At 36.9% G+C, this 288,358-nt stretch overlaps 1 protein-coding gene and 1 pseudogene across 4 annotated transcripts; one reads left to right on the top strand and one right to left on the bottom strand.

The window, feature by feature from the left end:
• Positions 1 to 49,571: 49,571 nt before the first annotated feature.
• WDFY2 (WD repeat and FYVE domain containing 2) lies at positions 49,572 to 221,078 on the bottom strand. 4 transcript variants are annotated; one of them, XM_074217179.1, is made up of 12 exons: positions 220,927 to 221,078; positions 148,021 to 148,088; positions 133,826 to 133,899; positions 111,952 to 112,006; positions 108,712 to 108,862; positions 92,869 to 92,981; positions 82,335 to 82,461; positions 77,244 to 77,349; positions 71,667 to 71,768; positions 70,058 to 70,188; positions 60,749 to 60,857; positions 49,572 to 56,532 (listed from the first exon to the last, which is right to left on the bottom strand). In XM_074217179.1, exons 1-12 carry the CDS (start codon positions 221,061 to 221,063, stop codon positions 56,503 to 56,505), a joined length of 1,203 nt encoding a protein of 400 aa, XP_074073280.1. In that variant the 5' UTR covers positions 221,064 to 221,078; the 3' UTR covers positions 49,572 to 56,502. The 4 variants fall into 4 exon arrangements, with proteins under 4 accessions (XP_074073280.1, XP_074073281.1, XP_074073282.1 ...); XM_074217180.1 differs by having other exon boundaries at positions 148,021 to 148,083; positions 220,927 to 220,947; XM_074217181.1 differs by lacking the exon at positions 133,826 to 133,899 and having other exon boundaries at positions 220,927 to 221,017.
• On the top strand, positions 191,038 to 191,457 carry LOC141508508 (large ribosomal subunit protein eL34-like; annotated as a pseudogene).
• Positions 221,079 to 288,358: the final 67,280 nt, after the last annotated feature.

Raw genomic sequence — 288,358 nt, 5'->3', positions numbered from 1 at the left:
ATTTTGACCTTATTTTGATATAGGGTGTGAGGTATGGGTCTACATCTTACTAGGGCTTCTAGCCTCTGTGTAGCCTCTATTTCTATAGAGAAAGGAATCAATTGTCTATTGACTTTTGATAAACATTCAATCTAATACTTCATCATTAATATTTTTAAAGTTAAATATCACAGAGATTAAAACACATTTTAGGGACACTCCTCAGAAAACCTCCCTTCAAGATGGCAATGACCCTAATAATAGCTATTCTTTGGCCTGGCTGTATGATGATATGCATCCAGTCCATATCTCACTTTCTTGCCCACAAGAATATCTTTGCCGCAATCTTAAATAGGAGGAATATACTTAGAATGCCGTTCAAATCAACCAGTCTCTAGTTACCCTGCTAGGGGGCTTCTAAATGGCCAGAGTACTGGTCCTGGAATCTGGAAGATCTGAGTTCAAATATTGACCTTAATACTTATTAGCTCTAGGTTCACACATCCTAGACAAGCCATTTAACTTCTGTCTTGTTCAATTTCCTCAACTGTAAAATGAGAATCAAAATACTACCTACCTCCCAGGGCTTTGGGGGTTTTTTGGTTGTGTTTTTTTTAAGATAAAATGAGAAATTTGTAAAGCACTTGGCACAGCACTTTGCAAATAGTGAGAGTTTAATAGATGCTTGTTCCTTTCCCTCCCTATCAAAAAAGGAAATGGGATTAATCTTTTCCATTGTTTTTGAAGAATCCATCCTGGCTGTTAGTGGCTTTAATCTTTCAATTTGCTTCTTAGTGATCTACCTTTTCTAAGGTTTACAAACAATTCTTTTATTAACACATTCCAGAATTTTGTAAGAAATTTAAGTCAAATTTACAGGCTTATGATCTGTAGATTTCATCATCTTCCTTTTTTTTTTTGATAATTAGGATATCTCTTTTTTTTTTAGGTCTTTTTGGCAGGGCATATGGGGTTAAGTGGCTTGCCCAAGGCCACACAGCTTAGGTAATTATTAAGTGTCTGAGGCTGGATTTGAACTCAGATACTGCTGACTCCAGGGCCGGTGCTCCATCCACTGCACCACCTAGCTGCCCCTTTTTCTTTTATTCTCCAAGATTTTTTTTTTCAGATTTTTCAAGGTAATGGGGTTGAGTGGCTTGTCCAAGGCCACACAGCTAGGTAATTATTGGGTGTCTGAGGCTGGATTTGAACTCAGGTACTTCTGACTCCAAAGCCAGTGCTCTATCCACTGCGCCGCCTTAGCCACCCCCATATTCTCCAAGATTTTTAAAGGACCATTGACAACAACTTAGTAAAAAGCATAAGAGTGTAAGAGACAAACCTTCATTAAGCTCTTACAATGGGAAAGATACTAAGCTAGAATCTTAGGGTAGAACGTCCTCAAAGTGCTGACTTTCTTCTGGGCAGGGAGTCAATAAAAAGTATATATAATAGGCAAGATGGTGAAAGATTTAAAGGTTAAACAGAGGAATTTGTATTTGATTCTGTTCCTCCTTCCACAATGGAGACTAAAATGGAAATATGTTTTACATGATTGCAGATACATAAACTATATCAAACTACCATTTTCAGAAGAGGGAAAGGAGAAAAATTTAGAACTCAAAATCTTGTAAAAATGAATGCAAAAATGTTCATGATATGTAATTGGGGAAAAATACAAAAAAATACCATCAGATTTAAAAAGCATCTCTCTGTGACTGAAGAACCAGCACTCTGATGGCATCTATATCACTCTCCCAGGGGTGTATTTTTTCAGGGTTGTTCACCTACCTTTGTTGTCTACCTGGTACTCAACTCTCACCTGTGGCCCCAAGAAGTTAGAGAATGACCAGTGGCCACACACCAGGTCTGAGGCAGGAAGAGAGTAACTGACAGGTCTCAAACCCATTGGTGAAATAGGGTGAGTTGTGTCTACCCCAAACGTGTGAAGACTTCACTCAGAAGAAGAATGGATAAATGAGAACAATTTATTCCAATGGGTCATAAAGGAAGTTGAAGCAAGAACCATGGAATGCTTAGAGCTTAATCAGATATCAAAGAAGGTCATCCATGGCATATTTCACCATCACAGTCATCTTTTTTTTTTAAAGATTCTATTTGAGTTTTACAATTTTTCTCCCAATCTTACTTCCCTCCCCCCCACAGAAAGCAATCTGTCAGTCTTTATTTTGTTTCCATGTTGTACATTGATACAAATTGAGCATCACAGTCATCTTGACTTTTGTCTTATCACTGGATTTCAATGATTGGAAAAGTGATTGAGTCTGATGACTTTTCTCTACTCTCATTTAAATCCAATTCAGGAGAAAATCAAGATATCACTCCATGATGTTACTAGTCCTTTTTTTGAACAAAAACAGCATCAGCGGTCCCCACTGTATCTGTTGGAATATCTTGTCAAGGATATTTGGACACCCCAAGAACAAGTTCTCCAACAGAGAGTGATTCAGTCATCCATAGTCAAACAGATAAGCCAAGACTAAGGGCCATGTGCTCCAGAGAACAGTTGTAGATGAGTTAACTCTTCCTCTTGCCTGTTTGGTGTGTGTAGACAATTCAGCAGACCTGGAATGATTATTCTGATGCTGGTAATAGCACTGAAAAGGCAGAGTCATGAGGTAGCTGGAGCACTGGCCCTTGAAATCTAGGCAGGCAGGGGTTCATGTTCTGACTTTGACCTACTGGCTGGGTGATCACCAACAATTCACTTGACTTTTTTGTGTCCCCAATGGCTCTCTTAGACTATAATTTACAAATGAATTACACAACTGTTTTATAGGATCCAATATTTAGGGTTTAAAGGGGTCCAGCCATCAAATTGTCCAACCTCATTAGAGGAGTTAAGTGACTTGCTCATGGTAAGGCTATAAGTGGTCAAGCTGGGATTTGAACCTAAGTCTGCTCTTATCAGAGTTTGAAATCACAAATCTGGACTCCCCCCCCAAAATAATTCCCTTTTGTGTTTATTTTAGGATTCAGAACTTAAAGAAACTTTAGTGAGTATCCCATAGATTCGATTCTACTTAAAAGGAACCTGAGGTCCAGGAAAGAGAAGTGATGACTATAAAGTAATTAAAATAACTACAGCCTCAAAAGTATAAAATGAATGGTAAAGTTGGGATTTGAACCCAAATAGTAAACGTAAAATAGTCAAAAATACTTAGTAAATGTTTATCGAATTAAACTAAACTGAACTTCAAAATCATTGTCCTCCTTCCTCTATTGAGATGGACAGAATCATCTGTAATGTTCATCCTTGAACATTCTAATCATAGGCTGTCTATGAGAAGCTGTCTCAGTTGGGTTAGTCTGTATTTTTTATTTTAAAAAGAACTGTAATTTCCAGATCAACAGTGCTGGTTGTATGATAAATAAAAAAGGAATGCTTGGGAAATGAATTTGAAAAGAATTTTGTTGTCAATATCCTGGGTAAATTCAAGTAGTTTTTGTTGTTGTTGTCTTTATTTATTGATTTGTTTGTTTATTACAAAAGATTCATAGATTTCTAGGAAAGAAAGGAAGAGCTAACTGTTTGAAAAGAAAATCAATCAAAAACCTTATGAGTTTTTTTGACACTTTACTCAGGATCAGATGTACATGTATTTCCTTAAAGCTAGCCCTGAATTTTTATCTCTTTATCCTACATAAGCTTTGGGTCATTTGTTTCAAAGGTGTTCTTATGTTAAAGGGGGACAATGAAATAGAATTTAGGAGACATGGGTTTTAGTCTTAAGTTTGACATTAATTAATTGTGTGGTTTCAAAAATATTTACCTTGCCTCCACAACAGGGTAGTCGTGACTTGAATGCAAGTGAGGTAAAAAAGATTTTATTAAGTATTTACTATGTACTAGGCACTATGCCAAATGTATACAGATTCAAAAATTAGATGATCTCTGTGATCTCTGAGCTGATAGTCTAAGAGGATGAGACAACACATAGAGGGCAGTGCTTTTAAAAAAAAGTTATCTTAGTCTAGAAAGTCAATGGGATGCTTAGTGGACCATTTGGGAAGTGCATTAACACAGCCTTTCTAGAAGCATTGGTTATATCACTTTTATTCTAGTTCTCAAAGAGAAAGGTGGAAAAAGAGCAAGGGAGCAGAGCAGAGACAAGGCTCTAATGTCAAGGACGAAGGTAGCTAGGATGAAGAAGTATCATCAGTATGGCCTAGCATAACTCATGTTTACATACCCACCATCTTATCAATATGCTTTCTGCAGTCATATGACCATATCATAACCTACCTCCATCTTTGCAACTTGTATGATTCTTGTCGTTGCTTGTCTACACATCCTTGTTAGGGGAGTCTCCCAACAAGGTCTTTTAATATTTCTTGCATAGCAATGCAGCTTCCAGACTGTACATCTTATTCTATGCTCTCATTATATGATTGACCAATTTCTTTTTCTGGGCATAACATACTTGATAGTTTTTAATACTACTTTTTGCTCATCCCTGGCAATATCCTGCAGGCTACTTACCATTAACTGTCTTTTCATGAATCTTTGAGTCATCTGTAATTTTAATTGTTATTTATGATATTGTTTGTCATTGTTTTTGAAGAAGATGGATGACTTCATGGGGTGATGTATTGACTTTCTCATGAATTGGATTTCAGTGGGGCAGAGTTACACAAAGTCATTGAAGACCAGTGGCAAGACAAAAGTTAGGATGATTGCGATGACCTGGCATTCGGTGGATGACCTTGGCATCTTCAAAGTCTGACCAAGCACTAAAGCTCTAAGCCCTCTACATGCCCTGGGTCAGTTACCTTCATGGTGGTTAGAATAAATTGTTCTCATCATCTGGTTCTGGGACCATCTGGATTTGGAGAAAATCTTCATGTGCTTGGGTTAGCTTTTATTAAATATCTACCAAATGACGGATACTGTACTAAGAACTAGGAATACAAATAAGAAAAGAAAGGTAGTCCTGCCCTCAAGGAGCTTACAGTCTAACAGGAGAATGTAATGTAATAGGAGAAACCAAACCGAATAATTGACGGCAGTTGAAGAGATGGCTGACATTTTGAACTTTCTATAAAGGGAGGCTGTTGGAGGAGGATTTTTTTGCTCTGCCCTCAGACTCTCCAATCAGAGAAGCTTCTGAGGATACTGATGAGGTGTGAGGAGCACAGATGAAGCAAACTCCAAGATAATGGCAAATTTGGACTTTATTCAAAGAGGTCTAACAAATCTTTTTGCTCTATTAGACCATTTCAGGTAGCTAGTGAGCACTTCCTCTCTCGAAGTCTTTTGGCCAAGGTTCAGTGAACACTTGTTCAGGTTTGTTGTAGAGGTAATATCCTTAATTCCCTTGATTTTTCACCTTTATTCTGTCTCAGACAAACATAGAGATGGCTAGAGGTAGCTTTCCGGGGCTCTAACCTAACATTTACCGAATGGCCTCATAATACTCCCCCTCTCACACTCTATCCTTCAAATCACTTGACCTACCTTATGTTTCCTACCTATGACTTCACACCCACTATCTCTTTCCTCTTTTTCCCATACCACTTGGAACAACCAGTTTCCTTCATCCACAGTATTTACTAGTTTCATAATTCCTCTCTATAGACAACAGCTTTCTCTTCTTCCAGATCTCTCTGTGCTTCACTTCCCCTATAGTCATTGTCTTTCCTTACCACAATATTCAGTCACTCTACCCCTTTCCCAGGCCATTACCCATGGTTTGGTCTCACTTTTTTCCTTTCAAAGATCTAAACCTTTTTGTTTACAATATCCTCTAACCTTTGAGTTAATGAGAAATTAATGAGAAATGAAGAGATGGCTGACCCAGGTGCTCTCCTTCAATGGAGTTCTGGGAGGAGCTACCTCAAAAGGACTCCCAAAAGGAGTGTTCTGGTTTTAAATGTGGGAAACCTGGGTAAATGATAACATTATCAGTTTCTACTATAGTAGCATTGCATTAGGAGTCAGGAGGTCTAATTGGATCTTGGGCAAGTCTCTGCACTTCCCTCATTTGAAAAATGGGGAGAATAATACTCTATATCTCCTAGAGAGATTGTGAAAAAAGTTTTTGGTAAATATCCAAGGTCTATGAAATAGTGATGATAATTGTAAAAGGTATGGTATCTATCACATTTAGCTATTATCATTACCATTGCTACTGTATTATGTCCCACTGTCATTTTCAATATTAAGTTGGTCTCTCCAACATCAAGTCCTAGGTGGTTAATTTATTGCCACTGGAAGTTCTCCAAAGACCTAGCCAGGGCTCAGTTTTCATCTATAACACTGTGCCTTGGTAGAGAGTCTGAAAGGTTTGTTACTACAGGCAGGACTCCACTGTGGATGCCTAAAGGATACACTTGATAATACCAAAGAAAGAGATTTGGGAGTCTTTGTATAGGACGTAGACAAGAGAAAGTGAAATAAACCCTGGGAAGCTTAATTTTTAGATTGTTGGATCACTCTGAACTATGGACTGTGGCTGGTTATTGGCCATGTTGACACTGACCACCACTTCACATCTTATTCTCTAGTTAATTTAGAGACATGTTGGTAATATTCCCCCATCCCATCCCCAACCTTGGGGTAATTCCCATTATTTTGACTGCTTTCCATAGGATCATAGGTCTAGAGCTAGAAGGGATCTGTGTCACCGAGTCCAAACCCCTCGTCTTACAGATGAAGAACCCGAGAACCAAGAAGTGATGTGATTTGTCCAAGGTCACACAGCAGGTAAATACTGGAGGTGGGATCTGAACCCAGGTCCTCTGACCCCAAAGACCTTGTCCTTTTGAACCATAAAACTCTGCCTAAAATAAAAGGCATAGTAACCCAGACTATAGGAAGGCCTGTCCATCAGAATGGGGGCAGCTTTGCTAGTCTTGCTTCACAGATGAGAGAGGCAGAAAGGTTAAAATGAGGTCCTTCACAAAACTCTTGTGGTGCCAAATACAAGACGCAGGCCTCAGAGTCCTCATAAATTCTTCAGAACTTATTGCCTTTTTAATCTGAAACACATTACCCAAGTTGGAAGTCATGTCTTGGGTAATGGGCCATTTTTCTCTTTGCTAAGATTCAGCTTACCCTTGAGAAATGTTTCCTTCTACAAAAGCTGAAATCTGCAAATGGCTAAGTCAGAGTCTTATGGGTTCCTATTATTTTAAGGGTGAAGTAGAAGTTCTTTTCTTGTAGGAAAGGTGTTGTTCCTAGATGCTAGGGACATGGGAATGTATGGGGAAGACTACTTTGAAGGCAGGAGGTTAATTGTATGACTATTGGGCACAGCAAAGTCCTCATCCAAGGACATTTCCACTAGGAAATAATAAATTAGTATAAATTTTTATAATAATAATAATAGTAAATTAATAAAACATTTTTAAAGAATAGCTAGCATTTATATAGTACTTTGAAGCTTGCAAAACACTTTGCACAGGTGATGCCATTTGATTCTCACAACCACCAGTGAGCTAGGTATTTAACAGATGAGAAAACTGAGACTTCTCCAGGTAAAACTTCTCCAGAGTAAAAGTGTTTGATACAAGATTTAAACTCAAGTCTTCATCACTTCAATATTCTGTTTACACAAAAGTTTTTTTTGTTTTATATTTTATTTCATTTTTCCCCCAATTACATGCAAAGATAGTTTTCAATGTCCTTTTGCAAGCTTTTGAGTCCCACATTTTTCTACCACTTTCCCTTCTCAACCCCTCCCCATAACAATCTGATATAGGTTGTACATGTACAATCATTATCCAAAAGTTTTGAAAGAATTCTCCTCAATACAAAAAAAAATTATACTGCATCTTGATTTAGGAGCAAACAATTCCTAGTGGTTTTGTTAGGTGCAGAAAGCTGCAGAAAAACATGATGAATAGAATGCGAATGATTCTATTTGATTGTTGCTGTAAATTTTTTTTTTGGAACTGCTGAAATCACTCACATTTTGTTTGTTACAATTCTGTTGTCTTAAGATTCGATGAAGAACAGAGACAGAAGGGAAGGAGGGGCATGTCAGCTAAGTGTTTTCCTGGCTGCTTGCCATTTGCCTGAACTTTAGGAGATTAAAAACACTCACCACAGCTTATCCACTCTCACTACCAGGGTGAACAAGATGATATGACTTCTACATCATTTGCATCATTAATTAATTGAATTTAATAGGCCAAACGATGTCTCCACAGCCCTTCTATATAGATGGTGGGAGGGGATTCTGATTTTGGTTTTGTCCTTTTTTGGGGGTTTGTCAGTTTGAAAGAAGGATCATGATACCCATTAGACTTTTTGTTGCTCATTGTTCTATAAACTAGTTTTTTCCATTGGCCAACATGCCCAAGCTTCCAAAATACAATGATGATTGATAGAATAGTTACCTGAACTGCCTTCAGAATCCTCAAACAAAAGATTGGATGATTTTTGTTTTAATATGTTATATGATAATGTTAGGCATATTTTCTTGCATTTCACTTCCAATTTGGGCATAATGTCATATGATAGAGCATTCTGAGCTCAATATTAGTCTGATCAGCCACAGTCAGACACACTATCTTTGACTTTAACATTTTGGTCTTCTTTGATAACAAAGGACAATATAACCCACCAACTAACCAACTAAATGTAATGTATATTGTCATCTATAGTTATCTCTTCTACATCATGGAGATTAGGACTCAGGCACCCATTTCACCCCCTCATCCCCACCCCTCTACCCCAATCTAGAAAATCCACATAAAAATTTTTGGCCCTCCTTTCACATCACATAAAAAGTCCAATTTTTTTTTTTTCTTTTTTCTTTCATGGGATTTTTGTAGTACCTTACTGTTAAATTTGGGTTGATTTAATTCAATACTATACATATATTTTAGGAATTTCTGAGTGTCTAAACTTTCTTCCAGTCTTTTGCTGACCTTTGCATGTGTTTATAACTTCTATAAAACTCCCCCAAAATTCTCATTTGGTTTCTTATGCCACCCCATTATATATCAAAAGAAAGTCATGATGTGGAAGGAATAACTATGTTAATCAGAATGTTTGCTTCATTAGAACAACTTCTTCTCCTTCTGCATTAAACAGTAGAGAAATTGTTGTAGCTTTGACCATGGAAATGATGCCCCAGAAACTCTGGGTGAAACCTCATAAGCAGAGGTCTCATGTCCTAGTTATTTCAATCAATAGTCTAATAGGAGAATTGCCAGCTAACTGCATCGCACATTTGTAAATCAGCTTTTCATGCCTTAAGACTGTCTGTGTGTTATACTCTGCTTAGAAGGCAGAGGAACCCATTTCTTTCTTTTTTTTTTTTTTTTAGGTTTTTGCAAGGCAAATGGGGTTAAGTGGCTTGGCCAAGGCCACACAGTTAGGTAGAGGACCCCATTTCTAAAACTTTAAAACTGAAATTTCTCCTCCAAACATTGAGTTTTTTGGTTGTTTTTTTTTTTTTTTTTTGCTTAGAAATAACCCTGACCCTGAACTTTCCTCAAGCATCACTGCATCACTTGCTCTTGCTTCTTGGAAAATTTGTTAGCTTGGCATTCAAGGTCTCTCCTCAATCTGTGCCCAACCTGTTTCTTTCCCACTACTCCCTTCTCAAGTCAAATTGAACTCTCTGCATCTTGAATTCTCCCTAACTCTGTTTTTTGTTCATGCTGTTCTTCCTGGAATGCCTTTCCCTTGGCCTCTCCATTACCTAGGCCCTTCCCATCCTTCAAGGTCTCTACTAGAGTCCAGACTGCTTTGTGAAGTCTATTGAGATGTATGTGAGCCCAGGGGCCTTTCTTTCCTCTCTTTGCTTCCTTTGTGGATTTATGAGCATGGTATTGGCCTAATGTAGTATTCTCTTTCAAAGGTTTCTATTTTGTTTGCCCCTTTCTTTCTGCATTCTACTCAAGTCTATATTCACCTAAACTACTGGAGTCAATGTGTGATATATTGGATGATGAGTTTATCTCATTCCAACTGGGCAGTGAACTTATAAAAATCATTTAACCTCATTTTTCACCTTCTCAAAGATAGACTGAAACAAAGACAAAGGAGAAAAACAGGGACAGATAGAAACAGATAGAGAAACAGAGAAAGATTGATAGACAGTGAGACTGAGGGAGAGAGGGAGGCAGAGCTATATTTCACCACAAGAGAAGTATTGACTTTTGCCAGTGAGGAAAACTCTTGAGATTTTTTCTTTTTTTTCTTAATTTATTTGTAGAAATTGAACCAATAGGCAGAAAACAGAAACTTTTCCACAAGTTTGCCATAAGACTATGCCAAGAGTATCAGCATGGAGGTGAGATAGTATAATGGCAAAGAAAGTAGAGTGGGGGGGGGCAGAAGAGAGCAACAAATAGAAGACATGACTGGTAGGAGCTCTATCAGAATGCTCATATTTACTACTGCAGTTTTTATTATGATATCCTACAGAGAAATATAATGATATAGTGGGCAGAGAGCCTACCCTGGAGCAAGGATGACCTCTGACACATATGGTCTGGGTGACTCTGGCCAAGTCACTCTTGGTAAGTTTTGTAGATGAGGAGAGGTGCTGACCTGCATTCAGAGGGCATTTCCTTATTCCAGTAAAATCACAGTCATCTACCCCATATTCTAGGGATTTACATGTTCTTGTTCAAGGATATCTATGCCATTTTCCTCATTTTCTCTGTAGTCTGAATTATGCAGCCTAAAGCTCAACTCTAAATTCACATGAACTACTAGCGTCAGCGTGTGATTTATGAATGAGCTTGTATCTTGTCCTACCTCGGCTGCAATCTTATAAAATCATCTAAACTGATTTTGCATCAGGCTAGTAGACCAAGGAAAGAATATGCATTTTTAAAGTAGAACATTTAATCAGGACTAAAGCAAAATAGGATAACACACCCATTCCCAGATGGGTGGTACACTCATTCTTATTTCCCTCCAGAGTAGTCTGGGAAAACAGTATGTCTGAGACACATGGTTCTGAAATAGGGAAAGATTATCCGTGTGTCTTGGTTTCTCTCTTTGTGTCTGTTTCTATCTCACTGTCTCTTTGTCCCTCTGTTCATTTCTCTCTCTGCAATTCTTTCTCTATCTCTGTATCTCTTTTTTCCTCCCTGTCTCTCTCTTTCTCCCTCCAGAATTAGATAAGTATGGCCTTTAATGAAAGTATCCTTGCTTGAAGCATGGATATACTGGTACCAGACAGTTCCAAATAATAAAAATTATAATAAAGGGTAGCATTTATATAGTGCCTATGTTCCATGTACTGTGCTAAGCATTTTACAAATATTTCATTATCTTCATAACCCAGCAGGGTAAGTATATTATTATTATTCCCTTTTTACAAGTGAAGAATCTGAGCCAAACAGTTAAGTGACTTGTCCAAGGATACACAACTAATGTGTCTTATAAAGTGGCTAAATTTACATTTCCCCATCCACTGAAACACCTATCTTCCCATGGCTCAACTGTCTTCTCACCATACTCTATGGAGTCTCAGGAACATGCTAGAGCCATTAGTCTCCCTGAGTTCTGCCATGACCCAGAACTCAAGGCCATCTGTATGGATGGGCTTCTACTTCTTCTCATCTCCCTACTGTGATGACATCTTTGTGCCAACTTGAATTCAAATATCACCTCAGACACTTGCCACTTACTAACTGTGTGATCTTGGGCAACTCACTTTAGCCTGATTGTCTCACATCCAGAACCATCTTCATTTGTCCAGATTCCTATCTGGTCACTGGACCCAGATATCTCTGGAGGCTGGTAACTTAGCACACCCCCCCCCCTCACTCAAATCCCATTTGTGTGCTTGTCATAGCATCACCTCCCTGATGTCATGGTCTTCTTCGAGAATGAAGCTCAAACATCATTGGGGTCACTAATATATAGTGCCTCAAAGACTCAATTTGCCGTCAGTTCTCGCTCATGGGATCTGGGGCCTCAAGGGAAAAGTAGTGCTTAATGGGATTAGCTTTCATCTGCTATTAAAAGTATCCCTTGCCCTCATCTAGCCCCTGGTTACATTTCAATAAAACGGTCTTCTCCATATAATTTTTGAATAATGTACTAACAAAATGACTAAATTGGTTATAGTATATTGAGGAATACTGTGTAAAATATTCTCAAATTTCCTTAGTAAAAAGCATTTGAGAAAAAAAATAGGGATTTAGGTCATTCATTCATTCATTCCATGAATCTATGACACAAAGGCATGGATGGCACCATGACTCATAAAACATTACTTGAGAAGTCCTTGGGAGCAGCAAATGTTTTTGCCTTATTTTATATCCTGATGTCTGGTACACATAGTGAGAACTTCATCAATGCCAATTGACCGACCAACATATCACTGCAAAAGAAACAGCAATACTAAACAAGCCTCATGTTTCATAGGTGTTTTCAGTTGCCCTTGAAGAGAGGTCATTTAGATGGAAAATGGTATCCCAAAGATAGAAAAGCATAGACTTTTGTCCCATTGTCCATATCTCGAGTTGGAATCAGTCCTTGGAAAGATCATGAAATAGACATACCTTGTATTTGGTGTAAGACAAAGAGGCATTACTCCAGTGGGCCCCATTTTGAACAGGTCTTTCTGTAATCTAGAACACAATCTTTATGGGTTTTCCCATCTCAAGTTTTCTCTGCAGTTATAGGGAGAAAGGAAGGGGAAGAGGGAAAAGGAAAGAGAGGAAGGAGAGGGGAATGGGTATATTTCTACCAAGCTTCCCGTTTCCCCTGCCTGAGCCAAAAAGATAATGAGTCATGCTTTGGAATCCAGAGGTCAATTCAGACTTTGGTTCTACTAGATATTTTCTGATATTCCAGAATCTCAAAGATCACTGAGTCTAAGCCTTTTCAGAGCAGAAAGCCCTTCTACAACAACCCCAAGAAGTGTCTCATAGGCCACCCACATTGAGACACTGCCACAGAGGCCATATTTAATAAATAAATCAATAGAAGGGAATGGAAACCACCCAGGAATCCACTGGCAAAAGTTTAAAGTTTACCTGCTTGGAACATGATGAGTGTTTTTGAACTATTAAAATACATTCTTTTTTTTAGTTCTTATTTTTCCCCCTAATCTTATTTCCCTCCCCCATCCCCCACAGAAGGTAGTCTGATAGTCTTTTACATTGTTTTCATGCTGTACAATGATCAAAATTGAATGTGCTGAGAGAAATCATATCTTTAAGGAAGAAGTATAAAGTATAAGAGATAGCAAAATCAGACAATAAGATATCAGGGTTTTTTTTTTTCCCCTAAATTAAAAGTAATAGTCCTTGGTCTTTGTTCAAACTCCACAGTTCTTTCTCTGGATGCAGATGGTATTCTCCATCACAGATAGCCCAAAATTGTCCCTGATTGTTGCACTGATGAAATGAGCAAGTCCATCAAGGTTGATCATCACTCCCATGTTGCTGTTAGGGTATACAGTGTTTTTCTGGTTCTGCTCATCTCACTCAGCATCAGTTCATGCAAATCCCTCCAGGCTTCCCTGAATTCCCATCCCTCCTGGTTTCTAATAGAGCAATAGTGTTCCATGACATACATATACCACAGTTTGCTAAATCATTCCCCAATTGAAGGACATTTACTTGATGAAATACATTCTTTATGAACATTTCAAATTTAATACATTTGTAGTTCTGAATCAGTGTCCAAGCTGGTGTGCTTTTTTCATCATCAGGTACCTTTGGAAAACTCATTGTTTTTTCCTTCTTCCCTTCTTCTTCCCCTTCCTCCCTCATTGATTGATTGATTGATTCTACAAATATCTATTAAATGCCCATTATCAGGGCAGCCAGGTCGTACAGTGGATAGAGCACCAGCCCTGGAGTCAGAAGGACCTGAGTTCCAATCTAGCCTCAGACACTTAATAATTATCTAGTTGTTTGACCTTGGACAAGTCACTTAACCTCATTGCCTTGCAAAAACAAAAAAAAAATACCTACTATCTAGAAGGTCCTATGACAGCTTGAGAGAGTTACAAAGATAAAAAAAGACACATCCCTACTCTCTAGAAGTTTATAGTCTGGTATATTCCTCCCCGAGGAAACTGAGCTGGTTAAGGAAATCAAACAGTTCCTTTAACAAGTAACAGAAAGTTCCAGAGTCAGCCCTGGTACTGTGGGAACCTGGATAATTGGTGGGTTTCATGGGTAGATCCCTGCTGGGTTACAGGAATGTTGAGTGAGGATAGGTAAATAGAGGCTGGAACAAGGGAGCAAAGGTAGAATTAAGAAAGGGGCCCTCAACTACATTCATATTCTTGTGATTCCATTAGGTACAGGACTGAGTTTTTTACAGAGACAATGATTAAACCTCTAGAGGCTTATTGGCAGAGGCTATAACTATTACCTTTGATAAAGTGGCTTAGGAGGGCTAATTTTTTCCCAGTTCCTTACTATCTCTAACAAATTAAACTAGATTTAATACCATAGTGGCCTGAATACTTGCAGAGACTTGGTGAGAGACTTTCTCAAGAGTTGGATGGGGGCAGAGATAGTCAAGATTACTATTAGACAGAGAAGGGGGTACCTAGTCTTTCTTCAAGTTATCTATATTATCTTGGGAAAGCCATTCCCGGACCTCAATTTCCTCATCTACAAAATGAGAAGGTTGGAGTCTTTGAATCTGTGATCAGTTCTATCTCCTATAAACACCGAGGGCCCTTCCTCATCTGATAATTTTTTTCTGTGACAGCATGTACTTCTTGAAGTCAAGGGGGTATCTATTTTTGGTGAGTGGTGTCAAGAATCTTTGAGAATCCAGGGCAAGTGAACAAATAACAAAAGCTGTGTTCCATCCACATGACTTTTAATTGTTCTTAACAGACTTTCCAATTAGCCTCCATACAACAAAAAACTTAAAACTCCTTTTATCACAAGATGATAATGAATATTCAGGCTACAGAAGTTGTAGTCCAAAGTGCTTCTGCAATAAGCAGATCTATGTTATCCCAAGAGTGCAGTAAACATTCTGAGGGGTGGGGTGAAAAAAATAGCTTATGTAAGACTTTCAGCATATTCGGCATCCGTCCTTCAACATTGTCCTGGCTTGACACAGTTTTACATCCCTTCTTAATTAGCTTATAGACAGATTTGCTTTGAATCATGTTCCCTTGTAATAAAAGTCACTGTTGATATATTTAGAGGACAATTCAATATAAAATCCACTTTTTAGTCTTTTACTCATATTCAGCATCTATCAGTATATCAAGTTCTTTGGAAAAAAGACATTGTGCAAATTAAAAATATGATTGCTCCAACTTATAATAATAATAACTGCAATTATCTGTACTTTTTAGTCGATAGATAAAGCATTTATTAGGTTCCTACCATGAGCCAGGCTTTGTTAACAGCTAGAGATACAAATGGAACCTAAAAGGAAGACAATACTTGCCTTCAAGAAACTTCCTATCTAGAAAGAAATGACAGGGGAAGCTAGGTGGCACAGTGGATAGAGTGCTAGCCTTGGAGTCAGGAGGACCTGAGTTCAAATCCGGTCTCAGACACTTAATAATTGCCTAGCTGTGTGACCTTGGGCAAGTCACTTAACCCCATTGCCTAAAATAAAGAAAAAAGAATTTAAAAATTTATAGAAAGAAAAGACAACAAATAAAGGGGGAGTTGGAATGGGTGGGGAGGAAAATGGAAAATAGTCCAGACAGTCATGAGTTGGTCCTGTTTGAAGGGGGCATGGCTAGTGTGGGTGCTTCCCCAAGTCGGGGTTGCAGGGAGGAACTTACCAAGTGGAAGCAGAGACCTTAAGGAGGGAAGCATTGCCAGCTAGAGATGTTGGCTATTGGAATAGAAGTGGAGATGTTGTCTAGGGCATCATGGGCTGGTGCGGATTTGAGTATTTCCCAAGATTATTTTATTAGGTTCATACAAGAACGATAGAAAAGAACTACTCTTGAGTATTGTGATACCTTTTTTACAGATGAGGAAACAGGAGCTCAGAGATTGGCTAACCAATAGTCTTGGTGCTAATAAGTACAAGAACTAAAACTTGAACCAGGCTCTTCTCAGTTATTTCATAATGCCACAAGAGGATTTTTTTTTTTATTAGTGTGAGGTTGAAGCTAGGTCTCTTAACTGAGCAAGAGACTCTGCTGCAGCTCACCCCTCCCACCAAGTCTAATCTCCCCAGCAAGATCCAGTACTCCCAATTATCTCCCTCCCCTTTCCCTCCCCTCAAAATTCAAGTTCCCTTACTGACATCAATTGAAAGCATTAAGAGAAGATCTGATTGAAATAAGGTGTACAAATGAGACACCCAGTCAATCAAAAATTATTTATAAGTTATTTATAGCTTAGGCATGAGAGATGAAAAGAAAATATGAAATAGTGCCTGTTTTCAAGGAGTTAACATTATTTTGGGAGAAGAAACTGATAGATGTGAGAGAGAGAGAAAGAGAGAGAGATGGAATGGTAGGAGGGTAGATGGAATAATAGGAAGGTAGATATAATACATATTTATGTTACATAAATATAATTAATTACATTATTACATCATACATTATAGGATTACACACTTAAATGTGTTTGTGTGTGTGTGTGTGTGTGTGTGTGTGTGTGTGTGTGTATTTGATAAATCAGATGAGGTGGGAAGACTACTACTATGTTTTACCTGTGGAAGGTAAAGGAAATTTGAGGTTCTGAGGCAAAAATGAGAAGGAAGTGAATTCTGGGTATAGAAGACATCCTGGGAAAAAACAGAGAGGAGAGTGGAATGTCAGAAATGAGGACAAGTAAAAAAGTTTGACTGGACTGCAGAGGCCATGAAGAGAGGGGAAGTAATATATACCTGAAAAGATACCTTGGATGTAGGTCATGAAGGGCTTAGATGCCAAAGGTGGATATTTATTTTTGATCCAAGATAACAATAAGGACCCCTAGAGTTATTTGCACTAAAAAAAAAAAACCTTAAATGGTTTTCTAATTTTAAGATTTTTCAGACCATGCAATGACAAATTTTAGGTGTTTTAAGGGAAAGAAAAAAACCTTCTTGGTACTACTTAAATCTCCACCCAGTAAAATTGACTCCTGTTTAGTAGTTACTACTCTAAGGGGAGGAAGAGAGGAAGGGCTGTTTTTTAGTTTAGCTAGAATATATGGTAAATATTTAATGGGTATAATATAAATGGAGTTAATCTAGACCAGTCTATAGCTGGCTTGTACATCTATTTCAATGCTTTAATAAATTGCTGTATTGCAGATAATCTTTCTGCTGTCTCATAAGACAGTGAGGTGGTACGGTGGATAGATAAGAGTGCTGGACCTGGAGTCTAGAAAAACTAAGTTCAAATCCAGCCTTAGATACTCACTAGTTAGGTGATCCTGGACCAGTCATTTAATCTTTGCCTCAGTTTCCTCAACTATAAAATGAGAATTTTGTCAACACTCCACTGAGATAATATTTATATTATACTTAATACAGTGACTAGTTGTATAGTAGGTTCTTTTTTTTTTAAGTTTTTGCAAGGCAAATGGGGTTAAGTGGCTTGCCCAAGGCCACACAGCTAGGTAATTATTAAATGTCTGAGACCTGATTTGAACCCAGGTACTCCTGACTCTAGGGTCGGTGCTTTATCCACTATGCCATCTAACTGCTCTTTATAGTAGGCTCTTAATAAAGATTTATTCCCTGCCTTTCCTTTCGCATTCAAGCTTTTCATTCTGTTTGATTTTTTTTCTACATCTTCTCATCAATAAATTTTTCTACATCTTCTCATCTCATAATGGACCTAATCAATGCATGCAATTTAGGGCCTTCCTATATGTCTTTTAATATTAGAGCAGTGTAGCTCTAAGTTCTTCTTCCCTTTTGCTACAAGACCAGCCTATTTCATTTCCCCGAAATACACTTTCTTAATGAGATCCCTTTATACAAGTCCTCATGGTCATTCATCACTAGTAAGGTATTGGAGCCTATCTATTTTTTCTTCTCTTTTAAAAAAAATTGCTTTTTTATTATGAAATCAACAATCAGCAATAAGCAAACCCTTCAATATACAAAAAGACCCCCAAAATCGGATTTCATGTAAAATACTGAAATACCAATTTGATTTTTAAAAAATGAATATTAAATTTAATAAGTAGTAAGAATATTCTCCTGTTTGTGTTATCTTTAGAATTTTTTTGTTTTCTTTTGTTATATATGTTCCTCATATGCCTTTGTCTTTCTGTTGGTTTCTCTTGATTCTTTAGAGGTTATAGCATTCTATAATTCTCAATTCACAGTCATACAGATTATAATCTGTATGTATAATAATATATTATGTGTGCAATTGTGTATAATCTGTATGAATATGTATGGAATAAATCTTTTTTATTGCTTGGCATTCTTGTGGACTGAGACTTAGCATGGTTAAAGTATTCTCCCATATTTATTCTACGTGAGCTTCTTAAATGACCTTGGGCAAGTCATAGAAGGTCAGAGTTGATGCAACTATCAAAGATCAGCCAGTCCAATTCATATCTGAGCAGGATACCTACCAACAGGTAATTGGCCAGCCTTTGCTTGAAGGCCACCCCCAACAGGAAACTCATTAAGTCCTGAGGAAGTTTGTTCCATTTTTGGACATCTTTAATGATTAGGACATATTTTTTCAAATGAATTCAAAATCTATGTCTTTGCAACTTCCATCTGCTCAGGGTTACACGGCTGATAAGCGGCAAACCAGGGAATCAAGATATTAAATCTCTCTTTGACAACAAATCCTTTAACTAATCTCCTATATGATGTAATTTTGAGTTCCTTAACTAGTCTCTTCACCCTCTTTGAGATACTCTCAAACTTATCAATGACCTTCCTAAAATAAGGTTCTCAGAACCTGTCAAGTTGAGTCTGACCAGAGCAGAATGTAATGGGATTATCATCTCTCTATTCAGTCTGTCAATAGACATTTATTACTTATTTACCATTTGTTAGGCTCTATGCTAAGACCTGGGGATATAAAACAAAATTAAAAGATGGTCCCAGAACTCAAAGAGTTTATAGCCTGAAGTAGGGGCTGTATGAAGACTGCAGAATCATTTAGTCTGAAAAGGCAATCGTGAGTGTTATTCAAATTTCAATAAATCTAGGTGCTTTTTAATTATATGTTTGACCAAATATAACAGGCTAATTTTTTTTTGCATGGCCCTCGAATGATGTTATAAATATCCAAATGGCCCTTGGCAAAAAAAAGTTCCTCACCCTGATTTAAAGGGAAAGGCAGCATGCAAATAGCTATGTACTAGCAAACTATATGCAGAATAAACTGGATATGATCACCAGAGAGAATGCACTAGAATTAAAAGAGGTGATTCAGATTAGGAAAGGCTTCCTTCTACAAAGTGGGGTTTTAACTGGGACTTGTAGGAAGCCAAGAGACAGAGATGAGGAAGGAGAGAATTTCAGAGTATTAGTACTATTGATACAGGCTGATTACTTTTTATAAGCCATGTCATAAATGTGAACTTAGGTTGAACTTGATATCGGCTAAAACAAAACAAGCAAAAACCAGATCTTTTTCATGTGAGCTTTTTAGTTCCATATCAAACATTTCAAAGTTAATCATTGATTTTTTTAATCTAGTATAGGACTTCTTTTCATCATCTGATAGCATGACAGTTATTTTATTAGAGATATTTTTTATGTTGATTATATAAACTCTTGTATGAGGTATCTCTATTTTGTACAAACTTGGTAGTGGTGGTAGGAGCTTAAACCTTTAAAAATTTATTAATTTTTAACATTGATTTTTTTAAGATTTTTGTCCTGAATTCTTTCTCCTTTTTCCCCTTCCCCCCATCCATTGAGAAAAACAAGCTATATGATAGCAATTTTAAGTTTGAAATCATGTGAAACATATTTCTATATTATAGATATTAACCTAAAAGGCAAGAAAAAATAAAATGAAAGAATTTTTATACTTCAGCCTGCACTTCAGCTCTCTCTCTGGAGTTGGATAATATTTTCTTCATGAGTCTTTCTGAATTGTTGTCGATAATTATTTTTTTTAAATGACTAATCTGTAAACATGTTTTTTTTTTAAATTTTATTTATTTAAGGCAATGGGGTTAAGAGTGACTTGCCTAAGGTCACACAACTAGGCCATTATTAAATGTCTGAGGTCAAATTGGAACACAGGTTCTCCTGACTCCAGGGCCACTGCACCACCTAGCTGCCCCGTGGATCATTATATTGATCAGAGTAGTTGAGTCTTTCACAATTACTCATCTTTACAATCTTGTTACTGTATACAAGATTCACTTCACTTCACTTCTTATCAGTTCAAATATGTCTTGCCAGACTTTTCTGAAACCAGTCCTGCTCATTATTTCTTAAAGTACAATTGTATTCCATCACAATCATATATCATAACTTATTCAATCATCCCCAAATTGATAGGAATCCTCTTGATTTCTAATTTTTTGCCATCACAAAAAGAGTTGCTATAAATATTATTGTATGCATAGGAACTATTCCTTTTTCCTTTGTCTCTTTGGTGCACATAATTAGTGGTTTTAATGGATCAAAGGGTATCTACAATTTTATAACTCTTTGGACATACTTCTAAATGGTTCTTTGGAGTGGCTGGATCAGTTTACATCTCCACCAACAAAGCATTTATGTTCCAATTTTTCCACATCCCTTCATGCATTTGTCATTTTCCTTTTTCATAATGTTAGGCATTTTGATAGGTGTGAGACGGTATCTCAGAATTGTTCTAATGTGAATTTCTCTAAAAGTGATTTGAAATATTTTTTCATACGACTATAGGTAGTTTTACTTTTTCTTCTGAAAACTGCCTATTCATATTCTTTGACCAATTTATCAATGACTTTTATTTTTGCAAGTTTAATCAGTTCCCGACATATTTGAAAAATGAGGTCTTTATTAGAGAAACTGGCTATATAATTTTCACCCACCCTCATCCCTAGTTTCCTGCTATCCACTTACTATTGGCTGAATTGGTTTCATTTGTGCAAAAGTTTTTAATTTAATGTAATCAAAATTATCTATTTTACTTGCCATGAACATTTCAACCTCTAGTTCAGTCATAAATTCTTCCATAGATTTGGCAGGTAAAATTTCCATGCTCCCAACTTGCTTATAATTTCACCCTTTATGGCTTAATCATATACCCATTTTGACTTTATCTTGTTATATGGTGTGAGAAGTTGATCTATCCCTAGTTTCTGCCAAATTGCTTTTTTTCCAGTTTTTTTCAGAAAGTATTCTTGTCCCCAAAACTTGGATCTTTGAATTCATCAAACCCTAGATTATCACAGTCCATTCCCTACTACATATTCTGTATCTAATCTGTTTCCCTGATTTACCACCCTATGTCTTATCCAGTATCAGATTGTTTTGATGATTATTGCTTTGTAATATAGTTTGAATTCTGGCAAAAAATAGGCCATTTTCTTTCATTTTTCCTTTAATTCCATTGATATTCTTGACTTTTTTTGTTCTTCCAAATGAATTTTTAAAATTTTTTTCTAGGGGCAGCTAGGTGGCGCAGTGGATAGAGCACCATCCCTACAGTCAAGAGTACCTGAGTTCAAATTTGACCTCAGACACTTAATTACCTAGCTGTGTGGCCTTGGGCAAGCCTCTTAACCCCATTTGCCTTGCAAAAAACCTAAAAAAAAATTTTTTTTTCTAGCTCTATAAAATAATTCTTTGATAGTTTTATTGGTCTGGCATTGAATTAGCTTAGGTAGAATTTTCATTTTTATTATATTGGCTCAACCTACTCAAGCTCTGTCTTTATTTGTATGAAAAGCTTTTTGTAATTGAGTTCATATATTCTGGGTTTGTCTTGGCAGGTAGACTCCCAAGTATTTTATATTATCTGAAGTGCTCTATTCACTATGCAACCTAGTTGCCCCCTATCTGAAGTGATTTTAAGTGGAATTTCTCTTTCTATCTCTTCCAACTATGTCTTTGTTGATAATATATAAAAATGTTGATGACTTACAGCCTTCAACTTTGTTAATTGTTTCAACTAGTCTTTTTTAATATAAATATTTTTTCCAATTGTATACAATAGTAGTTTTTACCTATTTTTTTTGTAAGGTTTTGAATTTTACAATTTTTCCTCCCTTCCCTCTCCCTATTCCCCCTCCCCACAGAAGGCAGTATGATAATCTTTATATTGTTTCCATGCTATACATTGATCAAAATTGAATGTATTGAGAGAAAAAAAATCATATCCTTGAGGAAAAAATAAAATATTAGAGATAGCAAAATTATGTAGTACATAAGACAATTTTTTTTATAAAAAAAATTGAAGGTAATAGTCTTTGGTCTTTGTTTAAACTCCACAGTACTTTCTCTAGATACAGATGCTATTCTCCATCAGAGATTCTCCAAAATTATCCCTGATTATTGCACTGATGGAAGGAACAAGTCCATTAAGTTTGATCATCAACCCCATGTGACTGTTAGGGTGTATAGGTGTTCTGGTTCTGCTCATCTCTCTCAGCATCAGTTCATGCAAATTCTTCCAGGCTTCCCTGAATTCCCATCACTCCTATGGAACACAATACGTACATATACCACAATTTGTTCAGTTATTCCCCAAATGAGGGACATTCACTTGATTTCCAATTCTTTGCTTCCACAAAAGGGACTGCTATGAATATTTTTGTTCAAGTGATATTTTTACACTTTTTCATGATCTCTTCAGGGTATAGACCCAGTAGTGGCATTGCTGGATCAAAGGATATGCATATTTTTGTTGCCCTTTGGGCATAATTGCAAATTGCTTTCCAGAAAGTTTGGATGATTTCACTGTTCCACCAACAATATATTAATGTCCCAGATTTACCACATCCCTTCCAACATTGATCATTATCCTTTCTGGTCTGGTCATATTGGCCAGTCTGACAGATGTGAGGTGATACTTCAGAGATGCTTTAATTTGCATTTCTCTAATCAGTAATGATTTAGAGCAATTTTCCATATGACTGGATAGCTCTGATTTCCTCCTCTGTAAATTTCCTTTGCATATCCTTTGGCCATTTTTCAATTGGGGAATGGCTTTTTTAAAAAAAATAAATTTAACTCAATTCTCTTTATATATTTTAGAAATGAGTCCTTTATCAGAAATACTAGTTTTAAAAATTGTTTTTCAATTTATTATTTTTGATCTTAGTTACAGTGACTTTGTGCAAAAGCTTTTCTACTAGTCTTTTAGTTGATTCTCTATGATTCCCTAAGTATACTATCATATCATTGCAAGAATGACAGTCTTCTCATTGCCTACATTTTTTTTTTTTAGTTTTTTGCAAGACAAATGGGGTTAAGTGGCTTGCCCAAGTTCACACAGTTCGGTAATTATTGAGTGTCTGAGACTGGATTTGAACCCAGGTCCTCCTGACTCCAGGGCCGGTGCTCTATCCACTGCACCACCTAGCCATCCCCCTAAATTATTTTTTAAATTTCATTCATTTATTTTTCCAGTTACATGCTATGGTAGTTTTCAACAATTATTTTTCTTGCAGGGTTTTGAATTTTACATTTTTCTCTTTCTTTCCCTTCCCCTTCTAGCTGCCTAAATTCTTATCCCTTCTATTTCTTTTTCCTGTCTGATTGCTATAGTTAGCATTTCTAATACAATATTGGTGAAGATAGATAATGCTTGCTTCGTTCCTGATCCTATTGGGAAGGCTTCTAGTTTATCTCCATCACAGATAATATTTCCTCTTCATTTTAGATAATATATTTATTATTGTAAGAAAAGCTCCATAGGGGTGGCTAGGTGGTACAGTGGATAGAGCACTGGCCCTGGAGTCAGGAGGACCTGGGTTCAAATCCTAACTCAGACACTTAATAATTACCTAGCTGTGTGGCCTTGGGCAAGCCACTTAATCCCATTGCCATGCAAAAAAAAAAACAACTAAAAAAAAACTTTAAAAAAAAGAAAAGCTCCATTGCTTTCTAGTTTTTAAAATAGGAATAGGTGTTGTATTTTGTCAATGGCCCTTCTGCCTCTATTGGGATAATTTTATTGTTTTTTTTTTTACTGATATGGTCAGTTGGGCTGATAGTTTGAACTACCCTTACATTTTTTATTTAAATCCCAACATATTGCTCTAATCTCCTTTTTAATATTTTATTTGACATCTTCACATGGATATTCATCAATGAAATTGTTCTATAATTTTCTTTCTCTGTTTTTATCCTCCTTGGTTTAGGCATCAAAACCACATTTTTATCATAAAAGGAACTTGTTAGAATTCCTTCATCTTTTTTTAAAAAATAGTTTAAGTAAGACTTATGATGGAAAATACCATCCACATACCAAAGTTTACTATTTTCAATTTTTAAAAGTTGTCTCATGTATTATGATTTTTTTCTCTCTAATGTTTTTTTCTTTCTGTTTGGATTTGATTCTTCTTTCATAACACGATTAATATGGATCTATGTTTAGCATAGTTACACATGTGGAGCCTATATTATATTGCTTTCTGTGAGAGGGAGGGGGAAGGGAAGGGAGGGAGGGAGAAAAATATAAAACTCAAAACCTTGCAAGTAGTTTAAGTGGATTGGGGAATAATTGTTCCTTAAATTTTGATAGGATTCATGTATAAATACATTTGATCCTAGGAATTTTTTCTTAGGGAGTTAAGTGATGACATTCAATTTCCTTTTCTAACATAGAATTACTTAAATATTATACTTCCTCTTTGATTACTCTGGGCATAGTTTTGTAAAGTATATATACATATATATATATAATATATATATATATATATAATAGTTTTGTAAACATTCATCCATTTCACTTAGATCACCTAATTTATTGGCATATAATTGGGCAAAATAACTCCCAATAATTGCTTTAATTTCATTTTCATTGGCAGTGTATGTATCCTCTTCATTTCTGATACTGGGATTTTGGTTTTCTTCTTTCTTTAAAAAAAATTAACCAGTGGTTTGTCTGTCCCACCCCCCAATAATATCAGCTCTTAGTGTTATTTATTGATTCAATGAGTTTTTAAAATTTTCATTTTTATTAATCTGTTCTTTGATTTTTAGGATATCTAATTGATGTTTAATCAGGAATTTAACATTTGTTCTTTTTCTAGTTTTTGTTTTTAAATTGTATGCCCAATTGCTCTGCTCTTTCACTTTTTTATTTATGTAAACATTTAGAGATATAAATTTTCCCCTAAGTACTGCTTTGGCTGCATTCCACAAATTTTCATATGTTGTCTTATTTTTTGTCAATATCTTTACTAAAATTGTCAAAATTGTCAAAATCTTTACTAAAATGTTTCTATGATCTGTTTTTTGACCCATGCATTCTTTAAGATTAGATTATTTAGTTTTCAATTAATTTTTAAACTATGCTTCTTAAATTTTTCATTGATTGTAATTTTTATTGCATTATAACTTCTACTTTTCTGCATTCATTTATGAGGTTTTTGTGCCCTACTAATGGTGGATTTTTTGCATAGGTTACAAGTTCCATTGGGAAAAAAGAGATATTCCTTTCTATTTCCATTCAATTTTTCCAAAGATCTTTCATATCTAATTTTTTAAAATCTATTCATTTTCTTAACTTCTTATTTATTTTATTATTGGATTTGTCTGATTGTGAGAAAGTTTGTTGCTATTGGGGTTTTTGTTGTTTTTTTTAAAATAAGGCAATGGGGTTAAGTGACTTGCCCAAGGTCACACAGCTAGGTAATTATTAAGTGTCTGAGGCTGGATTTGAACTCAGGTACTCCTGATTCCAGGGCTGGTGCTGCCTACTGCTCCCTCCACCCACTAGGATGGTTTTACAATCAATACCCTAACTTTCCCTTTAATAATTTGAATACTATGTCACTTGGTGCATATATATATTTAGTACTGATATTACTTCATTGCCTGTGATATCTTTTAGCAAAGTGTAGTTTTCCTAATTATCTCTTTTATTAGGCCTATTTTGCTTTTGCCTTGTATGAGATCATGATTGTCACCTCCTTCCTTTTTTCATTTCAACTCAAGCATTTCTTGTAAAGCACACTTGTTAGATTCAAGTTTTTAATTCATTCTGCCACCTATACTCTTTATGTAGATCCCTTCTAACTGCCCTAATAATAATAATAAAGTTCTTAGGAATTATATACAGAAATAGAAAGATTTTTAAACTTAAATCCCTCTTTCATGTTCACTTTTTTGTGCTTCTTATTTTTATGCTCTTGAGTCTTTTCTTTAAATGTCAAATTTTCTATTCAACTCTGGTCTTTTTATCAGGAATACATGAAAGATCTCTATTTAATTAAATATTCATTTTTCCCCTGAAGAATTATATTCAGTTTTGCTGAGTAGGTTATTCTTGGTTGTAATCCAAGCTCCTTTTTCTTGCAGAATATCTTAGTACAATCCCTCCACTCTTTTAACATGGAAGCTACTAAGTACTGATAGACTAAGTACTGCTTACTCATCAGTGCCTTGGTTGAGCCCATGGTATGCTCTGGGCTAGATATTCTGGTGTCCTAGTTCTGTTCTTAGCCTAGGATCCAAGACCCTTCTCTGGGTAGGCTGAGTCTGTGATCCACTTAGGAACCTTTACCCTCCCCTCCAGGCTTCTAGTTCTGTTCTTGGCCTGGGGCTAAGTTCATGGTCTTCTCTAGGAAATTCTAACTTGCTACTGGGGGGGCAGGGGTGTGTGTGGGGGGTGGGCGAATCAAGATAAATCTGTGATATTATTCCTTCAAGAAGACCTCAGGCTGATAGACTAAGCCCAAGGTTAAATTCACAATCCATCCCCAGGCCTGCTTTGCAGTTTCTGACCTGGTCACTTGTCTATGGGCTGAATTTGTGATCTTTTGAAATGACTTCTTGGGCTTCTTAAATCTTTGAGTAGCTGTGAGAGCTTGCTCTTCTCTCTCCTACTCTGATATCTTGGGTGATCTTTCTATATGTTTTCAAATAACCAAGGAAAACTCAACAATGGTTTGAGTTTTTGTGAGGTGTGTAAGTTTGTTCACTTAATCTCAAAGATAACTAAATGCTCTCTTACCATCTTTTATCTTTAATTTTTGTTCCCAGTTAACTATTTTCATCTGAAGACCAGGCACACCCAGAGACCTAAGAACTGGAAAGACCTGGAAGATTATTTAGTTTACTGCCCCTTATTTTTTTAAATTAATATATTTATTTTCATCCAATTGTACATGCATATTTCCAGGTTACAAAATTTCCCTCCACCCTCCCTTCCCACCCCCTTCCCCCAGCAGTGAATAGTCAGGTTAGCATTTTACATACATATCTTGTTAAACATATTTACAAATTAGTAATTTTTGGCATGAGGAATTAGGATTAAGGGAAAGAGATACATAAGACATAATTTTTATAAAATATTCATCAGATCTGGAAAGGTTTTTTTTATTTGTGTTTTGTTTTGTTCTTCTTCCCCTGGTTGGGGATAATGTAGTCCATAACCAGTCAAATACAGTTGTCCTAGCTCTCTGGACAGTCGAGAAGAATTGCTTCCATCAAGGCTGTTCATCTCATAATGTTGTTGATATGTACATTGTTCTCTTGGCTCTACTCCCTTCACTCAGCATCAGATCCTGCAAGTCATTCCATGCTTCTCTAGAGTTTGACTATTTATGGTTTTTCATAGAACAATAATATTCCATACTGTTCATGTACCATGACTTGTTTAGCCCTTCCCCAACTGATGGGCATCCCCTCAATTTCCAAATCTTTGCCAGTACAAAAAGAGCTGCTATGAATATTTTGAAACATGTAGGACTTTTCCCATTTTTTATAATTTCTTCTGGATATAGTCCTAGAATTGGAATTGCTGGGTCAAAGAATATGAATAGTTTTATTACTCTTTGGACATAGTTCCATACTGCTCTCCAGAAAGGATGGATTCATTCACAACTCCACCAGCAATGTATCAATGTCCCAGTCCTCCCACAACCTCTCCAAAACTGATCATCTTCCCCTTTTCTCATCTGGTCTAATCTAACAGGTGTGAGATGATACCTCATTGTTGTTTTAATTTGCATTTCTCTAATCTCTTGTGATTTGGAGCATTTTTTCATATTATTATATATAGCTTTAATTTCTTTATTTGAAAATTGTCTGTTCATATCCTTTGACCATTTATCAATTGAGGAATGACTTGTGATCTTATTAATTTGATACAATTCTCTATATATTTTAGAAATGGGACCTTTATCAGAACTCCTGGTTGTGAAGATTATTCCCCAGATTTCTGCTTTTCTTCTAATTTTTGCAGCATTGATTTTATTAGTGCAAACCTTTTTAATGTAATAGAGTCAAAATCATTTATTTTGCAGTTTATAATGTGCTCTAATTCTAGTATGGTCATAAATTTAACCCCTTTCTATAGATCAGATAAATAGGGTATTTTTGGTCTATTAATTTATCTATGGTACCATTCTTTATGTCTAAATCCTTGTCCCATTTTGATCTTATTTCCGTATAAGGTGTGAGATGTGGGTCTGTGCCTAGTTTCTGCCATACTTTTTTTCCAGTTTTCCCAACAATTTTCATCAAATACTCATAGATATGACCTAATATAATAAGCTAATATAATAAAAATGACAGTTCTACCCAAATTAAATTACTTATTTAATGCCATATGAATCAAAGTACCAAATAACTACTTTACTGAGCTAGAAAAAAAACAGTAACAAAATTCATCTGGAGCAACAAAAGGACAAGAATAGCATGGGAAAAAATATATATAAAGGAAGGTGGCTTAGCTCTACCAGATCTAAAACTCTACTAGAAAGCAGCAGTCTTCAAAAGAAAATGTAGTAAATAACTACAGTAATTTACTATTTGACAAGTCCAAAGATATCAGTCTCTGGGGTAAGAACTCGCTATTTGACAAAAATACTGCCCATTATTTTAACGATGATGAGACCTGAAGTGAACATTCAAAGACTGGAGTTTTCTTTGGAGATAAGCTAAGCAAAATCAGAGTTAAATAGTTCTACTTCAAATACCATCATGTTGTAAGATGTGATGAAGACAATGGTTTTATATATTTATTATATATAGATTTATATTATAGGTTTATATAAACTGATTGAAAGTGAAATGAATAGAACCAGGTGATAGTTGTATTCAGTAACAGCAGTTTTGTATTGATGATCAACTGTGAGAGACTTAAAAACTCTTATCAATACAATAATCCATGACAATTCCTAAGGACTCAAGATGAAAAATGCCATTCACCTCCAGAGAGAGAATTGAAGAACTCTGTCACTTTTTCTTTTTATCTTGCTTTTCTTTTTTAATATGGTTAATTTGAAAAATGTTTTGTATGAATTCATGTGTATAATGGATATCATATTGCTTACCTTCCCAATAGCTGGAGGTGGGGCTAGAATTAGGAAGAGAAGTTGGAATTGGAAAACAAAAAAAAGCTCCATGTCCCTATTCTTGCTTTGATCTTTCCCTTACCTCCAAAAACAGATAAAAAAAATACTTCCTTTTACATAATGAAATTTCTCTGTGCCTCCATTTCCAATTTCACTTCTAGTAATGAAAGGTCTGGCTAGTTCCTTGAGATTTAACTGACCTTAGGATGAATGTTTGAAAAATACTTTTAGGAACATCAAAAGGTACAGTGCAAATGCAGAGGAAGCTCTCTAGTTTTGTAAACAGTATGAAATTCATAGGAATCTAGCATTTATAGCTAGAAAAGATTTTTAGGTATCATACTGTTCCAAATTCTCATTTAGAGATGAGAAAACTGAGACCCAGCAAAGGAAACAGACTTGCCCAAGAGTACATGTCATAGTAGACTGGTCCAGGAGAGCCCCCAGTCATTAGGAGTAGCCTACAGTATGCTTTACCTGATATGAACCCACATGTAGACCTTGAAGTATGTGCAGGTAATTTATGACAGTTTATTTATTATATTATATTATATTATATTATATTATATTATATTATATTATATTATATTATATTATATTATATTATATTATATTATATTATATTATATTATATTGTGTTATATTGTGTTATGTTATATTTTATATTTATTATATTATATTTATTATATTATATTATAGTTTATTATATTATATTATATTATATTATATTATATTATAGTTTATTATATTACAGTTTATTATATTATGACCTATTTATTTACTGTGTTCTAAGAGGCATCTTTTGATTGATTGCTGAATTGTAACTTTGCATGTGGAAGACATTAGCCAATCAAATTGAGCACTCTCCTTTTCTTGGTTGTGTTTGAAAGAGAATGATGAAATTCTTTAAGCCTCTGGGTAGGTGGAACCATTTCCTACCTGGTCACCAAGTTATGTCAAAGCCATATAGGGCCACTGGCATCTGTGCCTATCACATTAGTCCTTGCCTGCTCTAATGTGAATTAGTATTAGAGATGGAATGACTTTGTGAGACTAGAAAGGAGGGTGGATCAGAGTTCCAAGAAGGGGATTTCATGCCAGAGTTTACCATGAGTCAATCCTTATGAAAAATAATCTGCTTGACCCAGGGTAACAATAGATCTACATCAACCAGGACACTGGACCCTGCAACAAAGGATCATGCCCAGTGGCTTGGCCAAATTTGGAAGTGAATTTGTTGGAATGAATTCTTTGTCATAGCCGTTTTATGTTTGAGACCACTCTTCTAAGAGACTGAAGGAGGATAAGAATAGCATGTGCACCCAATTTACAATGTTTAGGGCAGGGAGTGGGCTGGGGGTGTTTGTATTACTGTTTTCACTATAAAAATTACTGTTCTTGTAATATCTTTTCTGTAAATATCCTTTGTAAAAACGAATATTGTGAATGAAATATGGGAGGCTAGCTAGAAATTAAAAGATGCTTGCTCATTGGAAGGAAAGTTATGGCAAATCTAGATAACAGACTAAAAAACAGAGACCTCACCTTGCCAACAAAGGTTTCTATGAAGAGTGAACTATAAGAAAAACTGAGTTACATATGTATTTTTTAAAATGGCTACTAAGTTGCCAACATATAACTATTTATTGAGGTTTTGGGATCTAATTATTCAATAAATGGAATTGTTAGATATTTCTTTTGGGTTAGGGGCATTATGAAAAAATTATTAAGACAATAAGGATATCATGAAATTGGAGGACTTCTGTACTAAACCATTTCTTTTCTAAGAAAATCAATTATAGTTTTTAAATTCAATTCAAATTGAAAAATATTTATTAAGCATCTACTAAGTTCAGGGCACTAAGTCAAATACAGGGCTATTAAGACAAAAATTTTAAAAACTAGTTCTTGCCCTCCAGGGGAGTACATTTTGCTGAGGGCAGGGAGGAAACTGTATAGAGTAGATAGAAAATGGTTTGAAGACAATGTGATCACTAAAAACCAAGCAATAAGGGTTGCTCAGGTGAGACAGAGTAGGAAGGAGGACTTAAGATTCTGGAAGAAAGCCAAGGATTCTAAGAGGTAATTCATTATAAATCTACTTGGAATCAGAGAGACTCATCTTCCTGAGTACAAATCTGATCTCAGACATTTACTATCTCTAGTGTGATTCTGAGCAAGTCACTTAACCATGATTGCCTTTGTTTCCTCATCTATAAAGTCATCTAGAGAAAGAAATGAAAAACCATTGCAGTACCCTTGCCAAGAAAACCCTAAATGGACTCAAGAGTCAGACACAACTGAAAGGCTGAACAACAAGAAGGTGAGGTAAGGGAGTTGGGGGTGGTGAATAGGTTGCTAATTAAGCTTTTTTTCCCCTGATATAATCAGAATAGTTCATTGAACAAAGAAAAAAGGCTAAGGAGGGAGTAATGCTCCACAAATGGAGTACTATTAGAACAAAGAAATGGAGACCAAAATGAGAAAAATTATGGATGTAGAACCTATAATTCTTCATTATAACAGCAGTAATGATTAGCATTTCTCTAACTGCCAAATTTACAAAGTACTCTGCATACATTACCTCATTTTACCCTAATGATAACCCTGTGAAGTAGATCCTCTAATTATTATCAGCCTCGTTTTCTTGATGAAAACACCGAGCCTCTGGAAGTTTAAGCAAACCAAGGTCCCACAGGTAGTAAATATCAGAGACAAGATTTGGTCCTAGCTTTTCCTAATTCTAAGTCTGGTTCTTTCTCCCCTACTTCTACCTCTCCTTGACAGTAAGCTGGCTCACGATAGAAGAAATGCCAATAACCAGGGGCTCCGGGACCTTGCAAAAAATCATGCAAAGTCTCAAGGGATCTTTTGATTCTTTTCATAAAGTAATTTGGGGAGAACAGCATAGAAATTAGTTCTCTAGATATACTGAAAAGATGTAACTCCAATGATATGGTGTACAACAGTAGTATCAAACTCAAATAGAGGGGCAGCTAGATGGTGCAGTAGATAGAGCACAGGCCCTGGAGTCAGGAGGACCTGAGTTCAGATCCAGTCTTAGACACATAATAATTGCCTAGGTGTGTGACCTGGTCAAGTCACTTAACCCCACTGCTCTGTAAATAAAAAAAAAAAAAAAAACCTAAAAAAAATAGAAAGGGATTCCTGTAGGCAGAATATTGACTTAGAAAATCACAGATTCACATTTTTCTATGTTGGTTTGTATTTTTATTTATTTATTTTGGTAAGCATTTACCAATTTCATTTTAGTCTGATTAAGGCCCAATTACAGACAGCTCCAGTTAAAGACCTTTGGAGTATAAGCATTAGCACTTGTTATAGCAAAATTTCCTAAATGTCTTTTGGATGACGTGAGGTCCCTAATGTGAAAGCCATAATAACGTGGACTCCTTAAGCAGTGAAATTCATGATATGGATTTCCTAGCAAAAGTCTCTAGCAATAAAAGTCATGAATAATGTGAATTTCCTAGCAAAAGTTTCTGTCAGTGAAAGTCCTAATAATAATAATAATAATAATAATAATAATAATAATAGTAATAATGACATGAAATCCCTATCAATGAAAGCTATGAATAATGTAAACCAAGATTATGAAAGACAAAAGAAAATATACCGACTGAGACATGGCAATAGTGACCAGTACTCAGGTATCTGGGACCTGATTCCAGTTATCAGCAAAGCAAACCTCAAAATATCAACCTATTTGCATTAATGTAACTCTATAACTCTTTGTCCCTTTGTCTGATTTATATACTTTCCACAGTGATTTTGAAGGGGTCTTTTGGGGCAATTCAATATGCTGTCTAGCTAGCACTGAAGACTACCCCATGTGAGTATTCCACTTGATTATTAAACTCCTAATATGATCACTCTGAAGCTTCCCTGCCTCTTTCTTCAGAGTCATGTTGAACCCTTTGTTTGGGGAGCCTTGAATATCCCACTGAAGGGGGTTTGGGGAGTCTGACAGATGATCTTTCCTGGCTATAAAGAAAGGTATAGGTCACTCTGCTGCAATTTAAACCTGTGCTGTCTTTTCCAACTGCTCCTCAAGGAAGTTAAAAGAAGAAATGAAAAACATTTGTCAGCTAGTGGGGAGAACTAAACGTGGAGTTAGGGAGATCCAAGTCAAATCCTGCTTTATTAACTTACTAATTGTATGAGCAATTGGTAAATCATTGAATTTCTGACTCAGTTTCCTTATCTATGAAATGGGAATAGCACTTAACTCCCAGGGTTGTTATGAGGATAAAATGAGATATTTTAAAGTGCTTTCCAAACTTGAAAACATGATACAAATGCTAACTTTTATTATTAATAATAATAATAATATTAAAAACATAACAAAGTTTGGAAAAATGAGAATTAAAGCAGTCAAAGGTTTGGGAACATCATGAATCCAATTTGCCTCCTGATTCTGGTAGGTTGTACTTACGTGATCCAATGCATGTCATGAATGAGGCAAGTGGCTGAAAAAATTTAGGACTTTGAAAATCACTTTGGAAGTGCTTTAAGGTTTACAAAATGATTTCCTATTGACACCTCTGGTTGGCAGTAAAAGGTAGCTCAATGGATAGAGGGGTCTGCAGTCAGGAAAACTCTTCTTCCTGAATTCAAATCTGGCCTTAAACACTTACTAACTGTGACCCTGAGCAAATCACTTAACTCTGCCTCAGTTTCCTCAACTGTAAAATGAACTGGAGAAAGAAATGGCAAACGACTTCATCTTTAACAGGAAAACCTCTAATGGGGTCACAGAATCAGACACAGCTGAAAGATGGAGCAAGAAGGTGGCATTCACATATAATTGAGGCTTTTCCCCTAATGTAATCAGAAGATTTGAAAGAAATGATCAGCTACCTAAAACCCTTGGAGCTGGAAACAAAAATGCATGAAATTGTCTATTTTAAGGGAATCTCCAGAACCAGTTTCCCTTAAATGGAGAGGACATCCTCTATTGCCTACTTAGCTAATAAAACTGGTATCTATCCTTCCGGGCTGTTAAGATTAAATAAATTGAATTTAATTAAAAACTCACAAGTTTATCTTGTATCTTGCAGAGGATGAATGTAATGCTGTCTAGAGTTCTGTGAAGAAAGGGCTCTTAGGTGATGTTATTATTACCTTTGAAAGCTCCCTCTGACCCTTTTCTTGTTTGTAAGTTTCTATTTAATTCACTGCAGGGAGTTGGCAGTCTCCTCAGGAGGCACCAGCTTCAGATACTGAATGCCAATGACCTGGCAGTCTGACAGCACATTTGCTGGAACTAGGTTCTGTGGCTCAAATAAGGCTAAGTATGTGCATGTATATGCATGCACATAGTCTTAGAATTAAAATTGTCCCCCCCCTCCATACCCTTCCTCCTCTTCCTTCTCCTCCTCTTCTTTCCTCCTTCTCTTCCTCCTCCTCCTCCTTTTTCTTCTTTTCTTATCTCTCTTTCTCTCTGTCTTTCCCATCTTTCTGTCACATATACTTATATGCATGCATACTATAAAACCTGTACATATATTTGTTTATCTAATTTATTTATGGGGGGAAGGAGTGAAAATATATTTATTATATATCTAAGCTCTATCTAATTTAATTAAGGGGGAGGGAGAGAAAGAGTGAAAAGCACAAAGTGAATAGTCAGCCTCATACTAGGAGAACTTCAGGCCCTGCTTTTGACTAACCTTAGCCCATAAGCCTAAGCATGTCATTGAACCTGACTTGGACTCGGACAATTTTCTAAGACTGTAAGATGAAGAGATGATATCTGCAAAGAAAAAGAAAGTTTCTAATCTGGAATTTCCTTTGCTAAGAAAGCACAGACGGGGAGAAAGATAGCTAGCTAGCTAGATGGATGGCATGATAAAATAAAGTTGCAAACACATATATATATATATATATATATATATATATATATATATATATGTGTGTGTATATATATATACATATATATATACATAGACATAGACATGTGTAATGTCCTATAATTAAACCACTTGATAATTTGAACAATCTTTTGCTTAACTGTTAGAGGTTTGCAGAAGGTACCTATACCCTTTTTTGTCTTATATGATTGTCATCTATATTTCACTATAAATCCTCCATGGAGGAGATACCCATCACACTTAGACTTTGGTGTTAGTAGTGGTAGAGGGATGGGGAGTATAACAATACATCACTTCTGCGGTCTATTATTTCTTATTCTTGTTGGGACCCACCTTCTTTTCTAGGTAGGAACACCCTTGATCATGGCTTAGGCTCCATCACCAAGAATATGCCATAGCCTGCTTATGAGCTTTTCATTGCCCTTTCAGTTATTCTTGTTTTCCTTTAAAAATTTTTTTATTTATTTAAGTGATTTGCCCAAGGTCATACAGCTAGGCAATTATTAAGTTTCTGAGGCTGGATTTGAACTCAGGTACTCCTGACTCCAGGGCCGGTGCTCTATCCACTGCCTGAGTTGAAATCTGGTCTCAGACACTTAATAATTACTTAGCTGTGTGGCCTTGAGCAAGCCACTTAACCCCACTGCCTTGCAAAAAACCTAAAAAAAAAAAGAAAAGAAATAAGTGGGCCACCTAGCTGTTCCCCTTTCAGTTATTCTTAATTGTTGTCCTTCAGAGATTTTTAGTATTTCTTGATTTGCATTCAGATCGCATTATTGGAAAAATTAGAGAATTACAGTCATGAAGTTTAGGACAACTGAAAAACATATTAACATCCCAAATACAGTTCATCTTGTTTTCTTCCAGCTAATCCATTCTGGGCTTACCTCATTATTTATCTGCGATGCTTGTCCAAGAGTTACATACCAATGGACTCATTTTGACAGATTGCCCATCTTGGGCAGTGTTTTTTCTCATGAAGTTTTCTCAGTGTTTGTATGGTTCCATCGAGATTCAACTATATTACTGGTTAAATAACAAGCTTTTAGTTTTTATGGACCAGTCCAGAAATCTAAGTACTGTTTATGATATTACTTCTTTGGCAAAATATATTTCTTCACTCTGAAGTAGCTGACTTCCAAATAACTTTGTGGAACAGGGGAGCTCACAGCATATTGTAATTGTGCTGAACTGGCCAGCTGTTGTGATGAACAAGCCAACCTCCTGTTTGTAACTCCACCCCATAATCTATTCAAAGCTCACAGACAAATAAAACCCCTATTTCCTCATGGCTCTGTAGGTCAGACCGACCAGTTGGCTTCAGTTTGTGTTCCCAGAAGACCAAAACCACGTATATTCCTCTTGCTATGCAGCACATCAGAACGTCCCAGAAGCATTTCATCTGTTCTCCCCATCATGATCTGACCCACTTCAGCCCATTGTAGAGTGGGGTCCATGGGTGTTCACATGATGACCTATGCCCACAGTTGTTCTTCAATATGAATTGATTCCAAAGCCTAGACTAAGTCATCCAGACAAATACTGGATTTTTGATAGTAACAATTCTTTCTAATTTCAGGCACTAAAAAACTTGGGGAAGATAAAGAGGAGAAGGGTTTTAGATGAACTGGAGACGGTCCTCCTTGTGGAGCCAGGTTGGTGAAGGGGTGAGGGTGGAAGATCAAAGGATGGCAAAACTCTCACATTATTTATCTTAGGTGGAGGAGGAGGAGCAGAGTACAATATCTTTCTGCTTTTTAACACCTTGTTTCTTTCTACCTTTCAAAACAGCTTTCTTACTTTCTAAAGTGGTGTCTCTATCCCTGGAACAATACATATTTCTTTTACCTTAATAGTATTTTTTTTCCAATGATATGTAAAAATATTTTTCAACATTCATTTTTATAAAGTTTTCTCCTTCCCAAGATAGCAGGCAATCTGATAAAGGTTTTATATATACAATCATGTTAAATTTATTTCCATATTAGTAATGTTGTCAAAGAAGAATCAGAGCAAAGGGAAAAAAATCATGAGAAAGAAAAAAACAAGAAAAAGTAAAAATAGTATGCTCTGATCTACATTCACACTCCATAGTTGTTTCTCTGGATGTGGATGGCATTTTCCATCTTAAGTCTTTTGGAGTTGTCTTATCACTGTATTGCTGAGAAGAGTTAAATTTATCATAGTTGATTATCATATAATGCTTCTGTTACTGTGTACAATGTCCTACTGGTTCTGCTCACTTCACTGCATCAATTCATGTAAGTCTTTCTAGTTTTTTCTGAAATCCATCTGCTCATCATTTCTTATCAAACAATAATATTTCATTAGATTCTTAAACTACAACTTGTTCAGTCATTCCCCAATTGATGGGCACCTCCCCAATTTCCAATTCTTTGCCACCACAAAAAAGAGCTGTTATAAATATTTTTGTACATGTGGATCTTTTTCCCTTTTTTTATGATCTCTTTGGGATACAGACCTAGTAGGGATATGACTGGATCAAAGGGTGTGTGTAGTTTTGTAGCCCTTTGGTCATAGTTCCAAATTGCTCTCCAGAATGGTTGGGACAATTCACATTGAGAAAGAGGTAATATTTCCTATTGTTCCAGGGAATCAAGAAGAGATAAGTAAAACCTGAGTAATAAACGGAAAAACAGTTGAAATCAACTGATCCAGGAATCTACTTGCCAGTGGTTGTAGTAATCACTTCCTTTAAAAGGAGGTGGCACATGGGGCAGCTAGGTGATGCAGTGGATAGAGCACTGGCCCTGGAGTCAGGAGTACCTGAGTTCAAATCCAGCCTCAGACACTTAATAATTACCTAGTTGTGTGGCCTTGGGCAAGCCACTTAACTCCATTTGCCTTGTAAAAAAAAAACCCTCAAAAAAAAAATAAAAGGAGGTGGCACAGTGGATAGAGCACCAGGCCTGCGGTCAGGAAGATTTGAGTTCAAATTCCATCTCCAATACTTACTAGCTGTATGGTCCTGGGCAAGTCGCTTAACTGATGCTTGCCTCAATTTTCCCATCTGTAAAATGGGAAGAATAGTTGCATCTGTCTCCTTGGGGGCTTGTGTGGACCAAATGAGATGATTTGCATTATTTAATACTGTGCCTACACAAAGGAGATGTTATATTAATGTTAGTTTTTTTATTATTCTGATTATTAGTAAGGAGTCATGAGATGCCTGTTCAAGTCTTGTTCTGCTACACATTTACCGTCTGCTTGTATCATTAATTGCTTTGTGCATGTCATCCCACAGAGCACAGCAATTTAGGAAAGGAAAACTTTCCAAACAAATTCCAAATAAATATTATTTTTTTCTCTCACGCTTTCAGTATTTCTTTTTTTTTTTTCATTTTTTTCCCCAAGGCAATGGGTTTAAGTGGCTTGCCCAAGGCCACACGGCTAGGTAATTATTAACTGAGGTCGGATTTGAACCCAGGTACTCCTGACTCCAAGGCCGGTGCTCTTATTCACTGCACCACCTAACCACCCCACACTTTCAATATTTCAAATGGATCTTTTTTCTCCAGTGATGCAAATCATAACACACCCATTCTGTGACATTGAATCAGCGCCCTCCCTTAAGTATGTCACAAGGGAGGGGGTTATCTACTCAACAGCTTCTTTGCTGTTTCTCAGTAATGAGGATATGTAATGTCTTCTATGTAGAATATAATGTTCTCTCTATATATTATAATAATAATGAAAGGATGTGAAATATCCTCTCTATGTAATACAATAATTATGTAATACTACTAATAATTAAAATTTAGATGGTACCTACTGTGGGCCAGGTACTATGTTAAGCACTTTACAAATTTTATCTCATTTGCTCCTCATGCCAACACTGTGATATAGGTGCTATTATTATTATTCCCATTTTACAGTTGAGGAAACTGAGGAAGACAAGGATTTAGAGATTTACCCAGGGTCACTGCTTGCAAGTGTCTGATGAAGGATTTGAACTTGGGTCTTCTTGATTCCACTAGCTGCCATCTAGCTTTCTATATGGGGAGAGCAATTTGACTGTCCTCTTGTTTCTCATTCTTGCCACCTGACTGACCCCACTTCTCTTTCTGCATTTCTTTGGGAATGTCTTTCACTTCTGTTAATTTGAGGACCTCAATGGTCATATCATGCCCAAAATACAGCTTTTCTAACCTTTGTGTGATACTTATTTTAGTTGTTCCCTGTTTTGCTGTTAGCAAAGCCAGTAGAATGTTAATATTAAAAAGTTGGGCTTCTGTTCTCATGGGAAGCTTGGGCTCAGAAAGTGAACTAGAAGGAAGGAAGGAAAGAAAGAGAGAGAGAAAGAGAAAAATAGATGAAAAGAAAAAAAAGCTATCTAGAGCACTGTCTTCTGACTGTTTAACTCTAAGTCCAACTTGCTATCTACCTGTATCATCTAACTCTGCAGAGTATCTATCCAAATACATAATATAATCTAGGAAATAAACATTCATCATCCACTTGAGCTTTCCCTGTGTTGGCTAGGCAGGCCAAAACTCTGAGGGATTAAGAATTTCTTCAGTGTTAGGTCATTTACAAACAGGAGCAGCTGGAGGACCTCAGCCATTCAAAAGGAATTTCATCTTTGATCTGATATTTATGCTGTGATTAAAAAAATTGTTGAGCATATGTCTTCCCATCTCATGTCTTGCTTAATATTGAGCATCAGATGATTTTTGAATGAATTTTTTTATATTGCTAACTCTTTTGAGGAATCTTGACTATTTTGATGTGGGGATAGGAGAAGCCATATTGTAAAAGAGCTTGTAACTATTGGAATATTATTCATTATCAAGAAGCAATGAGCACACAATGGATTTTATATTCTTTTTATTTTTAATTTTGGTAAAGATGCAGCCCATTGTTGAATATCACTGCAAATATCTATTTCTACTCTGTTGAGACCTTTGCAGACAATTTTCTCAATTTCTGTATTGTTGACTCACATCAAGATTTTGTAGCTGTAGGAGATTAGAAATATGGGTTGGGAATTATTGATCTTCTCTTGGTTGCCCTTTTCAGTATTAAAAATCAATCTACAACAAGTATCTCTGCTTCCTTTTCTCTTATTCACTTTTTAACTCTAGTCTGGCTTACTTATCTCATCATTCAACTGAAACTGCTCTGTCCAGAGTTTCCAATTATCTCTTAGCTGACAAATTGATCCTTTCTCAGATCCTCTTTGCAGCCTTTGATACTGCTGATCACCCTCTTCTGACTCTTCTTGATATTCTCTTCTCTCTAGGTTTTCATGACACCACTCTCTCCTGATTCTTCTCCTTCTGGTCTGCTCATTCCTTAGTCTCCTTTTTTTTTGAATATGTTATTTTACTTTATTTTTTCCAGTTGCATGCAAAGATAGTTTTCAACATTCAGGGCCTTGGGGATAACCAGGGAAAGTGCCTGGAAATAGGAACTGGAATTTTTTGTATGTGAAACTTAATGAAGACAGTGTCAGTGGTTCACAAAGTATTTGAGGGTAATAAAATTTAAAACTAGAAAGGTAGAAAGGGATCCAGATATAAAGGGCTTCAAATGCCAAACAGGATTTTCGATTTTACCCTGTAAGTTAATAGGGAATCACTTAAGTGGTTGAAAGGGATGAGGAGTGGCATGATCAGACCTGAACTTTAGGAAGATCACTTTGGCAGCTGAGTAAAGGATAGATTGGTGTGGGGAAAGACTTTGGACAGACACCAACAAGAAGGCTATGATAGTAATCCAGGCAAGAGGTAATAAAACCCAGCCCCAGGGTAGTGATAGTCTCTAAGGAGAGAAGCAGACATTTATATGAGAGATACCAAAAAAGATAAAATCAAAGACTTGGCAACACTGAATATGGGGATTAAAAGAGTGAGGATGACAAGAATGATACCAAGACTGCAAACCTGAATGGTGTCCTAATTTTTAATGGGGAAGTTTGGAGAAAAGGGGTTGGGGGGATAATAAATTCAGTTTTTAACATATTAAGTTTAAGATATCTGTAAGATATCCAGTTTGAGATGTCCAATAGACATTGAGAGTCTAGAGGTCAGGAGAGTGGTTAGGGCTGGATAAATTGAAATAAGATTCATCTATAGAGAGATGATCATTGAATCCATAGATTCACTGATGGTATCAGTGAAGTATTATAAGAGGAGATGACCTGGAATAGAACCTGGGGGAACTTTTATGGTTATTGAACCCAAAAGATTGAACAAAGGAAACTGAGGAAAACCTGGAAAGACTTGCATGTACTGATGCTGAGTGAAGTGAGCAGAACCAGGAAAACCTTGTATATACATTAACAACAACATTGTATGATGATCAATTATGATAGTCTCCTTACATCTAACTCCTGGGTTCTCTGGCTTTCTTCAAGTCTCATCTAAAATTCTCCCTTCTCAAGAAGCCTTTGCAATCCAAATTAATGCTAGTGTCTTCAGTCTGAGGCTACTTTTTTTTTAGGGTTTTTTTTTTTTGCAAGGCAAACGGGGTTAAGTGGCTTGCCCAAGGCCACACAACTAGGTAATTATTAAGTGTCTGAGACCGGATTTGAACTCAGGTACTCCTGACTCCAGGGCTGGTGCTTTATCCACTGCGCCACCTAGCTGCCTCTGTCTGAGGTTACTTTGAATTTACTCTATAAATCTTGTATATACAAAGTTATCTGCATGTTGTCTCCCTCATTTTAAGGTGAACTCCTTAAAGTGATGGGCTGTTTTGGCCTTCTTCATATAATATAGGGCTTAGCACAGTGAGTAACTAATAAGGTCTGAGAATTTTTTCACTTTTGGTATTTTTTCCTTCATTAAATGACCTTATATATTGTTCCCTCATAATTGTGTCACCTCCAGCATGGATCTCCTCTACATATACTTAGTCCAATGTGACTACTTTCCTCTTTCTTTTTTTTGTATCAGTTATATCTTTTTTTTTATTGGTGCGTTTTAGGGTTTGAGTGTACTGGTTCCACTATTCGTGATAGAGAAATAATTTACTTATAATGATTTTTGCAAATTTTTTCCATTTTTCTTATCTCCAGTCCTCCTTTCATTTTTATTTTTAAATGCATTCGGGATGTCTTTGCCTAGATATCTTTCCAAGTTATTTTTTTAAAAAGTGTCTTCCTCCATTGCTTTCTGAGATAATATATTGCTCACAATCACCAACTATCCTTCTTTTTAAGATTTTACAAACAAGTTTATATTCTTAACTGGTACTATCTTGAGCAGTCATCTCTCTCTGTGTGGCAAGTAAATTAAATGTTTGCTGACTAAAGTTCTTTCTGGGATCTTTTGGAATTTTTTTGGGCAGCAATTCATTTATACTGGTTAATAGTAGGGATGAAATTACTTTAGTCTGTGTCAGTCATTTCTATTTTATATTTCCCAATTTTGATGTTCAATTACTTGTTTAAGTAGTTCAGGATGATGTGATATTTTCTCTTTCTTCATTTTATAATTTGGATGATTATGATTATTATTTAGTCTGGATCTTGGTATTTAACACCTATGATCTCACTGGATACCCATAGATGATTTCAAAATGACTCCTACAGCACAAACAAGTCTCTTCTTTATGGTTAAAACACAATCTGTTTCATTCCTTATGGTATTATTTGGGTGCTCATCACATCTACACTAATTCTTTTCTTGAAGAACATGTCCAAACATATCTGAACATGTGAGGTCTCTGTGCTCTTTACAAGTCTTTGTATTCTTCCATTTCTTTTTCCTGAACCATGCTCTCTCATAGATTCTTTCCATTTTTTACCTCTTTTTACCTTTTCATTGAAGTTATCAAGTATCTGAATGATTAAATTGATTAAATTTGGAGTCTTGTTAAATTTTTTTTAGGTTTTTTTTTTGCAAGGCAAATGGGGTTAAGTGACTTGCCCAAGGCCACACAGCTAGGTAATTATTAAGTATCTGAGGCAGGATTTGAACTCAGGTACCCCTGACTCCAGGGCCAGTGCTCTATCCACTGTGCCACCTAGCCGCCCCCTCTTGTTAAATTCTTCAAAGAATTTCTCTACCAATTCATCTTCAATTTCTCTACCAATTCATCTACTGCAACACCTGATGATGGTATTTAAGTAGCCATTGTTTTCATGGTGGTTTTTTTTGAAAATAAATTGTATTTTATCCAAAGATACAATTTATTAATAACAAGATACATAAGTGAGCTCATTCATATTATGGACAGATAAAGCAATCGTATACATATATACACATAATTAACAAATAGATAGTAAAATAGTAAAAAAAAAAACAAATCTAGAAAAAATTTAAAATACCAAAGATGTACTATCACTTTATAACTTGATTGTGAGTTTTAACTCAATTTTAACTTATTTTTAGATCTTCAAGGCCCCCACCCAATGTTTAAATTCCACATTAACATGACTTTACAATTTAAACCAGCTTTGGTAAATTGACCTTGTCTGATGCTTTCTCATTTTTCAAAGCATATAAGCCCTGTTCAGTCTTGCCCTGACTTCTGAAACTGCTCCTCCCTCTGACTCTCCATCTGCCTTTTAACAGAGGTAAATGTGGTTACCAAGTCTAAACCAGTTGTTTTTAATTAACTCCTCAGGCTTTCTCTGGGTGGATAACTCAGCAAGCCAGCTTTTTAAGCCAGTCATACTATTTTACACTATGGACAATATACATTAATGTAGTCTCTGTGTTATGTGGGAGGATCTTTCTTTTGTTGTTTGCTAAGCAGAGATTTCTAGTAGAAGACCGAGCTGGCTCTTGATGAGTCTTCTGATAAATTAAGTGTTTAACCAGTCAGGTGGGGAATGATGAGACAGTAGATTCCAGCTCTCTAAGATGTGGGTGGATGATGCAACAAATAAAAGGTTCTCCCTTGGGAAAGGTAGATAGTAAGCAGTCATAAATATCTTGCCCTATTATTGAGATGCCAGACCCCTACTCAATGACCATGGAGTAGGTGGAGTATTCCAAGGAATGTTATAGTCCTTTGATTAAGTGAGGGTTGATGGTTATGATTCCAGATATGTTTAGGATAGTAACTTAAATTCAATAAACTTCCTTTGTGGGGGGAGAAAGAACAAGTGACTTTTTTTATACTTAATAAATTGGCTGTGTTTAACAAAGTGCTAATTACTTTACAAACATTATCTCATTTGTTCCTCACAATAACCTTGCAAGGTAGGTACAATTATTATCTCCATTTTACAGCTGAGGAAACCGAGGCAGAAAAGTTAAGCAATTTGCCCTAGGACATACAGTTAATACAAGTTTGAGGTCAGATTTGAAACCACTTCTTTCTGACTTCCCACACAATATTTATCTAGCCACTGTGCTACTTTGCTGCTTCAGAATCACTTGGAGTTTGTTTCTTTCCCTTTAATTACATTTTCTTTCTGTATATCAAGGTATATTAAACTTTAAGGTGAGTATATGTACTTCTAGGTCATATGGAGTAGGGAAGGAGGTAAGAAATCTTAATGGGAAATGAAACATGAAATATATTTGCAGATTTTTCTGTAGAAAACTCCAGGTGTGGTCAAAATAAAAAGATAAATTCGTGTTAAGTTTATAAAATATAAATAAAAATTATTTTTACTGTTAAAAACCCTAGACCAAACCTAGAGGAACCCAATACTATTGGAGTCAGGGGAAGCAAGTGTTTACAGAATTAGGATATCTTAAACATATCTGGAATCATAACCATCAACTCTATATTAATCAAAGAACTATAACATTCCTTGGAATACTATGCCTACCCCATGAGTAAACAACCCATTCCTCTAACCAAACTTCATTGATTGATACCATAAAATCCTCATTTCATTAAATAAAGTGAACTCATCATTTAACATGTCACAGAAATAAATTTCACAAAGACAATAATTTTCTTAGGATAGTGTGTTTATCTTGGGACTGAATTAAACAAAATAGTATTGTCAGAAGACCAGGAAAGACATTTTTATAAAAGTTCAACGTAGGAAGAGGTTGAAACCAAGACCAAAGTCAGGGGCAAATGGAGATTAGGGGTTCTGATGGGATTCTTTCCCATTTCAGAGACTCAGATTCTTCTCTTGGAAGCAGCTATTTTGCAGACCAAAGTGTTCCAAGCCATTCATTTCTCTGCAATGTGTCCTGGCTGGGCTAAAACCCCAAGTATGCCATAGACTTTTAATCTTCACATTTCTTCTGTTTCATTTAGAAATATTTAAGTAATCATCATACTGAATCTTGCCAGGAATGACCTAAAAGAATAACAAGGATGAAAAGTTTGTTTTTCTAATTTAAAGTTATATTGTGGAACTAAAAGTCATAACCTTATTTTTAAAAAATGTTTTTATTGATATTATTTTATTTGGAGGACTTTTCTTGTTAATGGCTTCCTTGGGATATCAGCTCAGTAATGTATAGATTTCATGTATCCATCCCTTACCCACTGAACCATCCCATGTGACAAATAGTATTTTTGTAAGAGGGAAAAACTACAACTGATTAGTACACTGAGAAAGTTCAAAAACACATGCAATATGTAACACCTGTGGACCTCCCACTTCTATAAAGGAGTAGAATGGGAAATCTGATTTCTTCATTTGCCCTGCTAGATTGTTATAATTTTGTTATACTTCTTTTTAGTGTATCACTTTTCTTTCCATTTATGCTGTAGTTACTACCTATTGATTTCTTGACTCTGCTTATTTTACTCAGGAATTTTATCAGTTCCTGTAGAACGTTCCATACTTCTCTGTATTCATCACACACATCATTTCAGAAGCACAGTAATATTCCACTCCATTCATTCACTGCAATTTGTTTAGCCATTCTTCAGTGGCTGGATATTGTCTTTATTTCCAATTCTTAGCTTTTACAAAATGAGCTAGTTAGTATTTTGGAGGACTTTTCTTGTTAATGGCTTCCTTGGGATATCAGCTCAGTAATGTATGGATAGACCCTTACTTTCAGTGACAACCTATTATTTCAGCCTGGTCTCAAGACCAAAGCACTTTGTTGTGACATAGCAAGATTGTTGAAGGACTCTTTCCTCTCAATTAGGGGATTCATAATATCAATATTCACCACAAAGTTCTCATGGATTTTTATTTGGGAGCACAAATTATGAGCTCACAGGTCTTCACACAGCAATGCTCAGATAATGAAGGGCACTGGCAAATACTTTTCTATTTTACAGATTTAAAAAAAATAAACTACTCAGAGATTCAGGGAAATAAAGGAGAGTCACTAGGAAATATGGCATTAGATTTTTGAGAGTTTTGACAGTAAATTTTATTCTCTAAGTCATTCTATTTGGTAGTTGGTGTTTATCCTTTTATGTTGAACAATCACTAGTATAAATAAAAAGCATGAAAGAGAGGTTGTATAATACAGTGGAAGAAGCAGCAGGACCATAGTGGCTAGAATGCCAGATATAAATTTAGGGAGACCTGGGTGTGTGAATCTAGACAAGTCGCTAAATATTTCTGAGTCACACTTTTCTCACCTTGTCTGTTCTAGGTGAAGGGATTAAGCCCCTTTCAGGAAGGGGCAACTGGGTTTCCCAGTATCTGGTTTAGTAGCCAGTGAAGCACTGGAGCCCAGAGGAACAGAGGGTGACTTTGGAGATTAACTTTCAAGCCAACTGAGTATGAATAGTGAAGTCACATCAGGACATGAACTTGATGGGGCCAATGTCATTGGAGGAGTTGAGTGAAACTACTCACCAATGATCAAGGTGGAATAAGGGACAGTGTCCCTGAAGTATTGGAGGAAAATGCATTTTGTTCAAAATAAATCTCTTTGTAAAAAGGAATTAATAGGGGCGGCTAGGTGGCGTAGTGGATAAAGCACCGGCCTTGGAGTCAGGAGTACCTGGGTTCAAATCCAGCCTCAGACACTTAATAATTACCTAGCTGTGTGGCCTTGGGCAAGCCACTTAACCCCGTTTGCCTTGCAAAAAAAAAAAGGAATCAATATAGTTAAATGGAATTGGGATGCTGTTTGCTGGCATCTAACATTCAAGTTGATGACAGAGAAGATAGCCTAAGGAAACCTCTGAGTGTACCTTCGAATTCTAAGTGGTAAAAATAACCTCCCTGGCTCTGTAAAAGTGAGCCAAAGCATATCTACTACGTAAGATTCACCTGAGATAATGCAGGCAAATTCCTTTGCAAATCTTATGAATGAATGAATGAATAAAAGCTTTTATTAAGCAATGAGCCAGGCACCTACTGCAAACAGAATAAAAGCAGTTTTTCATGCTAGAAGAGAACACTTGTGGAAGACTGGTAGCCAAAGACTGGTGCTTTGGACTGAGAAGAGATAATAAGTGAAGTAACAGGACATTGATTGACGGATGTATCTCTTCCAGATCTTTGTGTTGCCTTGGTTACTATATCTATAGTTGGAAGTTAGAAGTGGGGGGGAAGTCACATGGATGTTAAGTGTCAGAGGTAAGATTGGAAAACAGGTCTTTCACTCCAAGGTATTCCTACCATACCGCTTTGTTGAACCAGAGGCTGACATACAAGCACAATAATCTTTTAGTTGTCTATTAAAAGATGAATTCTAACCAAGATTTTACATCATAGTATCTATCTTCTGTTCTTATGAAGATCATGGGTAAACTACTCTCTTTTCTGCGATTTTTCACATTAATGCAGGAGTGGCCCTCTCCTCCCTCATGGGCCTGACATCTCCTCTAAGCCTCTAAAGCAGTTTTTGGCCAGAGACTTGAAACTTGAGAATCTGATACCATTAGATCTATCAGCAAGTCTCTATTGAGCAAGCAACCATGTGCCCAACCCTGTAAGGGCCCAAAGAGAAAAACAAATAGCGGCCACTCCCAGCCCCCTTTATAAGGTTATATTATGGAGAAACAAAGGTCACACATAGAAAGCAATAAGAACAACAAAAAAAGCAATTAGGGAACCAAAGGAGAAAGTAAAAATCAAGTGACTATTTATATGGAAGGAGAAGATGCTTTGCTTGGTCCTAGAGGGTACAACTAAGAACTTTGCCTACAATTAGGAGGAAGGGAAATTTTACCTTCATAAGGAGATGGAGGACAAATCTGTTAATATTATTCACATTAAACTATTAACATTAATAAGATAATTTAATAATTAATATTAATAATATAGATAACTCCCAAGTGAGAAAACAGCCTTTAAAAGGCTGGCAACTCCTTTGCAACTTGTCATTTATAGATGTTGTCTAGTCAGTTAGTAAACAGGCATTTATGATATGCCAAGATTGTTGGATACAAAGAAAGGCAAAACAAAACATAGAAAAAAAATCTGCCTTCACAGAGCGTGATTCTAATGGGGGGGAAACAAGATGCAAATAACTTGGCCCAGACAAGACATACAAAGTGGATGGAGGAATGGGAGAAATGTGGGCTTTGACCTGAATGTTGAAGCCAGGCAAACCTGAAGCCCTCAAAGGTTAACTGATTTATTCAGGGTCACACAATCTACATGCCAGAGTTAAGACTAGAATCTAGCTCTTCCTAGATTCTTAGCCAGTTTTCTATCCCTGTCACCTTGTGAACTAGTGAGCTTCCTATGATAAAGTATTCAAGCAGAAGGATCACTTTCCAGAAATGTTACAGATGGGATTCATGTCTTAAAAGGTAGATTTGGGGGCAACTAGGTGGGGAAGTGGATAGAGTACCAGCCCTGGAGTTAGGAGGGCCTGAGTTAAAATTTGACTTCAGATACTTATTAGCTGGGTGATCCTGGGCAAGTCCCTTAACCCCAATTGTCTCAAAAAATACATATAACCTTAGTGCATTATTTCCTTCCTCTTGTACTATATAAATTGGGGGGGGGGGGGAGGTTAGAGGGAGAGGAAAAGCATTGATTAAGTGGGTACTTATTTGCTAAGTATTTCATGCCTGTATCAATATCAGAGCTTCTGGATACTTGTTTGCTCTGCATCTTAGGACAACAGTTCATAGGATGAACCCCAGAGAACTAGCTCAATGGTCCTTAGTTTCAGACGAGGAACCTGATATCCAGAGCCTAAACTCAGTCAAGTCACATGGATTCAAACACAAGTCAGTTTGTTTTTTGATGACTACTCTCTTTGCTATGGTCAGTAAAGAACTGTAAATAAAGAAAAGGGAAAGAACACGTCTGCCATGATCTCATCCCTCTGAACTGTTGATATGGTATGAGGAAGAGGACCTTATCTTGGCCTCTAGAACCTCCTCAATATAGTAATCTGTCAACACCTGGTTCATTCTCACCTCTGTTTTATACCTCAGCCATGGCTGTCTGAAAGTACCAATTTCCAAAGATTTATCAGGAACAACACCAAAGTGCTTTGCACATTGTCCATGATCATCTAATATAATAAAAGTACAGGACTACAGTAAAGTTTCACAAAGGTTTATTTTTAGAACCATGGAGGCAGCTTTTCAATGAGTCCATTACATTATTAAATGAACAAACATATTTCAGTTACATGGAAGAGGACAAAGGAAATGGGAGTGGAAGGAAAACAATCTTGCCATTCTACAGCACTTTATCATATTAGATATGTATTGTTTAACTTAAGAAATTTTAATCTTTATTATTCCATTACATTGTGGAATCCCTTTGTAATTGGAACAGAGATTTCCTGAAGATAATGCTAAGATGGCCGTCTCCAAGTGGGTTGCAAGATCTGGTTGCTGCTATCTTAAAAGTTTTTTGTTCTCATATCCAGAGCAAAGAGTAGATAGAGGGTTTAAAAAAACAGGTCAGCATTCAAGAGATTCATTCCAACTTTTTATTTCATTTTTCACCCTGAAATTCGCAAGGAATTCATTTTAAAAGAAGAGTTCAAATCAATGTATAAAGTAGGGCTAACGCAACCAATTAAAGATCTGCACCATAGAGGCTGACAGGATAATATAGAAGACCAGGAACCACATTCCTGACTATAAATTAGAAACAGGACCTATTTGGCTTTCACTCAGCCAAATAATTTCCAAGTTGTACAGTATATAATAGATAAAACATTTTTCTCTTGCAAAATGACAAAACACTGAAAAATATATGTAATAGCAACAACATAAAACACAACTAAAGATGTAACCGTTAAAAGAAACAAGTGTTTTGGTCCATACATTATGTTGGTATGTTCTAGTGACACAAAGTGCTTTTACCATTTAATAACAAAAGATATATAAATGTAAATATAAACAATTTTCCCCTTTAATTAGAGAAGGAAAAAAAAAAGTCCAAAGTGTTAAGGTCTGTTCAATGCCTGTCAGTAAATACCTCCTTGTTTCTAATCTGACCATCAAATCAGCATGTAATTTCAATGTCTTTTTCCTATGCAAGTTTGATTCTCTTATAATTATCAACCCAATCCAACAAATAGTTGTTGTCTCCATCCTACAAGGCACAGTTCAATTGATGAAACACAACAGAGAGTCCCTGAACTCAAGGAGCTTATCTAATTGGGAGATGGGGGAGAAGACATAAAAAGGTATGATATAAGGTAGAAGGTGATGGGGAAAGGAATATTTGAAACATCTCTTTAGGACACTAAAGTGGTTGGTGATAACCACCACCCCATTATCTCCCCTTTTCATAACAAAATATCCATGTAACTGTAGATAAAAAATATAGACTATGCTTTCTTGAAAATTGATAGAGGAAACTAAGGGTGAATGGTCTCTCATTTATCTGGCCTAATCAAGCCTTGTAGATAATCATTTGCCTAGTAATAATTTGTAACTGACTTAAGTTAGAACCACCCAACAATGAACATGAATTCTACTAACTATACTAACAGTAAATTATAGTGCAGAAACAGTGATTTTACAAAACAATAGTTTTTATACTATATAGCCATAAAAGACTTTAGGCTTTGGAAATAGAAGACAAAACTAGTCCATCACAGAAATGGAATGGGGGTTGTATTGATAAGAAAGGCAAAAAATGGCATTTCGGAAGCCCTCAGGGCTAGATATCCCAACGACCATACCAAGCTCTTTTATCTCCATCTCTTTAGGAAAAAAAGTACCCTAATTCTCCTAGACTTGTGTGCTTCAGTCAGAGTTCATAGAATTCTCTCTCTGAAAAAGTTCTAAGGAAAGAGTGCTTTAGCTGCCAGCTTATGAACCAAAAGACTTCACTGTGGTGAACACAGCAAATAGAAATTAGCTTAAGGCTAAGTGCAGTTTCACAGGATTGGATTGTACAGAGCACTGAATGGCCTCTGGTTGTCTCTCAGCAAACTTGCAGCCCTGACTCCCTTCAAAGGGTTTGGAATATAAGCAGCTGGTGGTGTCCCGAGGCTGCCCCCAGGTTGAAGGAGGGAGGGGTGGCCAGGTCCTAAAGGCCAATCTGAACCTAACAGGTAAACTCCTCAAGGACAAATGCAGGTAGAAGGTAGTGTTCTATAGCCAGCCCATTGCACCAATCCCTGGGCTGGGGACCCTGAGAAGACCCAAATACTTATCAAATGATGAGTTGTTGAAAACAAGGGGTCATTTCAAGCTAATGATTTCAGGCATTTACAAAGGAAAGGAGTCTTGAGATGAGAAGAGAGGTTTTCAACTGGAATGATATGAGAGATCAGTCAAACACCTCTTTGAAAGCAGAGTATGGGGGATGATGTTTCTCCTTATGTTCTTAACCCCCTAAAGAACAGTCTTCTAACAGGAAAAAATGGATAGTGTTTCAGGATATCCACAAAAACTCTTAGGGCAGTTTTAACCTTTAAAAGCTTAAAAATGTACTGGACTTTTGGGACATCCTGTATTTTTTTGGCACTTGACTGTACTTAAGTAAATGGGCAAATTAGTTTTAAGAGTTAATTTTAATCTTGTCTCTCCCATTCAGGTTGCTGTATCCTTGCTTACTTTCACTCTTTAGAACTACACCTGCACCCACCCACTCACACTCACCCCCAGACCCCACAGAAAACTATCATAAAGGAGACAAATGAAGAATTTCTTAGATCTGCATGGAAAATGTAAACTGTTGGCAAAAAGACTTTTACTTTCTAGCATTTTAAGATGTAAACCTTATGTGCAATTAAGGGGAAGCTATGACAGTGGATGACCTCAGGACCCTTCAAGTCCTGTCCTGACTCATGGCAGCTGTGTGACCCTGGGCAGATCACTTTCTAATGCTCTAGGCAACTTTCAAGTGTCTAAGTTGTGTAGTGCAGGTACCAAACTGCACTGGAAGAGGGACTGTCCTCATTCAGGAGGTTTCCCATACCAATGGAATCTCAGGTTCAGTTCTCTCTGTTGCTTAAGAGACTCCAATGGGATCACAAACTGGGGAAATCTCATCTGCTGAACACTGATAAACTAATTGCTTTAATTTGCAATCAATCTTCTCTTAGGCAAAATTAGGGCTCAATCAACAAACTGAATATTAGCAAAATAAAATTATATTAATAAAAAATAAGATTTTGAATGAATAGGGAGGTAAGTTGAGTAGAGAAGAGATCTGCCAAGAGCCCATGGAAATGGCTCCTTCACAGAAAAACAATTCCCGGTGCATATTTGTGGGTACCTGAATTCCCAGCCTCAGTCTGACTCGGTGACGCTGAGTCACATATAACAACATGACTATGATTAGGTACTCACCAGTCTGTAGGCTCATGACAAAGTTGGGGACAAAAGTCTATCACATACACTTAACAGAAAAGGAAGTCAGGGGAGGCTAGATTGCACAGTGGATAGGGCACTGGCCTGGAGTCAGGAGTACCTGAATTCAAATCTGACCTCAGACACATAATTACCTAGCTATGTGGCTTTGGGCAAGCCACTTAACCCCACTGCTTTGCAAAAACCTAAAAAAACAAACCCCAAAAACAAAAAAAGGAAGTTAGGATCTGGGGGTATATATGTGACCTTTGGTGGCAGGGTTGGAGGCCTCCAAATCATTCCAAAGACCAGGCCTATATGGTCACACCAGGAGATATTCACAGTCCCCTATCAACAGAAATCAAGTTCCTCCAGAGAGCTCTTCACTCTCCCTCACTCTCAAGGCTCCCCTATTTCAGCCAAAGAATGTTGTCATCCCTCCTGATCTGGTGGACAAGAGGACAAGACTGAGGGGGTAGCTCTGCTGGGGGGAGGGGGCACTTTAGGAGATGACCTCTTAAGGTCCTTTCCAGTTCTGATATTCAGAGATCCATTTATTTATATTAAGGCAAATGAAAGTGATATTTTGAAAGTCAACCAGAAAGACAGGATGTGCAGACAGAGAACAAAATAAGACTTTAACTTTTACTTTATCTGAAATTAAATTTTTTGTTATTATGGTAGAGTTGTTGCTTCTTGTGATATTACTAAGAAGTAAATGAAAGAAAAGAATAGATATTTATTGGTTGCGCATGTGTGTGTGTGTGTGTGTGTGTGTGTGTGTATCACAAAATTTTATGTATAATGGTAACTTCCGTTTGCAAATAATTTGGATTAGATGATCAAACCTAAAAATTCTGTGAAACTGTGAAATCATCACAATTTTCTATTTTCCAAAAATAGTCAGCTTGGGTAAACCTTGGGCTTCCAAGAAGGGTAACAATGGCCCACATATTCAAGTATAAAGGCAAGCCAAATGGACAGTAATTGGAAAGGAAGCATAGGCAAAGTCTCCACAGAGGAATACAAGAAACTGGTGCCAGCTTCCAATTCTGACTGTCAGAGACTTTTAGAAAGTGGCTGGTGGTGAGACATTCCAGAAGCAGAGAATTCTCTTTCAACTAGTTGCAGGGAAAGGGTATAAAAACACAATTTAAAAATTAATGTATTCACAGAATTTCCAAGAGAACCACTTCATATGTGGCTAAACCATGTCTGCTGAATTCAAATGACCTCAAGGACACTCAGACAAGAAAAGGAAAAAAGCAAAGAAAAAGAAAAAATGCCTAGAAACAACACAGTATTTTTTTTAATATAAAAAAAACAAAACTCATACCTTTGATGAAACTTGAGAATGCCTTGAATGGCTTTAAACTATGAGCAGATCTTTGGGCTTGGACAAGAATATGGTGTCAGAAAGACTTGTAAAGGCTTTTGAATATAGACATCTGTGCAGATAAATTATGTTTAAGTCAAATGCCAGTAAGCTAAAAGAATCACATGTGATCCTAGAGGAGTGCAACTATTTGTCCAGTGAGATTTTGGCTCATTTGGAGAATGTGTACATAGGGCATTTTGGGCATTTTGCCCCATCAATTCTTAATACAATATTTCCCTTTTCTTTGTATGATCAGAATGCAAAGAGGAAGAAGGCAAACTTCTATTTATTTCCATGGATCACCTCCATCTTTCAGTACTTAGAAATTAGTAATATAGGTTAATGAGATCCAGGCATATATCTATATATCTATCTATAGCTATATATATATCTATATCTATATATATATATATATATATATTATAAACATTTGAATATTTTAAAAATCCGAACATCACTCGGTCCCTTTTAAAAGCTCTCAAGAGACAGACAGACATGCAGAAGACATTCAAAACAGTGATTATAGCAGCTAATGATAGCAGGGAGAGGATTTGGGGGAGGCAAAAAAGTGGTAAGTGGTTATGTTCCTTAAGGTATTTTGACCTATTTACACGTTTTTTTGGGGGGGACGACGACAAGGGATGAGTTACAGTAACATGGGGCTATTTCCCCCCACCCTGTGATGTTAAAATTTCTTGTTTATAAGCATAAAATTTCAATTTAATAAGGCAATGCACAGTGTTATTTTTTTCCAAGGCTTCTTGGGCCATCCTAACCACCACCAAGTTATTGAAGAGGTCATAGATCCAGGAAGCAGAGCTTGCTATTATGAAGGTCTGGTTTCCTAGTTTGGCATTAACTATCCGCCCTGCCAGAAAACTAAGAAGAGGGAAAAATAAATGATAAAAATAAGTCTGTAGTACCATGAGATTTTTCTGCTTTCCAGAAAGGAGGAAATTAAAAGAGGGACTTTCCCCAAATCAGATATCTACAGAGTACAGTGGAAATAAGGTTTTTCAGTACAGAGGAAATGAGGTTCTCCAAAAAAGAGAATAAAAAAAAAAATTTTCTAGATAAGAAATGAACACATTTTCTAAGCTCTATAGGAGAGAAAGGGATTAGTTCTTCTTTTCACATCCAGAAGAGCTAGCAATTTTCCCCTGGCAGGGTTTCATTCCATTTCTTTTAAGAGTTCAAAATAATAATAATAATAAACAACCCCGAACCACAATAATGGGCAGGCCACTTTGGTTCACCTAAAGAAAAACATTATTTTACATTTCATTTTAAAATCTAAAGATTTGCCCAAAAGGAAGATAGCATGAGAATGCAGAATTCCACAATACCAGGTATCTCAAGGGATTTAAGTATGCAGGGTGTTTGGATTAATTCCATGATTTTTTCCCTTAATGCATAGTTTAAGTAGGGAGGAAAAGAAGAGATTCAATTAAAATTTTAGACAAACACATCTAAGTTCAGAAGCAATACATAACTAAGAGAGTTTGGTTGGTGAAACCTGAGAAAGGCCGTCATTAAGATTTCATTTAAAATTGCTTGTGTGGTTACAGCTGAGTTCAGATTAATGCAGGTGCTAACAGGAGATGCATCGTTTGTAGGTGTCTATGGGGCAGCCTGGTGGCTATTTTTAGGAGAAGCAGGGGGAAGACAGGAAAAATTTCATTTTCCTTCTGTGGTCCAAAATCAGAAAGGCTTGATTCCTGTTAGAAAAAGATCAGATGGAGTAGGGCCCAGCTGCTTAGTCTCTTCAAGAAGGCAGTCAATCTTTACAGAGGTCTCCACTAAATTGGAGATGAACCCAGAAACAGCGACAAGAAATAGCTTAAATACATTCCTTCTGGAGAGTTGATTTATGATGAGCTGGAGGTAAAAGTGATGCTGAGCATGTGGTAGAATTTATCCTGGTGTGGGGACCAGGAGGAACCACAAAGACTATCCCCACTCCCTGAAAAACCTCACTTCCTCAATAAAGCAGCAAGAACAAGAAAATGTTGAAATATTAAAAAACTAAACATACATCCCAAACAGAATCCCCGCCCCCCAGACAAACTCAAAACAGTGCAGCATGGATGGATTGTACAAACCATTTGCTTAAAAAAATATTCTTTTCTATTGTGTGAATAAGTTGAAATGAGTCTCCTTGCTAGCAGTCGCCCGGTGCTAGCAGATGACTTAAAAGCTGACTCAGATTCTTTAAGGCTCTCCCTTACTGCCCACCACACTCAGCTTTACTTTTATCTTCCTCAGTGATTTGGATTAGAATGACTGTTGCTTCCAGAAATACTGCTTTTTGGGTGGTTCTGGAAAACATCATCAAGATACCACTGGTGTCATGTCCCACAACTGTTAAAAAGAAGAAAGAGAGATCTCATATGATGAACGATAATTTTATTTAGTAATTTATGATGTTTTATATCAATTTGAACATATCATTAATTTGTTATGTAATATAATTATGCAATAATAAGGGGCAGCTAGACAGTGTAGTGGATAGAGCACCAGCCCTGGAGTCAGGTGGACCTGAGTTCAAATCCGGCCTTAGACACTTAATAATTACCCAACTGTGTGACCTTGGGCAAGTCGATTAACCCCATTACCTTGCCAAAACCCCCCCAATAAAAATAGCTAACATTTATCTATCACTTACTATGTGACAGCCATCATGCTAAGTGCTTTACAATATTTTGTTTTGTATTAAAGTGTCATTAAGTTCATTAAGTACCTGAATAATAAAAGAATTTAATTCTATACCTCCTTCCCCCCACCCCCCCAAAAAGGAGTATGGTGAATTTGGAAAGAATTGCACTTGCAATAAGAGGATCTGAATTTGAATACTGACTATAATGTACTGAATGTATGTCCTTAAGCAAATCATTTCATTTTTCAGAGCTCAGTTTCTGTACCTATGAAAGGAAGAATAATCTCTATGTAGTTCTAAACCTGATGCTTCCTCTGAGTCTTCATTTTAAGAACTAAACCAAACAACAAAACTATCATTCTTAATCAAATAGGAAGAAGGAACAAGATCTGTTTTCTTCATTTTGGCCCAGGAAAGGAGGATGACCAAGAGCACAAAATGAGGTCCCATTAAGAATTCTCCAATGCTGTTATCCATGGCCACTGGTGGTCACCCTTTGATCCTCAGTAAAAGATGGCAGTATGACATAAATGAGAGTTCATTAGTTCTTTAAAGCAAGGAACTCCTGTATTTAGAGGCTAGGAAGTCCTTAGGACAATAATAATAATAATTCTAACAACTCCCATTTACATAAGCACATTAAATGCTACCATAATAGTCTTGTGAAGTAGATAGTACAAGATAACTATTATTCTCATTTTAGAGATAGGAAATTTTATTTGTTGTTTGATCATGTTTAAACTGTGTCCATTTGGGGTTTTCTTGACAAAGTTATAAAGTGCTTTGCCATTGTCTTCTCTGGTTCATTTTATAGATAAGGAAACTGAAGCAAGCAAGGTTCAGTGACTTGCTCAGGATCACACAGCTAGCAAGTCTGAGGCTGGCTTTGAACTCTAGAAGAGGAATCTTCCTGACTCTAGGCCTGAGTGTTCTGAAACACCGAACTTTGAAGAAACTGAGACTCAAATGCTAATGACCTATCCATTGTCATATAGCTAATATTAAGTTTGGGAGGTGGGTTTTGAACTCAGGTTTCCCTTGACTCCAAGTTCAAATCACTTTGCTATATTGCTATTGTCTCTCTGGGTAGAATGAGCAATGGCTGCCATTTTTTAAATTAAAAAAACTATCTTTTTGATTGAATGATTACTTTCACTATATAGAGAGAGACCTTATTTATTACCCTCTCTTTCAAGAGATGCTACAATTCCCACTTTTCCCTAGAGAATCAAATGTACCCATTTTTTATTTGATTAACTAAACAGAACATTAATAGTTTAGTAACAAAATCTTTTTTAAAAAACACATTAAATATTTTCCCCCATTTGCTTCATGTCTCAATTATAGAATTCCCTATTATGCCCAAAGGATAATCAAACTGTGCATACCCTTTGATCCAGTAACACCTCTACTGGGTCTATATCCTGAAGAGATTATGAAAAAAAGGGTAAAAATCCCACATATACAAAAATATTTAAAGCAGCTCTTTTTGTAGTGGCAAAGAATTGGAAAATGAGGCCCATCAATTGAGGAATGGCTAAACAAATTGTGGACTATGAATGTGATGGAACACTATTATTTATAAGAAATCATGAAGGACAGGACTTCAGAATATCCTGGAAAGACATTCATGAACTGATGCTGTGTGAAGTGAGCAAAAGAACCAGAAGAACATTTACACACTAACAGCAACATTGGGTGATAAGCAACTATGATGGACTTATTCATTTCTACAGTAAAATAATCAAAGACAATTCTCAAAGATTTGTGACGGAGAATGACATCCATATATAATGAAGGAACTATGTAGTTGAAATGTGGACCAAAGTTTACTCTCTTCAATTTTTTAAAAAAGTTGTCTTATGAATTGTGTCATTTTTTTCTCTTCCATCTGAAGGTGATTATTCTTACACAACATGAATAATATAGACCTATATTTAGCATGGTTATAGATGAAGAGTCTATATTACATTGCTTCCTGTCAGGGGGAGGGGGAGGGAGAAGACAAAAAAATGACTGGGGCAGCTAGGTGGCACAGTGGATAAAGCACCAGCTCTGGAGTCAGGAAGACCTGAGTTCAAATCCAACCTCAGACATTTAAAAATTGCCTAGCTGTGTGACCTTGGGCAAGCCACTTAACTTCATTTTCTTAAATAAATAAAAACCTCATTTATTTGTTTGTTCGTTCATTCATTCATTCATTCATTCATTCATTTTTTAGGTTTTTTTGCAAGGCAAATGGGGTTAAGTGGCTTGCCCAAGGCCTCACAGCTTATTAAGTGTCTGGGACCGGATTTGAACCCAGATACTCCTTACTCCAGGGCTGGTGCTTTATCCACTGTGCCACCTAGCTGCCCCTATAAATAAAAAATTAAAAAAAATTTTTTGAATAGTTGAAAACTACGTTGGAAAAATAAAGAAAATTAGAAAAAAGTTACAATTAGACTAAAATATATTCTATCATGGTTTTAGAAGGGGAGGGAGGGTGGTAAGCATCATTTTTAGCCAATTGATCCACTATATTCAGTGTTTAAAATGGAAAAATTGACCCCCTGAGCACTGTTATCCCTTTTTTGCCAGAAGATTTTATTTCTGTAGGAGAGATTTTTCTTAATCATAATCACACCAACCCACAGGGATTATGCTTCCCATTCAAACATTATGGAACTTACTTTGATCTCTATCTGATTTCATCCTGGTGAGGAATTCCTCCCACTGACACAAATTAATAACTGCTCTGCCAGAAAAAATGAAATGACTTCCCTAAAAGGCCAAGTCCACCTGGACAGGGTGGGCCTTAACCCAGATCTGTCTGCCTACCTCGAGGGTGCAGCTTCTCTTCACAATGCTGCAGTGTACACACACAAATATGCAAGCATGCATATACACAGATACGCATATGTGTGTCCACAAGCATATATGCACACACACACATATACCCCATAAACATACCAGATATGTATATGTAAATAAAATAATGACAAATACTATTAAGGAATAGAGCCTGTTCCTATGATTCCACTGACTAAGGAACTCTTCTTTGGTTGGGCAATTCCTTTCTACCAAAACAGGTTCAAAGCCTTCTCAGAAATTCTGAGGTAGTACTGAGAGTCATGGTGTCGAGGCCAATTAGATATTGGCCACATAGAGGGAGAGAGAGAGAAAAAACTGCCACAGATTACCATCATCTATGGCATATTTTGAGAACTATTTTCCAATTACATTTTAATCAGATTCAGGGTCACTCTGGAATTTGGGGGAGAATGAGTTTTGACATTTCCTGCCATTTCCTTGTAACTTTTAGACAATCATTCAGCATTTTTAAAGCACCTGATTACTGTGGTAAGCACAGGAAATACAAAACTGGGGGCGGGGGGGGAATGACAGTCCTTGCCCTCAAGAAGCTTACAATGGAATGGGGGAAAACAACACTCAATAGGGAAATGAAAACATTTGTCGCTGGGGGGTGGGAGACAGACAGAATGAGAAGGTCTCCACTGGTTATAGTTATATGGTTATAGATGAAGAGTCTACATTACATTACTTCCTGTCAGGGGGAGGGGGACGTGATCTGCTCAGGGCAAACACAACCTGTCTATATCAGAAGTAGGAACCTTCCCGGCTCCAAAGCCAGCTCTCCATCCATTATGTGGCACTGCCTCTAGGAAGCCACAGACAATTATTAATTTTCTTACCTGTGTAGTTCATCTCCCTAACTAAAATGTAAACTCCTGGAGGGCAAAGACTGTCTTAACAATCACTACATCTTACCAACATTGCCTAGGCAAAAGAGGTATGAATAACATTTATCTCCTACTGTCTTTTAGTCATAGATGCTGCTTAAAGTAGACCATATTATATCAAAGTGAAAGAGGGAAAATTTTAACATAAAAAATAAATGGACCTAAGATGATGTCTTACCTTAATAACTTTGTCTGTTCCACATGTTAATAACCATCCTCTGGTTGCATCAAAATGTACATGAACAATACTATGTTTACTGTCATGAAAGGTGGCTGTGGGGGCACGTCTGGAAGTAAAAAATATATATTGTGAACATAGTTAGGAATAAACTTGAATCTTGTTACTATTAGTTATCTGCAATAGTCCTACTTTCAGAAGACCACTGCTAGAAATCGGACTCCATGGTACCCCAGGGCCTGGCCCAAAGTAAATACTTAAAGTCTGTTTTACATGATGCCGTATCCTTGCAAACTGAACAATCTAATTTTCTAATCATCTTTTTTTTGGATAATATCCTTGCCATTTTTATATCAAATAATCACTAGTAATATGTCTTCCACACACCTTTCCATTGCCCTCTGAGTCAACCACAAATTTTCTTTAGAGACTGTAGTGATTTGGAGCAGCATGGGAAAAATATTAGTGCCAAAAATAGGTATTTCTTTGTGTAAAGAAGCAGGAAGGTATCATTTCAAATGTTCTACAATTTGCCCATTAACCCAGTCTCTTTCTCCCACTTGAGGTGGGGCCTCAGTGCATTTCACCTGTGTGGACCAAACAAGCTGCACTACACTAACTTGGCTTTCCACCTCAATTTGCTAATGACTCTCCTCTCTGACTGAAAGCTAGGGGCTTGGTCTCAGAACCTTCATTTAAGGAGGAGCTTAGCCCAGGTGTCACTTATTTGTCCCCTGGCTGCACAACTATAGGACTTGTTTGATTGATTTCCCTAGTCTCCAGTGGGGACCTCCTCATTCTATCTCCCTATCTCCTAACCCCATGTGACAAATATTTTCAGCTCCCTATTGAGTGTTGTTTCCCCCATTCCATTGTAAGCTTCCTGAGGGCAAGGACTGTCATCCCACCCCACCCCCAGTTTTGAATTTCCTGTGCTTACCCAACAATCAGGTGCTTTAAAAATGCTGAATGATTGTCTAAAGGTTACAAGATAAATGAGAGAAATTCTTTGGAGTGCATTTTTAGGTCTTTGTCATAGTGATGAATTTCCCTGAAAATAACAATACCATAACATTTATTTAGCACCTATATATACTATATACTTCCCACTAGGCTAAACACTCTACAATTATTACCTTATACAATCCTTGTGAAGTAGGTGCTATTATTATCTCCATCTAACAGTTGGGGGAATTGAGGCAGAGTTTGTTAAAGGATTTGCCCAGGATCACACAACTGAGGTTAGACCAGAACTCAATTCTTTCTGACTCCAAGTCAGATATTTTATCAATTGTATCACCCATCTACCCCAAAAGACTTAATTATGTTATGGAGATTGGCACAATTAGTATGATGTCAAACACAGAAGGTTTCCTTTATTTTTTTTCCAATTACATATAAAAATAGGTTTTAGCATTCATTTCTGGTAAAACTCTGAATTCCATACTTTTCTGCCTCCTTCCTAGGACAGTGAATAATCTGATATAGATTAAATATGTACAATTTTGTTTAACATATTTCCAGATTAGTTATGTTGTGAAAGAAGAAACAGACCAAAGGGAAAAGAACAATTAGAGAAAAAAACATCAAACAAATTTCAAGGGCTTCATTTAAGGAATGAGAAGGAATCCTACTTCTCATCCTCTAGTGAGATGTATTATATAACAATCACTTAACTGACAGTCATCATTTAAAAGTTACTACTATATATCTGGTATTGATGGATGCTAGACATACTAGTACAAAGGATGAAACAATACCTGTACTCATAGAGGTTAAATTCTATCCTACAATGGTGGAAACCTTTAGCAGCTCCCTATTTTTATGCCTCACTTGATATCGAGAGGTCAGCTCAACAGTTCTTTCTTTTTTTTTTTTTTTAAGATTTTTGTAAGGCAAAATAGGTTTAAGTGGCTTGCCCAAGTTGCCCAAGGCCACACAGCTAGGTAATTATTAAGTGTCTGAGGCTGACTTGAACCCAGATACTCCTGACTCCAGGGCCAGTGCTCTAGCCACTCCAACAAAGTTATTTTTGAGGTTGTTCGTAACCCAAACACTTCTATGATTTTTAATACATACATACATATATATTGAAAACTCCTTTTTCGAAAGAGGGTCTATATTTTATTTCACTAAGACCAAAAAAAAGAGCAACCAACAATAAACAGACCAAGTTTTGTAGCTGTTTTTTCTGTCTATAAGTGATGTGGTCTTTCTTTCTTTCCTTCTTTCACATCTTGACATTTTGTTTTCCAATTATATACAATAGTAATATATATCCATCATTCTTTTGCAAGGCTCTGAATTCTACAATTCCCCCCCCGCCCCCCCACAGAAGGCTGTCTGTTAGTCTCTACGTTGTTTCCATGCCATACATTGATGCAAGCTGAATGTGTTATAAGAATAAACATAACCCCCCCCCCCCAAGAAGATGAGAAACCTCAAGATTGGGGAGAGAGAGAGAGAGAGAGAGAGAGAGAGAGAGAGAGAGAGAGAGAGAGAGAGAGGAATTGTACTTCAGTCTGTGTTCAGAATTCAATGGTTCTGTCTCTGGGGTGAGTTGCTTTCTTTATCATAAGTCCACTAGAGAAGTTGCTTCAATATTTTCCCCACACCTCCACTCTATTTCTCCCCATTCTCATTTATTCTATTCTCTCTCTCCTTTCATCCTGACCCTGTCCAAAAGTGTGTTGCATCTGAGTATACTCTCCCATGATCTCCCCTCTCTTCAATCACCTATCCCCCCTTCCCTACCACCATTCCCCCTCATTCCATCCCTTTCCTCCCATCCTTCTCCAGGGCAAGACAGATTTCCTCACCCTATTAAGTGTGCATGTCATTTCCTCTCTCAGCCATTTCTGATGAGAATGAAGGCTCACTCATTCCCCCTTGACTTCCCCCCTCCACTCCATTGAAAAAGTTTTTTCTTGACTCTTATGTGAAATCTCTCAGCTTCATCTCCTTTTCCTTCCTCCCAGTAGTTTCCCCCGATCGTCCATTGACTCCATCCCTTTACCACATCATACCATTATATTCCTCTCCTTCCTATGTCCTGTCTATACATGCTCCTTCTAACAGCTCTTATAAATGAGAAAGTTTACATGAGTTATCAATATCTTCTTCCCGTGCAGGAATATAAACAGTTCAACATCATCAAGTTCCTCATAGTCAGTCCCTTTCTTCCACTCCCTCTATGGTTCACCAGAGTTCTGTACTTGGAGATCAAACTTTCTGTTTAGCTATGGTTGTCTCGATAGGAAAGTTTGAAAGTCCCATTTCCTTCAAAGTCCATCTTTTCCCCTGAAAGAGGATGTTCAGTTTTGCTGGGTAGTTGATTCTTGGTTGTAAACCAAGATCTTTTGCCTTCTGGAATATCATATTCCAATCCCTATGAGCCCTTAATGTAGATGCTGCTAGATCCTGTGTAATGCTGACTATGGAGCCTCTGTAGCTGAATTGTTTGTTTCTGGTAGCTTTTAGAATTTTCTCTTTGATTTGGGAGTTTTGGAATTTGGCTATAATATTTCTGGAAGTTTTTCTTTTGGAATCACTTTCAGGGGGTGACTTGTGAATTCTCTCAATTTCTATTTTACCCTCAGCTTCTAGGATCTCAGGGCAATTTTGCTGTATTATTTCTTGAAAAATGAAGTTTAAGCTCTTCTCCTGATTGTGGCTTTCAGATAGCCCAATAATTTTTAAATTATTTCTTCTGGATTTGTTTTTGAGGTTGGTTGTTTTTCCAATGAGCTATTTCACATTTTCTTCTAATTTCTGGCTTTTATTTTTGGAGTTTTATTTCACATTTTTCCCTAATTTTTGAATTTTTTGGAAGTTTTATTTATTCCTGATTTCTTGCAAAGTCATCAGCTTCCTTTAGTTCTATTCTGCATTTGAAGGAGTTTTTTTTTTTTCAGAGAGCTTTTTTATCTCCTTTTCCAGCTGGCCAATTCTGCTTTTTAAGGCATTCTTCTCCTCATTTGCCTTTTGTTTTGCTTTTTCCATTAAGCCTAAACTGGTTTTTAACATATTATTTTCTTCTCTTCAGTATCAGTATTTTTTATATGTCTTTCACCAAGCTGTTGATTTGGTTTTCATGATTTATCTGCATTGCTCTCATCTCTCCTCCCAATTTTTCCTCCACCTCCCTTAATTGCTTTTCAAAGTCTTTTTTGAGCTCATTCATAGTCTGAGCCCATTTTCTATTTCTCTTGTCGGTTTTGGATACAGAAGTTTCGATTTTGTCATCACTTGAGTATGTGTTTTGATCTTCCATGGGACTAAAGTAATTTTCTATGGTCAGATTCTTCTTTTTCTGTTGTTTATTCATTTCCTCAGCCCAAGACTAATTTACAGCACTTTCAAGGCTTTGGGGTTTTTTTTTGGGGGGGGGACACCCTACTGGGACCTTTTTTCCTCCAAGGTCTTATTCTCTCTAGCCTGTGTTTTGATATGTAGATGCCCCCCTTCTCTCTGCCCTGGGGCTATAAGAAGGGATCCAGCTTGGTCCTTTAGTATGGAAGCCCAAACTGCAATATCTGAGTGTAGACAAACAGTCCTATCCCAAGGGAGAGCAGAAAAATCTCTGCAGACTTCCCTTACCATCTTCTGGGGGTACAGGCTGCTTTCTCCAGATTCTCGCTGCACTTTGGGCCAGTGCTCCTCACTCCACGCTCATTCTGGTGAAGCAGAGTTCTCTCCCTGCCCCTTCAAGTTGTTGCCCGTTATTTCTGGGCTGGGCTGGGCTAGGCTGCGCCATGGCTTTTTCCCAACCCCCAGTCCTGGTGAAACACACCTTTCCCGTGAAACTTCTAAGGGTTGGGAAAATGTATCACTCAGTCTTTCTGTGGGTTCTGCCCCTCTAAATTTTGGCTAGAGCCATCCTTTGTTTTTTTGAGTTTGGGGGAGAGGAGTTTCCAGGAAATGATGCCTTAACGCAGCCATCTTGGCTCCTCCCCCCTGATGTGGTCTTTCTAGGGGAAATTTGTGAAAACCTGCCACTTTATATATTTTCTTCAAGGATACCCTTTGAAATGTGTATCTCATTCTTATCAACATTTCTTTTCTTTTAATAGTATTGTATTTTTCTAATTACATGTAAAGACAATTTTTAACATTCATTTTTTTTTTTCAAGGCAGTGGGGTTAAGTGGCTTGCCCAAGGCCACACAGCTAGATAATTATTAAGTATCTGAGCCTGGATTTGAACCCAGGTACTCCTGACTCCAAGGCTGGTGCTTTATCCACTGTGCCACCTAGCCGCCCCTAACATTCATTTTTAATAAAATTTTTGAGTCCCAAATTTTCTCCCTTCCTTTCTACCTTATCCCCTTTTCCAAGATGGTAAGCAATTTGATATCTAGGCTACTACACACATATGTGCAAACATGTAAAATACATTTCCATGTTGTATTACAGTTTGCAAAAGGAAAAAGAAACTACACAAAAAAGTGAAAACAGTACTACATCAAGATTTTTCCAAAAAGAAAGTAGACATGAATTGTCATTGATTTCTAACTGACAGTCTTTGGGTGGGGAGAATGTAACCTTTGGGGTGCTTTATAATCATTCAGCATCTTCCTTTATATTTTTAAAATTTTCATATTTAAAATCATTTTTATATTATATTAAAATTTTTTATTTTATGTTTTACTTAAAATTTAAAATTATTTTAATTATATCTTATAATTATTTTAAATTATATTTTATTATTTTATACTACTTTTATTATCATTTCTATCTTATTTAAATTCATTTAAATTATATTTATTTATTATTTTAAAATAAATTTTAATTGTATGTTAAATTATTTTAACTTTTATTACATCATATTTTAAAATTATATTTTTATATTTCATATTTAAAATTTTTTCTTTATTTTCCAAATTGGTTCACCTCAGCTATGTGTTTTTTTTTAGCCCTTGGCTATGATTCTCTGTTTAGAAAGGATAATGAAGTGTCTGCTGGATGAAACCATTTCTGGGCCTTTTTACATTGGGAAAGTTCTGTAAGACGTCTGCATTTCTGTAATTTACTATTAATGCTATTAATAATAACACTTTTTAAGTTGCATTTTACAATTTAAAAAGTGCTTGCTTAGAGGATAGACAGTGCACATATCATCCTTATCTTAAAGATTAGAAAAGGAATTCAAAGAACTTTGTTATCTTTCTAATAATGTCACATAACCAATAAAAGTCAGAACAGGGACTCAGTGTCATCAATAGGGGAACAATGAAAAGTTGAAGACTGTTCAGAAGTGCAATTATAGTAGTGATATGGCTTGAAAGATCTGTGATGGAGAATACCATCTGTGTCCAGAGAGGGAAGTGTGGAGTTTAAATGAAAACTAAAGCTTATTATATTCAATTTTTAAAAGTTCTCTTAATTTTCTATCTCTAATGTTTTCTTTCTTCCTCTTGGATCCAATTCTTCTCTCACGGCAGGTTTAATTTTGAACCTTATCATGGCTGCAAATGTAAAGACTATATCAGATTGTTTTCTGTTGTGGGGAGAGGGAAAAGAAGCGGGGGAGAAAAAATATTGTAAAATTCAATACCTTGCAAAAAAAATTGATTGGTAGAAACTACCATTGTATGTAATTGAAGAAAATGTTTATATATTAATTTTTTTTAAAAAGTGCTTGAAAGAACTGGGGAGGGGTTATGGGGTGGGGCAGTGGGTAGAGCACAAACCTTGCAGTCAGGAGGACCTGAGTTCAAATCCTGCCTCAGACACTTGACATTTGTCAGCCATCTGACCCTTAAGTCATTTACCCCAACTGCCTCAAAAGTAAAAAATAAAAAAAGGAAGAAGAAAAAAAAAGAATAGGAGATATTTAGTTTGGAAAAAATTAAGGGGGACTGGGAATGATAGTTTTTTATCAAGACTCAGTGGAAGTTCTATGGAAGAGAGATTAGATTTATGCCAGCTCACAGGGAGGACACTGAATGGAAATTGTGGAAATTTAGGCTTGATAAAAAAAAATTAATAATTAGAACTACACAAGAGAAGAAATGGATTAACTTAGCAGGTAGGTGATTTCCCTAACTGGAGGCTATCTAGCCGAAGGATTATTTGTGGAAGAGGAAGGTAGGACTAATGCCTTAGGATGCTTCCAAGTAAATAACCTGATCCCTCTTTGTCAGGACGACCCCCAATCTCTGGCCACTGGGACCAAGGAGGAGAAAGCAGCTGGTGACTAGAACACTGGTCTAATGAGCTGTCCTATCCAGGCCTGGAGAAGGAAAGTGTCCCAGATACCTACCATCTATTGCTTATACTATAGAAATCCTCCATCTATTTCACAACTAACTAAAATTTACTTGACTTTGCTAACACATAACAGGAAAACCCATATGATGGGACGTTACTCTCCAGGTGAGGATGTCACAGACAGGAGCAGAAGTGCATCCCTAATTGGGTGACTGACTGTACATCCTCAGAACACCACCTGAGGTTCACTGCCAGCTGAGAGGTACCTTGGCCCATCTGGTCTCCGTTCTGCTCAGCTGCCTAACCATGGTGCCTGTGTTTATCGGTCATTCAGATTCTTGTTTCCTGGTTGGCCCAGTGCAAAGGTGTTCCAAGGACCACCTGCACATACAGGACGGAGGGCCACCCTTTTGCCTCCTCACTGTGCAAAGGTCACTACATTCTTCAAGAGGCAGACTCGTGTATTTTCCCCACATGTACAATTCAATAAATCAATAAACTTTTATTAAGTACCTACTGTGTTAAGTCCTGGGGATAAAAACAAAAGGTCAGCCTCAATAAGCTTTACAAAATAACAAATATAAACTATATACTGGTCCCTTACCATTACAGAAAAAATCAGAGACTTGTCAAGATGTTTAGGGCAAGACAGAGTCTTTGGAAAAGATGTCTTCACCATCACTTAAATTTCTATAGCAGAGTAGAGGTTTATGTTGGAGGACTTTTTTTCTTAAAGCCATGACTTTTAGAAACATACACTAAAGAAGACAATCACATTTTAAAAATTATGAGACAAGAAAATAATCACATCAATACTGGGTGAAGCAGAAAAAAATCAGAGGACACTGAGACAAAGAGAATAAGCATCAGGAGAGCTGAAAGCCAGAGTAGGGTCTGCCAGCAGACATCCCCATGACCTTGGGCAAGCAATTTGACTTCACTGACTCCCCTGTTTAATGGGTCTCAGCTCTAAAAAGGAGGCATTGGACTAAGGAGATTCACGTTTATTTCCAGCTCTAACATTCAATCATGAGAAAATAGAGCCACACTAAAGCCAAAATCAGTTTATTAATATCATCATGGGAAGATGGAAGGGAAGATAATAAATGAACAGAATTGCTAGTTAAATCTGACTATTTAAAAATGGAATTAGAGAAATGTTCCACTGCTAAGAGAAAAGCAGTACTTAGAAAGCTGACAAACTGGGGTTGGTTATTTGCCTTACAAAAGCATTCTTCAAGTTTATAAAGCATTCACTACAGATTTCTTTTAGATAATGAACTAGAACATACATAAAATATCATTTATAGTACATCTACTACATAAAGTGATTTTTGACTCTCTAAGATTCTTGGGTAAGAGAGGGCCTAGGGAATACAGAACTAATTTAGGTTGTTTCTTTTAAAATCATACACAAGATAAAAACAAAGTACTCTCTGGAATTCATGAAAAAGCAAAATAATTTCCAGGGTGATTTAAATGCACTTTTTATTTTTTTAATTAGACAACCTTAAATAGAGGGTAGTTCAAAAATTAGGATTAGTCCCCCAAAGTCACTAGAATATATTAATATAGAATGTAAAAAGAGTCAGGCAATCTGATTAGCTATGCAAATAGGTATTTGTCTATTGAAGTAGAGGGTAAAGAGAATCCTCTGAGAAAATTAAATCTAGTTCCAATTTTGTGACTCCACTGTAAAGATCACATGTTAGTCAAGAAAAAGAATCACATCCCTTTTCCTCCTTGGACAAAGCATAATACATGACATTTCAGCAACTTTTTCTGTCATGAAAAATCTGACCATAAAGATCCACTCAGAGAATACAATTAAGTTAAAGAAATGCAAATATATTGCAGTTTCCACTACTTGGACTGACCATGGCAAAGGGATGAAGTTCTTTAAGTACCTACCACAAATTTTTTGGTTGTAGAAGATGATGAGAGAATATCTCTAGGATGTATTTATCAGAGTCCGTGTCATATCTTCTAAGCTAGCTGCTATTAAGATAGACAGACATTACTTTGGGCCTTCAATTAACTGCAGTTACCACATTTGGTTCTTTTTACTTGAGTTATACAACATGCCATAGAGACTTACTCTTCATCTGTGATGGACTCATGACAGGTGTCACAGACTCTCACTTCAAATTCAAAGCCCATCAGTGGGATGGAAGAACGCTTGGAGCTGCATTTACCACAGACAGCCTTCCCACACTTCCTACAGTGGTGCTGGAAAAAGGAACAAGAGACAGAGACATTCACTATGTCCCCACCACACCTTGAGCCAGGACCCTCCCCCATCACCTGTCAGAATCATGTACGGACATCGAGGCTCAAAAGTAAAATGACTCATCCCTGAATTGGCCCGTGACAACACTATCAACATGGGAAGGGAGTCTGACTGGATTCCATCTGCTCTAATCTGCTTACTCAGAAATGTGAATATCAGCTCCTATGAGTGAAAACAATCTGGTTGTCTCAGAGTTTCCTTGTTATAACATTTTGGGAATTATAGAAGAAGTCAACTTAACACATCTCCTTAGGAAATTCCATTGCTAGGGATGATCAGGATTGCCTTGATGAAGAATGTGAGATGAGAAACTTTTGTCTCCTCAAGGAAAAGACAAGGCAAAAATTGAGAAGATGTGCTATGAGGTTTTCTATACTCCTCAATTTAATAGTAGACATTTCTGGAGTTCATTAAAAAAGTTAGTCCTTGAAATATGTAAGGCCTTAAGAGAACATAACTGACCTTGCCCTTGACAACTGAACCAGGACCAGGCTCTAACCTGTGTTTGGTCAGAGCAAAACAAAGCAGGCTAGAAACAGGACAGTCAGGAATCAAACAGAAGTTTGAATAATTTCAAAGTGAGGAAAATGTGGTAAGCAGAAGTCCACCTTCCTGAGAAAGAGGGCTTGACGTGCTGAGGGAAGGATAGGGCTTATTAGCCTGAAAACCACAAAAAGGTGGAACCACAACACAATCACTCTCAGGTACTGAGTAAACAGTTTCCATGGCTGGCATTTTTGGGTCCTGTGGCAACAATCCCTAAGTTATCAGAATCATTGAGTTTTATGATTGTTTCAAGTCTTTAGGGTTGCTGAGCCTAGTGACATTCAGCGGGGTTTAGAACCAAAGTTAATGTGGTAAGAACAGGAGTTAGCATCTGGTTCAGTTCGCTTAGCAGTTACACAAGTACAGGAATTGTTAAGAATATCAAGAGAGGTAACTGAAGTTATCAATTAATATGAAAATCACAAAACCCTCAGAGAACACCTTGTGCTGGTCAAAGCAATAATACATTATGCTAGAGGGTAAGAGCAATGGATTGTTATTATGCCAAGCCTGCTTGCTGACCTTTAGCTTGGAAAAACAGAGTGTGGCCACATATCCTGGCACCCTCCAGGTTCTTACTATAGAAAAGAAAGACTAAGCCAAGTATAATTCAAAGCAGAAGAAACTGTCAAAGACAGGATTGGCTATGTTTGAAGAGGTCAGGAGATCAAGTGGATAAGTGACTACATTTTCTTAAAACTGATCATGAAGAATTAATTATAATAAGCCAAGTGTAATTGAGTAGAATCAATTTTATCATTTATATGGTAAATTTTCCAAAATAATCTTATAAGATAAAGTTATTTTGTGTGTGTGTGTGTGTGTGTGTGTGTGTGTGTGTGTGTGTATGAGAAGAACTCAATGAACTAACCTGTCTCAAGCCAATTTTTTTACTGTCCCACATTTGCTTGAAGTTCCAGAAGAAAGGCTGGTCACACTTTTGACAGGAATCACTGTCCAACCATTCCGGAGTCTTAACAAAAACACAAATATAAGAGGCCAAAATGATAACTGGCATTCAAATGGATGCAACTGATAAAAAATACTTATCCACAAGCATTGATACTTTCTGAGGATAAACAGGACAAAACATATGGTATCCCTCCCTGTCTCCAAGTTTATACTTTCGGGAGGAGGTGGGATTGAACAAACAAAATGATTACAGATAAAGTAAATAAAGAGTGATGGGGCCAGGATCTGGGGTTTCAAGGATGTCTCAGATAGGAAAATGCCTTCCATCATTGCAGTCTTCTTGAAAAACTTAAAATTGTAGAGAGTGCCTACTTATAGAGGCATTAAATTCAGGGGAGGGGATCTCAGGTTCTGAACAAGATTTAAATGTTACTGTGAAATGTTGAATAGAAATTAAAACATAATCACAATGGGTCAAACATGAGAGATTTGAACACAGGTCCACCAGGTTTTACATAAAGACAAAATCTGTATCAAAAAATATAAATTAGATAGATGTGCTTATAATGTTGCTGATTAAAAGTTGCAACTATTTTCACTTAGTCTATTCCTAACAATTTTTAATAGCAACAACAACAACAACAAAACATTTAACCTTATTGGTCTTTGTATATAGTTCTGATCCCTTCATTTAATTAGATATATAATATCCTATTTTATATTAAAAGATGCTGATATTGTCATCAAGTATAAAAGAATGACAACTCACAAATTCTCTTCTACATCAGCTCCATAGGCACACTATGAACCATTTAGCTATTAGTAGGCAGGACTTTGCACTGGTTGAGGTCTTGCCTCTTTGAGGATCAGAGGATTTAACTATGGAAGAGGTCTTAAGTTAGTCCTGTCAATCTTTTCCTTTTACTGATGAAGAAATTAAACTCCTCACAGGGGATATATTAGCATTTGTTCAAAATGATCTCCTTTGGGATAGCCAAATTAGCTGATTTGTTGCTTAACTCTTTTTCTTTGTTACAAGGGAGAGTTCTGCATGGGAAGGAAATATACTTGGAAATAATTATGGTATAAAAAAAATCAAAAGATATCAACAAAATTTGGAAAAAAAAACCTCATCTCTAATTGCTTCCAACTTGGTTAAAAAGGTTGAGTTTTGTTCTCAGAAACCTATGCTATTATGCTTAGCTGTTTATGATATTTCTATAAAAAGTCTGCTTGTTTCAATTGTAGTCATTCAACTTTAACTTGCACTTAGAAGTTGTTAGGGAAACTAGCTATTTTTCACTTTCGTTTAGCCTAACAGAGGTCGCCATTTAGCAAAGGGATTGAGATCCCTATTTAAAAGAATCCTAGGGAACTTAAAACGTAGATATATTAAGACTGAGGCCGGATTCAGCTGTTTGTCTGATTGGAAACAAAGAAAAGGGCCAAGACCTGATTTGGTTTCTTGTCCATGTCTCTTGTCAGTACTAAAGACAGACTGTACCAGATTTGTTGAAATAAAATTTATAAAGTTTTTAGTTTAAAATAACATTTCCTCCCAAAGGTTTACTTTTCCATGCTGAATTTTTTTTAAAGAAAAATGGAGTTTCAAATCCAGATATGTCTATTTTAAAAATCTTTGGTATATATGAAGAAGTCATATGATATTCACTATTAGAGATCTGATCAAGTGCATTCAGGTCTTTGCTCATAAAAAGATGATTTTATACTTTTGGATTCTCAATCTTTCAAATTCTGTTTGAAATTTCATATCCCCCATTAAGACTCCTCTAGTATTTCTAATGTTTTCTATCTCAAGTGTTCTTAACCTGAAGTCTGTTGGACAGATTTTAAAATGTCTGTGAACAATTAGGAAGAACAGTGGTTTTTAGCTTACAATAGTTAATTTATTAGCAAATTTTCCCCCTACCCCACAGTAAGATGAGAAATTTAGATGTATTCTAAAATGAACACAGAATATCTAGAAATGAGCAAAGCATGACTGAAAATTTTCTATGTGTACAGGGTTGTGATTTCCAAACAATGGTGGTCCCTAACATCTTTACGAAATGATTGTTTTATTGAATTGTTAGAGAAGGGAATTTGGTGGCCATAAAAAATCTAACCAGCAGCTACAAAGATTACACTCTGCTATGGTATTTCCTGAATACCCAAGGACAACCTTCCATAGGGGATGGAAAAGGAAATTTTCAAAATTTTCAAAAACATAACAGTCTTAAGATTTTAAAAAAGATAGAGAAGCTTCATCTAGTTCTAGTATACCAATGTAGTTATGGGTCTTTCAGACTGTGAAAACAGCTTTGGAAGAAGAGATATGGGTCTTCTTAGGTTCTAGGTCTGATATTGCCTACTTCTATTACTATCTCTAGTTTACCCAAGTCAAAGTTATTTGCTCAATGCAAGGTATTGGGCTATGCTTTCTAAAACAAAGGTGAGGGGCGGCTAGGTGGCATAGTGGATAAAGCAGCAGCCTTGGAGTCAGGAGTACCTGGGTTCAAATCCGGTCTCAGACACTTAATAATTACCTAGCTGTGTGGCCTTGGGCAAGCCACTTAACCCCATTTGCCTTGCAAAAATCTAAAAAAAACAAAAACAAAAAAATAAAACAAAGGTGCAAAGATCACCTTCTAGAAGCAAATGTTTCACTGAATTGCTCCTTCCTGGATGGTAAGCACTGGACCTAGAGTTATGAAGACTTGAGTTTAAATCCTGTTTTGGACACTTATTAGCTGTATGATACTGAGCAATTCAACCTATATTTCCTCATCTATCAAAAGGAGATAATAGCACCTACCTCCTAGGGGTATTGTGAGGACCAGATGAGGTATTATTATGAAACATTTTATATATCATAAAATTCTATGTAAATATGTTAGTTATTATTATTGGGAAAATTACATCTTTATTTTCTCTACCTTCAAACTGAAATTTACCATCTCTTCCAGTTATCAATTTAAAAAAAATCAACCTAAAACAAAAATCTTATTCTAAGAAGGGGTCTATTAGTTGTGCCAGAGTTCCCAAGGGGGTCCATGAAATAAAAAAAAAGTTCTCTGCTCTATAAACTGAATTAACAATTGAAAACCTAATACTTTGTGGACTTCATACCAAAGTTGGGTTACAATGTTATCAAAGGCAACCTATAAATTCTGTGATAGAAATGGAAAGAAAAAAATATCAATTTAAAAAAAAAATTAAAGGAGGAGTTGAAAAGTAGAGAAAAGCAGAGAAAGAGGTATTTGCACAACCAAGTTTGACCATTCCAAAATGAAAGTAGGTCACATTGTGAAAGATGACCAAGCAGGTAATTAAAGCTGTTAATAGTGCAAATCTTCTCCTGGATAGAAGAACACACTATAAATACCTTTTCAGAAGACCACAGGCTCACAGAGCTAAAACTGAAAGGAACTTAGAGGTTATTGAGTCCAATCCCCTTATTTTACAGATGAAGAAATTGAAAACTAGAGAGTTTAAATAGATTGCTAAAATCCACAGGCAGTAAGTGGAAAAGTCAGGATTTGAACTTGAGATTCCTTGTCTGCAAATAAAAATGTCACTTGTTGTTAATAGTATCACGATGGGGCAGCTAGATGGCACAGTGGACAGAGCACCAGAGTTCAAATCCGGCATCAGACACTTAATAATTACCTAGCTGTGTGGCCTTGGGCAAGCCACTTAACCCCATTTGCCTTGCAAAAAATCTAAAAAAAAAGTATCAAGATGTTTTGCCTTTGGGGGGGGAAGGGGGATAAATATTTTATGCTATCCTTTCTTTGTATATGACTAGACTTCCCCCTTTTACTCATTCCTCCCTCCAACAACAAAAATTTTAAAGTGAGAAAAAATCTAGCATAACCTATTAAACACAACTAAAAACTCTTTTGTTTTATACAATGTTCCACACTCTGGATCCCCATCTCTGCAAAAGAGCAAGGGGAGAAGATATTTTCAGATATTTCTCTGGGTTTATGCTTGTTCTTTAGAGTTTCACAACATTTAGTTTCCTCTAATAATTTTATAATCTGTGTATGCTGTTTTTCTGGCTCCACTTACTTCACTTTGCAACTGTTGATGTAAATCTTTCTGTTCTCTGTATTCATCACATTTGTTATCTTATAGCATAAAAACATTTCATTACATTACTGACCCACAATCTGTTTATCTTTTCCCTATATCCATGGGCATAGCTTTTTTTCCACTTCTTTGCTACCATGAAAAGTGCTATTGTAATTATTTGGAGTATATGGAGCCTTCCTTATGTCAGTGATCTCTTTGAAGAGTATATGCCTCTCAGTGGAATCTCTGGATCAAACGTTATGGACACTAGAGTCACTTTGCACATTTCCAAAATGCTTTCTAGAATGGTTGTACCAATTCAAAGCTCTGTCAACAAAACATTAATGGGCTTGCTTGTCTTTCTACAACTATTTTCATCTTTTGTCATGCTCAGAGGTATTTTTCAGGAATAAACTTTTTCCCCCACTACCTAACAGTAATACTGACTTTAATTAGTTACTAATAGAGCTCCTGTGGATTAATGGATTGAACAAATAAAGCTTTAATCTTCTTAAACATTTAAGTAATGGCTCTTAAAAGGTATTACATTGCCTATAATAACAGCTACTCTTAGAAAATGGGAGGCATGAAGTCATGGGGCTGCCTCTGTTGTCTTTCTAAATCTAGCTCTCCTCCTATGTCCTTTATGCACACAGTAAGGAAACAAACTACAAAGATAAGATTACATACATATTGGCTGATTCTTCTTAAAACAATCTGAGAGAAATAGGAAAATGGTAATTACAGAGTTTATATCTTTGGAAATTTGGCAAAAAAATTGCTGTAAAACCAAAAGGTTTTCCTCCCCACTCCTCCCAAAGAACTGTCATTTGAGAAGAATGCTATTGCTTATTATTTAAAAATGACCTATCCGAATTGCCCAATGCACCTACTATTTGGGGAAGAGGTTAGTAGTATGTAACCACTCAAGCAGAAGTATGAGAATCAGTGATTTTGAAATCCATTCTAGTAATTTTTCCTGTTCAAAAGAGTCAAGTATCATAACTTTCCCAAATAATAAACACTTAACAATCATTTCTCTAAATAACATCATAATTTCCCTCAATAACAGAAAGTACTTGAGCATTCTATTTTAGTAGCATGCCTTAACATGGCACAGAAGAATAATCACCTTAAAATAGACATTTAGATTTCCCTATGAACACTTTTATTGCTAGTGGGAGAGCAAGTGATGAAATCTTAGAGAAAAATCAAAGTTCTTTTAAAATCTCTTGCTCTATGGCAGCAATAATTAATTCCACATCTTGGTTCTTCTATCCCTAAAGGGTAACGAATGATGGGATTTCCCCCTACCTGCTGACTTAATTCTGACATCCATCATAACATTATACTTTATGGGCTTAATCATGTAAAACTGCAGGGTTGCCTCAGGAGAATTTTGGCTCCTGGGGCTCAATCTCCCTACGGTTGAAGAAGCTGCCTGCCTCTGGAGGCCTACCTCTTGTCTTTGGACATCCATGTTCCAGACCACGATGCCACCATCTCCTCCACAAGAGATGAGCTGTCGAGTATGTGGAGCATAGGAGAGGGCCTGGACTTTGTCACTATAAAAGAAATGGAATATCAGCAACAGACAAAGAGAGAGGGAAAATGAAGTCCTTGAAATAGAAACTTTCATTCATTCCATAGACACTGATTAAGCATCTACTATTAAGCACCATTTATTAAGCAGTTATTAGATTCAACATATGGTGCCGGGTCTGAGAGAGGGACAAAAATAAATAGTACAAAACACTCATTCTTAACATTCTCTCTGCTGAGCTTCTCAGGTTCCCTTTGAGAATCAGATCATGGGGCAGCTAGGTGTGCGGTAGATAGAGCACCAGTACTGGAGACAGGAGGTCCTGAATTCAAATTTAGCCTCAGACACTTAAAACTCACTTAGCTGTGTGACCTTGGGCAAGTCACTTAACTCCATTGCCTTACAAAAAACAAACAAAAAAAGAGAATCAGATCAAATTCCACTTTCAACAAGAGGCTTTTCTTAGTCCCACCCTCTGCTAATTCCTTCCCTCTGAAATTACATTTAATTCACCTTTTTGTTTTTCTCCAGAATGTGAGTTGCTTAACCAAGAACTGTGTTTTTTGCTTTTTTTTTTAAAAAGGCCTGGCACAGAGTAAAAACTTAGTCAATCTTTGTTGACTGACAAGCTTGTGGGTAATACATAAATAAGTATAATAAAAATTGAAATAGGAAATGCACTTAAAAGAATAAAAATGCTATAGGGTCATATGAAAGGGGAAAAAAAATCACGTCTAGCGATAGAAATCAGAATGTGAGCATTGCGCTGGGCCTGGAAGGATGGCCAGGATTCCAAAATAACAGAGATAAGGAGACTTCAGGAAAAATCAAGCAGTTTATTTGTGACATCTGAAATTATTCTCAAATAACTCATAACTCCATTTTGGGGGCAGCAAATAAACAGCCCTTGTTAGGTGGACTATTGACTGAGTTTCTGGTCATTGCTATTGTCTAACTATTGGATGAGAATGTTTCTATCTATCTTTGTATTTATCTTGCCTAGCTCCAACGTTATTGATGCATTAGGACCTGGGATGAACTCTATGCATGTGTACAAAAGCAAAAGGGAAACTACATCAAGTCCAGCAGATCTGTTTATAAGCTTCCTGTGATTTGGTTACAAGGTTCACAATTCATGGGATATGGAAGGAAAAATAAATGGACCATATAAGGAATTGCTTTGACATTCCTAACCAGCAGGAAAATACAGACTGTGTCTATTAACCACTAGATGATGAACCAGGGACTGTTAATAATAATCCAAGGCAGTGTTCAGGGGCCAAGCTCTCAGCAACTGTCTCAATAGCCAGCACTGTAACAAAGCTGATTGGGACTTCTTCACTTAGGAGTAAACCAACCTGCTTCCTCTCAGCTTCCCTAGTTCTACAGATGAATGAACAAAAGGAATTAAAAATATTTCTTCTTCCTCACCTCTGGAGCCAAGTGACATCACAGAAGGTTCCAATTTTTCTTTTAGGTTTTTTGGCAAGGCAAATGGGGTTAAGTGGCTTGCCCAAGGCCACACAGCTAGGTAATTATTAAGTGTCTGAGACCAGATTTGAACCCAGGTACTCCTGACTCCAAGGCTGGTGCTTTATCCACTACACCACCTAGCCACCCCAGGTTCCAATTCTTAAAAAACACCTTAACACAGTGGCTTTTGTTCAGTTATGTCTGATTCTTCATGACCCTCTTTGTAGTTTTCTTGGCAAAGATAAACTGGAGATCTTTGCCTTTTTCTTCTCCAGCTCATTTTACAGATGAGGAAACTAAGGCAAATAGGGTTAAGTGACTTTTCCAGGGTCACACAGCTAGTAAGTGTCTGAGACCAGATTTGAACTTAAGTAGGTCAGTCTTCCTGATTCCAAGCTTGGCCTTGGACATTCTGATCACCTCACCAACTAGCTATCCCCAACACAATGGCCATTATCTCACACATGGGGGCCCCTCCAGAGGAGGAAAAAAATTTATTTTTTTAGGCAGTTTAGAAGCACAAAGAAATTCATATTATATAACCACTAGGATCTAACAAGTAGAAACTTCTAATGTCCTTTACCATCAGGTCTGTGCATCCTTCTGGGAGAAGGACAAGAGTGTCTGAATCTTCCAAAAATAGATCGAAAAAAGTCTAGGATCTGACAGAAGGATAATTTTCTTTTAATCCCCAGACATCATGTGTGAGGCAACCCATTAAGAATCCAGTGAATAGTGAATTTAATTCCTAACTCAGAACCAGATCTAAAGTCTTTAGGGGACCAGTTGGGTAGATAAACAATTCAATCTTAGGGAGTTCATCTAAGGCCCATTTAGACATATATAAGAATTGTTCTACATATTTGGGGGTCCTCAAGAGCAGTTCTTAATCTTTTCTGTGTATTCTGGAATCTTCTGGCCATCTAGTTTGGCCTATAGACCCCTTTTTATAATTAAGGTTTTACATTTATAAAGCAAAATACATAGGGCTGAAAGGAAACAAGTTGTATCAAAATAATTATTTTTTTAAAAAGTTAATGAATGACATGTTAAGAAACTCTGCTGTAGCCAAGGCCAGACCAAACTTGAACCCAATGTCCCATAGTTCTGGTGTGTGGGAATGAATCCTTCTATGCTTAGGGAATGTCAATGACAGAGAGTGTCTAGTAACCATTAATTATATACCAATGGAAATAGATGATAGGCAGACAGATGAAACAAATACTTATTAAGCACCCCCTTTATTAAGCACTTAGTGCCAATCACTAGACTATGTGCTTTTACAAATATTATTGTTTTGATCCTCACAACAATCTGGGGAAGTAGTGTTACTGTTATCCTCATTTTATAGTTGAGAAAATGGGTAGACAGAGGTTAAGCATCCAGAGGCACAGAGCTGGTAAATGTCTGAGTCTACATTTGAACTCAGGTCTTCCTGACCCAGGCCCAGCTCTCTATTAGCCGAGAAGCCTGACTACTTCAGATAGATAGATAGACAAGCAAATAGAGAAATACCCTCAATTTCACATAAGTAGAGATGATGGAAATGTCAGAGAATCCTTGAATCCAGATCCAGACTTGATACAGTATTATGTTATTTATTCTCTATGATAATTTACATTCCCCAATCTTACCCTAGTGGTATAATAATTCAGTGAGAGAGAAATTTATAATTCTATGCTTAATAGATGGTACTTTTGCTTACTTGTTTGTCACTAATATTTAGACTGGATGAATTAATTATTTTTCCATCATTTTCAAATATTACTTCTTGGTACAAAAATGATTAATTCTTCCAAGTTTATCAACATCATCCTTGTTGAAATTTTTTCATAATTAGTATTAACAGCAAAAAAAACTTGCTAGTTATAGATATGGCTAATCTATTATTGTTTGACTTTATTTTAAATCAAGTTACCATTTAATAAAAATAAAGAAATTAGATATTTGGAAAAGTCCTTACAAAGTATTAAGAGATTGTTAACCTGAAATCAATTAAGAAATCTGAATATTTTGTAAGAATATAATTTGATACATATGTTAGAGTTGCTAAAAGTCTATAAATGTCTAGTGAAGTTTTCTAACACATCTATCAGAGGCTCTGACAAAATAACTAAACATCAGACAAAAATAGCCAGAAACAGGGAACCCTTTCTTTACTTCTCCTCCCACAATACAATCAATGTTTTCTCATTTGCAGCAAAGGAATAAAAGCAAGAATATACTATGATTACAAATAATATCATGAAGAAGAAAATTCTGCATTTTATTCTAACTTAAAAGTATTTTAACACTAGTCAAATAATGCCTTCACTAGTGCCTAAATCAACTTTAGACAATGATGAGATTTTTATATAACTAAGAAAGCTAAATTGATTTTTGAAAATTATTCTTAAATTAAAACAATAATAAGTAAAAGGTTTTTATTTATGCTCTTAGGAAATGCTACTGGACAGTTTCAGTAAGTTAACAGTGTGTAAATTGAATAATTCTTAAAATTAAAGTGAAAAAAATCAAAATTAAGTGAGTAGTTTTACTATCAGTTATCATCAGTCTTTCAAAATGAGGCTGATACTTTTTTATTCTAACTAAAATACACAATAGCAAATTTAATAGCATACTCAAAAAAAAAGCATTAAATCCAGGACCATTCATATTGTGATACTGTATTCTTCATAACTTAACAAGGAATTTCTAATTCAAATTTTTGACAGCATGTTCTACAAATAGAAAAGGCAAATTATATTTTATTTAGGAGGCAATATGTTATACTAAAGCAATGACTGTGGAGTCAGAAGAGTCCCTAAGGTACAAGAAGCAGAGCATTGAACAAAGGCTCAGAAGAGCTGAGCTCTAGGTCTGACTCTTAAGAACCATGCATATTTGGTTGCTTACCAACTCTTTGGACCTTCATATTCTTCTATGAAAAATGGGCAATAAATATTTCCCTCCTAGATATATGAAGTTCAAATGAAATAATGTATATTTTGAAAGAACTTGGAAAAATTTTAAAAATAAAATTGGCTCCTTACAAATGAACAGTTTCATGATATATCAACAAAGTAGCCATTTTTCTTTCAAGAGTAGTAGAAGTAATTGTATTCCCTCCTCTTGACAGCATTGGTCCTGCTTCCTAGATGCTTTTTTTTTTTTGCTCTTGCCAAACCCATTTTATTTCTTCCAACAGTCTCTTTAACCTTATATGTAGTGCTAAGATTTTTTTTATTTCTAAATATTATCCTTGAATTAAAACAAGAAAAGTAAAAAGGTTTGTTATTTTTTTGTTTGCCTTTCTTTGCATCCCTAGCATCTGGCACTTTGACTGGAACATAGAAAGAACTTAATAAAAGCTTGGAGACTTGACCTACATACTTGACCTTAAGACCCATTAAAGCAAGAAGCACATTTCTTGAGCTTCAACTAAGCTCCTTTAACAAGTCCCTGAGCTGTAGCTTCCAAATGAAAGACTTGTTCACTTTTCTTCTGTAAAAGGATGACACAGCTGCAGCAAGTGGTAGGCTCTCTCTGACTTACTTGTGTCCTTGAAGTTCAATCGCTGTTCCTTTTCTGCCCCCAATGTCCCACATGATGACAGAGTGATCAGAACTACCAGAGAACAGCACACGGTGAACGGGGTCCCAGCATAAAGCTGTCACTCCCCCTATCAGAGGAAAGACATGATTAGGTTTCACAGAACAGGGCAGATAGGAATCTGAAAAGAAGAAACTTGGCAGACTCTGTGTGTACCTGGTAAGACTAGAGAGTAATGACAGAGATACTGGACCCCAGACCAAATCAGTTATTGTCCCAGCAAGGAAGGTGGTAAGCTGCATGGATATCACCAACAGATGAATACAAGACACTGAGGAGCTTAGAGTCAGGAAGATTTGAATTCAAACCTGGCCTCAGATATTTACTAGCTGTGTGACTCTGGGCAAGTCACTTCACCTCTGCCTCAATTTCCTCATTTGTAAATAAGGATAATAATAGCACCTACCTCTCAAGCTGGTTGTGAAGATCAAATGAATTAATAATTGTAAAGTACTTAGCACAATATTTGTTATTTAGTCATTTATTTTAGTCATGTTCAAGTAAAAAAACCAGAATGACTTGCTCATTTTGTAGATAAAGAAACTAAGGTAAGTTAAGTGACTTGCCCAGGATTACATAGCTAGTTGTGTCTGAAGTTGGATTTGAATTCAGGAGTCTTCCTGACTTCAGAGCCAGGCCTCTATCCATGGTACCACTGAGCTGCCCAGGTGCTATATAAATGCAAGCTATTATACTAAAGAGGTACCCATGACAGCTGTTGTAACTCACTATCCAAAAAACTTCTTATCTTGCTTTATAAGTTTCTTATATCCTAGGGAAAGTACTAGAGTACAAAAATTGCTTCAGGTTTGTCTCTGAAGACTTTTTTAAAGAGATGGGAGCAAAAGTAATATATAGATCTCTCTCTCTCTCTCTCTCTCTCTCTCTCTCTCTCTCTCTCACTCTCTCTCACACACACACACACACACACACACACACACACACCCCACAAACTGCATCTTCTATAATGTTCTCTCAGGAGAATTTCTTAGAATGAGGAAGAAAGTCTATCTTTCTTTGTACATAGACATAATATTCTAAGTGACCCAAAGCAAGCATTCTTCTTCTTCTTTTTTATTTTTATTTTTTGCAAGGCAATGGAGTTAGGTTACTTGCCCAAGGTTACATAGCTAGATAATTAATAAGTGCCTGAGGCTGGATTTGAATTCAGGTCTTCCTGGCTCCAAGGCTGGAGCTCTACCTACTCACTGTGCCACCTAGCTGCTCCAACCCAAAGTATTCTTGATTATAATTAATATTTTTTGACTATGTCATCATTTTCTGCTTTTCATGATTTCTGCATCATTTTCTCTCTTCCACACACAAATACACATGCTCTCTTTTCTCAACAATATTTTTTTCACATTTTATCATAAAAACAATAAACTGCAAAATCTATGCTTCCTCTATAATCTCAAATACACTTTTCCTACAAATGGAACTCTTCTTTTCCTATTTACATCAAATAAGTCATCAGATTGTTTTTACTAAAAACCATCACATTGGGAAGATTTTTTCTTTTTGTTATAATTTTCGTGATCATGTGATAATAACTTTGAAAAAGTAACCCACCATTTCTCCCAATGACTACACTGATGATTAAAAATCTTTTTGGAATCATGACATCCTTTCATTAAAAATGATTTTTATAACATCTATTGCCTTGGGGGGGGAGCCAAGATGGCAGCTGGAGAAGAGACTCTCTTAGGTGCTCTCTCCAAAATATTTCAAAAACATTAAAATTATGATTCTAAATTTTCAAGAGACAGAACCCATAGAAAAATCCAGCGAGGCAATTCTCCAGCCCAAGGTAACCTGGAAAATAGTGGAAAAACTCTGTTCCATGGGGTTGGAGGGGTGGCCACAACAGAGCAAAGAAACTTCAGCCTGCTGGAAACAGCCCCAGGGCACCTGGGAGTGGTGGCTCCCAACAGCAGAAATAGTTTCCTGCCCTGCACACCAGGGTACATCAAGCACACCTTAGAAGATCAGCAGGGAGACATCTGCCAGAGTGAGCATGAAGCCCAGGCCCGGAGCATGGCCATGGCAGCCCAGATCCAGGAAACGGAAGCAGGGCTGTGTAATTGCCCAGCAGGAGCTTCCAGGTAGCTGAGCCCTGAGTGCTCAGCCTACCAAAGGTAAGGGAGTGGGAGGAGACTGCTGAGGTCTGTCCTCTGTCCCTGACCACAATAAGACCCTGGTCGCAGTCTAGGCCTCCCATAGAGCAGCCCCCCCCCCCCCCCCATAGCCCCATGGCAGAGGGGTGAGCTTGTGATCATTCACAGACCAGGAGAGCAGTTGGAGCCTCACACACTTAGGGCCTTGAGGGGGTGTCCCAATAATACTCAAAAACTCAGGAAGCACCCTAAAATCAGGCACAGGATGGGATAATGAGTAAATAAAAAAACAAAAAAGGAACCTGACCATAGACAATTACTTTGGTACCATGGAGGACCAAAATACTCAATATGAAGATGACAAAGTCCAAGCTTCTACATCTAAGATTCAAAGAAAAACGGAAGTTGGGCTCAGGCTATGACAGAGTTCAAAAAAAAAGATTTTGAAAATCAAGTAAGGAAGATAGAAGAGAAATTGAGAAAAGAAATAAGATGTGGGAAAAACATGAAAAAGAAGTCAGCAGCTTAGTCAAGGAGATCAAAAAAAATGCTTAAGAAAATAACATTAATAATGGCCCTGTTTTTGGTGGCAAAGAATTGGGAATCAGGTAAATGTCCTTCAATTGGCGAATGGCTTAACAAACTGTGGTATATGTATGTGATGGAAGACTATTGTTCTATTAGAAATCAGGAGGGATGGGAATTCAGGCAAGCCTGGAAGGATTTCAATGAACTGATGCTGAGTGAGATGAGCAGAACCAGAAAAACATTGTGCATCCTAACAACAACATGGGGGTGATGATCAACCTTGATGGACTTGTTCACTCCATCAGTGCAACAACCAGGGACAATTTTTGGCTATCTGCAATGAAGAATACCATCTGTATCCAGAGAAAGAATTGTGGACTTTGAACAAAGACCAAAGACTATTACCTTCAATTTAGGGGGGGAAAAAAAACCCATTATCTTATTATGTAATTTTGCTATCTCACACTTTATTTTTCTTCCTTAAGGATATGATTTCTCTGTCATCACATTCAACTTGGATCAATGTATACCATGGAAACAATGTAAAGACTAACAGAATGCCTTCTGTGGGGGGTGGGAGGAGGGCAGCAAGAATGGGGGGAAAATTGTAAAACTCAAAATAAATGAAGTCTTTCTAAAAAAAAAAAAGAAAATAACATTAAAAATCAGCTTGGGTCAAATGGATAAAACAGTTCAAAAAGTAATTGAGGAGGGGTGGCTAGGTGGCACAGTGGATAGAGCACCAGCCTTGAAGTCAGGAGGACCTGACTGAATTCAAATCCGACCTCAGACACTTAATAATTACCTAGCCATGTGGCCTTGGGCAAGTCACTTCACCCCATTTGCCTTGAAAAAATCTAAAAAAAAAAAGTAATTAAGGAAAAGAATGCTTTCAAAAGCAGAATTGGCCAAATGGAAAAGGAGATAAGAAAGCTCTCTGAGGAAAACAAATCCTTCAGGTGTGGAATGGAGTTAAAGGAAGCTGATAACTTTGTGAGAAATCAAGACACCATAGTTCAACACCAAAAGTGAAAAATAAGAAAATGTGAAAAATCTCCTTGAAAAAAAACAATTGATCTGGAAAACAGATTCAGGAAAGATAATTTAAAAATTATTGGGATACCTGAAAGTCATGACCTCATTTTTAAGGAATTCCTACAGGAAAACTGCCCTGATATCCTAGAAGCAGAGAGTAAAATAGAAATTGAGAGAATCCATCAATCTCCCCTGGAAAGAAATCCAAACAAAACAATGCCCAGGAATATTGTAGCCAAGTTCCAGAACTCCCAAGTTAAAAAGAAAATATTACAAGCAGCCAGAAGGACACAATTCAAATATCATGGAGCTGCAGTCAGGATCACACAGGACTTAGCAGCAACAACATTAAGGGTTCATAGGGCTTGGAATATAATATTCCGGAAGGCAAAGGAGCTTGGAATGCAACTGAGAATCAACTGAACTGAAAAACTGAACATCCTCCTCAAGGGGAAAAGATGGACTTTCAATGAAACAGGGGAATTTCAAATGTTCTTGTTGAAATGACCAGAGCTGAACAGAAATGATATTCAAATACAGGACTCAGGTGAAGCATAGAGAGCAGAGGAGAAGGGTAAAATATGAGGGACTTAATGATGAAGAATTGCATGTATTCCTGCATAGAAAAATGACACTGATAATACTCATATGAAACTTCTCATTTAATAGAGCAGGTAGAAGGAGCTTTTATAGATGAAGCACAGGAGAGAGCTGCATTTGAAAATATAATATATTGTAAAAATGGAGTCAATGGCTAAAAGGGAAATGCAAAGGAGAGGTGAAATAGGCTAAGATATTTTGTATAAAAGATATATATTTTTATACAATGAGCTTTTGCAAGGATATGGAAAGGGGGAAGATGAGGGGGAATGAGGGAACCTTCACTCTCATCAGAAATGGCTTAGAGAGGAAACAGCATACACAATAGGGTATAGACATCTAAAGTAAAAAGGAGAGAAAGGGGGAGAAAGGGGGAAGTGGGAGGATGTGGGTGATAGAGAGGTTAGATCATAGGAGAGGATAGTCAGATGTAACACATTTTCTTTTTTACTTTTTTGCAAAGTACTAGGATTGAGTGGCCTGTCTGGAACCACAGGGCCAGGTGGTTGCTGGGTCTCTGGGGTGTCCCTTGGCCCCAGGGCTGGTGCTCTGTCCGCTGTGCCACTTGGCTGCCCATAGCATTTTTGAGGAAGGATAGAGTGAAAGGAAAATCTGTTTCCTTCTCCCTGTTCTATATATTTTTGTTAATTTTTGAAAATTTTTCAATACTTCTTAAAATCATGTGTGTATAGTAAAACAAAGGATGGATATAACTGTAATAATCTACAATGAGAAGAACAATAATTCTCACTTCAATAGTATGGAAAAATACTTTTTTTCACAGCAAGAATGGCTGCCTATCTCTGCCATTTCTCCTTTGCCAAGCACCCATCTTGGTTTACCTCTACCTCCATTCCTACTCACAAACTGTTGCACCATCCTAGAAAAAGTCTCAGTGTGATGGCTGAGTTCACTGCAAATTTATGTTACCTAAACCCAACCCAAGTTAAAAATTCCTGATATAGAAATGTATGAAAAGAGAAGATCTTTACTTCCTATAGTGGTGATTCTGTTGATTCCCATTAATTCAGTTATCATCTCTATCCTGATGATTCTCAAATCTACTTATTCAGCTCTAATCTTTCTATTGATTTTCAGATGAATCTTCAACGGTCTATTAGATTTATCTCAATCTGGCTGCCCAGTAGACATCTTAAACATAACACATCCAAAACAGAACTCATTATCTTCCCCCTCCCCTAGCCCTCTCCCCTTTCATATCTGGCCATTGGACTCAGATGGCTCCCAAGGAGGAAGTGAGGTTGGTGACCCAGCACAACACCCCTTTACTCAAATCCAATTCATGGAATCACTTCCCCTAATGTCATGGACTTCTTTGAGAATGAAGGATAAGCAACATGACTATTCCAATCCTCAAGGCTCATAAGAGTCATTCTCAACTCCTCACTATCTCCACTCCCTCCATATCTAGGTCAGTGCCAAGGTTGTCAGTTTTACCTTCTCCTGACATTGCAACCAACCTGGACAAGCCATCAATCACCTCCTGGCTGTTCTTCCTGCCTCCAATTTTTCCCCAGTCCAATCCATCTTCATTCAACTACTAAAATTATTTTCCTAAAGCACAGGTTCAACCAAGTCATCCTTCTCCCCTCTTATTAAATCAACTCCACAGGCTCCCTATTACCTCCAGGACTAAATAAAAAATTCTCTGACTAGTAATACCGTAGTCTCCTCCATCTTTCCAAGTTTTCCCCTGATCCATTCTCTCTGATCTCCTATCCCTTGGACAAGACAATCCATTTCTCCATCCAGGGCCTTTTTCATAGGAAGCCTCTCATGCCTGGGATGCACTCTCTCCTTCCTCACTCTGGCCTCTGAGTTTTCATGGTATCCTTCAAGTGCAAGCTAAAATCTCAAGAAGGCTTTCTTAATGCCTCAATTCTATTGTCTTCCTTCTGTAATTTATTTCCTATTTATCCTGTACATGGTTTACTTGCATCTAATTGTTTACATATTGTGTCCCCCACATAAAATTGTAAAATCCTTGAGGTCAAAGGCAACCTTTTCCACTCCTTAGCATAGTATATGCCATAAAGTCAGGTATTTAATAAATTCTTATTGACTACTAATAACACCAAGTATTCCTAAGGCACTTTAAGTTCATAAAGCAGTTTACAAATATCTTATTGTTGTCTTTGCAATAGCCCTGGAGGGGAGGTACTTTTATTACTCTCATTTTACAAATGAGAAAACTGAGGCAGTGGGCTCAGGGCCAAAAACTACTAAGTCTCTCAAGCTAGATTGGAACAGGTTTCCATGAATGAACTGGATGACCCATAAGGTCCCTTCTTATTTTAGTCTTGGAGCCTTTACAGATCTGCCATGTTATAGAGCTAGTAAGTATCTGAGATAGGATTTAAATACAAGTTTTCTATCTCCAAAACTAGCATTCTAGCTACCATACCACACTAAGATGTTGACATTGTACATGTCCTAAATAGCTATTGTGTTCTACTTGAGAAAGTCAACATATTTTAGGAGAGAATAAACTAAAAGTATAGCAAAAGAATGAGGCCTCATGTTTCATAACCTCCGTTTTACTTTCCATAAAGCATTTGATCCCACAGGATCTATCTTGCACTCTACATTGTGTGTGAATGAACTTATAAAGTTTGAGGACATTCATGGATGCTCCTGAAGAAAAGCTGATCTTCTAACTAAAAGGTGTATTTTGTATAAATTGAGTCCCTGGAAACAGCTGGTCTGTTTCCATAAAACTAAAAATATCCATTTAACTTTGCTTCTCTGAAAAATCCCCCTGGAATAGAAATATTTAATTGGTATAAGATACATTTTCTAGAATTATGAATTTTGTTTCGTATGGGAGTATTTCAATGGGTCTTATAATAAGTCATATCTAATGCTTCAATTTTACTTTTAATGTTTAGTAAATTTTATTGCCTTGACATTGTTTATTCTAAACATGGTAATCTTAGAAGAAAAATAAAGATTAATTAGCAAGGCTTGTTAAGGTCCAATTTTTTCTCCTCAATATCCTTTTAGATCATGTATGTCCAACCTATGGCTCAGTCATAGGTGGCCCTCAAAGCTTTATTACATGTGTCATTTTTACATTTTACTATATTCATTGATAATACGGGTTATGTTATAGACATTAATAAATATTAAATTCTATATGTGGCCTTTGATAAGTTTTTTGTTGGGCAATGTGGCCCAGTAGAACTAAAAGGTTGGATACTTATATTTTAGATCAAAGTGATGACTCTGGTAGAAGATATCTTTCTTTGGTTCAAAGAAATCTACATAGCTCTAAAAAAAAAAAAAAATTCCTTCATGTGCAAAAAAATGAAACCACCAGAGGGAGCTTAAGAACACAAAACCAGTTAGTTCCATGTCTCTCTGGAGTTGAAATGCTATACTTTGGCCTTTGGGTATAAAGATTCCCCACTAATTCAGGCAGAGTTTTGTTTTTTAATAAAAGGACCTAGCCAAGAATCATGACACCAATGAAGTACCCTAAGCCTAGGGTACTAGAGGTCTAATGAGATGATTCAAATGGCTACTTCATTATTCTATTGTTAAATCTATTTTGGTTCAGTGCCGAACTCTTTTTGAATTCAAACCTGAACCAATGGGATCCTGATCATCTTCAGAGATGACCCTGATCCTTCTTTGGAGTAGTTCATAATTTGATGGAACAGGAAGAGGGCCCTGCAGATCCCCAACAAAAGGAGATCTTTTCCTTTCCTTTCCTTTCTTTCTCAGCCTTCCATCCTCTTACTTGTGGTTGCTCTGCCCATAAGTCTGTTAATATTTCTTAGGGTTTATAAGCCCCAAAACACTCAAGACTCTCTTTGATTGGTCAACAATTGGTCTCTGGCCAAGCCCACTTAGTCACTGTTTGGGTCCTAATTGACTGAGTGAATGTAAATAGCAATTGTTTCTGTTTTGGCCAGGAAACTCTGAGGGTCTTCCCCTCCCAAATTGTTGGCTTTTTATTTTTTGACTATGCAAAAGAGATTATTCTTTGCTTCATTTTTTTCCTCATCTGCCTAAATCACAAAGAAATACTGAGGGTCTTGCTCTCCTAGTTTGATGTTTTCTTTTCTGAACTAAGTAAAACTGGTTATTATTGGGTAATCTCTCTTACCAAGCCTTAATCACTCAAAGGTGACATTCCAGTCAAATTATAATTGTGATGTGGAAAGCCTTTTAAAAAGACAAGGTCTCAGGGCCACTAGATGGTACAGGTGCAGTGGATATAGCACCGGCCCTGGAGTCAGGAGTATCTGAGTTCAAATCTGGCCTAGCTGTGTGGCCTTGGGCAAGCCTCTTAACCCCATTTGCCTTGCAAAAACAAACAAAAAAAAAGGCAAGGTCTCTAGGGTCCTTTCTAGCAGCCCTGATTCATACTTGTATCCAGACCCACAATTGACTCAATTTTTTATCTTGCATTAGGTCAGTTTGGGACTACCAAGGGGCATGACCCAAAGTAGGTCTTTTTGGCTTCCCAAGATCCAGATTCAACATCATGAGCTTGTTTGGAACCAAACTAGTTTAGGAAATGAGAAATAATAATAATGACAACAATGATAACCTGAACCTAAGACCTGCTATAGGTAATATAGTGACTTCTCTTTGATTGGTTCTGCATCCTTCCCTATCTATCTCATTCAGACATTAGAAAAAAATAGATGAGACTGCTATCTGAGAAAAAGCATTATAAAAAATCTAATTACAGTAGTTCAGGCCAATAATCTATTCAATGCAGAGGCCATGCGTGGTTTACATAACAATTGTAAAGAACTACTTGTTCCTGTTGGCAGCAGCACAGAACAGAGAGTATCAGTTATAGGTCAGATACCCTGATAGATTATTTAATCAAAGCACCAGGCTGAAAGCTGACCTGACCCAACCAGAAGAGTGGGCTATTGTCTCAACTACTCTTTTCTTTGTTCTTAAAAAAACTTTATACTCATTTCAAAAGGACAAAGACAAACAACAGAAAAAGAAAATAAGTCCAATTTTCAAACACTGCTAAATCAGAAACCCAACTTTTCCCTCATTTGCTTTATGCCAGTTAGTGTAAAAAAATAAGTTAGATTTTATTGAAAACTTACTATACAATACTGTGGTAAAAGAAATCTGCATAATGTCATCACTCATTCTCATCTGTTTAAACTATTCTTAATATTGTCAAAACTATGTAAAAGAGAATCATAATATGGTTTTCCCAATAGACATGTATGGCACCAATGACCTCTCTATCTCTCTCAGTAGTTTCTCCTGCACACATTTTTTTTATTCATATGCCTAAAGAGTTACTACTTAATTAACAGGATCCTTCTCCCCATTTCACATGGAAGAGTACCATGAAACACTGGGAAGGAGACCACTGGAATCTCAGGTTCAAATTCTGCTTCTGATGCTCATTGAGCTGATTCTGTTAATGTGATCTTGGGTAAATCATGTAACCTTCTTGGGCATCAATTTTATTCATCTTGAAAAATAGTAGTTAGGATTAGATGATTTTGGGGATTCCAAGTAGTTGTACATTCTATTATCTCTTCCCTGCCCCCAATCTCATTCAAAGTTCACATCCAAATTTGCTTTCTCCAGAGACCTATCACTGCCCAGTCACAATTAATAAATGGGTGAACCAATCAATCTAACAGGTCAACAAAGGTCCATTTCCAAAATGATCTGGACTAATGATCATATGTTCTGTGGAATGCACATAATAACCATGAAATAATCATAAAAACTAGGGATAATCATTTTTCTAACAGTTTAATCATGATCTGAGCACAGACATATTATAGCACCCAGGCTACATAATGCTGAACATATTGGGTGGACATAGACACTGGTCACACTTTCAAATCCAAAGACTCTTGATACAAAAGCTAAACTAAGTAAGAACTTAACTACTTTTGAAAGTAGTTAAGTTGAAGACAATGAAAATTTTCATTGTACATTTATCACACAGGTCAACCAAATTGGATGCCCACTACACTGGAAGGGGGGGGTAAAGTAGGGTAAACAGTTATATCCTCTCTGACTCCCTCTTCACAGGTTTAGAGATCTGGGCCACTGCCACAATCTCAAACATCTTACTATTGCCTGCTAAAATATGCTTTCCTTAATGAGATAGGTGGAAGTTATTCCTCTGTCTGGACGCTGTACTTTCTTTGAAGACTTTGCTTTACACATACCTGTATGTCCTTTGATTGTTGTGACAAGGCTGCAATGCTCTTGTTCCAGTTTGAGGATTGTAACTTGTCCTGAATGGTCACCTACAAACACATGGCGGGTATCGACGTCAAATCTGGTATGGAACATTAAGGGATGTTTATCAAGGACAGATGAATGAATGCAAAGGAAGGAAGGAAAGGAAACAAATTCTTTTGATTCTTAAATATCCTAAGAAAGAGAGGACATCTAGTAGGGTTATCAACTGAAAATAGAACAATATTTAAATTGTTTTTAATATAGTTTATCCTAACTGTGACAAGAACATAAAAAAGAGACTGAATATTATTTCTAGTAACCTTTCTGATAGGAAGGTGGATAATAAAATTCACTTTAGGAAGGGGCTGGAGAGGTAAGAGTGGGAAAGACATTATATATCCTGTTTTGTGGGTAGATGTGCTGGAAATTTGTCCAACATCTGTTTAATTAAGAGGCTGAGATCTTTCTGGAATCATTTCAGAGCCAGACAAATACTAGAACTATAACTTGATCATAATAAGGCAGAGACATTAGTCCCTTTGCATAGCATATGCAAAAACCTGGCTGGGTTAACAAATGTGCTTTAATATGATTTTCAAAGGTAAAGAGAAGGAGAAAAAAAGATAGTACCATAGAGAGAACAAACATAGTGATGAGGTACTATATGATAGAGTTCAGAGTAGGGCTTTGTATTTATTTCCTTATCTGAGACCATCTAGTTTATCCCTAATAGAATGCAAACTCCTTTAATCAAGGACAGAAAGGGTAGAGTGAAGATAGCAGAGAAAGGACAGAATCACCTGAGTTCTTCCAAATTCCTCCAAACAACTTTAAAATAATGTTTCAAAAAACATTATGAAGATGTAGAACCCACAAAATGACAAAGTGAAACGTTTTTCCAGACCAAGACAACCCAGAAGATCAGCAGGTACCTGGGTAAGAGTAGAGTACAGTCTGCCTAAAGAGACCCTAGGTTAAGGCAGCAGCAGGCCTTGGGGTCACTGAATACTGTATGAGTTCTTAGCCCAGAGATAGTAAGAGGATCAGAAAATGGTCAGAAGAGATGATAGGGATTCTTTTGCTGGCATTGGGTGGAGGGCTCTATAGTATTGCCCATACAGGGTTGCACTCCTGGGACAAAGTCTGAGGGTGAAAAAGAGTGCTTGTGGTAGTTCACAGACCAGAATACAAGACAGGAGAGTAATAAATGGACTTCTCTTTAGATCATACCAACTGAACAACTGAAAACTTACAGATCCCATGACCCAGTTCTGAAAACAACTGTATAAAAACCTAAGACCTGAAACAGTGCCCTGGGAGCAGACTTTATATGGTTAAAAGTCAAGAAATAGGTTGGAAAATGAGCAAACAACAAAATTTTTTAAAATGACCTTAGAAAGCTACTATGATAGTAAATGTCCTCCAATTGGGGAATGGCTATCTTATTATGTAATCTTGCTGTCTCTTATATTTTATTTTTCTTCCTTAAGGATATGATTTCTCTTTCATCATATTCAATTAGGATCAATGTATACCATGGAAACAATGTAAAGACTGGCAAATTGTCTTTTGTGGGAGGTGGGAGGAGGGAAGCAAGAGAAGGAGAAAAACTGTAAAACTCAAAATAAATAAAATCTTTAAAAAAACAAACATAAAAAAAGAAAGTTACTATGGTGACAAGGAAGACTCAAAACTGTCACATTCAAAGCCTCAAAGAAAAATGTGCATTGATTTCAGACCCAAAAGAATTCCTGGTAAGAGCTCAGGAAGAATTTTTTAAAAATCAACTAAGAGAATCAAAAGAAAAATTGAGAAATGAGAATGATGTAAGAAAAGAAGTAAAAAACAGTCAAGTAAGGGGACACAAAAAATCTATTAAAGAGAGGAACACCTTTAAAGCAAAAGCGAAATTAGACACATGGGAAAAGCTATACAAAAATTCACTAAAGAGGGGGTCGCTAGGTGGCGCAGTGGACAGAGCACCGGCCTTGGAGTCAGGAGTACTTGGGTTTAAATCCAACCTCAGACACTTAATAATTACCTAGCCATGTGGCCTTGGGCAAGCCACTTAACCCCATTGCCTTGCAAAAAAAAATCACTAAAGAAAAGAATCCCTTAAAAGGCAGAAACTGGGATAGATCAATATGGAAAAGGCAGTACAAAAGAAAATAATTCTTAAAAATCAAGATCATGCAAGAGAAAACTAGTAACTCCATGAAATGATGAAAGAATAAAACAACTCACTCAGAAAATAGATCAAGGAGAAATTATTTAAGAATTATTGGACTACATGAAAGCTTTGATCAAAAAAAGAACCTGGGGCGGTTAGGTGGCACAGTGGATACAGCACCGGCCCTGGAGGCAGGAGTACCTGAGTTCAAATCTGACCTCAGACACTTAATAATTACCTAGGTGTGTGGCCTTGAGCAAGCCATTTAACTTCATTGCCTTCCAAAAAAAAAAAAAAGAACCTAGACATCATCTTTCAAGAAATTATCAAGGAAAATTGCCTTTTTTTTTTAACCCTCCTATAACCAAAGCGTAAAATAGAAATTCATATCCTGATCACCTCCTGAAATAGATCCCCAAATAATAATTCACAGAAATATTATAGTCAAATTCCAGAGTTCCCAGTTCAAGGAAAAAATACGGCAAGAGTCATACAACCAAAAATCATCTACTTAGCAAAACTTAGTATACTACTTTGGGGGAATAAATGGGACATTCAATGAAATATAGAATTTTCAAGCATTCCTGATGAAAAGATCAACATTAAATAGAAAATATGACTTTCAAAAAATAATGTTTGTCCTTCATTTTTGAAGAAGACCATGAAATCAGGGAGATGAGACCATGATGAACATATGAACTGGATTTGAGTGAGGATATGCTGTTTTAAGTCACCAGTCTCACTTTCTCCTCCAGAGATATCTAGGGGTTCAGTTGCCAGATATAAATCAGGATGACTGGAGAAGGCTCTGGATATGAGGCAATCCGGGTAAAATCACTTGCCCAAGGTCACAAACCTAGTAAGTGTCAAGATTCTGAGGCTGGATTTGAACTCCTATCCTCCTGACTCAAAGGCTAGTGTTCTGTCCACTGCACCATCTAGCAGCTGCCCTATGACTTTCAAATACAAAACTCAAGAAGAATAAAAATGTAAATAGGAAAAAGTAATCATATGGCATTCAAAAAAGTTAAATTGTTTACATTTCCTACTTGCTAAGTCCTAAGTAATTTCTCATTTTTAGGACAGTTAGGAGTAAACATAGTCAGAAGGCAAGAGTGTGAGTTAAATATGATAGGATAATGGCCAAAAATAAAAAGCAAAATTAAGAGGTGAGAGAAAAAGGAATGTCCTGGGAGAAGGGAAAAATAAATTATCTCACATAAAAGCATGAGGGAACATTCATGGTGGAGGGGGAAAAATGGGAGAATGCTAGACCCTTACTCTCATTAGAAATGACTCAAAAAGGGTATAACATTCAGTTGAATATAGAAATCTATCTTGCCATATATATGGAAGTAGGAGTGGAAAGGAGATAAGAGAAGGGGAAAAAGGCTGATAAAAGGAAGCAGGCTGAATGAAGACAGGGTGGATGGGGGAGGTGACAGTCAGAAACAAACACCTTTGAGGATGGACAGGATGAAAGGAGAGAGAGAGGGAGGATAAACAAGGAAGACCTGTGAAAAAATTTTTACAGCAGATATCTCTGATATAGACATTATTTCTCAAATATACAGAGAAATGAGCCAAATATTTATGAATGCCATCCCCCAGTTGAAAGTCAAAGGATATCAATAGGTAGCTTTCAGATGAAGTAATCAAAACCATATTTGGTCATATGAAAAAAAGCTCAAAATCACTACTGTTTACAGAAATTCAAAACAATTCTGAGATATCACCCCACATCAATCAGATTGGTTATTATGACAGGAAAGAAAAACGAGAAATGTTGGTGGGGGTATGGGGAAATTGAGACACTAATGCACTGCTGGTGGAGTTGTGAACTGATTCAACTATTCTGGAAAGCAATTTAGAACAATGTGCGTATCCTTGGGGGGAAAAAAGGAAAGATATGCATATTATATATATGTATAAACATATATATATATAGACACACACATACAAAAAATGTTCATAGCAACTCTGTGATAACAAAGAATTGGAAATTGAGGGGATGCCCATCAACTGGTAAATGACTAACCAAGTTATGGTATATGATTGTGGTGGAATACTATTGTGCTATAAAAATTGATGAGCAGGAAGATTTCAGAAAAACCCAAGAAAGATTTACATGAACTTTACAAAGTAAAGTAAGCAAAACTGGAGAATATTGTATTTTTAATAGCAATATGATGATAAACCATGAATGACCTAGCTATTCTCAGTAATAAAAGAATCTAAGACAATTCTGAAGGACTTATGATGAAAAATGCTATTTACCTCCAATGAAAGAACTGATGGAGCATAAATGCAGATTGCAACAAATTTTTTTTTTAAAAGCCCCAGATAGCTGGGTGGTGTAGTGGATTCAGTGCTAGGCCTGAAGTCAGGAAGACTTATCTTCTTGAATTCAAATTCAACCTCAGATGCTTCTTAGCTGGTGGATTCTGGGCAAGTCACTTTACCCTGTTTGTTTCAGTTTCCTTATCTCTAAAATGAGTTAGATGAGGAAATGGCAATCCTCAATATTATTCAAAATTAAATTTCACTGCTTAGCCATCAATAAGCATTTGTTATTCCCCTAGTATATGTATCAGGCACTGTGATCCTCCTACAAAAAGATGGTGGAAGAAAAGATAGAGCATTAGAAATCAGTTCTTTTTAACCTTTGGTAATACTGTTGGCAAAAAAGAAAAGTTAAAAAAGTGGGCTAAAATGAAGTTTGAGAATAATCTGTAGATTTTGTTTGTCTGCAAAAGTCCATTCCATTACTAATGAAAATAAATCTCATAACTATGCCAGTCAGAAAATTTAGCGACTTAACCAGCTTTAATTCTAGGCTCTTTTTCCCAGTGAAATATATTAAACAAATAACTGAGTGCATGAATCAATGTGTGGATGAATAAGTCAATAAATAAATAAAAAGACAAAACAAAATATTAAGCAAAATATAGAATTGGGAAAATAGAAATTGATTATGTATGCTTTTTTAAGGGGACCTGTTTAGAAATATCTTTCCAAACCCTACTTGGGCTGCCTATTTGCAATCTGTCCAAGATAATCTAGTCATTATCTAGAAAAAAAAACATTCTGGAATAAAGAAAGTCAGCTGGTTACTGGCGGAGATTCTCTGGCTAAAGCATCAACTGTCAAGCTGCCAGAGTTTAGTGTTAGCTAAATATATGTTTCCAGTTGCTGGGCTGCCATGGTCTCCAAATTCGGAGTTAGCAGTGGGGAGTTAGCTGAGGTCAGCCATTCTTTTCAGGAGTGTTCACATAGTTCACGGTCATTTCCATTACCATTATCACCACCTCGATGGCTGGATTTAATTCAGTCACCAATTAACTAACAAGGAAGCTAAAACTCAAGGTTGGGTCTATGCATAAGCTAAAACTTCACACATTACTTTCTAAATTATACTGAATCAAGGTTATGGTTGTGACATATGATGGAGTAAGAGGGTGCTGTCTCCTCCAAAGAAAGGTGCTAGTGACCAGAACCGAACACTGACAATTAGAGAAAGGCCATCTTCTGTCCTTTCTTCAAATCCTTTTCCACAAAGGTCTACCTTTTGTTCTGGACTTAACATCTCTATCACTCAAAGTGACTGAACACTACTTACTTAAATACAAAGCATTGGGAAACTGAAAGGCAAAACCTAATCAGTTCCTGCCCTGGAGAAGCTTTCATTTTACTTGGGAAATATAACATGTAAACAGCTAAGTAACTACAAGGTAATTTGAAGAGGGAGAGAGAACAGCTGGGACCTGAGGGAGTGAAGAGAGACCAGGAAAGGTCAGTGGGGCCAGGTGGATGAAGCTTTAAATGACAAGATGAAGTTCTCTATTATCCTAAAAAGAAGAGAAATCCTTTCAAGACTTTTGAGATGGGAAGGGACCCAGTCCTATGTCTCATTGGAGAGTTGTGTGGAAGATCAACTAGAGAAAAGAGAGAGACAAAGTACACCTAAAATGTCTCATCAATGATTAGAAAATAGGATACACCATCATATTCTTTTGAACTGGGGGGTGGGGGGGGTTAGGATAAGAATTTACACAGTATCTGCTATGTGCTAAGTACTTTACAAATATCTCATTTTTATTCTCATAATATACTACCATCATCAACATTTTACAAATGAGGAAAATGAGGCAAACAGTTGATATATAACTTGCCCAGAGTCACCCATCTAGTGTCTGAGGCTGGATTTGAACTCAGGTCATTCCAATTTCTCCACTCCTGTACTGTGAGACCCAAACATCTCAACTATACTTATTTTTATGAATTTTCTCCCCTTACTGCCTGTGAACTCCACAAAGGTAGAAAAGTTTTATTTAAATTTCAAATTCCACCCAGTGCCTACCATAGCCTTCTGCCTACTTGAGGCACTTAATAGATTCTTATTAAACTGGATTGAAAAGTGAACCCAAATGCTATTTCCTCAAAGGCAGGTGTCAAGGGCTGTGCTTGAAGAAGTCTTGGGCTCAATCCCAAGCCACTGAACTGACCTGACTTCTGTCACAGGCTCCTTTTACCAGGAGGGGCCATCTCCTCCAAAAGAGGCTGCTTATCTCTTTTGCTTCTAGTCTCCCTTGCCCTTAAATGGGAGAAAATGGTAAAATTTACAATAAAATATATATTAGCTATAATGCATACAAAATGTAGTGCACAGAAACTATTTGCTTCAAGTGGTAGGCCAACCTGAGCCATCTGTGACAGATTTAGGCCCTCCCTCCCCATTTTGGGTCAATCCATGGTTCCTTTTTCCCCTCTTTTGCAGTGGAATACCTTTTCATTTAGGCTTTACAAGTTATTAATAAAGCTCTCTGTGAAAGAGGGCCAATAGTTAGGTTAGTTTGTTTCCCTTGGCTCTATAACCCTGAAAGTGAATTTTGTTATGCCAGGCTGAGGGACAAAAGGTACCAGCCTGCAAAAATCTTTTTATCAGCTCAATGTCACAGTAATAATATATCAGATAGCACCAAATACTGACAGCCTGAATAAGTGCAATTATCAGAGCTTAAGTGCAGAGTACATTTTAAAATTTTATGAAGATAATTATTAAGCTGCCATCTGATTTCATGATAATTTGACACAATTTCTTCCCCCTCCCCCCCCTTCCTTTTTGGTAAATCTCTCCAAAGCATGACTGTGATAAGGACGGCCTCTTAACTGAGCTGGCTCATTGAGACAAGAGGGAAGGGCTCTGGGCTTCTGACACCCATCGGTAAGGACTGCCAAGCAGATGATCTGCCTGCTGGGGATCACGGAACATATGACTTCATACATTTTTCAAGTCTCTATCCCATATATGGATGTGAGAATCTGTACGCTAGAGGGAATCACTGCAGTTTTTTTTTTCTAACTTTATGAGTTGTCTTCTTCCTGGTTTACCTCTATGGTATCTGCAGCGACCTAGAATCCTGTAGCATCGTTACTGTGTGTGTGCCATTCGTCCCCACAGGCCTCAGCTCCATGATGGCAGGGGTCATTTCTGGCTTAAACTTTGGGTCTCCTCCACTGCCTGGCACTGGGTTCTGCACATCTGAGCTACTGGTTAATCTTCATAAACTAAATTTATGAAGTATCTTCCATGTTACAAAGCACTGTGTGAGGCAACAGGGAAGATGCAGAGTTGAGGTATGACATCTTCCTAGCCTTCCTGGTATCCAATGGGGAAATCAGGACAAATACACAGATCACAACCATACACAAACAGAACAAATCCATGAGAAAGGCAAACAAAACGTGATGAATGAGGTTTGAAGAAGTGTGGCTAAGGTGGGAAGAATCAGAGAAAAGACTGATAGAAGAATTGTCCCTTCAGTTGGACTTCAAAGAATAGGTGAGGACCATCAGAGAAAATTGATTGGGGAAATAAAGGAATATACCTTTTTCCTCCAATACAGGGTACTTACACAAAAATTGGCCGTGGACTAGGTCATAAAATCAAATGCAGAAAGGCAGAAATAGTGAATACTTCCTTCTCAGATGATAATGCAATAAAAATCACATGCAATTAGAGATAAAACTAATTAGAAACTAAATAACCTCATTTTAAAGATTGAGTGGATCAAACAAAAAAAAATCATAGATAGAATTAGTGATTTCATCCTAGATAATGACAACAGTGAGACAACATACCAAAACTTATGGGATACAGCCAGAGCAGTTAATGGGAGATATATTATATCTTTAAATGCTTACATGAATAAAATAGAGAAAGAGGAAATCAATGAACTAAGCATGCAACTAAAAAAAAAGAAACTAAAATGAAAACCTCCCCAATTAAATATCAGATTAGAAATTCTAAAAATTAAAGGAGAAATTAATAAAATCGAAAGCAAGGAAACCATTGAACGAGTAAATAAGAATTAGGTTTTTTTTTTAAATTTTATTTATGTTTTTTGCAAGGCAGTGGGTTTAAGTAACTTGCCCAAGGTCACACATCTAGGTAATTATTAAGTGAGTGTCTGAGATCACATTTGAACTCAGGTCCTCCTGACTCCAGGGCCAGTTCTCTATCCATTGTGCCATCTAGCTGCCCCACAAGAGTTGGTTTTATGAAAAAAAAATAAAACTGATAAACCTTTGGTCAATTTAATTTAAAAAAAGAAAGAAACCAAATTACTAGTATCATAAATGAAAAAGGTGAAATTACCACCAATGAGAAGGAAATTAAAGTAATAATTCAGAATTATCTTACCCAACTGTAGGTCAATAAATTTGATAATCTATATGAAATGGATGATATTTACAAAAATGTTTCCCAGGTTAAATGAAGAGGAAATTAAATACCTAAATAATCCTATCTCAGAAAAACAAATTCAACAGCCATCATTGAACTACCTAAGAAAAAAATCTCCAGGGCCAGATGGATTCACAAGTGAATTCTATTAAACATTTAAAGAACAATTGGCTCCAATTCCATAAAAACTATTTGGAAAAACTCCTTCTATTAACACCAATATGGTCCTGATACCTAAACCAGAGAAATTTCCCTAATGAATATGGCTGAAAAAATCTTAAATAAATCTTAGCAAAGCGATTACAGCAAGTTATCACTAGGATAATATATACTATGACCAAGTAGGATTTATCCCAGGAAAGCAGGGTTAGTTCAATTGTAAGAAAATTGTTAGTATAATGGACTATATCAATTACAATATCAAACCTAAAAGGAATCATGATTACCTCAATAGATGCTGAAAAAGCCTTTGACAAAATACAGTACCCATGCCTACCAAAAGAACTAGAGAGCACAGGAATAAATGGATTCTTCCTTATAATGATAAGCAATATCTATCTGAAACCATCAATAAGCATTATATGCAATGGGAATAAGCTAGAGGCATTCCCAGTAAGATCAGGGGTAAAACAAGATACCCGTTATCAACACTACTATTCAATATTGTGTTAGAAATGTTAGCTTCAGGGGGGGGGAAAAAGAGAGAAGAAAAAGAAATTGAAGGAATTAGAATTGGGAAGGAAGAAACAAAATTCACTCTTTGAAGAAGACTTGATGGTATACCTAGAGAATCCTAAAAAATCATCTAAAAAAACTACTAGAAACAATTAGCAACTTTAGCAAAGTCGCAGGATATAAAATAAATCCACATAAATCCTCAGCACTTCTATATATTATTACCAAGATATTGCAGCAAAAGCTAGAAAGAGAAATCCCATTTAAAGTAATTTGAGACAATATAAAATATAAAATACAAGGCAAACTCAGAAACTTTATGAAAACAACCATAAAACAATTCTCATAAAAATAAAATCAGATTTAAATAACTGGGCAAATACCAACTGCTTATGGATAGACTGAGTTAATATAATAAAAATGACAATTCTACCTAAACTGAACTACTTATTTAGTGCCTTACCAAACTTAAGGTAAGATCAAAATGGTTGCAGGATTTAGACATAAAAGGCAATATTATAAACAAACTAGGAGATCAAAGAATAGTTTACCTGTCAAATCTATGGAAAGGGAAGCAGTTTATAACCAAAGAAGAGATGGAGAACATCATTAAAAACAAACTAGATAATTTTGATTACATTAAATTGAAAAAGTTTTGAACAAACCAATGTAACTAGATCAAAAGAAATGTAGTAAATTGGGAAACAATTTTTTCAAATACTATTTCTGACAAAGGACTCATTTCTAAAATATATAGAGACCTGAGTCAAATTTATTTAAAAAAAAAGTCATTCCCCAATTGACAAATGGTCAAAGGATATGCAAAGGCAATTTATAGATGAGGAAATCAAAAACTATCCATAGTCATATGAAAAACTGCTCCAAATCATTACTGATTAGAGAAATGCAAATTAAAGCACCTCTGAAGCACCACCTCACACCTGTCAGACTGGACAATATGATCAGAAAAGACAATGATCAATGTTGGAAGGGATATGGGAAACCTGGGATAGTAATACATTGTTGGTAGAGCTGTGAACCTATCTACCCATTTCTGGAAAGCAATTTGGAATTGGAATTGTGTAATTGGAATTATCCCCAAAGAGCAATAAAAACGTGCATACCGTTTGATCCAGCAATACCATTCCTGGGTCTATACCCTGAAGAGATGATGAAAAAAGGTAAAAACATCACTTGTACAAAACTATTCATAGCAGCTCTGATTGTGGTGGCAAAGAACTGGAAATTGAGTGAATGTTCATCACTAGGAGAATGACTGAACAAATTGTGATACACACACACACACACACATACATATGTTATAGAACACTATTTTTCTATTAGAAACCAGGAGAGATGGGAATTCAGAGAAGCCTGGAAGGATGTACATGAACTGATGCTGAGCGAGATGAGCAGAACCAGAAGAATACTGTACACTGTAACAGCAACATGGGGTTGATAATCAATTAAAAAAAATTGTCTCATGTGCTGCATAATTTTGCTATCTCTTATAATTTATTTTTTCCTTAAGGATATGATTTCTGGGGGGGGGGGGCAGAGCCAAGATGGCGGCGTGAAGGCAGCATTTCCTGGGAACTCCTTCCCCCCCAAAAGTCCAAAAGCCAACAAATTATGACTCTAGTCAAAATTTAGAGAGGCAGGACACACAGAAATACTGAGTGATACATTTTCCATGTCCAAGATAACTTAGAAGTTCCATGGGAAAAGTGTGTTTCACCAGGACTGAGAGTTGGAAAAAGCCTTGGTTGCAGCATAGCCCCGGCTTGAAGGGGTGGGGAGAGAATTCTGTTACATCAGAATAAGTGTGGAGTGAGCAGCACAGGCCGCAGAATTTGCAGCGAGAATGTGGAGAAACCAGCCTGCACCCCCCAGAACAAAGCCCACAGACAGTAAGGGGGGTCAGGGAAGACTGCAGAAATTCCTCTGCTCTCCCTCAGGATAGGACTCTGCTGCTAGCCCCCACTCAGCTACAGGCTGTAGTTTGGACTTCCAGACTAAGTAGCCAAGCAGGACCCCTCCTTACAGCTCCAGGGTAGTGTAGGGGTCATCTACATATCAAAAGCACAGGCAAGACAGCATAAGACCTTGGAGGAATGAAGGTCCCAGTGGGGTGCCCCCCCCCCAAAAAACCCCCAAAGTCTTGGAAGTGCTCTAAATTAGTCTTGGCTTGAAGAAATGAGTAAGCAACAGAAAAAGCAGAATCTGACCATAAAGAATTACTTTAGTCCCCTGGAAGATCAAAACACATACTCAGATGACAACAAAATCAAAGCTTCCATATCCCAAACCTCCAAGAGAAACAGAAAATGGGCTCAGACTATGGATGAGCTCAAAAAAGACTTTGAAAAGGAATTAAGGGAAGTAATGGAAAAATTGGGAGGAGACATGAGAGCAATGCAGATAAATCATGAAAACCAAATCAACAGCTTGGTGAAAGAGTATAAAAAAATACTGAAGAAAATAATATGTTAAAAACCAGCTTAGGCCTAATGGAAAAAGCAAAACAAAAGGCAAATGAGGAGAATACCTTAAAAAGCAGAAGTGGCCAGCTGGAAAAGGAGATAAAAAAAGCTCTCTGAAGAAAATAACTCCTTCAAAATGTAGAATGGAACTAAAGGAAGCTGATGACTTTGCAAGAAACCAGGAAGAAATAAAACTCTTCCAAAAAAGTCAAAAATTAGAAGAAAACTTGAAATATTTCACTGGAAAAACAATCAATCTAGAAAACAGATCTGGAAGAAATAATTTAAAAATTATTGGGCTATTTGAAAGCCACAACCAGGAGAAGAGCCTAGACTTGATTTTTCAAAAAATAATACAGGGGTGGCTAGGTGGTGTAGTGGATAAAGCACCGGCCTTGGAGTCAGGAGTACCTGGGTTCAAATCCGGTCTCAAGACACTTAATTATTACCTAACTGTGTGGCCTTGGACAAGCCACTTAACTCCGTTTGCCTTGCAAAAAAAAAAAAACCTAAAAAAAAAAAAGAAAGAAATAATACAGCAAAACTGCCCTGAGATCCTAGAAGCAGAGGGTAAAATAGAAATTGAGGGAATTCACTGGCCACATCCTGAAAGAGATCCCAAAAGAAAAACTTCCAGGAACATTATAGCCAAATTCTAAAACTCCCAAATCAAAGAGAAAAATTCTAAAAGCTGACAGAAACAAACAATTGAACTGCAGAGGCTCCATAGTCAGGATTACACAGGATCTGGCAGCATCTACACTAAGGGATTGGAATACATAGGGTTGGGAATATGATATTAGAGAAGGCAAAAAAAAATCTTGGTTTACAACTGAGAATCAACTACCCAGCAAAACTGAACATCCTCTTTCAGGGGAAAAGATGGACTTTCAAGGAAACAGGGTACTTTCAAACTTTCCTATTGAAACAACCAGAGCTGAACAGAAAGTTTGATCTCCAAGTACAGGACTCTGGTGAACCATAGAGGGGGGGTATATGAGAAGGACTAACTATGAGGAACGTAATGATATTGAACTGCTTGTATTCCTGCATGAGAAGAAGATAACTCATATGCACTTTCTCATTTATAAGGAAACAGGAAGGAGTGAAATATAATGGTATAATATAGTAAAGATGGAGTCAATGGGTGATAAAGGAAAGTACTAGGATGAGGGGAAAGGAGATAAAGAAGAAGCTAAGAAATTTCACATAAGAATCAAGAAAAAGTTTTTCAATGGAGTGGAAAGTAGGAAAGCAAGGGGGAAATGAGCCTTCATTCTTATCAGAAATGGCTCAGAGAGGAAATAACATACACATTTAATAGGGTGAGGAAATCTTACCCTAGAGAAAAATGAGAAGAAAGGGATGGCATAAGGGGGAATGTGGGGAGGGAAGGGGGGAATAAGTGATAGAAGAGAGGGAAGATTGAGGGAGAGGGTATAACATACTTTTGGACAGGGCCAGGATGAAAGGAGAGAGAGAGAATAGAATAAATGAGAGTGGGGAGGAATAGTGGAGGTACAACTAGTAATAGCAACTGTGGGAAAAATAATGAAGCAACTTTTCTGGTGGACTTATGATAAGGAAAGCAATTCATCCCAGAGACACAGCCATTGGAATCTGAACACAGAATGAAGTATCCTTGAGGTTTCTCATTTTCTTGCAGGGGGGGGATTTATGTTTACTCTTATAACAAAATTATTGGAAAAATAGTAATAATAAATTAAAGTTCACTTGCAAAAAAGAAAAGCCTGGAAAGACTTGCATGAACTGTGAATTGATGCTAAGTAAAGTGAGCAGAACCAGAAGAACATTTTATTTATATGTATATATATATATATAAATATTACCAAAAACATGGGGTATGATCAACTATGATTGATTGACTTGTTCATTTCAGTAGTACGATAATCAAAGACAATTCTTGAGATGAAAATACCATACATTTCTAGAGAAAGAACTGTGAAGTTTAAATGCAGATCAAAGCTTATTATATTCAGTTTTTAAAAGTTGTCATATATTGTGTTGCTATTTTCTGCTTTTTTCTTCCATTTGGATTTGATTCCTCTTTCACAACATGATTACTATGGATTATGTTTAGCATAATTATACATGTAGGGTCTATATTAGATTGCTTTCCCTCAGGGGTAAGGGGAGAAGGTAAGGCAGGGAGGGAGAAAAATATAAAACTCAAAACCTTATAAATGATTAGTGAAAACTACCATTGTATGTTACTGGAAAAACAAATAAGTAAAAATATTAATAGAAAAACAAAAAAAGGATATGATTTCTCTCTCAACACATTTAATTTCGATCAATGTATAGCATGGAAATAATGTAAAGATTGTCAGTCTGCCTTCTCTGGGGAGGGGGGGGGAATTGTAAAATTCAAAACCTTCCAAAAAAAGATAGGTAGAAACTACTCTTGTATATAATTGGAAAACAAATAAAATATTTATTAAAAGAAAAAAAACAGGTGAGAATTCAAAGGGTGGAGGAGAGGAGACAAACCACAAAAAGTTCTTAAGATCAAAAGAAAAGTCTCATGATAATCAATACTTAATCAATACTTTGTGCCAGGCATGATTGAGCTAGGGGCTAGATAAAGATGAGTTTCTTTCCACATAAACAATTTATCATCTAAGGCAGAGGGAAAAACAAGAGCAAAGAAAAGCACAGTGGTGGAAAAGTAGAAGGTGTGTCCAGGGAAGCTATGCCCCATTTTGATGGGAGCTCAGGTGTGCATGAGATCAGGAGAGACAGGAAAATAGTAAAAAGATGGGGGAGGACCTTGAGAACCAGTCTGAGAAGTCTGAGTTTTATTTGATAGGGAATCTGCAGTTTTCTAAGCAGAGTGAAATGCTCAGACTTAATGTATTGATCTGGGAGCTCTATAAGAGTGAATTGAAAGGGTGGGAGTTGAGATGGACAATTGGGGCAAAGGCTTGTTGTTTGGTCAAAAAAGAAATGTAGACCTACTGAAGGCTGAGGAGGGTTGGGGGGAGATCATGCTTTTAAAATTGGCACCTCAAAATCTCTTCTAAACACAAGATTCTGGGATCAACTGATCTGTCTTTAACTGATTATGTGCAAAGGTTATAGAACAGATCAGTAATCAAACAGCTAACATATATTAATATTAAGTGTCCATGCTTTGCCAAGCTCTATGGTAATTGCCCAGCTACCCATAGAGCTTTCTGGAGGAGCAATAGATTGTTAGCTCTAATTAAGTTTGGAGACCATTACATCTCTCTGAGGCAGCTCAAGAGGGCTGCAGTTGGAGAGGAAACTTGGGACATTACCATTATGTTTGACTGATAAGCTGCTCTGGGTGGACTGGTCCTCTCCTACTAACCAAATGGGATCTTGTTCAGAAACCTTGGTTTGCCATTCTAAGAGAAAAAGCTGAAATGAAAGGCTGTGTTCTGGAGTTCACTGCATTTGCCTTTTTTCCTACAACTGGAGGGGATTTCTGGACTTTGCTTTTAGCCAGGTAGCCCCTGACGGGGTTGGAGTATAGGCCTGGCTGAGGCTCCATCACATCTCGGGTTGCTGCACAGCACAAACTATCATTTCCTTTAGCCCATATCCAACGCACATACCCATCATAACTTGAGCACTAGGAAAGTCTAGAACAATTCCCATTCCCAAAGAGTAACTTAGTAAAAAAAAAACCTTGTGAGTGCTAGACATCTTGAACTCATTTAAGGAAGAAGGAAACTTAAGACAAAACTGGAAGTGCAATCAAGGATACTGCAGGCCAGAGGGTCCGGAGCTGGTGCGGTAACTGCCCAGGCGCTGCCCACTCTCAGAGCAGTGCCAGGTGAAGTGCTTGTCCTGCCCTGTGCTCAGCACCCACTCCATTTCCAGAACAAACAGCACCATCGTTACCCTGCTCTGGTGAGCTGAAAAATAAAAGACAACAGACAGACCTACTAGTCAGCTTACAGGGTGGGAAAAGTGAGTTAAACATTTCAATAGGAATGTATCACTCCCTCTGCCCCTACCTAGCAGAAACTGATATATTATCAGGACAATAGAATCAGATATCACCCAAAGTATTCTGTACTACCATAGACAAAAGGGCAACCTCAGGTCTTAGCCCCACAATATACCTGGACAAACACTGACATGAGGTTGGTTTGTTTAGTGTAATAATAACAATAACAATAAAGGTGATAAGCTAGGCTTCTTAGCTGAACACAATTCCTGGCAAATTGTAGTGCTTAATAAATGTTAATTAATTGACTGATAACTAAAAAGATTAGGCTATGTACCAATAGCAAAAACCGGAAGTTGAGTTTTTTGTCAAACCTCACAAATGTCTTTGAAAGAAGTGTCTCAAGTGTCATGAGGGAGAAACCAGGGTCCAAAAGGCTGAGGCACACTTATCAGGAGCCTTGAAAAATGGCTGTCTTCTAATAGCCTGGCTTTTTACTTAGTCCAGATCTCTTAGCTCCTCTTGATGTTGAACATCTAGCAAGAAGACTGTCCCCCAACCCCATCCTCCAGCCTGGCAACTCCTCCACCACACATAGTCTTGCAGATCACCCCAGGAATTGGGAGGGTCAGTAACTTGCTCAAAGTCACACAGCCAGGATATGCCAGGAGATCTTGATGCAGAAGCCATTTCTCTATCCTCTACAAAAAGAAGTTTTTTATAAGAGTTTGCCTAAACACTAGCATAACACTAACTACAAAATCTTAATGCTATCGGAATTTTTTTTTTTTAGGTTTTTGAAAGGCAAATGGGGTTAAGTGGCTTGCCCAAGGCCACACAACTACGTAATTATTAAGTGTCTGAGACCAGATTTGAACCAGGTACTCCTGACTCCAGGGCTGGTGCTTTATCCACTGTGCCACCTAGCTGATCCCTAAAGCTATTGGAATATTAAAAATATACTATAAGATACATGATGATCAACCCTTACTAAGATCCAATGGAATGAACAGGACTTGTATGCTAACCTCCACAGTTGAAATTACCCAATCTGCTTCATCTTCTGGGGAGGTTTGATGAGAAACAAGTGGAAAATTCTACTGAGAAAAAAATTTCAATTAGTGTGAGTGTGGACTTGTATGTATGTGTATTTGTGTGTGTATGTGTATGTGTGTGCATTTGTATGTGTGTATGTGTCGATATATACACACATGTGGACAAGTGAAAATCTGCTTAGAAAACTTTTTTTCAGATCATAATAATCAATATTTAAGCACTTACCATGTGCTAGATACTGACCTAGTTGCCGGATAAAGATGAGATTCTTTTAAGATAAGCAGTTTATCACTTGATCAGAGGAGATTGGAACATGCTACCACTTAATGATTGTGTGATTGCCTACATAAGCTAAGGTACCACCACAAATGATGCTGTTCTTACATGACAGACAAGATGTAAGAACAGCAGCTCTTCCCTCAGGGATGTCATATCTATCTAGATACACAGATAGACGTATATGTTTACAATATGCATCAATGCTCAAGATTTGTATGTCTATGTCTTTATATCTTCATAAATATAACCTGAATGGCTCTGATCAATGATAACAATGAGGTTAGGATGCAATCCCTAAATCAAATACAGAAATGAATTGGCATGAATGGAAGTTGAACTTCTAATCTCATTAGAGTTCATTAGCACCCCACTCCAATTTAATATTCTTGTTTAACTACTATCCTGGTTCAAATTAGAGAAAGAATTTGTTTAAGGGCTACCCAACTTTCTATGGTCATTAGTGAAGGAAGGAAGGGAAGTGGTGAAGTGTGATCAATTGCCAACTTTGCTCTGGTCTTACTTCTCTATGCCCTAGTCATAATGAAAAAGGTGCTACATATGGAAAAGAAATATCTCTATCAGAGAAAGAAGCTAGGAGAAAAAGTAGCAAGATAATAGGGGGAGCTAGGAGATTTTTCCCAAAAAAATGCTGCATTAAGTGGAATGAATCTATTATAAAGTTTCTTTGTTCCACTGCTGGTAGAAATTCAGAATACTATCAATTCTGAAAAGAACAAAATTTCATCAACTTCTCTGAACAATCATACTCTTTGTCTGTGGCCAGATTTCAGATTTTCTGATGGTATCAGATATTTTAATAAGATCATAAGAGCTGGAGAGGATCTCAAAGGTAATATAATGCAATACAGAAAAGAAAATTGAGGCTACTAGAGCTTATGTGACTTGCCTAAGGTTAAGGTCATGAAGGAAGAAAATAGAAGTTCTGGAATTCTAACTCAGATCCCCAAATTTGAGATTACAAAATGATGGCTCATTCCTTTGTATTATATATGCTGCTTTAATAGATTTAATAGGTAAAAGTCTTGATATTATTTCATCAGCACTAAATTTTTCATGCTGAAAATATCTTGTGTATTCTTCTACATTGTAACCTAAAACCCCACTATGATGGGAATATTTAATTAATTACATTATATGATAGCCTTTCCAGAAGGACTTTAAATGGGATCCTGCCAATGCTGAAGGACAGGGAAAAGGTCAAGAGTTGTAATTAGCTTTCTTGCCTTTCCTGAAGGTTATGGCAAGGTCTGAAATTCTTTGGTATTTCCTTAATAATCCATATTTTGAGGAGAGGCCAGGTCAATATTTAACTATCTTTTTTCCTCTGCCAACTCAGAAATCTCATCACATGCTGGAATTTTACCAAATTTTAGAACTCTTATGGAGGTAGTGACTTTTTCTCAAAAGTAGCAGCTTCTTGCTACATTCTCTGGACCTTAAGACCTCACTTATGGAAGTTGGAGGTGGACTGAGGTCAGTGAAATATTTTTGCTACTTAAAATGTCCACAAAGAGATTAAGAGGAAAAAAAATAATTTTCCTTATTTTCTCCAAAAATAGCCTAAATCAAAAAACCTTGGCTATAAGTAATTAAGTATGTCAGCCCTTTAGACATTAAAGACAAAGCTGCCCATTAAAAGCATCAAGAAATGTTTTATTTGAAATCTAATTGAAGGGACATAGCAGTCCTATTTCCTACCTTGGTAGTTTTTCACAGGGGTCATTTTGTTGTAATCTTCTGATAAAATAAATTCCTGCAAAACAACAACAGCAAAAATTTTAAAAGTCTATCTTTAGGAACAAAGAGACTTTAAGCTAAGAAAACCATGGTTAAGTTGTATTGCAAAGAATTAACACTTCACATTGACATCCAGTGCTTTAGAATTTTGTTTGCCAAGATAATGGTATCTTTTTCAAACACTTTTTGAGCTAGGATTCTCAACATTTTCTCAACATGGACCTTCTTGGCAGTCTGTTAAGGCCCTTCTCTGAATAATGCTTTAAAATGCATAAAAAAATAAAATACATTGGATTAAAAAAAACGAATTACATTTAAGTAGTTATCAATACAGTGCCTATAACTGTAATAATTAAACACTGAAATATTATATAAAATTCAAATATATTATTAGATAATAGTCAATATATATTTTATATGTCAAAATCGCTAAATAATTATATTATAGTATATATCATGTTACTATAATGTATATTTAAAATTAGACTAAATATATTAAATTTCATATGTACACACATACACACACACACACTAAAATACATAAAATATATCATTAATACCTTTCCAAACTTCCTTACTACATAGTTAAGGGCATCAACATCCTCCCAGTTCCCAGGCTCTCAATCTAGGCATCTTGCTCTACATCTTACCATCTCCCAACCCCCAATATATCCAATCTTTTGTCCTGGCTTGATGATTCTTCACAGCATCTCTCTCATACATCCCTTCTCTCCTCTGATATTGCTACCAGCCTGGTGCACCTTATGCTGAACTGTTGCAGTAGTCTACCTTTCCTTACTCTGATCCATCCTCCATTCAGGTTCCCTATCACTTCTATGATCAAATACAAAACCATATTTTGCATTCAAAGCTCTTTATAACCTGTTTCCCCTATCTTTACAGTCTTCTTATACTGTATACCTCCTTAAGTATTCTTTGACCCAAAAAAATATAGTTTCTTTGCTGTTCCTTGTTACCTCAATTTCAGATATTTTCAGTGATTCTCTTCCCTATACCCATATGCCTGGAATGTTCTCCCTCTTCACCTCTGCCTTCTAGCTTCCTTCAAGTCTTGGCTAACATTCCACTTTCTACAGGAAGCCTTTCCAAGTTCCTCTTATCTATAGTGCCTTCCCTTTGTTGATTTTTTCCTATCTATCCTGTATAGCTGGACATTTATTTATGTGCATTCTATTCCTCCCATTAGAGTAGGCACTATTTTTTGCCTTCCTTTGCACCTTCCCAAGTAGTTAGTGAAATATCTGACATATGAGAAGTGCTTTATGTAGTTCATTAACTGACTACTTACTATTTAAAAGAAATTTAAGTATATTAGATTAACCTGCCTTAAGGGTTACAAAAATATCACTACCCAAAAGCCATGTAAATTCTCTTCTCATACAATTACGAATGTGAAGTTGAAGAAAATGTAAGCTGAGTCCAAAGATCCCAATGTTGGTCAATAACAAATAACAAAAGTTCCAGTGTTTATCAGAACATGTTTTACAGTAGCTTGAATCTTGTGATTGGATCACTGGATAAAGGGCAAAACTTGATACTAATTTTTAGAATTCCTAAATATATTAACTTTCTACCTCCCTCTATCTACCTGCATAGTAGATAAAAGGTCCAAAGGTGACTCACTGATAAAGATGTAAAAGATCCAACTTAAAATTTCAGATATATTCATTGTGAAAGAACAGAGCTATATGGATTTCTGTGTTTTTTCAAATATACCATAGAATCACTGTCAGAACAAATCTTACATAAGTGGAAGCCAGTTTATTTACAGATGTCTAATTATTTCAATTCCGTCCAAGTCTTCATGAGCCAATTTGGAGTTTTCTTGGCAGAGATACAAGCCTGGTTTGTCACAGGGCAATGTAGCACTGAGTCCTAATTTGAACTCAGATCTTCTTGACTCCATTTGGGCTCTGCCTAAATTCAGATAATCATTGGTCCTCAAATGTAGAGAAACTTTGAAGATGAATTTCTATTATAAACATTACAGACTAAAGTCAATGAGTATCTTTATGCAGAATAAGGAGAACAATGAAACTTATTAGGGGCATTTGAAGCTTTGAGAATTTTTCTTTGATGATTTTTTTTTAAAAATCAGAGCAAAATCAGCTCATTTGGTTACTAATCTGTTTATTGTACCTGACCTCCAAGAACCCTGTAGTTATGGATGGATACCAGGCATGTAGGGTTACCATTGTAGGCCACTGCTTTCTGTCAAATAAGGATTTAAAAACAAAAATAAACTTTTCAAGGAATGTGGAATGTGAAGTGGTACAATCTAACTAATGTTAGAAAACAACAGCAACAAAACTCTAATGAACATCCTTGAAACCTTTACTTAAGACTGCTTAAGGATGGGAAATATTTTATATCAACGATCACGGAAATTTGTAACAGTTAAGCATATTATGCAAACATAAAAGCGGGTTCTGTAACATTCTGCCCATGAGACCTAGTCTAGTAACAGAAGAGAGACCTTCAAGTCCATATAGGTGTAATAACATTTCTTAAAAAAAACTCCTTCCAGGGGTGGCTAGGTGGCGCAGTGGATAAAGCACCGGCCCTGGAGTCAGGGGTACCTGGGTTCAAATCCGGCCTCAGACACTTAATAATTACCTAGCTGTGTGGCCTTGGGCAAGCCACTTAACCCCATTTGCCTTGCAAAGAAAAAAAAAAGAAACAACCTAAAAAAAATTTTAAAGGTATTGGGGGAGGGGAAGCAGGACTAGGGGGAAAATTGTAAAAAAAATTCAAAATAAAAATTCCTTCCAAAGGAGGCCTTTCTACCGAGTCACTGACATTTTCCTCTCTGGGATCACCTTCCATCTATTTTGTGCCTCAGTCAATGAATAATTTAAAATAACTATGTGCAAGCACTGTGGGAGGAGCTGAGGGATACCAAAAAGGGTAAAAGAAAGGCCCTGCTCTCAAGGAGCTTACAATCTAATAGGGGAGATAACTATGTACAAATAAGATATATACAGAAAATAAAATTAATATGGGAAAGGCACTAACTATAAAGGGCATATGAAGAAAGATTTTATCTACAACCAGAGGAAAAAATAATAAATAGAAGAATGTACAGAAGAATTTTACATGTGTTTGCATGTATGTGTACACACACACACACACACACATATACACCTATTTGTGTCTAATGACAGCCATATCCTGGGGGGGGGTACAGACAGGGAGAAGGAGAAAAGGGGGAAAAAATAAAAAATCTGCATAATAATTTGCTGTATATTTGAAAGAAATAGCAAATTGTGCATAACAAATTTGAAGTTTCATATATAATCACCTTTGAAAAGCTTGTCTTATTCCATGAACTAAAAAATAAAAACAAAAGACAAAGGATTGGGAAAGGCTTCCATAGCAGGGTGGGATTTTAAGTGGGAACTTGAAGGAAGCAAGAAAGCCAAGAGATGGAGATGAGAAGGGAGAACAGTCAGACAAAATACCCAGGGCTAGAGTTGGCGGTGCCTTTTTCATGGAAAAGCCAGGTGGTCATTATCACTAGATTGAATAATACGTGGTGAAATGAGGTGTGAGGAAACTGGAAGAGTAGGGCAGGGGCAGGGGAGCCTTGGTTATGAAAAGTCCTCAACACTAAGCAGAACATTTTGTATTTAATCCTGGAGGCAATAGGAAGCCACTGGAGTTTATTGAATGCAGCAGGGTGGTAACCCATCTGTACCTGGTCTTTAGGAAAATCACTTTAGGGACTGAATGAAGGATGAATTGGAGAGGGGAGAGACTTGAGGCAGGCAGACCCACTAGAAAGCTATTGCAGTGATCAAGCCATGAGGTAATGAGGGTGTATTCCAAAGTGCTGACTCACCTGGGTTTCAATGTGTACTGTTGGAAGAAATTTATAATAATACCCACTGGCATTTATACACACAGCAAAATTTTGTATAAATATCATCTTACTTTATTCTCACAGCAACCCTGGGAGGGAGAGGCTAGCATGACTCAGGGTACAGTTGGTGAAAATGTCAATTATCATTTCTGGTCTTTTGACATCTCTTTCCTGAGATATTTTCTAAAATAATCCCTCACAGTTTTTTAAAACCTCAAGCTGCTTCCAGAAAGAATTTCTTCTAAGTGTATTTAGTTTGTCCAACCAATCTTTCTGACTGTCATTTTAAGGGGCTACTGCTGCTTGTGCTATGTATGGAAAGCTATCAGGGTTTGAAGTGAATCCAAATGTAAATAGTTTCATTGCTAGTAATGATGGAAATAGGTTACAACAGAAATGCTTGACAAATCTGTTTGCTTTTCAACTCTTTGTGGACTCCTGCCAGGTTACACAGGTATAAAGCCAGTGGGATGGCATAAATTGGTTAGATCTAATGACAAAAGTGTCTGCTGACTTGTTTTTGCTTTTCTACTGTTCTATGAGTGGATAAATCTCACAATCTTCCAACTGTCAACTTCCTATTATTCTGTAGCAAACATGCTTACTTTTCTAAATGTGTTTTCCTTGATTGTCACGTTTCACTGTCCAACAAGGAAATCGAGCCTTTGCTAGCTATGGCAGTTTTTGGATTCTTTCAATTTCTGTACTCTGGAGATAGTTTTACAACAATTAAACTTCTACAGGAAATAATGGTAATCATGATCAGTCACCTGACCATTTTTCCATTGCCCATTTTTTTTACATCAGTAATTCATTTGAATATCAGTTTTGTAAAATAAGCTAGAAAGAAATGACAAATTTCTCCAGTATCTCTGTCAAGAAAAACCCCAAACAGGATCACAAAAAAGGTGGAAACACCTGAAAATTAATTTAACAAAAAAAACATATTTCCATATATTCTTTATTCTCTTCTACCTTCCCATTTCTTTTCTTATCTTGTCATTATCTCTAGCATTTTTATATTGAGGTTACTGCATATCAAAGTCAAGTTATTCATGAATTTTTTCCATGTCTTCATCTTCAGTATGAAATGTTGGTTCACAATCTATACTCTCAAAGTGGTCTTTTAAGTGCTTGAGCACACCACTTGCAAGATGACACTTCTTAATGTCTTCAGAAGCAGAAACAACAAAATTCATCCCACTGAGTCTTCTTACCTCTCATATCCGTGAGTCATTTTTCCATTCACTTGCAACTTTCTTATGTACTTCTGCTTTCATTTGTCGCTAGCTTATCAATATTGGAATGCTTCAGTTCTTTCTATAGGTCAAAGACGTTATACTCAGAGTATAGACAGTAAATGTCACAAGTGAGCCAAAAAAATACAATTCTTAGTGTCCACCTCTCTTTACACCATTCCACTATGGAATGGAAGGATATTGCTAAGACCTAGGGGACACTTTAAAAGTTTTTCTCTGATTGTATGAGATAGATACTATGACCAAAGAATTCATCACTGAATGTCCTCAGTTGGCTACCTCACAACAGAATACATTCTGTGTATTAAATGAGAAAGCATAGATAGGAACTTTGATATTTGTAGCCCAACAACTCTGACATTTTTGGTTAAGTAACTAAAAGGAGACTTGGGGTACAAATTCTAAAAGACCTGATTCCTAGTTCCAAATTGCAAAAGAAATTCCCAGTGAAATTTCTAACCAAATTGATTCATAGGCCCCAGTGCAAAGAAGCACTTACTACAAAATACCAATTAATTAGTTGAGGGTAATAAGAGATAGCAATTAACCTTTCTAGATAAAAAAAAAATCACTTTATACAGAGATGAAGGACATTTTTCTTGGAGAATATTAGGCAAAATGAGGACATGAAGACAAATATGAGATTCCTGGAATTTCATTGTTTATACAGTTTAAATACCTTCCTGGATAAGTTTGACTAGAAGCATAAAACTTGATCATGACTATCACCTCAGGAAAGAATTATGATTACATAAATCCATGTTGGCATCCTACCTCCAATGAGCATTCTAGAGGAGCTATCCCGTAGGAAAAAGTGACACAAATCCAACCATCTGGATAGTAATTCTCTCGATTGCTATTCTAAATAATCAAAAAATGATGAGAACTCCTGTACTGAGAGCTCACAACTGGCAAGATGCTGGGGCTAATCTTTATAGAACTGTCAAAATTTTATGGATCTAAAAGTCTTATTTATTGACTCTAAAAAAAACTTCACCTGTTTTCCATGCCCCAAAGCAACACAATAAATACAACATATAGATCGTAAAAGAAATAATATCACCATCAATATCAATAGTTATTACATCTTCTAGCATATATGTACAAGTGGTTGTCTATGGGTTTATTAACACAGAGACATCTGTCCCAAGAGGAAAGGGGTAAAGAGGAAATAAAACAATCTGAGTTCACATACTGACAAGTAAGAAATTTCTCTTTGAAATTCTTGAGTTTCTCAAATTGTTTGCAACAGCAAAATACTTTGTTTTGTTTTTCAGTAATGTCATTTTAAATGAGGTTTTTTCTTTTTTTAAAAAAATCTAATAATGACATCACATTAACTAGGCTATTTTAAAAAATCTGAAGTTGATTGTTAAGGACAATATTATTCCTAATCTAACAGTATTGGCATGACTTTGTAAGAAAAATGGTATTGCTTGATAATGAGGCTGAGAACCTCATTGAGTGTGCTGGTGCTATAACTTTACACAACTCATAATTGCCACACAAAGTATTTTTGTTTTCCTCCTTACATAAGAAGAGGGTGTTGTTTCACTTGATTATATTTTCTCTTTTAAAATTTGAGAATCTTCTCAGTAAATTCACTGTTTATTATTATTTTGCCAGGACTAGGGAAATATACATATTTTAAATGTAGAAACATAATGAACACCCTGAATACCACTAGAAGACTCTCATTTTATTTGCATTTGTTATGTATTAGGGTATTTGAAACAGACTCCTACATGTTTGTTTCACTATCAGTGTCTCAGTTTTAATTTAGATTTGACTCCTTTTCTCTTTTCATTTCCAAAGATTTTACACAAATATTCGTTTTGGACAAGTCATTCCCCAATTGACAAATGGTCAAAGGATATGAAAAAGTAATTTACAGATGAGGAAATCAAAGTAATCCATAGTCATATGAAAAATTGCTCTAAATCACTAATTATTAAATAAATGCATATTAAAGCATCTCTGAGGTACCACATCACACCTCTCAGACTGGACAATGTGACCAGAAAGGACAATGATCAATGTTGGAAGGGATGTAGGAAATCTGGGACACTAATACATTGTTGGTGGAGCTGTGAACTCATCCAACCTTTCTGGAGAACAATCTGGAATTATGCCCAAAGAGCAATAAAAATGTGCATACCCTTTGATCCAGCACTACCATTCCTGGGTCTATACCCTGAAGAGATCATGAAAAAGGGTAAAAGCATCACTCCTTCCTTTTGGATGTTGGTACAAAGACTATAACCACACACAGATACACAGAGTACATAATCCTAGCAGCCCAATATAGATACTGATTACTGATTAATGAGCAGCTAACTAATTAACACTGTCATAAAATTACTGGATGCATTCAATGAATGATTTTTAGAAGAAACCCACTTTTCAGTTCAGGGATTGAGCCTGACCAGTCAGTTTCCAATGCTACCCCACACCAGCTGAATAAAGACATTGTGTACAACTAACAGAGACAGCAAAGTAGATGGATTTGCACACTGTTATTTACACTGTCTTAAAATTGGAAACCCCTAGACTTCATCATGGATTTTCAGGATTCCAAGGAAAACAGTTTGAGAAATGCTGCTCTAACAAATTGGGAACATCTTGCACAAAGGTCTATCAATGCCTCTTCATAAGATTCAATCAGGAGTTCCACATACGCTGGGATTCTTACTGCACTTCTATCTCTTCCTTTCTGTTCTTATAGCTTTATCTTTGTTAACAACATAAACATTTATTAAATGTCTATCATGTGCTAGACACTAAGAATACAAGGACAAAGTCAATACAATTATGGAATTTACATTCTATCAGGGAGATAAGATGTGTGTAAATAACCATCATCTATCTATCTATCTATCTATCTATCTATCTATCTATCTATCTATCTATCTATCCATCCATCCAATTTCTATGGAAACTATGCTAAGCAGGTTTTCCTTCTTCCTTCCCTGTCTCCTTCTCTTCCCCATTCTCCCCAAAGCCCTTTCTACCCATGATGTTGTTCCATATACCCTTTGGTCAGTGAAAGAGGGAGTATATTTTAAATTACCTTTTTTTTTTTTTTTTGGCGAGGCAATGGGGTTAAATGGCTTGCCCAAGGCCACACAGCTAGGTAATTATTAAGTGTCTGAGGCCAGATTTGAACTCAGGTACTCCTGACTCCAAGGCCAGTGCTTTATCCACTGTGCTACCTAGCCACCCCTTAAATTACATTTCTAAACAGTTCAGATATGTTCCAAAACAAATGATGTGAGTGATCAGCACACAATGACTAGTCACTAGTATTTATTTTTTAAGAAAGATAAAGTGTTAAAAAAAAAAACTTTTGAGAAAAATAATCTGAACAATGAAGTTCCTATTGAAAAGAGGAAATTATATTCAGCTGCTGCCATAAGACTCAAATTCATTATCATGGTTGCCAACCGCAGTCATACTTGTGGAAGTAGATGGTAGAAGATGCTTGTAAGATTTGTGTTGAATGTATTAGATTTCTTTGAATTTTAGAACTGAAAGAGGCCTTGGAGACTAACTCTTTCATTTTAAAGCTAGGGAAAATGATAACTATAAAAGTTAAATGACTAAACAAAGTCATACTTTTAATTAATGACAGAGCCTGGATGAAAATATAGATTTTCTCACTTCTGATTAAAAAAATCTTCCTACTACAGGATAGCATGGATCAAAGGAGATTAGCAAATGGATGCCTGATTCCCAGAAGGGCCTCACATTTTATATGGATAAAGATTAAGAAAAATTGATGTTGGAAGGATTGTAGAAAAGCAGGCCCATTGAGCCATTTATGTCGGTGGAGTTGTGAATGGAAAGCAATTTGTAGTTATACACAAAAAGTTACTAACAGTGCATGCCCTTTGATCCACCTATAACACCCCTAGACCTCTACACAAGAGATTAATGGAAAAAAAGGGAAAAGTCCTATTAAGAACAAAAATATTTACAGCTGTTCCTGGTGGTGGTGGTGGTGGGGGACCCTGGGACTAAGAGGAATGTTTGACCAAATTGTATGAAGTGAATGTAATGCAATACTATTGTACTGGAGGGAAAAAATTATTTCAAAAAGATGGAAAGATATGGACTGATACAAAGTAAAATTAACAGAACCAGAACAATTTATACTTTAATATCAATCAATATTCTAAAAACAAACATTTCTGAAAGACTTAATAACGCCAACAAACTAAATGATCAACTATAATTCCAGAGGACTGATAGAAAAGAAAGTTATTCATACCTCATGACAGAGAAATAATGGATTAATAGGCAGAATAAAAAATATTTTAGATACAAACAAATGTAGCAATTTATTTTGCTTGACTGTGCTTACACAATACAGGAGTTCTGTGTATCTATCTTTTTTTTCCCCCTCCAAAGAATGAAAAAATTTGGGAAGGAGGAAAAAAATGAAGACTGACTTGTGAGTTGGGAGAAGGAAGTAGCAAATGACTCCAATATCTTTGCCAAAAAGTATCTAAATGAGGTCATAAAGAATCAGACGTGACTGAAAAAAATGACTGAATCAGGAAAATGCTATAGACACAAGATGCTTGGCTTCCACAAAGAATATTTCACAATATGTTTTGAAATATTCGTATGAGCAAAACTAGAGTTCATAAGAAATGGTGAAAGGCACATTCAGAAAAACCTGAGAAGACTTGTAGGAACAGATACCAGGAGGACAATTTAAATACTAACTGCAACATTGTAAGCAAAAATTACCCTGAAAAACTTAAAACTCTGACTGGGCAACTATGTGTACATACACACACACACACAAAATTATGTCTTTTATACCCCTTCTGAAAAACAAATTATTACAGGTTAACTACTTCCTTCACCCACAATGTGTTCCTCCATTCTCATTCTCATTCTCATTCTCATTCTCTCTCTCTCTCTCTCTCTCTCTCTCTCTCTCTCTCTCTCTCTCTCTCTCTCTCTCTCACACACACACACACACACACACACACACACACACAGATCTGTGATTTTCTGTGATTTCCCTGGTTCAGGGTTCCCTCTCCTGATGGAACTCAGGACCTGTCTACAACAATAAGTAAGTCTTAGAAAATTGTCTTAGCTTTAGAGAGGTGAAATGACCAGTGTACAGTCACACAGTCACTAAGTATCAGAGATGGGGTTTGAGGCAAAGGTCTTCCTGACTCTAGACTCTATCCATCATACCAAATTTCACTGCCTTCCCCACCCTACCTCTGCCCCTCCTCTCTTAGAGAGAGAGAACACAACAGCCTCTCTCCATGGGCTTACTGTCCATATGCACAGAACAATGTGGGTATGTTTTTTTCATCGACATTTCAGGTTAAGAATGGCTAAACTAATCTCTTTTAAATGATTATGGATTTACTGCAAATATAACACTTCCTATGTATAAAATAATAAGTGCTAGAGATATAAACAGCAAAGGCACCTCCAGTCCCCTTTTGAGAAGGAGGAGGCACAAGTGAAAGTTTTCAGCTCCAGGTAAGGTGGGGAGGTTCCAAGGTCCTGCCTGCATATGCAGTGACAAAGCCGGTGGCCATGCCTTGTCTTCAATGTCATTTTCCTTGGTAAAAGTACGATATCATGGTACCAATCTCTGGACTCTATCTTGACTCCATGTAGCACATCTCTCAGGACGTTCTTAATCCCTGGGTAAACATCCATTTCTCTCCTTTATCCCTCCTTCTTCATATTTATTTCTAAGGCTTTGCTTCCAAGTTGTTTCTTCTATTAGATAAGTAAGCAAGTTGGCCAAGGTGACCAGAGATATAGCAGAGATGAAACTAAAAACTAACTCAACTATAACTCCAATCTTACCACTCTGCCAAAAGAGCTTATTAATTTGAAATTAATAGGAATATAGTATACAAAATAAAGAACTACTTGTTCACTGCACTCTGCACCAGACAGACCACACTTGGACTATTGTGTTCAGTTCTGGGCTCCATTTTTTAGGAAAGACAAAGTGAAATGTATTTAGAAGAAGGTGACCAGGAAGGTGAATGGCCTTAAAACCAAGTCATATGAAAATAAGTTGAAATAGTGTTGTTAAGCCTAAGGGGCTTAAGTTTTTCTATATGAAAGGATTAGATTGCACTCTAAACTCAAAGGATAGAGAACTAGAACTAATCTATGGAAATTTGATGATATAGATTTTGACTCAATATTAATCAATAGGAAGCCTCCAGGATCAAATTAATAACTTCCTAACCCCTGGAATTAAAAAATGAAATGAGTGTGTTGCCTTAGTGAGTTCCTCAACACAGAATGGCTATTTCTTGAGTTTTGTTCATTTTCATGTAGAAAACAAACCATGTGACCAATACAGTCTCTTCCAACTCAGTTCCATTCAGTGAACAATCTCTAATTTCCTCTTATGTTTTCCTCTTCTTTCATTGTTATTCACATGTTTGCTTCCCTCTCTGGAATGTTCTCTTCTCATATCTCTGTCTACTGGAATTCTTCAAAGTACAGGTCAAATGCCAATTTCTCCATGTTTGATTCACCATCCAAAAGTAAGTCTCCTATAGCTTTCTGCTTTACCTAAAATAACATTTGTTAGTGCTTATTCTACAGCTGCTTGCTGGGTACTGTACCTGAATTATGCTATCATTTCAAATTGAATACATTTCAAAGAGAACTCTTCATCTCAAGTGAAACCATGGCATCACTATCTCTCAGTAACCGAAACTAGAAACCTCAATCAACTTTGAATCTCTCCTCATTCAGCATACTCCTTACCCCACCCCCATCTAATCAGTAGCCATATCCTGTTTATTTTACTTTTTTAAAAATCTCACATTCTTACCCTCTTTTCCACCACAATATCTAGGTCTGATCTTTTTTTTCTTACTTCTCTCAACTATAGTAATACCCTCTTAACTGTTCTTATCCATAGATTCATCCCCCAAATCTTATTCTATTGACAAAGTTATCTTTCTAAAAGTTCTAATCATGTATTGTGAGTGCTCCTCCCTAACTTTTTCAAAATTTTTTTTTCCAAGTTCCTTACACTTTATGAATCAGATATAGTTTCTCAGCCTGAATCTGAAGAGCCCCCACCATCTGCTCCAATCTCTCTCTTTACAGACTTTGAAGTCACCTCTTTCCTTCATGTTCTAGTGAAGTTTTGCCAACTTGTTGGAACCAAAATGTGAATCATCCAATTTTAAATCTGGTGCTTATCCTATTCACTATACAACACAGTCCAAAAAAGCTAATGAAATTTAGGATTAATTTAAATTTGCACAAAAAAAAAATCCCTGGTCTTGTCTATCCATTTGCACCTGCTATCCTCTCCTAAGGACTCCCTCTAAATCGCTTCCTGCTGATAACTTGTTCTTTTCAATGTTCAGCTCAGGGGCTATACTTCCTCCATCAAGCTATCTCAATCTCCCTGGCTAGAAGTAATCCTCTCCTGATCAAATTTCTCCTTCCTCTCTAACCTCTCTGAACCTGTCACAATCCAAGCTCTATCAGGGGGAGCAGCAGGTAGAGGATTGACCCTGGAGCCAGGAGGCCTTGAGATCAAATCCACATTCAGACACTTGACTTTTACGAACTGTATGACCTTTGCTAAATCACTTAATCCTGATTGCCTCCCATCCTGGACCATCTCTAGTCTTCTTGATTCATATCTGGCCACTGGACCCAGATAGCTTTAGAGAGAAGGCGAGGCTGGTGTCTTTACACGGAACACACTCACTCAAATCCAATTCATGTGCTTGTCATGGCATCACCTCCTAGTACCATGGCCTTCTTTGAACAAAGGAAAAACACCAACACTTGTGAAATAATCTTTAACCCCTTAATAGAATAAAAACTTCCTGCAGGCAGGACCATTTTTTTTTCTATTTCTATCTCTAGCACTTAGTACAACACCATGATTATAGTAGGAACCAGATAAATGTTTATGGAAATGATGAGTTTGTCAGAAGTGACTACAATGTAAGCAAACAGAGGAAACAGACTCTTTGAAGGAGTCCTTGAGGAGACTGGAGAGCTTTAATTCAAGGTCACTGAAGGCATGGTTAAAATACCATGGGACTTCTTTGACTTTTCCATCATGTTCCAGGAAGATCATGGTTAGAATAATCTCATCATCCTCCAAGATTCCATCAGCCTACAAGATCTTCATCACTATCCTCTGTCTCTCTGCTTGAAGAGTGAGGTATGAACTCCAAATTTCCATTTAAGGAGGAGGCTCAGCCCAAACATCTCATTTCTTACCTGGCTACCCTATTTAGGGACTCTGTGACTTTTCCAAAGGCAAAGAGGTAGTTCAGTAGATAGAGTGTCAGGCCAAGAGTCATGAAGACTCATCTTCCTGAGTTCAAACCTGAACTCTTGATATTTACTAGTTGGTCAGGCATGTCACAACCATATTTGCCTTAGTTTCATCTTCTACAAAATGAACTAGAGAAAGAATTGGCAAACCACTCCAATATCTTTGTCAAGAAAATTCTATATGGGGACACAAAGAGCTGAACAAGAACAACAAATCAACTTTTCTACCATGCCTCCTCAATTTGGGGTATCTTCTCCCATTTGGGAGGCTCTTTTGATATATTGTTTTCTCCAATTATATTGTGAGCTCCTTGAAAGACAGGGATTGTCTTTCTCTTTTTTTGGATATGGATTCCTAGAAATTGCTTAGCACAAAAAGCACATTAATAGAAGGCCCAATAAATGCTTATTGATTGATTTGATTGAAATATACTCTCTCCTGTTTTTGGACTTTGTCCTGATGCCCTGAGTTTTATTCCAAAACAGATAATAACTAGGATCTAAGAAATGTCTGTTAGAATGTGAAAGTGATTAAAATGTCTGTTCTCTTTGAACTGGAGATTATACTGCTTAGGCTCAAGAAGGACAGTGATAAAAAGCAATTTGCCCAAACACAAAAAAATATTTATAGTAACAATAAACTGGAAAAGATGTTCATGCACTAGAGAAAGGCTAAGCAAGTTGTGGTAAAACAAATGTAATGGAATATTACTGCACTGTAAGAAATGATGACCAAATATAGTGAAGGCTGAGAACAATGGGAAGACACAATCTGAACACTATCAGGAAAACAATAGCCATGACCACAATAATCACACTTGGATACTGTCAGATCATCATGACCAAGCTTCGCTTAAAGAAATGAAAAAGTACTTCCCTTCTTTGTAAAGAGTGGGCTATGAGTGCAGAACACTGGATATAATAGTAAACTTTTTCGATATGTAAGTTAGATTTATTGTATTGGTTTTTTTTCCTTCCTCTTGTATTTTAAGGAATGGCTTCACACTAGGAAATATAGGTGATATCAAAACAAAAGATGACATTGCCTATGATGGAAAAGCAATATTGTGTTGTTCATTATCAGGGTATCAGGTATTTTCTCAATTATGTGATTTATTCCAATGAACTCAAACATTACCCCTGAAGTTTTCCCCAACACTAATAAAAATGTACTAAAGAAAAGCTTATACAGAGAACTATTTCATATATTTGTTTTAATATCAATTTACTATGTAAAATTGGTCCATACAATCATTAAGATTTAGACCTACATCTTCCTTGATCTCTTCATTCTGCAGAGAGAACCAACAGGACCAGAAATTAAGCTTTTGGGTCAGGTCATGAAGCTAAATTACTGGCAGATCCAGGATTTGAAACCAGGTGCTCTGAGTTCAAATTTAATTCCAACACAACACATCTCATTTTATTTTGATTTGTCTTTTTGTACTTCACAGATATTGTGGCTTTTTTATTTTGGTTTGTGGCAACTCTGCATCGAGCGAGTCTTTTGGAAGTCATTTTTCCCATAGCATGTACTCTCATCATGTTTCAGCATCACATTTTGATAATTCACATGCTATTTCAAACTTTTTCATTATTATTATATCTGCTATGGTGATCTGTGATCTTTCATATTACTATTGTAATTGTTTTGGAAGACCACAAACTGTACACATATAAGATCAACTTAGTAAATGTTGTACAGGTCTTGACTGCCTCACACCACCGTGATCAGTCAGCAGCCATCAACAAAGAAGCAAAACCCTCCAACAGCCAAACGATTATGGCTCACTAAAAGTTCACATGATGATTAGCATTTTTTAGCAATAAAGGTTTTTTTTGAATAAGGTATGTACATTTTTAAGAGTAACACTTATTGCAAACTTAATAGACTATAGTATAGTATAACCATAACTTTTATATACATTGGAAAACCCCCAAACTCATGTGACTCACTTTATTGCAATATTCGATTTATTGCAGTGGTTTGGACCTGATCCATAATATCTCTGAGGTATGTCTGTACTCTCTCTCCTACACCACACTCATATTCAATAGCAACATCATTTCTATGAACACAGGGGAAATAGAAATAACTCAGTTAATGCTACCACTTACACAAGCTAAAACTCATTAAACCACTTTCATATGGCAAACCAATAACCTAACTTTAAAATATCTGCTTTCATCAGGGTGATAACAAACAGAGTCTGAACTTTGGGCTTTGAAACCCCAAACCCAAATAGCTGATAGACATTCCACAAGCTGACTGTTAAAAGGGAAAAAATGGCTAAAGGATTTCATATTTTAAATGATACCTTAATCTGAATTAATTTTCTAAAAAAATTCTCATTAAAGTCCTTTTCAACCAGTCTTTTGGATGTCAGAAGGGTCACAATTCATAAAAGTCCCCCAAAATTCATATGTCCAATTTGGCTATACTTTATATTATAGCCAAATTGGATTATATGACTTTTTGGAAGTTTTATGAATGTTGCAGACTAAAATTAATAACTGTATCCTTTCAAAGATGGAATTTACACATTGGTTTTCTTTATGTCAATGTTTTTCAATCTTCCACTAAAGTCCTATGTCCATGTTTTATTCATGAGATGGGGGTAAGCCTGGTTTATTAAAGGATGTACCTTTAGAATAGAAACTGGGCTCAGAAAACAGTAGCTCCTCCCAAGATGGAAAGGCTTCCAATACAGACTTAATAACAGCCAGTCCATCTGTTCCCTGAGGCCAGCCAATCTCTCTGGAGAGATTCAACCAATGCCAGAAGGCTGGCCACCAGGTCACTAAGGCTTCTGACTGTAGCAACTCTTGACATTGCCAATAAAAGTGCAGAATGATGATGCTTTATCACTGGTGAATGTTGCCCTCACTGATGAATTCATGGATACTTGTGGTACTTGAGTCTAAGTTCTGGATTCGAATTCATATATGAAATTCACCCTAAATCTTAGTTTCAGCTCCACTGGCTCCACTGAAGCTTTCTGCTCTAATAGGTATTGAAATGTAAGAACCAAATACAGGGAGGTTGTCCTCCACAATATTCCATAGACTCTGTTCTTCAGCCTTTGAATGACCTCCTGATCACCAAATCTAGGGCTCTTTCTCAGTTCTCAGTCTCCCTAATCTCTTTGCAATGTCAGACAAAAATGCCGATCCCCAACCCTTCCATTTGTTTCTCTTGGTTTCCATGACATTGTACCTGATCCTCTTCCTACTCCTCTATCTCCACCACTAAATTTTTTCAGCAGGTTCTTTTATTTTTTTTAGGTTTTTTTTGTAAGGCAAACGGGGTTAAGTGGCTTGCCCAAGGCCACACAGCTAGGTAATTATTAAGTGTCTGAGACTAGATTTGAACCCAGGTACTCCTGACTCCAGGGCCAGTGCTTTATCCACTATGCCACCTAGCCGCCCCCTAGCAGGTTCTTTTATGTATTGCTTATTATGTATTTTTGCTTATGTATTATTACGTGTTTATTATGTATGATTGCTTACATATTTTCCCCAAAGGTTCATTTCTTAGGCACTGGCTCTTCTCACTCTACAGTCTCTTCTATGACATCATCTACTGCTATGACTCCAACTATTGTTTTACTTACAAAACACCACACACACACCCCCAGCAAGAAATTTCCATTTGGCTGTCTTTCTATTACTTCAAACTCTTCCTATCTAAAACTAAATTCATTATTTTCTAACTTCAAAATGGCTGATTTTATTAATTATACTGTTCTAATAATTCAGACTCAAAACATTTTTAAAAAGTATTTCTTTATAAGTGTCTATCCTACTGAGTTTGGATGAATCTCTCATTCTAGTATTTCTTGTCTTATATCTAGTTTATTTTCCTCTTTCCATTACAAATTCAGGCTTTTATCAGGCTACAACCAGATTACAAGTTTCCAATTATTCTCCTTTTTTTGTTCCTCTCTTCACAATTAATTTTACCATTAGCTGTCAAATTAATCACCATAAAGCACTTGCTTCTAAAAGTCACTTCCCTTCTTTAAATTTTCAGTAACTCTTCATTGATCCCAGGATAAAAGTCCATTAGGAGGGAGAAAACAAGCATTTATTAATATTATTTATTATATTACTATGTGCCAAACATTATGCTAAGTACTAAGGATTCAAATGCAATTTAAAAAAGTCTTCCCTCAAGGAGCTAACATTCTAATGGGGAAATGCAGAGGCTGTGAGGGGAGATGAAGATACCAAAATGGAAGGGTGATTCTGAAGTCTGGAAAATAAGTCAACTTAGAGAGGAATGAAGGTAGGTTGGCCTGTTCTTCCTTCACAAGATGGGAGCTTCAGAGGAGATTATGCCACTAATAAAATATGAAAACTCCTCATTTGTATAATGGAGATAAAAATACTTCCTCTAACTTACCTAGCTCACCAGATTATTATATGCAAGGGAAGTACTTTGCAAATCAAAAAGTTTTGGATAAATATGGGCTGTCATTATTATTACCACTACTCATTAGGCATTTAATCATTCAAGTTATGTGACACCCCATGCATCTGATGTTAATGTTTACCTCTACTTAACTTGGCACATTTCTATGCCTTGTCTCCCCAATTAGTCCAAATAATTTATAGGTGGTGAAAATCAATTTCTTTGACAATGACATAACTTGAAGTCTAACTGGAAGGCAAAGCAAGAACAGTTGCATGGATGGAATTTAGAGGAGCAGCAAACCTCTTTTTATGCCCTAAGAAGCTTAAGATAATACCTTACACAGAGTGACCATTCAATAATATGTTAATTGTTCTATATAAATAGAAACTACTTTGACATGAAAATGAGCTATGGGAGTCATTAGCTTCCAGTTCTAAAGATTCTGAAAAGATTTCTGAATGGGAAATAAGCTACTCCACATTCTCCACCACTAACTGTTTTTAGCTGCTGGAAAAACTTGCTTCCTTTAGAAAAGTTACCCAATTCTGAAAAAGATCTTTGAATAAGAACAAAGGTCTGTTAGTAAATCTTGGCAGATCTAAATATATACTTATGACAAATTTCTAGTAATTATAAGAATATTATCACAAATTAATTAAATACACATATAATGCTCCTTATGCTTTAAAATGGTTCAAACTCTTTAATCTAACCCTTCACCAGGGATGATGAAAAATAGTTTAGGTTTTTAATTTCTATGTTTCTTCTACTTTGAGGCTCTAGCAGAGGTCCTCGTTACAGTGAAAAGGTCAAAAATGCAAGAATGCAAACAACCCTGGAAGTTTATTAAAAAAAAAACTCCAGAATAATTTAAAACTTGGCCTTAAAAGAGCCTGAAAACTATCTGAAAAAGTATCACAGATATGGGAAAATTAGAGATACTACTGTGTGTCTCTTGTTCTCCTTAGAACCGTGATCTATTCAAACACACAGGTGCTAACAAAGAGTAAAATAAAAAAATAAACAATAAATAAATAAATACATGCATACATAGTGAATTGAAATTGACGTCATGGAAGCCTTTCCTTTGTTTAGAGGGAAGCATTATTTTGATTTCTTTGTTTTAAATGAAATAAGGAGAGTGGTTATTTATCTAGAATACCTATTACCATATTTATGGAACAGAGTATAAATGTCCTTTAAAAAGAATTTCTCCTATTAAATGAAATACGCATAGATCTCTAGAAAGTTAAACTTCCAGAGAACATTCAATTGTGAGGCACTCTCTGTGCTCTTCAGAATCTGACATTATGGGTGCCTACTAATTACTGAACAAATTATGAAACTTCAAAAAGGTAATGGGGCAGCCTCCTCATGTTTCCTTAATTCATATTATAATAACATAGTAGAAGAGGTACAGTAATGTAAATTCTTTATCAACACAAATGAGATGTTTTTAGGCAAAATTTTGATAAAGGAGTCAAAGGTGTTCTTCAGAAGGGCAAGTTTTCATTTCCTTGAGGTGAAAGGGAGTAGACTTGGCACTGTAATCAAATTTCCACTGCTTGACAAAAAATGCTGACAGTCCACAAGGAAGGATGCAATCTATCTCTCCAGTCTTTTTACATACTACTCTTCTCTGAGTGCTTTCAGATCTAGCCAAACCAGCCTTTCTGGTTGTTCCCAACACACAGTCTTCTATCATTTCCTCTCTCTCTCTCTCTCTCTCTCTCTCTCTCTCTCTCTCTCTCTCTCTCTCTCTCTCTCTCTCATGGATTCCTTTTGTACATACTTATATAGGCTTAAGTTTTCTCCCACGATATAATGTAAGCAAGTTGTGGGTAGGAATAGTTTTGTTTTTCTCTTTGTTTCTCTGAATACTTAGTAATGGACCTGGGGCACACAGTAGGAGCTTAATAAATTCTTATTGATGGCTTCCGATTGGTGAATAACTTACTTGTCCAAAAGACTGACTGATAATTCCAAATCAACTGATCAAGGATGTGTTATGTAAATTAAGAGTAATTTGCTGACAGCAACACACCAAGCAACACTTTTTAAAAAGAAAGGAGTCTACTATTGTTTTCTCCTTTTTTTGACTAGCTACAAGAGACTATTCTTTGTTTCATTTCTTACCTAGCCTTATTCACTGAATGGGTATTGCCTTAGTCAAATTAAGACCTGGGAAAAACCTTAATTTAAAAAGGTCAAGGCCTCCCTCTGCATCCAGGGTCATCCTCCAGTTGTCCTGATAGATACCTTTGCCATTGCACCCAGATAGCTCTGGAGAAGTGAGGCTGGTGACTTTGTATAGAGCCTTTCACTTAAATCTAATTTACTTTCAAGTCATGGCACCACCTCCCTGATGTCATAATCTCTTCAAAAAAGAAACAAAAACAACCTAATGGGTGAGAACCTCTCCTTTTTCTTTTAAGTTTTTTGGCAAGGCAATGGGGTTAAAGTGTCGAGCCCAAGGCCACAAGGCTAGGTCATTATTGTCTGAGGCTGGATTTCAACTCAGGTCCTCCTGACTCCAGGGCCCGTGCTCTAGCCACTGAGTCACCTATCTAATGTGGGAATCTCTCTTCATCGGATGGCTAGATGGCGAAGTGGATAGAGCACCAGTCTTGGAGTCAGGAGGACCCAAGTTCAAATCCAGCCTCAGACACTTAATAATGACCTAGCCATGTGGCCTTGGGCAAGCCACTTAACCCCATTGCCTTGCAAAAAACCTAAAAAGAGATAAAAAGAAAAAGAGAATCTCTCTTCACCAACAACTCTTAAAAACTTTTATTGTTTTTGAGGTCCATTTCATCATCAATAATTTCTTCTACATTAGCTTAAATGGTAGAAAGACCCCATCTATAAATTTATATATTCACTCATTTCTTTGACAATAATCATTATGAAAGTGCTTTAAAGACTATACTGTCTCAGGCTGAATTCACCCCCTTTTTTTGCTTCCTTTTTAGTAAGTATTTCTGTTCAAGAATCCAATTACCTAGGGGCAGCTAAAAAAAAAATCAATTACCATCCCTGTCTTTGGGAAAAAAGATCATATAAGCTTTTTGAGGACAAGTTGATGATCTTTACAAAGCCTAAAGAACCCATCCTACATAGCTTTAAATATCTGTGGATTGCTGAGATATATCCTGGTGCATCAACAAAATCTAAGGAATATTCCCAATTTTTTAACGTGTCTTGCAATCACATGTTGTTCTGAATATTGAATCAAATAATTTTTACTACATATCTAGATTTACTATGAATCTTTATCATAGCTAGGCTGGAGTTTAGCTACTTGGTATACTTTCACAGATGATTATCTTGAATTTTAAATGCAATTTTTAAAAGCATTTCCACAAAACCTAGAAACAACAAGCCAAGTATTCCTCCTGGATGTAGCTGACAGACCAAGTTACTGTAATTTCTATGCAAACAGTTGTCTATTCACATGCCTTAGGGAGTTGAGAGGCAAAGAGGACAGAAAGGAGGTAAAGGGGAAGAACCCAGAGTACCAAAGTCAAGATCAGACATGCTGATCTAAGGGAGAAATTTGCCTTGCATTCAATTGCTGGTGGGGAGAAGCTTATGACACCATGATTAACAATCTGATCAAAGCTGCTAGGCTCACAGCTTGCTCTAACTAATATACAGATTCATGCAGTTCACTCATTTGCCTAATAATGCCCCTAATCCTAACTAGCATGTACATGGTGAGTAAGTCAAGTTGAAACCTAGCCAGCATTTAAAGAAAGACTGATTACAACTCAGCCTACACACACAATACCCTTCTGAACTACAATTTGCTACACTGCAATTTCCACATTCGTAAGCAGGAAAATTAATGTTAACGTAAAGGAAAAAACCCTAATAAATAATTTCTATCTTAATATATATATATACTTCACAGGAAGGGAAGTAGTACAACTAGAAATCTTATTTATATGTACTTACTGAGATTGTACCATTGTCTAGACCTATGGACAGTCTTCTTGTTTCCGGGTTAAAAGACATGCATGAACATGGAGCTGAAAAAAATGAACATGTTGATGATGTTAACAAATCTATGATTTTTATGGCTTCTGGGGTGCCTAACTAATTCTACAGGGGGGATTTTCTTAATAAGAAAAAAGAAAATTTTGACATTTTCCTAAAGTACAATTCATTCACACTCGAGTCAAAACAAAATGAAATCAGCAACATCAGATATTCCTACTTCCATTTCTTTACCCTTTTAGTGAACCCTTAAAGCCAACTTCTGGGAAACCAGAACATGGCTCTTTCTCTCTGCTTTCTATCAACACTAAATAAATGAATACTGCCCTCTTCCTCTTCTTGTTAAATTCTGCTTAATAGGATTATAACCATCTTTTAGCCCTCAAAATATATCCCTTCTACTAGAACCCAGTCTTATACAAATACAATCTATCATGTCTGAAATGGAAAAAACAAAACAAAAAGAGAGAGAAAGAGATGTTACTAATACTATCATATCTTTAACAGTAAGGAAATCCAGACTTTATATCTTTCCCATTTCCCCTATCCCCCCCACCCCCGAAACAGGAACAATTTGGAGCTGATGAACTGAAAACACAGTTCAGAGCAGCTTACTGAATAAAAAGTTTCAGAAGCACACTGCAACTGAGGTTTCAATAACGGAGTCAAGGCCTGGGCCTTGGGGTGGGGGGGAGGGGAAGAGTGATCCTAAATGGCTCAGTACAAACTACACACAACAGAGGGAAACAAGGAAAACAAGGTCCATGCCAGAGTCCATGACAGAAAGTTCCACCTGCATTAAGTTTCAATCTAATTATTCTTGCTGATGAATTTGAATAACTTAGCTATTGTTTGCTATGTGATTAAATTATCACACATGCACATACACATTCACATGTATGTATATATCCATGTACTTACCTACCTACTTATACCTGTATCCTAAGGGGCTACAATCTAATATCCCAAATATATTCTAAGAACAACATAATTTTAAAAAATCTCCATTATATTCTGGGCACCCCGAGAGATAGCAGCAGAAGCAACAATCAAAGAGTACTTCTGTTCTATTCCACACATAGCTCTCCGAGTAAAATTCTAAAGAAATCCAGACTGAAATCCAAAACCGATCTTTAGCCTTAAAGCATTTTCAATAAGTTACCTCAAGCGGGTTTTCATTTTTTGGCGGAGGAGGGGGGAGGAAATTGGGGTTAAGTGACTTGCCCAGGATCATACAATCTGTAAGAGTCTGAGGTCTCCTGACTCCAAAGCCAGTGTCCCCAAGTTGAAGACTTTTAATCTATGGAGTGTTTCCAGTTCTTTAGAAAGAATGACTTCATAAACACCTAGTACTATAACAAAAGACTATTGTTTGAGGTAGATCTTAATTCTTTTCAAAGGCATACAAACAGGAATCTTTTGAATTGTTTAATCATTTAATTTTTTTATTTTGATCATCTGGCTATTGAACATTTATATTAAAACCTACAGAAATACAGACATGAAATACAAAGAGAAAAACCAAAAATTTTAACTCTTGATGCCACTAGCACAATCAAGACATAGAGACAATATGCTGAATAGTTGAATATTTCAAGTAAGGATCTAAGTATCTTTGTCCTACAAATTATGTTGAAATAATTTCAACACGAGCATTCTTTAGTTGATATAACATAAATTCACATCGCATATTTTCTAAATCTTCTACCACATGGATTCAAACTCTCTGGAAGACAGAGGCTGTTCCCCTAAGTTGCTCTTTATAGCTCCAAGACCAGGGACAGGAATTCTTCAGCCAAGCTGAACAAAGCATCACCTGGACACCCTCTCTGGCCCATCCCTACAGTGTTCCAATATATGAACCTTTGCTTAAAAAGGAAATGAGGTTCTTCCTGGCCAGGGTGGTCTCAAGTGGTTTCAGCCTCCTCAAGGAGCTGTTTTGTACTGCTTAAACTTTTCTATGAAATGATAAGAAAGTTAATGTGAAGAGAGGACTGGAGATGGAAATGTTGTGGGCTCTCAGGGGGTTCTTCCCTTTTTTCCCTGCCTTCTCACTCTTCCCAACATAGGTGTCCAAAGAACAACAGAATGCCTCCAGTCCCTGGCACAAGTCTCTGTAACTACCCTGAAGAAGAGGGGTTTCTCCTGGCCTACAGTTCTGTACCCTGAAATAGTTCTGGGAAACTCCCTGAATCACTCTGGAGGTGGGAGTCCAGACAACGAAGTCTTAGAGCTTCGTTTTTAGCATCTGCTCCATGGCACTCAAGGAAAATCATTCCAAGGTGGACCCTTTGATTTGAAGGCTGGTTCATTCTGAGAGAAGAACCATTGCTAATTAAAATTGATGATTTATTCCATACTTAGGTAAGGACTTAGGTTGCTTTAGGGCCTAGGGTCTTTGACTTGGGCACACTGGCCTCAGAGAACCTGCTCTAGGACCAGTTAAGTCTAGGAAAGTCCGACTTTCTTCACTTATCCTAAAAGAAAATGTTAAGATGACAACATTCATCGTTGGTACTGCTTTATGTCCTCTACTCCTTCTACTAAGTGGGGTAGCAAGGGGGTACAATGGAGTAAGGAAGTCATGAGTTCAAATTCTGCCTCAGATATTTCCTAGTAGTATGACCTTGAACAAGTCATTTAACATATCTCCTCAACTGTAAAATGGTGATGATAATAATAGAACCTACTTCCCAGGGTCATTGTGAGGCTCAATGTGATCATATTTGTAAAAATACTTAACACAGTAGCTGGCTCATAGTAAATAATATTATTCTCTTCACCAGATGACAAGTGCCCTTTTACTGCTCTCTGGTGGACTAGAGACCTTAAATGTGAAATCCCAAACAAGCACGATATTCTCAGGCAACCAAGCTCACCTCCCACCCCACCTCCAAACTTGGGTAGAAGTGCCTAAAAATCCAAGGATTCCTTTATACCCATCTCTATCCCAGTAAGAAAATCTGAGACAGCTACCTAAAGATTAAAGAAATTAAATAACTTTTCACCCAAGTATCAGAAGCATTATTCGAGCCTGTGCCTTGCCATCTTCAAGTCAGTATTCTACTCTGCCTTCTGAAGTCAGACATAGGAACTAAACCAATGACTTCATTGGCATTTAGAAAACTCAGATAAGGAAACCCCCTGCAGGCTGACACTCTCTCTACAGCTGCCCTGAGAATTCAGGTGTTGTGTGATTTGCCCAGGATCACAAGTCTGTATTTGTTGGAGATAGATTTTTGAGTTGAAATGTTCCTTCCTCTTTCTCCATTAAAATCACACTTTTTATGTCTCAGCAACTCAAAAACCAGCTTCCTGATTTTCCAGATTTTAACATCTAGCTAAAAATGTTTAAGTTGAGAGCAAATGACTTGAAAAGTTACTCTTCTTAGTAATATATTTACATTTTAACAGAAACCTTTGAAACTGGAACATCATGATTCATAAGACTGACCCAAATGACAGGAATTTCAGAGGTTCTGAGTAAGCCAGTGGGGAAAATATTCCTAATAGACAAGTCAGAGAATCAGATTTAGAACTGGAGGGAATCTTAAAGATCATCCTGTCAAATCCTCATTTATATAGGTGAAGAAACTGAGGTTCAGAGAGTGAGTCACTCAAATATCACATAAGAAAAGAACTAAATGTCAGAGAGAGGATCCTATGGGTGCCAATGCCTCTGCCCTCTACACTAGGCTAATTTTGGAACCCCTCCAAAAGGTCCCCTCCAATGGTCCTACCAATTGTTTTATCACTATCAGACCCACAACACATAGGTTACAATCTGATAACAGCATTGTGTTATAGTTCCCAGATCAGGTACATTTGTTATCTTCTCAGTTCTTCACTCTACCCCACCCATTATCTAATCTCTGACCAAGTTCTGTCATTTCTTTTTCTAGCATCTCCCTTCTCTCCTGGCACAGTGGCACCAGTCCAATGGGGGCCCATACCACTTCAGGTCTGGATTATTACATTAGCTTGCTGGTGGTGGTCTATAGGCTTCACACCTCTCCCAACTTGGCTACCCAAGTGATCTTCCTAAAAGCACAGGTCTGATTCCAACACCCCTCTTTCCAATAAAGTCCAGTGGCTCCTATTACCTATAGGATGAATCTCCCCCCACCACCACCTACTCTTTCAGGTATGTTAACTTCCTTGATGTTCCACAAGCACAATAGTGCATTTTCTCTGACTACTGCCCCCCCAATTCCCCAAGCTGTAGAATAAATTCCTCCTTCATCTCTTACTTCCTGATTTCCTTCAAACCCAGTTGAAATTCTTATTTCTATAAGAGGCCTTTCCTGAGAACCTTTAAGTGCCTTCCCTCTGTTGTTATTGCCAATGTAGCTTGTATACACATCTTATTTCTACATAGGTGCTTGCACCTTTTTTCTTCTTTTGAAAGGCAATGGGGTGAAGTGACTTGCCCAAGGTCACAAAGCTAAGTAGTAAGTGTCTGAGGTCACATTTGAACTCAGATCCTCCTCACTCCAGGGCCAGTGCTCTATCTACTGCACCACTTAACTGCCTCCAGTTGTTCACATCTTGTCTCTCCCACTGGACCATGATCTCCTGGAGAGCAGGAATTGTCTTTAAATTTTTTTTTTTGGAGAGGTGGAACTTACCCTGGTATACTGTAGCTGTTTAATAAATGCCAGCTGAATGAGTGATTAGAAGGTCAATAGTGAGTGAAGAGAGGCTTGTTTGTTTTCATTACCTAAAACACTTGTGGTTGCTGAAGGAAAAAGAAATGAGGGAGATAAGGCCCAGCTTCCAGTATTAGTTCTAGAAATCATTTACTGTTTAGAAATCTCCAGATTTCTGTAACTGACAGAAATTACTTACTATCTAGAAATCTAGAGATTTCTATAACTTCTGGCACTAATATCTTGGAAATGCAGAACAAAGGTTATCTCTGGAAACTAATCCTAAAAGTGAGCAGCCACAGGAGACCCACACCAGGAAGTCAAAATCCAGGTACACCAAATATCAAGGGGGCGATACTATTCTGGGAAGATGAGATGAAGTGGCAAGAATGAGGAGGATAGCTAGTAAGGTGGAACCCTTAGCTGGAAAACCTCTCTAGAGATGTAGCTAGACAATTTCCCTAGAACTACCTCTAAAGGTAACCAAAAGAAAAAAAAAAAGAATAAAAGAACTTTGTTGAAGACATTGGTAGAGGTGATAGTTATAATAATAATTATTATCATACACTGGGAGTCTAAAATGAAGAGGAAAGCACTACTATGCCATCTTAAAACTAGCTCTCAACAGAGTACGGACACATTCCTGACTGGAAATATGAATCTGGAATGGGATTGTCTTCAGTTGATTTCTCCTGGCCTCCAAAATATTAAATTCTAACTATGTGCTCCATATGAGATGAGAAGATAGAGAATCATCACAGCCCACCATCTTCAATTGTTAATTGCACAGGAAAATGAGTTCACTATCCAGTTCACACAGTCCTGAGCCATCCAGTGTCTGCAGTGTGATGCTTTGCCCCTTTCCCTTTGCCTGACATTAAAACCCTGAGATTTACACTTTTCTCAAACTTTACTTGGCCTCTTTGGTCAACATATTTTAAAACTTCACAGACTCTTGAGGAACTAAGGGTTAACAGTACTGGCACTTATTTTCTGTCCCAGATGAACGCAGATTTGTTATCTCCCTACCTTTCTCTCTCAGAGTGATGAGAGTAGCAAAAATTGAATTTGGCAGAGGTTTAGGGACACAAGATAATGAAAAGTATAAAAGATGGAATAGAGATTTGAACAAGGCTATGAGGAATGGGGAATAGCTCAGGCCTCCAGAGCAGTGGGCTCTGGGTGCCAATGGGTTATCAAAGTTTCATTTTTGAAAATTTAATACACTGCATAAAATTAAGTAATCCCACAACTCCAATAAAGTCTCTGCAACTAAGTGCTGGTATTGAGCCCTAAAGTTTAATGAAGGTTAAAATAAGGAGAACTCACTGCAGTGTAATTACCCTAATGAACATGTAATTTAGAAGGGAAAAATCTGAGGGGATGTAAGGCAGAGACAGTGATAAACTGAAAGGCAGAACAGATCCAATAGAAAGTCAATAATTAAACAGGTCAGAGGGGGACTAGGTTTGTACTTGGATTATATTTTAAAGGCAATTTTCAAAGAAAAGTTTTCCCTATGGGTGCTTCAAGTAACTCTCCTCTTACCTAGTAAAACTACTTTCACTCAACTAAAAGTACCTGACAATATGATTTCAAAACCTGTTGACTGGGCCTGGTGGTGGTGGTGGGGGGTGTTCTAACTCATATTATTTACATAGAAACTTCTTTCATTTTAGGACTAATTTATTTTGTCTTTTGTTGACCCACTGAACTACACATAGATAAACAGAAGTTTCTTATGCTGTGGGACAGTTGGTTTCAATCACAATTCAGTGGCTTTAAAACACTAAAAGCTATGTTCAGCAGGAAGAATTGATCTTCCTTGTGAAATGTTTTGATTGGAAGTTAAAAACTTAAATAAACATTGGTATTTCAGAGTCTGAAAATACCTTAAGTTTAAAAGGTTCATTTTGGTGAAATTAAGCCAGGGTGCTGTGATCTCAGGTCCCTGATTGTATCCTGGAAAAGGATAATAACCTCCCTGGAGCAAGCACTTAATTCCTAGACATTTATTTCACTCACAATAGCTTGTCGTGGGAACACAGGCTGGAAGTACAGAGCCCCATTTACCTTATTAAACATTCCTCCATTTAGCATTTCAATTGCCAGGAAGTAATAAAAAAAAATCTTTCATCTACATTCAACATAACATGCAGTTTTCTGAAATTCAGAATCTTCTTTTGTTTTAATTCAGACTTATTTTCAGCAGGGAGTCATAAATTATTTTATATGTAAATCACAACAGACAAACTCCCAACTAAGGAGTTTTAAAGTATGTTTAACTGTGAAAAAATAGAATATATAAGTGAAAAAGAGTATTAAGAAGCAAATTCTTCTGATTTCACACTTATTTTGGGAAAACCACTTATTCGGGGATTGTCTATACTGTCTCTTCATTTCTGTATCCTTTCCCTCATTTGCAGCTAATAGTTATGAGCAGTTATAATATGGCTAAATTAAAAAGCTGCCCATCATGGATAATAGAAGAAAGACTAGCCAGTTCTCACGTGGGATAGCACAATAAATAACAAATGAATCAAATAAAGGAAAAACTCTATGGAGTAATAATGTAATATAACCAAGGACTCACTAAAAATAAGATGTAAATAAAATTTTAACAAAATAAATAATTCCTAAATGACTTGCTGTTTGGGAAGTGACTCCACACAGTTATGTAAAGATGTTACTAAAAGTAATACCCTAGGGGTGACTGGGTGGCATAGTGGATAGAGCACTGACCCTGGAGTCAGGAAGACCTGGGTTCAAATCTTCAGACACTTTATAATTATCTAGCTTTGTGACCTTGGGGGCAAGACACATAACCACAATGCCTTGTCTAAAAAAAAAAAAGTAATACTCCAAAAGCCAACCAATTGAAAAGTCACATCTCATCACAGTGGGAGCACTCGTCCTAAGAAGGCTTAATTTTTTAGTAGGCAGTTTCCTCACACTCTGGGAGACACAGTGTAGTCATGAGAAAACCACACATATACCTTTCAGCCCTATAATATAACTTTTTGGGGGATTTGTTGGTTAGTACCACAAATCTATGCTGCTAAGTCTCTAAATGACCTTACTAGACTAATTGGGCTCAAAAACAATAGGGCAAGAAATTCAAAGTTATCCTAAAACCCACCAAGTCCCATGGAAATGGACAGACAGATGGGAACAAACATTGAAAGACTTGGTCAACCACCTCACACATATATGGCTTATGGATGCCATTTTGGAAGACATAGAACCAATCAGTTATGGCCATCAGAAACAAGGTGTTTGCCAAAAGATGTTTCAAAGATAGCAAAGACCAACAACACCCACATATACCAGCTAGACTTCTTGCCTTTGAAGTGGGTTGTCCTCATATGCATCTTTTGATTGACAACAATCAACTGACACTTTTTGACCAGTGCCTAGTAAGATACTACTTGTCAGAGATGGGTACAATTAAACAATTAAAAGTTCGGTATACATGATCATCTAGGAAGACTAATGCAGAAGTAGATGCTCTATTCTGAAGGCCTCCTTAATGCCAAAATCATGGTGAGATAAAAAGGAGTAAAAATACTATGTAACAATTCCAGAGCTATATTACAAGCAAACAGCAAGAGAGTTTAAAGTCTAGGATTTCCCCTAGACAGTGTACCATCAGTGTGCATGAATAACACTACATTGAACCATCCTTCTTTGCCTTAGTTGTCTACAGATGATTGGCAAAGAGAGAAGGTGGCTAAGAGATGTGACACATAGGGGGCTGCTAGGTGGCACAGTAGATACAGCACTGGCCCTGCTGTCAGGAAGACCTGAGTTCGAATTTGAGCTCAAACATTTAATAATTGCCTAGCTGTGTGACCTTGGGGAAATCACTTAACCCTATTGCCTTAAATAAATTTTTAAAAAAAGGAAGAAAAAGAGAAGTGATACAGGTCAAGAATCATCGTGTTGTTGGTAAAGGACCCAAATACCAGTAACCTGAAAACACTGGAGATGAGGGCAGAAGTGGTAGTTATACCATATGGTAATGAACCAGATTGTCCTTGATGCCACAGAGTCCCAAGGAACAGTGCCAGCCAATTACATGTATTTCTATGAATGATGATAACTTTGACCATTTGGTTCAGGAAAGAATCTTAGAGCTAGTAAAAAAAAAAAGCTTTTATCATCATCATCATCATCATCATCATTATTATTAATAGCAATAGCTAGCATTTATATTGCTAAATACTTTATAAATTTTATCTCATTTTCCTTGCAATCATCTTGGGAGGTAGGTTTGGGGACTATCTTGCAGCCAGAGGTATCAATCTAACGTTCAACATCCTTAGCTGTAGAAGCTGATTATAATCAAGTATTTCTAATAATTCTGTATCAGTGTCAGCAATGATAATAACATATTATTCAGTGCCTATTAAGAAATCAACTGCTTCAGGGGTGGCTAGGTGGTGTACTGAATAAAGCACCAGCCTTGGAGTCAGGAGTACCTGGGTTCAAATCCGGTCTCAGACACTTACTAATTACCTAGCTGTGTGGCCTTGGGCAAGCCACTTAACCCAGGTTTGCCTTGCAAAAATCTAAAAAAAAAAAAAAAAAAATCAACTGCTTCATACCATTTAAGAACTATGTTAAGGCACTGAGTCCCTAGGAGTGATGAAGTTGTATTCCTATACTATTTTCACAAAATTCAGATCTCATAAAATGGCCATTTGCACACTAGGAACCAAGGTAGAAGTTAAGTGACTTGCCCATCAAGTCAGCAGTCAAAGTGAAAATCAACAATTCCAGTTTCTTAACTCCCAGGCTCTACTCCAAATCTATTTGGATCTTCTAACCTTGACAGACTATGTGTCTGTCTCTTGATAAATGTCCCATACCTAATCCTCCTCCTCTATCTTTCCCTTCTTCCCTAAAAAGCAATTAGGAAAGGGGGGGCGGAGATCAAAACTGCATGTGTGACTCACCAGAGGCCTCATTTGTGCCTGCTTCTTAGTCTTTGTAGGCTCAGAGGATACAAAGCAAATTTTACAATCAAGTCCCACGTGAAAGGTCGAGAGCTAGACAGCCCCCACGGGTTCAACATTTACACGATGCATTCTTAAGCTTCTTACTGAGGGCCATGCAGGGAGTTTAACAAAGAAAAGCAAGGAGTAACTCCAAGTCTGAGCCAGAGCCTGGGCAGCAGGTGTTTGAGGTTAGTCAGGGCTTTTCCTCCCTGCCAAAGTCTTAGGGGAGGCTTTCTGGTCTACCCTGCCAGATGGAATAACACATTTCTCCACAGGTGTCTGAGGTGAATCCCCTTGTTTGCCTAAACTGCAAACAAAGTATCAGTCATCCATGTAAATCAAGTAAGGAGGGAAGCTATTTTTTCCATGTGTTTTGATTCAGTGACCTGACACAAATGTGGGTGTAGAAAGATTTAGTTAGAAAACCTGAAACTAGTAATTCTGTTAGCCATCCAAATGAAAGTTAGTTATGTACCTTTGGGAAGATCCTAGTCCAGTTCTCAACTCTATCCACTCTCCTGGTTGAGAATGAGTTAAGGGGGAGACTAAATCATCTCTCATTTTGTCCTGCTCTGATTTGGGGAATGGAAAGAATCCTAGGGAACAAATAGGCAGCTAAAGTGGGGCAGTAAGTTCAGGAGCATGGTCCCAGGAAGACATGAATTGAAATCCACCCTCAGATATTGCCTATTCTGGGACTCTGGGCAAGTCATATAACTGCCTCGGTTTCCTCAAATGTAAAATAGGAGGGGCGGCTAGGTGGTACAGTGGATAGAGCACCTGAGTTCAAATCTGGGTTCAGACGCTTAATAATTACCTAGCTGTGTGGCCTTGGGCAAGCCACTTAACCCCACTGCCTTGCAAAAAACAAACAAAAAAAACCGTAAAATAGGGATAACAGGCAAAAAAAAATGAGATAATGAAAAGTATAAAAGATGGAATAGGAATTTGAACAAGCAAAAAACAAACCTAGTCCTCAACAAACCTAGTTCACAATCACTAATATAAGGACCTCCCAGTGAGGCAATTCCCTCTACCTCTGCTGATCTGCAGTTATTCTACAATGTAGGGTCTTCATTTATGAGAAGGCAAATGACTTGCTCAGGGGTCACAGCAGCAGTATACAGTAGAAGCAGGAATTTAATTCAGGGCTGCCTGACTCTGAGGCCAATTCTCATTTTGCCATTCTGTCTTTATAGTCAGTTGGGATAACACTAAATGTTCCAGAAAATCAAAGTGGAGAGAAGAGGAGGACTAAAAATCTACTATTTTTTCCTTGACACAGAGTTCTTTAACACTAGCATCACTGCCAATTTAAGACCACAAGGAAGATAATAGGAATGTGACTGATTCCCTTCCTTTTCCAAAAGTATAAAACCCAAGAGAAAAAAAAGATGACAATCAAAAGATGCAGAATAAGGACTTCAAGGAATTTGCCTTTTGATCACCATTTGTCGGTTCGTTCCCTCTCTCTGCCTTTCTTCCTCTCCCATCCTTCCCTTCTTCTTTTTCTCTCCTTTTTTTTTTTGTTTTTTTTTTTAAGTTTTTGCAAGGCAAATGGGGTTAAGTGGCTTGCCCAAGGCCACACAGCTAGGTAATTATTAAGTGTCTGAGACCGGATTTGAACCCAGGTACTCCTGACTCCAAGGCCAGTGCTTTATCCACTACACCACCTAGCTACCCCTCTCTCCTTCTTCCTATCACCTAAGCTCTCTCTTCCTCTACTCCTGTATCCCCAAATCCCAGAAACGCTGCCCTTTCCTTCTCTGCTTCTCATGCCCCCCCCACTTTCAATTTTTCAAATCCTTTGCAAACACCTACTCTTCTACCTGGGTCACAAACACAAAATCCAAGAGACTTTTTTAAAGGACAAAAAAATATAGAAAATAAGCTAGTTCGTAAATATATATATATATATATATATATATATATATTATATATATATATAAATATATATATAATATATATCTTTCTTTCTTGATTTCTTTTGTATTTAAGTATACTGCCTCATTATAGACTTACTCTTTACATATGTGTATGTGCCCATATCTGTTATATTTTTATACTAACTAGACCCTACGATGACATGGAGGGAGTACCCCAACAGGTCAATAAATATTATTCAATGATAACACTTATATGTTTTATGCTGAAAGGTTACAGAGTGGATTATAGCAGAGTCTGACAGAGCATGGTTTCTGGATAACTAGCTGGGATGAAACATAATGTTTCCTTTCTGAGATGGTAAGATGTCTCCATTGTCTTGAGTTAAACCACATTTATATCCCTGCCTCTCTCTAGTGGTCCAATTTCTGACTGAAGTAAAGGATACCAATGTGGAGTTTTCAGTATCAATACTGAACAATGAAGGAGTTAAAATGATCACCCTAGTTGGGGTGAAAGAAAGAGATAGAAAGAGTCATACAATATTTAAAGCTTTCCTGGGTCAATGAGGGCTTGTTCATATGATTTCTGAAACTTCTTGGTTTGGGGACTTTTCTTTATACATGCTGTCTTCCCAAATGAGTGCCTCACACATGCATATGAACACATACAAACAGGAGTAGGAATATGTATGTAAAGAAAGCAGTTGCAATATAGCAGTATGGTGGTAGGTTGATTAGATCTGAGTCATGACACAATGCCACCATTTCTTATCTGTGTGTATTAGGGACTTTAAAAAAATTTTAGGACTCAGTTTCCCCATCTGTAAAAGGAAATCCAAGTCCCCTATTTCAGAAAGATTCCATGAGGATCAAGATACTCTATTGAAAGCCATCTGGAGACAGTAAAGGGCTGCCTAGAAAGTAAAGAACGAGTGCACCTAGAATGTAATAAGTAATCATTCATTCATTCACACTAGCTATTGAGTATAAACATCACTTTCTCCTTGCCCAGAGGTTTACTAGCCCATCAGCATGTAAATATGTCAATATAAATTTCTCCATATTATATCCATGTTCAGCCCATCAGGGGAATCATGGCAGATGTAGAGATCGGTATAGGAACTAGTTCTGTGATTTCATTGGTGATATGTGAGCTCCCAAGAAGAATTCCTTCCACCAAGGCAGGGTGCCAACCTTCTCTTCAATTCAGTCTTAGAGAGTTACCTAGAATACAAAAGCCTATGACTTGACCAGGACATACACACACACACACACACACACACACACACACACACACACACACACACACACACACAGAGAGAGAGAGAGAGAGAGAGAGAGAGAGAGAGAGAGAGAGAGCCAGTATCTATCAGGGGTAGGACTTGAATCCAACTCTTCCTGGTTCCAAGGTTAGTTTTCTATTACATCACAATGATTTTTGTATGATTTGTTAAGTGGCTGAAAATATTTCTGCTAGTGCAAACATCTACAAAGGATATCAGATTCTAGATGTCCAGTGAAAAAACTGATCCTGGGTCAAAAGACTCAAAGTAACAAAAACTCAGATGTTCATAAATGGGTAGGACTGCCACAGCCCTATCTTTGGGATAGATACTTCAAACCGGGGGAGATTCAGGGACAGATGGGGAAAGAGGAGAAGGATATATCACTGTTCCTTGGGAATTTTAATATTATAATACATCACTGTTTTAAATAATTTTCTTTTCTTTTTTTTTGCCAGAACCACAGGTCCCATAATTTCACAGAAAAGAACAGAAATGATTTTGATTACATTTTGTAAAAAATTTCAAAATGTTAAAACTGTATAGCAAGCCACCACCACAATTACCAATAGTAATAACAGTTAACATTTAATAAAATAATAATAAAGCTAACAAAGTAGGAGCTTATTGTGTGCTGTGCACTTTACAATTAACATCTCATTTCTTCCCTAAACAACCACAGGAGGTAGATACTATTATCATTCTCAAACAATGGTCAAGTTACTTGCCCAGGAGTCACACAGCTAATAAATGTTCTGGGTCAAATCTGAACTCAAGTCTTCCTGACTCCAGGTCCAGTGCCCTATCCATGCCAACTAGGTGCTCCTCTATGAGGCATATGGAACACATAGTTTTCCAAAGCAAGAAATTATTTCCTAGGTAAATTTCTATTTTAGGAAAATGAGATAAGTTCCAAAATTGTCACTTTTCAGTTCTGACAAAATCTTTTATAGAAACAAATGCCAAATGTTACATGTCTTGACTTTAGTTGATTGGTGTATCAATAATCTAAAGAAGATTTTCTGTCATAAGTGTGATGGAGGGACAAGTTTCTGAATAGTGTAAGGAAGCAATTTATATAAAGTTAAATGAGGAGAAGAGGTAGGGAGGCCTGCTGTAATCAGAGACTCTGCATTTCACATCTATTCTTCCATTTACTTCATTCAGAAGCTCTGAATGGGTAGTCAAATCCAAAATGATGATTTGGGTATTTTACATACTGAACATTTCAGAACCTCACACTATCCAATACCGTACTGTTACATGATAACTATTCCCATTACCCACTCCACCCTGTCCAAGAGGAAAATGGTTGGTAGACTGAAAGATACTTACAAGGCATTGCATGGTAGATGCTCGGCCAGTATTGTCCATTGTCTCTTTTTAGCCATACCCGAACTGTTCTAGAAAAGAAGGACACTGACATTAAATCAGGAAGAATTGTAGAATTGTAAGAGCTTTCTGGTCCACCATCCTAAAGTCAAACATCTTATGTAATTTGAAGCAAAAAGTAATGAGAGGTTTATATAGTGGCTGTGTGTGGTACCATCTTATTCTAAACAGGTCTAAATTTAAAAAAAAAAATGACACATCTAAATGGAAGGTTCTGCCTTCAGGGCCACTGTCCTGAAAACAGTTTTATCTTCTGAGGCTAGCAATTGCCACAGTGGAATCCAAATAGTAAACAGTGATTCTCTCTCATCCTACTGAAACAAGTCAGGACATATGAAAGCCATATGCATTCAATCTAAGGCAGGAGTAGGTGGAGGTGAGAGAGTGGGTAGAGAAGTTCTTGAAGAGCTAGAAGGATGTAGCTCACCAGAGGGGCATTTTCAGAGGGACAGAGAGAGGCCAGGTGAGAGATCAGAGAAAAGGAAGCTTCCTTTCAGTTCTGTGGTCTAGTGACATCAGTTTCTAAGACCACAAGATAACAAACAAATCTGAAATTAGCAGTTGACGTCAGAGGTTGACTGATCCAATCCCCACATTTTATAGACAGGAAACAGATGCCTCAGTAAATTATGTGACTTACCCAAGAACTCACAGGTATGTATCAGAGGTAGGCTCTGAACCCAGGTGCTCTGAGTACTTATTTATCATAACTAACATTTATGTAGCACTTCAAAGTTTACAAAATGCTTTTCATGACACACTGAAGTTTTTGAAAAAATGTTAAAGAATTTTCAAAATAAAGAGGGCTATCATTACCACTACTAAGCACAATACCTTCCTTTGGTTTGTAAAAGTTCAAAACCTAGGACCTTTCCTACTTTAGGTAATCTAAAAACTGAAATCACTAACCTGTGAGATCACATATTCAAATAATAAGAATGCTTTTGCAAATTCTCTTACTAAAAGACCTTATCTTTCGGTAAGAATAAGTCTCTTACAGTTCTAACACTCTTCAATTCTATAAAAAAATTTTAAATTGTAATTTTTTTTCAAAAGTACCAAAGCAGGGGCAGTTAGGTGGCTCAGTGGATAGAGCACTGACCCTAGAGTCAGGAGTACCTGAGTTCAAATCTGGCCTCAGACACTTAATAACCTAGCTGTGTGGCCTTGGACAAGTCACTTAAGCCCATTTGCCTTAAATAAAAAAGAACAAAAGTACCAAAGTACACCTTTACTATTTTAGATTTAAATCTCTAAAAATCTAGATCAAATGTCTACTAAAATAAAATTAGCTATAATATTCCTTTTTAAATAGTCCAATATCAACATTTTAAAAGTCATGAATACACTTTAAATTTTAAAATAAAATTGTATTTAATCTGTCTTCACTTTACTAGGCATCAAGAAGCTTACAAAGAGGTTTTATAGTAAATGAAAGGAAGCTGTGGTGAATCTCTTGAATTAGAAAATCAATATCCAAATCCAAAAGAAAAAGCAGTGAAAAAATACACACACACACACACACACACACACACACACCCTCTCCACTGGTGGTGGGAAGAAGAAGGGGTAGGGAAGAGGAAAAAGGGTAGAGGCAGCCTTACACAACAATGTTTCATATATTGTCAGGTCTTGTCACTATATTCATTGTTTTTTCCAAATGTTTTTCTTGGTCACAAGAGAGCAAGCAGTTGGGCATGGGTGGGTGGGTGGGGGAGCCTAACAAAGAATGTACAGAAATAATAATGATATATAAAGAAAAAAATCAAAATACTTTTTAAAAAACAAAAAGCAGGTGAAGGCAGTTTCAAATCTACAATTGAAATTTTAGCTTGGCTAACAAGATTTTTCAAAGAAATTCAAGAGACATCCATGGTAAATTTCAATATTACTCAATCAGAATTAAGAAGAAATCTATATTTGAAAAGCCTCCCCAACCACCATCCCTAAGCACTTAAATATTAAATTAATTCCTCCATCACTGGACTTTTTATAAAGAAACAGTGTGGCGATGACTGATGACCAAATTTTAACCAGTAGAGGTCACTGCATTAAACATAAAACTAGGGAAGTGGAGAATCACAAACAGTTCTAAAAACTGACTCACCCCTACCTAAAAGTGAATATTCTCCACAGCTCTGCTTGATCAATAGCCACCGGCCCATTGCTGCCTGAAGAACAGTCATGTGCACTGCCCATTTTCCTGCAGGAACATTCTATCAGACTCTCCCACCACTCCTTGTTCCCTGAACCCTGTCCCCTCCCTCTTTGGGAATGCGTAAATCTATCCTGATGTCCTGTGCAATGGCATATAATGTTTGGGCAAAAAAGATTTTCACTCTTTTCAGTTTCCCTCTTTTAATCAATAGGACAGGCCTGAAATTGAGCTTCCTTGAGAACTTTAGGGTTATAATTATTTATTACCACTACTTTTCATAATGGTAATTTCTGGAAAAATTATATCCTCTTAATCTCCAGTCAGTAAGGAAAAAATGGCGCAAAACTCAAGCCTTTTATTCCCTTAAAATTAAAATATTTTAAAACAAACTAATGATAAGAGGAGGGGAGTCCTTTCTTCCTCTGCAACCACCTGTGACTGTTAGGCAAGGGAATTAATTCTATGTTCACAACACAAAAACTTGACTGGAAAAGTGTCCTGAGTCTCAGTTTGTTTTAGTAGAATTGTTAGTGGACTGGGAGTTAGGAGACTGAAGCACTCCTTTTAATTCTGCTGCTAACTAGTTATATGACCTTACACAAATCAATTAAACTCCTGAGGCTCAGGTTCAGGTGTAAAATGAACAGACTGGGCAAAATTAACTTTAAGGTACCTTTATATATCTGATCTGATTATTTAACATTAATTTGATATTTAATACAATTATATGAAATACAAAAGCCAACTTTTTCCCCAACCTATGATGTCTTCTAGAGATTGAGATTGAAACTGACCTGGCAGTTCCAATGTGTTTAGCATGGAGTGATGGCATTAGAAAGAACATTTTCTCCTCCCTGCTCTTCTCAAACACTTGGTTTAATGCTAACTCTGTCCCTCATGAAGATTTTAATCTTGGTCATCATGATTTCACAGAATCCTAAAATGTTGTGGTGGAAGGGAGCTCAACAATGGCCTAATCCATACCTTCCATTTTATAGGAGGCCCCCAAAGAGCTTCCTTAGGTTCTGGTTTTCCCCAATAATCTGTCATAATTTTTTTTTAAATAATTTTATTGACCCTCTGTTTTTTATAGCACTTAATTACCATTTGCAATTACCATTGCAACCTTCATCCTTCTTTTGAACTTCAATGATAGTGCTCTCTGCCAAAGTATCCTTTGTTATATCATCATCCATATCCTAGTCCCTTATCCTATCTCAGACCCCCACTTCTATTCCCTTTCTGCAAAAGTTTTCTTGAAGATTCTATACATTTTTATGGATTCAAGGACCATCTCTGTTCTTGGCAATTCTTAAGTCTCAATATCCAAACCAAACTACTTCACCTCTCTTCTGAACTCTTGTCTCATTTTCTCACCTAGCTCTTGAATATCTTTTCCAGAATGTTCCATAGGTAATACAAACTCAACATGCCCAAAAGAACTCATTTTCCTAAAACTAGAACCTTTACTCACACCCTCAGGAACATTCTCTTCTAAAACTTCCCTTATTTTGTTGGAAGGTGCACATCATCAGATCTGTAAGCTCACTGTCACCCTTTAGTCTTCCTTTTCAGTCATACCTGTAACCCCTTATTGTCCCTTCCCTGTCATACCCTAAATCCAATCAGAATCTAAGTCTTAGATTTTATCTCCATAATGCTGACATATACATCCATTCTCTCTACCTACAGTTACCACCCTAGTTCCAAAGCCCATCCCTTCTCACCTGTACTACTATAATAATCACCTAGCTGGTCTCCTGGTATCCTGTTTCTCTCCTTCCCAATCTACTCTATCAAAAGAGATTTAAGGATCTCATTCCCTAGCTCAAAATTCTTGAATGGCTTCCCCCCTTTCCCAAAGAATAAAATACTCAGTTTGGTGGTTTGGGCTCCCCACACTCTGGCTCCTACCTGCCTTTCATGAACTACATTACCCAGTCAAATTACAGAGAGCTATTCCCCAAACTAGATACTTCAACTCCTGTTCTCTGGGTATTAGCACAAGCCATTCTCTAGGCCTGGCAGGCAGTCCATCAAAGGTCATCTCAGCTATCACCTCCTTTGGGAAATCTTTTCATCCCCCCCCCCCAGTTTTTAATGACCTCTTTTGCATCAATTTTCCTCACAGTATACTTTTTTGTATGCAATAATGATGTGTCCTCCTAGAAGAATACAAACTCCATGAGGGCAGAGAAGGTTTCATTTTTATTTTTGTATCTTGGACATCTACATAATGTAGCACATAATAGATGATTGCTAACTGTTAATTTGAAAAAAATTATGGAATATATAACAAGCCTGGCCAGCTATGGCTGATGCACAAGTCCTTCTCTCTTAGCCTATGCCAGGAAGATGAAATAGCTTCTCTTGAAAACTGGTGTTGGTAGATCATTATCTTTTGCCCCAGCACATTTTCCCCTGCACATACTTGTACACATGCTCAATCCTCTTTATAAGATTTTAATCTCCTTGAAGGCAAGCAATGGTTATTTCTCTGTATCCAGAGCAAAGAGCAGGTGCCCAACAAATGATTTCTGAACTTAATTTAATCTTGACTGAAAAGTTATGGGACAGAGTTAGCCTAGCTTGAAGCCTGGGGCTTGGGTGGGGCAACTCCCCATTTTACCCCATTGTCATGGTCACAATTCAGGGCCACAAATAGCAAATGAAATACCTACAGATACCTCCAGCCCCAAATAAATAAAACTGAAGCCAATTCCCAAGTGGTCTGGAATAACCTCAAATAATCATTAGGACCAAGAGAGCCTGTGGATCAGTTAGTTCCACCTCTCCCAGGACAGCCTATATGTACATGGACGACCTGAGTGAAACTAAGAAATCCTCTGCACCCCTGATCTACCAAAAAGCTACCTATCTAGGTCACTTTTCTGACAGAAGGGGAGACTGGGGGGTGGAGGAGGCAAACAGGATACCACAGGTTGCTAAGCTACTGAATAAAGAAAGACAGGGGCGTCTACCCATGTTGAAATTCAGGCTTTAAAAAATCTGATGCAACCCTCCTTAGTTACCATAGCAATTGAGGCTTATTTTTGGGGGCACAACTGTTATTTTTGTTACCAATGAAGTTACTTTGGGGGGACTCCTACCCCAATGTTTTAGAGACCCTGAATTCCTCAAGGAATATTTTCCCAGCAAAGCAGGCACTGCCAAAGTAACATGAGCTTAAGAACAATCCCTAGTGATCTGCCCAACTAATGCACAAACTTGAGTAATAACATGTCAGTGAAGGTTTTGGGGGAGTGGGGGGAGGGGGAGTGCTGTGCAGTATTTAGTGTTTAGTGTGTGTGTGTTTAATGGTGGATTTTTTTCCCCTAAAAAAAGAGAAAATCTATCTCTTCTATAAGAGATGTTATAGAAACTCAGGGAAAAAAATAAGGCAGGGTCCAACTTTTTTGAGTAGTTATGAATCTCATTTAAGGGGATCAGATAGTGTCTATTGAAACCAGGATAATGTCATCTATAAATGAGAGTAACTAAAAGACTTTTCCATTATGAGGAAGTCCATCATCAACTTAGAATCTGCACTCATTCTTTTATATCACAATGAATACTTAGAGTACCAATTCAAAGTATATATACGTAAATACATTATTTTAAATGTAAAAATAATTGGGGTGGAGGAATATGTAGTAAATTAGGCAATCAGGAAAGCTCTTTAGAAGAAAGTGGTGAAAGATGGGCCTTTTAAGGGATTTCCAGAGGTCAAACATGTAGGTTAGGAGGAAGAGTATTCCCATCCAGGTAACAGCCTATTCAGAGAAAAGGCTGCAGGAATTGCAAAGTCATGGCAAGGAAATATCACATTGGATGCTTTGGCTGCAACATTAGAGTTCATTTGAGGGGTAGGAGGAAAGAATATCAGTCAGGCAACTGATATGCAATGTTTCTGAACATGTGAATTGTATGCAGCCCTACACAGACAGGAAGGTAGTTATATTTGCTGTTTGTATTTCTTTTCTAATACATGGAACTTTTTTTGATCATAGATTACTTTGGATTACTTTTTGATAGAAGCCAGGGTATTATAGGGCATAGTTTGAGGAACAACACACTAGGTCCTTGGGGATACCCATTAAAAAACTTGTAGATTTGCAAAAGAGTGACAAGGTAATTATGGGTGTAATTTTAAAGGTTGTTTTTTTTTAATTAAGCAAGACATTTTCCTTGCCTGAGAGACCTATTGCCCTTAGGAGTCAAGGTGCACAAACCTCTCCCCAAGCACCTTGTACAATTTCTTCATTTCCTGGATGTGAAAAAATTAATGACCCAGTAATTTTAGACCTATGCAATCCTTGAACAACTTTGTTGAATCATAAATCAAAGAAATTTTTTATTCACAGCTGAGGGAACACAGCAATCAATGAACTGGGAAGAGGTGTGACAGTTTTAATATTTCAATATCTTGGGTTGTTAATTATATTCAAGCTTTACAAACATTAGTAAACCAACTCAGCTACCTGCAATACTATCAAACAAGCATATAACTATGTTTTCCTACTCTATTTTAATTAGCTGGTCCATGCTTTTCCAGTGGAGGTGTAGAAAGGACAATAATAAATCTTCAAATAAAATAAGTAAATAAATATTGTCATCAAATATTGTTGTCCCTGTTTAAAAATGCCAGCAGGAAAAAAAAATGACAGCAGAGGTAAAGTTTATATAAGCTTACATATAAATATATGCATATGTCTATGCACACATATGGATATACCTAGACACAGACACTGAGCTTGTGGTTTCACTGGTACATGAAACTCCTAAGTAAAGCAATTTTTCTGCCAATGCAGTTCAGCAGCTCCCCTGCTTAGAGGTTACTAAGGTTATCACTTGCCTAGGGTCACACTATTTGCCTCAGGGGACATGTCAGAGGTAAGAATCTTCCTGAATTCAAAGCCAGCGCTTGTGCTCACACATGCACACATGTGTACACACTCACATATTCGCTCTCTGTTGCTCACACACACACACACACATTCTGTAGGAATTCTGAGGTGGAAAAATCTTCTAAGAGCTATTCTATTGTTTTTCACATGAATAAATTAACTTTTTCTTCTTTTTAATTTATTTTTCCAACTGTGTACAAAGATAGCTTTCAATCATCATTCTTTTTAAGGTTTTGAGTTTTACATTTTTCTCCCTTCCTTCCTTCCCTAACAGAGAGCAATCTACTACAGGTTATACATGAATAACTATACTAAAATTATTTTCATATTAAACATCAGACCAACTTCCTGGAATACATTATATAGATATAGTTACTATATTAGAGTTACACTCAGAAATGACTATTACCCAGAAATCTAGGGTGTTTATCTCTCACATTACTACCACCTCTCAATTTCACAGCAACCCTCAAGAACAGAAGAGAAATTTTACAAAGGTGAAGTATTTCTTAGGTGAGAAAATTATGATAATCCTTCAGAATGCTAACAATACTCCCTCTTTGGAAGACAAAAAGAAAATAGCAAATATTTGGATTTGGTTCATCACCTATAAAATAGTGATGGTTTGGATATTGCCTCTAGCAACATTCAGAAAATGTAGGTGATAATAGAAATTATATCACTAGGAAGTTATATGAATCAATTAACAATGAACCTTGTAACCCCAAATCACTTCAGGGTAGGAATAATAATAACTCAATATTATTCATATACCTAAGTATACCTACACACATCAGCTTACAGTTAATATAATACTTTATTCACTCTGTGAGAAAAGCTATTAAGTATTATTATTTTTATTATTATTATCATTTCCATTTTTAAAGATTTAGGACCTCAAATATTAAATGACATCCTAAGTTTCATGTCTACTAAGAAGCAGAGCTAGAATTGAAACCCTCATTCTTCGAACTCCAATTCAACAGCTCTTTCAATTAGGAAGACCCCCCCCACTTTTAAATAGCAAAGAATTGAGGCATTTTGCCTATATTAAAGTTACACTTCTGTATCCATTAAGAAAATATTAGGGTGGAGCAAGGGGTGCTTCCTTTGAGCCAAGATGATTCCTTACATTTATGACTTCTTTGACAGAGAGTTGGGAACCTATAGAAGTAGTTTCTAGGGTGGAGCCAAGATGGCAGAGTGAAGGCAGGTATAGCCTGAAACTCGTTCCCCCTCCAAAAAAAAAAAAAATTCAAAAGCTGTCTAATTATGACTCTAGCCAAAATTTAGAGGTTCAGAATACACAGGAAAACTGAGTGATACAATTTTCTAGTCCAAGACAACTTAGAAGTTCCACAGAAAAGGTCTGTTCCACTGGGACTAGGGGTTAGAAAAAGCTGCAGGGCAGCCACAGTCACAGCATAGCACAGCCAGGCACCTCTGTCAGTGACAGAGTGGGCAGTTTCCATACCTCTTGGCCCAGGGATCATTGGGGACAGTTAGGAGTAGTGAGAGAACTCCGTCACTAGAGCAGAACAAAGAACCTGCAGCAGAAATCGGCAGAGCCACCCAGCACATCCAGAGCTCTCACTGCTCTCCCTGGGGCAGGACTTATTTTGCCCACACTCAGATCCAGGTTGCAGTCTGGGCCCCGACCAAACCACCAGAGCCAAGCAGGGACCATCCTCACAGCTCCAGGGCAGAGGGGAGGGCCTGAACACAGGCAAGAGAGCAGTCAGAGACTCTCATAAGACCTTGGAGGAATTAAGGTCCCTGTGGGGTATCCCAAAAACCCCCAACACTTGGAAATGCGGTACATCAGTCATAGGCTGAGGAAATGAGTACACAACAGAAAAAGAAGAATATGACCATAGAAAATTACTTTGGTCCAATGGAGGATAAAAATGCATACTCAGATGATGACAAAATCAAAGCTTCTGTATCTAAAACCTCCAAGAGAAATAGAAAATGGATCAAAAAAAAAACTCTGAAAAGCAATTAAGGGAGGTAGAGGAAAAAATGGGGAAGAAAAATGAGAGCAATGCAGATAAATCATAAAAACCAAGTCAGCAACTTGGTGAAAAAAATACAAAAAAAACCTGAAGAAAATAACATATTAAAAACCAGTTTAGGCCAAATGGAAAAAGCAGCATAAAAGGCGAGCAGAATTGGTCAGCTGGAAAAGGAGATTAAAAGAAATCTCTTAAGAAAATAACTCAAGGGGTGGGCTAGGTGCCGTAGTGGATAAAGCGCTGACCTTGGAGTCAGGAGTACCTGGGTTCAAATCCAGTCTCAGAAACTTAATTAATTACCTAGCTATGTGGCCTTGGGCAAGCCAGTTAACCCCATTTGCCTTGCAAAAACCTAAAAATAAATAAAGAAAAATAACATTCAAATGCAGAATGGAACTAAAGGAAGCTGATGAATTTATAAGAACTCAGGAAAAAATAAAACTATAACAAAAAAACAAAAATTAGAAGAAAATGTGAAATATCTCATTGGAAAAACAACTGACCTTGAAAACAGATCCAGGACTGATAATAAAAAAAAAAAAAGAAATATTAGACAAAAGCTTCTGTGAATTCAGTAATGCTTTTAAATGAATTTATATTTTATTAATCACAACATGTACATACATTTGATATAAACAAATATTGTGTGACCAGTTGTGAAAATAGTATTGTGGAATTTTGCTCAGAAGATCTGTATTTTTAAAAAAAGAGTAAAAGATATCATAATACTAAATTGCAATGGAATATTTAATGTGAAGTCTAAGACTGTGAAAAGGTGAAACTTTATGTTCTGCCAAAATGAAGAAATTTACAGTAGTAACTACTAATTATTATTGCCTACCTCCTAACAGATAACTATTTTTTGGACATGGCCAATAGAGAATAAAGACTGGGAAGAAGTAAGATAAAACAAAACAAAACTTGATAATTGTAAATAAAAAAGAATTTTTAAAAAACAGTATGGAACTGCTAGGTGGCACAGTGGATAGAGCATGAGTCCTGGAGTCAGGCTAAATTCAAATCTGGTCTTAAACACTTAATAAATATCTAGCTGTGTGACCTTGGGTAAGTCATTTGACCTATATTGCCTTGCAAAAATCAAAAAACAACAACAACAAAAACCAGTAAACAGTCACTGGCCATTACATGTTGCACTTGTGAAACACATGAAATAGTTGGATTTATTAGAAATATATCTGGATTGATTGGAATGATTGATATTTTGTTAAATTATATGTGTATATACATATACCTTTTTGTATATATACATACCCATTTTCCCTTTCCACCTATAATTAAGCATCCCTGAAAGTTGTATTCAATTTTTTTCTGTACTAAATTCAATGCGCAAGTTTTGAAGAAATCAGAAGCAATCGCTGGTTCAGTACTTAAACTTTTCAAAAGATTTTCCATAAAAATTTTGGACTCCAGCAGACTCTAGTACAAAAGAAAATCCATTATCACTTTGATCACTAGGGAAAACTAAATATGCTTCTGTATTAAAGCAATCCCAGATAAAAAGCCTTTCATGTAAGCTCATTAAAGTACACCAGAAACTAAAGAAACAAAACCTTCCCTTTGCTAGACTTAATTCATCTGGGATTCTTTTTTCTCTTTAAAAGCAGAAAGTGCACTTGTTGTCAGATATTTCTTATGGATTTTTCAAATACAGTCACGAAATTTACCAATTATAACTGCAAAAAAAAGCACCATAAAAGACTAGAAACTCAAAAAAATTGCAGCATCTAGGCTGAAACTTCAGAGTATTCAAGCTTGTTTTGAGCTATGTCTGTGTGTTTGTGTATGTTGTGTTTTAAAAAGAGGCTAGGTGGCACCGTGGATAGAGCACTGGCCCTGGAGTCAAGAGTACCTAAGTTCAAATCTGTCCTCAGACACTTAATAATTAGCTGTGTGGCCTTGGACAAGCCACTTAACCCCATTTGCCTTGCAAAAACCTAAAAAAATAAATTAATAAATAAAAAAATAAAAAGAACATATGAAAGTCACAATACCAACAAGAATCAGCTTTATAATTAAACCTTACAGATAATTTATATTAAAAAAAAACCTAAAGTAGTCCACATTATTCTTCCAGATCAGTTCTCCCCCTCCTTTATGGTGTATGAATGAAATCAGCATTTCTATGACTCACTCTGTAGGTACAGATTATAGTTATTTACAGTGCTAGCTTAAATACTCTCATCTTTCTTGGCGTTTTTCTTAATCAATGATGGTTTTAAACTCTTTTAGAAAACTATATTGTCCAGATGTTCAAGCACTGCTAATATCTATCATTATAATCCAATTAAAATTCCAAAATTTGCATTGAACATAAGACATATATAACTAAATTCTAAGTCACAATATATTGAAATCTTGATACTTCCATACAAAAATGCCTTGAGTACTTATTTTAACCTTGGATTTTCTTAATCAGGAGAAAATGTATATAAAAAATACTGAACCATGATGATACACTTCATGCTCACATGTTCTAATGATGGCTTTTCCTAGTAATCCAAGTTGGAAATAGGGGATACATAGAATAAGAGCACCAAGTCATAGAATGTTTTAGATGACAGAGTATACACTAGCCACCAAGTGGGTACAAGCGGTACACACAAGAACACAGATTTTGAATGATCCTTAGAATCTGCATTACAGGAGCACTACATTCCCCATAATTTGGTGTGATCCTATTGAAGGCTTTGATAGTATTCAAGATTCAGATAGTATTCAAAATAGAGGCAGTTCCAACTTTTCATTTTTTCCTTCTTAAATGTTATTTCTCTCCCCTAAAAGAACATAAATAACAAAACTAAAGAAATACAAATTCTTTACTGAAATTTTAGTACAAATACGGGGTGGGGTGAAGTCAACAACTATGGAAATCACAAATGTGGCTTTAGCCAATAAAAGATAATTAATTACAGTAAAACTTCAAAAAACTGGATCAGAATGTTCTACGGTTCTAGTAACCAGAATATGGTTTTAACCCTTATTGAAAATTTTTCTAAAATGTGTTTTAGAAACACATTTCTTTCCTACCTTAGGAAGAAATAGTATGGCAAATAAATGAATGAATAAACAAATAAATGAAGCTTCATTTGGTTACTGATTTCTTGTTCAGCCTTGAGACCAATCTGTCAAGATATTCATTCCCTCAAAATTTTTTAAATTTTAAGCAAATTCTCATGCTGCTGAACATAAGCATATCTACAAAATAATTTTAAAAGACAGAAGGGTCACACATAAAAAACCATGGAAACCAGGGTATATTCTTAGATTTCAGACTTACATTTGATGAGATGCATAATTGTTATGAGGCAGTGTTATATGGTAGAGAGAGCCAGCCTTTAAGCCAAGAAGATCTGGGTTCACATTCAACTCTGACAAACACCAGTTGGGAGTCCTGAGTCAAGTACTCACCCTCGAAGGAGACAATTCTTCCAGACACAATGCTTCAGAGAAGGTACCTGCCTGCGTTGGTTAGAATTCCTTACAGAAGCTATCGCTGAAACCTGGCTCCTCTTAGATGACAGTTTTCCTGGCCACCCATTCTAGAACTGACCCATTCCTTTCACTCACTGGTTGAAGGAAGAAATCAGACTACTCTTTGGTTCCACTGCCACTTCCAATTTCTCTCTACTTTCATTCTCTCTCTACATTCATGCTATTCATATCTACCTTCCTATCTACTAAATACCCGGTAGCACTTGTCTAGAGACCACAACTCCAGGTCACTTCCCTTCCTTCCTCAATGATTTCAAAACTTGACTTAGAATTTTCTCTCCTCCCTAACTCCTGCCCGCATACTACAGAGACATCAATATAGGTATTGATTCTCCCATAAATACCTTAACTGCTCAGTTTTTCAACCCTTCTTTCCCATGAGCTAATTCATTATCTCACCTCAGTCACACAAAAGGATGATAAAACCCTAGATCTTGCCATCACCCATATGTGTACCAATTTATGCTTAACAGTTCTGGAATCCTCTTATCCAATCATAATTTCTTATCTTTTCCCGTCTTCCTCTTTCCTTCCCTTACATAAAGGGTCCTTCACTATGAGATCCAATCTCTTGATCCTCTCAGTTCTCTCCCAGACATCTCCCTTGCACTAACCACTCCTTGCTCTTCTCATCTTGACTCCTTGGTGAACCAATTAAACTCTTTACTATTCTCTTTTGACCACATCCCATCACATCTCAGCCTTGGGTCAATACCAACATTTCTGATCTTCCCTCTTATACACATATTGCTGAATGAAGATAGATAAAAATCATGCAACCATTCTGATGAGGGGATGGGAAGGGATAACTTCCCTGTTAAGGAAGTTGGACTTGGGAAAAAAGAGGGGCTTAAAAGAACCCAGATCAAGTGGTGCATTTCTCAGGTCATCTGTTGGTGATCTGGAGAATGAGGGGTATCTAGTAAGGCAATAGCAATGGAGCCCTTTAGGAGAAGGCTCCTAAATTTATAAAGTCAAGAACAGTTCCCCAGTCAATCAGGACTCTTTTTTTATTCAGGATGTTTTATCTAGATATTCTAAGAGCTGCAGATAGAAAATTGATCAGGGAAAGGAGAAAGAGTTTGAAATGTTACCAATTTAGAGACTCATGCGAGTTAATAAGTAAATGATGCTGAAAGCGAGAAAGAGGAAAGGACTATCACTCACGTATACCTTATTAATGCTAATTCTTGCTATGAATTAAGAAAATGAATTAATACCACCAATGAAGTAGGAGTTTTTAACTGACAGAAGGGAGGAAGGGAAAGGAAAGGGGAGAAGGAAAGAGAATTTGAAAGCTTGGAGCATGTAGAGAATTAGGATTATAAATTTAGAAGAAGGGAATGATGAAAGCTTAGGGAAGCCTTAAATAGTGAAAGGGCAAATATGAGGGTAATAACAGACTCCCAGGGGAAGGGTGGCCAGAGAACATGAGAAAGGAAGAAAGGAAGATAGAAATAAGCCAAAGACAAATTTCACTTTGTTATTTGACAAAAAAAAAAAAGCCAGTATAGTCCCATCTTTCTTCAGAGACTATAAACCAAATTTTAAAAGCATTTCCTAGAATTTGTACACCAAGATCTGTTCAGTAAATTCAGTTAAATGTTCTAGATTGTCTACACAGGAACTCAGAAATTGAACCAAAAAAAAAAAAGACGTTTGAAATAATTTAGTCTAATCTTCCATCCCATCCCTCCAAATGAATTCTAGGGTGGTTAAGGAACCCAGAGAAATTTTCTTGATCCCTATTTTCATGTATCTGTGATTCTGTTTTAAACTATGCCCAGGGATACCAAGTCCTATCACTAAGCAGTAGGAATATGGGCTAAAAACACTTTCTCAAGTGCATTTGATCTGGAACTGCTTCAGCTTTCCATAGCAAGGCCAGGTGGAAGAATAAGGACCTTTTGGCAGCCATGACTTCTAATATCACAGTCATATTTCAGAAAGCAGAATTTTGGAACTTTAAAATGATTATATTACATCCTTAATAAATTATACATCTATAATTAAGCTTATCAACCATATTAAAAATGAAATTTAACTCTTTTAAAGCTTCCCAAGTTAAAGTGATGACATTATAATGACTGTCAATCAAATAATATTTATTAAGCACCTACTATGTGCCATACTTTAGATGCTAAGAGCTATAGCTACAAAAAAAATGGCAAGACACTCCTTGCCCTCAAGGACCTTATAATTTAATGGCAAACACATGCAAAAAAAAATATGTAGTGAGCTATGTATAGGAACAATAGTAAGTAAATAACAAAAGGAACTAAAATTAAAAGGGTTTGAGGAAGACTTGATCATAAAATCTAAGTGCACAAAAAAGAGGAAAAACAATTTTCACATTAAAGAAATTAGGTTTCATTGGAGAGGAGTGAACATAAGATAGCAATTGAATAGTCAACTCTAAATAGATACTCAGAAATAGATAAATGATAGTTTACGTAAATACGGTTCTTTATGACCTGCAAAGTATGCTACATGCATTATTATTTCACTGGTCTTCAGAGCAACTCCATGAAAAGTGTTAATGAAAGGGATTTTATTTCCATTTTTCAAACCTGAGGCACCAACAGGGTGATTCACCAAAGGCCTCATCACTCAAAAGTGCCAATTTAGCTCATTCTAGAGCTTAATCCTATTTCCACTAGATAACAGAAGCCAGATTAACTACTACTAAATTTACAGCAGCTTTATCTATTAATTTACAAAGGATAGACCTATCCTTGCTTTATATCTCAACTCACAATTTTGTTAACATTATTTTTTTAAATAGATTTTATTCATTTTGAATTTTACAATTTTTCCCATGATCTTACTTCCCTCCCCCACCCCCACAAAAGGCAATTTATCAGTCTTTACATTGTTTCCATGATACACATTGATCCAAATTGAATGTGATGAGAGAGAAATCATATCCTTAAGGAAGAAATATAAAGTATAAGAGATAGCAAGATCAGACAATAATAAGGTATCAGTTTTGTCCCTAAATTTAAGGCAATAGTTCTTGGTCTTTGTGCAAACTCCACAGTTCTTTCTCTGGATACAGATGGTATTCTCCATTGCACACAGCCCCAAATTGTCCCTGATTGTTGCACTGATGGAATGAGTAAATCCATCAAGGATGATCATCGCCTCCATGTTGCTGTTAGGGTGTACAGTGTTTTTCTGGTTCTGCTCATCTCACTCAGCATCAGTTCATGCAAATCCCTCCAGGGTTCCCTGAATTCCCAACCCTCCTGGTTTCTAATAGAACAAGTGTTCCATGACATACATATACCACAATAATTGCTATATTTGCTAAGCCATTCCCCAATTGAAGGACATTTACTCAATTTCCAATTCCAATTCCACAAACAGGGCTGCTATGAATATTTTTGTACAAGTGATGTTTTTACCCTTTTGGCATAGTTCCAAATTTCTCTCCAAAAAAGGCTGGATGAGTTCACAGCTCCAGCAACAATGTAATAGTGTCCCAGATTTCCCACAACCCTTCCAACAATGATCATTATCCTTTCTGGTAATATTGGCCAGTCTGAGAGGTGTGAGGTGGTACCTCAGAGAAGCTTAAATTTGCATTTCTCTAATGATTTAGAGAAATTTTTCATGTGACTATGGATTGCTTTGATCTTATCTGTAAATTGCCTTTGCATATCCTTTGACCATTTGTCAATTGGGGAATGGCTTTTATTTTTTTAAATTTGACTCAGTTTTCTGTATATTTTAGAAATGAATCCTTTGTCAGAAACATTAGTTGTAAAGATTGTTTGCCAGTTTACTGTATTTCTGTTGAACTTGGTTACAGTGATTTTGTCTGTGCAAAAGCTTTTTAATTTAATGTAATCGAAATCAACTAATTTGCTTTTAGTGATGTTCTCCAATTCTTCCTTAGTCATAAACTGCTCCCCTTTCCATAGATCTGACAGGCAAACTAGTCCTTGATTTTCTAGTTTGCTTATAGTATTTTTTTATGTCTAAATCCTGTATTCATTTGGATCTTATCTTGGTATAGGGTGTGAGGTGTTGGTCTAATCTAAGTTTCTTCCATACTAACTTCCAATTTTCCCAGCAGTTTTTATCAAAGAGAGAGTTTTTATCCCAATAGCTGGACTCTTTGGGTTTATCAAACAGCAGATTAATATAATCATTTCCTGCTATTGCACCTAGTCTATTCCACTGGTCCACCACTCTGTTTCTTAGCCAATACCAGACAGTTTGGGTGACTGATGCTTTATAATATAATTTTAGACCAGATAGGGCTAAACCACCTTCTTTTGCACTTTTTTAATTAAATCTCTGGAAATTCTTGACTTATTATTTCTCCATATGAATTTACTTACAACTTTTTCTAACTCATTAAAGTAATTTTTTGGAATTTTGATTGGTAGGGCACTAAACAGGTAGTTTAGTTTTGGTAGAATTATCATTTTTATTATTTTAGCTTGACCTATCAATGAGCAGTTGATGTTTGCCCAGTTATTGAAATCTGATTTAATTTGTGTGAGAAGTATTTTATAATTGTTTTCAAAAAGTTTCTGAATTTGCCTTCGTAAACAGACTCCCAGGTATTTTATATTGTCTAAGGTTACTTTGAATGGGATTTCTCTTTCTAGATCTTCCTGCTCTATCTTACTAGTCATATATAGAAAAGTTGAGGATTTATGAGGGTTTATTGTATATCCTGCAACTTTGCTAAAATTGCTAATCCAGTAGTTTTTTGGATGATTTCTTGGGATTCTCTAGGGAGACCATCATGTCATCAGCAAAGAATGAGAGTTTTGTCTCTTCCTTCCCAATTCTAATTCCTTCAATTTCTTTTTCTTCTCTAATTGCTGAAGCTAACATTTCTAACATGATACTGAATAGCAGTGGTGCTAATGGACATTCTTGTTTCACTCCTGATCTTATTGGGAATGCCTCTAGTCTCTCCCCACTGAATATAATGCTTGTTGATGGTTTCAGATAGATACTGCTTATTATTCTCCTGACTCCTTTGTTTTTTAGGTTTTTTTGCAAGGCAAATGGGGTTAAGTGGCTTGCCCAAGGCCACACGGCTAGGTAATTATTAAGTGTCTGAGACCGGATTTGAACCCAGGTACTCCTGACTCCCTGGCCGGTGCTTTATCCACTGCGCCACCTAGATGCCCCATGCTTATTATTCTAAGGAACAGTCCATTTATTCCTACACTCTCTAGTGTTTTTAGTAGGCATGGGTGCTGTATTTTGTCAAAAGCTTTTTCAGCATCTATTGATATGATTATATATCTGATTTGTTGTTGATATAATTTATTATACTAACAGTTTTACTAATATTGAACCAACCCTGCATTCCTAGGATGAATCCTACTTGGTCAAAATGTATTCTCCTAATGATCATTATTGGAAGGGTTGTGGGAAATTTGGGGCACTATTACATTGTTGGTGGAGCTGTGAACTCATCCAGCCTTTCTGGAGAGCAATTTGGAATTACACCCAAAGGGTAATAAAAATGTGCATACCCTTTGATCCAGCAATACCACTACTGGGTCTATACCCTGAAGAGATGATGAAAAAGGGTTAAAAACATCACTTGTACAAAAATATTCATAGCAGCCCTGTTTGTGGTGGCAAAGAATTGGAAATTGAGTAAATGTCCTTCAATTGGGGAATGGCTTAGCAAATACAGCAATTATTGTGGTATATGTATGTCATGGAACACTATTGTTCTATTAGAAACCAGGAGGGTTGGGAATTCAGGGAACCCTGGAGGGATTTGCATGAAGTGATGCTGAGTGAGATAAGCAGAACCAGAAAAACACTGTACACCCTAACAGCAACATGGAGGCGATGATCAACCTTGATGGATTCACTCATTCCATCAGTGCAACAATCAGGGACAATTTGGGGCTCTCTGCAATGGAGAATACCATCTGTATCCAGAGAAAGAACTGTGGAGTTTGAACAAAGACCAAGAATTATTACCTTAATTTTAGAAAAAAAAAAACCCTGATATCTTATTGTCTGATCTTGCTATCTCTTATACTTTATGTTTCTTCCTTCAGGATGATTTCTCTCTCATCACACTAATTTGGATCAATGCATACCATGGAAACAATGTAAAGACTGACAAATTGCCTTCTGTGGGGAGTGGGGGGAGGGAAGTAAGATTAGGAGAAAAATTATAAAACTCAAAATAAAATCTTTAATTTAAAAAAAATGTATTATCCTAGTGATAACTTGTAATCATTTTGCTAAGATTTTATTTAAGATTTTTTGCATCTATATTCATCAGGGAGATAGGTCTATAATTTTCTTTCTGTTTTAATTCTTCCTGGTTTAGGTATCAGCACCATATTAGCTTCATAGAAAGAATTAGGCAGAGTTCCATCTACCTCTATTTTCCCAAAGAGTTTATATAGAATTGGAACCAATTGTTCCTTAAATGTTTGGTAGAATTCACTTGTGAATCCATCAGGCCCTGGAGATTTTTTCTTAGGGAGTTCAATAATGACTTGCTGAATTTCTTTTTCTGAGATAGGGTTGTTTAGGTGTTTAATCTCCTCTTCATGTGACCTGGGCAACTTATATTTTTGTAAATATTCATCCATTTCACTTAGATTGTCAAATTTATTGGCACAGAATTGGGCAAAATAATTCCGATTTATTACTTTAATTTTCTCCTCATTGGTGGTGAGTTCACCTTTTTCATTTATAATACTAGCAATTTGGGGGCAACTAGTTGGCCCAGTGGATAAAGCATCGGCCCTGGAATCAGGAGTACCTGGGTTCAAATCCAGCCTCAGGCACTTAACCCTATTTGCCTTGCAAAAATCTGAAAAAAAAGGTAACAATGATACTAGCAATTTGGTAACATTTTCAATCCCTTTGGGGGAAAAAACCCCCAAACAATCAATCACCTGGCCTGAAAGTGGGCAAACCTTGATCCAGGCTTGCAGCCATCAGATTTCCAGTCTGAGATGGGCAGGCAAAGGAGCTAAACAAGAGGGCAGAATGTAGAAAATAAAAGTTGAACAGTTTATCTTAGCAAGTCTTTAGAGTTGAGCTTCATTCCTTAGTCAAAGTGGAATAAAAATATAAACAAACAGTAATGATTTGGTAATAATTTGCCATTTGCAATTGCTGTTACTTCTGCTCCCCTCTCTAAGTAGAAACAATAAATTATGCTTTGAAAGTGGAATTATTGAAAATTTTCAACTTTGTACACAGTGTGTGTTTCATTTAAAAAAAAGAACATGCTAATTTTTACTATTTATTGCATGATATCTTGGAAGAAGAAAGGCAAGTAATAGTAGTCTATGAGTTTGGGACCTTCTTTGTATAGTAATATTTGTGTTTTTTGAGGATGATCATAAAGAAAATATTTTATGAAAAGAATAAACCCACAATACTGAAGGGAGAATTGGACATGACTGAGAACAACAAATGACACCATACTTACTAGCTGTGTGATCCTAGGCAAGTTACTTAACCACTGTCTGCCTTAGTTTCCTCAATTGTAAAATGGGAGAACAGCAACTATCTCTGAGGTTTTTGGTGAGGATTTAATGAGATATAATAACGTGTTTTGCAAACCTTAAAGCATTATAAAAATTCTAGTTATTATTATCATCACTAAATCAACTAATACCAATTTATTAACATTCACATAAAAGATTAATTTTTTCCCTCTGATAAGTGAGTAACCTGGATATTAAATGTTATTCTGCAGCATCTTAACTACATATTTTAGGGTTAATATTCACTGTTGTCCCCATCAGAAGACGAGATACACTCCTTTGGGCAGAGAGACTATCTTTCTACCTGCATCTCTATTCCCACAGAGAGTAATAAATTACCAGCTGATTGACACCTAATTGGCATATTTCCCACAAACTGAGAAGAGGACTCGATGTGTGACTTCATTTGGGTGGCAATGAAATCTCAAGGAAGTTTGGGATCCTTTCATATCGAACTGCTGTGGTCATAGCACTCATCTTCTCATAGCCAACATTCAGGAGATCAAAGAGACCAAACTTTCCAGTTTAGTCAGAGCTAGTTTCACCTCCACACTCAGTGCAGCTACACAATGACGGATGAAACTGGCTGAAAAACCACATTTGCCCACACTTGGGTCACACCTTCCACCTCCTCCTCCTCCTCCCTTTTCCCACAGCAGCTCCTGCATCAATTTATGGAACCTAGTATCCTTCGAAGACAGGTCACCAAGTTATGCAGAAAGGTCAGCTGAAACTGTACCCGATATGGGGGAAACAACATCCCTGCAGAACAAGGTGTAATTCATTTCCTAGACTAAAAGGAAAATTCTGTACACAAAATTCTGTCTCTGCTTGCTTCTTGGGGGAGAAAGTAGCAGAAGATGCAGTGCCGCCTCACTATGACACCCTCGATGTTAACTCCTTCCCCAGTACTAGCAACACCTGTTCTACTTAGAACCTAGTTTGTCCCTAAATTGTAGGTCTGACCATGTCACCAGCCCACCACATTCAATAAACCACAGGGGCTCCTTAGTACATTCCAGGATCAAATATAAAACTTTTAACATCTTTCAAAACTTGGCCCCTTCCTACCTTTCCAAACTTATTATGCCTTAATTACTTGCTCCCCTCCATCAATCAATCAATAACTATTTGTTAAAAAAAAAAAACCTAATATGGGTCAAACACTGTGCTATGTGATGGGTATACAAATATGGGGGGGGGGGGAAGACAGCCCCTATCCTTAAGGAGCCTAGAAGTAAGTACAGAACCCAGAGCCAGTGATACTTGTTTCTTTCGTGTTTTTCACTCTGTCTCGAAGCATTTTTCACTAGCTGTCCCAAATGCCTGAAACTCCATCCTGTAACTTAAAAAAAAGTTCAAGAGACAAATTATCTGGGTAATTAGTTTTATTAATCATGGCTGCATAATAATTACTAAAAGGACTGGTCATCTAGCCACCTCCCCTGAACCAGAGGGATAAATCATAGTGGCCTCTTGATGCTTGAAAGAGTTGGTATTGGCTAGATAGATGGTAATCAATTCTGAATGGTTAACAATGAATGAGAAGAATGAATGTGAGAGGCAGACCTATCACTCTCATCTTCTAACAACTGCAAAAAAACACACACACCCCTACCCTGAGTAGAACACTGATTATTAATATGAGAAAAATAATCATTTCTCTCACTCCTTCCTTATTTGTCCTATCTTATGCAAGAAATCTTTCATCAAAAAAAGTCTATTGAGAACCTCCTATAACACTGCTGGAAGACAAACAAGTCACACGTGACACATATGACACCCAAGTTCCCATTTTTCTGGAGTTGGCTGGGTCATCAGTACCAATTTAAGTGGTGGAAACTGACTAATTAGGACAAAGGACAATAAATTTTATATATCATAGACTCCTTTGGTAGGCTGGCTCTCTTATTGTAGCAATGATTTTACATGCATAAAATAAATACTTAAAATTGAAACAAATCTTGTTGAACAGCAGTTATATACATACATATATTTAAATGTATGTATCACATACCCATGTTAAAGAAACAATGATCTGATGGTTAAGCACCATCAATGTCAAAAATGATTAGGAAAAAAGAAAAGAACCTATTTTTTATTAGAATTTTTATACCAGTTCTCTTGAAATGGCAAAGAATTGGAAATTGCAGGGATGACTATCAAATGAACAAGTTGTATTATTTATGGTTGTAAAAGAATACTGTGCTCTAAGAAATGATGAACTCAATGATTTTAAAAGAACATAGGGGCAGCTGGGTGGCAGTAGATAGAACACTGGCCCTGGAGTCAGGAGTACCTGAATTCAAATCCAGTCTGAGACACTTAATAATTACCTAGGTGTGTAGCCTTGGGCAAGTCACTTAACCCCATTTGCCTTGCAAAAAAAAAAACCCTAAAAAAATTTATGAAATAGAATAAAATAAAATAAAAAACATGGAAAGACTTGTGCGAAATAAGGAAGAGTAAAATAAGCAGAACCAAGAGATCACTGTATATAGTAATAGCAATATTGTTTTAAGACTGACTTTGAGCAAACAAATATTGTCTATTATAAATACCCAAAATAACTATAAAGAACATATGATGAGGGCAGCTAGGTGGCACAGTGGACAGAGCACCGGCCCTGGAGTCAGGAGGATCTGACTTCAAATGCAGCCTCAGACACTTAATAATTACCTAGCTGTGTGGCCTTAGGCAAGCCACTTGACTCCATTGCCTTGCAAAAAAAAAAAAAACCCTAAAGAAAAAAAAAGAAAATATGATGAAAGATGGTATCTACATCCAGAGAAATAACTGACAAGTGGAAGATAGATACACACACACACACACACACACACACACATATATATACACATACATACATACATATGTATCTAATGGTAGCTATATCTAGGGCAGGAGGAGGGAAAAAAGAAACTTATGATAATTGTTTTATATATATATGAAAGTAGTAAGGTATGCATCACAGATTTGCAGTTTCCTATGGAATTATCTTTTTTTATCATGCTATATTATAGAAATGCTTGTTTTATTTCATAAATTAAAAAATAAAATAAATAGAAACTAAAAAAGAAAGAAAAAAGAAATCTTTCCTAATCCTCTTACTCTGAGTGTTGATTTCCTCCAGCAGATCTTTCATATATCATATTCATACAACACATTTGCATATTATCTCCCATGTTTGACCAGGAGCTCCTTGAAAGCAAGGGCAGTCTTTTGCCTTTGTGTCACCAGTCCATTCCACAATGCCTTACACATAGTGGGGTCATATTAAATACTAGTTGACAGAATTAAATTATGTGGGCAAAGTACTAGTATGAAGCTTCAGCCCACTCCAAGATAGTGGGCACTATCAGAAACAAAAGAAAGGTGACATTTCTGTCCTTAGATAATAAAACTTAAACAAATTAATATGTAAATTAAAACATCTAAAATTATTAAAATATTATATTACATATTATTATAAAATTATTAAAACAAGAGTAATACCATCAGACTTGGCATCTGTGGAATAAGTCTTTATTATTTTTATCAAGTGCTTATATATTAAAATTATGAATTTCATTTACTAAACAACCTATGGGAAAGGCTGTAATAGGAAATAAAGATTTTTAAAAGTAGAGCACTGCCCTTGATTAGCTTACAATAAGCGAATCAGCTCTAATACTAAATAGAATGTGATTAAAGGGCATAGAAGGATTCAGACTGGCCCTCAAGATTTGGGGAGAAAGGAAGGATTCTTTCCCACTTGTAGGAGGGTCAGAGATAGTGGCAATGGAAGTTGGATCTTGAGGGATCTCAGCAGGCTGGGGTTTGGTTTTTAAACTGTTGAGGAATAGGATATATATGGTAGGGGCAGAAACTTCTACCTCTCTGAGAGGAAAATGAAAGAAGAAATAGAAAGAGCAAAGTACAAAAAAAAAAAATTAAAGTACCTGATTCTCTTCCCTTATGCATTTTTTTTTAAGCTGGCTACTTGAAAGAGACAGGGTAATCCCGGCTTTGTTATTAACTAGGAGTCTGACCTGTCAGTCATGTGATCCATCTATCAACTCCCTCAAAAATAAAAGGAGAAGGTTGGACAAGGTCCCTTCTGGCTCTAAACCCTATTATTCCAGGCTAGGACTCTATTCTTTCAAATCATGGCTAGCACATGGACACAATGACACCACCAGATTACTATTCACTGACTTACTTCATCACTGTACCAAATAATCAAATCAGGATTTGTCCATTTATTTAGAGAACTCAGAGAGGTGTACTGGCACAGCCGATAAGAGTGTCTAGGCTTGGAATGAGGATGACTGGGGTCAGACAAAATCTGACCTTTTTAACTCTGGGACCCTAGTAAATTACTCAACTAGCCTCTGATCCTCAGTTTTCTCATGTGTGAAATGGAGATAATATTAGCACTTTCCTCACACTATTCTCAAGACGATTAAATGGGCTAAGGAATATAAAATACTTGGCAAACCTTAAAACACTATTAGAATGTTTAATTTTGTTATAAGCATAAAAATCCTTCAAAAACAAGCTCATGAATATTTTTCCCTCTCCCCTAATGCTCTCATCATTTAATAGCTGTAACTTAATATATATAAATTATATATATATATAATTTCTTTAATAAAATTCACATCAAGTACCTTGATTCACAATGTAAAAATTTCAATACTCTCCTCTAAAAGACTGCTTACAAGAAACATTTCTAAAAAAAAAAAGAAAGAAAAGAAAAAAAAAGAATGATAACCTTAGTATTTCCTTCTCTGGCAGCTCCAAGTACACTTAAATGGGAAGCACCTGAAATTTTCTGTTTAAATATTCCATTATATAGGAAGACTTTTCTATGTGCCCTGGACAATGTGCTTTGATTTTACATGATCTTGGAACTAATAACCTTAAGTTTACTTAATCAAAAATGGGGAGGGGGGGTGAAAATGTCTGATTTCTTAAGATTTAAAAATCTGGTCCTCCAGCAAACATTATTTCTTTCCCTGTCACATTTATTTAAAACAACACAAAGCTTATCACCACCCCCAGTCTTCTTAACTATGCCAATACAAGACGAGAGCAGTTATGAAAAAGCTTCACTATATAATGATATGGTGCATTTCTCCAGAGAACTTTATTATGAATTCAGAATTTATATTCAAGGAACTTGTTTACAGAGAAGGAACCATTGAAGCAAGAAGAGCCCTTTTGGTCCATGACAGCTAGACTTAAAATATTAATAATAACCTGGCACTGACCAAAAAAAAAAAAAAGGAGAAAAGTAGTTAATCATAGCTGCCTATCAAACTGTCACAATGTAGTCAAATGTTTAAATGATAAAACTCCATAGTTTGGGGTTGTTTTTTGGGGGGAGTTGTTTATGACATTCAAATCCTTGCTTTTCTAAATTTATTATAATAGGGAGAGCAGTCCAGTCAGAATAACTATCAAAAGACTCTTTTGATCATTTCTAACTTCTGAACCGTGAATAACTAACATCTTACAAACCAGCCTGTTATCTTTTTCTCTTTATCATCTACACTCAGTCATACATATTCAGTCTTATTCTGGGACACAGAAGAGAACTGATTTGAAAAGGAAGGGAATGAGATATGAGAGCAAAGGGGATGTACAAGAGATTGCTTTTCTTCTTAGCTGCTTAGACCTGATTAGACTTGATTCTTCCATAGAAGATATTGGACCAGGGTCGTCCTCTGATAATTTGGTCAATTCTGGAGTAGGGTTTGATGCTATGCTAAGAAAAAGTTTCCTCATGATGGGAGAGGAGGAGGTGGGGAGGTAGGAGGGACACTGAGGCTGAATGTGGGGAAATCCATGTTCAATAAATATTCTCATTCTTCCAGACATGAGCTTCTCAACCCACAAGAAATGTGATGATAGCTTCAAACTGTTTGTATGGAGAAGAGCTCTTGTCTCCCAAACATCTTCCCATCTTGCCTCACAGTTTGAAGGTTCCCATTGTTCCTCTTCCTTCCTTTCAGGGAAAACTAAGAAAGACATAATTTGCCCATGTAGGGACAAGAGCCTTCATTCAGAACTTTCTCCAAAAGGAGTCTGGCTTCACAACTGTAGTGCTATCCAGTTGAGTAGAGACAATAGATCCTTTTCTACTTATTCCTCTTGGAACATAGTATGTACAAGGAATTATGTTCTGCATGATCCTATTATGAATTTCCTTTTCCCCATGAGTCACAACCTCAAAACAGCTGAGTGATACTGGATAATCTGCCCTGTTGCTTACAATGACAGGAATGTTTAATTGACAATTGACTATATTGGGAGTTCATGAACTAGAAAATCCCATACTTGATCCTATTGTCAGATTTCCAATTCCTAAAAGTCAGGCTGCCTGGAAATGACACTGCCAATATATGAAATTGTCTAATTCAACACTCCACTGAATCACTCCCCCCCCCATCCCACCCCACTTCCACAAATGAAAAGCCCTTCCTGAGTCATCATCCCCTCCATTTCTCCTTTCTGGACCTGTGTATCCCCCAATTAGATTAAAAGGACCTTGCCAGCAAACAAGCACTTTGTACTGGCAGCACTTTACAGTGTATGGCACATATTAGGCACTAGTTGGCTTGATTTGAGCTGTCTCCTTCTTAGGCTTCCCTTTAAGGTCCAATCCTGGAGCCCAGACTGCCACGGTTGTCCTTTGAAAAGTAGGTTGGTTATACTTCAGTTCCTTTTTGTACCTCAAAGAATCATCACCAGGGGTGGCTAGGTGGCCCAGTGGATAGAGCACCGGCCCTGGAGTCAGGAGTACCTGTGTTCAAATCTGGCCTCAGACGCTTAATAATTACCTAGCTGTGTGGTCTTGGGCAAGCCACCTAACCCCATTGCCTTGCAAAAAATCTTAAAAAAAAAAAAAAGAATCATCACCAGTATCTAGGGATCTTGGTTTTTCTGCAAAGAGTCAAAGATGAAACAGGAGGATGGGAGGAAAGGGGAAGATGAGAAGAGGAATATTTGCCCATTGTACAGTTCCCAGGTCTTGTACTTGCTTCAGGAACAGAAGAATAGGATAAAGTGTTGAGATGTCATTTTCTTCCATAGCAGGTACTAGATAGAAAGAAATCCTAGTTGAAATTCACATTATAGAAATGGAAAGAGAAGAAAGAAAGCAGGATAATTCCCAGGACCTCCGAAAGAAAAGAAAGGGAATAACTAGAGTTTGGAACAATAAGTGACTTCGAGGGGCAGGGGTGGAGGGGAGCACAGTTATTCTGTAGCCCTAGGTATATATTTCAGAGTCTAACACTACTATAGTCAAAAATCTTACTCCTTGATTTGGTCCAAGAACATTGTTAAACTTGATAAATAAGTTCAGAGTTCTAAACTACCTCCTTAAATAGTAGGCATCTTCTTTGTCCACTATATTTTATAATCTTGGGCTATGTCTTATATTTTAGATACACTCTCACAGTATCTTATACTTTGAATAAGTGATTAAGTGATTCTTTATTAAGCTCCATGAGACCTAGGTGTAGTACCCTAGACCTGCTGCATTCTAGTATAGTAAACTTTGGTAACTCTAGACCAGGTCCAGACAGACTCCCTGGACCTCAATTTCCTCATCTATAAAATGAGGTTGGACTAGATAGGTAGTTTTAGTACTAGAGTTATGAACTAAATAACATCACCTCTAATAGTTTACAAACCTGGCAATTATAGTTATGCAAATGTAAGCAAAGTAATATACTGGGACAGTGTGTATTTCTTTTCTTTCACTTCTTTTTTCTGAAGGAAGTCTAAAAGAATATTCTGATGCATCAAAGTGGAAAACACTTTGGGAACAACTGAGGAACAACTATCCAAGTGAATCAAAAGTTTTAGGAATGGGAGAGGGTAGGGGAATTATTATTTATATCTGCATTTCTGCTTTCTCTGTTCTCCACATCTACCTCTGGTTCTCACTTCTTTCTACATCTTGTCTCTCCTCTCCTTGCTCCCCTTAGAGAGCAGGCTCTTTGAAGGCAAAATCAGAATCACTTTTTAGTCTTTGGTTCCTGGACACATTCCACACTAGACCTTCCCTTCATAAAGACTTTGTTGGTTCTCTAATCAATTAGCAACACTGGATAGTACAAGAGAGGATAAGAAATTAGAGGCAAGAGACCAGGTTGGATGAGGTTTTGAGGGCTTGAGGGAAGGGAACTGAAAAGAGGAAGGAAGAACTTGGTGACAGACTCGTTGTGGGTAAAAGGAAGTTAAAAATGACTACAAGGTTTCAAGCCTGGGGACAGAAAGTGTAATGATAAATGTCAGTCAGAAAAGGGAAGTGGGGGGGGGGGGCTGGTTTAGAGAGGAAGATGGGCCGAAGTTCTCTTAAATTATCTTTCCATTTAAGTTTTCCTTCCCATTTCAAAATATTGCCAGTCCTTGACTCATGTATGTCCAGCTTATTAATCTCCCTAACAGAACTAAGACCTTTAATAAGCATCAGTCTAAAGCCAAAAGGACTTCCTCCTCCTCCTCAAACATGCAGTCACCATTCACATAAAGTACAACTGGCACATTACACCCTGACCTTAATGCACCTAAAAGTGCACAGCACACCACCCCCTCAGTAACAAGTCCACCTATGCCAGAAATTTCCCAGGCTTTTTACATCCCCCAAATCCTCTCCCCAGACTTCTCCCTAAATAGCTTTCCCTTAATCATCACTCCAAACCTAAGAAATTCCCTTCCTTCTTCTTGTATCCCTTAAACATAAACTCAACACACATACTCCTTGATAAAAACCACAATCTGGGTTCAAATTCTATCCCTGTCACTTAAGAGGGCAAGCCACTTACTCTTGCTAGGCCTTAGTTTCCTCTCTTCTAAAATGAGGGTACTGGACTTGAGGTTCTCTATCATCCCTTGATCTCTTTTCTTTCCACTGCCAATGCCTAGAATTTCATGGTCTTTCATTCTTCTACAAGTGGCAGCCAGCCAGGTGGCACAGGTGTTAATCAGGAAGATCTGAGTTTAGATCTGGACTCAGACACTAACTGTGTAACCCTGGGCAAGTCACTTCATCTCTGTCTGCCTCAGTTTCTGTCTTGCAAGGTCATTCTGACAATTATAAGATAACATTTGTAAAGCATCCGGCACCACAGAACCTGGTACATGATGGGTATTATAGGCATTTATTCTTTTCCCTTTTCATTCTCTCCTTTCTCTTTCCTTTGAGGGAAGCAAAAGATCCATTCTTGTTCTTGATTCTTACCTTGATGTAGGGTTAGCAACAGGATTGGGAAATTCAGAGAGAAGAAATGAGGAAAGCACAAATTGTAACAATAATGACATTTGTAAAACATCTTAGACTTAGATCACGCACTTTACCCTTCACAAACACTCCCATTAATAGATGAATAAACTAAGGCTCAGAAAAATAACAAATATTCATTGGAAGGACATTGATTAAGCCATAGCATTCCTCTAAGGAATATAAAAATGTGTAAAGAAGAAAAGCATTTAATATGGAAAGCTCTAGAATGAAAGATGTGGCAGATAAAACATTGGATTTGGAATCTGGATTTCAAATCTGATCCAAGACACCACCAGCAGTATAACTGGGCAAGTCACTTAATTTGGCTTCAGTATCCTTGTAACTTTTTACACTGCACTGACTGTTAAGGTCCCTTCTAGCTATAAATCTGTGATTTTAGGAACGCATCCTGATCCAATTAGCTCGAGATCCCTCAGAGATTGAATAACAGAAATCAAGGCTCTTAAGTAAAGAAGAACAAAATAGTGCAAATATTGGTTCTAAAACATATACAAATACTGAATAAAATAAAAAAAGCAACAAATAATTTAATAATAAACTTTTTCTAAGTAGATGTATTAACATTTACCTCCTGGAATATTTTATTATAAAATTTGCAGAATCCTCAGAAGTCACAGAATTATAAGATTTAGTCTGAAAGAAATTTAAAACATCATCAAGTCCAATTCTTTCATTCTACAGATGAGAAAATCGAAGTCAAGGAAGTTATGTGATTTGTCCAAAGTCAAATAAGGGGAATGCAGAAATGATGGGGCTTGAACTATAAACTAAAACTGTGCATTAAAGAATGCTCAGTTTTGAGTGAGAGAATCTGCTGAATTTGAAGCCTAAAGACCTGGGTGCAAATTCTAGTTTTATGACAACTACCAGAATGGAAACAAGCAATGATTGACTCTGAAGACAGAGAAAGTAGTTTCAAATCCCAAGTTTGTTTGCTTACTACCTTTTTGAACTTGGGCAAAATTACCTAACCTTCCTGGCCTCAGTTTCCTTTCCTGTAAAATGATGGAATTGGACTAGATGGTCCATGACAGGGGCCAACAAACTACAAAGCCAAGTCCGACTCATCGTCTGCTTTTGTACAACTGCTAATAAATCTGTGGTTCTTTTGACACCTGTATATCTTTAGACAATCCATGTAATGTTTCTTGACCTCTTTTTTACCTCTAAGGTCTCTTCTACCCAGGAATACAGGTTCTCTTATTCTAAGGTCAAAGCTATTTCCACTCCAACATGCTGCCACTCCCATTCAGGGCAACCTACCCCTAAAGAAGGAATTGCCTGTATACCATCCCTACCATGGACCCATCTAATCTGCAATGATTTTAATCCATTGGCTCTGTCTGTGCCCTACATTAACCCAGCAGAACAAGTCTAATAGTCTTCCTTAGAATAATTCCTCAAATATCTACCAGAAGCTTTGGTAGTTGAAAAGAAAAGTAACTAAGCCCAGCCCTTGAGAGGAAATTACTTCTCTTTTTGTAGAGGAGACAGGGATCTCTTCTCTACCCCTTCCACAAAAGGCAAGGTTCCATGCTGTGAAACTACCTGCCCAGTCATAGCCAGAGCAATGAGCAGAAGCAGAGACTAGTAAGTCAAGGTAAAAAAAACAGAAGGAGCTTGAGATCTCATACAGAGTTGAGCACAGCAGCTTTGGGGAATGGAGTGACAAAGAGGAATAGTTTTAGGGAATCTAAACTGAGTGATCTGCTTAGCTGAGATGCCCCAAGAAGAGCAGTATGAGGGTATTATGCAAGGAGAAAGGACATTGGAAATACCAGAGCAATGATTTGCCTAGACCATCTAAGTTTCTTCTGCTTGGCTCTCTCTATTAGAGAACTCTATTATGTGTGTCTACTCTTTCCTCTGATATGGCTTTTTTATTTGTAGTAAAGGTAATTCCAGGTACATATATAGAAATAAATATTTGTTGTTGAGTCACTGAAGTCATATCCATATATGGAGTTGGCTTGACAAAGATATTACAGGTTTGCCAGTTCTTCTCCAGCTCATTTTATAGATGAGGAAACTGAAGTTAACTGGGTTAAGTGACTTGCCCAGATCTCACTGCTAAAAAGTGTCTGAGATCAGATATTGACTCTAGGTCCAGTCTCTATCCACTGTACCACTGGCTTCTCCAATTTATAAGAATGTATTACATCTATATTTGGTAATTCCTTATTGATAACTTGTTTCATATGAAAATCTATAAAGCATATTCTGCATTTTTAATTTCTCTAGATTAAAATACTGCTATTCTTTCATAGCTTGGCAAAGGACAAAGCATAATGATAAATAATCTTATAGTTTCCACTTGCTATCTTTAGGAAAGGGCAGACTCCCGACTTTTTTTTGACCCCTCCTCACATTTCCTTATCTATTTTAACTCAAAACCAAAAGGAATATGAAGGATAAGGATGATCTTTGGCTTCCAAGGGTTTCTAAGAGATATTGCTGCTTCCTTTTGGTTATTCTTCTATGACTCTGACCTTTGCTAAAGTTAGTAGGTTCAGCACCCAAATATTCCATGAAACAGAATTGTATTATTCTCCAAATATGTGGCTTTTTTTGGTACTGAATGAGAGAAGACCCAGAAATATTTCTGCCTCATGAAACAGCTGTTCTACTTCAAAATTTGTCATAATTCAAAGGTAGGCAGGAGGTACAATACATAAAAGCAATCCTGACCCCTAGTTCAGGATCAACACTTTGAAACATCTATGATGTCATCAGTGTGGCTTCCTACACTTGAGCAGACAGACTTCATAAGCTGTTTTAGCCATAAAAGAAAGCATCTGGCAGTAGGTGAGGCATTCTGTGATAATTATACATAAAAGAAATTTATATAGAAAAGAAATATCTCTGCCACTGGGATCATATTCAAAGTATATCCAGCATGATTGTTGTTGTTTGTCCTTTCTTCCTGAAAAGGATCATGACATCAGGGAGGTGATGACATAACATGTAAATGAATTGGATTAAGTAAAGGAAGGCTATGCAAAGTCACCAGCCTCAATTTCTCCTCCAGAGTTATATGAGCCTGGGGCAAGATCTTGATCAGGGATTACTGGAGACAGCCCTGGATTACAGGATGGAGAACATGGGTTTGGTTTTATATTTTAAAACTAAGGTCTTTCCCATGTCTTAATCTAACTGAGGAAAATCCATTGAGTGATTAAAGCTAGGAAAGAAATGAGGCAAAAAATTGACTTTTTTTTACCTAGTCAAAAAAAAATCAACTTGGGAGGGAAAGACCCTCAGGATTTCTGGTTCAGACAGCACTGAAAAGCATTGTGGGCTACTTGCTTGATACCTCTGTTCTAGACAATGAACATATATGTATAATAGAAGCCCTGGTAGAGAATCCAGGATCAACTCCATACTCCTCTAAGACATATCGTGGGTATGGTAGAGAATTAGAGGTTATTAGTGAAGGACAAAGGTGGCTGTATAGAGTGCCAGGCCTAGAGTCAGGAAGACTTTTCCTGAATTCAAATTCAGCCTAAAACACTTAACAAGCTCTATGTTCTAGACAAGTCACTTATCTTGCCTTAGCTTCCTTATTTGTAAAGTGATATGGAGAAGGAAATAGCTCCAAATGATGTCCCACAGAGTCACAACTGAAAATATAAAAAACAATAATTAAGGATTTCTGAGTTAACATATTTTAACTGCAGTAAAGGTTCACTTTTAAGAATTGCTACTTCCTTAGGCTTTTGTTTTTGTTCAGTCATTAACTTGTGTCTGTTTTTCACGACTCCATGAATTATAGCAAACCAAGGCTATCCTTGACTATCTCCCAAAGTCTGACCAAATTCATGTTTGTTGTCTCCATGAAATTATCTATCCATCCCATCCTCTGTTGTCCCCCTTTCCTTTTGCCTTCAGTCTTCCCCAACATCAGGATCTTTTCCAGTAAGTACTGTCTTGTCATTGTATGACCTAAGTATTTAAACTTCAGCTTCAGTATTTGACTTTCCAGTGAATGATCTGAATTAATTTAAATATTAGCTGATTTGATCTCCTTGCAATCCAAAAGACTCTTAAAAGTCTTCTTCATCACAATAATTCAAAAACATTGTTTCTACAGCACTTAACTTTCCTTAAGAGTCCAACTTCATGGACAAACGTTGTTACTAGAAAAACTGCAACTTTAGAATATGAAGATATATTATAATGATGAAGAAAATGGGTGAAAAGGGAATGCACTGAGAGAAAGGGAAAGGAAAAGTAGAATGGGCTAAGATATTTCATGTAAAAGAGTCACGAAAAAGCTTTTGCTATGTAGTGGAAGGGGGGGGGTGAGGAAGGGAAGGAGTGAGCTTCCATTCTCATTGGAAATGGCTGAGAGAGGAAACAATATACACACTTAATGAGGTATAGAACTCTATCTTACCCTAGAGGAAAAAGAAGAGGAAGGAGATGGGAGAAAGGAGATAGAAAGAGTGGAAATAGGAGATAGAGAAGAGGGAAGATCATGGGAAAGGGTAGTCAGATACACTATTTTTGTTTTTTTGCAAGGTAGTGAGTTTGGGTAGCCTGCCCAGGACCATCCCAGCTAGGTAATGTGAGTGTCTGGGGTAGGACTTGGGCTTGAGTCCTCCTATCCCCAGGTCCTCTGTGTTACTTGGCTGCCCCATAGCATACATTGAAGAGGGACAGAGTGAAAGGAGAGAGAAAATAGAATGAATGGGAGTGGGGAGTAATGGGTGAAGGTAAATACAATTAGCAATAGCAACTGTGGTTTAAAAAATAAGTAAACTCTTTACATATTAAATTATTGTTGATTAAGTTCATGGAAAAAAAAAATGTGGCCTTTGCTCCCCTTCCCAAATGGATTATTGACTCCTGGATGCATTGAAACTTTATCATAGCATTTTTCTTATCATAAATTAAATAACGATTTGTCTTGAACAGCAGGAAAAAAAATACAGAAACAACTACTCTGATGGATTTATGATAAAGAATATCATCAGGGTGACTAGGTGGCATAGCACGTGCCTTGGAGTCAGGAGTACCTGGGTTCAAATCCGGTCTCAGATACAATCTGAATACAAAATGAAGTACAATTTTTTCTTTTTCTCTCGCTTTATTTTTCATGAGGTTTTTCTATTTTTGTGTAAATATAGTTAGATAATGAAATAAATAAATACATTTTATACACACACACACACACACACACACACACACACACACACGCATAAATAAATAAGAAAAAAAGAAAAAAGAAAAACCATAGCTTTGACTATCTGGACCTGTGTCAGTAAGGTGATATTTCTGCTTTTTAGTCTGCTCCCCAGATTTGCCATAGCTTTCCTTCCAAGGAGCAAGCATCATGCCTACAAACATCATTTGCAGTGATCTTTGAGCCTATGCATATAAAACCTCACACTTCTTCTATTTGCCCTTTACGAAAAGGATATTTGTTAATACTTGGGAATAATGGAAGAAACTGGTAAGACAGTAGCAATCTGAGAGGTAAAAGAATAAGCACATGACAGGATGGTATCTATGAAGTCGAGAGAGAGAGAGAGAGAGAGAGAGAGAGAGAGAGAGAGAGAGAGAGAGAATAAGAGATTCCTCTGAGATCAGCTTTTTTTCCAAAATCAGTCCCTCAGCACCTAAATGGAAGTCTGGATCATTTGCATCAATGGTTTAAAGCATTACAACATTTTGCACAATATGGGGTTTCTTAAGAAAAGGAAGAATAAGCAAGCACAGGGAGTGGATAGAATTAATAGGTCAAATAACTCAGGAAGGACTTTCTCCATTAAAGAACCTATACAACACAAATGGTCACTTTTCTACCATACGTTACTCTCTCTATACATACATGTCTTTCACATATTTTAAAATACAAATTAACAAACATTAGAAATGCTGACCATTCATCACAGCAAATACTGTAGATCCTGTCACCTTGTAGATCCTGTCCTTTTCTTTGAGGGGTTATATAACAAGAAGAAATGACTGGTATTTATAAGATCACTATACAACTCTGGGGAGGCGGGGGGGAGAACAGTGACTACCAAAGACCATAAAGTAAGGGTATATTCTGCCTAAAGATAACATTAATTGCTAAACCACATGCTACTGAGTATAAGGTCAATAAGAGTAGACAGGTCCTAGCACCATCCCAATAAAGCAATGCAGAGAAAACGAAAAGGATGAGATATTGGCTCAGTTATATATAAGAGTTGATAAATCCACCCTTTATAATGGGTTCGTAAATAAGACAATAATTCCCTCAGATAGATTTGAAAATTAGTCCTCTGGGACAGCTAGGTGGTGCAGTGGATAAAGCCCTGGCCCTGGAGTCAGGAGTACCTGAGTTCAAATCAGGCCTCAGACACCTGTGTGGCCTTGGGCAAACCACTTAACCCCATTTGCCCTTGCAAAAACCTAAAAAAAAAAAAGAAAAAGAAAATTAGTCCTCTAACTCCAAAGCCACACTGATTCTAGAAATGTGGAAGTGTATACCTCAGTACCCTTAATGCAAATGCAAGTGCTAACCAACTGTAAAGTAGTATTATTATATTTCTCTTGCTTCCCCTGGATCCCACATTTGAAAAGCCCTCTTGAACATTTGACAAATTCTGTTCATAATTAATGAAATTTGTTTATTAGATTAATATTGATATGGAAATTATAACCATTACTTAAGAGAGTCTAATAAAGTGCTACCTTACTAATACCCCAAAATGCTATACTGATTATTACTCTCTACATCAGAAATATATTTAGTCAGGGGGCAGCTAGGTAGTGCAGTGCATAGAGCACCAGCCCTGGAGTCAGGAGGACCTGAGTTCAAATGCAGCCTCAGATACTTAATACTTGCCTAGCTGTGTGATCTTAAGCAAGTCACTTAACCCCACTGCCCTAAATAAATAAAAAAAAGAAATTTTTAAATAAGAAATATATTTAGCCATGAATTTGTGACTTTATAGTTTTAATCACTCCTCTCACACTTAAATGAATCTAATAAGAACAAATATCACTTAATTTATGTAATATTCAAGCAAGTATTTGTAATATTTGTGTAATTGTTTACATAGTATATCCAATAGAACTTAATTTAAAACAAAACAAAACAGTGACTATGTATCCTTACTTTAACAATCACCAAGTGCTTTGGTATTTTTGTCTAGGATTCTGATAGAGTCATCAGGAAGAGTGGTAATGCTTAACTTTGGGTAGGGAGGTAGAGCAGTGAATAGAGTGCTAGCCTGGAGTCAGGAAGACCTCTTGTCCTGAATTTAAATCTAGTCTCAGACACTTACTAGCTGTGTGACCTGGGGAAGTCGCTTAACCCTATTTGCCTCAGTTTCTTCATCTGTAAAATGAGAAAGGAATGTAAATCTGTAAAATGAGCAGGAAATGGCAAATCACTCCAGCATCTCTGCCAAGAAAACCCCACAAGGAGTTACCACCCATTGAATAAACAATAACAATGCTTGACTGGATAAAACTGATGGTCAAAATATGTTTTAAAATGCTTAAAATCAGAATTGGAGGGGCAGCTAGGTGGAGTAGTGGATAAAGCACCAGCCTTGGAGTCAGGAGTACCTGGGTTCAAATCCGGTCTCAGACACTTAATAATTGCCTAGCTGTGTGGCCTTTGGGCAAGCAAAAAAAAAAGAAAAAACAACCTTAAAAAAAAATCAGAATTGGAGAGGACTGAAGAGACATACTCTTCCAATTCCTTCAGTTTTCTAGGGGTTGGGGTACAATGAGACTAGTTTTCCCTATCTTGCCAAGTGTAGAAAGGCAGAAGTTACTCCTAGGTTCAAACCCCATCACTGAGGTAGGGAAGTTCAGCTCAGTTTCCTACTTTGTCTCTCCTTAGGTCGCCTGGTTTCCAGGGTTCACTATATGGGTATGGACAGACACTGTTTAGCCTGTTCAGAATCCCAAGTTCAAGCAATACATCAGCTTGAGCCTCCCCAGGGGCTGGGGTTACAAAGGGTTCTACATACCTTTATCAATCCTTTATATTTTTTGACTAGGGTACTTGAAGCAAATCACAGATCTCTTTGGGATTTTTAATTTTTCCATTACTTACTGAAATGCATCTTTATAAGGATGCTCTGGACAAAAGAAATTTATCACCTGGCATTCAACTCTGTGAAGAAGTCTTATCTGACAGAGAAAACACTGCATATAGTCTTTGATGAGTCTGTATTCAAATTATAGTTTAGGATCCACTATTATAGTCCTTGAGAGCCTAAAGTCATGTCCAAACCAGAGTGTAACATCAGTATAGACACTAGTCATTGCAATAAAAATTCTTAGTCAAACTTGTTTAAGAAAAACAAATATAATTTAGCTGGATCTATTTTTTTCATTTTGATTTTATTTCTTTGAAAAGAAGTCCCAGATGTATCCTGTCTTAATTTAATTGCATTCAACATAATTCTGCATTTGTTATTATAACACACTCAGTATTCTGACCTTAGCCTATGCTTGGTTTCTTTCTTCACTTAACTGAATTCAGCAGGAGCTCTTCACATCTTGGCTGAGCTCTTGAGAATAACATCCTCATTAGCATTTCTCTGCCTTTATACCAACGCAGCCACACAACAGAGTTGTGAGGAGCCAAATAAGGTTTGTAAAGCACTACTGGTAACCTTTAAGCAAAATAAAATGCTAAGTATTATCAATATCAAGTTCATAATAATAAAAAAGATTTTATATCTAGTTAATCAGATACGTTTTTCAAAAGAGATGAAAATTGGAGGGGATTATATGAAGTTTTTGGAATGATCTTTAGTACTAAAACTGAATGCTTACGCAAACATGTACCCTACCTCTGCCTCTATCTAAACTGAAGTCAAAGATTTCGAAAGGAAGAATAAAATTGGGGGGGGGGGGTGGTAAAGTTTTAATCAATTTATAATACATAAAAGCTCATTAAAAAAAACATTGCTGGGCAGCTAGGTGGCATAGTGGATAAAGCACTGATCTTGGAGTCAGGAGTACCTGGGTTCAAATCTGGTCTCAGACACTTAATTAATTACCTAGCTGTGTGGCCTTGGGCAAGCCACTTAACCCCATTTGCTTTGCAAAAACCTTAAAAAAAAGAATTGCTGATTGGCTAAGTTCCCTGAATTTAGATCAGAGCTAAATAATGTTGTGTTTACCATCTTCCCACAAGAAGGGACAAAACTGTAGATTTTTCAGTTCTATGGGGTGGGGAGGAAGCGAGGGAGAGAAGAGACCCAGAATTCTCTAGTCAAAGCTGTGTAGACTTTCTTTGTATTTGGTAATTGAGTTGACAGTGATCATCAAGTTTTATCTCGGGGTGTAAGAAAAAAAGGGGAGAGCTAGGGCCAGAGACTTTCTTTGGATGAACAAATACTCACAATGTAAAGAATGCTTCACTGCTTCTAAATACTTTCAGATAGGACAGTCTGAAACCTTTGCTTCAGGTTTTTGGGAGGAGATAATAAAGGTGAAAGAAAGAAAAACATACATTTCTTTCTCCTTATGCCAAGTTTTACATAAAGCTAAAACTAAAGGGCTTTTTTCACATTAATTCAACATACAGTAACTGTATCATTTCCACAATGTCACTTTTAAGGGCATAAAAAGGGCATGCAAACTTACTGTCTTTTGCTATTGGGTGGATTCAATCCAATCTCTACTTGCTGGATTCCATTCCTGGCTCAACACTACTTCATCTATTACTCATAACAGGCAGGAGAGGGAACACTGGGCAGTGTTGAGGCACTCTATACCATTATTATACTATTTTGGCAAGTTTCCCATCTTCCTGGTTTCTTAAGTCCTTCCTGTGTGGGCTGAAGTTACAGCAACTTGTTGTAGTCAACATTATGAGAATCATGTAGATATACTAGTCCTAGTTATCTTTCACACGATTTGATAGAAATTACAGAATTCTCTCATTCTAGGTATGAAAACAAATATTTTATCTCTTCTGGGAGCCTGAAATTTCTAAATCTATGCTAATCACTACCTCAAACAACACTGCTACTGGAAAAAACTTACTCTCAAGATGACCTTTTTTTTCATGTAATGTAAGCTTAGAGAGGGCCGGAGCCATGGGATATTTATACTCTATTCAAAGCAGAACACCTTATGGGGGTTTCAAAAAATACTGCTCCAAGTGACAGAAACCACAGCTAAGTACACTTCTCATAAAGATGCTAGGAATGAGAACCTGCTGATAGTGAAGGAAATGTGGCCAAAGTGTAATATTCAGTCAAAGGAGAGTGTGAAGTGAGCTTCGGATTCCTCTGAATTGTGCATCCCAAATTCTGATGACCACAGCTATTTCTACAATAGCAGAATTCTTCTCATTAAAATATTGTTGTAGGCTGGGCCTGATTCAAATTTCTCTGGTGCTCCATATTTGGAATTGGAATCAAATGGGATACTCATAGAGCAACTAACCATTGGAAGTTAACTTAATCATAATAGGGGAAGGACATTTAATAAAGATGCAGCTTTGATTCAGTTGGGCAAATCTTCCCTGACTTTTTGCTGTTCACATTATTCCTCTGGTCACATTACTGAAGGAAGCTCCTGGCTTCTCATGATGGTTTTTGAACTAACCCACCAGAAAATGATATCTTCAATCTGAGCCATATTCCCCTGAGTGAATTAAGACATTTCAATACCTTTTAAAGAAAAACTCACCTAGTCTACATGGCAGCTAATGCTCCAAATATAGGTTTCTACCACTTAACAGAAACTACTGTTCCTGAATTATGACAGGTTCAACCAAGCAGAAAAATGAAGATAAATACATGAACAGTTTTTCATCCTTTACACCCAAGCTTCTCCATGTATGTCAGTGACTTAAGAACTATTTGCTTTATTGCTAGAAAAGTAAGAGGAGACATAAAAATGCAATCATACAAATTAGCCCTGGTAAACAGATCCAAAGACTAAAAAACCATACTGAAAAGAAATCAGACTTTAGATATATTTGTCTATGTGATTAAATCCCACACTGAAGTCAAACTTAAGATACAACTTTCTACTTTATTAGTTAATTTCTTCCCAGATTCTGGTTGTTCGTTACTATCAAACAAATCACTGCTGGTAAGATATAGGGATATATTGCTAAAAACATAGAACCTCATTTAATTCAGACTATTTTTTTTGGTTTTTGGCTGAGATAAAATTTACCTTTCATTAATTATCTATTTCTTAGTACAAGTTTGAAGAAAGAAGATGGTGAAGAAAAGTTTCAAATATTTAAAAGAAATCTTTCTAGTAATTGTCAGGTTCTGGGGAGTAGGGGGAAGCATAAGTGATAATAAACAACGATATAATCAGTCTTTTTTTAGCGAACTATATCCTTCTCTCCCCATTAGTTCTAATTAATCACTGTGTTCTCTAAGTGGTATACAAGATGAAAAAGTGAGAAATACAGTTTTTTAAAATATTTATTCCCCCACTAATTTCTCAGGCAGCAGACAATAACTCAATACAGAATAGTCAAATGAACATGGTTTACCCAGCCTCCAGGTATAGATTTTATTTTTTAAAGAATTGTTAATTATGACATCCTCTAAGGAAACACTACTCATTTGAAGGCCAAGGGCATTACTCTCAGAAATCCAAGCCAAAAGGAAACAGGAAGTCCTTGGCTCCATCTTCAAATGGAAGTTCATTCATTCACTCACATAAACCAGAAGATCTTTGTAATCAACAGCACCCAGCTGCCATCTGTACTAATCTCAGCATCAAATTACAGAGAATTATCAAGCAGTACAAGATTCTTTTTAAATGTGAAAAGTAAGCTTAGAACCAAAAGGGCATTTCCATGAGAAATCAGACAGGCAAAACAGTTGCACCTCATGCGATTTAAAATAAAATCATTATCGTTAATCCCCTATTGTTTGGCCCTCACATGAACTTTTTTTTGACTAAGGACCACCCATACCAATAATTCATTAATGTATCAAAGTAATCAAATTTCAAGTTTGGGTCTAGTTTTGAGGCATCCCCAATACTGAGAAGTAAGAAAATGTCAGAACTCCCTTTAGGAAGCCCTGCATCTATGCAACTATTATTTAGCACAGTGTGCCTCCCTGATTTGTAACAGGAAAATGAAGTAAAAAAGAATCAAGGATTCTTCAAGGATTCATTTTGTCCTGTTATTTATTTGTGTACTTATACAATACAGTGCCAGGTCCTGTCTAGATGCTAGACTAATGAAAATAGGAGATAGAGATCCCTGGGGGATTAAGAAAATCTAGGACGACCCTCTGTTCCTAAACTCAAGATGCTAGGCTTGGAGATGTAAAGAAAGAAATGGAACCACTTTCTCTCTGGCAGTTGCTTAAAGTTCAGGATAGATAAGAAGGCAAGGCCAGCAGCATTCTACCCAGCAATCTCAAACTCACTCTGGCAGATAATCCAAAAAGCAGATGATGGTGTTGAATTCTAGGGATTATCACTGCATTAACCCTTCCTACCAGAAGAAAGTTGGAAAAAAAAAAGACAAGAGAAGGTAGAAAGGATCAAAGAAAGTAAGAGTACTTAAAAAACACACATGGGAATGACTGGTTGTGAGTGAGGATGCCCTAGAGACAGCAAGGTCTTATTTTCAGTCATAGGTCTATAATTAGTATTAAAGAGAACAGTGACATAAATCAAGTTACGAAAGTAACATTCAATTAGGGAATAAAGACATATCGAGGAAACTTTCAGGGCAGCTAGGTAGGGCAGTGGATGGGCAGCTAGGTGGCGCAGTGGCCCTAGAGTCAGAAGGACAGGAGTTCAAATATGGCCTCAGACACTTAATAATTACTTAGCTGTGTGTCCTTGGGCAAGTCACTTAACCCCATTGCCTTGCAAAAAAATCAAAATCAAACGAACAAAAAAAGAAACTTTCAGCATATATTTCCTATGTAACATTAAGCATTTGAATATTATTTTCATTTCTTTCTTAGAACTACCTATGTTGAAATAACAATTTAATTAACTAAAAAAAAAAAACAAAGCTGTGTAATAGTGAAACAATTGCCAGATTTGAGTCCTGTTAATAACATGTATCTGGGTGACGTTGGGCAAATCATTTCACCTATTTCTTCATCTATAAAATGAATACTACATAGAGAGGCAATGCATGAAACTAGAAATCAACAAACTTGAGACCTAAGCCTGGTGTTTCCAATCCTTACTGGCTATGTGACATCAAACAAATTACCTAAGCTCTCTGAACCTCAATGCCTCCTCTTAAAAATGGGGTGATACCTGCCCTACCTTTAACTAACAGGGCTGACGTCAAAACCAGGAAGAGAATGAATAACCTATAAAGAACTAAGTAAATGTAGGATGTGAAGATATTGCTTCTAGAGTATGATGGTGTAGTAGAATGAAGACTGGACTCTACAAGAGAGACAGATTCAAATCTGATTTACTGAGTGACACCAACCAAGTAACAACCTCTCTAAAAGTGTTTCTTCAAAGGGGATAATGTTTGTTAGTATCTGCTTCACTGGATTATTGTAAAGAAAAATAAAAGATGCAAAGTGCTTTGCAAATTAGAAATCAGCAGTGATGCCCTCTTCCTTCTTCTGGTGGTGAACCTGACAAGAAATTAAAAATGGTTCAGCGCCTGACATATCGGTGTAGGTTGTCCTACAATACAGCTTCCAACAAAACTCGACTGTCACGAACTCCAGGTAACAGGATTGTTTACCTTTACACCAAGAAAGTTGGAAAAGCACCAAAATCAGCCTGTGGTGTGTGCCCAGGAAGACTTTGAGGTGTTCGGGCAGTAAGACCTAAAGTTCTTATGAGGCTATCAAAGACAAAAAAGCATGTCAGCAGGGCTTATGGTGGCTCCATGTGCGCTGAATGTGTCCGTGACAGGATCAAGCATGCTTTCCTGATTGAGGAGCAGAAAATTGTTGTGAAGGTGTTGAAGGCACAAGCACAGAGTCAAAAGAGTAAATAAAAACGATAGTTTTTGAATAATAAAGAAAATTAAAATGTGAAAAATAAAAATAAATCAGCAGTGATGGTGAAGGAATTAAGAATGCTGTATTTAAAATGTATAAAGCTGGGTGGGGGGAGGGAAGTAAGATTGGGGGAAAATTGTAAAACTCAAATAATATCTTTAATAAAAATAAATTTTAAAAAATGTATAAAACTGCACTGAAGGCAACTGGCTAAGCATCCACTTCATGGATGTCAAAAAACTTGCTAGATCTCCATTAATTCAATAATTGAATAAAATTTTTTAAAATGATACCACCAAACCCCACCCTCCTCTAAACACAAAACTCCAGAGAAACAAAAACAGAAAACTAATTTATGTTAACCATGATAACAGATTTAAATATACAACACAAGGAAGGTAAAAGACAGTAGGGAATATATCTTAATAAGCTTTCATAATAACCTTTCAGTATGCATAAATATATGTTTTGTTATAAATATAAAATGGCATTGTTCTGGTTTTCAGTCAAGACACACTTTAATATTTCAAAAGACAAGTATCTGTAAGATACTAATACAACTCAATTCAAAGAGAAATGTTTACAATCTCACAATGTTTATAATCTCATATAAATTAAAGTATATTTGGACCCTCTTTATTTCTTCATCTTCACCAAAATGGAAAACATGTGAATGAAAAATGTTTTTGTAGTCAGTCATGTGCTTCAGTTAATAGCAAAGCATAAAGGGAACCAGATTCCTGTTTGTTAATTTTGTTTCAGTTCAAGGTGAATGCCAAAAGGCATACCAACTTTTCAGCTTGCCATGATTTTTGATATGACATTGAAGGGCATAGCTGCAAGAGCCCAAATATTTATAACCAAAGAATTTTTTTAGACAAACCAGCAGTACTTAGGAAATAGAACATGTATCACCAGAAAAGTCTAGGGAATAAAGCCATGGGAAATATATTTTCTATATCTTAAACAATGTAATATTCCCCAAGAAGATGACATGTTTTTCTTCTTTTAGTGGGGGGTGACCTAGTGGCCCCTCTGGTACTATGAATGAACCATATTCTCATGAGGAAGAATAAATAACTAGTTATGTAGAGAGTTAGACTATTTTCCCCTCTTCATTCTGCCCAACATCTATTAAATGTTAATAAATGAAGCAGAGATGCTATCCATCTGTAAAAGTTCAAAGTCGGAAAATATTAGTTATACTGAATTAATCAAACCTCTATCGCCATGACTAGCCACAAAGATATGCCCTAGAAATTTCATAAATTTTTTTAAAGATTTTTTATTACATAAAATTAAAAATAAAACCTTTGCACAAATAAAATCAAATCATCCGATAAGGGGGAAGTGGGTATATCAATACATTTGATAAGAATTTGATATCCAAGATATTAACAACTAACAAAAAAATCCAAAAAAAAAAAACCAACCCTTACTACATAGATAGGCTCCAGACATCAAAATATTTATATCAGCACTTTTTGTTTTAGCAAAGTACTGGAAACAAAGTAACTGCACCAAGACTGGGAAACATCTTAACAAATATTTTGGCATATAAATGCAAAGCAGTATTACTGTGATGTAAGAAGTGGTGAATAAAATGAATACAGAAAAGCAAGAGAAGACATAAAATAATGTTAAGTGAAATAAGCAGAGTCAGGAAAACAATATAACCTAATGCCTATAAAACAACAAAAATGGAAAGAGCAGTCACAAAATAACTAAGATCAAATGCTGCAAAAGTATAAAAAAGAAGCTTGGTGCCAAAAGAGAAATGAGACATTAAAGAGAGACACTAGAATTTAATGGGGTAGAATACTACTATGGAATTTTTTTCCATTGTGTTGAGAGACTTTGCCTTAGTTTTTTCTTCTTCCTCTTTTTCATTCTTTTTTGAAATATTCTTTATTACAAGCAATGGTTCTCAGAGGGGGGTGGTGGAAAAGATATAGGAGGTAATGGCAAATAATGGGAAGTTGAAGTTCAAATTCTGCCTCAGACACTAAATAATTACCTAGCTGTGTGACCTTGGACAAGTCACTTAACCCCATTCCCTTGCAAAAAAATTGGAAGAAATAGAATTGGAAACTGGGGGGATGCCCATCAACTGGGAAATGGCTAAACAAGTTATGATATATAAATACTATGGAATATTATTGTTCTATAAGAACCATAAATCATCAGACTTTAGAGAAGCATGGAATGACTTACAAAATCTGATGCTGAGTGAAGGGAGCAGAACCAAGAGTACAATATACATATTAACCACAACATTGTGAAATGATCAACCTTAATGGAAGCAGCTCCTCTCCACAGTTTGGAGAGCTATTAGACTGGCTATGGACAATGCTATCCCCATCCAGAGGAAGAAAAGTAAAAATAAACAAAACAAAATGAAAAACAAACAAAAAAAAAGAAAAACCCTTAAGAATCTAATGAACACTTTATAAAAATTATCTCTTATGTATCTCTTTCCCTTAATCCTAATTCTTCATACCAAAAATGACTTCTATATGAACACATTTATCCAAAATACGTATATACAATGCTAACCTGATTGTTCACCTCTGAGGGAAATGGGATGAGAAGGGAGGTGGAAGGAAATTTTGTAATTTAAAACTTTACATGTGTATATGGGTGAAAATAAATTAATTAATTTTAAAATATTTTAAAAAAGAAAAAGATGAGGGGGGAAAATCTAGGTATCAGGAAAACAAATGATATCAATAAAACCTAATTTTAAAAAAAATGTTAGTTTTTTTTTAAATGCCTAATCACATTCACAAACTGACCTAACTATTCCTAAAAAAAGGAATCACAAGAAAAAGACCTGAGTGGTCACCTAATTAGATACCCTCCTTTGACAGATGCCCCACAGGAATGATAGGACTTGCCCCAAAACATAAAGATAATATTAGACCTGGGTTTCAAGCCCAGATCCCCTAAATCTAAAGACCTGTAGCTTTTCTACTACATCACACTAATTTCTACTTCTTATTCCAAGTCATCTCAGTTATTTAATGTTTCACATTTACACAACTTTTTTCAACATACCATCACATACACATTTTTTTTTCTAAGCCCAACTGCAAAGGTCTCTTCCAATCTGAGAAGTCTTTTCCTACTGATATCACATGGCAGTGGATGTACTTTGGCTAGGCTGGTTGTGCAATTCTCTTGTGTTTGTATGTTCTAAGAGTTATAAAAACTGGGTCGCAAGAGGGGTTGTTAAAGACGGGGATAGCTACATGAGACACAAATGAAGCAATGATCACTGAGAGCTAGGAATTTAAGGGTCACCTAGTTCAATCTAATTTTACAGATGAGGAAACTGATGCCCAGATAGGTTTAATGTTTGCCTAAAATTATGCAGCCTAGCAAACTCTACAGTCAAGAATTAAACCCAAATTATTTGGGTTCCCCCCCCAATGCAACCACAGCTTTGCATAATGGCTTTATTCATGATAACAATTCTTATTATTATAGCACATTTAAGGTTAACAAAGTAGTTTTCTCCTAACTGCCCAATGAATGAATTATTCACAGACCTAGTGAATATTACTAGGACTCAGATGACTACTTCTGATTCCAACCAAGGCCAGAGTACTTCCTAAGAATTTGATGTTACTTCTCAATACCATGCACTTAAAACTCTACAGGTGGGGCAGCTAGGTGGTACAGTGGATAGAGCATCAGCCCTGGAGTTCCAAATCTGGTCTCAGACACTTAATAATTATCTAGCTGTGTGACTTTGGGCAAGTCACTTAACCCCATTGCCTTACCAAAAAAAACCCAACCAATTCTACAGGTGTCAGTCTATTTACAAAAACAAAACAAAACATTCTGATTGCAAAAGCAAGTATACAAGAATTGTTTGGTGTTAAAATGTTCCTTCAGTCCCAATGTTTTTTCAAAAAAAATGTGAAGACAATGCAAATGACCTTCATTACTCGATTCTTCATTACTCAATTCCTAAGCTTCCCATTTAAAAAACTGCTTCCTCTCCAGATCCCCATAACTTTAGGAACACTGAAATCATTTATGAGAAGAATCCAGCATTCTGTATAGTGGAAACACTTTCTGCAGCATTTACACCCAGTAGATATTTCCTTGCCTTTGCTTAGTCACAGAGGTGGAGCTATTTCCATTGAATAAGGATGTTCCACAATAGTCTGATGAAAATAATTCAAATGATTCAATATAGTACAGTCTAGAAGTACAAGCCTTTAATGTTCCTCTTCCCTTTCTGAGGTCCAGATTAGTTTGAGGAGAATAACAAAGAAAATGTACTTCTAGTTGCATAGTACCTCCCCCCCGAAAACAAACAAAACTAGAATCATAGAATTTTAGAGCCACAAGGGACATTCAAAATGTTATTTTATTTAGCTTATCTTTTTCTGGGTTTGCAATTTCATTAATGTAGAGAACACCTAGTGAAAAGTGCCTTCTTTACCTATGCAGAGACAATGTGGCACAGCTGGCCTTGGCATCATGAAGCCTTAGGTTCAAGTTCCTAACTTTGATACATGCATTCTATGGGGAGAAGAAAAAGGAAAGATGTAATATGTATACAAGTAAATCAGTTAAAAAGGTAATTTTAGGGAGGAGAAAATATTGAAGAATCAGTAAATCTTCATTCAGTAAATGTGGTTGTCACTCATGTTGGATTATTTATGACCACATCTCAGGTTTTCTTGGCAAAGATATTTGAGAGGTTTGCTATTTCCTTCAATAGTTCATTTTACAGATGAGGAAACTGAGGAGGGAAAAGTTAAATAACTTGCTTAGGGTCACAAGGCTAGTAAGTGTCTGAGACCAGAATTGAAGTCTTGAAGACTCATCTTTCTGACTTGAGACCTGGCACTGTATTCCGAGTGACACCTCACTGCCTTCAAAGTGAAGGACCTAAGAGTCAGAAGAGGAGTACACTCTGGGGAGGGGGGGGCATGAGGGTGGGTGGAAGGGGAAGTCCAAGAAGACTACAAGGAATGCTGAGTTCAGGAAGCAACTAGCAGGCTAGTTTAGCTGGAACATATGGTGTTTATAGAACAGTATTGTGAAATGAATCTCAAAAAGTTTGTGGGAAACAGATGGTAAAGAGTTTTTTAATGCTAGGTTTAGGAATTTATATTTTGTCCTAGAGGATATGATGGAGATTTTTAATAAGGTGAATGACAATGGTCAAATGTTTGTTTTTTAAGTACTTTGGCAGCTGTGTAAAGGGATAGATCAATTGGAAAAGAGAAAAACAAACTGGTAGGGGACGGGACTGGAGCCAGGAAGGTTACTTCAATAGTAACTATTGAAGGGATAACTAAGAAGGCTAAAGGACCAAACCAGGGTGGTAACCAGCAGATCCAACAAAAGTCTATTTGGGGGAAATAGGCTGATTATTCAAAGTGAAAGTAAATAATGGAGGGGGAAAAAAATCAGAAGTCTTCCTGGTTCTTGATTATTGACTTTGTAATGGTCTGACAGTAATGTTTTAACAAAAAAAAGGGGGGGGGGGTAAAGGTGGGAGAAATAAAGTTACCTTCTGACTTACCCACAGAAGTTTGTATATCTATTAGCAAACTATGGTTGTTCCATTGAAGATTCACTGGGACAAATAAAGCCATACTTAGTTACAAAAAGAAAAAAAAAGTTACTTCTAATATCAGAAGCTATTTCCTAACAAAAGTGGGTATTCCTACATTCTTAATTTTATTTTTTGCAAGGCAGTGGGGTTAAGTGGCTTGCCCAAGGCCACACAGCTAGGTAATTAAGGGTCTGAGGCTGGATTTGAACTCAAGTACTCCTGACTCCAGGGCCAGTGCTTTATCCACTGCACCACCTAGGCAACCCTTAGGTTTTTTTTGTTTGTTTTCATTCTTAATTTTCAAGCATAACTGATAGAGAAGATTATTAGGACTGTGACATATAACAGCAGTTATGGTAAATAATATGAACATCCTTTATCTACCCACTCTATTTTTCTCCATCATCTAAAATTAATTATACTGATTCTGCTACTATTTGTATAAAGTAATCTCCTCTATTAGTTAAGTTAGGAGGAAGATATGTTTACTAATCAAATTAATGAATATTTCTGAGCAGTTTGAGGTATTTTTTTCTCTGAATTAAATTTCCTCCAAAGTTTGTGCTGGGGGTGGGGGAAAGGGGAGATGATTTAATATCTACTTCAAATGCTTGTACTGATGAATAGCCCAGTAATCCTGTACAGATACATAGTATAGACTATAGATACACACTAGCCTGTTGCCACAGACAAGTCTGTCCCTGAGCTGAACTAGGCAAAATCTGAACATTTTATAATCTGGATGCTGAATTGAAAAGACAAATAAATGAGGTAGTATGGAGAGAGAAGAGAAATGACTTATAGTATATATAATATAGTATAGTCAGTAGGGCAGAACAACTGACTTATCATTGGAGTATTCTGGGGAAAGGATAAAATAATAGGATAATTAATTACATCAAAGAGAGCAGGTGTTTTCCATTGCGGTGCCTAGACACAAAATAGTTTTTCATGGGAGAGAATTTCCCAGTCTTTCAGAAGAGCACTTAACCAGTCTACCCACAGCCCTTTTGAGCAATACTAATAAATGAGATACAAGTTAAAAATACTACTCTATGTTTCTAATCTGAATTGTAAGCAAGTTATAAAGAGGTTAATTTTAATTCTTATATAAAGAAAAACAAGCTAGCCCAAAGAGAAGCGGGTTGGCTCAAGAGGTAATGAGTCCCTCCCTCACTGGAGGTCTTCCACCAAAAGCTCTACAATCTTTATTGAAAATGTTTTCATTTCAGTTTCATGTCTTTGCACAGGGGGCCCCCATCCTAGAGGCATCTCAGTGGAGTCAATAAGTCAGTTCAAATCCAACTTCAGACACTTACTAGCTATGTCACTCTGGGCATGTCGCTTAACCTTCGTTTGCTTCAGTTTCCTCATCTGTAAAACAGAAATAGTAGCAGTTTTCTTGCCTCCTTATCTCACCAGGCTGTATTAGAGTAAGAAGTTACATAAAGAGCTGCATAAAATAATGTGCTAAATGAATGTTTATACATGAGGCCATGCTTTATTCCTACCCCACCCCCAGTACAACCTAAGCTCCTTGAAGATAGGCCTGGGACACTGTTGACAAGCTGGAGAGCATCTAAAAGAAAATAAGAAGAAAGGTGATGAGCCCCAAGTTCATATCAAGAGAGAATTACTGAAAGGAATTGGGGGTAGTTTAACTTGGAAAAGAAAAGACTTGGGGGATGTGATAGCTGTCTTCATGAATTTGAAATGAAGGTGGCTGTACTATACCCATCCCCAGATCACTCTCCCTCCTTTCTCAAGGATGTTCACAATCCTCCTCTGCACCCCAGTTCCTGCCTTATTCCATGACTTTACCTCAATCACACATAGGTAGGGATGGTCCCACACTAGATATCACAAGAAGTTTATTTCCTAATTAGAAACTCTAACATTCCTGATCTAACCATAATCTCTGATGGGGACAAAAAGAATGAAAAAGCCATGGATGAAATCATGCCAGTTGAAATCAGCAGAAAGAAGAGAGTAGCTCTGCTGGATGAGATCATGTATCTATCAAAGTATTCATGTCAAGTCCCTTCCCATTCAAACACTTTGGAATTCTCTGAGAAAAATTTAGCTTTGACAGTGATTTGTCCAAGTCATTCAGCTTCTAAGTGGTAGAGCTGGGACTGGAACCAAAGCTTGGACTCCTGTAACCTAATCTTTTCTCCATTACAGCAATGCCACTATGTGGTCAAGGAATAGAAATTAAAACTTCCCAGCCAAACCCCTTCTCTCTCTCCTTTTTTTTAAATTAAAATTTATTTTCAAATATCAAACATTTGTCACACACACACAAAACACCCCTCCTTCATAATGGCCATATTCAAAAATGTGTATCCCATTTTGTATATTAGTCCTTTACCCCTTGGGTCAGGAAGTGAGTCTTTATCTTTCCTTTCTTCTAGATAAGCTTTGCCTAAATTGTCAAAACTTCAAAACTTTCATAACATCAAGAATCTTCTTCCTCGGCAGTGGATAGAGCACTGGCCTTGGAGTCAGGAGTACCTGAGTTTAAATCCAGCCTCAGACACTTAATAATTACCTAGCTGCGTGGCCTTGGGCAAGCCACTTAACCCCATTGCCTTGCAAAAAAAAAAAAAAGCTAAGAATCTTCTTCCTCTCTTCCAGTGACAATTCCCCAAAGTTTTTCTAGATGTCCTACCTGGGACGGCCCAATGAACAGAAAAAAAAGTAATATATAAAAAAGATCTAAGCTTACTCGTGGTATCATTTGATTTAACATACTTCAATAAATGAAACATAAACCTCCTGTGAGAAATCAAAAAATCCCAAACTGGAGTAGGCTATTCAATGTAATCATGCAATTAAATAACTCCTCCACCTAAAAATAGCTCCATAAAAAAGAAAAGGGAATTAAGCACTGATAGCTGTGCTTTCATTAGATAGTAAGCTCTTTCTGGGCAGGAACTGTCTTTTGCCCCCTTCTATATCCTCAGAGTACTTTGCCTATCATTCAGGAAGCACTTAATGTTGACTGATTGACTGACTTAACTGTTAGCTACTGAAAAATTTAAATCATCATTCTTCCCTGAATAGAATCAAGGTATTTACATTCAATGGAAAACTTTGGGCAGAAAGTCCTGCATCTCTCCAAAACTGACCGCCAAATACTTTGGTAATGTCCCATAGTTGAGTTAATATAACAATAATGGTACCCAAGCATGCATAAGGGATAGATAGTCCTGGGTTTAAGGACTATCTTTACCTAACATATAGGGTCATGAGACCCTAGACCCTAGACAAGGCTCTGTCTCTCAGAGTCCAGGCAGTAGATAAGAATACAAATTGTAGATTAGACCTAAAAGAAAAAAACAATCAAAAACTCACTCTCACAAATGAATTTCATATAATACTTTAAAAATTTGCAAGTACTTCATTTGTATTGTCTCATTTGAACCTCAGAACAACTGTTGTTCAGTTGTGTTAAACCCTTCAACAATCTATTTGGAGTTTTCTTGGCAAAGATCCTGGAATGGTTTGCCATTTCATTTTTCGGATGATGAAACTGAGGCAAAGTGGTGGTGAAGAAGTGAAAAAGAGAATCAAATCATTTTCTAAAATTTTATGAAGAAAATAAGAGCTACAGAAGAGGACACAAATAGAATGCTATTACTACCTTGTTCAATTTAATATAATAACAGGTAACATTTATGTGCCAGGAACACTATGTTCAGTACTTTACAATTATTATTTCATTTGATCCCCACAACAAACCTGGCAGGCAGATGTTACTATTATTATTTTATATGTTATAGAAGACGATACTCTGTGGCCAAGTTCACAGTTGGTGAAGGCTGAAGTAGAATTTGAATTTGGATCTTTCTGATTCAAGGCCCCTCCTATCAATACATTGGGCTGACTAATCTTAAAAAAAAACTGTCCATAATAAATACTTCAGTATCTTACAAAATTTTTTTCTTTTTTTCTTTATGCATTGAAATAGGGCAACTGGATGGCATAGCAGATAGCATGCTGGGCCTGGAGCCAAGAAGACATCTTCCTAAATTCAAATCTGGCCTAGCTGTGTGACATTGAGAAAGTCATTTGACCCTCTTTGTCTCAATTTCCTCATCAGTAAAATGAGTTAGAGAAGAAAATGGGAAAATGACTCCAGCATCTTTGCCAAGAAAACCCCAAAAGGGGACACAGAGTCAGACATAACTGAAAAATGACTTGTCAACAATATGTTGAAATATCTTTATCCATGACATTTAAGTTCATAACCACATCAAAAATTTAATCTTCCTTTATCTGTCCAGGTACTAAAATTGTCAATGAGCTCCTATGGCAATCCCGACAGTGATAAGCAAGTCCAAAGTCTAAAATGCTGAGAACAGCTTCTGGAAGATTGTAGTTTAAAGTAATTGGTGCAAAGCTACCTCATGTTTAATATAACATGCCTGTGCTTGGATATATTTTTGCTTTCCAAATCCTTCTCGGAACAATGGTCAGGATGTATGAAACTGTGACTCACCCAGTTACAAAAGACAGCTTTGATAACAGATCTGCCTCCCTATAAATGGCCTGGGATCTATATTCTCAAAGAACTGGCAAAGGAATATTTGGGCTAAGGATTCTAGGTGGTTCTCAAGAGGGTGTCAAGGAGAAGGAAGGAAAGGAGAAAGAAAGAAAGGAGAAGGAACCCCAAGTCATTCGACCTGGACACTTTCTTATGCCTGCTAAGCTCCATGGTATTTTCTTTTCTTTTTCTTTTTTCTTGGTTGATCATCACCCCCATGTTGCTGTTAGGTGTACAGTATTTTTCTGGTTCTGCTCATCTTGCTCAGTTCATGTAAATCCCTCCAGGCTTCCCTGAATTCCCATCCCTCCTGATTTCTAATAGAAAAATAGTGTTCCATGACATACATATACCACAGTTTATAAAGCCATTCCCAATTGAAGGACACTTACTTGATTTCCAATTCTTTGCCACCACAAGCAGGGATGCTAGGAACATTTTTGTACAAGTGATGTTTTTACCCTTTTTCATCATCTTTTCAGGGTATAGACCCAGGAATGGTATTGCTGTATCAAAGGGTATCCACATTTTTGTGGCCCTTTAGGCATAATTCCAAATTGATCTCCAGAAAGGTTGGATGAGTTCACAGCTCCACCAACAATGTATTAGTGTCCAAGATTTCCCACATCCCTTCGAACATTGATCATTGTCCTTTCTGGTCATACTAGCCAGTCTGAGAGGTGTGAGGTGGTACCTCAGAGATGCTTTAATTTGCATTTCTATAATAAGTAATGATTTAGAGCAAATTTTTCACATGACTATGGATTGCAAAGCTTGTATTTTCTATGTCAACAAAATAAAAATAAAGGACCATTTAACATTATTTTAAAATTCAAAGAACAAAAGAAAGGGAAAAGAGAACAGAAAGCAGGATAGTTTTGAAAGTAATGTGAAGAATTTATTATACACTTTAAAAAACAAGTGGTATGAAAGAGAAATTCATGGTTTCTTATGAAATCCTTTATGTCCTACTGTTTAAAGGGAAATGCTTTTTAAAAAAATTAGGCAGCAACATGGGGGTGATAATCAATCTTAATGGACTTCTGTATTTTATCAGTGCAACAATCAGGGACAATTTTACAGTATATGAAATGCAGAATACCATCTGTATCCAAAGAAAGAATTGTGGAGTTTAAGCAAAGATCAATGACTATTACATTTAATTTTTTAAAAAGGTATCTTATTATGTAATTTTGCTATCTCATATATTTTTATTCCTTAATGATATGATTTCTCTCTAAACACATTCAATTTTGATCATTGTATTGCATGGAAACAATGTAAAGATTATCAGGATGCCTTCTGTGGGGGGCAGGAGAGGGAAGTGAGATTGGGGGAATTGTGAAATTCAAAAAAAAATTTAAAAAGTTATTAGGGGCAGCTAGGTAGATAGAGTCCAGCCCTAAGTTCAGGAGGACCTGAGTTCAAATCTGACCTTGGACACTTGATAGTTACTATCTGTGTGCCCTTGGACAAGTCACTTGACTCCTTTGCCTTACAAAAATTTTTTTTTTTACTTCAGTACATTATCAAAACTGTTTCTTCAAAAGAAACAACTGGTCATAAGATATATTCATTCTTACACCAACAGCTCCCAGAAGCTCAACAAATTGCCCTCAATGTAACTGTTTAATAAGTTCATTAAAACTTGGGGTACAGAGGCAAAGCAAGATGGCAGTGTGAAGGCAGGAATTCCCTAAAACTCATTCCCCTAAAAACTCCAAAAGCCATCAAATAATGACTCTAGCCAAAATTTAGAGGGGTAAAATCCACAGAAAGACTGAGTGATACAATTTCCCAGTCCAAGGCAACTTAGAAGTTCTGCAGGGAAAGGTCTGTTGCACCAGGATCAAGAGCTAGGAAAAAGCCAAAGTGTAACCACAGCCACAGCATAGCATAGCCAGGCCAGGCACCTGGGTCCGTGGCAGAGGGGGCAGTTTCCAGACCTCTTGGCCCAGGGGTCATCAGGGACAGCTGTAAGGGGTGGTGAGAACTCTGCCACACCAGAGTGAGTGCAGAGCAAAGTGCCAGCCTCAGAGCTGCCCTGTGGTGAGAACCTGCAGTGGGAGTGCAGGGCCACTCAGCATATCCAAAGCTCTCAACCCATGAACTGTAAGGGGGTTGGGGGAGACTGGAGAGGTCTCTGCTTTCTCTGGGGCAGGACTCAGCTGTTTGCCCACACTCAGATCCAGGTTGCAGGCTGGGCCCCAACCACACCACCATAGCAGAGCAGGGACCCTTCTCACAACTCCAGGGCAGAGGGGGGAAATGTGAACAAAAGCAAGAGAGTGGTCCACACCTCTCATAAGACCTTGGAGGAATTAAGGTCCCTGTGGGGTGTCCCAAAAACCCCCTAAAGCCTTGGAAGTGCAGTACATCAGTCATAGGCTGATGAAATGAGAACACAACAGAAAAAAGAGAAGAATATGACCATAGAAAATTACTTTGGTCCCATGGAGGATCAAAACACATTCTGAGATGATGACAAAAATCAAAGCTTCGGTAGCCAAAACTTCCAAGAGAAATAGAAAATAGGCTCAGGAAATGGATGAGCTCAAAAAAGACTGAAACGCAATTAAAGGAGGTAGAGGAAAAATTGAAAGGAGAAATGAGAGCAATGCAGATAAATCATGAAAATCAAGTCAGCAACTTGGTGAAAGAAATACAAAAAAATACTGAAGAAAATAACACATTAAAAACCAGTTTAGGCCAAATGGAAAAAGCAACACAAAAGGCAAATAAGGAGAAGATTGCCTTGAAAAGCAGAAGTGGCCAGCTGGAAAAGGAGATTAAAAAAAGCTCTCTGAAGAAAATAACTCCTTCAAATGTAGAATTGAACTAAAGGAAGCTGATGACTTTGTGAGAAATGAGGAAGAAATAATACTATTCCAAAAAAAACCCCAAAATTAGAAGAAAATGTGAAATATCTCATTGGAAAAACTGACCTGGAAAACAGATCCAGGAGAAATTATTTTAAAATGATTGGGCTACATGAAAGTCATGAACAGGGAAAGAGGCTAGACTTCATTTTTCAAGAAATAATACAGCAAAATTGTCCTGAGATCCTAGAAGCAGGGGGCAAAATAGAAATTGAGGAAATTCATTGGTAACCTCCTGAAAGAGATCACAAAAGAAAAACTTCCAGGAATATTGTAGCCAAACTCCAAAACTCCCAAGTCAAAGAGAAAATACTAAAAGCTGCCAGAAACAAGTAATCCAACTACCATGGGTCTATAGTCAGGATTACACAGGATCTTGCAATATCTACAATAAGGGTTCACAGGGCTCGGAATGTGATATTCCAGAAGGCAAAAGATCTTGGTTCACAACCAAGAATCAACTACCCAGGAAAACTGAAATCCTCTTTCAGGGAAAAAGATGGACTTTCAATGAAACATGGGACTTTCAAACTTTCCTATTGAAACAAACAGAACTGAACAGAAAGTTTGATTTCCAAGTACAGGAATTGGGGGAAGCATAGAGGAGGTGGACAAGAGGATCTAATTATGAGGAACTTAATGATGCTGCTTGTATTCCTGCATGGAAAGAAGATACTGATAACTCATATGAACTTTCTCTTGATAAGAGCTGTTAGAAAGAGTATATATAGACAAGGCAAAGGAAGGAGCTGAATATAAGGGTATGATATAGTAAAAAGATGGAGTCAATGGGTAATAAAATACTGGGAGGAAGAGAAAGGAAGGGAAGGGGCTAAGATATTTCACATAAAAGACAAGAAACAGCTTTTTCTTTTTTAATTTTCTCTTTACTAAAGATTTTATTTATTTTGAGTTTTACAATTTTTCCCCTAATCTTACTTCCCTCCCCCCACACCCCCATAGAAGCTAATTTATCAGTCTTTACATTGTTTCCATGGTATACATTGATCCAAATTGAGTGTGATGAGAGAGAAATTATATCCTTAAGGAAGAAACATTAAGTATAAGGAGAGCAAGATCAGACAATAAGATATCAGGTTTTTTCCCCCTAAATTTAAGGTAACAGTCCTTGGTCTTTGTTCAAACTCCACAGTTCTTTCCCTGGATATAGATAGTATTCTCCATTGCAGACAGCCCCAAGTTGTCCCTGACTGTTGCACTAATGGAATGAGCGAGTCCATCAAGTTTGATCATTGCCTTCACGTTGCTGTTAGGGTGTACAGTGTTTTTCTGGCCCTCCAGGGTTCCCTGAATTCCCATCCCTCCTGGTTTCTAGTAGAACAATAGTGTTCCATGACATACATATACCACAGCTTGCTAAGCCATTCCCCATTTGAAGGACATTTACTTGATTTCCAATTCTTTGCCACCCCAAACAGGGCTGCTATGAATATTTTTGTACAAGTAATGTTTTTACCCTTTTTCATTATCTCTTCAGGGTATAGACCCAGCAGTGGTATTGCTGGATCAAAGGGTATGCACATCTGTTACCCTTTGGGCAAATTTCAAATTGCTCTCCAGAAAAGTTGGATGAGTTCACAGCTCCACCAACTATATAAGTGTCCCAGATTTTCCACAATCCTTCCAACAATGATCATTATCCTTTCTGGTCATATTGACCAGTCTAAGAGGTGTGAGGTGGTACCTCAAAGAAGCCATAATTTGCATTTCTCTAATAAGTAATGATTTAGAGCAATTTTTCATATGACTATGGATTGTCTTGATCTCATCTGTAAAATTGTCTTTGCATATCCTTTGACTATTTGTCAATTTAGGAATGGCTCTTTTTTAAATGACTGTTCTCTGTATATTTTATAAATGACTCCTTTGTCAGAAACGTTAGTTATAAAGACTGAACAAACAGCTTTTTTTTTCAATGGGAGAAGGCAAGGGGGGAATGAGCGAGCCTTCATTCTCATCAGAAATGGCTCAGAGATACAGTTAAAAGGGTATAGAAATCTTTCTTATCCTAGAGAAAAATGAGGGGAAAGAGATGAGATAGAGGGAATGGGGGGTAGGTGATAGAAGAGAGGAAAGATCTTGGGAAAGGGTACTCAGATACAACACATTTCTGAACAGGAACAGGATGAGAGGAGAGAGATAGAGAATGGAATAGATGAGAATGGAGAGGAATAGAACAGAGGTAAATTCAGCTCGTGATAGCAACTGTGGGAAAAATATTGAAGCAACTTCTCTGGTGTCTATGATGGGGAAGGCAACTCATCCCAGAGACAGAGCGAATGGAATCTGAACACAGACTGAAGTGCACTTGTTTTCCTCTCTGACTATTCTTGAGGTTTCTCATCTTTTTTGGGAGGGAGGGAATTTATGATTACTCGCACAAGATTAATGTAATAATATAAAATAAACAGAAAAATATTTAAAATAAAATAATAAAAAAAACCTTGTGATTCTGCTCAAAGTCAAAGGCAGCCCAAGAAATTCAAAATAAATAGCCACAAGATTTATTAGAAAGAGGAAAGAGGGGTGGAGCAAAGGCATGAAATCTTTGAATTATGAATCTAACCAAACTCTAGAGTGGTGGAACCCATAGAAAGACTGGTGAAACAATTTTCAGGCCCAAGACAACTTGGAAGATCCACAGGAAGGGTCTTTTTCACTGGGTTTGGAAGGGGATACAATGCAGCCCAGGCCAAAGTGACCACTGGAGAAAATAGGCTCCAGTCATCCTGGAACAGCCCATGGGTCACCTGGGTCCTTGGGGGCTCCTGAGTCTGTGGAAGCAGGGCAATTTCCAGGACCTCTCAGCCCAGGGATTGCCAAGGATAACTTGGAAGGTCAGTAGGAAACTCTGCCATACCAGAGTGGGCTCAGAGCCCAAGCCAATACAGCCCTAGCCTAAAAATGAGAAATAGTTCTGCAGGAGCCATCCAGCAATTGCTTCCAAAGCATTTAGCCCATAGAAGATAAGAGGGTCTGGGGAGATAGCAGAGGTCTCTCCACTATTTCTGAGTCAGGACGCTGTTGCTTTGCCCATACTCAGATCCAGGTGGCAATCTGGGGTCCCATACTGCCATAGCAGAGCAGGGACCCTCCACACAGTTCCAGGGCAGAGGGAAGTGCTTGTGGTTATTCACAGACCAGAGTACAGGTCAGGAGAGCAGTCAGAGCCTCTCATAAGACCTTGAAGGAATTGAGGTGATCCTCAAAAGTTTGGAAAAAATGCATCCTCCACCCTGGAAGCAGAGCTCCACCTCAATAAAGAGTTAAAATCAAGTCACAGGGAGGAGCTAGGTGGTACAGTGAATAGAGCACCATCCCTGGAGTCAGAAGGACCTGAGTTCAAATATGGCCTCTGACACTTAATAATAAGCTAGGTGCATGACCTTGGGCAAGACACTTAATCCCACTGCCTTGCAAAAAAAAAAATATCAAGTCACAGGCTGGGGAAATGAGCAAACAACAGAAGAAAAGGAATTGGACATAGACAATTACTTTGGTCCCATGGAGGATCAAAACACACTCAGAAGAACTCAAAGCTTTTGAATCTAATGCCTCCAAGAACAATAGGAATTGGTCCCAAGTGATGGAAGAATTAAAAAAAAAATCTGAAAATTAAGTCAGGCAGAGGAAAAGAGAAATGAGAAATGAGTATGATGAAAGAAAATCATGAAAACCAAGCTAGCACCTTGAAGGAGATACAAAAACCTAGTGAAGAAAATAACATTTTAAAAACCAGTTTAGGTCAAACTGAAAAAGCAGTTCAAAAGATCAATAAAGAGAAGAATACTTTAAAAAGCAGAAGTGGTCAGATGGAAAAGGAGATAAAAAAAAACTCTGAAGATAATAATTCCTTCACAGAAAAACACTGTATACCCTAACAGCAACATGGGGGTGATGTTTAACCTTGAAGGACTTGTTCATTCCATCAGTCCAACAATCGGGAACAATTTTGGGCTGTCTGCAAAGGTGAGGACCATCTGTATCCAGATAAGGAGCTGTGGAGTTTGCACTAAGTTCAAGGACTATTCCCTTTAATTTAGAAAAAAAAAGATCTTATTGTCAGATCTTGCTATTTCTTAGATTTTTTTGTCTCTTCCTTAAGGATATGATTTCTCTCTCATCACACTCAATTTGGGTCAGTATACAACACGGAAACAAAGTAAAGACTGACAGATTGCTTTCCGTGGGGGGGTGGGGGGAGGGAAGTAAGATAGGGGGAAAAATTGTAAAACACAAATAATATCTTTAATAAAAATAAATTTAAAAAAATAATTCCTTCAAATGGAGAATGGAGCTAAAGGAAGCAGATGACTGAAAAATCAAGAAACAGTAAAACAAAAACCAAAAAAACCCATGAAATAACTCACTGGAAAAATAACTGATCTTATTGGAAAACAGATCCAGGAGAGATAATCAAAAAATCATTGGACTACCTCAAAGTCATGACCAGAAAAAGAGCCTAGACTTCATATATCAAGAAATAATCCAACCCTGGAGTCAGGAATACCTGAGTTCAAATCTGGCCTCAGAGGGCAAGCCACTAAACCCCATTTGCCTTGCAAAAACATAATAATAATAATAATAATAATAATAATAATAATAATAATAATAATCCAGGAATAATTCCCTGATATCCTAGAAGCAGAGGGCAAAATAGAAATTAAGGGAATCTGCTGATAATCTCCTGAGAGTCCAAAATAAAAACTCCCACAAATATTATAGCCAGAAGTCCCGGGTCAAGGAGAAAATATTACAAGCAACCAGAAAGAAACAATTCAAATATCATGAAGCTACCAGTCAGGATTACATAGGATTTCGCAGTATGTACATTAAGGACTCACAGGGCTTGGAATATGATATTCTAGGTTGGATTACAACTGAGAATCAGCTACCCAGCCAAACTGAACATCTTCTTTCAGGGGAAAAGATAGACATTCACTGAAACAGGGGACTTTTAAACTTTCCTGTTGAAATGACCAGAGCTGAACAGAAAGTTTCATCTTCAAGTACAGGACTCAGGTGAACCACAGAGAGGATGGATGGGAAGGACAAATTATGAGGGATTTAATTATGTTGAACTGTGTATATTCCTTCATGGGAAGAAGATACTGTAATTCACATAAACCTCATTTTTTCAGAACAGTTAGAAGGAACATATATAGATAAGGCACAGGAGGGAGCTGAATATGAAGGTCTAATATAAAGATGGAGTTAATTGGCAAGAAAGGAATGTATTGGGAGAAGGGGAAGGAGAAGTAGAATGGACTCACGTAAAAGAGTCAAGAAAAAGCTTTTGCATTGGAGTGGAAGAGGGGAAGGGGGGGAATGAGTGAGCCTTCATTCTCATCAGAAGAGGCTCAGAGAGGAAATAACATACACACTTAATAGGGTAAAGAAATAAATCTATATCAGAGGAAACATGGAAAACAGATCCAGGAGAGATAATTTAAAAATTATTGAGCTACCTGAAAGTCATGACCAGGAAAAGAGCATAGACTTCAGAACAGAGGGAAAAAAGGAGAGGAAAGGAATGGGAAAAAGAAAGAAAGAGAGAGTTGAGGTGGGGAGGGGCAGGAGGTGATAGAAAAGAGAGAAGATTGTGGGAGGGGGTAATCAGATACAATACACTTTTGAGGAGGGCCAAGGTAAAAGGAGAGAGAAAATAGAATGAATTGGCATGGGGAGGAATAGAATGGAGGGAAAAGCAGCTAGCAATAGCAACTGTAGGGAAAAATATTGAAGGAACTTCTCTCTGGAAGACTTATAAAGAATGTGATCCATGGAGAATAGCTAGGTGGCACAGTGGATAGAGCACTAGCCCTAGGGTCAGGAAGACCTGAGTTCACATTGGGCCCCAGACATTTTATTACCTAGCTGAATGACCTTGAACAAGTCACTTAACTCCATTGTCTTGCAAAACAAAACAAAACCAAAAAAAACCAAGAATGCAATCCATCCCAAAGACAGAGTTCATGTTATCTGAATAGTCTGAAGCACACTTTTTTTTTCTTATTTTTCTTGAGATTTCTGTCTTTATGGGGAGGAGGGATTATGTTTTACAAAGACTATTGTAGTAATATGAAAATAAATGACAAAAAACTTATAAAATATAACCTTTTATATTCAACTGTTTTATAGAAAATTGCTTTATATAAAATATATCTTAAATTTATAAGTTTTATAAAATATAACTTTTATTAAAAAAAAAATAAGAGAAAGGAAGGTGGTTCATTCTGGAGGAGGTCCTAAGTTTTCAAGCCCAACTAGAATCTCCCTCCCCCAGTTCTCAGGACTCAGCAGAAAGCTATACCTGATGGTGGAGGAAGTAAGGATAGACACAAACATTTATTGAATGCCTACTCTGTGCCAACTAAAAGTTTTGCAAATATTACCTCTTGTGAGCTTGGGAGCTTCTTGAGGGCTGACTTTGGTCTCTTTTTGCATCCTCAGTACTTAGGATAGTGTTGAGAAAATAACAAGTGCTTAATTAACATTTATTGGTTGACTGATCTCACAAAGATTCTGGGAGATAGGTTCTATTAAACATCCCCATTTTTTAGTTGAGGGAATTAAATGGCAGAGGTTAAATGACTTGCCCAGAGTCACACAGCTAGGAAATGTCTGAGCTCAAATTAGAATTTATATCTTCCCAACTCCAGGCCTGGTTCTCTATCCACTGACCCACCCTGTTGCTTCTGGGAACTCTATTAAAGGAAAGGAGGGTCACTAAGAACCAAGAGTCAGGAGGCATCCCTCTGGCATTTCTATTTTCTCTAGTCTCTGGACCACAACCTTGGCCTCACAACTAGAATGCTTCTCCCATCTCTCATCTCACATCTCACATCTGCCTCTAGCTCTCTACAGTTTTCTAGTTTAAATGAGTCTTTCAACAAGAAACTGTAACTGATTTCTCCAACTGAATTATTAGTTGTAGTTATTAATTTTATATTTATTCTCTTTATACTTATTCCATGTATATTAAATATGTACTTATTTCTTCTCTAGAATGTAAACTTCTTCTGAGTAGGGACTGTCTCAATCTTTGCACTTGCATTTCCAATACCTACCACATGCCTAATAAATAGTAGACAATATATTTGTTAACTAAGTCCAAAAGTACTTTCTAATTTCATTGTGTATATTTTTATTATTTATTTTATTTGAATGAATGAATAAGTGCTTAATATTCTTTATATGTGGTATGTAATAGATTATTGTTGGCTGAATTGAACTTTGCTGAATTTCATCTAAATTCAATAATGACTTATTAATCCTTGAAAGTGAGTTAATCTAAATTTATATCTGCTAAAAACACTCACTAAGGGATGTCTAGGTGGCATAGTGGATAAAGCACTGGCCCTGGAGTCAGAAGTACCTGGGTTCAAATCTGGTCTCAGACACTTAATTACCTAGCTGTGTGGCTCTGGGCAAGCCACTTAACCCCATTTGCCTTGCAAAACCTAAAAATAAAAAAACAAACCACTCACTAAAACTTTCACATGGAAAGTCAAAGACAAGATGACTGTTCCAGCTAAAGACCAAAATAGAGCAACTTGCCAAAATCTTCAAAACAATTTAGTGGATCATTGAGTGGCAATTATCCAGGATTTTCCAAAGACTGATAAACATGAACTATTTTCAGTAATTCTACTTTGACTATGTCACCTTGGAGTGTGGTAGGATAGGCCCCAAATTGCACTAGATCAGCAGCAACACATATGGAATGGGGTGATCTGAGAAATACTTTTTAATCTTTTAAAAAGATGTACATATTTTATTCCCAGAAAATTATCCTTTCTATTCAATATCAGTACTTTTTTCTGATATATATATATATATATATATATATATATATATATATATATAATTTCTTTTGTTTATAGGGAAGTCTGAAATCCTCAAGCTAAATACTAACAAGTTGTGATCCTCATCTAGAGTATAAAATGCCATGATCTTGGTTCTAAGTTAGGAAACTATTTTTTCTCTCACTCATTAAAAAAATTCAAGTAGTATATGTTTATGTAATTTCATTTCAAATAAATAAAATCCACTTTTTAAATTAGTCACATAGAATATTCAAATTCCATTTAATAAATTACAAAAAAATGCTTTTTAATATGAACAAATAAGGAAGAAAGAAACAAGCAGAAGGTACACTAGAGAAGAATGAAGAAAAGAGGAAAGGGGGGAAAAATGAGTCCATGAGAGAAAAATAGTGAGAGAGAAGCAGACACACAAAAAAAGGGATGAACAGAAATAAACAGGCAAAAGATGGGAAAAGGAACAAATGGACTTGTATTTACTGAATGGTTGTGAATATCTCATTTGGTGAAAGAAACAAAGATGTAACTCATTTACAAATTACAAAATACTCTTGGAGGGCATGGAGGGAAGGGAGAAGGGAACAGGAACTAAATCAAAGAAGTTTAAGAAATAAATTGTACTTGGCAATTTCAAGCATAATTTCATTGGCAACCATCTGTCCCCCTGAAAATTATGTGACCTTTAAACAAAGAGCTGGGATCTGACCTGTAGGCAGAATTTCCCTGTCCCTGCACTATAGTAGTCATTCATAATTAGTGCTAAATATGGTAACTGCTGTAAGACAATATGGCAAATCAAATTTTCCAAGTCATTCTCCAGCCTTACTGTTTTACCAGCCCTGACTCTGTCCCCTGACAATGGAAGTGGGCAGAGGACCATGTAATCTGCTGACACCACCAAGTTCTAGGTCAATGAGATAGGGGAGTGGGATATAGGGTTCAGGGGAGAAAAGCAGAACAGTCAGCACAGTCTGACAGGTATGCATCTAATCCAACAGCTGATTAGCTGAGGATGCAAAGAAATCAGGGCCTTTTGAAACCACTGCACCAGAACAAGGCCTATTCATCTCTAAGTGAAAGCTGTTAATCTTTCTATGTGTTCTGAATCCATTTCTAAGTCTTATGAAGTCTAAAGACTACTTCTCAGCATAATTACATGCATGAAATCAAATACAGATTACATAGGAAATTAATTATATTGATAGAATTTTCAAAAAATGTCACAAACCCCTTAGTAAAAAAAAAAATTTAATAAGTTCACCAAACCCCTAGTAAAAAAAAAATTTAATAAAGTTCACAGAGCCCTTACTTGAGAAGTGGGGGGGGGGGGGGGGGAAGACATATGATAAATGCTCTTAAAAGATCTAGCCAAGTGCCTTTCTCTCTATTCTAAGGTTAAGGACAATAACATCTATTTTCATCATGAAGAATAAGACAACTCATTTTTAACTTCTTCATATGAACTTGTTTTCCTGACTAGGCTGGATTTTGTCTGTTTTGTTTTTTTAAATGTGTTTGTTTTATTTTAAGATTCTTCAAAGAGTCAGGAGTTTTGTTTTTGAATAACTACTTTAAGTAGATTCTTGCAATTTTAGTAAAGGAAAAGGGGGGGGGGGTGAAAGGGGGAGAAAGGCCAGAGTAGAAAGGAAGAATTCATAGTTTCACTAACTAATTATTAAAATATATAATTAACAAATACCTACTTCTTTTGGGTAAAATGTGTCCAGATAAAAAGAAAAGTGCTTTAGACCAGGCCATACCACTGATCAAGTTGACTGACAACTGGCAAACACAACTCAAATAAGCAATAAAATATATGAAAGTTCTAAGTAACAATGAAGACGTCACTAGGAGTTAAATGCTCCTATCAAGTCAAACATTTATTCAAAGACTAAGTAAAGACCCATCCACCTAGGGTGGTTGGTTTTTGCAAGGCAATAGGATTAAGTGATTTGCCCAAGGTCACACAGCTAAGTGAGTAAAGTGTCTGAGGTTGCACTTGAACTCTGATCCACCCCTCTAGGGTCAGTGCTCTATCTACTGTGCCACCTAACTGCCCCCAGGGTTGCACTTTTATTGGCCTACCCCAATTCCACAATAGTTCAGAGATCCAGCCAAACTGGATCAAATCTGGGGCCTACTTAATCCAGATTTAGGGAATTCCCAAACTAGAATCAATAGCCAAAGGGGGAGACCCAGATTATATATGATCATTTCAGAATTTGTGAGAATCTCTCACCTTCCCCTACAGTCAAATTGTTATGGATTGGAATCCAAAGAGATTATCCAAAAACTAACAAGTCTTAAGAATGTAGTGAGTCCAGTTCTACTAGTTGCTGGGCTCCCATACTAAACAAATACCTTTGTAAAACTTAGCCACTAATAAATAAATATCATTGCAGATCAGGATAGCTACTTGATTTCAATTTCTCTAAAAGGTGATGGAGATCCAGTATAAAGCTTGCCTTTTTTTAATATTTGAATTTCCACAGATGTATTCCCCTGGATAGCCGAATTGGGGAAATTGGTTATAGTGTGAGCCAAAGCTGTCTTTTTCAAGAAGTTAGAACCACTAAGGTAGTCAGTGGAGAATAATTTCCCAAATTTGGGGTTCTTTAACCAGGGGTCCATAAAGTTTAAAAATAGAAAATATTTGAAAAACAAATTGGAATATAGCTGGTTTCCTTTTTGATCAATATTACATTCTGTATACTTAAAAATAATCTTCAGAGGGGCGGCTAGGTGGCCAGTGTATAGATAAAGCACCAGCCCTGGAGTCAGGGTACCTGGGTTCAAATCCAGTCTCAGACACTTAATAATTACCTAGCTGTGTGGCCTTGGGCAAGCCACTTAACCCCATCTGCTTTGCAAAAACCTAAAAAAACAAAAAAAACCCCAATAAAGTTACTTTGCAGGTTCCAACCTTATGAAAGAAAACCAAGATATTTGATATCTCTTCCCTAAACAAAAGGCAAGTAAAATTGTAAGGGAAAAAATGTAACTTTTTTCTATTAGGGAATTTCTTCTATGGCACTCTTTTGGAATTTTTCAATAGTTTTTTTTAAAAGTTTCCTCTTCTCTAATCCTCTCCTAATTGTGAAATTGAGAAGAAAAAGTGGCTTGTCACCCTCTTTTCTCTCAAGTATGTATGAACTATAATGTAATTTTGTCCAATGCCACATCTATCCATCAACTATCATGAGCTAAAGAAATAAGAATCTTAAGTGACTATTATTAATCATCATCACCATCATCGTCATTAGTAATAGGAATATCAAATCACAATTTAATTGTTGCTTTATAAATGTTATTATTTTGTCTAAATTACTGATCAGGATCTTTTTAGGGCCATCTGGAAAGAATCTCCAATATTAAAAATAAGGAGAATGCAAGGTAAGATATCCAAGAGAAGATATGTGTGTGTGTGTGTGTGTGTGTGTGTGTATGCAAAAAATGAAACCTTTTGTTTCATTCCCGTCTCTATCCAGAAGAAAATAGCCCCTTTTTCAGTTCTGAGAAAAACATCATGAATTTTCCATCTAAATTTCCATTTAAAAGAAGTTTCTAGAAGAAGGCAGAAAGAATGGGGCAGGAAGAGAAGAGAAAGAAATCTCAGTGGTTTTGACTAGATAAATATCACCAACTCCAAAAGAGTCAGTATTGGCATAATACTTTCCAAAGTGTTGCAATATCCGGATCTTCATATCCTGATTGGACAGATCTAAATTCTTGTGGTATTGGACGGTATCTGATTTCATTACATAACTGAAGTTGATGATTTAGTGACTTCTTTGGGCCACTTTAGGTTGAGCAAAAAGTGTTCAATTTAGTGCCCTCTGCTCAGTTTTCCCAGTTATCTTTATTTTAAACAAAAAACTGCATTCTGACTTCACAAGACATACAAACAGTTCATTTCTAGGCATCTAAGGAAATAAACCAGTTGCCATGGTTTCTGAATAAAATATAAAGATATGGATTCTAACATAGGTTAGGGTACATTTATTCACTAAAAATTTAAAACCAGCTATGGCTACAATTTACTTATAGAGCTTTTCTCTTGATAATTATTTCTGGGTACGCTACTTGAACTTTTAATATAACTGACAATTGATTCTTTTAGAGTCATTAAAAGATTTAAAATGTTCAAAAATTGGTTTGAATCTATTCAGTTTCCCTACTACATAGAGTATACTTTCTCCAGTTTTTTTTTCAATAAGGCAATGAAATCATAAAGTATAGGGAAAATTGTGCCTACAAAGAAAATGATTCCTAATAGGGCATGCAACACAAATAATTAAATTCCATTCATTTGAGTGAACCAGTGCCTAAATTATTTTTTTTTAGGTTTTTGCAAGGCAAATGGAGTTAAGTGGCTTGCCCAAGGCCACACAGCTAGGTAATTATTAAGTGTCTGAGAGACCCGATTTGAATCCAGGTAACTCCTGACTCCACTGCATCACCTAGCCACCCCTTTAGTGCCTAAATTATTACCACAGGTGGGTCCCAATTAGGGGAATAATGAATCCTAAGAAACAATTGCATGCAATTATCCTATGTAACAACAACAGTACTACATAATAATAATTCTGAAGAGTTTAAGAGTTCAAATTTGAATCCAAGGGTCACTCCACCAGAATTCATTATCCCTCCCCAAAATGGGACCTGACTGGGGGCAATGTAACTTAGAAGATCATTGCTTGATAGATGAAGTTAAGAAAACCTCACTAACTACCTATTATATTAACTATATAACTACAAGCAAGTCAATTAAAGCTGACAGGCAATCAAAAGTTTTATGTTATAGATTTGGGATCTGCATTGGTAGAGGAAATTTCTTTACATCTGTTCCTCCTTCACTAAAAAGAAAAATCTGAATAGTGACAGAATTTTAAAATTGAAATGGACCTTCTAATAATTATTTTTCTGCATTTCAAAGAGTGATTTTTTTTTTCCTTCTTGAAGAAGACAATCACATCAGGCAGGTAATGCCATGACAAGCACTGGATCTGAGTGAGGGGGTATTGTGCTAAGTCACCAGTCTCACTTCCTCCTTCAGAGACATCTGGATTCAGTGGCCAGATATGAATCAGGACAACCAGAGATAGCCTTCTGGAGCTAGTCCTAGATGCGAGGCAATCAGAGTTATGTGACTTGCCCAGGATCAAACTGTTCTAAGTATTTGAAACCTGATTTAAACTCAAGTTTTCCAGATTTCTTAGAGCTGGCTACTTTGATTATTATTCTTCAAATACAAATGTATTGGGGCGGCTAGGTGGCGTAATGGATAAAGCACCGGCCTTGGAGTCAGGAGTACCTGGGTTCAAATCCGGTCTCTCAGACACTTAATAATTACCTAGCTGTGTGGCCTTGGGCAAGCCATTTAACCCCATTTGCCTTGCAAAAACGAAAAAAAACAAATACAAATGTATTTTTGAAAAGTAGAAACAGACTGTCACAATAAAAAAAATAAAATTTCATTACTAAAAAAAAACTTCTGCATATATTTCAACAGCCCAAAGAATCAGATAGTGAGTTACATTTCCATTTAAACTAATTCTATTCAAGGGCAGACCTGTTCTCTGATCCTTCTTCAGCTATTAGTCACTCATTTCTATAATTAAATAACTAATCTACAGCTTGCATCTCAGAAAGGGAAAAAAGAAACCAAGTTATGGGTGGACTTTTAAGGATATCTCCCTCCATCAACAGATATCCTTCTTTATAGCTTTTCATATTTCCTCATCTTAAATATCCTAAATAAAGTAAAAGTCAAAGAATGTAAGAGTAGAAAGGGTATTGGATTGGGAGAGAAATTGCATGGAATTCTAGTTCTGCCATCAACTTTCACAGAGCCAGTACTCAGGAAGATCTGAGTTCAAATTCAATCTCAGACACTTGTGAGTTGTATGACACTGGAACTTTAAAACTGTTTGGCCCAATTCCTGATCTTTGAGATGGAAAAGGAAATGAGAACCCACTTCAGCATCTTTGTCACGAAAACCCCAGATGGGATCATGAAGAGTTGGACGCTGCTGAAAACTCAAAACATGAGGCAGATAACTCCATCAATCGTGCTACTTAGTTTCAACAGAAGAGTAACATGCCTTCACCAGAAATCTCCTTACCTCTCTAACTGGTGCCAAAGGCCTTCTCAACAGCTCAGTTGGGAGGTCAATAGGATGGAGCTCAGGAGACTTCCAAAAGGTTTTCTTTTGAAAGTGACACAAATGACCTAGGTATTGACAAAAACTTCATCCCCCAGCAAGCCACTTTTGTGGCTTCCTTTTGTGCAGTCTTCCATTCTTAGATAGTAGATTAGAACTTCCTATAAGGACAGGTACTATCTTCTTCTAATTTGGATCCCTATTGGTTAATAAACTACCAGGGAATTCATAGTAGGTTATTAATAAATATTTATTGAATGGAATTGGGAAGTTAGTCGGGAACTAGTGTCAGTACAGTAGATAGGTGGACTGTAAATTCAGTGTCCAGCTCAAAATCAGAAAGATCTGAGTTCAACTGTTGTCTCAGATACTTAATAGTTATGTGACCTTGGGTAAATCATCTCATCCTGTTTGCCTCAGTTTCTTCATCTGTAAAATGAGTTGGAGAAGGAGATAACAAATCACAATAGAGTCTCTCTGTCAAGAAAATGAAGTCAGGAAACAAGCTTTGCAATCAGAAATTCTGGCTTCTGGGTAAAAGGAATTTCCTCATTTCAAGGGGGGGGGTCATTTCAAAAGTCCAGTCCATAAAAAAAATACAAAACACAAAAACAAAAAAAAGTTGAATATTCTCAAAGAATTCAGAGATGGAAAGGGCTTTGAAAATCATTTAGTTCAACTCTTTCACTTTAGAAAGGAAACTGAAGTTTAAAAGAAACTGTTACTTTCCCAAATTCACAAAGGTAACAGACTCAAAATTCTAACCCAGGCTCTTTGATGACATATCCTGACTACTTTCAACTCTACCTCTTGGATCTCCTATTTTTTTTCCTTTGCAAGTAGACTTTTCCTCTCTCCTTAAAATGACTGCCTTCCCTCTTTTATCTCCAATTTATCCTAAATCTAGTTGATTGTATGCTATCCATCCCATTAGACTGTGAGCTATTTTTGCCTTACAATATTGCTCAGAATTTAGTAAAATGCCATATTTAACACTTTTTGACTCTACAATGATGCCTCTTGAATTAGTTGATTTCTAGAGTCCCTTCAAGTTCTAAAATCTGACAACTCTATGGAACCCTACCTTATCTAGGACAAAAAACTAAATCTTTAAAGATTGGTAATCTAGGGAAAAGAAATAGGGCAAAGGTTTTTCTCATGTTTCTTTTTTTCCCCCTGAGTCTAAGTCTTACTTATTTATTACATAGAAGCTGAGATCAATTACTTCTCTTCAAGCACCCACAAACTGGTAAAAAGTCCCATTCTAAATACATTCACTCAGAACAAGATTTTATCAATAAAACAATTTGGAACACCTATGGCACTTGTAATAATGGAATTGTACCTTTCTGGAAAGATTAAGCATCCAATTTCTTCACAAATTTTGAAAGGGCACCACAAACACATCTTAAATTACAGCAATGAATTCCATTGCAGACTGGCTGCGAATGCCAGAGGGGCTATGTTTACATTTTCTCCTATCACACTGCAGAGGGAATGGATCAGGTACATAGATCAGAAACACGTCATGCAATATGGTAATGGTACATCTGAAGAATAACCTAATCAATGTTTTATCACAGGGCCAAGGAGCATTTATAATGATGAGTGCCAATTTGAGGGTAAGGATACTCAACACACATACATACACACACACACACACACACACACACACACACACAAACAAAACACAGGATTTAGCCCTCCCCCTACAATTCCTTCATTGAATTAAAGACAGTGAAAGGGGACCTGCCAAGGCAGGCTTCTCACTCATTAATAAAACCCGACTACCCATTTTAGAGTAGCTACAAAGTATCCTAAGATTTTAAGTGTCCGGTAGTTTCATAACGGCTCAAGTATCTATTGAGATATCCGATCAGTCTCGATCAGGACGTTATGACCAAGACCTTGTCACCTTGTATCCAAGCAGCACTCTTCCAGAAACTTAGAGGTTTCTGTTCTCTTCTATTGTCTGCGTATCAACTCCACTTTGGCAAATCAAGGGAGACGCAAAATAAAAGTAAATTAACCAGCACGAGGGAAGGAACTCTAAAGCTCTTTAATGGGGTTTTTTGGTTCCTTGCACGTTTGAGGCACTTTCCCCTGGAAAGTAAAAAAGGGGGGTGGGGAGGGGAGAAGAGAGGAGCCGCACCGTAAAGTTGGGGTTTGCATTCTCCAGTCTTTAAACGGGGCGCAAGGTGCCGCCTCCGGAGTCACTCGGGGCAGCGGTCCGCGCAAGGAGGAGCCTGCCCGGGGCCGGGCACAAACGCTAGGCGGCTTCGCGGGCTGGCACGGCAGCCGAGCGCGCCTGGGCACCTGCCGCGTCCCGGGGCTGGCAGCACGAGGGGGCGGCGCGCCGGGCACCGGCGGGGGCAGGCTCCACGCACCAAGCGGGGAGGAGGGGAGCCCGGGAACAATAGCGGCCGGAGGCGGGGCGGCGCGGAGGGGAAGGGGCCGCGGGCCGGGCAGCCCCGCCGGCCCCCCGGGCCCTACCTGTCCTCCGAGACGCTGATGACGCCCTCCTCCTTGGGCACGATGACTGCCATGTTCACCACGTCCGGGGACCCCTCCACCCGCTGCAGCAGGAGCGGCTTGCGGGTCAGCGCCTGCGGCGGGACCTCCGCCGCCATGGGAGGAGGGGGCGGGGCGGGGCTCAGGGCCCCGCGGGCGCGGGGCGGCACGGGCAGCGCGGGGCGGCGGGGCGGGAAGAGCGGCGGCTCATGTCCCGGCGGCTCCGGGGTCAGTGGGCAGCGCCGGGCCGGCCAGGAGCAGCGGCGACGGCCACGGCGGCGGCCGCCAGAGGGAGGGGGCGGAGGGGGCGGGGAAGAGCCCGCCCTCGGGGGCGGGCCCAGGGCCGGGGGGAGGGGCGTAGGCAGCCGGACGACGCGAGACGCGTCACTTCCGGGAACTCGCCGCGGGCCTGGCGCGCAGGCGCGTTGTGTACGGTTTCTCTATGGCTCCAGCAGGGCAGCACCGACGCCTTGGCGGTTCGACTCCCCCCACTGCGCATGTGCGCCCCTTGCTCCTCCCATTCCGCGCCTCTCTCTGGCCTCTCCAGGCCCCGCCCTCTTCATCCTCCAGTGGCATGTACACGCGTATTCCCCACCCCAGACCCGAGACCTGCGTGCCCGTGGCGCCGCCCACTCCGCCTTCCTGCTGTAGGAAGCTCGCGAGGGGGCCGGAAGCCATCGGCGCCCGAAGAAACGGAGACGAGCTAGACGCATTGCGCCGAAAGAGGCGCGAGCCCGAGAACATTCCTGGAGTGCTCGCGCTCCCGCGGGGGGGGGAGCGGGCACCGCGTTGCATCCTGGGGGTTGTAGTTCCAGTAGTGTGGCCGGCGGGCTGCCGCTCCCCTGCGCCCAGCCTCCCCGCGGTTGGGAGCTCCGGGGCCTGACTTCCCAAGTGCAAAGACGTCCAACGCGGGCGCTGACCTTGGCAACCAAGTGCAGACAGAAAGGCCTCGCCCCGGGTTCGCCTCTCCGGTTTAGTAGCATCATTTCAGCTCACCCAGTCTCTGCCAACTTAGACTGTAAGAGCCGGACCCGGGGCGCTCCTACGCCTTATTACACGATTAAGTAGAACGTTACAATGTTACCGACGGTGATACAGTGTTACAGCCAAGAACTAACTGCGGTTGGTGGAATATCTCAAATGAATGAAGTGTGTCCACCAGCCATCTCTCTTGAAATATTCCCACGTTTAATGGCATTTCGGCGTTTGAATTTAGAACAGGGCTCCTTCGCCAGAAAAATAGAAGTGTTTACAAGTCAGCCCATGTGGGCAACAGAAGCAGCTGACATTGCTCAGGGTTTTAAAAATAAAGAGCTTTTCTTTCTACTCCAACAAAAGAACTTTACTTTTGAAATATGAACCATTACTGATGTTTCCTCTCCTTGACCTTTTTAAATAGGTCACACTTATTTACCTGTCCCGAAGAAACCTAGATGTGGGGAGAGAAGAGGAAAGCTCTAGAAACTACCTAGGAAGGCCATTATGTAAATACAAGTACTCTCTTCCTACAGTTCTTCCTAAATCGATGAATTTGAAAGCCAAAGAATGGAAGGGTCCGGAAAGTTTGGGGAAGTTTTTGTTAAAGGGGTTGAAAGACTAAACAGGGTTGGATGTCTAAAATGAATGAAATGTGTCCACCATCCATCTCTCCTGAAAATTTCCCAATAGTGACTTAAGGTTTGTTCCCTTCAGATATTGCTTCCCTGGGGTATGTTGTTTGAGAAATTAGGTAGCTCACTCCCCTTGTTCAATGTTTAACCTTAATGTTTACTACAATTTTAGTACTATTATATACAATATATACTATGTACAAAGTTAGTAAGAGAGGTACCAAAAGTTGTAAATTGCCTGTGATTGGTTGGATTTGTTGACTTAGGCCATCTAACCAAAGATTTTAGATGATAATTAAGGGCCTAGGCAAGCCCATAAAAGACTATTTAACCTGTAAAGTGTTTGAAATACATTTCAATAATGTCTAACAACTAGCCTTCCTCCTTTCTATTATCATTAGTATTAGGAAAATGTGGTTGTTTGGGTGAAGGGAGGATTGTCAATTTACATTAGAAAGACTGGGCTCTGCCTATCATTGCCTTATGGGCAGATGACTTCAAATCTGATCAACTGATGAGATTGCCCCACCTGCTTTTAATTTAACCTAGAGTCTTGACCTTCTCCTTTGCTCATGATCAAGGAAATTTATCTGTTCTTGCTCATTAGTATAATGAACAGGGTGGGGGAACTGTATAGGATCCAAAGTATCAATTAGATTTGTGATCTCAATCTATGCTTGGCATTTTTTTTGCATGGCAATGGGGTGAAGTGGCTTGCCCAAGGCCACACAGCTAGGTAATTATAAAATGTCTGAGGCTGAATTTGAACTCAGGTACTCCTGACTCCAGGGCCCGTGCTCTATCCACTGCACCACCTAGCCGCCCAAAGATTAATCTTAATTGGAGAGATGATGTCATTAATCTACTCAAAAATGTGTTATAAGGGGGCAGCTAGATGGCAAAATGGATAGAGCCCTAACCCTGGAGTCAGGAGTACCTGAATTCAAATCCAACCTCAGACATTTTATAATTACCTAGCTGTGTGGCCTTGGGCAAGCCACTTCACCCCATTGCCTTGCAAAAACTAAAAAAAAAATGTATTATAAGGAGTTTCCTGGGACTGGAAGAAGTGAGAAGAGGAGAAGGGATGGTGCCTCATCTCTTCCACTTTACACTAACTCAGTTTTATATCAGTTCTCCAAAGGACCAGCCCTTTCTTGGGTTTCCTTCTCCTTTCCTTGGGTGTCCTTTCACTTCTTAGTTAACTCCTATTCTCTAAGGTCTGTGGAAAAGTGAGTAGAAAACTGACTGAAAATGTCCCCCCTCTTCCTTAAGGACCAAATAACAGCACATTCAGGAAATTTATTTAGGGAGAAAGACATGATGGAGTGCTTTACAAGATAAAAAGGGTAAAATTTTTCAAATTGTAAAGGTTCTGGTGACTAGATTACAGGAACTAAAACCTTTCTCTTTCTTAGTTCCCTCTTCTCTCTGGCAAGATCTATTTCTACCAGGTTTAGCTCTTAAGAGTGAACTTATGGAGCAGCTAGGTGGTGCAGTGGATAGAGCACGGGCCCTGGAGTCAGGAGTACCTGAGTTCAAATCCAGCCTCAGACACAATAATTACCTAGCTGTGTGACCTTGGGCAAGCCACTTAACCCTATTTGCCTTGCAAAAAAAAAAAGAGTGAACTTATTAGCTACTTAACCAGATTCATCAGGACTGTTTTGAGGTGATAAGTATTCAGTGTGAAGACTGAGTTTCCACCTACAATGCAATAAAATACAATAAGCATATGTTAAGCACTTATTATGAAGAAGCAATACTGAGACATATTGAGGTCTCATTGAAGAATTTTGGAATTGAATGCACAGCATAGGAGACACTAGCATAAGATCACCCTGCATGGCATACCCTCGTCAATGAGAGTGCTGTGCTCGATGAGGAAGGCAAAATCGAAGCAACTGAAAGGAAATGTGACATATGTTAAGTTTAGAGTACCCACCCCAGGTGTTCATATGGACAATTTGTGCCCAACCTGTGGTAGAACATTCCAAGCCTTATTGGTCTGCTCAGCCACAGTTGGAGACACTGTAATTTGTCTCAAATAGTGATGTCATTTTTTGGTCTTTGATAACAAAGGACAAGAACCAACCAATTATGTTGGGGATAGAAATAGAAAAACAGACAGTTCCTGTCCTCAAGGAGTTTACAATCTAATGGTTGAAGCTGAAATCCAGTGCCATCCACAGGAGACCCCTGGGAGATTGATGGATGATGGGGAACTTAAAACCAAATGTGAGAAATGAAGAGTTGGCTGGGCTTCTGAATCCTCTCTAAAAGGAAAGGGATACCATCTTAGTATCTTGTGAGATATCTTGCTTACTAGACATTAGTATCTTACTAGGCAGCTAAGTGGTGAAGTAGATAGATGCCTGGTCCTGAAGTCAGGAAGGCTCAGGGGAAAATTCATGATTCACAAGAGAAAGAGTGGTATAGGAGGAACTTAGAAGACCTTTGTCCAACCAAACCCCGCCTCTGACATTTAATTCCTGTGTAATGTCGGGCTGTTGCCATTGAGTATTAGGGTCACCTAATTAAAAATAGAGATCAAGGGATATTGAAAAACAAAGGAATTCTTATCCCCCCCCCCCCCAATTTTAAAACTGCTCAAGATTTATAACAGAAGGCTTACAAAGTATACAGATTAAAACTTTTCTCCTCCAAGAAGGGAAAAGCACCTTGAGGACAGGGTGAATAACAAAAGGCTAGGCAAGGTTGCTGGGGAGACTGGGAGAGACAGAAAGAGATATGGAGGAGAGAAAGGAAAACAATCTGGGCGGAGCTGACTAGGCCAGAGAAGGGACTGGTTAGGCAAAGTTTTAGTGAGAGAGATAGACAGCCATGAGAGCTTAGTCCAACCACATGGCATGGGAGCTCATGGTGTTCTACTGGGCCTAATCTGGGAGCACATGGCCTAGGAAGGAAAGAGAGATGTAGATATCTTTGCAGATAGCGTCCAAGAGAGTGAGAGAGAGAGAGCTGGAGGAGCAGCAGTACTTCTTAAATGCACTTCTGTAGTGGTTTGGAACTTGGGGAGTGGTCTAGCACTGATGACTTGGCCCATCCACTGGGCAAGCTACATACTAGTTCTTCCTCTCCCACAGTGCAGGACCTCTAAGTTCAACATGTCATTTCCTGCCACACCAACATCATTTGGCAAGGTCAGGTAAAGAAACTGAGTGAAGGGGTAACAAGGAGAGGGGCACAAATTTTACATTTAACAATGAGGGTCAATTTATATCTCAGGAGCAAACAGCCTCCTGTATGTTAACAAAATTTAACAGCATAGAAGATTACAAAATCTGTTTCATAATTCTCTGCATCAGGGCAAGTCACTTAATTTTCCTATACCCCAGCAATTTCATCTGTAAATAAGGAGGATGGATCAAATGACACCTTAGAGTCTCTTCTATCTCTAGATCTATGCACTTTTGATGTTTCTGTAGCTATATTCAAAAAAAGTACAGATCCTTGCACTTCCAGGGAAGTTAAATTTAATTTCCCTTGAATCTGTCTTAACTTCCCAGTAATGACAGGAAAATTGGTGGTGAAAGATGTAAGTTCTTAGAAGTGAAATACTCATGATTGTCCCTGGAGTTGTAAAGCTCAGGATTTTTATTTCACAAGTATGAAAATTTCACAGAAACAACATAGACCTAGGAAAGAATTTAGTTAGGGCCTGAAAACAGAAAAGAACTTAGAGGAAAGAAGAGAAAAGGAAATGGCAGGTAGTCCAGGAGAGGAGAGAAGAAAAACTCAGATCAACATAAATTCAGCCACATGGAGCTGGGGCCATAATTGCTCTGGTATAGACCTGGAGCAAGTGGTTCTAGACTAGAGAGAGAGAGAAAGTGACCATTCTGCAAAGGAGAAAAGAGAGTTCCTCTCCAGAGCACATTGCTTAATACATTTCCATATTGGGATATACAATGGTGGTGCTTGAGGAGTAGCTTAGCATCCTGCTCCAGGTATTCTCCAATATGTATGCATATGGGCGGCATTCTGCATATTAGTCTTTCCTCTCCCAAAGGGCACAATGACCTTCATGTCCGAAGTAACCATTAGGGCATAGTCGCATTGCAACTCACGAAATTGTGAGAACTGTTTAGAATGTAAGCTCCTTGTGGATAAGTAGATTGTTTTTCCTTTTCTTCCTTTTTTTAATTTTCTTTGTATTCCTACTACCTTATACCTGGAACAAAGTCAGCATTTAATAAATGCTTGGTGAGCTACTGACTGGTGCCATCTATTTTTTTTAACATTCGTTTTTAAAACTTTGAGTTTTAAATTCTCTCCCTTTCTCCCACCCCCCAAACCCCCACTGAGACAGCAAACAATTTGATATAAATTATAAATGGGTAGTCATGCAAAACATTTCCATAATAGTCCTGTTATAAAAGAAAATATAGACTCCCCCCCCCCCAAAAGAAACCTCAAGAAAAATAAAGTATAAAAAATGTGCTTCAATCTGTATTTAAACATCATTGACTTTTTCTCTAGGGATGAATTGCATTTTTCATCATAAGTCCTTCAGAATTGTCTTGGGTCACAGTATTGCTGAGAGAAGCTAATTCAAACAGGTGATCATCGAACAATAGTGCTGTTACTTTGGATACAGTACATTTCATTTTACTTCAGCTCATATAACTCTTTCCAGGTTTTTCTGAGAGCAACCTACTCATCATTTCTTATAGCAGAATAGTATCTCATGATAATCACATACCATAATTTGTTCAACCATTTTATACCTCCTAATACAGTTCAGTTCACCACAAGCCCTTCAGGGTGAATCCCATAGCCCAGAGATTTTACCAAAGAATTATCACTTTCCTACCTTCAGTTCTGAACAGAAGAAGCTGCCCTGAATAGTGACTGTGAGGCTCCCAGGCAATCTCCATCATTTTTAATTTTCTTGCCATGAATTTGTCTGTCCAGTATACTCAATTATTGAAATGGGAGTCTAGAGCCTAAATAGATTTTTACCTACATAGTACCTAATGTTTGTCCTGAACTTTTTTTTTTAATTTCTTCAAGGCAATGGGGTTAAGTGGCTTGCCCAAGGCCACATAGGTAATTATTAAGTGTCTGAGACCAGATTTGAACTCAGGTACTCCTGACTCCAAGGCCAGTGCTCTATCCACTGCGCCACCTAGCTGCCACACTGTCCTGAATTTTTGAAGAAGACCAGGACATCAGGGAAGTAATGCCATGACAAGAACATGAACTGGCTCTGAGAGAGGGGGTGCTGGGCTAAATCATCAGCCTCATTTTCTCCCCCAGAGCTATCTGGGTCCTGTGGCCAGATATGAATCAGGACACTGGAGATGGCCCTGGATGCAAGTCGGTCAGTGACTTGAGTGACTTGAGCAAGGTCACACAGCTAGTAAGTATCAGAAGCTGAATTCAATCACCTGTCCTCCTGATTCCAAGGCCAATGTTCTATCCACTGTGCCATCTAGTTCCAATCTGTACTTTCCATGGGATTTCTTACACAAACTCATCCCCATCTGGATCCAGAGCTTTTTACTTAGGTTCTTCCCTCAGTCTCATCTGGATATCTCTATCCTTTGATCTTCTGGAAACTACTCTCTTGCCCCATTTTTTTCCCTCCATGGAAGGTGAAAATCAGTGGAGGCAAAAACAAACAATCTTTCTCACCAACTAAGAGGGATTAGTTGCTAGAGCAGACATGGGAATCTTAGGAAAAAGTGACCATTCCATCTTAGAATTTGTGATAAGCATTTGTTACATTTCAGAATATTGGAAGAACTAGTAAATACAATTATTGAACTATTTTCAGTGACCTTTGAAAGATGGTGGAGGGGGGGGAAATACAGTGACACTGGAGTGAAGTGAATGCATTGGTTCAAAAAAGATAAAATAATGCCACCTGAAAACTACAGATCAGGGAGCTTGTTATGGATTCTAAAATAATTTCTTTTAGAATATATTATTAAAGGAATGTTTATGACCATCTCAAAATGGAAGTGCTGACCTAAAAAATCCAACTTAACTTCATTAAGAACAACAGATCAGCTTGGTGGTACAGAGGGGCAGCTAGGTGGTTCAGTGGATAGAGCTCTGACCCATTGCCTTGAAGAAAATAACAAGAAACAAAAACAACAGATTGTGCCAAAATGACCTCATTTTCTTTTTTAACAATTACTAGACAGAGATCAGGAGAATTCTCTAGAGATAAAGTTACCTAGATTTTTAATGATGCATTCAGTAGAGGTTCTCATGCTATTCTTGTGGACAAGAAGGGAAACATTTGGGCTATATCAAACTTTTTGGTCTCAGGATCCTATAGACTCTTTTTTTTTTTGGCAAGGCAAATGGAATTAAGTGGCTTGCCCAAGGCCACACAGCTAGGTAATTAAGTGTCTGAAGCCAGATTTGAACTCAGGTACTCCTGACTCCAGGGCTGGTGCTCTATCCACTGCACCACCTAGCCGCCCCCCCATCCTCTATACTCTTAAAAATTATTGAGAACTCCCTCCCCCAAGAGCTTTTGTTTAATATAATGTGTCAACATCATTCTAGAATTTGTTGTTGCTTAGTGAATCTTCATGACCCTGTGGACTTTACTGTCCATAGGGTTTTCTTGGCAAAGATACTGGGGTGGAGGAGTAGTGGGGCGGCTAGGTGGAGTAGTGGGGTGGCTAGGTGGTGCAGTGGCTAGAGCACCGGCATGATATAGCAGTAGGCCAAATTTAATATGATCCCATATAACAGAGAGTAATCTAAAGTGTAACACTTTTTTAAATCAACTTCATACATACAAAATAAAAAAGCAAAGATTAGATGGTAATTCATGTGGAAAAATCCTGGAGTCTGGAGCCTTCAAGTTTAACATTGAGACACCAATCAGAACACATCTGAAATATTGTATAGGATGATAAGCTGGAAGTAGTCTAGGTTAGGGCTACTAGAATTGTAAAGAGCTTCAATTTCATTTTATATGAGAATCATTTGGAAGAACTAGAGAATTTTAACCAGGGGATATAATGGTCATTTTCAAGTACTTGGAAGGTCTAACAAATGCAGGAGAATAAGAATGAGGGAGATACATGCTTTGCTTAGTCCAAGAAGATAGCTAAGAGGAAGAGATAGAAATGGCCAAGAGGGTGGCTTAGGCTTGAGAAAAGGAAAAACTTTTTAACAATTTGAATGATCCAAAAATAATAAGTGTTACCTCATGAGGCTGTGTGTTTCCCCTCATGGTAGTGGCTGAAGTAAATAATATAATGATGTCAGATATTGGGAGACACCCTGTTTTCTAGACCTTGGCACAAGAAAAACCCAATAATAATGATAATAATGATAATAATGATAATAATATACCTAGATTTTATAGAGTAATTTACAATTTGCAAAGTATTTTACATTTATTAATTCATTTGATCTCTTAACAGTCCTTGAGGTATTATTATCCTCATTTTGAAGATGAGGAAACTAAGGCACAGAAAGGTTAAGTGTCTTGCCTGGGGTCACACAGGCATCTGAGGCAAGATTCAAACTCTGGTCTTCCTCTCTCCAAGTACAGCCTTCAATACACTGGTTCACCTAGCTACTTATCAAAAGATTAGATGATTGCTTATCAACTATATAGCAGTAGGAATTTTTGTTCAGGAATAGTTTGCTTCAGCTGAGCAAATTTAATGAGCCATTCTGAGTCCTGATGAAATCTCTTCCACCTTCACCTTCTGGTCTTCTGCATGTTCCCCTAGTCAATCCCCAAATGCCCAGATAATAACTTCTCCTAAATTAAGTGGTACTAAATAATTAGGTGATAGAGCATCAGTCCTGGAGTCAAGAAGATTCATCTTCCTGAGTTCAAATCTGATCTGTGCACTAGCTGTATGACCCTGGGCTAGTCACTTAACCCTATTTACCTTTCTTTACTCATCTGTAAAATGAAATAGAGGGAAAAATGGCAAGCTACTCCAGTATCCTTACAAAAAAAAAAACCCAAAACAAAAACAAATGGGGTCATAAAGAGTTGTATGTGGAAAAAAATGACCAGAGTATTAAGAGCTGAAATTTATAGAGCACTTTGAAGTTTGCAAAGTTATTTTCATATATTAACTCATTTGATCCCCACAACAACCCTGTGAGATGCTATTTTTATCTTCATTTTACAGATGAGGAAACTGAGGCAGACAGAAATTAAGTGAGACAGGATCTGAAGTCTTGACTTCAAACTCTGCATTCTATGAATTTGGGCCACTCCTCTGGCCCTGCTCAATCTCTCAACTCATTGACAGAGTTAAACTGATAATTAGCCTTCCTGTACTAAGGCTAATTGGCATCAAATACTTTTACTTTCTTCCAGCTATAGAATCCAATCATATCTCCAACTTCAAGATTCTGAGTCACTAGCTTAGGGTTTGGTGCTTCCTCCCTGGAGGTGAATTCTGGAAATGACATGTTTTAAAATATATAATTATTAACAGTACAATGAAAAGGTATACTTTATCTTTTTCATCCTCCTATCCCAATATCTGGGCAAGGACATATCACCATAGATTAACATTCAAGATCTCCTAACAACGACACTTTTTTTTTAATCTTTAACACACATCTCTTTTCATGTTATCTTGTAGCCCAGGCAAACTAGAACCCTCCCACTTCTCAGAATGAACTACTTCCTTTCTTGCTGCTAATCTTTATTCGTTGCATGACTGGGGGAGAGAGAAATGATCATAGAGAAGACCTGAAGAAGACCAAACGGAATAGAACTAGGACTACAGTACTGAACAAACACATTATCATTTACTTATATATTAGGTGCCTACCATGAGCAGAGCACTATTCTAAGCTACAGTGACTTAAGTTAGTTCCAACATTATTTACTCATTGAACTTGAAATCTAGTAAATGATATAAAGCTGCATTTCAAATACTCACCCAAAGTTTACAATGATGATTTCCTTTTTTTCCTCTATGTAATTCAGCATTAAGTATCTTGAAAATAGTATCTGATAGTCGGTATCTGACACAAACAAGATAATGTTTGATGAATTTAATTTTTATCAACTGAGTGCATATGTAATTCCTAATCCCTTGAGAAGTAGCATCTACCATTAGGATAGGCATCTATCCCTAATTGGGGCCATGTGAGAAATTAGGTTGAGAGGCAGCAAATGGGGTATCCACAGCTATGAGGTTCAAGGAAGAGAAGAGGAAGGGGAAATCTCAAGTTGAAGCAATGGGTAGAGAATAAGAGTTCCTAGATCTAGTTAGTGGTTTTTCCCCTTGTGCTAAATTTTATGAGCATAAGGAAGTCAAAACATAGGTATATTGGGAAGCTGCTCTACTTAAATCCTAATTGTTTGGAATATTTACAAACTTTAGATTGGTTGATGGAAGCCAATATAAACTAAGAGTAGGATAGTGCTTTGATCTGGTGCTTCTTATCTATCTAAAGGGTAGGCTGGAGATGGGGTCCATCTCTAGTGTTTAATTTAGAAAATTGAAGGACCTGCCAGCCTGGAAGCAAAAAGAAAAAAGAAAATGGGATTGGTGGAAGAAGCAGTTCTACTGCCTGGTGAATTCTTAGCCTGTATATGAAGATCCATATTTTACTCTGCTCAGGTTCCTTTTCAGAATTATATGATCATTCCAGCTGTTATACTTCTATAGCAAACAATGTTCAATTGTATGCATGAACTTGAGGATAAAAAGTTACACAGGAAAATGACATCCACATCCAGAGAAAGAACTATGGAATCTGAATGCATATCAAAGCATACTATTTTCATCTTTTCTAAATTTTTTTTTTCTTCTCATGGTTTTTTTCCCCCTTTTTGTTCTGATTCTTCATTCACAGCATGAACAATAGGGAAATATGTGTAACATGATTGCACATGAATAACCTATATCAAATTATTTTCTATCCTAGGGTGAGAGGAGGGAGAGGTGGCAGGGAAAAACTTTACAAAGATGAAAGTTCAAAATTATCTTTACATATAATTGTAAAAATAAATAAATTCAAAAAGAATAGAAAAAGTACCCGACAGGGTAGGTAGCTGGGTATTCATTCCCCTGATCAGAGTGTGGGATCCAAAATTAAATCCAGCCTCAGCTACTTACTAGATGAGTGACCTTGGACAAGTCACTTAATTTTTGTTTGTCTTAGTTACTTCATCAAGAGGATGATAATAGTACATTCTACCTAGGGTTTCTGTGAGAATCAAATGAGATCACTGTAAAGTACAATGCTGGGATATAAATGGGTAGCTATTTTTATTATTAGATGTGAGGCTCAACAATCAATATCTACAAAATGCTTTGTAAATCTTTAAACATCATATTAATAATTTTAGATCTTCTAGAATTTTTACATCTTACCTCTCTAACTCCACTCTCCACTATTCCCTACCAGGCATTCCATTGACACAAACAAGACACATCTGTTGGCTTTAGGTTTCTTCTCAGGCTGTCCCCCCATAACCAGAATGTTCTCCTTCCTCATCTCTGTCTCCTGATTTCCCTGGCTTTCTTATTTTTTTATTATATAAATATTTTATTTATTTTCTAATTATATACAATAGTAGTTCCTACCAATCATTTTTTATAAGGTTTTGAGTTTTATATTTTTTCTCCCTCCCTTTCCTTCCCCCCTCCCCCCAACAGGAGGTAATCTGATTTTCCCTGACTTTCTTCAAGTTCCAACTAAAAGCCCATCATCTACAGGAAGCCTTTCCCAACCCTTCTTACTTCTAGGGCTAATTATTAGTGTTAATTATTTCCTATTTATCTTGCACATAACTTGTTTGCATATGTTTGCTTTTTTCTTCCTACCCCTTCCCCATTAGATTATGCTCCTTGAGGGCAGGATCTTTTTTTTTTTTTTTGTCTTTCTTTGCCTAGCACAGTGTCTGGTGCATAGTAAACTCCTGATAAATGAATACTTAATGATTGAACCAGCTCAGACCACCTGCATGGATCTTGAACATGGGTCATCTCTTCAGGGAGAAGGACTAGGGGCTCCAACTCCTTGGTTCCAGTAGCATTTTTTGGTGCTAGAAGAGTAATCCCATATAAGTAGCCTTTTTCAAAGAAGCCTCCCTTTGAGTGAAATTGGTTAGGACCAAGTTAATTTCCTTCAGCAACAGCAAACGCCATAATAAAAAGTGTTTTTGTGCTAGAAGAGCTCAGTATTTTCACATGCTATTCATCTCCTGCAAGAAAGAACCAAGAACCAAACACAGAGGAAAAAGGATTGCCTTGACAAAGAAATAAAAAGCAGAGGGCAGAGGGAGAACAGAATAAATTGAAGACCCAAAAAGAAATAGAAGCCAAAATGTCACTGATAACACAAATTACATACCTTTTAATATTGATCTTTTCCATTAAATCTTTTTTTTTTTTTTTTTTTTTTTTTTAGATTTTGCAAGGCAATGGGGTTAAGTGGCTTGCCCAAGGCCACACAGCTAGGTAATTATTAAGTGTCTGAGGTTGGATTTGAACCCAGGTACTCCTGACTCCAAGGCTGGTGCTCTATCCACTGTGCCACCTCTAGCCACTGCCGCCCCTTTTCCATTAAATCTTTAAAGGATTATTTGAAATTCTAAAGTATACATTTTCATTTCCAGAGCTTAAGACCTGGCTGATTTCTGTCATAAGCTATAAGATTAAATATTTTTTAAAAACTTATATCTAATACTTTTTTGAGATTGGCAAAGAATGAAAGAGTTAGAAAGTTCATTTTTTTTGCTAAGAATGATAAGAAAGTATCACATTAGTCATAATGAATTTTGACTTTGTGAGTATTGGAATTCCTAATAGTAGGAGTAACTGGGCAGCAAATACTGTATCTTCAACATCTCAAAGATAATTTTACTTGCCTTCATGAACAAGATTTCCAAAAAGCTAATTGAAATATCTGGCATTTGTCTGTTATTGCTGAGTAATGGACAACTATCTCAGTTGATCTTCATAACAACCCTAGGAGGTAGGTATTATCATCCCCATTTTACAATTGAGGAAACTGAGTCAGAATTTAAGTGATTTGCTCAGGGTCATACAGCTAGTAAGTAGCTGAGGTCAAACTTGAACTCATGTATTTCTGACTCCAGGTCCTATTCCACTGTGGCACCCTCACTGCCTAGATAAAAGAATATAGAAAATGGTAGAAAAAGAGTAGCCAGTAGTACTAGAAATCAACATTTAGAGATAAGGATTGAACCCATGATTTCATTGGCACAAAAAGTTCCTGGATGAGAAAGATCCTTTTCCCAATATCAGGTTGGACTTCTAATGGTTTTAGAGATTTATCGAGGGATCACTAAAACTGTGGCTGCATATTGACTTAGAAAAACACATATTGACATTATCTGTGAATTATTGTATTTTTAGTTTGTAAAATATGTCTCAATTTCTTTTTAAGTTGATTCTGCTGCATTCAGTAGTTTTCCAACTGGATTCCTTGTATGTTTGTCACCTCTGGTTCAGATTAATTGGTTTGTAAAGAACAGGGGAGGGGAATGACAGGCCTCATAAGGCAGAAGAAATCATTTGGTCTGGCACTCCTAGCAACAACCACAGATAGGACTCAAAATTCAATAAATCTAGGAGTTTTTTAGGGGGAATTAATTAGATGTCTGACCAAATATAGTAGGCTAATTTTTAAGTTGAGAATAATGTTATAAATATCAAAATGACCTTAGGAATAAAGATTCCCCACCTCTGGCCTAGGGTCATACAGTCAATATGTGTCAATGAGATTTGAATTCATGTATATAACTTCAAGGCCTGCTCTCTAGCTAGCCTTCATCATGCTGCCCCTCAAAATTTGTCAAGTACTTTGTGTTCATGAGAGAAGCAACAGAAGTCCCAGAGTATCACACTATCAAAGAGATCCAGAATTAGATGACCTCAAAAGTCATCTAGTTCATTTTACATAGGAAGAAAAAAAATATGAGTTCCACAGAGGTCTTACCCAACTGACAGTGCCTTGTGTATAAATTTCTTTCAATAAATTTCTTTTGACCAATTAATTTTTATTGAAAGTTACTACCAAGAACTTTCGTTAACCATACAAAAATCTTCTACCAGCTTTATCCTTTCATTGTTATTCCTGTAGGCATGACCCTATTTTTTATTGGGTACCACTATCCTTATGATCACTGTTAACTTTCAGAATTTAACAGAAAACCTCAACTTCTCATCCTCTCTCATTCCCAATAGTCAATCAGTTGCCAAAGTTTGTGAATTCTATCTCCACTGTGTCTGTCACATGTTTCTCTCTCTCTTGTCATTTATATGTTTATACACCCACCTTCTTTCAGGCCCTCATCACCTCTTATCTGAACTATTGGCAATAATCTCCTAATTGTTCTGCCTGCCTCAAATCTCTATCTTCCACTCATCTGCCAAAGCTGTCAAAGTGATGGATTGAATCTGACCTTGTCATTTTCCTATTCAAGAAGCTCCACTGGTTCCCTTTTGCCTCTAGGATTGGTTGGCCAATCAAGAAGCATTTATTAAATATCCTGCTATATAATCAAACACTGTGTTAAGCCTTAGGGATACAAAGAATGGCAAAAAAATAAAAATAAAAATAGTCCCTACTTTCAAGGAGCTCACAGTCTAATGGAGGAGATTTTGCAAAAATAACTCAGAACAAAAAGGGTTTATATGAGGTGGAGATAATCTCAGAGATTAGACACTAAGATTAAAAAGGACTAGGAAAATCTTGAAGACAGTAGGCCTTCAATCGAAACCAGGAAGAAACTAGAAGGTAAACTTGGAGATGGAGATGAGGAATGAGAGAATTTCAAGCATGGAGGGCAACCAGTAAAAAAAAGGACAGAATCCAGTGGAGTATCTTGATCAAGGAACAGTGTCACTGACTAGTTCACAGAGATTATAGAGTGATCTATAAAAAGACTAAAAAAGTAGGAAGGGATCAGATTATGTGGAACTTTTAAAACCAAACAGAGGCATTTTTATTTGATTCTGGAGGCAAAGGGGAACCATTATAGTTAATTTAATAGTAGATGGGGGTTGAGGAGGAAAATGAAAATATTTGCATTTTAGGAGGATTTATTTGACAGTTGAGTAGAGGTGCTGGGCATATAGTAGGTGTTTAATAAATATTTATTGACTGATTGGAGTAGGAAGAGACTTGTGGCAAGTAGATCAACAGGCTATTGTAATAGTTCAGGCAGGAGGTATTGAGGACCTGCATCAAAATGGTGGCAGTGCCAGAGGAGGGTGGGGAGTGTATGCAAGAAATGTTGCCGAGGTAAAAAAGTCAAGTCATGGCAGTTTATTGGATATGGGAGGATGAAAGAGTGTGAGGAGTCAAACCTGATACCTAGGTGGTCAACCTGCTTGACTAGGAGGATGTGATACCTTGATAGCAATAAGAAAATTAGAAAGAGGGCAGGGTTGTGGGGGGAGGGGAAGAAAGAGATTAAAGCTAGACATAGATCTGAAATCATCTGACAAAGATAATAATTTAAGCCCTGGGAACTAATGAGATTACCAAGTGAAAAAATATAGAGAGAAATGAGAGTAATGAGAGATGCTCAATTATAAAGGGCATGACTTGAATGCAGATCTAACAAAAGAAACTGAGAAGCAGTCTGATAGGTAGGAAGAGAACTAGGAGAAAGTGAGGTCAAAAACAGTAAAGAGGAGAGAATTTTAAGGAGAAAAAAGTGGGTTGATTGACCATATCAAAAGCTACAGAGAGGGGGCAGCTAGGTGGCACAGTGGATAAAGCACCAGCCCTAGAGTTAGGAGTACCTGAGTTCAAATCTGGCCTCAGACATTTAATAATTACCTAGCTGTGTGGCCTTGGGCAAGCCACTTAACTCCATTTGCCTTGCAAAAAAAAAAACCCTAAAAAAAAAAGCTACAGAGAAGTCAAGAAGAATGAGGATAGAGAATAGGTCATTAAATTTAGGACTTAAGGTATTATTGGCAACTTTAGAGAGTCATTTCAGTTGAGTAATGGGGCTGGAAGTCAGATTGTAGAGAATTTAGAAGGGAATGAGAGGAAAGAAATTAGGAAAACTGATTATAGATGCAATCACAAAAGGAAGAAGAGATGGAGTCTGATAGCTAGAAATGATAATGAGTGAAATAAGTGATTTTTGAGGGTGGAGGAGATATAGGTATGTTTGTAGGGAGGAGGGGAGCAGCTAATACACAGGGAGAGATGGAAAATACCTGAGAGATTGAAACTGATAAAGAAAGGGGGCAATATGCTGGTGAAGACAAAATGGAATGCTGTTCCTTGTGCATATAAAAGAATTTGTCTTCAGAAAAGAAGAGTTACCTCTTTTCATGAAACAGGAGCAAAGGAAAGAAAAAGTAGAGGAAGGCATTTTAGTAAGATGAGATGAGGAGGAGGAGGGGGAGAAGAGGGAGGTCATGGACAAGGGCTTCAATTTTTCTAGTGAAATATGAGGCAAGATTCTCAACTGAAAGGGTGGAAAGAAGAAGAGTCCTAGGAGGTTTGATAAGGCATGAAAGAAGTTGGAAAAATTGTTATTGTGAGTGGGATAAGAAAGTATAAAGGGATTCTTTTGCTGCATTAGAGACCAGTTGAAATTGTAGTGAACCCAATCAGCACAATTTCATGAATTTTTCTTCATCTTTGTTCAACAAAGAAAGGAAGATAGAGAACAGTGGGAGTAATCCAAGCCTTGGCAAAATCTGTATTAGGATAAGGAGGTAAGAAATTCAAAAGAAGACTGTGGAATTGAACTGGTTCACCAAGAAGTCAAGATGGGGAATGGAGGAGAATAAATGTGTGAAAAGGTTGATGCACTAGAAAAGAACTGAAAGTTGGAGAACCTGAAGTTCACAGCAAACATGGAGAGCATGCAAGGCCAAAGGAGAGATAGAATGAAAATAGATAATGATCACATGATGAAATTTCAGGGTGCATGAACATGGAAGTAGTATATTTGTGGGTAATGGCAGAATCAAAAGTATGACCATCTCTGTGTATAGTTAAGATGGGGTAAGGGAACAGGTAAGGGACTGGCAAGTTAGTAAATACATATATAAGTACATATATATGATTAAGGGGGCAATCTACTGGTAAAGACATGCAGGTCTTTATTTTCATATATGAACAAATACATATACACATATACCCATACACATTGAAACAAATAAGAGAGTAGGAGTTGGGGAGGAGATTGAGCTAGGAAGGAAGGTATAACCTGAGAACTAGACAAGAGCCACAAGAATCTTGACTGAGTGACAAATATGCATTGAATGACCCTCAGAGGAAGAAAGATTACTAAGTAATGGTGAAAGATAAAGGAAGTAATTGGAAGAAATAATGGGAAAGAAGAATTATTCCACTTCTACTAAGGCCAATGAGACAAGGTATATTAGGGAATGTGCAAAATGTGCTGGAAAGGGTGACCATGGAAGCTCTGTCATCAGGAGTAAGTCAGGATTGAGTGATAAAGTAAAAAGTTTAAGATGAAAGTTAATTTGTTACCTAAAAGGAAGAGATACTCCAAAGAGTCCAGAGGAAGTAATGGGTAGCTTTAAAGTGGAATTTTAATGGGGCTGGGGTGAGAGGGATGGGAATAAAGGAGTAGTCAATGGGGGATTTGAACAAAGACAGGCTGGGGGGGGGGTTGGAGTAGGGAGATTATGATGAGATGGGAGTACGTTAATCATTGAAGAATAAATTCAGGCAGGCTATCATTGTCCCTAAAGGTTAATCTGCACTTGGCATTTTTCCAGGGAGTCAGGTAGCAGCAGTGTAGCTCAAAAAAGGTGAGGAGGATGGAGATAACCAGTTGGGGAAAGGGAATTACTATACAATTGTGTAGATGACTGAGAGAATTCTTAGATTGTGATGGAATGGGTAATCAGAGAGATCAGGAAAAGTCCTTTATAATCTGTCTCTAACCTAAGTTTAGAGCTGATTACTTCTCTTCCTTATATTCTGTTTTGTAGCTAAACTGGCTTATTCTTTCCAAATGAAATTTCATCTTCTCATCTCTATTGCCTTTGCACAGGACATCCCTCTTGCTTGAAATGTACTGTTTTTCTCACTGCTTCTTAGAATTCCTACCTTCCTTCAAGGCTTGACTCAAGGACCATTTTCCTGATACCAAAGTTCCTGGTGCCTCTGCTTTCCCAGACACACATCAGAATCACCTTTTTTTTTGTTTGTTTGTTTTTGTTTCATCATATCTGAATGCTCCTTTTCAGTTTCTTTTGCTTGTTCTTCATCTAGGTCATAGCCATTAAGGATGGGTATCCACCAAGATTCTATTTTGAGTCCTTTTCTTATCTAAATCTCCTATGGATCAAAATGGTCATTTCTTTGCATATTACTCCCAGGCCTACATATTGAGACCTTATCTCTCTCCTGGGTTACAGTTCTATTTCACCAACTTCCTCTTGAGCATCTTGAATTTTTTTTTAAACCAGGATGACCCTCCTTTATTTGTTATTAACAAAGTTAAGTTTTGTTCATTTAAACTGGTTGTCCTATAGATAAAATGTGTTCAAAAATAGAGCTCATTATCTCTCCCCACAAACCTTCGACTCTTCTGAATTTCCCCATTTCTGTTGAGAGTACTGACTACTATCCTCCTTGAATGACTATTCAAGCTTACAGTCTTAGGGTCCTTGAGTCTTCCCTCTTATTGACTTCACATGAACAATTTTTTGCCAAGTTTTATGATCTCCATTTTCACAAAATCTCTTGTATACATCCCCTTCTCTTCAAACAACTACCACCCTGGTTCAGGGTCTCCTAATCTCCTTGAACTATTGCAATAGCTATCTGCCAGTTCTCCCTTCTTCAAGCCTCTTTTCCACTCCAGTATATAACCAAAGGGCTATAAAACTATGCATGCTCTTTGATTCAGCAATACCTCTAGTAGATCTGTAACCCAAAGAGATCATAAAAAAGGGGAATGATCCACATATACAAAAATATTTATAGCAACTTTTTTTGTGGTGGCAAAGAATTGGATTGAGGGAATACCCATCAATTGGGGAATGAGTGAACAAATTATTGTATATGAATATGATGGAATACAATAGTATTGGAATACAATACAATATGGAATACAATAGCAATAGCTCTGTAAGAAATCATGAGCAGGTGAATTTTAGAAAAACCTGGAAAAACTTGCATGAACAGATGCTGAGTGAAGTGAGCAGAGCCAGGAGAACATTGTACACATTAACAGCAATACTGTGTGATGATAAACTATGATAGACTAAGTTCTTCTAAGCAGTACAATGATCAAAGACAATTCTAAAAGACTTTTGATGAAAATGCTGTCCACATTCATATGAAGAACCATGGAGTCTGAATGCAGACCAAGGCATACATACTATTTTCACTTTTTAAAAATTGATTTTGTGTTTTTTCTTTCTTATGGATTTTTCCCTTTTGTTCTAGTTCTTCTTTCACTATATGACTAACATGGAAATATGTTTAATATGATTGTACACATATAACATATTTCAGATTGGAGCATGGTTCCAATTTATTTTGTAGAATGAACCAATTCATAGCTTCATCAATAAAGCATTAGTGTGCACTGTTGGTGGAGTTGTGAACTGTTCCAACCCTTCTGGAGAACAGTTTGGAACTATGCCCCAATCAGATATAGGGAGGAAGGAAGGGAGGGAGGTAGAAAAATGTGGAACTCAAAATCTTACAGAAAATGAATGTTGAAAACTATCTCTACTTGTAATTGGGAAAAAAAATTTAAAAATAGTGTATAAGTATACTTTTTTTCCCACAACCCTTCAACATTTCTCACTGTCTTTTTTCTCTTTCAAATTTGATAAATTTATTTTTTCATTATTTTGATAAGCTTCCTCTTTATAGATTTGCTTTTTTGGGGGGGAGGGGGAATGAATTTGAATTTGGGGTTATCTTACTTACTTGTCAATAATTGTTTACATTCTAAAGCAAGATATAAAAACTAGACCTTTTCTTACCATTGCCCTTAGATTGCTAGTCTTGCCTTGCTTAGAACTAGTCCAGTAAATTACTTCCTGGTCAGTTCCAAACCAGGCTGCCTGCATACTGCCCCTTTTCCCTTTGCATTCTAGTTTTCTCTTATATGTTGTCTTCCCCATGAGAATGTAAACTTTCTTAGGACCAGAATGGTTTTGCATGATTGTTTTTGTATACCCAGGGCCTGAATAAAATCTTCATTTATTGAAAGTTCTTCACCTGATAAGAAGGCATCTCACTTCCCCAATTCCTCCCCACTTGTCCTCTTATCTCCTGTACTGGGTTATTAAGTAATAATTTATAGGTTAACTTTTGTCTTCTACTCTTATGCCCTATGTTTATTACTAAGGTCCTTCATGTTGTAAACAGCTCCAGAGACTAGATATCAAAACCCATTAAAAAGGAAAGCTTTGAGGTACTCCCACTTTTCACAATGATGAAATTTTGTTGTAATATATAGTTAGGAATCCAATTCCTAGCTTCTGTATAAATGAAATTAGGGAGTTAGGGAGCAATTTCTGGTTCAGGCTCTGCAGGACCCTATGCTTTGGTCTAAGGCAAGGTGGCATCTCTTTTCTCATTAAAACTGGTCTCTGAATACATTTTGCAGTAGTAATTTTGATCCCATCATTTTAGAATTTATTTTTTATTATATGAAGGAGAACCACAGAAAACTCAATTTCAGGCAGGTTATTCTTGGAAGAAACAATGAGAATATAATAAAATGAAACAACTAGTTCCATATCATTCCAGAAGAAGTCCCTATTAGGGGTTTTACAGACACTGTTGAAAAATGTTTTTGTTTTCTTGGTTGGGATACCACACACACATATCATTCATGTCAGTTTCTTAATCTACCAGTCTTTTTGCTGCCCATTCATTTCCTTTCATTATACTTTATTTAACACTTCACATTTTTATCGTTAAGACCATTAAAAAATTCTATAAAAGGGTACACAAAGGAAAAGAACTCACCAAGAAATCTTGCTATTCAACTTCTTTCCTCTCTCCTAAGTTCAGTTATATTTCATTATGTTAAATTCTATCTTGACCAGTTGACAACAGTTAAAAGAATTCATATTACAGTGAGGAAGATTTTTTTTTTAAGTACTAGGAGTACATGCCTTAAGAATTTTTTAGAATATGGTCACTTTCACACTTTCTATTCTTGGTTCCTAAATTCCTTCCACATCTCCCATCCTTCCCTTCTCCTTCTCTTACATTCTTTAAACATTTTTCAGTTGTCAGGAGACTCAGAGTTAAATACAGTACCACAACCTCAGAAATTAACTTGTTCCAGGTGCCCGATAATATCTATTTCTCTGTTTTCTTAACTGATATTTCTTCTGTTTTTATTTTTAACTGTCCTGTTTTAAATTGTATTTAATTCTGTAAGCCTCCTCAAATCCTTGTTGAAAACAAGTAGGTTATAGAAATCATATACAAGTATATACATACACACAATAAATTACACTCAATTGCTGCTAAAGTGCTCTATCACCTCAACATTCTGTTAGTAATGATAAAATCAAAGGGAGCAGCATGTTGAGACTTTCCTTTGAAATCTAGTCCCTAGCGATATTATAAAACCACTTTGAATTTGTTTTTTAAAAACAAAACAACAACAAAAACCATCTTTGTAAATTTTCCATTTAAATATGTCTTCAAAATGTTTTATTCTGGTGGAGTTACAAATTATTATTATTGGGGTGGCTAGGTGGCGTAGTGGATAAAGCACCGGCCTTGGAGTCAGGAGTACCTGGGTTCAAATCCGGTCTCAGACACTTAATAATTACCTAGCTGTGTGGACTTGGGCAAGCCACTTAACCCTATTTGCCTTGCCAAAAAACAAAAAACAAAAAAACCTAAAAAAAAAATTATTATTATTATTATTATCATTATTCAATTTGGAAGAACTTTCTTAAAAAACGAAATCTATGGTAGAATCTTAGTTTCTAAAAGAAGTCATTGTATGTTTATGAAAGGTAAATATATGACAGAGAGTAGGAGTAAACTTTTCTCAAAAAAAGGGAAATAAAGGAGAATGGGGAGCAACTAAGAAATTTTCTAAACATTTTAAAAAAGTTGTCAGTCACTAGTTTTTTTGTACTATCCAAACTATTTGTCCCAACAAATTAAGCCATTTGGAAGAACAGACTAATCTAGTTTCTAACCTACTTGGTCATTATGAAATATGAATGTATTCTGCACTATTTTTCTTTATATGAATGATCGATAAGTCTAATTATGCATTATTGAGATGCTGTAAATCAAGAGAGTTTAAGGATGTCCTTGCCTAAAATGTACTTAGTCTTATATTTATATGTTAAAGATTTAAAGAAACTAAAGATTATTATATGAAAAAATAGAAATGTCTTGATCAAAAAAATTTATATTGTGTAGACTGTTTTCAGGATCTTAGTGTGGTTTTTAAATTTTAATAGCTAAATAGCTGTAAGCCTTACTAGATTAAACCTAAGACTTTGGGGACACTGTAATAAAAAAATTAGTGGAATGAACTGGAATACTTGGATGTAGGTGAAATAGACAGGTTTAGGTGTCAACATGACCTAAAGAAAAGTATGAATTATATAATTTTATAAAAAAAAGATATGAAATTATATTATTGTTTAATTCAAGATTTATATTATAAGATAAATCATTATTTCATATGAAACAATAAATAAAATAAAGTTGGTAAAAAAATCAATTCTACATGATAATATATCACAAGCATATACATATATACATATATACACACACATATATATATATATACTTTTAATGAGCCAGTTTTAGCAGTTGTCTGGCCACTTGGCGATACATTTTTTTTTTGATAATGTCTTTTTAAAAAGGCAAAATGGTCCAAAGTCCTGTGTCGCCCCTTCTATTTCTGCAATAATGGTGGAGAGTAATTAAAAAGGGACAGATTATAAAAATCACACAAATTTTAGACTATCAATAAATTTTAATTGAGCTGGTATTGTAAATATGAAATCTTAGTTCAATGACTAAGAACATAAAGTATTATGCTCCAGTAGGAGCAAATGAATTATATCTGCAGGCAACAGATGGAGCTAGTGAGTTTGGAGGAGGGGAAGAAATTCCTCCTTTGTGTAAGCAGGGCTTTCATCTTTCTCCTTGGAGATGGTTCAATCCAGTCTGCCACATTATCCACTCATTACTTCTTCAGAACTTTCCATTCTCACTGGCTCATGATTTCTTTCTATGACATCTGAATTCTGAATTCATAAGGCAGATTTAGGACTAATCTTACAACTTTTTAGAATAACTAGATGCTTTATTCCAATAAAATCAGTAAATTATATTTAAATTGAAAGCAAGACAAGCTAGGACATTTGGCTAACCCAGGAGGAAAAGTGCCTTTGCTGTAATAGTACCTCTTCCGGGTCTACTTTCCTAAGTCCTACTCTTAGTGAACCCAGTCTCCAGTGCCTGGCTAACTACAACTATTCTGGAGTTAATGGTAACCTTGAAAGGCCAGATTTCTATTTCTATCACTCACGAAGTTCCACTTGTGTGCTCTTCATTATCATTTGGGAAACCAAACTCAATCAGCTTTTTGGCGAAGATATTTTCTAGCCTGGTGTAATGACAACAAGTGTTACAAAATATCCCCTCCCCAAAAGCTTCTGCTTCAAGATGCATGGGAAGAATGGACTAAAACTATGATGGTAATGAGATATATGTTATATGACAAGGGGTCATTCACAACTCTTGATTTCTGGAGGTTCTTTCTTAAGTTGTTTTGTAGAGGATTCATGAAGTTCTTATATGTATAACTATCTTCAGGGTTCTAAGGGTGAATATCTTTAGAGAATAAATAGCTGGCATCTCTCTTCATTCCTTGGATTGCTTTATTTCTATATCTTTGTCTTTGTTTGCTGCCAGTGTGTCCTCAATGTTCCCTAATCTGTTTCCAGCTAGATATATCATCTCCTACTTTCAGTTTATTTTATAATATGATAAGTGATTGATGTGGAACTAGCAAAGTTCTAAAGAGCAATTACCTCTAAACTGAAGTTTGTTAAATACTAGTCTTGTCCATCAATTAACTGAGATAACCACTAGACTATAATTTTTATCTATAGGTTTAGAACATGAATGTTTTGACTAATCATCAGATCAGCCTAATAATCAAACAATAAACATTATTAATTAAGTGCCTACTATGTGTCCAAGAACTTGTTGGGAACTTGCTGAGAAAAGAAGATGAAGTGGTCTCAGAACTGATGGAGCCACCATTCCTGATCCTACCACCAGCTTAGTCTAACTCTTGTGGACAAGCTCTCTCTCAGCAGCTGTTCAGTTTGCTTCTCAAGTCTCGTCCTCCTGTTTGCCCAGCTCTTAAGGCTCCTTTTCCTGTTTGGAAATCAAAGCCAGTCTTTAAGTCTCTCCGCCTCCAAGAAAAGTTACATAACAATCTTGACATTTTGCCTAGCATCAAAACTAGAGGAGAAAAAAGGAGTTATAGCAAAAGAGAAGGATGGATCATGGGTATTCCTTAAAAGGAAAAATATGGAAATTGGAAGAGTTGGTTTTATGATATTCCCAAAGGCAAAAAAGAAACATCATTTCTTGGGTTATTTGATCGTTTTGAATTACAATACACACGATTCTTATTTATTTATTTATCTATTGCAGAGGATGTAGAGGTAAAGAAACTCATTGAAGAACTCAATAAGACCCTCCAAAATAAAGCAACATACACCATAATGTTCAGTGAATTTCAATTTAATGGTGGAAACATGTGGGGAGAGTAAGAAATATGTCAGAAAAAAAAAGAATAAGTGAAAATGATAATTTAGAGACTGTGCTAAAATGTCATACTTATACTTCATGAAAAGAATTGGGAAAAAACTAGATAAGATGATCTCTAGATGAAATGGATTTGCAACTAAAATGAAGTATCTAAATGAGACAAGCATAACAGCTTCCAAACAGAACCAATAATGATAAGTCCAGCGAAACTATAGTAACTTCATTCACCCTCGAATTGCCTAGAACAACAACAAAAAAAGTCAGAAATCTACTAGAAATATCAAAGAAGGTCCACTATAAAAGTCAGAGCCAGAATATACTACACAAATAATAAGGTTCTGTAGCCAGAAGCAGAAAAAGTAAGGAAATCCCATGAAAAAGTCCCAGGGTGGAGAGAAACCTACACTATGGACCTTGGAATTGACAATAAACAGTCTAGTTCAGTAGTGCTGTAGTATTCCAAATTAAAGAGCACCGTAGTTCTAGAGTCTCCAAGGTCCCCAGAACTCTATACTAAAATACCATAGAGAACCCTGAAGATACCAAATTCTGAACCTCAGATATAAAGGGTTCTCAAAAAAAAACCCTATCAATCCATGAAGGTGGCAGTCAATACAGGAACATATTTGACCTAGGTTGAAGACAAATAAAACTTATTTCCCTACCCAGAAGCACAACAGAGTAAAGACTGGCCTTAGAACAAAGTTTCTCTTTAGGAAGTAAGACTGCAAGTATGAGTAAATGGAAGATAATGACACTATAAAAAATGATTAAAACCTAGATATACTCCCCCAAAAAATTTATCTTAGAAAGAAGATGATAACTCCGGCGGCTAGGTGGCATAGTGGATAAAGCACCGGCCTTGGAGTCAAAAGTACCTGGGTTCAAATCCGGTCTCAGACACTTAATAATTACCTACCTGTGTGGCCTTGGGCAAGCCACTTAACCCCATTTGCCTTGCAAAAAAAACTAAAAAAAAAAAGATGGTAACTCTTCAACCTGTGAACACAGAAATTTAAAGGGGAAAAATGTATTTTACACAAGGACTATGTGAATACTTGGAAGAAAATAAATAAGATCAAAAATGAAAAGAAAACTCTAGAGGAAAGACTTGGAAGAAGAATAAATTTGAACAGAAAATAATATACTTTAATCAAGGAGCAGACTTCATGAATAGATGTAATAGGATTTAATGACTCCAAGACACAAAAAGAAACATTAGAACAAAACCAGATGATTAAAAAGCTGAAAAAAATTGTGATTTTACAATCAAAAACAATTGATCTAGAAAATATGTCAATAGAAATAACTTAGGAATCACAATTAAAAACCATAATAAATTTTTTTAAAAACTTGGCTATGTTTCAAGAAATTCTAAGTTATAACTCCCCAGATCTGTGAGAACTAGAAGGCAAAATGAAAATAGAAAAAATCCATTGACCCTCCACTTTTGAAAGGAAACCCCCTCATATTTTAGGAATGTAATAGACAAAACCCAGAGCTTTCAAGTCAAAGAAAAATAGTGGAAGAAGTCAAAAAGTAATAGTTTAAGCATCAAAGAAAAATAGAATAATATAAGATACAGTAAATCTTAGTGTGAATGAGTGGAGATCCTTGCATTTCAGATACAAGATTCTAAAAGGCAAAAAGTTATTGGGTTTAAAAATGATAATAATTTATCTTAAAAAGTTAAGAATAACCCTGGGGTATGAATGTGTCTTATTTAGAATAGAGGATTCCTAAATATTCCTGAAGACCATACCTGACTATAAATCTTGAAAACAAATACTAAATAAAAACCCAAATCTAGACAAAAGTCCATTTGAACAATTGAAAGGATCTTTATGATAATGAAGTTCTGACATTCTATGGGAGGAAAAAAAAAATTATTGTTTCAGAAATTCAATGTTTTCAAGTGCACTGAGGGGACAGAGTTGAATTGACTGTTTATAACAGTTTTAAGAGGAGAAAGAAAAGGAAAGGAAAAAATGTTTACATAACACTTATGATGTCAGACACTGTTCTAAACACTTCATAAATGTGAACTAATTTGAACCTTTAAATAGCCCTGAAAAGGGGCGGCTGGGTGGTACAGTGGATAAAGCACTGGCCCTGGAGTCAGGAGTACCTGGGTTCAAATTCAGCCTCAGACACTTAATAATTACCTAGCTGTGTGGCCTTGGGCAAGCCACTTAACCCTATTTGCCTTGCAAAAACCTAAAAATAAATAAACAAACAAACAAATAAATAAATAAATAAATGCCCCTGAAAAATAGGTGCTATTATTGAGAAAACTGAAGGAAATAGAGGTTAGATGATTTGTTCAGGGTCACACAACCAATAGGTATTTAAGTTTAAATTTGATTACAAACTCCAGGGCCATAACTCTATCCACTACATGAAGTTTTCTCATAAAGGAGAGTTAAAAATATTATGCTAACTAAAACTTTGATCATAAATTGAGCTAAACAAATTATTTGAATATAATGGTATACCATTTTGCCATAAATAATGATAAAAAATATTTTAGAGAATCCTGGGAAGCTTTGTATGGACTGATGCAAATTTAGTAATAAGGTAACATTCCTCTAGGTGATGAAACTTCAAGGGTGACTATGACTGTAGGTATATTTTCAGGTATGTGGAATGATAGAAGAAATTGGGGTGAGAAATTTGAAGGAATCATGCCCATACGTTGTGTCATAGAAGGTCATCAAAAAGGAGTAAGAAGAATTTTGAACATGAATATAGAGTTTAAAAATGGAGATCAGAATAAAACTCTTCTGACCATCCTCTTTAATTACTTGTGCATTCCTTGAGCTATGAAAAAGATCCAGATGCAACAAATGTGGTGAGAGAAATGAGAAGCAGAGGTGAATCAGGAGTTTTGCTATGTTAAAAAAGGGGGAAAACCCACATGTACAAAAATATTTGTAGTGACTCTCTTTGAAGTGGCAAAGAATTGGAAATTGGGTGTCCATCAATTGGGGAAATGGTTGAACAAATTGTGGTATATATGAATGTGATGGAGTAGTATTATTCTTTAAGAAATTATGAATGGGTACACTTCTGGAAAGACTCACATGAATTGATGCTGAGTGAAATGAGCAGAACCAGAGCATTGTACATATTACCAACAACATTGTGTGATGATCAAATATAATTGACTTAGTTATCCTCAGCAGTACAATAAGCAAAAACAATTCTAAAGGACTTGTGATGGAAAATACCATCCACATCCAGAGGAAGAACTATGAAGTCTGAATGCAGACCAAAGCATACTATTTTCCATTTCAAGATTTTGTTTAACTTTAATGGGTTTTTTTTTTACCTTCTCATGATTTTTTTGTCCCCTTTTGTTCTGGTTCATCTTTTACAATATGACTAATATGGAAATATGTTTGACCTAGTTATACATGTATAACCTAGATCAGATTAGTCACTGTCAAGGGTTGAGGGGAAGAAGGGCAGGAAGGGAAAAAAATGTGGAACTCAAAATCTTTCAAAAAGGTGAATGTTGAAAACTATCTTTACATGTAGTTAGAATAATAAATAAAGACATTTAAATTAAAAAAAAAAAGAAAAACAGAGTTGTGCTAGGAGCAGAAATGGATCACGAATGCCCAAAGACAGACAGTTTTTATGACAAGGCAGAAATTTTCACACTGTGTTGATTTTGTGTATTCTCTGACATAAGAGTCAGCAAGTCTTCCAAACTTTAATGTTTGGATGTTCCTTCTATCATTCCTATTTTTTGTGCTATTTGGAGCAGAATGAGATGCCTTAGGTTATGAAATTTAAGATTGTAGCTGCATGAATGAGTGAAAAAATGAATTGATGGTGACCTTCATTGATATCTCTGTTTTATTATAGTTTTTATTACTTTAAATGTTTGTTTTAACAAAACACAGAGGTTTGAGACCATCAAGAAACAACTAGCATCTCAAGAAGGGAGTTTTCCTAGAGTAAGACAATAGAGCTATGAGATTTGATGAAATAATCCACAAATACAATCTTTAGACCAATGAAAGAAAATGGTACCACATCCATGAAAGGATATATTGTTTAATATAATTTTTGAGAGTCAGAAAGAGTTGGTTTTTTTATTCATCCCCAAGTTCTCTCTCTGGTATTTGCTAATGTACATGACAATTGGGGATGTGAGTTTGATTGGTCCTTCCTATTGAAGAAAGTCAGATAATCATCATGGGAACTACTAATTATACTATAATAACATACAGATGATTATATTCACTTGCCTCCAGGTGAACTCCTTATAAATTTGATTTGGAGTACTCTAGAGTGGGTTAGGATTTTTGTACTTTATACAAAAGTAAATAAAAATGTGGAACCCCTTATAAATGCACCAGTCTAGGATAAGGGGACTTTGAATATACCAATCATGACTAGGTAGATAAAGATAAACAAAAGAGTTGGTAAAATTCCCTTGGCTACCTTGACAGAGTCATCAGTTGTGCTAGCTATTTCTATCTACATATTCCTCTTTCCTCCTTCTGGGGAAAAGATTTGATCTAAACAACCTGTATCAAAGGCATAACAAGTAAGATCCTGAAATTCTCAAAGGGAGAAATTGTTTTTAACTTTTTTTCAACTGAAAATTTATCAGTGTCTGAACTATCAGAAACCTAATGCTAATTCACATGTAATTTAAAAGTCTTTTCTAATTTTGGTGTGATTCCTCAGCCCTAAAAGGAAGGAACCAAATTATTTAAATTATTTGACCAAATCATACAACAGTAGAAGTGTGGACCTGGACAGCCCTCAAATTCCTGCTTTGTTAAAGATGAGATTTACTTACTGGATTTCTGTTTTTTTATTACTACAAATGGCATAGTGAAAAAAAAATGCTTGTGAGAACAAATGTTTAGTTTCAGGCTATAGTCTAATTTAATATCCTTGAAAAAGAAAAGTTGGTGATTCACTTCAAAACCTCTGGGGAAGGAGGGGTGATAGCAAACAATATGAAATGGGGCAAGAAAGCCTAAATATGAAAAAAAAAATCTGGAACCCTTTCAAAGGCAGGCCTGTCCAAACTTGATTAAACTCTAGTTTTTCAGGAAACATTTTGTCTAAGAAAAAAGGCTGACAAATCCTCACATCTTTTCTCCCTATAGTAATATTTTTTTGGTGGGGATGGAGAGGGATAGTGGTAACCATCTTAGCTGCCAGCTTTCCCCTTAATGTGAGGTATTTTCGTGGAACATCACTATGTGGTAAAGTATGCTTACCTAATCCCAATTTTCCTCAAAACAAGACATTTGTTCATGATTTTTTTTAGGGGCCATTAACTTTATTCAATCTTCTGCAAAATTTTGCTCAAGAAGGAAAAGTCAAGGAAACATTATTGAAAATAAAGCCACAGTTTGAAGCAAAGCTGGCCTCATGAGTAGGCAGAATAGGCAGCTGGCCATGTGGTGTGATTTCAAGACCAGGGGAAGGTTCCCCTAACTGAATCTTCCACCTCCAACCACAGCCCCCCATACCCTAAACCTCACTCTCTGGCTTGCTGATGCCTGAAATTAAAAAATTGGAGACTCATTCTCTAAGGATTTCATCTTCAATTAAAATGCAAATACCAACATGAAGACATATTTATTAAGCCTTATCAGTCATTTATACCTTAATATAAATGAGCTTATCATATTCTTTCCTAAGAAGAGGATTTTAATAGGGTTTCTGTGCATGTGCTCCAACATGACCAAGACTGGGCCCCATATTGAGGTCCAGTTGGAAGGGAAGAGGAATATTATTGTGCAGAAATTTGTTAATCCAGGAAAATATAGCTATCATCAACTTTAATTATCCACTTGTGAATTAACCAGTTTGTGGGTTATACAGAGCAAATAAATACATTAATCCCAAGCTGATTTCCCTTGCTATATAAGTTACAGCTAGTGTGTGCTTAGAGAATGTAAAATAATTTTAATATCAATCTAACTAGAATATAATTAGGGAAACCTGTTGCCCCAAATATCCAACTAATGCTTCTGAAAGCAAACATATCAGAATTATTCTTCATCTGCTGTTTCTGAATATGTGTTGTGCATGCCCCCACCACCACCACCTCTCACCAAACGGTGGATGATTGAGGGCTGATTTCATTTAAAATAGCAAGTTTATGGAGTCTGGAGTGAATTTCAGGATTAAGATTTAATAATGCCCTTCATTTCTCTTGTCTTGGACATAGGGAAGAGGTGAATCACCTAGTGCTTTCTTCCCATACCTTCACTGCCCCCAGTAAGGAAGGATGCCAAAACACTCTAACAGTAAATAAAATACACTTCACATTCTCAACACAGGTTATAATAAGCTGAGGAATGGTGATTGTGGGAATAAGGATCCCATTTCCCTCCTACAGACCATTTTTCCTGTAGTCAGGAAGGGATGAGACTGTCCTGATAACATAAAGTCAGTTTGCCGGGGGCAGTAATATATTATAAGAAATTGAACCATTCAGTGACTTTGATAATAATTTACTCATTACTTTAACAGATTTTTTTTTGCTATCTTTAGCATTTTCCAAAGCATCTAATAAAATCATTGTGTCTAAGGAATTCTTCCTACCAAGTATTTTGTAAAGGAGAACTGATGCCAAATTGTAAAAACAAATGACTATATTCCTTTTTTTTTAGTGTTTTTTTTTTTTTGCAAGGCAATGGGGTTAAGTGGTTTGCCCAAGGCCACACAACTAGGTAATTATTAAGTGTCTGAGGCCGGATTTGAACTCAGGAGCTCCTGACTCCAGGGCCGTGCTCTATCCACTGTGCCACCTAGCTGCCCCTGACTATATACCTAAAGAAGAACAATGTGAATACTGTTCTATGACATCTAGGTTCTTTTGGTAAGAATTTATTGGAATTGACAATAATTTAACATTTACCTTCATGTTAGTTCCAAAACAATTCTGTTTTTGGACAAAATGTTAGCATGAAGTTGTGTTCATTTAAACACAGTTGAAAATGATTCAAATCAAGCCAATTACCATTTATTAAGCACCCTAATATTAAGTACTATAACAACTCTGGTATATAAAATGGAGAAGGGGGAAATTACAAAAGTAGTCCCTGTCCTCATGGAGTCCACAATCTAATAGGGGAGATGACTATGTGCATACAAGATATATACAGGGAGTGGGGCGGCTAGATGGCGCAGTGGATAGAGCACCAGCCCTGGAGTCAGGAGCACCTGAGTTCAAATCTGGCCTCAGACACTTAATAATTACCTAGCTGTGTGGCCTTGGGCAAGTCACTTAACCCCCATTGCCTTGAAAAAAAACTAGAAAAAAAAGATAAATATAGAGAACAAACTATAGGTAATATCATTAACTAAATACCATTTCTATAATTCCTGGATAACTCACAGTCTGTTTTACCTTACATACCTTCCTAGGTCTTGACTATTGAAAGAATTCCCATATGATGCTTTGGTGAAGAGAATTCTTACACCAGGCTTGCTGAGGAAATGAAGATCAAAGGATATAATATGTAAAACACTTTATAAATCTTAAAGCAGTATGTTATTTTTTATATTTTTAACTAGTTATAAAACTGGTTATTTTTATTCTTAATTTTATAGCACTATTATCTCTTTTTTAAATACTAATTATTTTTTATTTATTTTTATTTTATTTTAATACTAATAAAAACTACCATGATTTTCCCTGCATATTGCATAATTAATTAATTAATTACTGTGAAATACTTTGCTAATTTCTGATATATTTGAATATTCCTTTATATTTTATCATTTATCTTTTTTAATGCATTATTTTTGCTGTAATACTCCTATCTCATTCTGAAACCCATGGAATAACTATTCTAGGATAAAGTTGCTCTATGGGTTACTGATTACTAATGAGCCCCCACCTACAAGTTTACTTAAACTTACTGTAGTCAGTCAGAGGACATAACCATTTTGGAACAGACATTTAATTTAATGTCATATTAAGAAAATTTGAACTAGAATATCTCCTTTTCCTCTTAAACCTAAGACTAAACATTTTCCCACAAATACACATAATATCAGTAGGGAATGGAGACATGGCTATTCATGCTCACACATGAAAGGTTAGTATTTGTGCTTCATTTTGAAAAGGGCCAATAATATCATGGGGTTAGTTGTAAATGAAGCAGAGATGCACAATATCATCAGCCTCTTTCTCTTTTCCAGAGTCATCAAATTCCAGCGACAGAACAAAAGTCAGGATAATTGGTCATTGCCAGGAATGCAGGAGATAACCTTGGCATCTTCAATGCCTGACCAAGTTCTAAGCACTCCACAATACCTATTTCAACCACCTTCATGGCTTTTGGAACAAAGTATTCTCGTCCACCCATTTCTCTGGAAGAAGTCTCTACATATTTGGAGTGTGGTCTCACTGACAAGATGGTTTTACAGGGCTGTGGTCACTGTGCATGCTACAGCTTCTTGGAACCACAGGTAAGAGTTGGGTGAAGGTGGATACCAAAGGTAGATGAGTATCCCTTAAAAGGGCCCAGCAAGTCCTCACACCAGAGGTGCTAGGTCTTCCCTGAATATCTATGCATCCCTACACAAAAGGCACATATAAGGGAAATATTTGTAGCCAGGACATGGAGGTGGTCACTTATATCTTTGATGCTATAGGAACATCAATATCTTCTGGGGAAAAGGGCATTGTTTCTCTCATTAGGATGGCTGGGGTCTGTGTTAGCATCACCCCAGTTGTGTGGCTTATCTCTTTTGGAACACCAAATCATTTACCTGATAAGAACATGATGACAACTCTTTATTTAGAGTCATATCACCAACCTAACAAAAGCCAGGCAGAGTTCTACCAGACAAACATTGTCTTTTCCTTTTAACCCATGTATCAAGGTAGAGAACAAAGTTAGATTTATAATTTCCTCCAAGACCCATTCTGTCTTAGCACAAAAATTAATCTAAAGCAGAACAAAAGGTAAAGTAAGGAGGCAAATTCACTTTCTTTGTCTTCCTGACAGTTATTCCTGTCTTTATTTTACACACACACACACACACACACACACACACACACACACACACACACACACAAAGATATCTCACTAGCAAAACCTGATTGTTTTGGTTCTGTATTTGACCTGTGAAAATCCTCAATCTTCCTACATTTTAATAGAAAAATTGAGATAACGAAAGGATAAGAGGAATGATGAGAGCTAGGTGACAAAGTAGATTCTTGGAATCAAGAAAATTGAACCTCCTGAGTTCAAAATCAGCCTCAGACTCTTATCAGTTGTGTGGTCCTGGACAAGTCACTTAACTCTGTTTGCCTCAGTCCCTCATCTGTAAAATTGAGCCAGAAAAGTAAATGGCCAACCACTCCAGTACCTTTGCCAAGAAAATCCTTCTTTCATGAAGAATGGAGACAGACTCAACAAAAACAGGAATGGCATAATAAAGGAAATCTGACACTGCTATTGAAAGTCATTTTTAGTTTACTGTCCACAAGAGGTAGGAAGGTAGTGTGTAGATGTTAGAAAAGAGTAAGTAATACCTGGAAATTTGAGAAAGTCTTCCCTTCTTAGGTTTTCATGATACTATTTCCAGCTTCTCTGGAATGTCTGATCATACATTCTCTGAGACATTTGCTAGCACATTTTTTTTTATGCCACACTCCCTAACCATGGTTGTATCCCAGACCTCTTCTCTTCTATACATCACCTATCTTGGTGATATCATAGGTTCCATGTATTTAACTAACATCTTTATACAGTCTTTCCCAAATCTACATACCTAGCTCTCATCTCACTCCTGAACTCCATCCCTACCTCACCAATTCCCTTTTGGACATCTCCAACTAAGTATCTCACAGACAGGGCTGTGCCAGCAAATGTTTAACAATTGGTTCTCAAAAAAAAATGTACCTATTACACATGTTAAAGTTTAGTCTGCATTATCAACATTTTCTCCAACTGTGTACAAAACAAAATTTATTACTGTCTCACCACTCATTCTCCCCCCACCCAATCCCCTTCCTTTCTTAATGTCTCTATTTCTGTCAAAGGCACAACTAACCTATCACCCAGGTTCACAATCTCCAAGTCATTCTTAACCCTTCTCTCTTCCTCAGTGCCCATGTGCCAAGTGTTATTGTTTCTACCTCCATACTATCTCTCTCAGTTCTTTTTTCTCTCCAGTTATATGGCTACTAGCCCTGACTGGATCCTCATAAACTCTCATTTGTGATTTATTGTAATAGTCTCCTAACTGATCTCCCTGCTGCCATTCTCTTCTCGCATCACAAACTATTAGATTGAGGTTCCAAAAGCTCAGGTTTGGTCATGACACACTCCTGATTATGAATATCCAGAAATTCTTTATTAACTCAGAATAAACACAAATACCTTAAATATTGAAAATCCTTCATAGTCTGTCTCAGTTCTAGACAAATTTCTTTCTACTCCTCTTCAACAACTCTAAATTGGTCTGTTGGTATTCCCTCCATCCAATGGTCCATTTCTAGCCTCCATATGCATAGAGCATGGGCTATGTACTACATCATTATTCAGTAAACAATCCTTAGGTCCTAAGGTCAAGGACCAAAAAGACTGTGCTCCCAAAGTAGGAAGGTACACTTAGTAATATTCTAGGAGGTTTGGTTGTGATAAACATTTATTATTATTATTATTATTATTATTATCTCATTTGATCAAGTACTTTTTCATATGCAATCCTCTATGATGTGAATGCTTTGCCTCTTGGAATCCCTAACTTGGCTCAAATGCTACCAACTCTCAGAGTAATTATCCCTTCCCACAAGTAGAATGTAAACTGAGGTCTTGAAATATTTTGTTTTGTATTACCTCTACCTCTACCTCTTTATTCAATAATGTTGTCATTATTCTTTTCTCTAGCCCCACCCCCACCCAATAGAATTCAGTGTAATTTTTTTGGTCTTTGTAACCCCAGAAATCTCCCACAATGCCTGATGATAGGAAGGAATGATAAGCAAGATAAGCAAACTATATATATATATATATATATATATATATATATATATATATGTATATATCTCATATCATCCCCCTGGGCAAGTCAAGTATAGATTGCTTTACACTTGGCCCTTTCATAAATTTACCACTATTGATTGGTCTTTCAGTATCAGAGAGGATCATACCAATCAACCAAAGTGGTGAGTTGCAGAATTATGTGTTTTATAGTGAGGAGTATGTCTTTCTCACTTGCCTTTGCCAGAATTATTCTAGCCCATGGACAACTGTTAATAAGGCAGGTGTGGTTATATGATGTTCCTTGGACGCCACAAAGCTTTCTTTACTCATTAATAAGAGCTGAAGGGCCTCTTAGAAGACAGGAATAAGGGTCAGGTTTAGCTCTTGGAACACTGTAAAGTCATGTTGAATAGAACCTGTAAAGAGGAATCTGCCAGAAATTTTGGCTCCCACAGAAGCAGCAGCATTGGCCATATATCAATGACCTAAGTGTATGATGCTGTGCTCTTTGTAGCACAATAACCAGAGGGTACATAGCCTTAAAAAGGAGCCTTATGTAAGGCAGAAGTAGTCAACAGCCTTCATATTTATATAGGACCTACCATGGGCCAGGAATCATAAATGGTCTATAATGATTATCCCTTTTGACACTTGCAATAACCCCAGGAGGTAATAATTATTATCCCCATTTTACAGTTGAGGAAACTGAGACAAACCAAAGTGACTTGACCAGAGTCACACAGCTAGTAAATATCTGAATCTGAATTTGAACCCAGGTTATCCAGACTCCATGCCTGGTTTTCTATCCACCTAGCTGCCCCGGAAGAGGAAAATAGAACCAGAAACCTCAGTGAGAAAGTGAGAAGAATATACCATCATTATAATAAATATAATTGTGCATCTCACCACTAATCACTTGATTGGTTGGCATGGTCCTCTCCATCATTGAAGTACTAATAGTGGTGGCTAGACCAAGTTCACTGGGACTTGTATGTTACCTTTCATTTACTTGGCATCTATCTTGTAATAACCTATCTGTGTTTATATCATCTCTTCCATTCAAATATAAATTTCTTCAAGGAAAAGATTATTTGTCATTTTTTCCTTGTATCTTTAACTAAGCACTGACTTGGCACAAATTAAATTCTGAATAAACTCTTATTTTGAATGAGTGAAGCCTTTGCATCAGGGTTACCTGACTGACCAATGTCCTTGCAGGAAATGAGGCAGTTGTTTTCAAGAATGAGGAGAAGTTCCTGATAAGTAGTCAAGTCTCTGCCTCAGAGAAGCCTAGAGAAGAAATTCCAGGGCTAATTTATAAGGGTTATTCTAAGTTCTAAGACACATGCTGCAAACCTTTAATTATGCAGAACAGCTAATACTAGAAAAGGTGACCCACTGTAAGTAGTAGTATCCACACTGCCCAGCAGTGGACAGAGGCAAGATGCCCATAATGAAATACTTCAGTGATGAGACAGTTCTCTTGGGTGCATGTAAGGAAGCCAAGAGATATCTCTCCCCTTTTTCCATTCAACCCAACAAGTAGAAGGAGGGAAAGAGAATCTTAGGAAAGGAGATTCTCTTACCACAATCAGGAAAATAGAACATTTGATCTGTGAGAGCAAGAAGGAGAACCTTAGCCTCTCTCTCCCACTATAAAGTTATCTGTAGGTGGATCATAAAAGTCCAGTTAGCTCAGGCCTATGAGTTTCTCCATAAACTGATCCATATACTAGATCTATAGAGCTGCATGTATTCATAGGAGGGAGTGCAAGAGAAACAGATAAGACCCTATTGCCTAATCAGCGTTGCTATGAGGATGATGGTTACCTGGGTGACTTTACCTCTGTTCCTCTATTTTTGCTAGCTATGGTGTGTATATATCCCTAGAACACATCTTGTTCATTATATTGTGCTGTAAGTTGCTTGAGGTCTTAAACAAAAATCCACCAATGATTGGGACGGTGACCATTGTCTCTGTGCCACCAGAGATATCCATTCTTCCTCAATAGTTTGTGAGCTCTTCTATCTCTATTATTTCAAATGCCTATGTGTTTTGAGACCTGAAGCAGTCAGTCATTATAGAACCTGACAATCCCATTAAATCATAATTCACACAGTAATTTCATTATATATTTTAAAAAAAAAGAAAGTTGAACATGATAGATTTTCAGGTTCATGTACAACCCTCTATTATGGAGATGTTTGTTTTATTTCTTAAGTTCAGAATAAAAAAATTAAAATTAAATTAAAATCATAATTCAAAGAAATTCTGATCTGCCTGAATTGTGAAAGTTTATACCTAATCTTTGTAGATAGAAAGTTTCCCAAGAATTCAATAATATAAGTGAGAAAACAAGGAAAATATTCTAAATTGGTGGTATTATATATGCTGTAAAATAAACTCATACTTCTTGAGAATTTTTCTTAATTTAAACCTTTAACGAGTTCAGGCTTACATTCCTCCTAATTGGTTTGAATTATATTTTACTGTATGTTTAATTCCTCCAGTTCAGTGATTTAAAATGTGTTTTTAAAGAAAATATTTCTTCTCTTCCACATCCTATAACAGTCTAATAATCAATACATCACTTTAATCTAATACTTGTGAACTTTTTGAATACCTAAAATATTTTTCTAGCACAGTTCTGCATAATACTCATTTAGTCAAGGAATACCATAAAGAGAAAGTACTGATCCATGTTAAATGACACTTATGGAGAATCCAGATATGTAGCTACTCATTTTGCAGAAGAAACTGAGGTTGAGAGTAGTGAAGTGACTTGTCGAAGGTAATCTACCTATTATATGATTCAAACTCAAGTCTTCTGAGACTTTTAACTCCCGTGTCTGGATCTGTTTCCCTCTAGTATATTGTTTCAAAGAGGACAATAACAATACATGATGATGTCTTGACTTGAAAGTGAATTGGATTTAAGTGAGTCAGAATTTCATAAAGTCATCAGCCTCACTCTCTCTTACAGAGTCATCAAAGTCCAATGGCAGGAAAAAAGTCAAGATGACTGACCATAGTGCAGGATGCAGGATGTCAGTCATTGAAGATGCCAATGTTTTTGCACTGCATCCTGTACTATGGTCAGTTCATTTCACTCTTCATTATTTCATTGAAGTTTATCTGTAATTTTCTAAAATCATTGAGCTCATAATTTCTTATAGCACAGTAGTATTCCATCATGATCATATAATAATAATGTCTGTCCTTTGTTTTCTCTTTTTTTCTTTTTTTAGGTTTTTGCAAGGCAATGGGGTTAAGTGACTTACCCAAGGCTACACAGCTAGGTAATTATTAAATGTCTGAGGCTGGATTTGAACTCAGGTCCTCCTGACTCCAGGGCCAGTGCTCTATCCACTGCACCACCTAGCCACCCCTGTCCTTCATTTTCTAAGAAGACCACAAAATCAGGAAAGTGATGCTATGACAAGCACATGAATTGGTTTGAGTGAGGGGGTGCTCTTCTAAGTCACCAGCCTCACTTTCTCCTCCAAAGTCATCTGGTTCCAGTGGCCAGACATGAATCAGGACAACTGGAGATGGTCCTGTATGTGAGGCAAATTAGTCAGGGTTAAATGACTTATAAAAGGTCACACAGCTAGTAAGTGGCAAATGCCACTTTTGCCCAGGGTCTTAGTCTTCTATCTGGTAATGGTCAAGGCAGTTCCTGAATCTATAGTAGCTTTATTTGATATCACCATGCAACTGAATGAATACCTGAAAGACATGAAATTAGACCCAAAAAAAGGAACCATTTTGAACCATTGCAGCTCAAAATCTTGTATTTAGTACATAATGTCTGAGCTGACATTGAGAATGGTCCTATAAATGACTTTGTGAGAAAAAAAGAAGAAAATGAGCTAAGAATAAAGAGAAAGTCTCCAGAGTTTGCAAGTTTTGATTTTTTATATTTCCTCTCATTTTTCTCTAGGGTAAGATAGATTTCTATACCCTATGAAGTGTGTCTGTTATTTCCTCTCTGAGCCATTTCTGATGAGAATGAAGGCTCACTCATTCCCCCTCACCTTTTACCCCACTTCTTTTGTTCTTAAATATATAATGTTTTAAAAGTTTTAAAAGAACTTTCTTTTATTTTTAAATATATGATGAAATTACTGTGTGAATTATGATTTAATGGGACTGTCAGGTCCTATAATGACTGACTGCTTCAGGTCTCAAAACACATAGGCATTTGAAAGAATAGAAATAGAAGAGCTCAGAAAGTTGCCTCTCTATGGGGGAGATGGAATGAGGGAGCATTTTATCTCTTTGAAAGAGATTGAATTTAGAGCCCAAGAATACTGAGATTAGAGAACAATGATATAAAGGTTAAGATGGTGGTTGTGAGGAAATCTGGGTCAGGTAAGATTCTTCTCCATGGTCTAGAGCAAAAGAGGGAAGGGAGAGAACCCAAATAAATACTCTCACATGAATATGATAGACCAGGGTTTTTTGTTTCTAAGAAGGAAGCTATATTTCCAAGTGATAAAAATTTTAAATGCCATTTTCTGCCTCTAGTGGAGTAGCTGAAAGAAGGACGTATAGAAAAAAGGAAAAAAATAAGAATTTTGTGCTGTGTTCTCCAACTATCTCATCTGATTCTCAGAGCAATCCTGTGAAGTGAGAAGAGCTAAGAAAACTGAGGCACACAGAGATTAAGTTGCTTGCTTAGATAGGTACTATTGTCATTCCCATTTTCCAGTTAAAGAAATTAAGGTAGATAGATGAAATAGCTTCCACAAGATCACATAGTTAGGAAGTACCTGAGGGCAGATTTGAACCAACATCTATCTTGACTCTAGGGCAAGTGGTTTAATCACTGCAGGACCTAGTTGTTTGCTAGATGCCAATATCCTCTAGTTTAGTAAAGTCCCGGAAGTAAAAAATCCCCTCTTTTTTTTACTTCTAGTATATCTGGTTTACAAAACTACGTGCTTGAAGTATAACCCTCTAGTTCTCAAGTTCATCAGCTCTGTTTCAAGACTCATTCCAAAATAGATTATCTCTCCCAGGATAAGGGAATACTTAAAAATTTCTTTGCCTAGATTAGTGGTCAGTGTGGAGACAGGAACACTATGGTGTCCAACACAGAAGAAAATGACAAGTGTGTGTCTGTGTGTGTGTGTGTGTGTGTGTGTGTGTAGGCCCCTTTCCTAGGAATCTTAAGGCCTGCTCCATAGGTGGCAGGGAGCTCAGTTTTCAGAGAGGTGAATTTGATAATTTAATATTTCAGAAATGGATCAAACTAAGATCTAAGATGTAATTATCCTGTTCTGATAGGTGTGTAAAGGAGAGCAAACATGGAGATTGAGGAAGTTGAGGAAATTAAGGAACTGTGAAGCTAGGATATAAGAAAGGTTATTGAATCTGGAAATGATGATGACATGGGGAATGGAATTTAGAATATAAGCCAGGCACAAAAGTCATTGAGTAAAATGGGAGAGTATTTGGGAGATCAACAAAATAAAAGCAACAAGGACCTATTGATCTAATGGACCTTCTTAAATTATGCACCCTGTGAGATTCATGACAAAAGTATTTGGGGAGCTATTTTTTAACGATTTATAGGAATTTCTCTGCATGGAAAAGTACAGCCTTAGGGAGAATCATACTCTGTAACAAACTGAAATCCTTATTATACCCTTTGGAATATAGTGTCCATTTTAGTTTGATTTTCTTGCAGTAGTTGGGCTTAATGTTTGTAATCCACCACAGGCAGCTGGCTGTCTCTGGATTGTCCTTTGCCAGGGTTCATCACTTTTTCAAACTAACCTTGCAAGTTTAATAATGGGTGATGTGAGATACTCCTCTTGTATTTCTTTTACTTTTTAAAGCAAAATTATAAGTGATGGGCTTTCCCTTCTCTGCAAACCAAAGTATGATGCATCTTGTCACTACTCGCATAATTTTTATCTATCAGACTTTTTTTCTATCAGATTAGGGAAATAATTCCCAGGTCATGACAAAATTAGACTTTGTTTCTTTATTTTATATTATTACAATATTCTTGTTGTGAGAGTAATCATAAACCCCCTTCCCCCCCAAAAAAAAAGATGAGAAGCCTCAAGAATAGTAAGAGAGAAAAAAAATGTACTTCAGTCTGTGTTCAGATTCCAATGGCTCTGTCTCTGGGATAAGTTGCCTTCTCCATCATAGCCACCAGAGAAGCTGCTTCAATATTTTTCCCACAGTTGCTATCACTAGCTATATTTCTCTCCACTCTATTCTTCCCCACTTTCATCTATTCCATTCTCTCTCTCATTTCATCCCGTCCCTGTTCAGAAGTGTGTTTTATCTAAGTACCCTGTCCCATTATCTTCCTTCGCTTCTATCATCTACTCCCCCCCTCCCCTCCCTCTATTCCCCCTTATCCCATCCCTTTCCTCTCATTTTTCTCTAGGGTAAGATAGATTTCTATACCCTATGAAGTGTGTCTGTTATTTCTGCTCTGAGCCGTTTCTGATGAGAATGAAGGCTCACTCATTCCCCCTCACCTTCCCCCATTCCACTCCATTGTAGAAGCTTTTTCTTGTCTCTTATGTGAAATAAACAAACAAACAAATAAAAAATACCCACACAGTTGGGTAATTATTAAATGTCTGAGGCTATATTTGATCTTCAGGTACTCCTGACTCTAGGATCAGTGCTCTATTCACTGCACCACCTAGCTGCCCCCTCATGTGAAATATTTTAGCCCCTTCTTCCTCTCCTTTCTCTTCTTCCCAGTACTTTATCACCCATTGATTCCATCTTTTTACTATATTATACCCTTATATTCAGTTCCTTCCTGTGCCTTGTCTATATATGATCCTTCTAACTGCTCTTATAAAGACAAAGTTCAGATGAGTTATCAGTATCTTCTTTCTATGTAGGAATACAATAAGTTCAATATCATTAAGTTCCTCATAGTTAGTCCACCCCCTCTATGGTCATCCCCAGTCCTGCTCTTAGAGATCAAACTTTCTGTTCAACTCTGGTTGTTTGAATAGGAAAGTTTGAAAGTCCCCTGTTTCATGGAAAGTCCATCTTTTCCCCCTGAAAGAGAATGTTCAGTTTTTCTGGATAGTTTATGCTTGGTTGTAATCCAAACTCTCTTGTACTCTATTATATCATATTCCAAGCTCTACGAGCCTTTAATATAGATGCTGCCAAATCCTGTGTAATCCTGACTATAGAGCTACAGTAGTTGAATGACTTGTTTCTGGCAGCTGTTAGTATTTTCTTTTTGACTTGGGAGTTTTGGAGTTTGACAACAATATTCCTGGAAGTTTTTCTTTTGGGATCTCTTTCAGGAGGTGACTGGTGAATTCCCTCAATTTCTATTTTATCCCCTGCTTCTAGGATCTCAGGAAAATTTTGCTGTATTATTTCCTCTTTTTTTTTAAAGAAAGATTTTATTTATTTTGAATTTTACAATTTTTCCCCTAACCTTGCTTCACTCCCCCCACCACAGAAGGCAGTTTGTTAGTCTTTACTGTTTCCATGGTATGCATTGATCTACATTGAATGTGATGAAAGAGAAATCGTATACTTAAAGAAGAAACATAAAGTATGAAATATAGCAGAATTACATAATAACTTTTTTTTTTAATTAAAGGTAATAGTCTTTGGTCTTTGTTCAAACTCCACAATTCTTCTTCTGGATACAGATGGCAATCTCCATCGCAAATACCCCAAAATTTTGCCTGATTGTTGCCATGTTGGTATAAGCAAGTTCATTAAGGTTGATCATCACTCCCATGTTGCTGTTAGGGTGTACAGTGATCTTCTGGTTCTTCTCATCTCATTCATCATCAGTTCATGCAAATCCTTCCAGGCTTCCCTGAATTCCCATCCCTCCTGGTTTCTAATAGAATAATAGTGTTCCATCATATACATATACCACAGTTTATTAAGCCATTCCCCAATTGATGGACATTCACTCAATTTCCAATTCTTTGCCACCGCAAACAGAGCTGCTATAAATATTTTTGTACAGGTGATGTTTTTACCCTTTTTCATGATCTCTTCAGGGTACAGACCCAGGAGTGGTGTTGCTGGGTCAAAGGGTATGCACATTTTTGTGGTCTTTTGGGAATAATTCCAAATTGCTTTACAGAAAGGTTGGATGAGTTCACAGCTCCACCAACAATGTATTAGTGTCCCAGATTTCCCACATTGATCATTGTCCTTGTATTATTTCTTGAAAAATGAAGTCTAGGCTCTTTTCCTGGTCATGACTTTCATGTAGCCCAATAATTTTTAAATTATCTCTCCTGGCTCTGTTTTCAAGATCAGTTGTTTTTCCAATGAGATATTTCACATTTTCTTCTAATTTTTTTCTTCTAATTTTATTTCTTCCTGATTTCTCGTGAAGTCATCAGCTTCCCTTAGTTCCATTCTGTATGTGAAGGAGTCATTTTCTTCAGAGAACTTTTTATCTCCTTTTCCAGTTGGCTAATTCTGCTTTTTAAGGCATTCTTCTCATTTGCCTTTTGAGTTGCTTTTTCCATGTAGCCTAAACTGGTTTTTAAAGTTATTTTCTTCATTATTTTTTGTCTTTCTTTAACCAAGTTGCTGACTTGGTTTTCATGATTTATCTGTACCAATCTCATTTCTCTTCCCAATTTTTCCTCCACCTACCTTAATTGCTTTTCAAAGTCTTTTTTGAGTTCATCCATAGCCTGAGTCCATTTTCTATTTCTCTTGGAAGTGTTGGATACAGAAGTTTCGATTTTGTTGTTATCTGAGTATGTGTTTTGATCCTCCATGGGACCAAAGTAATTTTCTATGATCAGATTCTTTTTCCTGTTGTGTGCTCATTTCCTCAGCCTATGACTGATTTACCACCCTTACAAGGTTTTAGGGGTTTTTTGGGCCACCCCACAGGGACCTTAATTCCTCCAAGTCTTATGAGAGGGTCTGACCGATCTCCTGTCTGTGTTCAGGCCCTCCCCTCTGCCCTGGAGCTGTGAGGATGGTCCCTGCTTGACTATAGTGGTGTTGTGGGAGCTCAGACTGCAACCTGGATCTGAGTGTGGGCAAACAGCTGAGTCCTGCCCCAGGGACAGCAGAGGGACCTCTTCAATCTCCCCCAACCCCCTTACTATCTATGAGCTGAGAGCTCTGAATGTGCTGGGTGGCTCTGCTGACTCCCACTGCAGGTTCTCACTGTAGGACTTCTTTGAGGCCCACGCTCCACTCTGCACTCACTCTGGTGTGGCAGAGTTCTCTCATCACTCCTTCCGGATGTCCTTGATGATCCCTGCACCAAGAGGTCTGGAAACTGCCCCCTCTGCCATGGACCTAGACGCCTAGCCTGGCTGTGCTATGCTGTGGCTGTGGCTGCACTTCAGCTTTTTCCAGCCACTGATCCCGGTGGAGCAGACCTTTCCTGAAGAACTTCTAAGTTGTTTTTTTAGGTTTTTGCAATGCAAACGGGGTTAAGTGGCTTGGCCAAGGCCACACAGCTAGGTAATTATTAAGTGTCTGAGACAGGATTTGAACCCAGGTACTCCTGACTCCAAGGCCAGTGCTTTATCCACTACGCCACCTAGCTGCCCCTTTCTAAGTTGTTTTGGACTGGGAAATTATCTCACTCAGTCTTTATGTGGGTTCTGCCCCTCTAAATTTTGGCTAGAGTCATTATTTGATGGCTTTTGGAGTTTTTGGGGAGAATGAGTTTCCTGGAATTCCTGTCTATGTGCCACCATCTTGGCTCCACCCCCTTAAAATTAGACTTTAAAAAACTGCATAAGATAAAGATATTTGGTCTTTCCCACAATCCCATCCCTATGTTTAGAACCAGAATTAGATTTTTAAAAATTATTCTAGAGAGGGCTCTTTCTATATCTATATGTGGCTAAAATCTAGGTGCAATTTCAAGGTCAAAAGGACATGTTTCTTATATACAATATAGGATTGAACAAAATGATTCAATGTGGTTAGTTTCAAAGACCCAACATCTATTTAAATGTATACGCCATTCTAATCTATTTTTTAAAATTGATTTTAATTACAAATTCTTATTTTTATATCACTTAAATTTCCTTTTATAAAAGAATTTTGAAAAAAAAAGAAGCAAAAATGATTACTATATTGAAAAATTCAGTGTCAAATGCAATGTTTCAACCTATGGGAAGATCTTTCCCCAACCGCAACTCTATACTCACTTATACTTCAGTAAAGGTCCTGGGAAAGCATTTTCTTTAGAACCAAACTTTTTCTTAACAATTTCAGAACACTCATTTTAGACCGTTTTATGGTTGTTATTATTTTAATTAACATTATTATAGTCAGGAAAAATGATTATTAATAAACAATAATTTGGGGAGATATAGAGATCCCCCTTTTTTCCATAGTCCTCATTTCAAAGTCCAGTTTCTTAAAGGAAATTATAATTAGATTAAATTAACTCTCTTCAGTCTTGATCAGAACCCACCCAATCTTCTACTCAAGTTTGGGAGGGGATAAATTCTTTGAATTGGTTGCCCAGGGCTTGGTAATTTAGAAGTAAAGGAGTTATCAAAGTTCATCAGTAAGTCCAGCTCTTCATATAATTCATTCTCTCATTAATTGTTAGCCAATCAGAGTTATCACTCTCAGTAATACCCCTCTTCCAAGGGCATATAAACTGTGAGACCACCTTGAGAGTCTATGGAATTTAAGATTGCCAATGACCTCTTTTAATAAAATGCTAGTTTTATTAATAAAATGAGCTAATTACTCAAAAATTATGTCTCTCTCAAACTTTTTTTTTTGCAAGGCAAATGGTGTTAAGTGGCTTGCCCAAGGCCACACAGCTAGGTAATTGCTAAGTGTCTGAGGCCAGATTTGAACTCAGGTACTCCTGACTCTAGGACTGGTGCTCTATCCACTACACCATCTAGCCACCCCTTCTCTCAAACTTTTTAAATATCACAGTAGTCATTATACATTAACCATGGGTAATTAGCTTTAAGGCTGTGAATTGAACTTCTCCTTATATAATATTTTATTTAGTGATCTTATCAACTTCCTTGAATTCAGTTATTGTCTCCCATGAAGATGATTCCCAGATCTATATTGCCAGCCCTTGTCTCTCTCTATAACTCCAGTATCAAATACATTTTGGATATCTCAAAGTGGATATCCCCATAGACATCTCAAATGTGATCTGTCTAAAACAGATCACATTCCCTGCCCCCAACCCCTGCCAAATTTTACCCCTTGTTCCCTCTCACCCCTCCATCCAATCATTTGTTAAGTACTGTTATCTCTGCCTTTATAACATCTCTTGAACATTCTTCCTTCTCTTTACTCACACAGTTCCCATCCTAGTCCAGGCTCTCATCACCTCCCACCTGGATTATGTCAGTCTAAGGTTCCCTGTCTATGTCATTTCATCTTCACTTATCTGTCACAATGAAGTCTGACCATGATGCCTTTCCATGTAATAAACTCTAGTTGCTCCCAGTTACTTCTAGGATCACATATACGCCCCTCTGTTTGTCATTTAAAGCCCTGAGTCTTCCTTTCTTATTTTCTAATATTTTTACACTTTACCTCCTTCTACAGTCCAACCTACAATCTAATCATTCAGTTTTTGCTTAAAAATCCTGAAGGCTTAATACATCTCATTCCCCTTCATATGTATGTGTATATACATATATATATATTTCCATAAATGGATAGATAGATCATAGATATGCTGGAATATAGACCGAGCAGGGGTATTGCTGGCATAGTTCCAAATTGCTCTCCAGAATAGTTGGATCAGTTCATAGCTCCACCAGCAGTGCATTGTTTCAGTTTTTCTCACATTCCCTTCAAAATCCATCATTTTCCTTTGTTATAATATTAGTCATTCTGATAGGAGTGAAGTGGTATCTTAGAGTTGGTTTAATTTGCACTTCTCTAATCAGCAGTAATTTCCAGTGGTTTTTTTTCCCATATAACTACAGATAGTTTTAATTTCTTTGTATAAAACCTGCTTGTTCATGTCTTTTGACCATTTATCAATTGAGGAATGACTTGTATTTTTACAAATTTCATTCTGTTCTTTATGTATTTGAGAAATGAGGTCTTTATCAGTGATACTTGTTCTGAAAAAAAATTTCCCCAATCTTCTGCTTTTCTTTTATATTTAGTTAACATTGGTTTGTTCAACTGAATTCTTAGAAACTGGAGGTTTAACTTATTTTGGAGAGTGTTAAATGTGATGTCTGAATAGAGATGGAGGGAAGATAGAAAAAAAGGGATTAAGAAAACTTATGTGAATGAACCTCTTATCTGAGAGAACCATTTTAATTCACATTTTGGAGAAAAATTAGGAAATGAATTCTTGATAAAGACTTTAACTGACATTCTGATAATGCTGAATAATGAGACTTTCCTGTATTGAGAAGTCAGTAGCATTTGTAGTTAGATATGACTCTGGTTATGATCCTTTCCATAGCTGATATATTGTAAATAATTTTTTGATTTTGCTTCATTGTATGTTATACTGATAATAAATTGCAAAGTGAAAAAGATATTTATTGCAAGAAGATAAGGAAGTTACAGATAGATAGATCGAAAGAAAGAAAAAGAGAGATAAAATCTAATAAAAAAGTTTTCTTCAGTTTATTTAAAAATAATATTTAATAAGTTAAGTGGTGACTAAGAGCTAATTTATTAATTATGATTGATGTTGCAATTTTTGTAGTTTTTGAGGAAATAGCAAACCTTAATTGCCCAAGTACCTGAAATGAAAATGAGTAAGGTACCTACCCAAATTACAGGTCGAATGATTAATAATCCAATAAGACCCAATAAGGCCTTAAAAACCTGTTACACTACAATGTTGTGACCAAAGCCAAAAATATTTCTCTGAATATGACCCAGCCAGGGCATAGGGTGTATTGTAGGATGATCACACCCCTCATCTTGGCCACTAAGCCTCTCTTAATGTAGTTTAAGGATCATTAGCTTTATAATATTCAGCTTAACCTTTCAGATTATGTCTAGAATTGCTGTCTGGCCATAAATCTCCCATCTTGTTCTTTTGAAATTTATTCTTGTCAAGTTTCATCAACATAGATTTGGTCCAAAGTAGAGCTCTCAGAAGAGAGCTTGGAGAATCCTGAGTCTATCATTGCAATTTATTGGTTAGTTCTCTCATTTCTGTTACTTAAACATGTAATAAATATCACCTATGCCTTTATCCATGACATTGAAAAAGATGTTTTTAAAAAGAATAAGATCAAATTGATTCCTGAGGAACTTCCAAATTGCTATAAAAAATGTTAATTAAGACAGTTACTCAAGCCAACAACTTTTTAAACATAGTTGTGCATTTGCCTTACTAGCATGAGAGTCTGTAAAAAGCAAACAGTGCTAATCACATTCCTCTCATGTTTCACGCTAATAAATCTACCCAAAAAAGAAATAGGATTAATCATCATAAAATGCTCTTAATGAAACCATGCAGGCTCTTTGTCCTTACTTCCTTTATCCATCAATCAGTAAGTGTGTGTTATTCATCTACAGGGGCAGCTAAATGTTATAGTGGATAGAGTAGAGGGCATAGAGTCAAGAGAACCTGAGTTCAAATCCAGCCTCAGACTCTTATTAGCTGGGTGACCTTGGACAAGTCATTTAACCCCATTTGCCTCAGTTTCCTCATCTGTAAAATGAGTTGGAGAAGGAAATGGCAAACCACTCCAGTATCTTTGCAAGAAAACCTCAGAGTTAGAAAGAGTCAGACACTACTGAAATGACTGAACTACAAAAAAATCATCTCCTTTATATCAGTCCTAATGCTAGGAACTGAAGATAACCAAGACAAAAATGAAATAATCCTTGACCTTAAAAAGCTTATATTGTATTAGGGCAGACAGTATTTACATATTCAATCATATATCAAATACATACAAAATAAATTCAAGTTAGTTTTAGGGTGTTAGGGAGGCTTTAGCAACTGGAGGCCTTAGCAACTGGAGGCCTTAGGAAAATTCTAATGCAGGAAGTGGTGTTTGAGCTGACTTGTAAAAAACATCAAGTTCTAAGAGTAAGAGGTATATTATAGGCAAAGGGGAATCATCCCTTTAATAATATATTTTAGCATTTGGTCAGAAATTGAATTAAACTCACTAGCCTATAGTTTTTAAGTCTCTATTCTCTTTCTCTCTTTCCCTCTCTCCTCTCTCCTCTCTCTCCATAAGATCAAGGCATTTACTTTCTTGGGCTTGTGGAACCTCCTCAAGCCTACATGAAAATTCCCGGATCAATGGCAGTGGTTCAGTTGTTTCAGGGCAATGGGATATAGTTACTCTGGATTTGGTGACTTGAATTCACAAAGGACAGCTATTGCTATTCAGTCTCTCCAACACTCAGTGACCTCATTTGGAGTTTTCTTGGCAAAGCTATCAGTTGGTTCATTATTTCCTTCTACAGCTCATTTTACAGATGAGGAACTGAGGCATATAGAGAGATAAATGACTTATCCAGGGTCACACAGTTAAAAAGTAAGTGTCTAAGGTCTGATTTGGACTCAAGTCCTCCTGACTTCAGGACTAGAGTAATATCCACTGTGCCACCTAGATGCCCCAACATCTACTTCTTTATTGAAGAGAATGAGATCCAGAATAAAAGTACAGGGGTGGCTAGGTGGCACAATGGATAGAGGTAGTAATTACCTAGCTGTGTGGCCTTGGGCAAGCCACTTAACATTGCCTTGCAAAAACCTAAAAAAAAAAAAAAGAATAAAAGTACCCCTTGGAGGAGTCCCTAACTTTTGAAAATGAAATTATTATTATTATTAAGGGACATTAATAAGGTATTTTTTCTTTTAACAGAAAACTCTAGCAGATTTCTGCTATTATAAGTTCTTCATCAATTTTCATGCCAGTCTCATGATTTATTCTCCAAGGGCAGCTAGGTGGCACAATAAAAACAGTACTGGTTCTTGAGTCAGGAACACTTGAGTTTAAATAAATAGTTGGGCAAGTCTTTTAACCCCATTTGCCTCAGCTTCCTCAGCTTTAAAATAATAATAATGATAAGGAGACAGCTAGGTGGCACAGTGGATAGAGCACTGGCCCTGGAGTCAGGAGTACCTTAGTTCAAATCGAAACACTTAATAATTGCCTATCTGTGTGACCTTGGGCAAGTCACTTAACCCTGTTGCCTTAAATAACAATAATAATAATAATAATAATAATAATAATAATAATAATAATGATAATAATAACATTCCCCACCCTACCACCTCTCAGGATTGCTGTGAGGTAAAAATGAGATATTTGTAAAAGCACTTTGTAATCTTAAAGCAATAAATAAGAATCATATAATATCATCATTATTTCCTCTTTTAATTCTGGTGAACTGTAATAAGATACTTCTATGACAATAGCAATAGTTCCTGACTGTTGATCTTAAAAGAATTATAGACATTTATTAATTTTCTTTTAAAATATTGTTTTATTTTTCCAATAATATATAAAGACAATTTTTAACATTCATCTAAAAATTTTGAGATTCAAATTTTCTCCTCTCTCTCTCTCTGTCCTCTCCCTTTCTAAGACAGTAAACAATTTTATAAAGTTTCTATGTGTGATCATATAAACATATTTCCATATTAGTCATATTGTGAAAGAAGAAAGAGGCCAAAAGGGAAAAAAAACCCAAGATAAATATTAAGTGAAAATATGTTTTGATCTGCATTCAGATTCGAATGGCATTTTCTATCATGAATCCTTTGAGATTGTTTTGGATTATCATATTGCAGTTGATTATTGCACAATATGGCTGTTACTGCTTACAATGTTCTTTGAATTACGGACATTTGGAGGTAGAAGGGACTTGGGTTGCCACCTACTCCAGCCTCACTATAGATACCCAGCATGTGTTCACATACCCAATATCCACCTATGTGTTCATCTACCTTCCACTTGAAGATCACCACTGAAGGAGAGGATTCATTTCTTCTGGAGGTGGCTCATTCCATTTGGAGGCAAACTTTAGTTGTTCACAAAATTTTCCTGACGTAAAACCTAAAATTTCCTTTTTGCAGAATTCCAAACTACCTTTGGCACTAAATAGAACAAGTTTAATTTTTGTTCTAAGACTTCAACCCTTCCAATACTTGAACACAGATATCATGTCCTCTTTGAGTCTTCTCTTCTCTGGGCTAAACACAACCCCCACTCCCACCCAGGGGCGCATTAGGTGGAGTCAAGAGGACTCCATTCTCAGAGACTTATTAGCTGTGTGACCCTCCAAAATGCCTCCAAAAATAAAAATTAATATCCCACATCCAACTCTTTCCACAAATATTCACATGATTTTGGTTCAAGGTCCTTCACCATTTTGGTTTCCTTCTTAGGTATGCTTTCCAATTCAAAAAGGTCCTTCTTAAACTGAATTCCTTTAATCCATAGGTGAACTCAGTTCTCTGGATGTGATTTGAATAGGGCAGAGACTGTAGGGACAATCACCTACTTAGAAGCTAAGCCTCTCTTATTGGAGCTCTTAATTACATTAGCTTTTTTGGCTACTACATCACAAAATTGATTCATTTTGAGCTTCATTTTGTTAAAAACAAAAAGAAAACCAAACCAAACTGAAACTCAAATCTTTTTTTCAGACAAATTATTCTCTAATCACAGGTTTTCTGTTCTGTACTTATTAAGTTGATCGAACATAAATGTGAGACTTGATGTTTATTTCCTTATTCTTATTGAATTTCATTCATTAAATTCAATCTAATAAATTCTAGCTAACCTGTCAAGTTCTTCTTGAATTGATGGAATCATAGAATTTGAAAATTGGAAGTGTCCTTGACAGCCATTTAGTATAATCCACACATGAAGTAATTTCTATCTTAGTGTATTCTGCTGTCAGACTGCCAAGGATGAGGAGACCAATTCCTCTCAAGGTAAGCCATCCCACTTTGAGACAACTCTAATGGTTGGGAAGGTATCTCCCCTAAATCTATCTCTTTGTAATTTCCACCCCTTGATCCTGGTTCTACCATCCGGAGAGAAAAGAGGACAACTCTAATCCACCCTGAAATTTATGTTCTGCCTGAGACTCCTTTCATCCATCTTTAAAGCAATTCTCATTTGCCAGGAACTCTTATCATGTCCCTTCTCTGAATATTGTTCAAACTATCAGCATCTTTCTTAAATTATATTGCTCAGAACTCAGCACAGTATTTATTCTACATAAGGTTTATCAAGCAAAGTTGAAGAACAGAGAAATCCATTCCAGGAAGTTAGGTGTCTACTAATGTAGCTCAAGATTACATTAGTATTTTTTGGCTTATACATCATAATTGTAGTCCAATAAAACTCCAAATTCTTTTCAGAACAACCATTCTCTATCCATGCTTTTTATCTTACATAAGCAGAATTGATTTTTTTGTACTATAAGATAAAATTTGTTTATCCTCATTGGATTTCTTCTTATTCATGTGCTTATTCTCCTTATTCTCATGGCATCACCTCCCTGATGTCATGGTCTTCTTTGGGCAAACATTATCACCATCACCATCATCAGCTCCTTATTAGATTCTAGTCTGTGAAGATCTTTTTCTTTTTTTTTTTTTTTAGGTTTTTGCAAGGCAAACAGGGTTAAGTGGCTTGCCCAAGGCCACACAGCTAGGTAATTATTAAGTGTCTGAGACCGGATTTGAACCCAGGTACTCCTGACTCTAGGGCTGGTGTTTATCCACTGCACCACCTAGCTGCCCCTCAAGATCTTTTTAGATCCTGATTCTGTCATCCAATGGGAAGCTTTCTATACCAGTTTTGTGCCATCTTCAAATTTGATAAACAATAGTAGCCATGCCTTTATCCAAGTCATGGATAAAAATATTACACAGCACAGGACCAAGTACAGATACCTGAGGTGTTCCATTACAGACTTCCTGCCAGATTGACCCTAAACCAACAACACTTGCTCTTTGAGTCTGGCCATGGAATCACTTCAGATTCTTTCTGATTGCATTATCATCTAATCAATATTCTTGCTATTATATGAATTATATGAGCTACTTTATTGAAGGGACATTTATCCTGATTGCCATGTACCTCTTCTCTTAATCTTGAGTAACCTGAAGAGTTGATAGGCATATCATCTAAAATTCCATCCAAATGCCCTCTAATACCATATTTCTCTCCTTGGGTTCTATAATATAAAATGTGTGTTTAGTCCTTTCAGTCATATCTGAGTCTTCATGATCCCATTTGGGATTTTCTTGACAAGAATATTGGAGTAGTTTGCCATTTCCTTTTCCAGCTCATTTTACAGGTGAGGAAACTGAGGTAAACAAATGTCTTGCCCAGGGTCAAAAAGTTAGTAAATTTCTAAGGCAAGATTTGAACTCAGGAGGAGGCATCTTCTGATTTGAGGTACACTGTGATACCTAACTGCCTCCAATATACAATGATACTACCCCAATCCCTGTACTCTCTCAGACTTACTTAAATTAGACACTTCCAGAACAATGGTATGGTCAAGGATTTTATCTAATTAAGTCTCAGTGATACCTAAAAGTTCAAATTTACTTCTTTGCATTAGGATGTCTCACTTTGCTTATTATTTACACTTTTAAAAGACACTGATGGTTATGGGTTTTATTGTTCCTTGGTTGCATTTTATCTCCTGTGAATTTCTGGGCATTTCTATTGCTGCTCCTCTAACTATATTGTAGGTACCCTTTATAGTTTCTAGTAAGGTCAAAAGACATAGTTTTCTCCCTTTCCCTTCGTAAAACTTAAAGTCCTTTTAAATGGATCTGTAAGATTTCAAACAGACATATTCTTACCCACCTGGTTACACTTCATCTCTAGGCAGAAACCTGTCATTCCTATATTTTAAGCCTTGGTCCAGAAATTCAAATGCCATCAATCAGATCAGCTAATCACTTCCCAAAGTCGTCTTTTTCTGCTGAAGCCCTTGTCATCAATTAATAGCATTCATAAAAATAACATCAGTCATCCTAAGATCTTCAAGTTCTTGCCCCAGATTTCATAATCTTTGTTAATACTTTCCAATAACAGCTAAAAATTTATATAATTATTTAAAGTTTGCAAATATCATCTCATTTTATCCTTACAATAATCCTGGGAGGTAGATACTATTTTTTCATTTTACAGATGAGAAAGTTGAGTAAATAGAAGCTCAGTGACTTGCCCAGGATTATACTGTTAGTAAGAGGAGCAGCTAGATGGTACAATAGATAGAACACCAGACATGGAGTCAGGAAGACTCATTTTCCTGAGCTCATATCTGGTCTCAGTTCTTCATCTGCAAAATGAGCTGGAGAAGGAAATGGCAAACCACTCCAGTATCTTTGCCAAAAAAGTCCCAAATGGTCATGAAAAGGCTGACATGGTTGAAAATGACTGAACACCAACTTACTAAGAATCTGAGGTGGGATTTGAACTCAGATCTTCCTGATGCCATGTCTAATTCTATCTACTGCAACATCTGGCAGCTTCTAGATTCCTTTTGATAGTATCATTTGTGTCTAAGTTAATCACTAAGAAGTAAGAGTCATCTGGTTTGACCTGTTTTAGGAAATTCTCTGTGATATCTAAGCTAGGTGACCCAGCAAAGCAGCTGACCTCTCTATTGTTGTCTTTAGGTCAACAAAGAATTGCCTCAGTACCCCTGAGAAGGGACACCCTAAGCCTTGATGTCTGACTCTTCTTCTGACCCTCACTTAAAAGGAAGGAAATGTTCATTCATGAATGGTGCCAGACATTATCTTGTTTGTTCCTTACTAGTCTGGGAGGTAAATACTATTATTATACTGAGGCAGATAGATGTTAAGTAAGTTGCTCAGGATCACTCAACTACAAATTGTCTGAGGAAGGATTTGAATTCAGGTCTGCCCGACTAGTACTCTACCCACTATGCCACCAGCTGTCCTTGATGAACACTTAGGACCATGTTTCTTGGAGAACAAGCAGTTGATTTTTCCTGGAAGAGGGAGAGGAACCCTTTTAAATAATCCACTTTTCTTCTTCATTGGAACCCTCCCTATTCTGTTGGGAACAGAAGTAGGTAGGAGAAGAAGCCTCTTTGCCAAAGCCCTCTTACTCCTTTAACTTCTATTTCATGAAAGCAAATAGTTTTATTTCAACACCGGATTTGGTGCTTATTTTTTCTCCACAGAAGAATTCTGGGTAATTTAAGAATTCCTTGTTGATATCTAATCCCCGCCCCCCCCATCTTGTGGCTATCTAATGGATTTGAAGTATGTTTCAAATTTCCTGTGGCGATCAAACTTCTCAACTATTTAAATTCCAAGAACTTGACTTGCAACAGTTAATTGAAAGCTGAAAGCAGCACCATCCTGGTCACAACAAATATTTGTGTTCTCTTTGTGCAAAGTAATGCTCATCATCAAAGCTTCCACATATCTTTTTATTTATACCCACCTCCCCCATCACAAAATGGCCCATTCCAGCTTCACTTAGCATGTTGTTTTGCATCTTTCTAATGCACTTAATATATAATGTTGTGTATGTAAATTTATACCTTTTCATATCCTTGATAAAATGTAATTTTTATGAGAGTTCATTCTTAGATAAACTTTCTATCTTCCTAAGGATCTTGGCAAAGTGCTCTGCATACAGTAGTCACTCAATAAATTCTTGTTAAATTGAATTCTTATGAGTTAATAGTATCATAGTTATAATAGTATCATAATTTCCATATTTTTATAGACCAAGGACCTACATTTCACTCTGGAACATTAGATGAATCTTCCTTTATTACCAACCTCATCATTTTGGTTTATATGGCTGAAATTCTCAGATCTTTTACTGATTAACTTTGGAGCTGCTTTTAATTCAGTATCATGGTGTGCCCCTTTCAGATTCAGATTCACCAAGTTTTCAGGTTTAAATAGGGAGAGGCAGACTCAATGCAAATGTATTGTGATTTAGTAGTTTATGGAGGGTGAGTTGGAGTAAGATCATTCTACATCAACTGCATATGAAAAAAAAGTTAACTGTGATAATTAACTTAAATAGCTAGATGGCAGAAGATAGAGTATCGAGCCTGGAGTTAGGAAGAAATTTGATCTCAGACACTTACTAGCTGTGTGACCCTGGGCAAGTCATTTAACCTCTGCCTCAATTTCCTCTATTATAAAATGAGGATAATAACTAGCAGCACCGATCTCACAGGATTCTTATAAGGATCAAATGAGATAATATTTATAAAGTGTGCCCCTACTGACACACATAGTAGGTTCTATATAAATGATTGTTTCCTATATTTAACATATATATATATATATATACATGTATAACCTATTTCAGAATACTTGATGTCAAGGGGAGGTGGGAGGGAGGGAGGGGAAAGAATGTGGAACTCAAACCTTATAAAAAACAAATGCTGAAAACTATCTTTGTATATAGTTGGAATAACAAATAAATTTATTTTTTTTTAAAAGTTAAAAAAGAAAAGAAAAAATGCTTATTCCCTTCTTGGAGCAAAGATTGCCTCTATAGCATTTTGCTGGCCTCTCATTTGCTTAGACAACCTGAGAACCTCAGAGTTTAAAAAAAAACAGCCAGGCAACTCTGAACCCCAGAACTAGTAATTTGGGGGCAAATAGTCTATTACATGGTTAATGTCTTGCCTGCAGACATGAAGATTCGAGAAATGGACTGATTGGTTATTATAACTTAGAATTTGTTCTCTCTCTGAAGAGACCAAGCCCTGAACTAGTTAAGATCTGTTAAAAGAAAAGCATACACCTCTTAGGGTGGCAAGCATCAGAGTCAAATCCCTGAAGGAAATGAGTTAGAAAGGGGCAATTGTCAGTCTTCAAATAAGGGTCCCTTGCTCTATTTGAAAGAGCAGCTGAGGATTGCAACTTGATCCGAGGTTGGTAGTGATGGTAGAAATGGTACAATTTCTCATCAGGCAATAAACCTAAGGAGCCCCTGCTCTAGTAGAGATGCCCTGGCCTGTAAGCCTAACCAAGCAGTTGGCATTCAATGGCAGCAAACTGCATGAGGAAGAGAAAGAACTCTTTGAAGAGAGAAAGAAGGAAATAAAGCATTAAGGTCCTGCAATCCAGAAAGGAGAGGTATCTCTCCCACATCTGTTCTCTATTCATATGCATTTTTACCATTGCCCTTTAAATTTGTGCCCATTCTCCCTGGGGATACAATGTGTTTTGTAGGGAAATGCATTCCAGATTTGGGAGTTTTTTGGGAGATGTTTTGTAACTAGAGTTCTTGTGGGATTATTTGAGTAATAACAGTGATAATTCATTAGAATGTGGTTGCAAATTATGGCACCCTGGACTTGAAACCTGTACATGTCTCTAAGTAAATGCCTTTGGTAAAAGCTCATTGAGTCTACTGTTATTATTAATAGGAGACACAATGGTAGGGGCTAAAAGTACTTTCAATTCATTAGCTAGCTTTCCTCCAAAAGCTTTTACCTATATTATCTTATCCAGTCGTTATCAGCACCTTAGAAGATCCTGCATATTTTTGGAAGAAATTGATGGAAAATTAATATATTCACACCAGAACAAATTTCAGTTGAACTATTCTTCCAGTCTCTGTTCCTTGTTTCCTTATTGAGTTACATTGTCCTTGATCTGTTTTTCTTTCTTTTTCTTTAATCTCATTCTATCTTTTTCTCTGTTTTTATTCCTAACTCTCTCTCTCTCTCTCTCTCTCTCTCTCTCTCTCTCTATATATATATATATATATATATATATATGTAATGTGTGTTATATATATATATATATATATATATATATATATATATACACACTCTTAGATTTTTCTTCCCTCTCTATGCTTGTTCCTCTCCACATTTCTGAAAGTATATGCTATCATTATGCCTATAGACCTTGGAGGACAAAATTCCTGGTTTACCTGCAGGTGAGGAAGACATATAGGAAAGATGGGGTGGCTATAGATACCAAAACAAATAGGAAGTATATTTCCCAGATCTAACAAAGTGAGTGGCTCATTCATTTTTTTAAATGTTTATTTCTGTCCACAACCTGAAGCTATACTTTATGCTCTAATAATTTCCTCAGTATAGGTTCATTCACCCAGAACATAGATTGATTTGGACATTGTTGTGCTGTGGGTCTCTCCATTGCTTATCTGAGAAAATGATTTCAGGGGCAGCTAGTGGCACAGTGCATAGAGAATCAACCCTGGAGTCAGGAGCTCCTGAGTTCAAATCTGGTCTCAGATACTTAATAATTACCTAACTATGTGACCTTGGACAAGTCACTTAACCCCATTGCCTTGTTAAAAAAAAAAAGAAAAAAGAAAGTGATTTTCATATTTCTCTAAATCTTTTCTTTGGATCTGTTATTTCTCTTAGATGGCATAATGACTGTCAGTGGTAATCATTTTCAATTCATCACTCATGGTCAGATCAAGGACAGTTACTCTGGTTTAGATTTGAATGCAATGAACATTTTTTAAACTCCTATTGTATGCAGATCATGATTCTAGACACTGGTAGGGTTTTGGTAAAAATGGTTCTTACCTAATGTTTATTTTCTAGGAGGTGACTGTGATATATTCATAAGAAGACATGAGATAGAATGATAACATAAGTACCTAAGAGGTATGTGTAAAGTTTAATGAAGCCTTTTTTGTTGTTTTTACAAGGCAAAAGGATGAAGTGATTTGCTCAAGGTCACACATCTAAGTAAATATTAAGTGTCTGAGGCTATATTTGAACTCTGGTCCTCCTGACTCTAGGGTCAATGTGCTATCCATTGTGCCACCTAGATGCCACTGTAATGAAGTTTTCTCTCTTTTTTTTTAAGGTTTTTGCAAGGCAAATGGGGTTAAGTGGCTTGTCCAAAGCCACACAGCTAGGTAATTATTAAGTGTCTGAGGTAGGATTTGAACTCAGGTGCTCCTGACTCCAGGGCTGGGCGCTCTATCCACTGCGCCACCTAGCTGCCCCTGTAATGAAGTTTTAACAAGGGAAAGAGGTGATCAGGGAAGGCTTCATGGAGATTGATGGCATTCATCAGATGGAGAAAGAAGAGGGCATTTCAAGGAAAGGTGCAACAAAAACAAAAACATAGAACCAGGAAAGCACAGTAGAAAGCAAATAGACTGATTTGACTGGAGCACTGAATCCCAAGATGACCTTCGAATTTCTAGATGTACTTTGATACCAAATTATGGAGGACCTTCAAAGGCAAGAGTTTGAAATTAGTAGGCAATTAGTAGACATAGAAGGATTTTAAGCATGGACAACTCCAGATAACATTGGAAAAGTGAGAAATCATTTATATCCTGGCTCTGAGTCTTGAGGAGCCCAGGTAAACCATTTACTTTCTCTGGGTCTAAATTTCTGGATCTCCTCTGTAAAATGAGAGTTGGACTTAGATGGTTTCTAAAGTTCCCTTCTAGTTCTAAATCTTCTAAAAAATTTTTCTACTAAAAATATTGACATGGGGTGGCTAGGTGGCGCAGTGGATAGAGCACCAACCCTAGAGTCAGAAGTACCTGAGTTCAAATCCAGCCTCAGACACTTAATAATTACCTAGCTGTGTGGCTTTGGGCAAGCCACTTAACCTTGCAAAAAAACTAAAATAAACTAAAAGTAACTGATTTTTATAGATAAGATTTTATTGTTTGTTCATGAACTGACACTGTATGAGATAATTTAACAATTCCATCCCTATTTAAAGCACTATTGGTGGAATTGTGAACTGATCAATTGTTCTGAAGAGCAATTTGGACCCCTGCCCAAAGGACTATAAAACAGTACATACCCTTTGACCCAGCAATATCATTATTAGGTCTGTATTCCAAAGAGATTTTTTTTAAAAATAGCCTATTCATGCAAAAATATTTATAGCAGCTCTTTTTGTGGTGGCAAAGATTTGGAGATTGAAAGAATGCCCTTCACTTGAGGAATGACTGAACAAGTTGTAGTTTATGATTGTGATGGAATACTATTGTTCTGTAAGAAATGACAAGCAGGATGATTTCAGAAAAACCTGGAAAGACTTACATGAATTGATGCAAAGTTAAGTGAGCAAAACCAGGAGAACATTATATATTAATAATAATATTGTATGCTGATCAACTATGAATGACCTAGCTATCCTCAGTGGTATGATCAAGACAACCCCAAAAGGCATATGTTAAAGCATGCTATATCTACCTCCAGAGAAGGGACTAATGGAGTCTGAATGTAGATTGAATAATGTTATTTTTCACTTTATTTTTTCTTTTGTTTTGTTTTGGATTTTTTCTTTTCTCTTTTTTTTGGTCGGTGTTTTCTTTCACTAATATACAAATATGATTTCACATGTGTGATTTATATCAAATTACTATCTCAAGGAGGAGAGAATTTGTAACTCAAAATTTAAAAAAAAAATGAATGCTAAAAATTGTTCCTACATATTATTTAAAAGAAGGGGAAAAAGCAATTCTGTCCCTGTCTCAATCAGAAGTAGGATTCATTGAGAGGTCTCTGCCTTCCTTCTGGTTTTGATCCACACTTTGCCCAGAGCCACCCAAATCCAACAGGTAACATAAAACAGGGCAGAGTAAAAAACAGACCTTCTGCTCCAGGATCAAAGTTAATCCTGGCAGTTCAGCTTTTGCTGACCCTCTACTTTCCTGAATTTTAGATCCTTTGATCATAGACCTTTGATATCTGCCTGTTCTTGACTATATTGTTGATTTCCTGGACATGGATTCTTCCTTCTCTTAAACCTACAACATTTTCTGTAGTTCTCCTTTCTAAGATCCCCAAGCCTGGGGAGATCTTAGAATCTCTGGTATACCTTTTCCTATCAGTGCCTTAAGTTTATCACAGATTTGAGCAATGGAGGGCAATTATCAAGGTCGTCAGAAAATAGAGCACAGAAAAGGATTGTCCCTCATTAGAAGGCTCCCCTAGTCAGGGTTCTTACCTTCATTGGTTGACCACAGGAGATTTTCTGTTTTAAAAAATTAAATGCAAACTCTATTAAAATTTCCATTGACAAGGACAGGTCCTTAAATAAGTAAACAGAACCATGAGAAAAAAAATCAAGAATGAGCAGATGCATGAAATATACCCAAAAAATCAGTTTTATTTTCCTTGTCCTCCACAGAAAGGTGGAGGCTTCTTGAGGCTGAGTCCTGGATTTCCCAGCATTTTCAACTTTCTATTCTCTGGTAGCATCCTGTCCCCAACCATGGCCACTGTAATTCTGTGTTCAGAGTCAGTTCAAATGCACACTATTTTAGGCAAGTGATTCATAACTGCACTTTCTAGGGCCATTCTTTAAACCACAATCAAACCACATTTTGGGGGGTGGGTAGGGAAGGAGAGAATGTGCTTTTGCCACAGGGGTTGATTGTGTATAGGTCACTCTAATCAACTGCAATAATGGAATAGCTGATGATTAAACAAGATCAAAATGAGGTCAAGGCCAACCTGAGAGGGATGTGGGGACCAGGGCCAGTCCTATAAAGGGACAAATCACATTGTATTCTCCAGTGTTTGTGCACAGGTGAAATTAGATCAAAATGAATATTAAGGATGGATTTTAAGAGGAAAAAGAAAGCGCAAAAGAACTACATTTAGACCTAATGAGTTATGTATGATATAGAGAAATGAGGAGGGATCAGTCCCATGACATAATAATAATGATGATGATGATAATAATAATAATAACAATAACAATAATAAGGCATTTCTATCACCATGTTAAACACTTTACAAATATCTCATCTAATCCTTTCAACAACCCTAGGTGTAGGATTATTTTCTCTACTTTACAGTTAAGGAAACTGAGGTTAAGTGATTTGCCCAGGTAACATAGCTAATAAGTATCAGGCCAAATATAAGCCCATGTCCTCCTGATTCCATGCCCAGCTCTTTATCTACCACACCACCTGGCTGCCTCTAATTTTTGACTCAGTAATTTCTGAACTGATTATATGGCATGTATTTAGGAACAGCTGGAAAACCACTTTGTCCATCTCCATCCCCCCAATTCCCTGATGACTGGGCAACACTGACCTGAAGTGAGGCAAGTCTCAAATTCTTTGGGTTAAGGGTCAGTTTAAAGAAACTGAAAATGTTGAAACTTTGTTTTTTTCTTACTTCCTAGTAACTCTGTCCTCTATCCCCAATCCATACAAGCCAAAGCAATTCTGCACTAGTCAGTCAACAAGAAGTTATTGATCTTTTATGTTAAACACTGAAAAAATGTGTACGTAAGAATAATAATAATATAACACAAGCCAAGCTCAGTGCTAAGAAGTTTATAATCATTATCACATTTGATCATCATAACAACACCAAGAGATGGTGCTGTATCTCCATTTTACAAATGAGGAAACTGAGGCAGAAATGGTCCATTTTTCTATTCTCCCAAATTCATAACCTTGGTGTCATTCTCAATTCCTCACTTTCTGTCCCCTTACCTAACATATCAGTTGCCAAATTTTGTCACTCATGGTCCAGGGAGACCTCTCCCCAAGGAATGATTCCTTTGACCTTACATAGAGTCTGAATTCATCATGGGGGAAACCTGACCTTAAAAGGGAAATCATGCTTTTTTACTCGCCCTCTCTGGCTTGTTATTCTCTCAACTCAGAGTAAAATTCCAGGGGAAAATAAATCTAGTAAAATAAAGCTTAAGTATTGCTCATAAAAAGAGACTGGCAAGGTTGTTGTTAAAATCAAATAAGATAGTGCCTGGTTCTAGTGGACATTTAGTAAATGCTGTTGTCTTTTCTTGTTCCCTTCTCCATTCTAAAAAACATGTTCATTGTATATTATACAATAAATTTTTATTTATTCTTATTTCTTCCATCCAAAAAGACATTCTGAAAACAGAGAAGACTCCTAAGCCCTCACTCACAAATACTTCAAAGATAAAACACTAATCCATTGTACTTGTTTTGCTTCTGCAAGAGTAACTTTGTAGGTTTGCTAAACTATTACTTCACATTCACCTTGTATTTGTAACATTCAAGAAACTTATAAACTCCAGTTACTCTGGTCATCCAGGTTCAAGATGACCTTCGAGATGACCGAGATGTATTGATCAGTCATGCCCTTTACCAATTCTTTGCAAGTTTATCTGGTAAAGATCTGAAATTTCTAAGGAAAGGTCCCAGCATAAAGAACTAATTTCATTTAAAAATAAAAGTCATTCCCAAAGTGGTATAGTCATGAGAAGTACCTCCCATTGGGCAGATGGCAACAGTAATAACAAACTTGTGAAGGTACAAATAGGACTGAAAAAGTCCACTTCTTGGTATCTCTTTTCAGTAGCTTGAACACAGGAAAAAAAATTTGCAAAGGCAGAGAATTTGCCAGATCTGAGGTTTAATCTTGGGCTTACCTAGACAAACACATGATCCCATGACTGTGTAGTGCAACTATAGCTATCATTGATGCTGAAATGGGGGGAGAAGGAAAATAAATCTCCTTTTCCTACCAAGGGAGATCTGGGAGAGTCCTGAAGTAACCCTCAGCCTCAGTGGGTGTCTCTGGCTTAGTCAACAATCATTTTTGATATATTGCCATATTTACAGAGACCAAAGACCAACCACAGTTATGAAAAATGCATGTTCTTTAGCAAGAGGCTAGAACATTTTTCCCAACTGAAGGAGACAGAGAGCATACCTAGCTAGGTTCATGAGAAATCTCCATCATACCTTGGATTTGTAATGTTTGAGAATATGACAAATATCTTTTGCATTTCTCCCCTTCTCTCCTTTCACATAGTCACTACTCTGGTTCAAGGCCTTAGCACTTGTATGGACAGTTGTAATAATTTTCTAATTGGTCTTTCTGCCTTAAATCTTGCCCCACTCCAATTCATTCTCTACACAGCTGTCAAAATGATTGTATTAAAGCACAAGTCTGACCATGACATTTCCTTTACTCAATAAACTCCAGTAGTTTCCTATTGACTCTAGAATAAAATATAAACTCTTTTGTTTGGCATTTCAAGACCTTGGTAACTTGACTCCAATTAGCCTTTTTTTGCTTTATTGTGTATTATTTTCATTCTTTCACTCTATGGCCCAGCCTAACTGGTTTTCTTATAGTTCCTCCTCCATCTCACATCTCTCTGTCTTTGTTGGCCATCCCCCATACTCAAATGCTTGAATAAGCAGAACCAGATAATTTATTCATTAACAACATCCGTAATTGTATTCAATATGTATTATATTAAATTGTATTTGTATTCAGAAACCACAATATTTGAAAGATTTAAGAGGGGCATCTAGGTGTTGCAGTGGATAGAGCACTGGCCCTAGAGTCAGGAGGACTTGAATTAAAATCCGACCTCAGACATTTAATAATTGCCTAGTTGTGTGAGCTTAGGCAAGTCATGTAATCCCAATGTCTTAAATAAATTTTAAAAAAAAGAAAGACAAGAACTCTGATCACTACAATGACCAAATGTAATTCTAGAAGACTGATGATCAGGTATTCTACCTACTTCCTCACAAAGAGGTGACAAACTCATTTCAGATTGAGATATATACATCTATAAATGACTAATAGGAAGTTGGAGTTTGGCATCTGATTCTATTACCTTTTAATCTGGGAGTATATGACATGTTTCCTCCTGAGTCCTCTGAGACTGAGGTTAGTTGCATTGTGTTGATCAGTCATGCTCAACTGATGGATATCCTACCCTCAGTTATCAATTCTTTGCAAGTTTATCTGATAAGGGTCTTAAAGTTCTAAGAGAAAGTCTCTGTATAAAGAACTAATTCCATATAAAAATAAGATTCATTCCCAAAGTGATAAATGGTCGAAAAATATAAACAGTTACTTTACAGAGACAGAACTTCAAGCTATTAATAATTATATGAAAATGCTCTAAATCACTAATAAGTAAAGAAATATAAATTAAAACAACTCGGAGGTTCCATTTTAAATCTATCACATCAATAAAGCTGAACAAAAAGAAAAATGACATGTTGGAAGGGCTATCAATGCATTGTTGCTAGAACTATAAACTGTTCCAGTCCTTCTGGAAGGTAGGGACCACATTGTCAAAGGTTTTAAATGTCAAATGGAAGGATTTATATTTGATTTTAGTGTAAACAGGGAGTTACTAGTAAAAGAATGTCATGGTCAAACCTGTGTTTTAGGACAATCATTTTGGCAGCTGTATAGGGTACAAGATTTAAGTCAGGGAAACCAATTAGAAGGCTATTGCAATGGTCCACATAAGAGGTACTAAATTAGACTTGAATTGGGGTGACAACCTGTGGTGGAGTGTAGAATGCAAACCTTCACCACTGACTATTACCCTCTTTTATCATGTTTATCAATTGGCTGGGTGTAAGATAAAACCTCAGAGTTGTTTCAATTTATACTTCTCTTATTACTGATTTGGAGCAATATTTTTAATGGTCATTAATTGCTTTTATTTCTCTTTTGAAAACTGCTCATATCTTTTTTAAGCCCTCCAATTATTCATGGGAGAAAGGCTTTTGGTATGGTATGGTATGGTGTGTTTGCATTAATACTCCTTATCTCTAGTTTATCAGATAATGGAGACATCTTGATGAGTTAAAATGTAACTACATTTTGAAATTCATGCTATGGAAAGAGCATTTTGAAAATACCTCCATTGCCATATGATTTTATTGCCAAAAACTAAGTGTGTCACCTGTACAAACTTTCATATAACCTGTTTAAAAATCTTCCAAATCAAGTTTTAGTGGGTTTTTAACCCATTTATTAAAAATATAAAAAATGAAAAAAAAGAGAAGGCTCAAATTTGAACTTATGCCCAAAATGCAATAAAAATGTGCATAACCTTTATCCAGCAATATGACTACTGGGTTAGTATACTGAAGAAGTCATGAAAAATCACCCAATACAAAAATATTCATAGCAGTTCTTTTTGTAGTGGCAAAGAATTAGAAATTGTGAGGATGTCTATTAATTAGGGAATGACTGAACAAACTGTGGTATACATATGTGATAGATTTCTTTTTTTCTTTTATTTATTTATTTTTTTTAGGTTTTTGCAAGGCAAACGGGGTTAAGTAGCTTGCCCAAGGTCACACAGCTAGGTAAGTGGCTTGCCCAAG

The sequence above is a fragment of the Macrotis lagotis genome, chromosome 1 (assembly GCF_037893015.1).
Source record: "Macrotis lagotis isolate mMagLag1 chromosome 1, bilby.v1.9.chrom.fasta, whole genome shotgun sequence".
Classification (NCBI taxonomy): domain Eukaryota; kingdom Metazoa; phylum Chordata; class Mammalia; order Peramelemorphia; family Peramelidae; genus Macrotis; species Macrotis lagotis.
This window is presented reverse-complemented; position numbering and strand designations above follow the sequence as displayed.

Coding starts and splice junctions, on each gene's coding strand:
- WDFY2 (XM_074217179.1), bottom strand. CDS start 221,063: ATGGCGGCGGAGGTCCCGCCGCAGGCGCTGACCCGCAAGCCGCTCCTG. Junction 92,982..108,711: donor TCCGGACCCTCTGGCCTGCA/GTATCCTTGATT, acceptor GTTCCATACCAG/ATTTGACGTCGATACCCGCC. Junction 70,189..71,666: donor AAAAAATTGGCTTGAGACAG/GTTAGTTCATTG, acceptor TCCTTTTTCCAG/CACCACTGTAGGAAGTGTGG.